At 43.4% G+C, this 288,358-nt stretch overlaps 1 protein-coding gene across 6 annotated transcripts; it reads right to left on the bottom strand.

Annotated features, from left to right (window-relative positions):
• Positions 1-132,237: 132,237 nt before the first annotated feature.
• FGFR3 (fibroblast growth factor receptor 3) lies at positions 132,238-265,395 on the bottom strand. Of its 6 annotated transcripts, none has more exons than XM_040335278.1 (18): positions 265,286-265,395; positions 255,311-255,538; positions 213,384-213,647; positions 206,665-206,718; positions 182,487-182,656; positions 169,147-169,270; positions 166,416-166,606; positions 163,056-163,206; positions 158,390-158,580; positions 157,446-157,591; positions 156,422-156,543; positions 156,098-156,208; positions 153,430-153,620; positions 151,142-151,264; positions 149,936-150,006; positions 147,222-147,359; positions 143,969-144,074; positions 132,238-135,233 (listed from the first exon to the last, which is right to left on the bottom strand). In XM_040335278.1, the coding sequence occupies exons 2-18, from the start codon at positions 255,480-255,482 to the stop codon at positions 135,069-135,071; spliced, it is 2,490 nt and encodes an 829-aa protein (XP_040191212.1). In that variant the 5' UTR covers positions 255,483-255,538; positions 265,286-265,395; the 3' UTR covers positions 132,238-135,068. The 6 variants fall into 6 exon arrangements, with proteins under 6 accessions (XP_040191212.1, XP_040191214.1, XP_040191215.1 ...); XM_040335280.1 differs by having other exon boundaries at positions 157,446-157,594; positions 158,396-158,580; XM_040335281.1 differs by having other exon boundaries at positions 158,396-158,580.
• Between the last annotated feature and the right edge of the window lie 22,963 nt (positions 265,396-288,358).

Here is a 288,358-nt window from a genome sequence, read left to right as displayed (position 1 = left end):
ACCAGAGCACCCTAAGAATGGGTAAGTATAAGCATCTTTCTTCTACAGGGTAGTGAGAATAGCAGTTAGAAGGGGAGCAGTTTTAGGTTTAGTTAGGTATAGACAGAAATTCCACCTTAAAGTGCATCTGTGGTTAAAAGGTAAAATCATATATTAATTTCCACATTGCAAACTTACTATATGGAGATCTGGAGATCCCCACACATTTACTTCTCTGAATTATGTGGCACTATGCACTGTGAGTAGGCACTGCTGTGTCACACATTTCACAGAGCCTGCAGAGTTATTACAGTGTTGGTTGAGTATAAGGCTTCATGTAAACTGGGACATTGTTCAACCTCTCCTGAACGAATTAACTTGACGGCTTGAAACCAGCATCTAAAAACGTCTGTTTAGCCGTGTTTACATGCCGTGTTTAGTTGCGTTTGCATCTAGAAGCATTTGAATTTTGTTGGGGTTCAAATTAAAAATGCGTTTAGCCGCGTTTGGTTCCAGAAAAAGCCTCTAAACTCAACTGCCTAGAAACGACTATAAACTACCATGTGTACATGTACTGATAAGATAACATAGAGGAGAGTTCAGGAGCAGTTGAAAACAAATGCCCAACTGCCCCTAAACGCCTGTTTACCAGCAGCAGTGTACATGAGGCCTTAATATGATGCACTGGAAGCTTCTTGAATACAGGAAATAACTTTACTTGAATGGAGGATAGCAGAACATATCTTAGCAGCATGGAAACAGGAAGCCAACTGAACACTGGAAAAGCACTTCCTCTCGTTTCATCATACAATAGATTTACACGCACAATACACAATAACACTACAGTGCCACCTGCTGCATAGACAGGTATAATGCATATATAGTCACAGTACATAAGCAACCTGCTTTTGTTCTTCCAACATACAGGAATTATTGGTTGCAGGCAGCAAGGTACTATAGGAAATTTAATCCTTAGAAATTGAAAATTAAACAGCAGAGGAGAAGCTGTAAGAAGGCAATCAAGAAAGTTGTGGAAAGAAAGCAGACAGGCAGAACTTAAATGAGACTTACATGAAATTAAATAAAAAATCTGACCGGAGGTTATAACCCTTCCTTGCTCTGTCCAAAATGAAAAAACAAGTTTTCCCTATAGTTGTACTAACTACTACCTTACCGTGCTATAGCCAAAAGACGGTTACAGCGCGGGTCTGTTGTGCCGTCTATCAGTGCATCCGTACAGCCTACTAGTGCCCATCAGTGCAGCCTCATTAGCGCACATCAGTGAAAGAGAAATATTACTTATTTGCACAATTGCACAACAGAAACTAAGAAAAGGTTTGTTTTCTTTCCAAAATGTTCCATCTTTTTTGTTTGTTTAGCAAATATCACCATAAAAAAGTACTGTATCAGAAAAAAAAGATAAAAAGTGTTGCAGGACAGCGCAAATATCATTCAAAGTGTACTGAAAGCTGAAATTTGGCTTGGTCAGGAAGGGGGTACAAATGCCCAGTAAGCAAGTGGTTAAACAGTGCCTTATGTTGTACAACTCAAAGCACCTACCCCCCCATTGCTGACACACAATGGGCAATACCTTGCACTCGAAAACATTTTTTTTTAGCATCAGTGGCGGCTGGTGCTCATTATTTTTTGGGGGGGTGGCAAACCAACGACACCCCCTTGCGTGAGACGGATGGGAAGGTGGCAATTCCCCTCACAGGGGACAGACGGGAAGGTGGTGATCCCTCTCCCCCCATGGGAGACAGACAGGAAGGCAGCGATCAGAGGCCTCCTTACCTTAGGAGGCAGATGGTAGGGCTGCAGCTTCTCGCTCCGGGGCTGTTGCTTCTCCTCCTGGCTGAACAGGAAGTGGGTCCTGAGACCTGATTGGCCGGGAGTCCTAAAACTCCATGGCCAATCGGGTCTCAGGACCTGCTTCCTGATTGGCCGTGAGGAGAATCAGGAAGACAATAGCGAATATTAAGCCCACTTATTTTTTAAGCCAATTAGAGCCTCAGGCTCTAATCATATGCTTCAATACAAATAAAAAAACCCTATCAAAATCCATGCGCATTGATTAGGGGGGCTGCGCCCCTGCGCCACATAAGGACGAATTGCCACTGTTTAGCACGCAGCTGGTGTGAATGTTTCGTTAGTGAGCACACAAGATTGGCACAACTTTTACTCAATGTTCACACAATTTTCTAATAGGATTCAGCTGGAAAGTGTTTGAAATTTGGGCAAAAGATGTGTAAATTCTGCACAAAAACATTTGCAAATGGTCGTTCTTACCGTTATCCTGGATGGGCAGGATTGCAGTGGTCAAGATGTCCATCCTCCCTAAAATCCTATATCTCTTTAGAAATCTTCCAATACAGGTTCCCTCGTATTATGTATGCATCTTACAGCGCAGGGCCTCCCGATTTATTTGGGGTGCACATAAACCCTGTTTACCTGCGACCACTTTATACACCCCTCCATCAAATCCGGGGAGGACTGAGGCCCTGTACACACGATCAATCCAAACTGATGAAAACGGACTGAAGTTCAGTTTCATCAGTCCAAACCTACCGTGTGTTTGGCCCATTGGACTGTTCACATTTGGTGGGAATGCCCAAAAGCCTGTACCTTCTGGTCGGAAGTGGTCCAGATCCTCTCCACCATGTTATATGTGACCTTGCCACCAGACCCGACTATAGCTCTCCTGAACAGCAAACCACAAGCATTAACACACCACCAATTCAAACTCCTGCTCTTCGTCACTGCTGCAGCGAAGCAATCCTTAGCAAATGAATGGAAATGGACCTTCTTACTTATATTGTCAGTTAAACAAAGAGTAACGCAGGCAATGATTAATGCTAAAACTGAAGCAATTTATCTTGACAAAGTATCTAGATTTGAGAAACTCTGGAACCCCTGGATCAACCACGGCCTTTCTACAGGCTTTGACAGTTTACTATTAAAGCTTTAAGGATGAGCGACACCCAATACCCCCAATACCCTGGAGGCTCTTTACCGAGATCGGAGATGCAGGGTGTCAGACTGACACCCCGCATCACCGATTGCCGCGCTGCGCACCCCCACGGGCGCACGCCAACATGAAATCCTGCAGGACGTCAATAGACGTCCAGTCAGGATTTCACAACCACTTCCCGGACGTCAATCTCCTATTGACCGGGCGGGAAGTGGTTAAACATGACAATGTTTTTAGAGCATTAATTTGATTATCTAAAAGTTAAAGTGTTACTAAACCCAGGACCCTGCATTCCCTATATCTGACCTCCCACAGTACACATAACATGGAAATGAAACTATTTTAGTAAATATAAACGGCTAAATAGCTTTTTTAATCAGCAGTATATAGCAGTGCAACTTGTGACTTCTATCAGGCTGGGTTCACACTAAAGCACGGAGTGGATCACAGCAGGGGTCTGGTGCTGCATCCCTGTTCACCGTTTCAGGTCTGATTTCAGCCTGAATTTTTTGACCTAAACAGACCACAAGATACACAGGACTCCTGTGCAATTCGCACCTGAGCCACTCTGGAGACATGTGAACCAGCTCCATAGAGAGCCGGTCACAATCTCCTCACATGCAAATTGGATGAGGTGAAGTCCACATCAAATTCGCAATAGTGTGAACCCAGCCTCAGTGTCCAGCCAAGCACTGATTAAGGCTTGTAGGAGGAGTTTTCTGACTGTCCTATGAAACTGCAAGACCCCTGACCCTCTGTCTGGACAGTGCTGATTGGCCCTGTGCCGATCACATGCACTCTCCCAAGAAAAAAAAACCTCTCTAGCAATACACACCAAATCGAGCATGTGCAGCCTGACTCCATAGACTCTTAGGTAGATTCACAAAGAGTTAGGCCGGCTTATCAGTAGATAAGCCGACCTGACTCTGAATCTACGCCGGCGTTTGTTTAAGTGTATTCTCAAACAGAGATACACTTAAACAGATTACAGATTATGTAAATGAGGGGATACGCCGATTCACGAACGTACGCCAGGCCTACACCGTCGCATTACGTCGTTTCCGTAAGGCCTTAGGCGGCCTAAAGTTATTCCACCTATGAGGTGGAATATCACAATGGTAAAGTATGGCCGCCGTTCCCGCCGCGAGGTTCGAAATTTTTGCGTCGTTTGCGTAAGTCGTCCGGGAATCAGGAGTTACGTCGTTTACGTCCACGTCGAAATCAATAGGCCCGTACGGCGTACTTAGCCGCAATGCGCACTGGGAAATGTAGTCGCCCGGCGCATGCGCAGTGTCAAAAAACTTAAAAAAACGTGAGGTCAAGCCTCATTTCCATACAAGACGCCCCCCTCCAAGCAATTTGAATTAGGCGCCCTTACGCCCGCTCGTTTTAGGCTACACCGCCGTAGATTAGCAGGTAAGTAGATTGTGAATCACTACTAGCCTAACTAATTTACGGCGGTGTAGCCTAAACAGACTAGGCTAGGCCGCCCTAAAGTTAGGCAAATGTGTGTGAATCTACCTATCTGTGTTATAAGGAAATTATTAGTAGACTGTGGAAGAAGGGTAAGATCTGTGTATACAGGATCAAACAGCCTTTTTACACAATGCAAAGGATTAACCCCTTAGGTTCCGCAGTGAGTATAACAAGCATGCTTTACTGCATATACAGGTTGATATTACTGTTGTGGGTTTAGGCACGATTCAAAAACAGGTTTCAATTAGAGGGAGCAAAAAAATTCAATGGACAAGCAAATTTCTTTGCCAAATCTAATGAGAATGAACAAATTTCTCATTGCTGAATTCAGTCCCGGACAAGAAATATAATAAATAGTCTTTTATGCATGCACTTCTCAGAGTTAATCCAGACGTAGAACGTGAGCCGTTGAGACATTGATATAGTACTCGGATGAAAAGTCATTTGAAAATTGTTGAATACCGTTAAGGTACCATTAGATGGTCAGATAAGTCATTCTTATAGTTTCTCATTCAAAAAATATTCTACCAATGTAAGGCCAGCATTACACTTCTTGCATTCAAAAAATACATAATAATGTCCACTTATCGTTGTCTTGTATATTTGCACAGAATTCAGCCTAAACTACTAAAGAAGCAGCATTCTAGAAAGGCACTACTCGTCCACTTTACATGCTATTCATTTATTTTTGCTATTTCTTTTTCCACTAATGTGGAGTTACCCTTTCAGGCAGAACTGTCAGAGAGGTAGAGTACAGGACAAGTTAAGACTATACATACGCTGCAGTGCTGATTATTTCCAGCAGGGGGGGCTCAGGTATGCCTGGACTGAGCAGAGACACAGTCCATTTAAGATAGCATTGGGGACAGAGAACCGTCTCTGTCTCTGACAGGTAAATGCAGAGCTAAAAAGGGTGATCACCATACATTCTGTAACTGAGAACGCGTTAGATTTAGTGCTCTCCTAAAGTAGAACTAAAGGCAAAAATTTCCTCTCTATTCCTCTTCTGGTGACAACCCAACATTTGGTGCTTTAAATTTCACTCTGTGATAGCAGAGGACAAATAAAGAGGGTGATTCTCCCTAACAGGGGCACAGACAGCAATAAAATCCTAACAGAAGTTCTAATCTCTCTCTAACTATGCTTTTAGTTATACTTTACGGCTAAACTGTAATGAGATACATACATGATAGATATTTTACATGCAAAATGATGTCTGTCTGTCTGTCCAATCCTGAGATACTACAGCCATACCAGATAGCAGAGTCAGTAGGTGATCTGATTGTCCCCTACTGTAAGTGATTCTAACCCCCCAAAGAAAAAATAAAGATACCTGTGTGTATATATAGACAGCATATATCATATGCGTGCGCACAGGGTGTTTGGGCACGCCCTCATCACCCCCTGTGTGGTACTGATTCCTCCTGCTTCCTGGCACCCCCTGTCTCCCCCCTGCAGTGCTGCTAGCTTCCCTCCTCTCCCTCCAGCTGCTGCAGGAGATGTTCAGTGCAGCTGAGGCTGTAGAGAAAGGGGCTGAGAAATATCTGTCCTCAGTCCCTTTCTTTGTTTTAAAAGTGAGACCTCAGGGGTCTGTTTGGACCCTTGATATTTCACAAAAGCCCCCCAATGGGGCTCCTAAAAAATTGTAAACAAATAAAAAAAAAATATTTTAAAAAATAATTAAAAAAAACAAGATTGTAAAAAATAATTACAAATGATAAAAATCAAATACTACTGACACCATTCTCTACTCTGCTGACACCGTCCACTGCTCTGCTGCTATACATGCATGTGTTTTTTTTTGTTCTGAGGTGCTCACCCTAATGCTATATAAATCTTCCTAAATACATGTCTTAACTCTATGTGCTGTTATTTTGGTGGCACTGATCTGCAAGCTCATAGAGCATCTTAATTTTTAAAGCAATGTACAATTATTATTATTATTATTATTATTATTATTATTATACAGGATTTACTGTATATAGTGCCAATAGTTTGTGCGGCACTTTACAACTTCAGGGAAGACAGTACAATTATAATACAATACAGGAGGAATCAGAGGGCCCTGCTCGTTAGAACTTACAATCTAGAAGGGAGGGATCACAATCACATTTGTAGCTGTTGGTATGCCCTACCTATACAAGGGCGGGGCGGATAACTTGAATTTGGTAACAGTTGATCCCCTCTCTGTCCCAACAATGTGATTGGACAATGAAGGCACAGCAGAAGTACAGTGATCAGTCACCCCTCTGCTCACTCTCCTTTTCTCTAGTCAAATTGTTCCTTAGCAGCCTATATGCACTGCAACACACAAGGACAGTGTCAGGAGCATGTAAACGCTCCTGTTCTTTAACAGCTGCTGGTCTTATTCCAGCATCCTGGTTTTGGTTGTGATACATTATCTCTGCCTGTCCGCCAGCAAGGTGATTGATGTGGCGAGTCGCTGGGTGGAGTCCAAACCTGATTTAAGCCAGCCAAGCCTGCAGTCTCATGCTTGTGATAGCGTGTGTAATACGTGCTCAAGCTCTCTGTCTTTCTGTCCTGCTCTGCTGTTTGGATTCTCCTATTCATGACCTGGGATCAGAAATCAACTATTCTTTGAACTCTGCCTGCCTTTTGACCATGGATTGACCCAGACTTTTCTGATCCTTGCCTGCTTTGTACCTAGACTGTCATTGAACCACTCTGCCTGTATGCCAACCACAAGTACCTATTTGCTTTGCTCAGTTTGTGCCTGCCCCTGCTTGGTGGCCAGGCACTATAGTATTGTGTGTAAGACCTGGGGGAAACCAAAAACCAATAGGCCTGCTTGTCTTATGGCAAAGGGGGCTGCTATAGGTGACTAAGACCACCTGCATTAGGGGTAAGCGTGACAGACAGCTCCTAGTGAAGGCCATCCTTCTCCCAGTCTAAGCTCTGCTAAACAAGGGGCTGACGTCAAGTAAAATTTTGATGTTTACACTCATTGTTTTTAAAAATGCATTTAATAATTTATTTTTATGAATACATATTGGCATTAATTGTATTTGTAACCCATTTGGAATAGAACTTTAAGCCATCATGCAAAGAACTGATATGCAAGTCATCATTTAACACAACTTTATATGTCTATGTCTCAGGGTATGACCCAATATGTGTTTAAAACTGTCATTTCATTTCATTCTTGGTCTCATGCCAATCATCGCAGGGCATAGCCAGCTGGCGCCCATAAACACCATGAAGCTGATTGTTGGTAGGACAGTTGGAGTAGGGTGGAAAAATGAAGCCTGGCTCTGAAGGCCACACTCTATAATGCATCGTGTCAACAATTTCCTCTATGATGCCACGCTCCATGCTTCACGCATCACAGCCATTCCATACATTTAATACTACAGATGACCAGATGTAAAGATTAAGGAAAGCAATAAACAGATGTTATCAAACCCCATGTTAAGGAAAATGCTTGTTCAGAAAAGTAACAACCAGGCTAAAGGCTGAAATACTGTACTGAGAAAAATATGGACAGCCACAAATATGGGTTATCTGTTTCTGCCCATATATTGGAAGTAAAAAAGTTTTTATCATCTCAGTACACTGAAAATGGACATTTAAGTTCCGTGCAGATGCTACATCAAACACAAGTTTGGTACTACAGTATTATATGCTATATGATAATTATAAATCACTCTACCAGAAACAGACCTAAACAATTAACACCTGCTCCAGACTTCATGGAACCATAGCTGATGGAGTATGTCATTAGAACAGGGAGGTATCAGAAACTTACACACCCTTGGTCGTGTTCTTAGACAATCAACATCTGCCTTGACATGTTTTACGGTGATTTAAGTTTTAAGTTAAAAACATATAATGTGTGTGTATGACAGACCTTGAATGGTATATATTCAGGTCTCACATGGGGGTGATTAAGGCTACTTTGTCCTTTAATTAATTATTATTTTTTTGTTTTTTACTTTTTATATATCTATATTTATTTTTATTTATTTAACTATATCTGTTTCTATCTATTATTATTTTTCTTGCTTATTCCTATCTTTATTTATTTCTTTGATGTGTTTGGAGCTCTGCTGCACTCCATGGCCGGGCATTTCACTGTTGTTATTGTGTGACTGGCTGAGTAACCAGAAGTGTACATCTGTTGAACCCTGTGGAGACACCAATTGCCGTACTTCGCATGGTCTTTTCAAGGATACTTACCAGATGTTTGCGCATGCTCTGGAGAAACTCGGGTCACGAGTGAAACGTGTCAGAATGACGCCATCACACTCTCTGTAGTGAGGGCACAGATCACCTACTAGCAGATACCCTCCCTCCGCATTCCCCGGGAGATTTTAAAAAATACTGGAGTACCCCAGCTATATGCAGGTATTACAACGTTGAACATCAACGGCACTGGATGCCTATGGAAAACGTGGAGTGGCGGACACAGGTCTTACTTTTCCGCCTGTGGTTCCCATCTTTCCTGGAAACAGGTGGAATGTCGGCTTTGCTTTGATGCTGTGGACGAGGTGGACGTCGGGAGAGCGGTGAGCTGTATTGATTTATTTTCCCGGCTGGGAAGTGTATATACATACACACACTCACTTGCCCCTTAGAGATCCAAGAGCCTGTCTCCACTTCTCACTGACAACTTGGACAGTTACCATATACCCTACTACTTGGGGGAATTCTGCCGTGCCCATCTTTGCTTGACCTACAGTACTAGGAAATTGTACTCCCATTCTATCATTACATTTGCTATTTGTACATCATTAATTTTCAACTTGTCTTACCAGGGTTAAATTCACGAACTGTTTCTAAATATCATCTATCCATCTCAGCTGTGTACAGGATAAATGCTCAATGTGTGGTATTCATGGAATACTGAGCGAATTGCTCTAAGACTACATCTATCCACACTAGGACTTTACTATGAGAAACAGTAATTCATGATATTGGTGAGGAGTGTGTCTGCTTGTGGTGGCCATCTGTGTCCTGAGACAACGTTGTCTACTTTTATTGTACGTGGTGGAGGTTTGTTATATACACATTTACTAGTTATCAGTGTTTATGTGGATATTTTCAATAAATTATTTATATTTTTTGATAATTCCGGCCAGTGTTGCCAACCGTCCGTATTTTTATGGACAGTTCGTAAAAACTGGCACTTTTTCCCCCTGTTCGTAAATCTCCTAGGTTGCAGGAATGTGCCAGCAGGGCCGCCATCAGGGGAGTACCGGCATTACAGCTGTAAGGAGCCTGATGGTCCCCAGGGGCCCACCTGGCCCCCCTCCCTTTTTTTTATGTATTTTTTTTTGCATTACACCCGTAAGGGGCCCAATGGTCCCCAGGGCTCCTTACAGGCCCGGCCAGCACCCTCCAGTTTATTTTTTTTTTTTTTTGCATTTAACCTGTAAGGGGCCAAATGGTCCCCCCCGCTTATTATCTTGCATCAGGAGAGAAGAGATTACACTTGTTTATTTTTCGTCAGCACCTCCCCCCCCCCCAGTTCTCTGCTCCGGGGGGGGCCTGCCTAAAGCTGTGTAAGGGGCCCCAAAATTTGTGATGGCTGCCCTGTGTGCCAGTAAAAATCGGCTTGGAACTGCGCATGGAGATTGGAGGTAGGAGGTAATTGGAGGCAGGGGGTGATGGTGGCTGCGGTGGCAACGTAGAGGGGGATGGAGGCAGGGGGCAATGGAGGCAGGGGGAGATTGGAGGCATGGGGTGTTAGTAGCATTGGGTGATTGGAGGAAGGTGGTGTTGGTGTCACCGTAGAGGGGGATGGTGGCACCGCAGAGGGTGGGGGATGGAGACAGGGGTTGTTGGTGGCACGGCAGAGGGGGGTGGAGGCAGGGGAAGATGGAGGCAGGGAGTGATTGGAGGCAGGGGGCCTGGGGGAGATTGGAGGCAGTACATTTTGGGTGTCGTGCCAGTAAATTTCAATCTGGTAGGTTGGCAACACTGATTCTTTCAAAACACTCTCATCAAAGGAACATCTACCGTATGTGTAATATTGTAAATAGTAGGTATATTTGCCCCTTAACGGCTGGGGGAGGGGAAACTTTCCCATGTGCTGCATCTGTGAACTGACCGAGAACCATGTGGCCATGGCCAATGCCCCCCACAACCTACGTGAAGGTGGGAGGGCAAGAAAGAAAAGCCCAGGCTGCAGGTGAGGGGACCAAAGCCACAGGCCCACGGGGGGTCGCACTAAAGCCCCACACATAAGGGAAAAGGGGGGGCTCCAGAGGGGGAGGCCCAAAGTGCCGAGACAAGAAGGCACCCCAAGCTGTAAAGATATGGAAATATAGAATGATAGGGAAGGTAAAAATATTTATACATTAATATCGTCATTGTTAAATGAGATAAATAAGAAAGGTAAACCCATAGTGAAGTGCCAAAACAGAAAATTTTAAATGAAAAGAATAATAATGAAAACAAAGGGAGGTGGATGAAGAAAGTGAACCGTATGTGATATGTGAAAATGAGTGGATCTTGTGAGATGTATGAGATGGGTGTGAAGATGTGAGTGTGAAGTGTGAGTTTGAACAGAAACATGGGAAAAGGAGAGGTGAAAGAACCTAGAAGGAAGTGAAAAAAAATACATATGACTGTGAACAAGCTTGGTGAGGGGACCGTAGTGAGGGTGAGGTGTTGTGGTAAATAGCACTGAAGCCATGGGATAATGTGTGTGAAAATGGGTGTGACAGAGGAAAAAGGAGGAATGGTGTGTAAGGGAACTAAGTTATCTGCGGGAAGGCACATGTGAGTGAGCATGTGTTAGGAATGAGTGAAGTGATCTTGAAATGTGAGGAAGAATGTGTAGAGAATGTAAAATGGGATACCTGGACTGCTTTAATTGAGGAACCATTTCCCCTTGAGGGTTATCTCCCCCACACCCAGACACAGGGAGACAGAAGGCCGCCGAGGGGCGGCCCATGTGCGGCCTCCCCGGCGTTTCAGAAGGACAAAGCCCCGATTCAGTCGTCACTTCCGCCGCCAAAACGGCGTGAGGTCACGATGTGCACCACACGACGCAATGCGCATGTGCAGGAGAACAATGACGCCCGGTGATCTGCCGATATGGTTCCGGCTAACGAGAAAGTTCCTTTAAGGACTGCGCAGGTGCAAACTTGCCGACGGAAATCTCCGAATCCTCGGCCGGCATTCAGGGCGTCGTGGATTTTGAGTAAAGTGGCCAGTCGGCCTCCTGGCTCTTTTTTTAACATCCTCCAATCCACGGGGATGTTAAAGAATGAGCCTGGATGCCCGGCGAGGTTCGGAGATTTCCGTCGGCAAGGATTGCGCCTGCGCAGTCCTTGAAGGAACTTTCTCGTTAGGGGGACCTTAACGACAAGTCACCGGAAAGATGGTGGGACGCCGCCGGCAGGCGAGGGCTCCCTCAAGTGGCCAACTGGAAGAAGTCCGCTATGGAGCATAAAAGGGATAGGGAGGAGGGTTCCTCCAATATCCCCCCGCCTGCCGTGAGTGGGTCAATGTGCATGGCACAGGTTAGCATGGCCCCGGTGGGAACAAAAGTAACACATCATGAATTAATGGGTAGATATGTAAAAGAAGATATATGTGAAATTAAGATTGAAGATGAAATCTTGGCATGTTAATAAATACTTACAATACTTACAATATAGATGTAAACAACATGACTCTTGCTGCGTACTACAACAAATAAAAGAAACCTCATAAAGTAATGATGTCGGTATAAATAGTGGAAAAATGGATATTACCGCGCTTATCAAAGGAGGGGAAACAGAGAGGGGAAGAAAGGGGGAGGGGAAATGAAAGTGATGAGAAGTGGAGGTACAGCTGCGGCACTGGAAGGTGTATCAAACCATAAGCAATTGAAAATGGGGAGGGTAGTGCTGCGCTAATCAGTGGTGAATGGATAAGTGAATAAACAGGTGGGGGAGGGGAATGAAAGTAGGTGTAATTGAAATGAGGAGCAATATAGCCCAAATGGCATCAGCATAAAAATAAATATAAATGATCAGTGAACAATAACAGTAATGGTGCAAATCATATAACTACACAGGTTCCTCTTAATGTGATGAAATACACTATAAGTAATGGTGCAAAAAAAAATCCCAGGTAACTGTGCTAAGTGACACTCCTATACTGGTGATAAACAGTCCATCAACAGAGTTTGAAAAATATTAGCAAAAAATATAAGTAAAATTTCAAAAGTCCAAGAAAGCAAAAGTGCAAGTGTAGGTCCGCAATATGGAGTGAGAGGAAAATGGGTATCCAGTGATCCTTTTAGGGTAAGTAAGGATGTCCCCTTACCTTACTGCTGTAAGGTAACAGCATATAGATCCAACCACATTAGATGGTTCACTCGATGGGCTCTGATCCAACAACGGCAGGTCCTCCTTGGAGTTCTCGTCCCAGATTGGTCAGTTTCTCGCCCCAAAGAAATAAAGCATCGATGGTGTGATACCGTTTTAAAAAATTTTTTTTTTATTCTCAAAGAAAATAGACAGGGGTACTCACATAATCCAAAATACAATTGAGCATGTAAAAAAGAGGGGCAATCTGTCGCCAACGTCACCTCCGATACCTCTCAGTGGACTCATGCGCATTCGTCACTATCATGTGACTTCCTCAGGAGTAGTGAGAGGCATAAATGGGATCCTTTTTGTAAGGTGACTTGTTTAGTAGGCTGTGAGTGGACTCAGCTGTTTGCCATGTAAATAATGCAGCTGCAGCCATTTTCCCGTAGTCTGCTAGGCATTTAATAGTAAAATCAAAAAATCTAAAAATTTCGCCCAGCATATAAAATATTTAAATTAGTAGCATTCAAATGGTGGGTGACAGATATGACATCTCATTTATATGGTTAACAATGAAAAAAATTGAAAAAACTTAAAAGCTTCAGCCAGGGGACGGAGACCATGGGGGGGGCAAACACAGAAGTCCCATTGTACCATCATAACATTCTGTGTTGACAGTACACAGCGTTCTACAGGAAGTCTGGCAGCCGCCATTTTGTTGTAGCTCAAAAGACGTCCCCAGCAGCTCACAGAGCGCTGGGGATACGTCTTACAAAAGTGAGCCATTCTGTCTGATGTCTGGTCGGGGGCCTGCATGGGGCCCCCGACCTCGGCCAGCATCCCAAATAGGCTTCCATCACGTATCGGCGGCGTCTATCAAAACGAGCGCCGCCGGAAGTGGAGCTGCAGCCACCTTGCAGCCACCGGAAGTGGAGCCGCGGCCATTTTTTTTTTTTTTTTTTTTTTTTTTTTTTTTAAGCCAATGCTTGTTAAATGGTGACACACGGCGTCCTCACAAGGGAGCACTCGAGGGAAACAATTAAAAACACAGGGGAGCAGGAATTTATGTGTATGTACACACTCATAATGCACCGAGAAGATTGAGGCTCAATTGGTATATTAAAAAATATTGAGAGCCAGAATAATTTGTTAAAAAATATATATAAGTTAAAAAGTATAAAAAATTTAAATGAATGTATGTCGACATATTTAATTTCATTGAATGGATATGCCACATAAGGTTAAAAGACGTAGATGACGTGTGCGAACAGATCCACATATACAGATTAAAAACAATCTACGTCATCAATATTAGATAGCGAAAAGGAGAGAACAGAGAGGGTAAGTGAAGCAAGAAATAAATCAAAAAATAAAGTCTTATCGGTCACTTAAAAAACAATTAAGATCAAAATCTATGTTAAGACCTCGGGGAGCAAAAGTATCCAGAGTAAATATCCAGCGAGATTCTAACTGGCTCAATGTTCTAACTTTATGCCCGCCTCGCCAGTGTCTCACATAGGGCTCTATGCCCCAAAATTTAAGATGTGTCGGATCTTTATTGTGGTGGGTAAGGAAGTGTCTTGATACACTATGTTTATCGAAACCTTTAAGGATGTTTTGGACATGTTCTTTTATACGCACTCGTAATGCTCTTTTTGTCCGGCCTATGTATTGTAGACCGCAACTGCATTCGAGTGCGTATACAACTCCCTCTGTGTTACAGCAGATAAATTCTTTTATTTCGTATACATCTCCTGTACTAGTTGCAGTAAAATCTTTCCTCTTCTGGTTCGGTTTGTGAGTTCTCAAACATGCGTAGCATCTTTTGCATGGAAAAAAACCTTTACCAGTGAAAAAAGAGAGGAAGTTGTTTTTATTTTTAGGCGGATCAGGCACATTTTTAACAATTTTGTCCCTAATAGTAGGTGCCCTTTTATATATGAACTTTGGAATCGGTGGAAGGACACCCCCCAGTTCTTTATCAGCCAGTAGTATATTCCAATGGCGTCTAATGACTTTTTCAATGCATTTATGTTGTATACTGTAATCGAAGATGATAGGCATCAAGTCTTTATGCATTTTTTGTTTAGGCTTATCACTCATAAGAGTCTGTCTATCCATTGTTGCCACTTCTGCAATCTTCTGGTTAATAAAGGAATTGTCGTATCCTTTTTGTTTAAACCTTTCTCCCATGTCTTTTGCTTGGGTGAGAAAAGTATCTTTGTCTGTACAATTTCGTCTTAGGCGCATTAATTGCCCTTTTGGAATGTTAAAAAGCCAGTTTCTGTGATGACAACTTTCAAGCGGCAAGTAGCTATTACGATCCACATTTTTAAAATGAGTTTTAGACCGGAGTTCGTTATTTTCTTGTTCCACCTCTAGGTCTAGGAATGTGATCTTTTTGTTGCTGATTTCCCAAGAAAGTTCAATGTTTCTGTCATTGGTATTTAAATCTTGTAGAAAATCTGCTAGCGTTTCTTTCTCGCCCCTCCACAGTATGAAGATATCATCAATATATCTTTTATATATGTACAGATCATCAGGAGGTTCAGAGAAGATTTTCCCTTCTTCCCATTGGGCCATAAAAAGCCCAGCTACACTAGGGGCAAATTTTGCCCCCATGGCTACGCCGGTTTTCTGGAAAAAGTAATTGCCGCCATACCAGAAGTAGCTATTTTTAAGACAAAAGTCCAAACTTTTTACCAGATATTTTCGTTGGATGCAGGGCAACTGGGAATATTTCCTGAGGCCCCATTTGACTGCTTCGCATGCTTGATGATGTAGTATGATCGTGTATAACGACGATACGTCTGCTGTTGCTAGCCAAAAGGGTCCATCATCTCTTGGTATATCATCCAGGCATTGTAACATCTGTTTTGTATCTCTAAGATACGCTCTTGTACTCTGAACTACTGGCTGTAAATAGAAGTCAATGTATTGCCCCATTCTTGCAGTTAAGGAATCAATTCCATTTACTATAGGTCTGGGCGGTGGATTCGTGCTGTTCTTATGTATTTTGGGGAGTGAGTATACAATAGGTGTGCGACATGATGTAGGGATCAGATATTGTGCTTCTTTCTTATCCAGGATTCCTCTTTTTAGTCCTAAATGTACAATCTGTTCCAAGGCTTTTCTGCATTTAAACATGGGATTACTCAGAAGGCGGTTGTAGGTGTTGGTATCTCCTAGCATTTGTTCCATGCTCATTTTATACTGTTCCTTGGAAAGTACCACAATGCCACCACCTTTATCGGCTGGTCGAACTACTAGATCCTTTCTTTTCATCAATTTGCGTATTCCACTCCTAATATGTTTCGGTTCTTCTTGTTTTTTCACTTTCAGGTCCATTAGTTCTCCTGTGACCAATCTTTTAAAGACTTCCACACATTTATTATCTTTCACAGGCGGATTAAAAATAGATTTATTCTTCAGATTACTATGTCTAATTTCTTCATCTGGATTGGCAGTCCTAGTTTTGTAAGGGTTACTGATCATATACTTTTGAATATTTAATTTCCTTACATACTTTTGAATTCCTATATATGTCTGGAATTTATCCAGATTTTTCGCTGGTGCGTATTTGAGGCCTTTATCTAGGACGCCAATCTCTTCATGTGTAAGTGGGAGTCCACTTAAGTTGAAGATTCCCTCTCCCTTTCTGTTCTTTTTCTTTTGTGTTCTCTTTCCTCCTCGCTTTCCCCGTTTCTTTCTGGGGTTCTTCTGTAGGTTCTTATTTCCTCTGTATGTCGAGGCGGATGGTATTCTTGACCTCTCTCTAAAAAAGAAGAGGTATTGGGATTTTGATGTCTTTCCACTCTATCATCCACTGTTCGCTGTTCTAGGGGTGCATAATAATTCCGTGTAGGGATTGGACTCCTATCCTGTGGGTGATGAGTGTAATAACCTCGATCTCCCTCTCTTCGATCATTTGAACGAACAGGGCTTCTTCTTCTCTGTTCATGTGTATATCCTCTGTTCTCATGGTATTCATTTGGACGTCCCTGATAATAGTTGGTTTCCTGTGGCCGACCTCTATTCTCATAGCCTCCACCTCTATTATCTCGTTGGTTTTGGGGCTGGGGTCTATTATCCCTCTGGTCTTGTTGTGGTCTTTGTCCATAGTTATGGCCATTGTTATTATTTCTGCGTTTTTTCCAGAAGGGTTTCTTCCAACCATTCTGTGGTGTCCGCTCATTTTGGGGTGGTCTTCTCTCATTTTGGTAGGGAGTGTGTTGATTATAGTTGCCCTGTCTCTCTTCATTTCTGTACTGCCGGGGCGATTCGTGCCTATTCCTATCATGCGTTTCTTGGGTGGGCCCTATATAGTTGATCACTCTTGGGGGTGAATAGACCCTCACATTTCTCTCTGGTGTGGAATAGGTTGAGATGGGATCTGGTCGGCCCGATTGGCTCTGCCATTTAAACGTATGATCCGTTTTAAAATCATTCATATCGCGACTGTATTTTTTACTTTTCCTGTGTTGTACTTCCTTGTCTTTCTTTGTTAAATCATTATTCAGTTGTGTTGTGTATCTTACGAGATCTCCTGAATCTTTATATGCTTCTAGTTCTTCCTTGACCTCTAGGATGATCTGTTCGATCAGTTTCAGCTTTCTCTTTTTCCTGTCTAGTAGGAACATCAAAAGTTCTGACCCCTTGATGTTAAAAAATTTAGAACATGTCGGTATAAAACCACACATATTAAAGATGAAAAACTGATATATTTAAATATCAATAAACACAGTGTATCGAAATCACATTTTTACACCCATCTCATACATCTCACAAGATCCACTCATTTTCACATATCACATACGGTTCACTTTCTTCATCCACCTCCCTTTGTTTTCCTTATTACTCTTTTCATTTTTCATTTTCTGTTTTGGCACTTCACTATGGGTTTACCTTTCTTATTTATCTCATTTAACAATGACGATATTAATGTATAAATATTTTTACCTTCCCTATCATTCTATATTTCCATATCTTTACAGCTTGGGGTGCCTGTTTTGGTTCAAGTTTCTTGTCTCGGCACTTTGGGCCTCCCCCTCTGGAGCCCCCCCTTTTTCCCTTATGTGTGGGGCTTTAGTGCGACCTCTCGTGGGCCTGTGGCTTTGGTGCCCTCACCTGCAGCCTGGGCTTTTCTTTCTTGCCCTCCCGCCTTCACGAAGGTTCACGTGGGGGGCATTGGCTATGGCCACATGGTTCTCGGTCGGTTCACAGATACAGCAAATGGGAACGTTTCCCCTCCCCCAGCCGTTAAGGGGCAAATATACCTAGTATTTACAATATTACACATATAGTAGATATTCCTTTGTTGAGAGTGTTTGTTGTTTTTTAACAATTTCACCCACACAATGTATTTTATTTTTAGAGCATCTCCATTATACCCCCTGAAGATGACCGTCAGTGAAAAGGTCGGAACGCGTTGGTGTTTACAATATTTTTGATTCGATTATTACTTAATCATGTTATGTTATTGTATGTCGGCTGTGTCAATATCATGTGAATGTTTATTTATTGCTACTACTTGGCACTCACGTTTTAAATATAACAGACATGTTCTCTGTGATATATTTATTCAATTAAAATGCTTTTGATACAATCCAATACCATCAACACAAAGCCCCTGGGGTACCTTTTTCCTTTCTCAACCATTTGGGGTGTGCAGCGCAATCACCCACTGTCTAGTATCGCTTTCCCTCTGCAAACAGTGTCACCAGCTTGGATTCTTGTGACTTTCTGATCAGCCACAGCTTGCCCCCACTGCGCATGCATCGACTAAAGGAGGCTGTCCTGAAGCCTCCTGGGATATGCGATGCCTGGAGCAGGGGGGGGGGGTATACTTACTATTGGGTTTTTATTTCTATCTATAGGTGGCTTTACTTTCACCTATTCGTTCTGAGGATCACCAGACCACTAAAATCCAAAGTTCTGAGCACAGGAATAGAGCAGAAATCTTTCAATGGGGACTTCCTACTGTGTCTACTGGACAGACAATCAAGAGAAGTTTCCACAATGCAGCACAGATGGTAAAAAAAAACACATAAATTTGATTTTAACCTTTATCTACTGTATTCAAAAATGAAAAAGTTTTGACTTAAATACAGATATAAACCATTATTTTACAAACATAAACATCAAAAAAATTATCCAAAATCAATATAGTTTCCCATAGAGATTTAGCCAATTTGAAAGCTCTTTATTACATTGTTAATAGAAACATCCATTTAATAAAACCCCATTGATTTGGTGTCATATCCCCATGTTATTCTGCCATGGCAGGGAAACACCACAACAGGGGACCCTTATGTGGTATAAAATTGAATCCAAACTGGACTGACCCCAGTTTTCTTTTTTTATCTTTTGTATTCCACTTTAATATTATTCTGTTAAAATTCTATGAGAAATGGCTGCTCATAATGCTTTATTTTTGCCAGGATAAAAAGCATTTTCTTTTAGAATCACTTCCAGCCCTGTAAACCAAGGGTATTGTTTTTCCAGGCCTCCATAACGGATGAACCGTCTTATACGCTCTACCTGACATCATTAGTGATTGTAAATATAGCCGTTTTAGAGTTTGTTTTGTCTCTTTCCAGAAAGGCAGCATGCACTTATATGAAAGAAAAAAAAAAAAGTGCACAGTCCCACGTTTGATGTATCTTCTCAATATTAGACGTACACCTCCTCCTCTCCACCATACAAAGGCTTCCTTGGCTATTGTCCAACTCACTAAACTTTTACTGAACTTTCAAACCCGGAGAAGAAAATGAGAAAATTATCAGATGCTTTGTTCTGTCAAGGTTCATTATAGCAATATGGATTATTCATTCTGTGTAGCTTGTGATGCTGAAAATACACTATTAACATCTTCAGGTGCTGACAAACGTGCACATTGTCCCGAGAGTACGCCGCAAGATGGGAAGTCAACGGGTGTTCAAGAATCAAGGAGAGGGCTGAGCCACAAGAAGCATTAAGCAATTGCTGGAAGCACAAAATAATAAGAATAATAATGAAAGACTAGGCAGCTTTAAAACATTAAAGTTAGAGCTGCTTGTACCTCAGGGGTGGGGCATCTGTTTAACCTCCCTGGTGGTATGATTCTGTCTGGAATTACGTACCAAAAGCGATACAATTATTTCCAAGGAAATTTGGCTTTTAATCTGTAGGCCTGCAATTCTTAGGAATAACTCATTTAAATCTGACCAAACAAGAGTCTAGTAGGCATCCCGGGTATGACATTTTTTTAAAAACAAAATTATAAATTATAATATAATAAATAATTATAAATAATTATAACAAATAATAATATAATTATAATAAAAATTATTCAATAATGTAATCAACTCAAAATCACTGAAATTTGCTCAGTTGCAGAATTGTCGCTGTCATTGCTTTTATTTTTTTATGACGAATTTCCCCACAAATCGCTATCGCAGAATTCTGCAAGTGATTATAATTTATTATCGCTGTTTTCTAGCTGATCTAAAACCATTTTTGACATAAAGGGACACTTTTGGTTGCTATGGACAATCTACAGTTTGCAGGCAGAAAGAACAGTTTTTATTATATAAAATGACATGCAGGACACTGGGCAGACCACTAGGGACAAGGGGGGTGTGTATTTTTTACATACAGTACTGTAATCTATAATATTACAGTATACTGTATGTATAGTGTTTGATTATCTTTTTGAATTTGGCGCCGTTCTCCGCCCCCGTGCGTCGTAACGTCGCAGGGAACGGAGAACGGCAGCACACGGGGACACTGTGAATCGAGCGAGAACCCGCTCGCTCACACAGCGGGGTGGCACCGCTGGATCCAGGGACAAGGTAAGTAAACCAAGCCTGTGGATTCAGCGAGAAGGTAAGCCGCGCCGCTGCATGCTCTGCACATCTACCCCGAGCGTGACTCGGGGATACCGATCCTGGCATGAAAAAAACACCCGAGTCACGCTCTGGGATACCGCCAAGGAGGTTAACCTGTGCTTAGCTCATACAGGGCTGCCAACCTTCACAGCTAAACATTTCTTATGCTTCCATGGTGCTCACATTGGGAGTTAAGAGAGGATGCTCTAGGTCTATCCTTGATGTCACAGGGTTCAGGATCTGCCCCATGAGTGGTCAAGTACCAGTGCTGTCACATGGGAGGAAGGGGAGTCAGTCATTTGCACTCCATACATAAACCCTATTTCCATATAAAGGAAAAAATGTCCCTTGCAGTGGGCCTGTCCCTGAACTTCAATGCCATGTACACACGATCGGAAATTCAGACAAGAAAATTTTCATGTGAGCTTTTGTTTGGAAATTCCGACCGTGTGTAGGCTTCATCGGACTTTTTCTGACGGAATTTCCCGACAGCAAAAAATTGAGAGCTGGTTCTCAATTTTTCAGATGGGAAAAGTCCTTTTCGGAAATTACGATTGTCTGTATGCAATTCGAATGCACAAAAAAACACTCAAGCTGGGAATCAATTTGACGCATGCTTGGAATCATGTAGGTAGATTCACAAAGAGTTAGGCCGGCTTATCTACAGAATCTAAGCCGACCTATGTTTTAAGCGGGGGTTCACCCGTACATAACACTTTTTCCCCTTAGATGGATGCTCGTTTTGTCTAGGGGAATCGGCTAGTTGTTTTAAAATATGAGCTGTACTTACCGTTTACGAGATGCATCTTCTCCGCCGCTTCCGGGTATGGGCTGCGGGACTGGGCGTTCCTATTTTGATTGACAGTCTTCCGAGATGCTTCCGACGGTCGCATTCATCGCGTCACGATTTTCCGAAAGAAGCCGAACGTCGGTGCGCAGGCACAGTATAGACGTTCGGCTACTAGTGACGCGATGGATGCGACCGTCGGAAGCCTCTCGGAAGACTGTCAATCAAGAAGGAACGCCCGCTCCCGAAGACCCATACCCGGAAGTGACGGAGAAGATGCATCTCGAAAACGGTAAGTACAGCTCATATTTTAAAACAACTAGCCGATTCCCCTAGACAAAACGAGCATCCATCTAGCATCCATCTAAGGGGAAAAATTGTTTTATGGGTGAACTCCCGCTTTAAGTGTATTCTCTAACAGAGATACACTTAAACATATCTAAGATAGGATGGCTTGCGCCGTCCTATCTTAGATTGCAATGTTTTGGCTTACCGCTAGGTGGCGCTTCCATTGCGGCTGGCGTAGATTATGTAAATGAGCTTCCCGAACGAACGCGAGTCGGCCGCAGTCGATTAACGTCGTTTCCGTAAGGCCTTAGGCGGCCTAAAGTTATTCCACCTATGAGGTGAAGTATGGCTGCCGTTCCCGCCGCGAGGTTTGAATTTTTTACATCGTTTGTGTAAGTCGTCCGCGAATCGGGAGTTACGTCGTTTACGTCCACGTCAAATACAATAGGCCCGTACGGCCTACTTATCCGCAATGCGCACTGGGAAATGTAGTCGCCCGACGCATGCGCAGTGTCAAAAAACGTGAGGTCAAGCCTCATTTCCATACAACACGCCCCCCTCCAAGTCATTTGAATTAGGCGCCCTTACGCCCGCTCATTTTAGGCTACACCGCCGTAGATTAGCAAGTAAGTAGATTGTGAATCACTACTAGCCTAACTAATTTACGGCGGTGTAGCCTAAAAAGGCTAGGCTAGGCCGGCTTAAATTTAGGCCGATGTGTGTGAATCTACCTAATTGAACTTAATTTTTCTCGGCTCGATGTGGTGTTGTACTTTACCGATTTCTTGACAGTCGGAATTTCAGACAACATTTGTGTGACCGTGTGTATGCAACACAAGTTTGAGCCAAAATCCTGTCTGAAAAAATCCACGTTTTTCTTGTCGGAATTTCCGATCGTGTGTACGCGGCATAAGTGTTGCCCCTGAACATTAAGTGGTAAAGGCTCATTTAGATCTAGGGGACCGGAAAAAGCACTTTAAAGCAGGGTTCCAACCACAATTAGCATTTTTTAAATGTATGTCCTTTCATCCTGCGTTTTTATAATATAAATCTGGTCACTAACTATTTTACAATCCGCCGCCGCTCCGCATAGTTATTCAAAAAAGATAGTTTATAAAACTATGTCCACACTGCTGTCATTTTGCTTGTGGGCATTGTGAAGCCCACAAGCACTTACTTCCTGGAAGTCTTGGATGGGGAGTGATAATTGCGTAGCGCACTGCATCCTGGGAAATGATGACACACATTTCCCAGGAGCATTAGAGGGAGATGATGTCAGAATCCTAGGTGATTCCAAAGGCAGATTTCGTGGGACCGCATAGCAACAGGTATTTCCAGATGAGTAAACATTTTTTTTTCTTTTTTAGGTCTAATGAGCACAATAATGAAAAAAAAAATGTTGGGATGGAAACTCCACTTTAACTTACCTAATCCATCTCTTCCCCTGGAAGGTGGCACTCATTTCCTCTCCCCTAACCTTCGACTGGACCATCTCTTGGCATCCTCAGGTCCAAAGGGCCCTGCATTGTACTTGATGACACAGAGGACTTTCAACTGTCAGAGCATAGAGACAAGTAGATGGGAGCCCGTGGGAGTGGAGGAAAAGGTAATTAAAGGTGGCCATACATAGATCGAAATTTGGCCAGTTCAGCAGGGACCCACGAGATTTGATTCATCAATCAACTTGGGTACAGCCAAACTGTTAGATTTTTTACATGTGAATACTGCCCCCCCTCCCCCCTCCGCTGGTAGAACACAATAACACAGGAGGAGACATTCCTATGTCAACACTGATTGTGTTGATGGGGGAATTGAGCGATTTTCTTTCGTTCCACCCATTTAAATTGCAAGAATTAACCCTCGCAATGCAGGGAAAGCCACTCTTCAAGGGACAGTTTTGGTTTTCACCAATATTTAGCGATAAAAGTATTAGCTGAAGCAACCTATAGCTGGGAAGGCTTATGCCGCGTACACACGATCGGTTAAACTGATGAGAATGGTCTGATGGACCGTTTTCATTGGTCAAAACCGATCGTGTGTGGGTGCCATCGGTTAAAAAAAAGCCAACTTGTTTTAACTTTAACCGATGGATTCCTGACCGATAGAAAAAAAACTATCGTTAGTAGGCACGACTATCGTTTAAAATACCACGCATGCTCAGAATCAAGTCGACGCATGCTTGGAAGCATTGAGCTTCGTTTTTTTCAGCACGTCGTTGTGTTTTACGGCACCGTGTTCTGACACGACCGTTTTTTTAACCGATGGTGTGTAGGCGCGAAGGACCATCAGTCAGCTTTATCGGTTAACCGATGAAAACGGTCCATCTGTCCGTTCTCATCGGATGGACTGATCGTGTGTACGCGGCATACGGTAAAGCAGAGGTTCACTTTAGGAACGCCTGTCATCATTCACAACTCAGGCAGGCAATTTGGAGGGGTGGGAAAATATTTCAGGAACATGAGTTGTTTCAGCCAAGCCAAGAGACGCAGAAAGCTAATTTCTGAGACAGGTAAGATGGGTACCCTTTCATAGTTTAAAGGGGAGTTCCACCCACAATTTCACTTTTTAAATATAAATACCCCTGTAATACACAAGCTTAATGTATTCTAGTAAAGTTAGTCTGTAAACTAAGGTCCGTTTTGTTAGGTTGTTACAGCATTTAAATAGTTTATAATCTAGAAATAGACCGTGGCCATCTTAAGTGTGGGCATCATGAAGCCACACTGTATGACTTCCTGGATTTCAGCTTTGCATATCTCGCACATGCTCAGTGTAATAGGTTTCAGTCAGGTTTGCAAGGACTACTGGGAAACATGATGCCTATCCCAGAAACCCTTGCAAATAGCCTAGGCAAATAAGGAGGAGGAAGTAATGAAGGACTACAAAATAAAGGTATTTACAAGCAACAAATTAAATAAAAATTGTCCATTCTGAACACTATGAGATTAGAGCATGCAGCATAGACAAACATAAAAAAATGGGTGGAACTCCACTTTAAGGGCACGACATGTCCTTGCCACATTTCCATTATTTCAAATAAAAACAGCTATATGTCCACTGCCTGTTTTCATGCAGTTAATGACATCTACAGTATAACTTTAAACAACACCAATAAGAGGACAATACAACTAAACACAATGGCCCGGATTCTTAAAGCACTTACGCCGACGTATCTTTATATACGCCGCGTAAGTGCACAGATGCGCCGTCGTATCTATGTGCCTGATTCTTAATACAAGATACGCCTGAAATTTGGCTTCATCCGACCGACGTTAGTTTCCTACGCCGTCGGAGCCTGGGCACATATTTACGCTGGCCGCAAGGGGCGCTTCCATTGATTTACGCGTCGAATATGTAAATGACCGAGATACGCCGATTCACGAACGTACTTGCGCCCGTCGCTGTAATCTACGCCGTTTACATAAGGCGTACGTCCGGCGTAAAGTTATTCCACATATAGGTGGCGCAACCCATGCAAAGGTATGGACGTCGGAACAGCCGTTGTATTTTACGTCATTTACGTAGTACTACGTGAATAGGGCTGGGCGTAGGTTACGTTCAGTGATTCGACGTATCTTAGGCGTTCGTTCCGACATGATTCTGAGCATGCCCACTGGGAAGCGTCCACGGGACGGCGCATGCGCCGTTTGTTCGGCCCCTCATTTGCATGGGGTCACGCTTCATTTTAATGTATCACGCCCACTTCCTTCCTACTTTGAATTAGCTTTTATAACTTTTAAGTAAACCAATCAATATACGCTAATTGGGATTTTTTTTACCAACAATATGTAGCAATATGTAGCAGAATACACATTGGCATACATTAATGAAGAAATTCGATTTTACATTTTTTTATTGTATTTTATAGCAAAAAAGTATAAAATGATTTATTTCTTTTTTAATTGTCTGTCTTTTTTTTGTTTCTAGTGCAAAAAATAAAAACACTCAGAGGTGATCAAATACCACCAAAAGAAAGCTCTATTTGTGGGAAAAGAGGGACATAAATTTCATTTGGGTACAGCGTTTCATGACCGCACATTTGCCAAGTAACGCAGTGCAGTATTGCAAAAAATGGCCTGGTCATGAAGAGGGGTAAATCTTCCAATGGGCAAGTGGTTAAGCAAATTGGCCCGGATTCACATAGAGCGGCGTATATTTGTGCGGGCGTAGCTCATCTCATATGCGCTACGCCGACGTAACACAGAGAGGCAAGACTAGTATTCACAAAGCACTTGCTCCCTACGTTGCACCGGCGTAGCGTAAATTGGTCGGCGTGGGTTTTGGGTTTAATACCGATTTAAGCCAAAAAGTGGTAAGGCCAGCAACAGCTTCACGCATTGGCTTCTCATAAATTTGTATTTCCTGAATGTGAACTCTCTGTCACTACTACAGGCTTTGTTAGGTCCATCTTGGAGTCGAATTTCTTCTGCTACAATAGGAGATTTTTTTTGTCATTTCCACCTTTTTTTGCAGACTTTTTATGGATATAAAACAAATGATAAATTCAGCAGGGAGAGAGGGAGACGTGTGTAACTGGGGCAGCAGGTACACAGATCTGAGACTCCAGTGCAGAGATCTCACCAGCGGAGTCCCCGGAGACAAGAGAATGTACCTGAAAATAAAGAAAACAATAATTTTTTAGATGTACTGATCCTCCAGATACTCTAAAACAGAAAAAGAAATGTGTTGCTAGAGAAAGCGGATTTCAGCACATTGCTGGATCAAACTTGAAAATGACCAGTTTAGTGTATAGAAAGTAACATTGACACTGAATCATGTTCATGCCTCCTCATCAAAAGACTGGTAAACTGCAGTATTTTACTATAGAACCTCTTACCCCTGGGAGGTAGTTGAGGACCCCCTGTAAGAGGGGCTTTGCAATTGGCTAGTACTAGCCACAAGAGTACAAGTCCCTGCCCCCACTTCTATCCTTCTAGAACACTGCCCCTCCTGCTGAGGCCAAACCTTCCACCATATTGTGCCCCACCCTATGATGTTGGCCTCCACAAGAAATTCCTGGCCGTTGACTTCTACTGTAAATCCCAAGGAAGGATTATCACCGGACAGGAATAAAATCGCTGCACTTTTACTGACGGTACTCCTGTTCCTGGTCTGCAGTGGTCAGACCTACCAAAAGTGCTCCAAGGAAGGTAAATCGGTGAACCAGCGACACGAGTGGCGAAGGCTCATTGATGCCCAAGGCTGGCCCATGTAGTCTGATCCAATAGAAGAGCTACTGTGGCTCAAATTGCAACAAAAAAAAAAACTAATGTCGGTTCTGATAGAAAGGTGTCAGAACACAGTTCATAACAGTTGGTTTTGTATTGGACTGCGTAGCTGCAGGCCAGTCAGCATACTCAAACTGAACCTTGTCCACAGCCAAAAGCACCTACAATAGGCACGTGAGCATCAGAGCTGGACCACAGAACAATGGAAGAAGGTGGCTTGGTTTGATGGATAATGTTTCCTTTTCATTCACTTGGGAAAGAAATGGCACCAGGATGCACATGGCAAGCCGGTGGAGGCAGAAGATACCACAGCATACCTTCAGAGGTATAGTGGAGTCCATGCCTTGATGGCAAAGGGCTGTTTGTACTGGGACCTTTTAAAGTGGAGTTAAACCCAAAAGTGGAACTTCCGCTTATCGTATCCCCCCCCCCGGTGCGACACTTGGCACCTTTTGGAGGGTTGGGGGAGCGTAGCCTGTCCCCACTACCGGGAGACCGGGCCACGGCGAAGTACGTCACCAGCGCAGTCCCTTCTCCTACCCTTCTCCTGGGCCTGTGAGAGAGAGCAGCATGCATCGCCCATGCGGAGTAGGGACCCCGTTGTGAAGCCGGGGTTCTCTTACTGGCAATGGCGGCGGTAGCACCAGAGAGCCGATGGAAACATCAACTGCGGTGTCGACATCGCTGGACTCCAGGACAGGTAAATCTCCTAATGTTAAAAGTCAGCAGCTACAGTATGTGTAGCTGCTGACTTTTGATTTTTAAAGGGGTGGGCAGACCCCTGCTTTAATATTAGTGGGTGTTCATAATGTTATGGTGGGTGGTTATATTGTTATGCCTAATCTGTGTAGAAGTTTTCATTATTAACAGTCTATAACAATACAGAGGATGGTACTGCCTGCAACAAAAGTCAATACTTGCTTCATGGTGGGAACTGGTCTACTATGTCTGGTCCCCAGACCATATTTTTGCTGGCTGGTAAAAGGGGTGACAATTATAGTCAGGTATGCTGCATCTTCATTAACATAGGGCAAACCAAACCAAGGAATGTAGGAAAACAAAAGCTTATAATGGGTAGTGATATTAGACTTTAGAAACATTTGTTTTCTTTAATTAGAATCATTAGTGTGCATTGCAATGGAAGAAAGATCAAAAGCCTGACAAGCAATTATTTTAAAGTGTTCTCATGGACAGACAGTACGTGTTATTGTAGAATCTGCTTGGCAGACCAGGCTGCATCAAAGGCTATTACATACTTTTGTATTTATTGACTAGGCGTTTTATACAATATATATATGGTCATGTAACTTACTCAGTCTGCCCTGTCTGTCTATCTATCAGCATCATTTTTGAGTTATTGCACTTATATATTTAGTATCATAAAAATTCATGTTGTGCTTCTAGAAACGATAACACTTTAGCATTTTGATACATAATATATCACATATTAAACAGAGAATTTTAACTATGTATCTACAGTGCCTTGAAATAGTATTCATACCCCTTGACATTTTCCTCATTTTGTCATGTTACAACAAAGAATGTATTTTATTGGGATTTTATGTGATAGACCAACACAAAGTGACACATAATTGTGAAGTGGAAGGAAAATGATAAATGGTTTCAAAAAGTTTACAAATAAATATCTGAAAAGAGACCTATTTCCCAAACGGCCAAAGGGCCAGGCCATCCTATTGGATGCCTAGCGCTTCGGAAGAGAAAACACACGCTGGAGCCCACCAGCCGCCACTGTTATGTATAGGTGTAGAGTTTGTGTAAATGATGGGGTAAGAAAGGAGGAAGGCTTCCTGTTGCTGCTAAGAAGCAGAAGGACTCTGTTCAGTCAGAATAAACTGATAAATACCTTGACATGTACTTTTCTGTTGGAGCTTTCTTCCTATTTTGTGTGTGCTGAAGATAAGCTTATTGTTTTACCTCTTTTCTGAAATAAAAAGCAAATTGTGTTTGTTTTCCAGAGAAATAAAATAAACTTTTGTTTTCACAAGACTATATATCTGATGCTTTACTTCCCCTAATTCCCACATACTACATATGCTGAGCTATATACCCTGATCTGTAATGCTAAGCTATATACCCTGATCTGCGAGGCTGAGCTAAATACCCTGATCTGTAATGCTGAGCTATATACCCTGATCAGAAATGCTGAGCTATATACCCTGATCTGTAATGCTGAGCTATATACCCTGATATGTAATGCTGAGCTAAATACCCTGATCTGTAAATGCTGAGCTATATACCCTGATCAGAAATGCTGAGCTATGTTTTCACAAGACTATATATCTGATGCTTTACTTTCCCCCAATTCCCACATACTACATATGCTGAGCTATATACCCTGATCTGTAATGCTAAGCTATATACCCTGATCTGTGAGGCTGAGCTAAATACCCTGATCTGTAATGCTGAGCTATATACCCTGATCAGAAATGCTGAGCTATATACCCTGATCTGTAATGCTGAGCTATATACCCTGATATGTAATGCTGAGCTAAATACCCTGATCTGTAAATGCTGAGCTATATACCTTGATCAGTAATGCTGAGCTATATACCCTGATCAGAAATGCTGAGCTATGTTTTCACAAGACTATATATCTGATGCTTTACTTTCCCCCAATTCCCACATACTACATATGCTGAGCTATATACCCTGATCTGTAATGCTAAGCTATATACCCTGATCTGTGAGGCTGAGCTAAATACCCTGATCTGTAATGCTGAGCTATATACCCTGATCAGAAATGCTGAGCTATATACCCTGATCTGTAATGCTGAGCTATATACCCTGATATGTAATGCTGAGCTAAATACCCTGATCTGTAAATGCTGAGCTATATACCTTGATTAGTAATGCTGAGCTATATACCCTGATCAGAAATGCTGAGCTATATACCCTGATCAGTAATGCTGAGCTATATACCCTGATCAGTAATGCTGAGCTATATACCCTGATCTGTAATGCTGAGCTATATACCCTGATCTGTAATGCTGAGCTATATACCCTGATCTGCGAGGCTGAGCTATATACCCTGATCTGTAATGCTGAGCTATATACCCTGATCTGTGAGGCTGAGCTATATACCCTGATCTGTAATGCTGAGCTATATACCCTGATCTGTGAGGCTGAGCTAAATACCCTGATCTGTAATGCTGAGCTATATACCCTGATCTGTAATGCTCAGCTATATACCCTGATCTGTAATGCTGAGCTATATACCCTGATCTGTAATGCTGAGCTATATACCCTGATCTGTGAGGCTGAGCTATATACCCTTATCTGTAATGCTGAGCTATATACCCTGATCTGTGAGGCTGAGCTAAATACCCTGATCTGTAATGCTGAGCTATATACCCTAATCTGTGGGGCTGAGCTATATACTCTGTCCTGTGAGGCTGAGACGCTGAGAATTCAGTTTTGAGGCTGAAGATGTGACCCCCCCCGCCCCCCCAACTAGTGAAGAACTACAGGTCCCAGCATGAACCCGTGAAATCTATGGGGTCACACCCTTAGATCTTAGGAGTTCAGGTTGGGACTTGTAGTCCATCACTTTTGTGGGGAGTCACATCCTTAGATATCAGGTGTTCATGCTGGGACTTAAACTCCTTCAATTTTGGAGGGGGGAAGTCAAAACCTTAAAAAACAAGGGTGCATGCTGGGACTTGTAGTCCATCCCTTTTGGGGGGACTCACATCCTTAGAAATCAGGGGATCATGCTGGGACTTGTAGTCCTTCAATTTTGGTGGGGAGTCACATCCTTAGATATCAGAGGTTCATGCTGGCACTTCAAAAGTGAAGGACTACACGTCCTGGTGTGAACCCCTCAGAGCTGAAGATGTAACATCCCCCCGCCCCAAAAATTGGCAAAAAAAAAAGTTATTTAGAATCATCTTGGGGGGGGGGGGGGTGTTATTGGTGTCCCTGAATGGCAGCTTGGAAATGTGGTCACCCTGCCCCCGCACAGTCACTTACTGGGATGACCAGGGTGCTGATGTTTCTCCTACCCCAGCTCTCTGCATTTCTTATGCAATTGAGAACATAGAAAATGTGATCAGTTATAAAAAAGGGGAAAAAGGGTATTTATAATGTTTTTTTAATATGTATACATAAATGTTTAGCTTTTCATTTCAATTTTAAACTGACTATGTTGTTTTACAAGGTGGGAGTTTACATATACTTTAGGGGCCAGATTCATAGAGAACTGCGGCGGCGTAACGTATCGTCTTTAAGTTACACAAAGCACTTGAGTGCAAACTTGCCGCGGAGTAACGTAAAGACATCCGGCGCAAGCCCGCCTAATTCAAATGGGGCACGTTCCCGCGCCGAACGTTCTGCGCATGCTCCGTTAGGAAATTTCCCGACGTGCATTGCGTGAAATTACGGCGCCCCGACGTGTTTTTTGAATGGCGACGTGCGTAACGTACTTTCGTATTCCCGGACGTCTTACGCAAAAAAAAAAAAATTGGAAATTCGACCCGGGAACGACGGCCATACTTTAACATGGCTCGTCTAAAGTTAAGCCATGAAAAAGCAGGCTTAACTATGCGACGGGAAAAACCGACTAGCGACGACGTAACGAACGCGCGTACCTTCGTGGATCGCCGTAAAGGCTCATTTGCATACCCGACGCTGGAAAACGACGCAAACTCCACCCAGAGGCGGCCGAAGTATTGCATCCTAAGATCCGACGGTGTAAGTCAATTACACCTGTCGGATCTTAGGGCTATCTATGCGGAACTGATTCTATGAATCAGCCGCATAGATACGACAAGAGATACGACGGCGTATCAGGAGATACGCCGTCGTATCTCTTCTGTGAATCTGGCCCTAGGACTTTAGAATCCCTTTAAAAACTAAGGCGGTTGGGCTTTATAAAAAGGTTAATGTACTGTAATTTGAATAAGTGGTATTCATTTCTCTCTGTAAAATAATAAAAAAAAACATTCATGTGCCATTCTTATTGTTTGCATCATCACCATCGCCAACCTACAAGCATTTAATTACAAACTGTACAGCGAACATTTGACATCTGCTTTCGTCTGTTCTGCTCCAAGGCTGTAAAAAAGGTTCCTATTCCCCTTCTGACACAATGATGAATTTTTTGTTTCAGTCACACACTTATTAGAATGAGGAAGTGGGCTGGAAAATGTAATTATGAATGACTTCCTGCCACACTATTAATATAAAGAAGTTGAGTGTATTTAAACTTGAATTAATCAGTTTTATGAGTTACTGGCTTTGGGGTTTATTAAACTCGCAGGTGCTGGGGTCTAACATCTACAAACTGAGCTGATAGAGCATGTGAATGCCGATGTGCTGGATACATCGAAAAATAAAATAAAAAATGTACTGCAGATTTGAAAAGCAGCTCCATGGAATGAGTGAAATCAAGCAGAGAAAAGCTAAAGATTAGAGTTGAGCGAACCCGAACTGTAAAGTTCGGGTTTCGGTACGGACTTTGGGTTTTTCCCGAACCCGGACCCGAACCCGAATAATTGGAAAAAGTTTGGGTCCGGGTTCGGAGTTCGGGGGAAAAAAAATGTGCGGAGGTCCCCGCAAATTCAATAACCAGACCCTTTAGGTCTGGTATGGATATTAAGGGGAACCCCGCCGTCAATAAAAAAAAAAAAATGACGTGCGGTTCCCCCCAAATATCCATAACCAGACCCTTCAGGTCTGGTATGAATATTAAGGGGAACCCCGCCGTCAATTAAAAAAAAAAAAATGACGTGCGGTTCCCCCTAAATATCCATAACCAGACCCGTTATCCGAGCACGTTGACCTGGCCGGCCGCAGAAAAGAGGGGGGGACAGAGTGCGGCCTACCCTCTCCTGAACCGCACCAGTTCACATGCCCTCAACATTGGGAGGGTGCTTTGGGGTGCCCCCCAAAGCACCTTGTCCCCATGTTGATGGGGACAAGGGTCTCATCCCCACAACCCTTGCCCGGTGGTTGTGGGGGTATGCGGACGGGAGGCTTATCAGAATCTGGAAGACCCCTTTAACAAATAGACATGTTCATTCGTTTTCGTTAGAATGCATTTTCGTCCGAAAATCTTTTTTTTTCGTTATCGTTTTAACAAACGATAACGAAAGTGCAAGAAACGAAAACCGAAAGATCCGACATAAAAAATGCTTTATTTTCATTTTCGTTGCGGTAAAAATTTGATATAGAGAGATTCGACATTATAGGGAAAAGATTCGACATTATAGAGAAAAGATTCGACACTATAGAAATAATAGATTCGACATTACAGAGAATAGATTTAGATTTATGAGAAAATAGATTTGACATTATAGAGAATAGATTCGACATTAATACTAGTCATACAACATTAGAATTCTTGTAGGCGGAATATTCGAACGAAAATGTACGATTCGGCGTAAAGATTCGACGTTCCGTCGAATATTTGTTGACCATAAGACAGAAACCAACAAAGATTCGACGTTCCGTCGAATATTCTTTTGACCATTCGACAGAAACCAAGTATTATTGGATTTTCGGACGAAAGCTATTCCCCAACGAAAAATGAAATAAATCAAAACGATTTTCGGGAGTAACTAAATAAATTTATATTCCAAACGAAAACGAAAAAACAAAACGAAATATTCCAGTCTGCACATGTCTAGGGGACCCCCAGATCCCGGCCCCCCCCTGTGTGAAATGATAATGGGGTACACTGTACCACTACCATTTCACAAAGGAAGTGTAAATTCTTGTAAAAAATAAAAACACACACCGTAGAATAAAGTCCTTTATTAATAAAAAAAAAAAGAGAAAAACTCCAGCGGTGAGAAATCCACTCGTTCCCGGCTTCCTGCTCCAACGTTGTCCTGATCCAGCGACGGGTGCGGGTGATCTCCAGCAATGAGAAGATCCATCCATCCAGAGCGCAGCATCGCCGACCTCCTCTCACCGATGGACACAGCCCAGCGAATGACACGCTGAAGCTGTGACATTACTTATATAGAGGAGGCAGGGCCACCCGTCACGTGACCCCGCCCCCTCTGACGCACCCTCTGCTACGTCACTGGGGAAGCCCAGGAAGAGGGAAGACTGGCACTTACCGGGCAGGGGGAGACAGGCTGCAGCAGGGTGGCGTCTTCCTCTGAGATCACGACGGCTTCCACCGTGCCTCTCCTCCCCTTCTCCTAGGCATCCAATAGGATCGCCTAAGCTTTCAGCCAATCGGGAACCACGATTCCTGATTGGAAGAGAGGCGATTCAGGGTTAGAAAAGCGAATATTCATTTGCTTTTCTAACACATCTGGGTGGACTGCAAGCACAATGCTTTGTGCTCCAAGTCCATCTTTTTTGAAGCCTATTAGAGCCTATGGCTCTAATCAGGTGCTTAAAAAAAAAGGGCCCGGACACCTGAATAGGGGGTGGCAGTGGCGGCCATGGATAGATTCATGCTATGCATGTGTGTGTCTGTGTGTGTGTGTACACGTGTGTGTGTATGTATGTCATATATACACATGTGAGGGTGGCTGAGCGCATACATGTGTGAGGGGGCTGAGTGCTTTGTGCATTGGTGCGCAGTCATGTTGAAAGAGGAAGGGGTCATCCTAAAACAGTTTCCACAATGTTGGGAGCATGAAATTGTCCAAAAAGTCTTAGGCCCCGTACACACGGTCGGTTTGGTCCGATGAGAATGGACCGGAGTTCATTTTCATCGGACCAAACCGACCGTGTGTATAGGCTAGCGGTCTGGTTTCCTTCGGTCCAAAATTTCTAAACATGCTTCAAAACCGAACCGATGGACCGCTGGGCGATCGGACCAAACCGATGGTTAGTACAGAAAAGCATCGGTTCAAAACCCGCGCATGCTCAGAATCAAGTCGACGCATGCTTGGAAGCATTGAACTTCGTTTTATTCAGCACGTCCTGTGTTTGACGTCACCGCGTTCTGACCCGATCAGATTTTGGACTGATGGTGTGTACACATATCAGGCCGTAAGGCCACTTCAGAGGTGAACCGATGAAAACGGTCCGATGGGCCAGTCTCATCGGTTTGGTCCGACCGTGTGTACGGGGCCTAAGTATGCTGACATCTTAAGAGTTTCCTTCACTGGAACTAAGGGGCCAAGCCCAACCCATGAAAAACAATCCCACACCATAATCCCCCCTTCACCAAATGATTTGGACCAGAGCACAAAGCAAGGTCCATAAAACATGGATGAGCAAGTTGGGGGTGGAGGAATTGGTAAAAAATTGTGGTAGATGGCACACGATTATCAATGCATCTAATAATGATCAATGGTAAATAGCATATTGTCCATAAAAGTCCAATTTATAGTCCAAAAGATATATATAACAGCACTAGCGGCAGCAACCCTATAGCAGAAGCAGGCTCTGGAAAATATTGTAAAAGAAGGAGAGATGAGCCCATCTAAGTGCAGTAAGCATAAAATTTAATAAGGAATGACATAAAACGAACAGCCAAGTGACTACTCACAAGCATCACAAGTTGGAAGGGCATGTAGATAATGGTGGCCGACCCGATGTCACTGGGGTGGTCAGCAGTTCATAAGTCTCAATCCGCTAACACAGGAGCGTGGGGGCGCTGGATGTCACAAGAGCAGTGGAAGTCCCAGCGGTCCAGTACCTCAGAAGCCTTGACAAGCCACGGGAGAGCAGGGAACCAAGAAGCGCTGCTTGAAACGGCGTGCGTGTCAGCGTGGAACGCACCATGCCCTCGTCGCACCGGAAGTGACGTGGGGAGCCGGGCCAGCCAATGGGTGGAGGAATTTGACTAGCCTGCACAGAGTCCTGATCTCAACTCGATAGAACACCTTTGGGATGAATTAGAACGGAGACTGCGAGCCAGGCCTTATTGTCCAACATCAGTGCCTGACCTCACAAATGCGCTTCTGGAAGAACGGTCAAACATTCCCATAGACACACTCCTAAACCTTGTGGACAGCCTTCCAAGAAGAGTTGAAGATGTTATAGCAGCAAAGGGTGGGGCAACTCAAAGGGGTTGTAAACCCTCAGTTTTGTTCACCTAATGCATCCTATGCATTAAGGTGAAAAAACTTTTGCCAGTCACTGGACCCCCAGCCCCCCCCCCCCACACTTTTTACTTACCTGAGCCCCGAATTTCTGTCGGTGAGAACGCGCTTTCTCCACGGGGTCCCGGCTCTTGATTGGATGGATTGATAGCTGCGCAGCCATTGGCTCCCGCTGCTGTCAATCAAATTCAATGACATGTGCGCCGGGGGCGGGGCAGAGTCCGGCATTCGTGTCTATAGATGCAAAATGCTGGACTCGGGAGCGCGCCCGCAAGGTAACCCCCCGGGAGAGCGCTTCTCCTAGGGGGTTATCTGATGCGGGGAGGAGCCGCCGGGGGACCCCAGAAATGGACTATCGGGGCCACTCTATGCAAAACGAGCTGCACAGCGGAGGCAAGTACGGACATGTTATTTAAAAAAAAAAAACCTTTACAACCATTTCAATATTAAACCCTATGGGCTAAGACTGGGATGCCATTAAAGTTCATGGGCCAGATTCTCAAAAGAGATACGCTGTCGTATCTCTGAGTCTGGCCGGTCGTATCTATGCGCCTGATTCTTAGAATCAGTTACGCATAGAGTTCCCTTAGATCCGACTGGCGTAAGTCTCTTACACCGTCGGATTGTAACTGCATATTTACGCTGGCCGCTAGGGGCGTGTACGCTGATTTACGCGTCAAAATATGTAAATCAGCTAGATACGCGAATTCACGAACGTACGCCCGTCCGACGCAGTACAGATACGCCGTTTACGTTAGGCTTTTCCCGGCGTAAAGTTACCCCTGCTATATGGTGGCGTAAGTGCGGCGTACCAATGTTAAGTATGGCCGTCGTTCCCGCGTCGAATTTTGAATTTTTTACGTTGTTTGCGTAACTCGTCCGTGAATGGGGCTGGACGTAATTTACGTTCACGTCAAAACCAATACGTCCTTGCGGCGTATTAGGAGCAATGCACACTGGGAGATTTCCACGGATGGCGCATGCGTCGTTCGTGAAAAACGTCAATCACGTCGGGTCACAAGTTATTAACATAAAACACGCCCCCCTGTTCCAAATTTGAATTAGGCGCGCTTACGCCGGCCTTTTTACGCTACGCCATCGCAAATTACGGAGCAAGTGCTTTGAGAATACAGCACTTGCCCTTCTAAGTTGCTGAGGCGTAACGTAAATCGGATACGTTACGCCCGCGCTAAGATACGCGGATCTACGAGAATCTGGCCCCATGTGCGTGTAAGGGCAGGCGTCCCAATACTTTTGACTATATATATTTATATATTTGATTTAGGCTTCAATCGACTTGTAAGTATATACGTAGATTTTTCCCTAACACTTTAGGGCCATATTTCACTGGGATCTATCAAAGAGTCTCCCCTTCCTGTAAATCTGCTGTGCTTTCCGCAGCCATTATCGTATATCTATCATGCGCTCGGATAATATATTTTACACATTGGAAAATTCAGGCCCTCTGGTACCCATAGACATGCTCAGATGAAAGAAAGAACCATTCTGCATGAAGCCTGTTGACTTGTGGAGAAGGAAATTTAGATACATGTCTCAGCTAAGCCGAGTTGAGGATTATTGGCTGTGCAGCTGCCGGCACATCTGGAATACAGGTGGCAGACGCTGCGGAAGCCTCTTGTGTCCCCCGGGAGGTAGAAATCATAATCCTGACAGTGAATATGCCTAACAATAAAATGCGTGTGTGGGGAACACACTGTCACTCTCACACCGGTCAGCAACACATCCACATACAGCTGCATACACAGCAAACGCTATTATTACCAGATACTGGAATGAATAACCTCATCACACATTTACTGTATACACACAGTATTAGGATAGAGATATTTCCTGATTCAGGCCGCTTATATAGACCCCCCCCAGATAAAAATATAAAAAGAACTAGCATTGTAATCCAAAGGTTTATACACACGGCTGACTAGGAATAGGACTGTACACCTCCCAGGTCAGCATCTGTGGCAGGTGTTTCCAATCAACCGTGGATAGGAAGCCTGTCATTGGTTGACAGGCTGACACTGTCTGCGGCTGTCTGCATGTAATGGCACATCGAGCCCTGGTTCACACTGGTGCGTTTTGATATGCGATTTGACATATCAAATCGCATGTCAAATCGGCGGCTATTGCCAGCAATGGCACCATCCTAATCGGTGCGACGCCGCATTTAAAAAAGTAGCTTCTGTATTACTTTTTGCAATTTCGGCCCGCGATTTACATTGTCTCTGTAAATGCAGCGGAAATTGGGACTGACCGGCAGGATTGAAATCGTGCGAGTGCAGCTGAACTCGTACGGCTTCATTTCTGCAGCCCGGTGTGGACCAGGGCTTAGGGATTTCCTGCTATAAGGCCCCTTTCACACTGGGGCAGTGGGTATTTCTAGCTGCACTTTACTGTCAATTTCGCCGCACTTTTCGGCCACTAACGGGGCGCTTTTAACCCCCACTATCGGCCGAGAAAGGGTTAAAACCACCCACAAAGCGCCGCTGCCCATTGATTTGAATGGGCAGTGCAGGCGCTGCCCATCGCATTAGGAGGGATGAATACACTGCTCCTAAAGCGCCCCTGCCTATTGATTTCAATGGGCAGTGCAGGCGCTGCCCATCGCATTAGGAGCGATGAATGCACTGCTCCTAAACCGCCCCTGTCCATTGAATTCAATGGTCAGTGCAGGCGCTGCCCATCACATTAGGAGCGATGAATACACTGCTCCTAAAGCGCCCCTGCCCATTGATTTCAAAGGGCAGGGGCGCTTTAAGAGCAGTGTATTCATTGCTCCTAATGCGCTGCAAAGATGCTGTCAGCAGGACTTTGTTTTACTGTCCTGCTAGCGCACTGCTCCAGGGTGAAAGCCCTTGGGGCTTTCAAATTGGAGAGACAGCAGCGGCTCTTTCAGGGTGCATTTGCAGGCACTATTTTTTGCGTTATAGCGCCTGCAAAGCACCTCAGTGTAAAAGGGGTCTTAGGAATGGATTTGCGTCCCTGGAATAAGACAGTTCATGTCCGGGTCACACACCCATCTCTGAGAACAGGTAATCACTTTTAGCCAGATTCACGTAGATCGTATGTTTAAGCGGGCGTAGCACAGCTCATTTGCACTACGCTGATGTAAAATAGAGAGGCAAGGCCAGTATTCACAAAGCACTTGCTCCCTAAGTTACGTCGGCGTAACCCCGCCTAATTCAAATTAGGCAGGTAGTGGGCGTGCTACATGTAAAGTAACCGTGACCCCATGTAAATGAGGGCCGTTGCCTATAGTTCTACTTTAAGCACAAATTTCTAATCATTTTATGGAGAGGACTAAGAAGATATAATCATGTCAATGGTGCAGCAGAAAACATATAGCACAGTGAGGAAGGTTTGTGGTCCAGGATGATAGGAGAGTCAAAATTAGAAGCAGCTTGCGTAACACTAACAGTGTAGCACAAGCCGGCGGGTACTCTTTCCGTGCTGCCCCCCTGCAAAGTGCTGCCCTAGGCCTGGGCCTTGTTGGCCTAGGCCAGGACACAGCATTGGTGTCTACTTCACATAAAAACAGTAAGCCCTTGGCTAGTAGATGCCTTTGTGCAGGGTCAAAATTATTGGGCTACCAACGCACACAAAGAATAGTGCATGTACTATAAGGTGTCCAGATTTTTCAAATGAAATCCGGGGACATATTATTATTTTTTTACTAGTAATGGCGGGAATCAGCAACTCTCTGCCCGTCGCCCCCACCGCCCGCCTCACATCCTGCCAAGTTTTCTCTCCGTGCCCCGGCTACTACTGGGTGGGGAGCGGAGGAAAATCACTCCCCCAGGGAAGGCAAGGAGATAAGCACGCAGGCAGCTGGCCGGGACTTGAGCCAAGGTAGAAGGACATGCGAGTGGAGATGAATGGGCATGCGCCCGAAACAGAAGAAATATTCCCTCCGCTCCGACCAGCACATGATCATCAGAAAGGGGCACAGATAATGGAAAAAAATAGCTAGTAGGAGCGGCGGAGCGGGGGGGTGTAATTCAGTTTTTTTTTTTAATTGTGCACCAACTGTCTAAAAATTTCCCCAGCCCCTGTTCAAATCCAATCCGGGGGCAAAACCAGGGACAGACTTGGTCCGGGGACAGTGGGCCTGATCCACAGCCGCCGAGCGCAACTTAACTTTTCAGAGTTAAGTTACACTGCCGCAAATCTCCCAAGTTAGGTGCCGATCCACAAAGCACTTACCTGGAAATTTGCGGCGCTGTAACTTAACTCCGTCCGGCGCAAGGCGTTCCTAATACAAATGGGCGATTCCCATTTAAATTAGGCGCACTCCCGCGCCGGACGTACTGCGCATGCTCCGTCGGGTAACTTACCCGACGTGCATTGCGCTAACTGACGTCGCTCCGACGTAATTTGCTTAGACGTTAACGTAAATGGCGTCCAGCGCCATTCACGAACGTCTTACGCAAACGACGTAGAATTTCAATTTCGACGCGGGAACGACGGCCATACTTAACATGGCTTAAGAGAGCTAGGGCTGAGCCCTAGTTTTACGCGGCGTAACTCGACGTAAACGACGTAGAATTAGCGCGACGGGCCCGTCGGAACGTTCGTGGATCGCCGTAAGTGTTCATTTGCATATTCTAGGCCGGCCGCAATGGCCTCGCCACCTAGCGGCCGGCCTAGAATTGCATCCTTAAGATCCGAGGGCCTGATTCTCAAAAGAGATACGCAGACTTAACTGCTGTTCAGCCTGCGTATCCCTGTGCCTAACTTTGGAAACGATTCTCAAAAGGCTTTTTCCAAAGTTAGGCAGAAAATCTGACATGTGTAAGACACTTACACGGTCAGATTTTAGGATGCAGTACCGCATCCGCCACTGGGGGCATTTCTCATTGAAATGCAGCTTTGCGTATGCAAATGAGGACTTAAGCAGATTTTCAAAGCATTTCATCACTGTGATTTCTGCCTAAGTTCCGAATTTGCCTGCGCAAAACTAGGGCTGGTTTTATAATGTGGAAAGTTAGTCACACATTGTAAAGGCCCATTCCAGCGACGGCATTTGGTATGCATTCCCGAGGGAGAACTCCACGGCAATTTTAAAATTCAAAACCGGCATGGGTTCCCCCCCAGGAGCATACCAGGCCCTTAGGTCTGGTATGGGTTGTAAGGAGACCCCCCCACGCCGAAAAATTGACGTAGGGGGTCCCCCTACAATCCATACCAGACCCGTATCCAAAGCACGCTACCCGGCTGGTCAGGAAGGGAGTGGGGACGAGCGAGCGCCCCCCCCCTCCTGAGCCGTGCCAGGCCGCATGCCCTCAACATGGGGGGGTTGGGTGCTCTGGGGCAGGGGGGCGCACTGCGGGCCCCCCCACCCCAGAGCACCCTGTCCCCATGTTGATGAGGACAGGACCTCTTCCCGACAACCCTTGCCGTTGGTTGTCGGGGTCTGCGGGAGGGGGCTTATCGGAATCTGGGAGTCCCCTTTAATAAGGGGGCCCCCAGATACCGGCCCCCCACCCTAAGTGAATGGATATGGGGTACATCGTACCCCTATCCATTCACCTGGAGGCAAAAAGTAAAAGTTAGTAAACACACAACACAAGGCTTTTTAAAATAATTTATTATTCTGCTCCGGATGCCCCCCCTGTCTTCTTTATTAGCTCTATTTCCAGGGGGGGCTTCTTCTTCCGCTCTCCGGGGGTCTTCCACTCTCCGGGGGTCTTCTTCCACTTTCCGGGGGGGTTTCTTCTTCCGCTCTCCGGGGGGGGCTTCTCCGTTCTCCGGGGGGCTTCTTCCATCTTCTCCCCTCTTCCGCTGTTGACTCGGCGAACCCCGGTTCTTCTCCAGCTGTCCGGTGCCTTCTTCTTCAGCGCTGGCTGCCTGCTATGTTTGTGTGTTAGCTCAATTAGTAACAGGCAGCCGGCGCGGTCTTCTGTGACGTCAGGGTCTTCTCTTCTGTTCTTCTCCCCTCTTCCGATGTTGACTCGTCGCATCTTGTCACTGTAATGATGGAAGCGCGCCTTGCATCCCATTTATATAGGCATCACCGTCCCATCATGCTCCGGCAGGTACCCACGTGGTGGGTGCACGTGGGTAGGCACCCACCACGTGGGTACCTACCGGAGCATGATGGGACGGTGATGCCTATATAAATGGGATGCAAGGCGCGCTTCCATCATTACAGCGACAAGATGCGACGAGTCAACATCGGAAGAGGGGAGAAGAACAGAAGACCCTGACGTCACAGAAGACCGCGCCGGCTGCCTGTTACTAATTGAGCTAACACACAAACATAGCAGGCAGCCAGCGCTGAAGAAGAAGGCACCGGACAGCTGGAGAAGAACCGGGGTTCGCCGAGTCAACAGCGGAAGAGGGGAGAAGATGGAAGAAGCCCCCCGGAGAGCGGAGAAGCCCCCCCCCCGGAGAGCGGAAGAAGAAACCCCCCCCGGAGAGTGGAAGAAGACCCCCGGAGAGTGGAAGACCCCCGGAGAGCGGAAGAAGAAGCCCCCCCTGGAAATAGAGCTAATAAAGAAGACAGGGGGGGCATCCAGAGCAGAATAATAAATTATTTTAAAAAGCCTTGTGTTGTGTGTTTACTAACTTTTACTTTTTGCCTCCAGGTGAATGGATAGGGGTACGATGTACCCCATATCCATTCACTTAGGGTGGGGGGCCGGTATCTGGGGGCCCCCTTATTAAAGGGGACTCCCAGATTCCGATAAGCCCCCGCCCACAGACCCCGACAACCAACGGCAAGGGTTGTCGGGAAGAGGTCCTGTCCTCATCAACATGGGGACAGGGTGCTCTGGGGTGGGGGGGCCCGCAGTGCGCCCCCCTGCCCCAGAGCACCCAACCCCCCCATGTTGAGGGCATGCGGCCTGGCACGGCTCAGGAGGGGGGGGGGCGCTCGCTCGTCCCCACTCCCTTCCTGACCGGCCGGGTAGCGTGCTTTGGATACGGGTCTGGTATGGATTGTAGGGGGACCCCCTACGTCAATTTTTCGGCGTGGGGGGGTCTCCTTACAACCCATACCAGACCTAAGGGCCTGGTATGCTCCTGGGGGGGGAACCCATGCCGGTTTTTTCTTTGAAAATTGGCATGGAGTTCTCCCTCTCAGGAATGCATGCTGAGCGACGCTGTCATTTTTTTTTATAATTATTTGTTTTCCCGGCGCGTCTTTTTTTTTTCACCCGTCGCAACTTTAGTGTCCCGTCGAAATTCTCAAAGCCGCCCGGCGTTAATTACGTTCGCGCGCTGCACGTCGGGAAAATGACGTCACATGCATGCGCAGTACGGCCGGCGCGGGAGCGCGCCTCATTTAAATTTTAAACGCCCCCAGGAGAGGAGGACCGCCTTACGACGGCGGCACTTAAGTTACACGGCCTGAAATTTCTAGGTAAGTGCTTTGACGATCGGGCACTTAGGGCCATATTCTCAGAGAAGTTACGATGGAGTAAGTCAGATACTCCATCGTAACTCCCTTTTTAGGCCAGTGTATCTATGCTCCTGATTCTCAGAATCATTTTTGCATAGATACACTTAAGATCCGCCATCTTACACTGGCGGATCTTAAAGCGGTCCTCCACCCTAAAGTGGAGTCCCGCTGATCGGAACCCTCCCCCCCTCCGGTGTCACTTTTGACACCTTTCAGGGGGGAGGGGGGTGCAGACACCTGTCTAAAGACAGGTATTTGCACCCACTTCCGGCCACACGATACGGGCGAAAGACGGGCATTCCGTCACATCCCGTCTGTCGCCCGTTGTGTGCTGGGAACACTCGGCTCCCAGCACACAGCGTGTGAGCCAATCGGCGGGCGCAGCGCGACTCGCGCATGCGCCGTAGGGAACCGGGCAGTGAAGCCGCAGCGCTTCACTTCCTGGTTCCCTCAGCGTGGATGGCGGGGGGAGCAGCAGAGTGACGAGCGATCGCTCGTGCTCTGCTGCGATCGGCGCTGGACTCCAGGACAGGTAAGTGTCCTATTATTAAAAGTCAGCAGCTGCAGTATTTGTAGCTGCTGACTTTTAATATTTTGTTCCCATGGCACATCCGCTTTAAATGCAATGACGCCGGCCGCCGCTAGATGGCATTTACGTGAAGGAGTCATTTGCATATGCAAATGATCCTTCTACGCCGATTCCCGAACGAGTTCGTGTCGCGTAACCGTCGCTAACGTCGTTTGCGTAAGCGGAAACTTACCCCTGCTATATGAGGGGTACGTTTCTGCAAGTCTCGCGTAGGCCATGTTACGGATGGCGTCGGGTCCCCGTCGTGTTTTTTCGTCGGATACGTCGTTTACGTAAGTCGTTCTTGAATGCGACTTTACGTCAATGACGCACACGTCGGCGTCATTGACGTTTTCCGCCAAGAACTGGAGCATGCGCACTGGGCTTTTTGCAGCCCGGCGCATGCCCAGTTCTTTTGCATCGGGGGCGCGCTTCATTTGAATAGAAGCCGCCCCCTTGGAGATCCGCCAGGCTACGCCGGGACACTTACACTCCGCTGTCCCAACTTATGGAGCAAGTGGTTGGGGAATACAACACCTGCTCCAGTAAGTTGGGACAGCGGAGTGTAAGTGCCCTAAGCGAAGCAGGCGGAGATTCTTTGAGAATATGGCCCTTAGGTAGAAATTTTAAGTCAGTGTAACTTAACTGCTGAAATTTAAGTTAGGCAGGTTTTTTAAGAATTTGGCCCCGACAGTGTAATTCAATTACACATGCCGGATCTTCTCCCTAACTATGGAAAACTGATTCTGTGGATCAGTTCCATAGTTAGGACCAGGGATACGACGGCGTAACAGCAGTTACTCCGTCGTATATCTTTTGAGGATTTGGCCCAGTGTCCTTAGTCCGGGGACTGTCCCCTGAAACCAGGGATGTCTGGTCACCCTAATGTACTAATTCTAGCAGCAAAATGCACAGCAACACAAGTATATCTTTTTCTGTAAGTCAAGCAAAAATTCCATTGTGTGGCACTTTCATACCACCCAACACTTTGAGATGGACACCTACTAGCAAATGTATGTAGGCATAGGACACCCCCCGCCACACCCCCTTAAAGGAGAATTAACCAAAAAAAAGGTTAATTAAATCCACAAGGATTTTTTTTTACCACTACTATTCCTTTATATTGGTTTTTGGAATTTACAAATGCAGCAATTTAGAAAACGGGTGAAAGGTTTAGCACTGGAAAACAATTTTTGAAAGATAAAAAGTGCATTTTATATACAACTATAAAGATCAGACGAAAATGAGGGACAAATGAGGAGGAATGAGGGACAGAGGGACATTGCTCTAAATCAGGGACAGTCCCTCAAAATCAGGGACAGTTGGGAGCTATGGCACTTTGGACATGTCACGGGGGCCTTTTTTGAGACCTTCTGTATTGAACAGGTTGACCACTGTCCACCAGTGCGGTAATCTTCCTTGTCTATAGTCCCATAGGAAAAAGGCCTCAGTGGCACATTAACCAGTTCCAGCGAAGTGCACGACTTTGCTGGAAATAATGCTCTACTTGTAACATATGGACTGACTGGAATCTGAAACTTTATTAATGAGTCTGCAAGGTCAAGGCCAGACATCCCAAGAGAATATTGTTTTTTTTCCCTCTGCAGTGTGCAAAGTTTCTCCCCCGGAATCAGTGGCAGATATTAATGAGTGTCCCATAGCAGTGCAGGAATACCATTGCCTCCTGTGAGGTCACCTCTCCTGGGACACCAGGCTTCAGGGCCTTCCATGGGATACAAGATGGAGGAAATACACTGTGATGACATATCTGTCAGACAAATACAACTCCTCTGGTACGGAGCACTCTGAACATTTGTCACAATGTGATTCATCTAGAAAAATCATTACAAACATCTGTCGTAGATAATATATCATAGGTAAGATATTGAGTGGTGACCCTTGTCATATCAGGGTCTTTTGATGATGAGAAATTGGGCATACACGTGCAAACCTGAAAGCTTGTGAAAGTTTCAGCCTGTAGTATTTCACAACTTGTCCAAATAATAGGATTCATGAATGGGTACTGCTGAGGCCCCGTACACACGACAGAGTTTCTCGGCAGAATTCAGCGAGAAACTCGGTCAGAGCCGGATTCTGCCGAGAAACTCTGTCGTGTGTACACTTTCGGCCCGATGGAGCCGCCGAGGAACTCGTCGAGAAAATAGAGAACATGTTCTCTATTTTCTCGTTGTTCTATGGGAGAACTCGGCCCGCCGAGCTCCTCGGCGGCTTCAGGGCTGAACTCGCCGAGGAATTTGATGTGTTTGGCACGTCGAGTTCCTCGGCCGTGTGTACGGGGCCTGAGAGAAATATTTAGAAGGCCATTGGCCACCTTCTAAAAGTTCTGCTTATCAAACTGCCATGCTCATCTTGTGTTTTTGTTCTGTTTAAAATGCCACTTTATGCATGGGCATACCTCCGTAGACCCAGTCTGTCCGGACCAGTGTTTCTTTACTCCAGTCCTTAAGGCGCCCCAACAGGTCATGTTTCCAGGATTTCCCTCAGATGAAACGGCTGTGATAGTTACTAATGCCACGTAAACACGATCCGAAAATTGGACGACAGATCGTCCAACTTTTTCCGTTTACTAGTCGCAAGTAGAAATTGAATAGGTTGCTAAAGTCACGAAAAATTCTCGTACGACAGAAAAAAAAATCAGAAGCGATGTCATCTGTTGTAATGTATTTGTGTTGTATTTTCAGGCGACAGGCGATCGGAATTTCCAACAACATTTGTGCAACCGTGTGTATGCAAGACAAGTTTGAGCCAACATCCATCGGGAAAAAATCCATGGTTTTGTTGTCGGAATGTCCGATCGTGTGTACGTGGCATAAGAGTTCCCTTCACTGGAACTAAGGGGCCAAGCCCAACCCCTGAAAACCAACCCCACATTATAACCCCCCCTCCAGCAAATTATTTTTGACCAGTGCACAAAGCAAGGTTCATAAAGACATGGATGAGAGAGTTTGGGGTAAAGGAACTTGACTGGCCTGCACAGAGCTCTGACCTCAACCTGATAGAACACCTTTGGGATGAATTCAAGCAGAGACTGTGAGCCAGGCCTTCAGGTCCACATCAGTGCCTGACCTCACAAATACGCTTCTGGAAGAATGGTCAAACCTTCCCATAGACACACTCCTAATCCTTGTGGACATCCTTCCAAGAAGAGTTGAAGCTGTTATAGCTGCAAAGGGCGGACCAACTCAATATTGAACGCTACGGACTAAGACTGGGATGCCATTAAATTTCATTTGGGGGTAAAGGCAGGCGCCCCAATACTTTTGGTAATATAGTGTGTGTGTGTATATATTATATATATATATATATATATATATATATATATATATATATATATTATTATTATTATTATTATTATTATTATACAGATTTAACAGTTTGCACATCGCTTTACATCAGGGAAGACAGTACAGTCACAATACAAATCAATACAGGAGGGATTAGAGGGCCCTGTTTGTTAGAGCTTACAATCTAGAAGGGAGTGTCAAGTGGAACAAAGGGTAGTAGCTGTGGGAGATCATCAGATGGACTCAAATGAAAATACAGTTGTTAGGTGTGGGACGGGTAGGCTTCTATAAAGAGGAGGGTTTTCAGGGATCCTCTAAAAGCTAATAGAGAAGGAGATAGAGGGACATATTGGAGTAAGGAGTTCCATAGGCTTGGAGAGGCTCTGGAAAAGTCCTGGAGACGAGCATGGGAGCAGGTGATGAGAGAGCTAGAGAGTAGGAGGTCTTTAGAAGAACGAAGAGAACGATTAGGTTGGTATTTAGAGACTAGGTCAATGATGTAGCTGGGGGCAGAGTTGTGGATGGCATTGTAGGTAATCGTTAGTAGTTTGAATTTAATTTGTTGGGTGAGCGGAAGCCAGTGGAGGGATTGACAGGGAGGAGTAGCAGAGACAGAGAGGTTAGTAAGGTGGATGAGTCTGGCAGCAGCATTCATGATGGACTGAAGGGGGTATAGAGTATGCAGAGGTAAGCCAATGAGGAGGGAGCAATCAAGGCGAGAGATGACCAGGGAGTGAATTAAGAGCTTTGTGGTGTCATTGGTTAGAAATAGACGTATTTTGGAGATGTTGCGAAGGTTGAGGCGGCAAGATTTGGACAGTGATTGAACGTTAGGCTTAAAGGAGAGTTCAGAGTCCAGGACTACTCCTAGGACCTTGACATGTGGGGATAGGCTGATAGTTGTGCCATCAATTTTGACAGAGAGATCAGGGGAAGAGGCACAGGGGGGAGGAAAAATGATAAGTTCCGTTTTGGATAGATTGAGTTTGAGGAAGTGGTGTGACATCCAAACTGATATATCTGATAGTAAATTAGTGATACGTGAGGAGAATGAAGGAGTGAGTTGAGGGGTAGAGAAATAGATTTGAGTGTCGTCAGCGTAAAGGTTGTATTGGAAGCCGTGGGAGGCTATCAGCTGACCCAGGGAGGAGGTGTAGATTGAAAATACGCGAGGTCCAGGAACAGAACCTTGGGGGACCCCAACAGAGAATGGAAGAGGAGAGGAGGAAGTAGAGTTGTAAGTAACGCTGAAGGTGCGGTTGGATAAGTAGGTATATATAAGTAAGTATATATAAGTAGGTATATATAAGTAAGTATATATATATATATATACAGAATATATATATTATATCTACATCTGTATACTGTATATCAACAGACAGATATAAAACTTTTTCTAAGTATTTAGTAAATATTTATGCTGTTATATCAGCGTCTCATTAATCACACTGCTATATACAGGAAGACTAGCTCTTAGCATCTCCCTGGCTTCCTCTGAACACTCGTCTAAGCACTCTTAGCCCTCTCTCCCCGCCTCTCTGTGCTTGGCCTTGTACATGGATGATGACAGCCGTTGAACAATTAAAATGACCCAGCAGCGCACTCCCGTGAATGAATCCAGCTATTATTTCCTGACTGAATACAAGACCTGAGCTGGAAGGAGGGACCTTTGTCCTTCCTATTGCTGCCAGCTTCTTCATGCAGAACACAAGTGTTTGGGAATGGGCCGCAGGTCCCCCCCCCCCAACCAGCTGTGGACAATTACTACATCTGGCCCCTGTCATAAGGCAGCCCCCATCCCCCTGCAGGAGTGCAGCTTTACAAACTTCCGACACCTGCTAAGGAGGATAAATTGGATACTTCATTGCCTGACCCCAACTAGAAATGAACTTGCAATGTGCTGGAATCCGTTCAATGTTTGTAAAATTTTAAATTTGAGTGTTTCCCCTCACAGTGGCTCGTACAGCCCCAGCTCACTTCTAACGGCCGGGAAGTCTTGTTAAGCTGTATTTACATTATCCTATTACTAGCCAAGCGGAATGAGACAACTGTGAGTGCGGGGAAATGGGAATTCTGGTAATACGTCCATTTACAAGTGCAGTTCACAGAGAGTGAACCAGTGAAGAATGCAAACTTTGATCTCTAGTACACTTTTAGATGAAGGTGATTGGTCTGCTTGCATGGACACCTGTAAATTATTGCTGTAATAGAGGTGTGTGCTGAAGGTAGGCATTGCACAGTCACGTACCTGATCGGAGACTGAAATGCCAGTTTGGCATCCCTTGTATCTCCAGCCCTGGTCCCGCTGAAGATGAAACAGAGGGTACCGAGGGACAGGAGAAACACGAGTGCTGGGAAGTGTTGATAGAAGTGCTTGCAGCAGGAGATGCAGACGCTGGCAGGCTGGCAGAACATCAGGTCAGGAACAGTAGCTGATCCATCCGAAGTTAAAGGGGCACTCCACACAGGCTGTAGGTTCCAGATGCGAGGCTTGTCAGCAGGCTTGAGACAGAAACATGCTGTGATGAGCAGAGGTGACGCAGATGACAGCTGAATAGGCACTTGAACCAGATGTGAGAGCAGAGCTGAGAAACAGCAGCGTGGTCACAGGGATAGTCGAGATCAGCAGCGGCGGGCAGCGAGGTACCGAAACATAACACAGAGACGTGGTCAAGAACGGAGGATCAGGAACTGGCGATAGAGCAAAGGCAGGATCCAAGTTCAGGTCAGAGGCAAGCTGAGTCAGCAACTAAGGAACAAGCAGAGTAATAGCAGGAGACAGGGAACAGCTGAAAGACCAGTCAGCACTGAAGCATTAGCAGGAGCTCCGTCTGCCACTCTGTCTGGCGCCAATATACATTGAGTGCGCGCCCACGCCCGCGTGTATTCCTTTGCGAAAGCACATGCGTAGTCACCATTCAAGTGAGATTTCTGTGTGCATGCAAATTTCTATCAGCCACTCTTCGTACATGCAGATTTCTATTAGCCAAACGTCTGGTAGTCAGTCTCTGACACCCCCCCCCCTCATTTTTATTTAATTATAAAGGTTTGGGTATTTTGGAGTATATGAAGACTCAGGGCAAAACCTGTGCCCAAACCACGGAAACACCAATTGCTGACCCAATGGTAATGATTGGAGATAATAGAGTACTGAACCAAATCTCTTCCTCTTTGTACTACACAAGCTTGATTGCCACCTTGGATTCCAATGCAGATCATCGCTCATTCTACCTAAATCTTATGTGTGCATCCCTATAGATAATGTCAACTTCCTGAAATGTAAGTACACATGCAGGCTAGCACATTGAATGAAAGTGTTTTTAACATCCACATTAGTTTTACATACAGTAGAGAAGGGCTAGTACTGATCGATTGCTAAATTAATAGCAACCTGTGTATAACTAACTTAGCCAGACTGGCCCGAGACAATGAGAGAGAAAGCAGGTAAAAAAAAAGGTAAATATTAAATAGTTAATTCACTAAATCAAAAAGATGTAAAAAACACTGCATTTTATTTTTTGAAGTTCTGAATATAATATTAAAAATATATACAAAAACAGTGCCTTTTAAATCTGTTTTTCCAAGTCAACAGGTGTACATTAAGCATGTGTAGCGCCTGTGTACTTTCAGTACAGGTGCTATGTTAAATTTAGAGAAGGAATGAGAGAGTTACTTTGCTCTCATTCATGTTAATTTGTTTAAATTGGCTTTCTGTCGTGCTGGGCTTCCTGCGGTTTCATTCTGTGTTCCAAAGATACCGTTCCATCTTTGGATAGCAGGTGGCGCCAGAGGGGTTCAGACTGAGGCGCTTTTCTCCAGCAGCCAATCAGAGGAGTGTTTCCCTCGCGGGGCATGCTCGGGGAGGGTATTTCTGTGGCAGACGCCATTTTGGGTGGTTCTTCGCCCGTTCCTGGTCCCGGGTGCAGCACCCACCTTCAGGGTGTGCGCACAATCGCGGGCCCCCGGCGAGATGGCCTATCAGGCCGGGGCGCACGTGCTACGCGGAGTTCCTGACTCTGGGCCCTCATTGCCCGGAGCGACTAAAGCTGCAAAGGGGCCCCAGTGACTTACTGGGTCCCCACACTTCAGGAGGAAGATCCCAAGCGAGTTATGCTGTTCGGTGAGGAGTCGGCCTGAGGTGAACCCGGAGGCAGGTGATCCAACAGGGCTTAGACGATCCATTGGGGATCGGGGTAGCCGGACACTGAGAAGCTGTATGCTGCAGCTTGTCAGTCGGTGACCCCAAACTAAGAAGTCTACCTGAGAGAGATTCAGGCAAATTGTATTTACTGAAAGACTTCGCCCTATTGTCCTCATTCCTGAGTAGAGGGCCTATAGCAGAGGTTCCACATGCTAAATTGCGTTAGAGCCAAGTCGGTGGCAGAGACTTGTTGCTTCTCAGAAGTTCTAAGTGATACTCTGGCTACCAGGTTGGCCTGTCCAGGTACACTTTACCCATTCCGGCTGGAGTGGCGACGTGAGTTAAAGTCCCATTGGAGGCAGGACTGCTTCCATTTATCTATAGGCCTGAATCTGCAAATTCTCCCTTCACAAACCTTTTCTCTATCTACCTCGAGTTAACTGTTTGCCATGTTGGGCACGAAATAAAAGCACAGAAAACGACACCCTGCTGTTTTGACATTCCGTTACTGCATCTCATCATCATCATCATCCCTAGACACATCACAGAGGTAACATAATCATGCCGTCCCAATCTAACCAGCGGCTCCTGAGGGGGTAGCGCTACACATATTGCCTTCTTTTTTTTCCTTTTTTGCATGCCATATGTATAAGTTCTCGTGTTCCTAGAACTGGCATGGGTGGAATTTTTCCCTATGTGGAACGTCATGTTCTCTTACTCTTCCGAAAAATCAGACGTTCAGGATTTCCGAGAGTCCCCAGCTGTTGGAGAGAGAAGAGGGAAGGAGGATGGAGAAGATCTCCAGGCCATTATGTAATGTGATATGAAAAGGTTGTAGTCATGATAATCCTGGGAATTTGTATTAATTTATTCACACGATCCATTCTGCTGTGCGCCAGTGGACAGCTGTGAAGAGCAGCTTGGTGGAGTTGCCAAGAATTCATTGCCTGGAGGAGCCAGGACATTATTAATAAAACAGGGACCTCGCACATGACACCATGGTTAGATTATAATGTGTACATGTAAAGCTGTCATAAAGGAAATATCAGTTTTGATGTCCTCTGGGGTAATAAGTCTGCAGTGTTATGTGTAGCCTGTCTGCTGTGTTCTTATGTAATATAAAGCTGTAGATACAATGCAGGACCCAGGCCCAGGCTACTGGTCCAGGCAGAGCTGTATGATGTCACACCTTGTGACTTTAGCATGTAAAAGCATTGCTTTCTGATGTTTAGCATGCCCTGTTCCAAGCTCCTCCATTATTGGTGAAGGTGAATTTTAGCCTTTATTAATCTGTGCATAAGCTCTTACAATGTCAATGTGTAAATATAATTTTATCCAACTTCTGTGAATTTTTTTGGCTCTTATATGATCTTTATTCTCTTTGTCTGCTGTTGAAAGGTTGGTCATGTTTATAAAGGACATTTGTTGCCTGGTATCTGGATAGTATTCAAAGGAAAATCCAGGTCTTATTAATATTGTCCATATTTACCCTATATACTCGAGTATAAGCCGAACCGAGTATAAGCCGAGGACCTACTTTTACCACCAAAAACTGTCAAAACTTATTGACTCGAGTATAAGCCGAGGGTGAGAATGCAGCAGCTACTGTAAGCGGAAAAGAGGGTCAACAATTCCCATTTGCAGATTCACTGTGCCCATTTTCAGCCTGACCTCACTGTGCCCATTTGCAGCCTGACCTCACTGTGCTCATTGCAGCCTGACCTCACTGTGCCCATTGCAGCCTGACCTCACTGTGCCCATCGCAGCATCCGATCTGTGTACCCGAGTCTGTGACATAGATGTGCAGTACAGTAAGAACTTGCGCTCCTCCTTGTGCTGTTCCGTGATAGGCAGAACACTTGGTTTCCCAGCAAACACTGTGTTCATTGTTCCGCCTATCACAATCGCCCTCTCGTCTATCACGAACGAGAGGGCGATCGTGATAGGCGAAACACTGAACACAGGCGGAACACTTGGTTTCCCAGCAAACACTGTGTTCAGTGTTCCACCTATCACGATTGCCCTCTCATTCGTGATAGACGAGAGGACGAGAGGGCGATCGTGATGGGTGGAACACTGAAGACAGTGTTTGCTGGGAAACCGAGTGTTCCACCTATCACGAAACAGCACAAGGAGGAGCGCAAGTTTTTAAAACTGCACGGCCGCCGTCTGAATATGTCACGGACTCGGGTACACAGATCGCATTCTGCAATGGGCAACGTGAGGTCAGGTGGCAATGGACTCAAGTATAAGCTGAGGGAGTCATTTTCAGCCCCCCAAAAAAAGGGCTGAAAAACTCAGCTTATACTCGAATATATACGGTATACATTGCTCAAAAAGATTAAAGGAACACTTTGAAATCACATTCTCAATGGGGAAAAATATCATGCTGGATATCTATACTGATATGGACTTGGTGGGTAATGTGTTAGAAATCAAAGGTTGACACATTATTTTATGGAAATGAAAATTATCAACCTACAGAGGGCTGAATTCAAAGACACCCTGAAAGTCAAAGTGAAAAAATTATGCAGCAGGAAATTTCATTGCAGCAACTGAAAATGGTACTTAGTAGTTTGTATGGCCCCCACATACTTGTATGCATGCCTGACAATGCGGGGCATGCTCCTAATGAGACAATGATGTCCTGGGGTATTTCCTCCAAGATCTGGACCAGGGCATCACTAAGCTCCTGAACAGACTGGCGGTGTCGTATGGACCGAAACATAATGTCCCAGAGGTGTTCTATTGGATTTAGGTCAGGTGAGCGTGGGGGCCATTCAATGGTATACATTTTTTCATCCTTTATTAAATGGCTGCATACTCTCACCACATGAGGCCGGGCATTGTCGTGCACCAGGAGGAACCCAGGACCCACTGCACCAGCGTAGGGTCTGACAATGGGTCCAAGGATTTCATCCTGATACCCAGTGGTAGACTTGGTGCCATTGTCTAGCCTGTAGAGGTCTGTGCGTTCCCCCATGGATATGCCAGACCATCACTGACCCACCACCAAACTGGTCATGCTGAACAATGTTTCAGGAAGTAAAATGTTCTTGCACGACTGTCACATGTACTCAGGGTGAACATGCTCTCATCTGTGAAAAGCACAGGGCGCCAGTGGTAGACCTGACAATTCTGGTGTTCAATGGCAAATGCCAATCGAGCTCCATGGTGCCGGGTAGTGAACACAGGGCCCATTAGAGGGCTTCAGGTCCTCAGGCAACCCTCGTAAAGTCTGTTTCTGATTATTTGGTCAGAGACATTCACACCAGTGGCCTGCTGGAGGTCATTTTGTAGGGCTCTGGCAATGCTCATTCTGTTCCTCCTTGCACAAAGGAGCAGATACCGGTCCTGTTGATGGGTTGAGGACCTTCTACGGCTCTGTGCAGCTCTCCTAGAGTAACTGCCTGTCACTTGGAATCTTCTCCATGCTCTTGAGACTGTGCTGGGAGACACAGCAAACCTTCTGGCAATGACACATATTGATGTGCCATCCTGGAGGAGTTGGACTGCTGTGAAACTTCTATAGGGTCCAGGTATCGCCTCGTGCTACCAGTAGTGACACTGGTCCTAGCCAAATGCAAAACTAGTAAAAAAAAGTCAGAAAAGGTGAGTAGGGAAAAAAAAATTCAGTGGCCTCCACCTGTAAAACCATTCCTGTTTTGGAGGTTGTCTCGTTGTTGCCCATCTAGTGCAGCTGAAACTGATTAACAACACCATCTGCGACTTAGCTGACCAGATCAATAGATCAGGAATTTAATTGATTTGATGCTATACTCTGATTAAAAAGTATTCCTTTTTTGAGCAGTGTAGAGCATTTTTGGATCACAGATTGCTCTGACACATTTGTTATAAATAAAATCATTGATTCCTGTTTACTCTTGAGCCCACTTTCAAGTAGCTGTGCACATTTACTACAGGTCTAGAGCAGGGGGCTCCAAACATTCTAAGCAAAGGGCAAGGACACTGTGCTTCAGGCTTTATTGGGGCCGGACTGTGGCCAGTGGGAGTAGAAAATGCCCCCGGCATCAGTGTCTAATCATTGGTTTCAATGGTCGGAAAAGTGCCTCATTGTTGGTATCAATGGGAAGACTAGTTGCACTTTGATGGTGTCAGTAGGGGGAATGGTGACCCATCATTGGTGTTGGTTGTTGGAATGGTGCCCTTAAGGGCCAGATAAAGACAGGCAAAAGGCCACTCCTGGCCCCTGTGCCACAGTTTGAAGACCACCGGTCTAGAGCATAGTTACTAAATGTGCCTAATATCAAGGGACTATTCACCATATCTCACTGTCCCTATCATTAATTCTTAATGGGCGGGGTGTATTCTTTGCCTACATACCTTGTACTCTTCTCTTTTCCAAAAGGGGGGGGGGTAAGTCTAAGTCAATCCAAGAGTTTGAGCCCTTAGCATACACTGCCATTTCCCATTTGCTTTTGCAGATGATAAGGCCAATTCACTTTACACAAGCATAAGGATCTTTATGTTTGCCATGTGAATGTAATTTTGAAATCTTGTTGGACTCAGCTGATAAAAACTGCCATCTTTATTTTCAAATAAAGATCCTTATTCTGGTGTGTTAGCTTTGTGAATATAATTGAATCACTAGGGCATAAGCCAGTGAATGGCCAGTGATGCAGTCCATGTGTCAGGATGGCTGGAGCTAAATGAGGTATAGCGGAGAGCAGGGAAATCTGAGTCAGTATCAAGTATCCCTTATACGCATAACATATCTGCTAAAAGCTGAAAGAATTGGCGCTATCAGTGTCGTAAAATAGGGCATCGCTATAGTGGATGTAAATTAGTTTCCAAAGCATATGCTACTTGGAGGATTTACAGTTCTAGCAGCTTTGTCTAAAGGAATGCTTTGGATGCTGAAAAAAAAACCCATAAAACAAATAACAGAAGTTCCAAAACAATTTTTTGTTTAGTTGCAGCGCGGGGGGAGAGCAGCACAGAGGGGGAGAAGACAGCATGGGGGAGAAGACAGCACAGGGGGAGAGGGGCACGGAGGGGGACAAGACAGCACGGGGGGACAAGACAGCACGGGGGGAGAGCGGCACGGAGGGGGACAAGACAGCACGGGGGGACAAGACAGCACGGAGGAGAGCGGCACAGAGGGGGACAAGACAGCACGGGGGGAGAAGACAGCACGGGGGAGAAGACAGCACAGGGGGAGAAGACAACACGGGGGGAGAAGACAGCATGGGGGGAGAAGACAGCACGGGGGGGAGAAGACAGCACGGGGGGAGAAGACAGCACGGGGGGGAGGCCAGTACGGTGGGAGAAGACAGCACGGAGAAGACTTGTAACTCCCTCCACCACCCGATATCTAACTGCCCAGGTATCGGGTGAAGCATCGGAGCATTTCCCCCGAATACAAGTACTCAGGAAATGCTCAGTATCGGTATCAGGACATCCCTAGTGGGAACGCATGATAGTGGTAAGCGGCAACTATACTGAGACACTACAGTAATTTTTATTATAATTTCAATATAATTTTTAATTAGGCGCAGGTTGGAAGTGTACAATTGTCTTATGCCTTTGTTTGGCAATTACTGATATTGTATATATTTATAACAAATGTCAGTTGTATGTTAAATGGGTAACATGCAACGCATATGACTAATGCTACTGGGGTAGTAAAATCCTCTTTAAAATTGTGTATTCACATTACAGACAAGTGCCCACATTGTTTGAAGGAGCCTTTTGCATGTTTAAAGGGTCACTAAAGGAAAAAATTTTTTTAGCTAAAATGACTGTTTACAGGGCATAGAGACATAATAGTTAACTGATTCCTTTTAAAAATGATTAAAAATAGATAAAAAAACAATCATATAATGTGCCTGCAGTGTAGTTTCGTTTTTGCTGTTGTTTGCTGGTTCTCTGATGTACAGAGAGCCACTAGAGGGCAGTCAGCCAATAGAGAGCAGTGATACTTTGTCTAAAACTCCTCAGCACCAATCCAGTTTCGTTTTACACATAGTAATCACACCTCCTTGATTAGTGACCACCGTGGGAAATCTCCCAGTACTGTGGTTATCAGGAAACAGGCAACCAGGAAGTGTCCAGAACAGAGAGGATTTACAGCAACATGAAAGCAAAAACGAACAATGAGGACATGAAACCAGGACTGCAGTAAGGTAAAGGAAGCTATTTAGCTAAAAAAAAAAATTCCTTTAGTGACTCTTTAAGTGAAATCTGTCAGGTCCTTAACAAGATTTTTTTTAGGCAGGAACAAAACGTCTCTGGACAGCCGCACTCGGAACAAATTGTTGCCTTTATTAAAACAAGGACAGCACTACAAGTCACAACAAACAATAAAATAAAACCTGGCTGCTGATTTTTTTTAGAACAGAACGGTGGGTCTCTAATTCCGTGTACACACGATCGGAAATTCCGACAGATTTCCGACTGAACTTTGGCTCAAAATACGAAGGAAACTTGGACAGCCGCACTCCAAAAATGTTCTTTTAATTAAAATCGATCACAAAATGTACATGCCACAGCAAAAAGATTGGAACAAAAGCTAATGTTTTCGCACTGTAGCTTCAGTGCTTAGTCATAGGAACTTTGGCTCAAACTTGTCTTGCATACACACGGTCACACAAATGTTGTCGTAAATTCTGATGTACAACACTACGACAAGCCGAGAAAAAGAAAGTTCAATGATTCCAAGCATTGCATACAGACGATCGGAATTTCCGACAGTTACTTTTGCTTTTGAAAAAATTGAGAATCAGCTCTCAAATTTTTCTTGTTGGAAATTCCGACAGCAAATTTACAACAAAAAGCTCACATCAAACAATCGTGTGTACGCGGCATAAGGCTTGAAACAAACCTTTGTAAGAGTGCAACTCAAGTCATAGCAGCCTGTGTTAGCTATACTTCTAATAATAGAAAAAACAATTGATTTAAATGTTTTAAATCTACAATATATAATTTTCATTTCTTATCTGATCCTCGATGTGTAGTGCTCACAGTCTGATGTTTAATAATGATTTGTAGGTAACCTGTGCTGGCAGTATGATGAAAAGTTAGACCGCCTCTCACACATAACCATAGGTGTGCGCAGCCTATTCCATTAGGGAGCGCACTCCAAAGCTCAAACACCTATACATGTGTGTGCATGTTTATAAAGTGGATGGTGTCAGTAGTTTTTACTTTTATTATTTTTTACAATTTTATTTATTTATTTTTTAATTTGTTTAGTAACCCTGTTAGGGGGCTTTGCTGAAATATCAGGGAAGGGTCCAAATGGGTTATCTGCAGGGGTGGACTGACAACTCATGGGGCCCATGGGCAATAGAAGATTATGGGGCCCCGGGGGTTACAGATGGCCATCACGCCAGGAGGCAGTGCAGAGGCAGGGCAGCTAAAATCTCAGGATTTTCACATCAAAAGCATGTCGGTTTTAAACACATCAGGGACAGATGTAAAATAAACACAGATTTCTACATTTTGTACCTGGTTTTATTGAGCCTGGCAACCCTGATGGGGCCCCCTAGTGGCATGGGGCCCTTGGGCAGTGCCGAGAGCCCCATTGGTCAGTCCGCCCCTGGTTATCTGTGCCACACGGGGTGATTAGGGTGTGCCCAGGCACACCTGGCATACCCTGCGCGCACACCTATGCACACAACACAGCTTCCTAGATGTCCAGCAGTCTGCCAAAGTGATACTCAGAAAGGAGGAAAGTTTAAAGCATTGTATCGTAACAAATCATGATACAGTGCGGCATCAAATGACCTAACTGGTGCGATATGATGTTGGCATGATGATACATTTCGGGGGATGTACCCCCAACATGCTTTAGCTTGCCGACAGTGTAGTGCACCAGTTAGAATTGATGCCACATCCGATTGGCTTTTTGTTCATTGTGTAAATAATAGACATGTGCATTCGTTTTCGTACGAATTTTGGGTATTTTCGTTATCGTTTTAACAAACGAAAACGAACGCGCAGAATCCGAAATTCCGAAAGATCCGTCATAAAAAAACGTTGCTACAACAGTTCGATATAGATAGGAGATTCGACGTGACGCTGACAATAGCAATCTGTGTCTATCGAATCTGTGGTCGAATGTGCCTAACCTTAAAGGGTATGTAAAGATTTTTATTTTATTTTTAAATGACAAACATGTTATACTTACCTCCACTGTGCAGCTCGTTTTGCACGAGTGGCCCCAAACCTGGTCTTCTGGGGTCCCTCGGCGGCTGTCTCGGCTCCCCCTCGCAAGAACTCATCACCTTCATGCGTGCAAGCTTGCATGGTGATAAGTTCTTGCGGGCACACGCCTGTGATACAGCTGGCGGCTCACTGTATCACTATATCAGCCGGCGGCTCACTGTATCACTCGGCCCGCCCCCCCGGCGCGCCGCGTCATTGGATGTGATTGACAGCAGCGCCAGCCAATGGCTGCGCTGCTTTCAATCAAACAATGAATGAGCCAAGAAGCCTGGCCGAGAAGCAAGCGCGTTCGCGGCACGGGATTTTCGAGGGGTCAGGTAAGTAAACGGGGGCTCGAGGGGTCGCTAATCTGCAGATGTTTTTTCACCATAATGCATAGAATGCATTAAGGTGAATTTTTTTTTACCTTTACAACCCCTTAAACTCTATGGGCCAAATCCACAGCCAGCGGCCCAAAATAAGTTTTTTAAAACTTATGTCATTTAAGTTACGGCGCCCTAAGTTGGTGTCGTAAGTGCCGTATCCACAGCGCATTTGCGCACAAAATTGCGCCAGCCGTAACCTAAATTCGGAGGCGTAAGGCGGGGTTATGGCAAGTGGGAAGGAAGTGGGCGTGCTTCATTGTAATGAGCCGTGACCCCATGCAAATGAAGGTCCGGCCGTACTGCGCATGCGCGCAGGAATCTGCTGCTCACTGCGCATGTGCAGAACTTTGCTTGGCGCAATCAGTGAGATAGGTAAAAGGCCAAGTGTACTTAGTTTGAGGATCGCCCTGTGCTTAACTAGCCCCAGTCAAACACACTTCATTTGCAAAAGTATTTCCCTGTGTTCCCTTCCATGAGCAATTTGCTTCTGCTCTTAGTTTGTCAGTAAGTTGTGTGTGATAGAGAAGTGTTGGAGGAGTAGTAGATAGTAGTTGTTGTTTGTTTGTGATAAGTGTATTTTTTGTTTGATTGTTTCTGCTAAGTTTATATATTTTTTTTTTCTGCTTGGATTTTGTGTTTGGTTTTTGTGTGTTTGTATTTGACTTTGTAGTAGCTGTCTGCTTGTGTGTGTATTTTTGTGTATTTGTTTGGTGTGTATTTTTGTGTGTTTGTCCTGTTTGTTTTCTTGTTGCTGTGTGGTGTTTGTGATGGCTCCCAAACGCAGGAAGCTGAATTTTTCCCATGTTGAAAAGCAAATCCTTGCCAGGTATATCATCCAATATGGAAGATATTTACATGGGCCTGATAGCCGGAACACCTCCCCGTCCCAAAGGAAGAGGATCTATGCCAAAATTACAGATCACATAAATGCGGCGGGGGGAGGGGAGACGAGGACCCCCGCTGGCATTAAGAAAAAGATCAATGATCTGAGGAGCGTGGTCCGCAATAAGGTGGCCAAGCTCACTGCGCATAGGAGGGGCACTGGAGGAGGGGGACCATGCCCCATCCGGCTGACTGAGGAGGAATGGGCAGTGGCCCGGTGTTTCGAGCCAGAGCAGGTGGTGGGCCTGCCTGGTTATCAGTCTGATGTTCCTGTGAGGCCAGGTAAGGTTTTTTTTTTTCTATTTGGTGATTAGCATGTGTGGGTGGGGGAAGGGAACATGTGCCAAGTGTGTGGATCCTCAAACCTGTGATTGTTTGGTGTCTTCCACAGATGACCAGGAGATTGCTGGGCCATCAGGCCAGGCTGCTGCACCACCCCAAAGACAGGAGGCTGCTGAGGAGTCCCCAGGGGAGGGGAGTGGCCAAACCTCCCCTCATGAGGAGGCTGAGGGGGAGGAGGATGAGGGGGAGGAGGAAGAAGATCTCCAGATTGGCCGGGAAATCATTATTGCCACTGATCTCATGACATTTGACGATACCCTTGAGGCTAGCCTTGAGGCTCCCCTTGAGGCTCCCGCAGAGGCTACCCCAGAGGCTGGCACCAGTCAGGCCACCATCAGGGGTAACCCCTCCCACTCCTCCCACAACATGCCGCAACCCACAAGGGTCACTCTATCCCCTCCTCCCTGGCCACAAGCCTCAGGGGCAGGCAGGATGGCGACCCAGGAGACCAGGGGGGGGTCTGAGCATATGCCGGCCAGTCTGCTGAGGGACAATGCCCAGCAGACCCGCAGTCTGGGTGACATCAAAAAAACTATGGCCAAGATGGAGCACAGCCTGGATGTAATGAGGGAGTCCCTCAGTGATGTGGCCACCAATTCATTGGGTGTCATCACCTGTTTGTGGTCCCTGCATACCGCCACAACAGGCGTGGCCCAGAAGGTGACTGCCCTCACCCGGGCTGTGCAGGACAACACCTGGGCTGTGCAGGACAACACCCGGGCTGGCCAGGCCAATACGGCTGCCATCACTGTCTGCCTGAACAGGATAGCAGTGGCCTTGGAGGGCAGGCCAGCCGGAGGTCAGACACCAGGGGAGGCTCCTCCCTCCCCTGCCCCCCCCCATGAAGATACTCCCTCCCCTGCCCCCCCCCCCATGAAGATACTCCCTCCCCTGCCCCCCCCCATGAAGATACTCCCTCCCCTGCCCCCCCCCGTGAAGATCCTCCAGGTGCCCGTGGCCGTGCCCGTGGCCCTGCCCGTGGGCAGCCCAGATGGAGCACTCGCCGCCGGACTTAAATAGCAGGGGTACTTTTTTTTTTTTTTTTTTTGGTTTTATAATTTTGTTTATTATACTGTACTTATGATTTGGTTTATGTGTGTGAATGATGTGTGAATGTGGGGGGTGGCATTCCTGACAAAATAAGGGTGTCACCCTCAGTTTTGGTGGAGAAGGGATCCCCAGGACCAGGGAGAAGTGATCCTAGGTTCCTGAATGGTGTATGAATGCACCCGTGGCGTGGCGTTACTGCTCCCAAGTACCAAAGGGGGGGGGGGGTACTTGGATCTAATCCAATTCGATGTGCATGTGATGTGTCTGTGCTAGGGACCACAGTGGTGTGCATTCATGCATTCTCATTGTGACATAAATCATGTGCGTTTCCAGAGACAAAAACATTCTCAATGTGTCATTATTCATGTGCGTTTACTGTGCAAAGCAACATTCTCATTGTGACATAATTCATGTGTGTTTGCAGTGAAAACAAATATTATCATTGTGACATAATTCATGTGCGTTTGCAGTGAAAACAAATATTATCATTGTGACATGATTTATGGCCATTTACTGTGAAAAGATGCCTTCTGCGAGGCGTCTCCTGGCTACTGTGCCCTCAGTAGACCGGGTAGAGTTGGCTAGGGGGGGGTTGCCTGGGTGGGGGGTCAGGTCAGCACGTAAGTTAATCTCCAGTCCCCTTCTCATTGCAAAGTTGTGAAGAATACAACAAGCCCCTATTATTTGGCACACAAAGTCTGGGGAATACAACAGTGTACCCCCAGTCTTGTCCAGGCATCTGAAGCGGGACTTCAGCAGCCCAAATGTGCGCTCCACCACTGCCTGGGTGCGAATATGAGCCTCGTTGTAGCGTTGCTCTCCTGGGGTTTGGGGGTTCCTGAAGGGGGTCATCATGTGAGGTCCCAGGGCATATCCAGAGTCACCTGGAAGGGAAAAGACAGGAGGATATTAGTCATGCATGTGCCCCTTGTGATGTCTGCATCATGGGGGGGGACAGTCATACCTGACACCCATGTCACTCACCAACCAGCCAGCTGTCTCCATACACGTTCAGCTCCAATTCACGTGATATGTTGGTCTGCCTGAAGATATAGCTGTCATGGCACGAACCCGGAAATTTGGCACAGACATGCCAGATGAGGACATGGGCATCTACGATTACCTGCACATTTATGGAATGCCAGTTTTTGCGATTCCTGAACAGGTGCTCTGTATCATGGGGGGGCTGTAGTGCCACATGGGTACAGTCAATGGCCCCGATGGTCCGTGGGAATCGGGCAATCTGATAAAAGTCGGCCATGCTCTTCATTCGCTGGTCCTCCTGGGTGGGCTTTTCAAATTGACTGCCCATGCGTCTCAGTATTGCAGGGACAACCTGGTGCACACACCTGCTCATCGAGGACTGTACCATCCCAGCCAGACCTCCACATGTTCTTTGGAAAGACCCAGTGGCAAGAAAATGCAGGGTGGCCATAACTTTGATGTGAGGTGGCAGGGCATGAGATCGTTGGGTTGGGGTGTTCAGATCATCCTGCAGGATCCTGGTTAATTCCAGGATGGCTTCCTGGTTAAATCTGAAGTTGCCAAAGACCTCAGACGCAGTCATGCCAAAGAGATCTTGGCGTGGGCGGTATACCCTCTCCTGTGCCCTCCTCCTCTGTGCCCTCCTCCTTCTCTGCGCCTGTAAAGTTGCGAGTGCCGTTATAATCATGGATGGGCCGGGCATTTTGGCAGTCAGAATGAAGTCCAGCAAAGAAGTGTTGTCAGCTCTTCCTCAATGGTGTTGCTTCAGCATACCTATACAGGGCTGGTGTAAAATTAGGGCTGCTTTTATAAAGTCTAATTTTGCTCCAGAAAACTAACAGGTGCGTACAGGGCGTAATCTACGGCGCACAGGGCGTAATCTACGGTGCACACACCTAATTTTGAGGATCGCCCTATCTCCCTCATTTGCATCTTTGCCTATCAAATAAAGCGGCGTGACTAGCGTAATTTGCGTCAGAGGATGCGCCGGAGTAATTATTTTAGGTAGGACGGAAAAAAATGATTTTTCGTTTTGAGGATCGGGCGCAAAGATACGCGCGGAGTAAAATTAGAAATCTCGAGTTAAGTCGGCGCATCTGCTTTGTGGATTTGGACCAATTAGTCCAAGATTATTCTACATAGAGAGGAAAGATTCAAAATAGAGAGAAAATATTCAACATTATAGAGACAGTGTTGGGGTAGACCACTCGACATGAACAACGAAGATTCGACGAAGCAGAGAAAAACATACAAACGTCTAATCTGTCATTAAAGGCTTATGGTGTCTGTCGAAAGTTCTAAGAAGATTCGACTGCAGCTAAACTGTACAACGCCGCAATCGTACATTTCTGGTCAAATGCTCGGCCCATAGGCTATAGAAGTATTCTAATGTTTGTTGACTAGTAATAATAATTCATAAATATAATTATTACTAGTGTCATACAACATTAGAATTCTATAGCTTGTAGGCGGAACATTTGACCGGGAATGTATGATTATGTCGTACAGTTTAGCTGTTCCGTCGAATCTTCTTAGAACATTTGACAGACACCATAAGCCTTCAATTGACAGATTCGACCTTAATTAATTGGGATTTTCGAACGAATCTATTTTTATAAAGAAACAAAATAAATAAAAACCAATTTCGGGAGTAACTAAATAAATTTATTTTTCGGACGAAAACGAAATTCCGAAACAAAATATTCCAGTGTGCACATGTTGTCTAGTAAATAAATCTTGGGTAATGCAATAGGCGTTTGCGCCTTCCTACTGAAGTTTCCAAATTAATGAACTTCTTTCCATATAGGGATGGTTCACATAAGTCCGCATGGTAAAACACTGGGCATTTGTCAATGTTAGGTCCGGCAGTGCACGTTTCAGTTTACTTTATTGTTTTTATTATTTTTACCTTTTTCTGAATTCCATTGTGGCTCCGTACCACAAATGTTGGCGGGCGGATCCATAGACTCTTTCCTCTTTTTCTCGAGAAATAGGTTCCAACTTATGATCTTGCACATAGACCTGCTGCTTTTAGAAAACGCCCATCCATTAAGCACAGTTAATATATCTAATTCTAATCTAAATCTGCGACCTTATTTGGTGCAGGAAAAATATAACTGTTAGAAAAGGTCTGTTTTGCTAGATGGAGCAATGAGTATGAACTCTCAGGTCTCTCAGGTTGAAGAAGAATCCACTTTTATGCCTATTAGGCCGAGTACTCACGACCAAACATGTTCGCTCGAAATGTCCGACGGGCTGTTTCCGGCGTACAAGGCTGTTTTTTCATTTGGCCCGCTGGCTTGTACACACCAGCGGACCATATTTCCCTGCGGACCTGAACGCGTGCACGTAATCCACGTTTGACGTCACTATAAAGGGAAAGGCCAAAGTCAATGGCGACGCCCTCTGTTCCGCTTTTGCTAGTTACGGCTTTGCTCGTGTTAGTGAAGGTTTGGTTAGAGCTGATTCGCGCTTCTCGGTCTCCAGGCTTTAGCAGGTAGTATTTTCTCGTTCAGTGCGTGTGCTTGTGGGTACGTAGTTGGCATTCGGGTACAGGCGTGCAGTTCGTTCTGCTTTGCAGTTTCGTACTGTGCGTTCGTATCTGTGTGTCGTGCGTTCTTTGCAGGTACCGCTGGATTTGATTGTGCTTTCTGTTGGAGTGTGTTCTTGACTGACCAGCCGGCCGGTTTGAAGCCATGATGGAGCAGCAGCGTCAATTTTCGCGAGTTGGTGCTGTTTATGGGATGGCTGCTGGATATGTTCATTATTCCAGTACTTTGGCCAGAAACAGGGGGCGGAGGCGTTTCTGGACCAAGAATTGGTTGCGCCAGCGTGACCAGTTCTCACATATGCCTCTGCTTAGGGAAATCCAGGAGAATAATCCTAATGATTATAGGAATTTTCTCCGCATGACGGACCCCGTATTCAACAGTCTGCTGGATCTTCTGTCCCCCTATATCATGAGGCAGGACACTGTGATGCGCCAAGCCATCATGGCCGAGCAGAGGCTTATTGCCACGTTGCGGTACCTGGCGACTGGGAGGAGCCTGCAGGACCTCAAGTTCTCGACAGGCATCTCTCCGCAGGCGCTTGGGGTCATCATACCGGACACGTGTGCTGCCATCATCAAAGTTATGCACGAGGAGTATATTAAGGTAAGTTCCCTCATTTTAACCTCACAATGTGTCTTTAATAATGTTGGCAACTAACATTTATTTTTTATTCCCAGATATGCTGTGTGTTTAACTAACGTTCCCTTTTCTCCCTATGCATGTTGATATCAGCTTTTACATGTTCTTTTTATTTTGGCCTACCTGCATATTTGGATCTTACCCAATATTAACCTGTCCAGCATGCTATCTTCGGGCCAACCCCCACCTTGCCACTTTTTATTTTTTTTGTTTTGTTTTCTAAAAACAGTTTAAACACCCCCCACCCCCCCTTCAAAGTGTTTTTGTCCCCATCAGAGGGCTGTGGAGTCCCTTATTAATTAAGTGGGCCTATCTATTTGTGCCCCGAAATTCTCCCTTCATAATTTGAAAATGCTATTTAAAAAATGTAAAGTTGCACAAGGATGCTTGTAGGATTATGTTTGCAATGTTTATGTGCCAAAGTACTAATAATTTTTATTTGTTTGTCCCCACAGCTACCCTCCACACCACAGGAATGGCAGTCTGTGGCTTCCCAATTTGCCGAGCGGTGGGATTTTCCTAACTGCGGTGGAGCAATAGATGGGAAACACGTCCGCATTGTGCCCCCACCCCACTCGGGGTCCTACTATTATAACTACAAGGGTTATCATAGTATTGTGTTGATGGCGGTGGTGTCGGCACAGTATGAGTTTCTATATGTGGACATGGGGAAGAACGGCCGGATGTCAGATGGGGGAGTGTTCTCACGGACTGATTTCTATGATCGTCTCCAAACTGGTGGTCTGGCATTGCCACCAGATGAAGATAATGTGGAAGGACTTCCGTTTGTGTTCCTAGCGGACGAGGCTTTCGGCCTTGGACCTCACCTAATGCGGCCTTTTCCCCAGAGGACCCTCACCTTAGAGAGGAAGGTGTTCAATTTTCGGTTGTCCAGGGCTCGGAGGGTAGTCGAGAATGCCTTTGGGATACTCTCCAACCGGTTCCGCCTGTTCCTGACATCGATACATTTGGCGGAATATAAATTGAACACCATTATATTTGCCTGCTGCATTTTGCACAATTTTCTACGCAGGCACTCCCAGACGTACCTACCCCCCATGGGCTCTGAGGCAGGACTACCCTCAGAGAACATTCCTGGCCTGGTCACTGGTCGCGCTGGCTTGGCCCCCCAATCTGCTCGTGAGGTACGCGACAAATATGTTGAGTACTTCATGGGTCGGGGGGCCATTGCTATGCCAGATCATATTTCTTTCTAATTCGGCCCCCCAAAGAAAGGAATATTCTCACAACTAATAAATAATTAGACCATTGGACTTTATACAGTTGTTTGTCATTACTGCTTTTTCTCAATTTTTCTGTCTTCCAGGTTCTCTCCAAAAATAGTGCACTTCTAGTGCCAAATTTACTTACTCAGATGTATTAACTAACCACATTTGCACATTATTCACTCATCTACAAACTGGGTATTCAGTCTAGAAATAAGAAGCCACTAATTTTTCAGCTTTTGATGTCACAACTAAATTTTTTTATTTTAGTCATTTTTCAACAAGAAATGTGTATTTTTTGGCAGAAAACATTTTTTGCTTATTTTTTTTTGAAAATATTGGCTTTGAATTATTTAGTTTTTTGTCTTTATTGACAGTGATTAGCAAGAATACTGATCGAAACACAATGTAAGAATAATTTCACTGAAACTATATGCCAGAATTTTTTGGATTGTCTCCTATATATCTATCTCTAGAGATAGATAGATATATATATATATATATATATATATATATATATATATATATATATATATATATATATATACACACTTCTAAACATATATTTTTTCGACTTTTGTTCAAAATTAAAGTTATTATTTAGTTTGGTTTTCAATAACCCAGAATAATTTATGTTTCAATTTTTTTGGTTATTTTTTCAATTTTTTTTTTTTTTTTTTTTAATTTTTTTTTTTTTTAGAATACATTTATTTACATTTAGAAATGTTTGGGTCTTGTTTTTCTACAAAACATTTTTTTGCTTTGTATTTGTTTGTGTATAATTTTTTTCTCAAAATTTTAACACAACAAAATTTTTTTTTCGTTTTTGAAGAAAATTAGTTAACTTATTTCTTTAGGTGAGATTTCTTGTTCGTTTTGTGATCTGAAACTGTAAACATTTACAAACCAAAAAAGATCAACACCAAACAAAAATATAAAAAAAGAACAGCAGTCAGTCATGGATGGTGTGCTTTCACACTGGAACACGCCAAAATTTCTAAATGCACACATTCAGTGAAAAATCGCCAAATGTCATTGGTTAAACAGACAAATGGCCACATGTGCTATCTGACATCATGGGTGATCAATGTCTGTGTTTTGTGGGAGCAAACCCTTCTTCCTCTCAACTACTTGAGGATCGAGGAGGGGTTTGTACCCACAAAGCACAGACAATAGATAGTCTGTGATGGCAGATAGCACATATTGGCACACTGTGTGTGCATTTTGAAATTTTGGCGTATTATAAAGTACAAAAATTAAAAATGGTTTTGTGGACGGGGGATGGGCTTTTGTGTTTCAGTCTTTGACACGGCCCATCATGTCAATGATATTTTTGTAATTCTGTTCGATGACTAGCATCCTTTGGCGCATGTTGTCCATTTCCGTGCTACACTCTGAAATTACATTTCGAACATTCTGCTCCATGACGACCATCCTTTCCCGCATATTGTCCATTTCCGTGCTGCACTCCATTACCTGCTGGACTATTATTGAAGCACTTGCACGTGAAAAATGTGCTACACCATCTTCATCCCCTAAAAACAAACAAATTGGCATTCAAAATATGTAAATAGTTTCCGGACTATCTGCATATGTTTGGCCCTATTAATGTTGGGGTGACACTGACCTGATGGCCTGATAATTTCCACATCCCCAATTTCTTCATCTTCTATCACTCCTCCTTCTTCCACCACCTCAGCCTCATCCTCCACGACTCCTCCTTCTTCCACCACCTCCCCCTCATCATCCACGACTCCTCCATCTTCTTCCAGAACTCCTTCTTTATCCATCACTACCCCTTCAAAATCACGCAATTCTGCTTCGTCCAGTTCCGCCTCATCTTCACCGAATTCTAAATCCAGAGTTAAGTCTTCCTCCACTCTTCCTTCCACATCCTCCTCTCTTCCTTCCACATCCTCCTCTCTTCCTTCCACATCCTCCTCTCTTCCTTCCACAGCCTCCTCTCTTCCTTCCACATCCTCCTCTCTTCCTTCCACAGCCTCCTCCTCCTCCACATGTGGAGGTGTATGATTTTGTGGGTGTCTGGCCCTCTCTGCCTCCTCCAATTGCTGGCGTCTTCTTTCCCCTATAAGAAATATGAAAAAACAAAAGGTATACTCATCGTGGATATCATAAATCGCACACATTGCATAGACGATACATGTATGATGATTTTTCTTTGTTTATTCTTTCAGCAATCCTCCATTTTTGGCGTAGTTCTAGGCCAAGCTCTGATCCTGCCCCTTTTTTGCAAAGAAGTGACACACATGGATGTCCCCCCAAAACATTAATTCTCGTCGACCCTCCAAATAAATATCCTTTGATTGTTGAGACACAGGTGCTTTGCATTTCCAGATGTTAAAACATCAGCTTTATTTGCATTTTGGAGAATGAATCTTGTTTGCCTGTCACATTCACTCAATTTAATTTCTGTGATTTTGCTATTCAACAATGTTTGAAAACAAAGTTTGGGGCCAGTCAGCCATGTCCAGGTGTGTTGTTCCTGGAGTAACCTCGCATTTTTGCAAAAAAATGTCATATTACGCGTGTTTACTATTTCACGAAATTTGGTAAAGGTTGTTATTTTACATAAACACAATACATTATCTACACGTGTTCAAAAGTACAAGCAGGCCAAGGAGGCAGATGTGAAAAACTACATGTCAACACATTATTGCAGACATTCCCCCCCCCCCCTTAAATAATATGGACTTACTTTTACGCAGAATTTTGAGGATCTTCTTCATGTGATGTGGCTCCCTCAATTTTAAATCGGACCAACGCTTCCGGAGTTGCTCCTTGGACCTGGTGACACCAAACATTCTCCTCATTCTCCTTGCCACCTTGTCCATTATGTGTGACTTTCTACGGTTCGGTGTTTTGTAGGGCCCACATTCACCATCATAATCCTTCCTCCTCATGATGTAAACCAACTCCACCATTTCTTCAAACGCCATATTAGTGGCTTTATATCTTTTAGGCCTGGATCGGGACGGTCCTGCCTCTGTCCCGCCATGAGAGCTCCGTGCCCGCTCGTGTGACATCGCCATCTTTCCTTCCCACAGAGATTAGGGGCGTGGAAACGAGGAAATGTCCCGTCAGGGGCGGAGATTCTTGCATATGCGGAGTGTCGCGAATGCCAACAACGTATTGACGTAGGTTACGCGGAGAATATTCGCGCGATTCCAGAACCTACACAGTTAACGCCATATTTACTTTTTCAATTGATTAGGGGCATGGCAAAGGTGACGAGGGCGGCGTTTCATACATACGCGGAGTGGATAAAAGGCGCTTGACGTGATTACGTAGGTTACGTGTTAATTCATCGAGCGTAACAAACGAGGATTTTGAGAGAGGCAGGTAAGAAATTTAAACATGGGATCAGCAGCGGGCTATAAAATGTAGAGCCATGGGATGGGGGTTTGGTCTGTTGGTTGCACAGTTTTATTAAGCTATTATGTCTCTTGGATACCAGAATGTGATTTTCATACCCAAATGCTTTTGTAGATATCACAAAATAGAGAGGTCAAAAATGCTGTGACTCATTAGCAATTATGTAGGGTGTATTCAGATCAGGCCAAGTATTGTTCTGTGTTGGTTGGACAGAGGTCATTAGGAAGTTTCTTTCATGTAATCAATGCTGAGGGGCAGGATATCTACACATGCAATAGTGCCTTGATGAATGCTGTCATTTGTAATAATTGTGTATGGTTGTACATTTCTATTATTTTCTGCAATGTAACCAAAGGGGCGGCATGTATAAAAAAAATGTTAGCTACAACCAACCAATGGGGCCGAGCTGGCCAGCATTTTGTAAACAAGAGACACTGTGTTTGTATTTCTATATAGGTACTACTTTTTAAACAACATATTCTATCAATGTAAATGCTGAGGCTTTTTTTAATTGTGTTTTTGGTTTCTTTTTCTTTTTGTAATCTAGAATAAAAATCAATAAATCAACATTTAACAATGGATCTCCTGCAGACCCAAGAGATTATCCAGCACTTGCTGGATAAATTTAGGGAAATGCCCATCCTGTGGGATTCAAAGCAGCCCACCTACCATAACAAGGACGTACGAGCGGCAGCACTTGAACAGCTAGCAGCATACATGAGGACATGGGTGCCAGAATGCAGTGCCAACATGGTGAAGGATAAACTTGCCAACCTCAGGGGCACATATAGGAGAGCATACAAAGCTCACCAAAAGCAGCTAAGATCTGGAGCAGCAGCAAGACCACCAAAGGAACCCAAGCTGTGGTATTACAGCCAGATGTCATTTTTGCGGGATCAACTGGAAGGCAGGCCATCTATGTCAAGTCTGAATCCCAACCTTCCCTCCACGCTACCTCCCAGCGGGACTTCCCCAGATCACAACAGCCCTGCAGAGTCGGATGAAGAGGGCCTGGCTGACAGAGAGGCAGATCTGCGCCTCTACGATGATGAGGTATAGTAGTTTCCTAACTATTTATGGAATAATATTAATTATTGTTTGATTCTTGACTTGATATTGGTTAATAAAATACAAGCTGGGAAGCAAAAATCAAAAGTCGTGGGCAAATAAATAGGTGTCAGGGATGACAACTGCAGGGGTCAGAGGGTGAGTCTGTTTTCAAGTTTAAATTCACGGCAAAAAATAAGATTCAAGCATGAAAATGTGAGTGATTATATTTCAAAATATATTACAACATGTCCCTTTTTTTAACACAGGAAGAAGAAACCAGCCAGGAGGTGGCAGATCCTCTCCTCACTGACAGCCAGGCTGAAGGGGTCAGTGGCAGCCAGGAGGAGGCCGGGCCCAGTGGCGTTGAGCAGCTCCCCAGGACAACCACCACCAGCCAGGCTCCTCCCCTTTATATTAGGCCACCAGGCCGTAAGAAGAAATTGGGGGCAGTGGAGGAAGCCAGCCTCCAAATGATTAAGGAGGCGAGTGCCATCATGAGGGCCCCCCTCAACCCCACTGAGGCCTACAGTGCCTCCCTGGCACACGATCTAAATCAAGGCACGGAGGAGCAGAGGCTACTGGCAAAGGGTGTGATCAACGAGGCCCTTTGGTGGATGCAGAGGGAGCTGCTGACCCCAGACACTGGGCTATGTGACCCGGCCCGGCTTGCTCAACACCATACTCCTGCTGCCACATCATCCCCACCTGCAAGGGCCCAGGGAAGACCCGCTGTAAGGCAGCCTGGAAGGAAGGTTGCAAGGAAGAGGAGACGTTGATGCCCTGCCTTCCATTTGATCCCCCACAAATGGCATCTTGTTTGGACTACCACAGCTTGGGTTCCTTTGGTTATGTGCTGCTGCTTCAGATTTTAGTTTGTGTGCCTCCTGAGGTTGGCTAGTTTAGCCTTCACCATGTTTGACAATGCAAGTTTGCATGTATTTTGCTAGCTGTTCAAGTGCTGCCATTCTGTTTTTGTTCCTTTTTATCATTTGCTAAAATAAAAGCCTTTTTGTTGATTTTAAAAACGTGCCTATTGTTTGTAATACTGTGGGTATTATTTTAGGCATCAAACATTACAAACAAATAAAATGTTTAATCTAAAATATTCACTAACTCATGTGGGGGGGGGGGGGGGGGGCATTTGGTGTGCCAACATGGTAGACAATTTAAACAACCTTCAAAATAATCCAGTTAAATATACAAACAAAAGCAAAATCCAAACAATTTCCTATTAAAAAATTCTAAATGGTGACATAACTATAAACACATAAATAAAGTGGGAAAGATAAACATTAAACATTAAAAGCAAAAAATTATACATGTGGAGGACCACTAAAAATATGATACGTCGGGCCAATAAAAGATTGCTAAAATCTTACTACATCACAGCTAACAAATGTCACTTTTCAGTATGGAACAACTCAGTTGAAATAACATGAGCTAAATAACTGATTATTTATAGCAAGAGAAGAATGAATAAAACGACGGCATCAAGCGTTGTTTATTGTGTGGTTTGCTTCAGTGTTCTATTGCTAGAATTAATCTTTCTATTGACGAATGTGCCATATCCCAAACAAACGTGAGTTTTACCTGAACGAGCGCTCCCGTGGCCTCATTTAGTCTGAGCATGCGCGGGGTTTTTGTACGTTGGTTTTGTGTACTCACCACCAAACATGTCCGTTCGGACAGGATTTGAGCGGACGGTTTTAAAACAAGTTTGCAAATAAATGTCTGCTGAAAAACGGCCCGGCGGGCAAATGTACGGTGAAATTCTGTACGCTCGTAACTACACACGACCAAACATGTCTGCTGAAACTGGTCCGCGGGCCAGTTTCAGCAGACATGTTTGGTCGTGAGTACGGGGCCTTAAGGAGAGAGAGGGGTGGAGAGACACTGCTAGTTTAAGTGTTACTAAACCCACAACAGTAAAATCAGTCTGTATATGCAGTAAAGCATGCTTTTTATACTCACTGTGGAACCTAAGGGGTTAATCATCTGCATTGTGTATAAAGGCTGTTCAATCCTGTCTTCTCTGATCCTCCCCTCCTTCCACTGTCCACAATCCATCTGCTGATAGAACAGAACCTTGGGGGCATATGTTTGCTAGAAAGGTTTTTTTTTCTTGGAAGGGTGCATGTGATCGGCACAGGGCCAATCAGCACTGTCCAGACAGAGAGCCTCATAGGACAGTCAGTAGAGAATGAAAACTCCTTCTACAAGCTTTAACCAGACACTGATAGAAGTCACAATACTGCTATATACTGCTGATGAGAAAAAAAGTATTTAATGGTTTCAATTTACTAAAACAATTGCATTTCCATGTTCTGTGTACTGTGTACCAGATATAGCGAATGCAGGGTCCTGGGTTTAGTAACACTTTAATCTTTAGTGATGCAATATCAGTTAAACAATTTTTTTTTCTCTTTCCTCTCTAAATATCAGTTGGCCATGTATCTGCTTGTGCCATAGACACTGGTCATGGGGACAGGAAGTGCTGCAGATTCTTTCCAGTGGGGACACACTAATAAATACTCTCACCACTGTTGCACTATATCTCAAACTGGACACACTTAAATCAGACCTAGGTGTGTTTCCTGAAGAGTTTTCGGGGATCAGTGTTTTGACATTTGAGGGAAGAGAGGAGACAAGCTGCCCTATTGTTACTTGAACCTGGCTCTAGGAAAGGTTAAGCTTTTCAGCTGGAATTTCACTGTATAATGGCATCTTTCGCTGAACTGTGAAATATTGCTATTTCCGTCCGTTTTATAATTAAAAATACCAGATGGTCAGTCCACACACAGAAAGCTGGCTTCATTCTCTCTGCTAGGGAGTCATTCATAAACCAGTCAATCTTGAGGCAACAGTTTATATCAATACAGAGTGTTTTAAAGTGATTTAGAATGCAGCAGATACACCCAATGATAGCCTTACATGTTTAGCAGAATAGGTAATAGGCTGAATCATCAGACAAGGAGCAACTGTACCCTGCAGTGTGCTAAACAGTTGCTAAGTTATGTCGCGTACACGCGGTCGGAATTTCCGACAACAAATGTTCGATGTGAGCGGAAAATCCGACCATGTGTATGCTCCATCGGACATTTGCTGTCGGAATTTCCGACAACAGAAATTTGAGAGCTGGTTCTCAAATTTTCCGACAACAAAAGTTGTTGGAAATTCCGACCGTGTGTACACAATTCAACGCACAAAAATTCTATGCATGCTCGGAATCAATTCAACGCATGCTCAGAATCATTTTTCTCGGCTCGTCGTAGTGTTGTACAACACCGCGCTCTTGGCGTTCGGAAATTTACGACAACATTTGTGTGACCATGTGTATGCAAGACAAGTTTGAGCCAACATCCGTTCAGTTTTGTTGTCGGAATGTCCGATCGTGTGTACGCAGCATTAGAAGCAATAATGAGAGGAAAAGAGTCAGAATGGCAATAAGCATAAATAAACTGAAGGAAAATGCAGAACAGACGATGAAAGCTGCACAAACACAAACTCTTTCACACTGGGTCGCTTTGCAGGCGCTATAATGCTAAAAATAGCACCTGCAAAGCCATTGCTGTCTCTCCAGTGTGAAAGCCCCAAGGGCTTTCACACTGCAGCGGTGCGCTAGCAGGACGATAAAATAAGTCCTGCTAGCAGCATCTTTGGAGCGGTGAAGGAGCTCCTCCACTGCTCCTGCCCATTGAAATCAATGGGAATCGCGACTATACAGAGGTGGTTTTTGACCCTATCTCGGCCACTAGTGGGGGGTAAAACCGACCCACTAGTGGCCAAATATCGCTGCTAAATTGACGGTAAAGCGCCGCTGAAAATAGCAGAGCTTTACCGCCGACGCTGCCCCTGCCCCAGTGTGAAAGGGGCCTAACAGAGAGTTAAGCTGAGAATCACTACTTCAGTAGAACAGTACAAAACACAGCTACTCACAGAGGAAAGGAAGATGAGGAAATTACCTTGACATGTCCAGGAATCCAAAGATGTGGAAAATGCCAATAAAGTGGAAAAAAGCCTTACTCTTTAAAAATGTTTCTTCTCGGGGAGCGTGGCCAGCGCGAGACAAGTATGGCCGCTTGGTCTTGGAGTGCTGCAGAGGAGAAAACTGCCGGGACAATCTACAGCTCTTCTGAGCATCGGAGGAACAGCGATTTCAAGCTCAAGAGCAGCAGGCACCCCTGGGCAGTATGTCGAAGCGCACAAAGGATCAGGGGAGACCAGGTCGGATGCAGGATTGTGGGGGACAAGAAGTCGCCGGCAGATCAAAAGCCTTAGCATACGGCTACATGCAGGGAAGAGCGGAGACAAGCTCAGGTAACAAGGGATCAAATCCCAAGTATGCACATAGTTACTAAAATAACTCCACCTCCACAAGAGATTTTGCTACAGCATTTAATGAGCTGGTAGAAGCCCACAATGAGAGGGAAGAGGATTTTGACTGGATTAAATCTAAACTGGCTGACCTAGAGGACAAATCCAGACGTAACAAAGTCAAAATCAGACAGATCCCTTCCCTGAATAGTCAAAAATAGTGAGCTACAGGCCTTCTTTACTAAGCTACTTCAGGGGGCTCTCCCAGACCCCCCCCCCCCTCGCTTGCCATAGACAAAATACAGAGGCTTCCAAAACCAAAGCATTTACCCAAGCATCTTCCTAGAGACAATATAGCACAAATACTCTCCCATACCTCTTCGCGGGACTGCGGGAACATGCAGTCTGTGCGGGAAGTTCCCGCAGAATCCGGGCGGGTTGGGAGGTATGCTGATGGCTGATGGCTCTTACAAGAAAACTTGACAACTGGCCGGAGTGTATACAAGGCCTCTCTTTCTTCGCTGACCTTTCACAATACGTACTCCAAAGCAGGAGAAACCTTTCCACTGTTACAAAAGTGCTGAGGAACCATAACATAGTGTACAGGGGGAACTACGCTGCCAAGCTTCAGATCACTAATCACTACTAGATATGTGCATTCATTTTCATCCGAATGCATTTTCGTCAGAATTTCGGGTATTTTCGTTATCATTTTAACAAACGAGCAGAATCTGAAATCCGAAAGATCCGACATAAAAAATGCTTTATTTTCGTTGCTACAACCGTTTGATATAGATAGGAGATTCGACATGACGCTGACAATAGCAATCTGTGTCCATTGAACCTGTGGTCGAATGTGCCTAACCTTAACTCTATTAGTCCAAGATTATTCTACATATAGAGGAAAGATTCAACATAGAGAGAAAATATTTGACATTATAGAGACAGTGTTGGGGTAGACCATTCGATATGAATGACGAAGATTCGATGAAGCAGTGAAAAACATACAAACGTCAAATCTGTCATTGAAGGCTTATGGTGTCTGTTGAAAGTTCTAAGAAGATTCGACAAGCAGCTAAACTGTACAACGCCGCAATCGTACATTTCTGGTCAAATGCTCGGCCCATAGGCTATAGAAGAATTCGAATGTTGGTTGACTAGTATTAATAATTCATAAATATAATTATTACTAGTGTCATACAACATTAGAATTTTTCTATAGCTTGTAGGCGGAACATACGACCGGAAATGTGCTATCGCGGCGTCGTTACAGTTTAGCTGCTCCGTGGAACCTTCTTAACAGAAGACCATAAGCTTTCAATGACAGATTCGACCTTAATTCATTCAGATTTTCGGATGAATGCATTTTTTTTACGAAAATAAATAAATAAAAACGAATTTTGGGAGTAACTTAATAGATTTATGTAACGGGAGTCCCTTTTGGGCATAGGATGACTGAGAAATGATATCTCGGATTACATGAGATGGGACATTAATGATAATTCAGGTATTGCAGGAGATCTTGACATATTACAGGTGGTTTATTCTGACCCCAACAGGTCAATAAGAGTGTCTCATTCAATGTGTAACCTAGACTGTTGAGATGCTAATTAAGTCCACCTGGCTGTGGTGATGGGGCTTGCTGTGATTGCATTCTGTTGTCCATTGTGCTAATTAGGTCTGCTCCTAAGATAGTTCATTGTGTATGCTAATGACACTGTTTTGTGTGAAAATACTATTGATAATAGATGTGAAATGTGACTTGTCAGCAGTAGTAATTAACTCCTCTAGATTCGGTGCCAGAATGTCTGTCTGGGATGTGGATTGAGGGGGAACTCGTTAAGCACCCATTGTGTGATGTTTTGGGTGGAGAGTTTCATTGTCCCTGTGATTACTGTAGTATGCTTGTAACTGTATATAACAAGGCTGAGTTACCATTAAAGCATTCATTCATTTTGAACCAGAGACAGAGCTGTGTGTCTCGTCCTTCTGGGGAATTCTTATGGATCGTGTCTGCTGGATTGGGGAGTGTCGAGGAGCTGTCGTGGGTTGGTGGAATGGAATATCGTAAATGGTGTTAACCCCTGAACGTTACAATTTATTTTTCGGCCGAAAACGAAATTCAGAAACAAAATATTTCAGTGTGCACATGTCTAATCACTACTTTCACAATGAGGTGCTTTTCAGGTGTTTTTTGGCTAAAAATAGCCTCCCCAGTGTGTTTAACATACCCCCAACATTTAGCAGACCCATCTCTGCCCAGATTCCGATTTATTTTTTATATCAAGTGACTGCATCACGGGATTAGGTGTTGGTGACAATCACTTGTTTTTCTTTTTTTCTCTTCTTTCACATTTGTTTTACTCTCTCTGAAACTAGACTGTTAAACTTCAATATTGCATATTGACTGTTTTTATTTCTCTAGGAGTGCATGGAAGCTCTGGGCTTTAACCATTTTCACATAAGGCGATTTTTCACATTTCACGATTTTGCTTTTAAATGTCCTTATTTCTTCTGTGAAATCCTCACTTCCTGTTCTTCTGTCTGTAACTACACACAGTAATGCAAGTCTTTCTTCCTGGTGTGGAGAAAGCCTCTTGAGGGGGGAGGGGGCGAGCAGGCGAGTCAAGACACTCTCTACTTTGCAGATAGAGAAAGGAGCTGTTTGTTAGTGGGTGTCCTGACACTCCTTCTCGCCCCCTCCCCCCTCAAGAGGCTTTCTCCACACCAGGGAGAAAGCCTCCCCTTACTGTGTGTAGTTACAGACAGAAGAACAGGAAGTGAGGATTTCTCAGAAGAAATAAGGACATTTAAAAGCAAAATGGAAGGATGAGGTAAGTGAAGGAGGACTGCACTATGGTAATGGAAGCTATTTAGGGGAAAGAAAATTACCTTTACAACCCCTTTAATAACGCTCACTAATAAAAGTTCTAAAGAGTTCTAATTGCAGTCAAGGATACAACTTATTTTAAGCTTATCACCCAAATACAAGATGAACAGGGTTGTTACTTATCACTCATATGTGAGATCAATAACACTGTCTACACCATGATCAATATATATCTTCCAAATGTTTGCCCCTTAACTTATCTCAACAAGCTATGGAAAACGATATCCAAATCCTGCCAAGGACACACTATAATGTGCGGATACTTCAACATTATCCGGGACCGTGATCTGGACGTGTCCTCTTCTAATCGCTCATGCACACAGAGAGCAACTCTGTCTAACTTTATTTCTACATCCCATCTGTTCGATGTTTGGCATTGCCAACACTGAAATGAGAAGGATTACACCTTTCACTCCCATGTGCATTTATCCTACTCTCGGATCAAACTCCTTTTAGTGGACAAATTTCTACTACAATCTGTCACTAAATCTGATGTACATTGTATAATATGGACAGATCATTCTCCTATGTCCATCGTAGTGTGAAGGGGTCGTATTGAAACCAAAGCAAACAGGTGGAAAAATGATGTGTTCTTGATGTCAAATCTAGACAACAAGGACATTACAGTAAAACCTTGGTTTAAGAGTAACTTGGTTTGACAGCGTTTTGCAAGACAAAAAGAGGAATTGCATCTTCCAAATCACAGCATGGGCAATGTTTGTGCATTTTAGAAAAGGGAAGGGAAGTTAGCTTTAGTTTGCCTAGCTTAGGTCTGGAAATCACCTGTTGATGGGAGGTCCTTCTCTGGCTACACCAAGTGTGTGAGCGGGGTCTACTTGCCTTGCACGCCGTTGTATCTTTTTCACAGAACATGCTCACTAATACCCGGGACCATGCGGAGACTGCGGTCATGTGAAACATCAAACATTAAGGCAGTTCCCCAACTTAGAGATGAGCTTCCACTGTGTGCAGTAATTAGGTGCAGAGTTCCTCTCAAGAGAGACTCGTCACATGTAGCTATACACTATGACTATGCATTAGAAGGGACGTGCTGAGCATGCGCCCACTCCATCAGTCCAGCATACCTCTGTTACCTCACAACTTGTAACACCTAGTCCGGACCCAATGTGTGTTCTCACTTAACTCTTCCACTTCACGTACCTTGTGACCAGACAATGAATCTCCGTAATGCAGGCCGCTAGCTGGGTTATATGCACCCTACTATCAGCCGAATAGCGCCGCTAAAATGATGGTAAAGGCCGCAAAAAGTAGCAGCGTTCCGCCGAAAAAAAATATTAAAGGTTAGCAGCTACAAATACTAAGCTGCTAACTTTTAATATATGGACACTTACCTGTCCTGGACGCCCACGATGTCGGCACCCGAAGCCGATCTCTACCTCGGCTCTCGGGTGCTGCCACCACCATTTTATGGTAAGGGAATCAGGCACAAAAACAGCTAATCAAAACTTTTGGACCAAAAAAATAAATAAACGGGCTAACTTTACTGTTCATTTTTTTTTTAATTCATTAAAGTGTATTTTTTCCCCAAAAATTGCGTTTGAAAGACCACTGCGCAAATACCGTGTGACATAAAATATTGCAACAACCGCTATTTTATTCCCTAGGGTCTCTGTTAAAAAAAGTTCAGTTCAGTTTATTGATAAGTAGAAACATTGGGCCATATTCTCAGTGAAGTTACGATGGAGTAAGTCAGGATACTCCCTTTTTTGGCCAGTGTATCTATGCTCCTGATTCTCAGAATAATTTTTGCATAGATACACTTAAGATCCGCCATCTGTAAGTCACTTACACTGGCGGATCTTAAATGCAATGACGCCGGCCGCCGCTAGATGGCATTTACGTGAAGGAGTCATTTGCGTATGCAAATGATCCTTCTACGCCGATTCCCGAACGAGTTCGCGTCGCGTAACCGTCGCTAACGTCGTTTGCGTAAGCGGAAACTTACTCCTGCTATATGAGGGGTAAGTTTCCGCAAGTCTCGCGTAGGCCATGTTACGGATGGCGTCGGGTCCCCGTCGTGTTTTTTCGTCGGGTATGTCGTTTACGTAAGTCGTTCTTGAATACGACTATACGTCAATGACGCACACGTCGGCGTCATTGACGTTTTCCGCCGAGAACTGGAGCATGCGCACTGGGCTTTTTGCAGCCCGGCGCATGCCCAGTTCTTTCGCATCGGGGGCGCGCTTCATTTGAATAGAAGACGCCCCCTTGGAGATCCGCCAGGCTACGCCGGGACACTTACACTCCGCTGTCCCAACTTATGGAGCAAGTGTTTGGGGAATACAACACCTGCTCCAGTAAGTTGGGACAGCGGAGTGTAAGTGCCCTAAGCGCAGCAGGCGGATATTTAGAGAGAATATGGCCCCCTGTATCTCTTTTCTCACACTCAACTTGCAATGACTTCTATGATACAAGTCGCGCTGAAGTTTTACATCTGCTTTTTTTTTCCAGCACCATCGGCCGATGCCGATTAAATAAAAGTGCCAAATATCGGCCGATATATCGGTCGACCTCTAAGCATGACAGTACAAAATGAACAACGTCCTGTCCCTGATCCTAACTAAAATAGCATAGTGGGCCCAGGCATACCTCCATGAGGTGAGATTCCATTATGGCATTGTACATGACTGGATTGCTGTCCGTGATCGCCGGTTTCTTCTGAGCCACTCTTGCGCCCGCAGGTGAGTCTGCGATACACCTGTACCCTAGTTCGTGTTCTCTGGTGCCCTCGGATCTTGGCTTTTCCCCTTTTTATAGCACATGTGGGCCCGCCAGAAGCGAAAGTCTGGGAGCTGAGTAGAACATTTTTAACCCTTTCCCCAGCCTGGGCCAGCTGCTGGAAAGCTAACTGCACACACATTTTCAACCTGTTTGCACACCGAAAATTGAATTATTTTTGTGATGTAGTTATCCTATTCAAGGGGTGCATATGTTGAGGGCCTCTGATTTGTTGTAATTTATTTTAAAGTTTAATAGATTCTGCCAAGGGATAATCAGTGAAGATTGGCTCAAAGGTCTGGCATGCTTGTCAACTTTGTTGACTGGTCTTCAGCTCCCTGATACCCGTGTACCTGTGTGGTTGTTACTTTTGGATTTTATGTTACTGAATTGGCTTACTTATGGACTTCCCCTTGCTTCTCTCCTGAATATGACCATTGCTTGTTCCACGAACCTGTTCCCGGTTCCCAATCACCTCCTGCGTGTGACCCTGGCCTGCCTCGGGCCATGTTCCTGTCTACATCTCTTCTTGACCACTGTGCTCTTATCTTGGCTTCCGTTCCTGACCATGTCTACTGCCTCATCCTGCCTGCTGTGAACTGTCTGCACTTCCCAGTGCATCATCCTGGATTAGCTGCTTCCAGCGCCTGGCCTCCATCTGATGACGCATCACCAGTGCAGATCCATCTGACTACCATACAGCTGGCAATCTGTGCTTTTTTGGACTCAACATCTTCTGCCACCATCTCCAGGGGTGTTGTGCACTAGGCTACAAGGGAAGTCCTCACATCATCTTGGCCTCAAGAACAGGTACATGACAGATTCTCATTTGAGAAGTGTTGGGAGATTAGGAAGAGCAATCTCAGGGTTTGAAATGAAAAACAGAAGGTTATCAGCATATGCCGCTACTTTGTGCTGTGCATTTGGGGAGCACAACGATCAGGAATGACAGGGGACATCCCTGGTGGGTGCCTTTAGTAAGAGAAAAATAGATTGTGTTTCATTAATTTTGACAGCAGCCTGAGAGAAGGAATAAAAAATAAAAATTCAAGATATTCAAGCTCCCAGACCAATTTATGACAAGGTAGAGTGTTGGAATTGCCAGTTTACACAGTCAAATGCCCAGGGGAGGGCTGGCAGGGGGGGCAGGGTGGAAATCTCCCCCCGGGCTGGTGACACTATACACAGCCACCGGCCGCCACTACCAAATGGTGTTTTTGCAGAGCAGGAATATGCCTGCTGGAGCTCTGTTAACACAGGTCATGGCCGCTGCTCACCTCCCACTGTGCAGCCATGCCTGTGTCAGCTCCGAGGTAGATGACTGCAGAGCTGAGTTACGTCTCGTCTCACACATAGCTCAGCCTCAGCGCACACCAGCGCTGACATCCCCTCCTCTCTCTGCACAGACACGAGGAGAGATAGAGCTCATCTACTCTTCCTCCTTCTGAGTCTGCCCTGCCCACACTCCCCGGGCATGTGTGGTCACTGGACAGGAAGTTTGAACGCAAAAAAGCATCAGACAGCCTGCCTGCACCTCAGCCTCCATCCTGGTAAGTTCACCCTCTCTAGTCTCTCCTTCCTCCCAGTGTATAAAAAGGGGTGCTCTGTGGACTTTGTTAAAGGGGAGGGGGGCAGGCTTTGGTGAGCAGAGACCCTCTTTACACAATAGTCCACAGCATGCACCAGGGGTCAAGTCCTGGGGAAAAAAATGTGGGAACTCCCACCCAAGATCCACTCCACCGCCCAAAAAAATAAAATGATGCGCTCATATGCATAATTACTAAACCGCATGTTTTTTTTTTCGATCCACTGTACCTTGGTAATCCTTTATGTTACTGGCCGCTTCCTGTATATGGATTCATCGGGTATTGTGCGGGTATTCCGTCACTTCCTCGATGCCGCAATGTCTCCTGGGAGCTTTTGTCATTGTTCCCAGGAGACATTGCGGAGGTCTGCAGCGAGTTATCACGGGATTTAGAAAGAACTTTAAGCAAGTTCTTTCTAAATCCCACGATAACTCGCGGCAGACCTCCGCAATGTCTCCTGGGAACAATGACAAAAGCTCCCAGGAGAAATTGCGGCATCGAGAAAGTGACGGAATACCCGCACACTACCCGATGAATCCATATACAGGAAGCTGCCAGTAACATAAAGGATTACTAAGGTTCGCCTGCCCCTGACAGTGACTCGAGCTGGGCATCGCCGCTTAGTGAAGGATTGGCTCGGGCGTCTCGGCTGCTCTCGTCCTGCAAAGGGAACTGCGTTCCTGCTGTGAAAAAAGTGCAGGGACTCCGTTTCCACACATTCCCGCAGGACTTGAGCCCTGACATGCACCCTTAAATCAAGTTTCCCAGAACACCCCTTACATCAGATCTGATGTATATGGGGTCTGTGCGGACTCTCATGTATATGGGGTCTGTGCGGACTGTGATGTAAGGGGAGGCTCTGTGTGGACTCTGATGTAAGGGGAGGCTCTGTGCGGACTCTGATGTAAGGGGAGGCTCTGTGCGGACTCTGATGTAAGGGGGGCCTCTGTGTGGACTCTGATGTAAGGGGGGCCTCTGTGCGGACTCTGATGTAAGCGGGGCCTCTGTGTGGACTCTGATGTAAAGGGGGCTCTGTGCGGACTCTGATGTAAGGGGGGCCTCTGTGCGGGCTTTGATGTAAGGGGGGCCTCTGTGCGGACTCTGATGTAAGGGGGGCCTCTGTGCGGACTCTGATGCAAGGGGGGCCTCTGTGCGGACTCTGATGTAAGGAGAGGCTCTGTGCAGACTCTTGTGATCATGAAAAATCTTAGATTGTTTTCCTCGATCCATCACTTTTCCACGCTCTATGGGTCACTTGACTGGACTTGCCCCCCAGGCCTAAGGCTGCCAGCCCTCCCCTGCAAAGGCCTTCTCTGAATCCATGGACAAATATAGCAGAGGCATGGCTTTTATTCAGGCAGAGTGGATCAATGGAGTTAAAGGACCTGTAGGAAGTGTGGTGTGCAGGATTCCTAAAATATTTTGTAGTGTGAAAGTATGAAGCCATCAGGGCTTTCTCTATCTGTGAAGATGAAATGGCAAGCCTAAATTCCTCCAAGGTAAAGGAGGAAGGGGCTTCCAAATAGTCACAGGCTACTTGGCAAATAATCAGGAGGCCAGAAGAATAGTGGTAAGACTGTACTTGCTGTTGTTGCCTAGAATTTTGTATTATTTTGACACTGGCAAGGATATTACACTTTGATTATAGGTCCAGCCTTAGGCCACTTTCACACTGTTTTAGTGGCACTTTATTGTCGCTTTAGCAGCGATTTTCAGATGCTAGAGGGGCGCTTTTTTGTCCCCGCTAGCAGCCGGAAAAGGGTTAAAAGTGCCACTGCTGAAGAACTTTGCAGGTGCTTCGGCAGCGCTGGCCATTGATTTCAATGGCTGGGGTGTTTTGGAAGCGCTGTATTCACCGCACCTAAACCACCCCAAAGATGCTGTTTGCAGGACTTTTTTTCCTGTCCTGCAAGCGCACCGCCCCAGTGTGAAAGCACTCAGGCTTTCACACTGGAGCTGCAAAAGAGGCAGTTTACAGGCGCTTTTCAGGCCCTATTTTCTGCGCAAAAAAGGCCTGTAAAATGCCTCAGTGTGAAAGTGGCCTTAAAGGGGTTGTAAAGGTTTTTTTTTTTTAAATAGGTTCCTTTAAGCTAGTGCATTGTTGGTTCACTTACCTTTTCCTTTGATTTCCCTTTGTCTGAATTTCTCACTTCCTGTTTCTCCTCAGTAAACTTACCCTTATCATCCAAGCTGTTCTGGCTGGGGGTTAGTCAGCCAGAACAGCTTACTGAGGAGGAACAGGAAGTGAGAAATTCAGACAAAGAAAAAAAACACTTTGAAGGGAAATAGAAGGAAATGGTAAGTGAACCAACAATGCACTAGCTTAACCACTTAAGGACCCCTTCACACCGATATACGTCGGCAGAATGGCACGACTGGGCACATCCACGTACATGTACGTGGTTCTTTAAGCCCAGCCGTGGGGTCGCGCGCGCACCGCAGGCGCGTGCACGCGACTCGGTCCGAAGCTCCGTGACCGCGGCCGCGGGACTCGCAGACCCGATCGCCGCTGAAGTCCCGCGATCGCTCCCCGGAGCTGAAGAACGGGGAGAGCTGTGTGTAAACACAGCTTCCCCGTTCTTCACTGTGGCGCCGTCATCGATCGTGTGTTCCCTTTTATAGGGAAACACAATCAATGACGTCACACCTACAGCCACACCCCCCTACAGTTAGAAACACAAATGAGGTCACACATAACCCCTTCAGCGCCCCCTTGTGGTTAACTCCCAAACTGCAATTGTCATTTTCACAATAAACAATGCATTTTTAATGCATTTTTTGCTGTGAAAATGACAATGGTCCCAAAAATGTGTCAAAATTGTCCGAAGTGTCCGCCATAATGTCGCAGTCATGAAAACAATTGCTGATCACCGCCATTAGTAGTAAAAAATTTTTTTTTTATAAAAATGCAAAAAAACTATCCCCTTTTTTGTAAACGCTATAAATTTTGCGCAAACCAACCGATAAACGCTTATTGCAATTTTTTTTTACCAAAAATAGGTAGAAGAATATGTATCGGCCTAAACTGAGGAAAAAAATTAATGTTTTATATATTTTTGGGGGATATTTATTATAGAAAAAAGTAAAAAATATTGCATTTTTTAAAAAATTGTCACTCTATTTTTGTTTATAGCGCAAAAAATAAAAACCGCAGAGGTGATCAAATACCACCAAAACAATTTTGTTTGGGAGCCACGTCGCACGACCGCACAATTGTCAGTTAAAGCGACGCAGTGCCGAATCGTAAAAACTGGCCGGGTCCTTTAGCTGCCTAAAGGTTCGGGTCTTAAGTTAACCACTTAAGGAACCTATTTAGAAAATAAAAAACAAACCTTTACAATAGGGTGACCAGACATCCCCAGTTTCAGGGGACAGTCCCCTGATTGGGGACACTGTCCCCGGACCAAGCCTGTCCCTGGTTTTGTCCCTAGATTTAATAGGTGGGAGGGGCAATTTCAAAGACAATTAGTGCAGAATTAAAATAAAAAAAATTGTATTACACACCCCCGCTCCGCCGTGCGGGGGTAAATGTACCAATTTCCGGAATTGCGGATGTATTGGTCCACACATCCAATTGACCATATGCCCGTGTTCTCTGCTCACATGGCCAGGAAACGATACGAGGCGATCCTGCGGTTCCTGCATTTCAGTGACAATGCACTTTGTCGTCCACGTGGAGACCCTGAATTTGACCGGCTCTACAAAATTCGGCCCCTCGTAAACCATTTCAACAAACGTTTTGCAGCCTTGTTTAATCCCCAACAGGTTGTATGCGTTGACGAGTCCCTGATTAAATATTCTGTCCGCTTGTCTTTCAAGCAGTTAAATGTACTGTACTGAAATATGTTGCAAATATATTCATAAATATATGTTAAATGTACTTCTGAATGCATTTTGTACTTCTGAATGCATTTAGCAATATATTTATGCATAGGGGGTGTATTTTTCCCATTATCTGTGCCCCTTTCTTATAATCATGTGCTGGTCGGAGCGGAGGGAATATTTCTTCAGTTTCAGGCGCATGCCCATTCAGCTTTGCTCGCATGTTCTTCTGCCAAATAAGCCTGGCCAGCCACCTGCCTATCTCCTCGCCTTCCCTGGCGGAGTGATCTTCCTCCGCTCCCCATCCAGTAGTAGCCGGGGCCCGAAGAGTAAGACATGAGAGGCTGTGAGGCGGGCGGCGACGGGCAGAGAGTCGCAGATTGTTGCCATTACTAGTAAAGAAAAAATATGTCCCCGGATTTCATTTTAAAAATCTGGTCACCTTACTTTACAACCCCTTTAAGATATATGTTTGACAGCTTGGGAAAAACAACTTTCTCATCACTTCTGTCTGATCTTTGGTGTGGGATTCTTGCATAGATGACCTGGGGTTCAGTTCCTTTCTGACAAAATGAAAAGCTAATAGTTTTTGTTTTGAGCTCCTAATTAAAGGTGTTTTTCCAGTGAAAAAGACCATCAAGCTGCGCAGCATAAACAGCACATGTACAGGTTATAGAAACATTGGGTTTAATCACCCTGGATGAAATGGATATTGTGAGCGGAATGCTTTTGTTCTTCTAGAAGCTACAAGTCATACCAGCCTAGGCAGAAAGTCAAATAAAGTAAACACTGGCATTTTTGAGGAAAAGAGTGTTTAGTAATGTTGGTTATATAGTCCGCGTTGCGTCCACCGACAGCATTTCCAAAAATGAAGAATTTTATAATTTTTCTGAAAATCCCACACATTCTTGTGTTACATTAACCTCCAACCTTCCAGGAGTGAGAAGATGTTTTGGATTTGTGTGTGATATGTGATTCCTGGTAATGTTTTCATTGTGACACAACACTGGTTAATGCTTAGAGCAGCACATTCCGGCAGCAGAAGCAGCAATAACTGCTCAGTCATAGCAAGAAACTGGACTACACAGCTACAAGTAAGGCAGTTCGTAGATAGTTCCATAAAGGGGAACTCTAACAAAACTACCCTTTCTATTCCAGATTCAAAAGGGTTTAGCCAAGTGTTTAGTCTCCTGCCGGGATAAAAGTTCATTGGGACTTTGCAGAAATCTTTCCTATTCTTGACAAAGCCCTGAGGCCCCGTACACACGTCCGAGAAACTCGACGAGCAAAACACATCGTTTTGCTCGTCGAGTTCCTTGTGAAGCCGCCGAGGATCTCGGCGAGCCAAGTTTCCCCATTGACTAACGAGGAAATAGAGAACATGTTCTCTATTTGGCTCGACGAGTTCCTCGTCGGTTTCCTCGGCCAAAAGTGTACACACGACCGGTTTCCTCGACAGAATACGGCTCCGATCGAGTTTCTGGCTGAAATCTGCCGAGAAACTCGGTCGTGTATGCGGGGCCTAAAAGTTCAAAGACTTTTCAGTGAAATCAGTGAACTTTCCATTTTATGGAGCGTGCTCTGGTCACATGGACCGACAATATATCATTCCTATGTCCTGCAGTTTTTATTACATTTTTCTGACGAATATGTGGTTCCTGAAGCAAGAAGTGTTGGTGGAACGCAAATCCCAGATCTGGAGGTAGTTTTAATTTTGAAGTGGAGGCCGCTTTTTATGACCCAGAATACCCTAACATATCCTTGGAAAGCCAGTAATGTAGTTGAGAGATGAGTGTTTTAAATACTTTTACTGTTAGGGGTCCCCACAACTTGGGAAATTTTATCAAGGTGTCACGGCACTAGGGTGGTTGAGAACCACTGCTTTAGACCGATGTCTCTCCTCCCTTGAAATTTGGGCATAATTGCACAATAATGTGGTAGTGGCTTTGCATAAATTAATAGGAAAACACAATGACACAGTCTGAAAACTAAGCTTGTCTTATCATAGCCAGGCTGGCAGTGGGAGTACTATTGTGGTGAATGAATCTTACACCATTTCACCCAAAAGGGAAAATCATTTTTTTTGGGGTTTCACTTTATACTGGTAATATTAACCCCAACTTCAAAAATTTCTTTTAGTTTTTGCCTGAGTGGGAAAAAAACTTGTTCTATTTGTGACCCCATTGGGAGGGTTTTTTCATAACTTCCTCTACTTCTGGTATCAGTACATAAACAAATGTGGGCTGTGGGTGCTAGGGGAGGAAAGCATAGAGAGCAAGAAAAACATTGTCAGACCTTCCAACGCTTTCTTTTTCTACTAAAAATGTGTCTTTTGTTTCTGTTCATTGATACAGACGTTTTCAAGAGATTTTTTTTAATTACTTCCTGTCAGGACAGGATGTGATGGGAAATCTTTCCAACGGGGACAAAAGTGACAATAAAAACCGTACAGGGGCTATAGCCCAAAACACAAACTGTGTCCAACAGGTCAGATGTGGCCCTTTTTCTTCCTTTTAACTGGCCCTTTCTCCCACCGATATCAACAATGGGTCAAAATATTTACCACTAGCACAATTTATGGGGCACTATTCCTCCCTCTTATACCAAAGATGGGCATTATTCCTCCTAGTGATACGAAAAATTAGGCACTATTCCTTCCACTGACAACAATGATAGGACATTATATCTCTTCCCCACTGACCAAAGGCATTGGGTAATTTGTATGCCCACTGTCCACTAACCTTAGGGAATGTTTTACTACCATTGACCAATAAACCTGGAGCATTGTTTGAAGTTTTTACTCTTACTTACTCTGGCAATCCCTACATTTTTAAGGACAGTAAACTAGCCCTTTCGTTTACAGTTTTTGGGGACTCCTGTTCGAACCTTTCCCCTCTCTTTACAAAACCTACAAACTGCTTGAGCAGCAAATGGTCTATAAACAGTAACAGGACAAGCACATTTCATCCTATTACCAAGCAATTATTGTTATGTAGACATATGCAATTGTATCCTATAAATGTGCATGTCTAAATTCCCTGAATTCTATACATATCTTCATAGTTTTACAATCTGCTTTTTTGTGATACTTTTTTTATTTGCATTAACATACAATGTTTTAGGACAAGCTTTTGGGGGTATGTCCCCTTTTTCAAGGTCCTAGTACTGCTGGGACCTTGAAGAAGGGGACATACCCCCCCAAAAGCTTGTCCTGAAAAATGTTGTTGGTGCAAAAAAGAAAAAACATTCACAGACAGTACTCAGTCACAAGTGCTCTAATACGGCTACAATCACCTCAAGCAATGTCCTGCTCGAAATGTCCAGCCCAGACGATAAATATTTTTCCTGTGGGTCCCTTGCTTGAAGCTACCTGCTGAGGTCTAAAGGAAGTAATAGTCATCCAGATGGTCATAGTTGGTCAGGGCTAAGTTTTAGTCTCGAGAGGCCCTCAAACCAACTTCTGAATGCCATAAAAGTTTTGAAACCATATTACTGCACCAAAAACAACTTTACCGAAGACTTCACCAGAGAAAAAAACACTTTACAGGTACAAATAATGGAATACTCTTTTGTAGACTCTAACATTGCAGCAATGTAACTGTTTATAGACTGTGTATCTCAGGCATAGGCGTGCGCACAGGGTGTGCCAGGTGTGCCTAGGCACACCCTAATCACCCTGTGTGGTGCAGATTGCATTGAAATATACTGTGTCAAACTTGCACTAACGCACAGAAAAATACAGCATTAAATGGCACGTAACACACTGAAATATACAACGTTAAACATGCAGTAATGCACTGAAATATACTGCGTTAAGCGTGCACTAATGCACAGAAATATGCTGCATTAAACATGCAGTAACGCACTGGAATATACTGCGTTAAACGTGCAGTAACACACAGAAATAGACCCCTGATATTTCACCAAAAATAAATAAAATAACAAATAGAAAAATAAAAACTACTGACACTGTCCACTGCTCTGCTGACACCATCCACTGCCCTACTGACACGGTCCACGGCTCTGCTAACACCATCAGTATACTGTATATACAAATGCAAATATGTTTGATCTTTGGGGTGCATACCCTAATGCAATAGGCTGCGCACACCCTTGATCTCAGGGATGTTTTTTTATTAAAAAAAATTGCTAATTATTCCTCAAAGGAATACTATAGTAGTACCTGTAGCTTCTGTATGTTTAGCAGGAGGATCATCATGCTCAATGAGTTAAACCTGGGTTCAGCAACCCATCCAGTCCCTTCTCTGCTTGAGCACAGACTGAAACTCCTCATTGTGTACTGCAATGTATCCCCAGGACACTCAGAAGAAGACATCATTCCTGGTCCTCCTGCATCCTGGTTCTCCTGGGGCTTCCCATTAGTTCAGTTTAATGTAGGACAGCGCTTGTAAGAACTTTCCATAGAGCATTTAAACAAGATATTCAAACCACTTTACCTGGCTTCTCTCATCTAGAAGTAGCAATTATTTGTTTCTCACCTGGATTGTTAAACTTGCCATCGTGTTTAGAGTAAGGGCTCCCAGATCTGTGGAAGCACTACGTAGTCCACAACCAGGGAGAGATTATCTGCTGACTTTTTTGTTGTTGGTTACAGAGCCACTTATAATATGGATGTGTGCCATCAGTGGTAGGATCTGTCCACTATTTTTAAGAAACATGGGGCCATATCCACAAAAGAGATACTCCGGCGTAAGCCGTCGTATCTCTGGTTCTAACTTTGGAACTGATCCTCAGAAGCAGTTTTCCTAAGTTAGGCAGAAGATCCGACATCTGTAAGGGACTTACACTGCCGGATCTTAGGATGCAGTACCGCATCCGCCACTGGGGGCATTTCGAGTCGAAATGCCTCTTCTAGTATGCAAATTAGCACTTAGGGCGATCCTCAAAGCTTTTGTGCCTAGTTTTTTCGCCGTAAGTGTTAGTTTGCCTGGTGTAAAACTAGGGCTGCTTTTACAAAGTGTAAAGTTAGTCACACCTTGTAAAGGCCCATTCAAGCGACGGCATTTGGTATGCATTCCCGAGGGAGAACTCCACGGCAATTTGTAAATTCCAAACCGGCATGGGTTCCCCCCCAGGAGCATACCAGGCCCTTAGGTCTGTTATGGGTTGTAAGGAGACCCCCCTCCGCCGAAAATTCGACGTAGGGGGTCCCCCTACAATCCATACCAGACCCGTATCCAAAGCACGCTACCCGGCCGGTCAGGAATGGGAGTGGGGACGAGCGAGCGTCCCCCCCTCCTGAGCCGTGCCAGGCCGCATGCCCTCAACATGGGGGGGTTGGGTGCTCTGGGGCAGGGGGGCGCACTGCGGGCCCCCCCACCCCAGAGCACCCTGTCCCCATGTTGATGAGGACAGGACCTCTTCCCGACAACCCTTGCCGTTGGTTGTCGGGGTATGCGGGCGGGGGCTTATCGGAATCTGGGAGTCCCCTTTAATAAGGGGGCCCCCAGATACCGGCCCCCCACCCTAAGTGAATGGATATGGGGTACATCGTACCCCTATCCATTCACCTGTAGGCAAAAAGTAAAAGTTAATAAACACACAACACAAGGCTTTTTAAAATAATTTATTATTCTGCTCCGGATGCCCCCCCTGTCTTCGTTATTAGCTCAATTACCAGGGGGGGCTTCTTCTTCCACTCTCCGGGGGTCTTCTCCGCTCTCCGGGGGGGGTTTCTTCTTCCGCTCTCCGGGGGGGGGCTTCTCCGGACTCCGGGGGGCTTCTTCCATCTTCTCCCCTCTTCCGCTGTTGACTCGGCGAACCCCGGTTCTTCTGCAGCTCTCCGGTGCCTTCTTCTTCAGCGCTGGCTGCCTGCTATGTTTGTGTGTTAGCTCGATTTCAAACAGGCAGCCGGCGCGGTCTTCTGTGACGTCATCTTCTCTTCTGTTCTTCTCCCCTCTTCCGATGTTGACTCGTCGCCTGTTGTCGCTGTAATGATGGAAGCGCGCCTTGCATCCCATTTATATAGGCATCACCGTCCCATCATGCTCCGGTAGGTACCCACGTGCACCCACCACGTGGGTACCTACCGCGCCTCATTTAAATTGTAAACGCCCCCCGGAGAGGAGGAACGCCTTACGACGGCGGCACTTAACTTACACGGCTTGAAATTTTTACGTAAGTGCTTTGTGGATCAGGCACTTAGGTAAAAACTTTAAGTCAGTGTAACTTAACTGCTGAAAGTTAAGTTACGCCGCCTGGCTGAGGATTTGGCCCATGGTATTTGACTGTTTTAACATTATATTATGACTGTATTGTTTTCCTTCTAAACCAACTGCACATGTTTATATAGAGCTATTTTTATTTCGTTCTGATAATCTAAGAATGTGATGGGTATGGTGGATTGTAAAATAACAATCCCATGAGTCTTCATGATTGAGCCTGATAAGGCCATACCCCCATATCCCTGATAGGAGTACCACTTTCTTACTTTGACTCACATTGATGAATAACCTAGATAAAAATAAATGTAATAGTAAATACATCATTCAGGAAACATGAGAAAACAAGTCAGGCTACAGCCCACATTTCTTATTCGCTGCAACAAAACCAAGTTAAAGCTGAGAAGGCATTTTTTTGAACAAATCATACTAACATGTGGATTGTTAATCAGTGTATCTTTGTGGTGTATTGAAATGTGCTAACAAGGGATTTCTGCTTTGTTGTGGTCATAAATCGAAAAAGCATTTCTGTGCGCTTCTGTATCCAGTCTCCAGTTGAGCTAGACATTCTATTTGTCTGAATACAAATGGTCAAAGTGGCAGAGTTAGACTGAAAGAAAGGAATTCAAATTCTCTGATCACATTTATTTCATCAGTAGTGGGTGAAACTGCCATAATAAGGTACTGACAGACAGCAAAGGAAGCGTGCACACTTAATGTGGGGCTAGTGTGGTAAAGCCAAGATGTTATTATTATTATACAGGATTTATATAGCGCCAACAGTTTGCGCAGCACTTTACAACATCAAGGAAGACAGTAGAGTTACAATACAATTCAATACAGGAGGGATCAGAGGGCCCTGCTCGTTAGAGCTTACAATCTAGAAGGGAGGGTCAAGTGGAACAAAGGGTAGTAGCTGTAGGAGATGATCAGATGGACAAAATGAAAATACAGTTATTAGGTGTGGGTAGGATAGGCTTCTCTGAAGAGGAGGGTTTTCAGAGATCCTCTAAAAGTTAATAGAGAAGGAGATAGACGGACATATTGGGGCAAGGAGTTGCATAGGCTTGGAGAGGCTCTGGAAAATTCCTGGGGATGAGCATGGGAGCAGGTGATGAGAGAGCTAGAGAGCATGAGATCTTGAGAAGAACAAAGAGAACCATTAGGTTGGTATTTAGAGACTAGGTCAGCGATGTAGCTGGGGGCAGAGTTGTGGATGGCTTTGTAGGTAGTTATTAGTATTTAACCTCTTGACCACCGCCCCATGTCAAAAAGACGTCCTCTTTTTAAAGTTGAATATCTCAATAACGGCAGCAGCTGCTGCCACAACCGAGATATTCATCTTTTCAGGGGGCGGTGGTGTACACGATAACGGCGGTCTCCGCGGCGGATTCGCCGCGAGATCGCCGTTATCGGTGGCGGGAGAGGGCCCCCCCCCTCCCGCCGCTCTCCCGCGCCCTCCGCCGCTTACCGGAGCCGTCGGTAGCGGCGGAGGGGATCGGATGTGTCCGGCAGCTGAGCGGGGACGGGACTGAAGGAGAAATCTCCTTCACCCGTCCTCATAGCTCTGCTGGGCGGAAGTGACGTCAAAACGTCAGTCCCGCCCAGCCTCTTAAAGAAACATTTTTTTTTTTTGTCATTTGAAAAAATGACATTTTTTTTTTTTTTTTTTGCATTTAAGTCTAATTATGAGATCTGAGGTCTTTTTGACCCCAGATCTCATATTTAAGAGGACCTGTCATGCTTTTTTCTATTACAAGGGATGTTTACATTCCTTGTAATAGGAATAAAAGTGATCAATTTTTTTTTTTTTTTCAGTGTAAAAAATGATAAAACTAAATAAAAATAAATAAGAAAACCCAAAAAAATTTTTTTAAAGCGCCCCCGTCCCGACGAGCTCGCGCGCAGAAGCAAACGCATACGCGAGTAGCGCCCGCATATGAAAACGGTATTCAAACCACACAAGTGAGGTATCGCCGCGATCGTTAGAGTGAGAGCAATAATTCTACTCTGCAACTCAAAAAATGCAACCTGTAGAATTTTTTAAACGTCGCCTATCGAGATTTTTAAGGGTAAAAGTTTGACGCCATGCCACGAGCGGGCGCAATTTTTAAGCGTGACATGTTGGGTATCATTTTACTCGGCGTAACATTATCTTTCACAATATATAAAAAAATTGGGCAAAATGTATTGTTGTCTTATTTTTTAATTCAAAAAAGTGATTTTTATCCAAAAAAAGTGCGCTTGTAAGACCGCTGCGCAAATACGGTGTGACAAAAAGTATTGCAATGACTGCCATTTTATTCCCTAGGATGTCTGCTAAAAAAAAATATATAATGTTTGGGGGTTCTGATTAATTTTCTAGCAAAAAAATTGTGATTTTCACATGAAGGAGAGAAGTGCCAGAATTCACCTGGTGGGCAAGTGGTTAATTTGTTGGGTTAGCGGAAGCCAGTGGAGGGATTGACCGAGAAAAGTAGCAGAGACAGAGCAGTTGGTAAGGTGGATGAGTCTGGCAGCAGAATTCATGATGTACTGAAGGGGGGATAGAGTATGCAGAGGTAAGCCAATGAGGAGGGAGTTGCAGTAATCAAGGCGAGAAATGAGCAGGGAGTGAATTAAGAGCTTTGTTGCGTCATTGGTTAGAAAGGAGCGTATTCTGGAGATGTTGCGGAGGTTGAGGTGGCAAGACTTGGACAGTGATTGGACGTGGGGCTTAAAGTTCAGAGTCCAGGACTACACCTAGGACCTTGGCATGCGGGGATGGGCTGATAGTTGTGCCATCAATTTTGACAGAGAAATCAGGGGAAGAGGCAAGATGTTAGTGAGTCCTGATGAAACCATGTTTCAATTTGGGTACTGTTAATATTGTTACTCTCTACGCTGCTCAATTGACTGGTCTTATGTTTTCCCCTATGCTAATGGAGTCACTTGAAGACCCTGTGATAGACTTCTGAGGTATTTTCATTGACACCGTCCATGTCACAAGAAAAAGATTTGGGCACTGCAAAATGGACTTACTCATACAAAGAAATATAGACTTGGGGCCCAGCCTGAGTTTTTAGGAAGGAACTGGGGCTTTTATGACATCAGACTATGACACCACTAAACTGGTGCAAGGTTGATAAAATGATTGGTGGACAGTGTTTCCTGTAAAAAAAACTTGCTCTGGCTTTGAGGTGACTACTTCCTAGTAGATGGAGCCTGGTTGACATTTGTTTGGCCTCACAGTAATCTGGTTCATGATTTCATGGAAGAAAGTTTGGAGGGAAGGATGAAAGCAGCAAATTCAACTTTTCAGAATTTTTACTAAACTTAAATGTTGTTGGCAGACAGGAGAGAAAAGAGAGGGGACATTTTTAAGGGCTCAAAGTAAAAACAACCCAAAGATACATGTTTACACAAAATTGTGTAAAACATGCAAACATTTATTTCAGTAAAAACAGATATTTCAATATACAAGGCTTTCTCCCTGGTGTGGAGAAAGCCTCTTGAGGAGGGAGGGGGCGAGCAGGAGAGTCAGGACGCCCACTAACGCACAGCTCCTTTCTCTATCTGAAAAGTAGAGAGTGTCCTGACTTGCCTGCTCGCCCCCTCCCCCTCAAGAGGCTTTCTCCACACCAGGGAGAAAGCCTTGCATTACGTTGTGTAGTTACAGACAGAAGAACAGGAAGTGAGGATTTCTCAGAAGAAATAAGGACATTTAAAAGCAAAATTGAAGGATGAGGTAAGTGAAGGAGGACTGCACTAAGGTAAAGGAAGCTATTTAGGATTTTTTTTTTTACCTTTTTGTTTTAAAGTTGTTTTTATTGTAATTTTCAAGGTAACAAACAAACAATACAATACAGAGCTTATTGGGCATACCCAGGCTCGGTCACACACAAACTAAAATAAAAATAAACAACTAAACTCCAAATAGCTTATTGAAGTACACTTTACATATACACATTCACATTCCCCCCCTCTCCCCATAACTATTGACCAAGCAACCCAAGGAAGCCTACAAGTTCAGAGATGCCACTTGTGCCGTTACAGGTAATTAATAGAGCATTACTAATCATCCATCGAGTCTGCATTAGTAGACAGGGATTCCGTCCAGATGTCACATATTTTATGGAATTTCTTAGCACAGCCATGTGACAGGTAAGTAGCCTTGTATAGTGGCAGAGCCAAAAATTTGTTGAGGGTGCAGACGAAGCCTTCCATCGGAGTACTACAGACTTACAAGCATAATAAAGTAATAATCCTAGTAGGGTTCTGCTTGACGGGCGAGGGGCCAGTTGTTCTACAAGTCCCAACAGACATACCTCCACTGACAATGGCACAGGAATGGTGGTGACAGTCAAAATAAAAGTGGTGACCTCAGCCCAAAAGACTTTAATCTGAGGACAGTTCCAAAAAATATGAATGAAATCCGCTGAGGACGAGTCGCATCTCCAGCAAGAAGCTGGGATGGATGGATATATTTTGTGTAGGCGCATGGGCGTGTAGTACACTTGATGTAGTATTTTGAATTGCACTAATCTATCTCTAGCCGATATTAGCTGTGAAAAGGGACACTCCCACATTTCCTCCCAATCTTCTGTATCTAGTGTAGGGAAATCGACCCTTTACAACCCCTTTAACTTAATCTGTTATTTCATTCCAAGACTTGAAAGTACGGAGGGTAAGTTAGAGCCGGTTCACACTGGGGCGAGCTGGGATCCGACTTCAGGTCGCCCCTAGTCGCCTCAAGTCGCGCTGCATGAAGAAATGAATGTAAGTGAATGGAGCCGTCTTAATGTACACTACTGCGGTCGCTCCGACTTGAAAAAAGGTTCCTGTACTACTTCAATCCGACTTGTAGGCGACTTGTACCCATTGATTTCAATGGAAGTTGCCTCCAAGTCGGATCCTCGTTCACAGTGAGGCAACTTTACAGGAAGTCGCCCCAGTGTGAACCTGTTCTAAGGCAAGCACCTCCCTCCCACAGGGGAACTCCACGCTAAATTTTAAATAAAAAACGGCGTGGGTTCCCCCTCCAGGGGCATACCAGGCCCTTAGGTCTGGTATGATTTCAAGGGGAACCCCCTACGCCGAAAAAACGGTGTGGGGGTACCCCCCAAATCCATACCAGACCCTTATTCGAGCACGCAGACCGGCCGGTCAGGAAAGGGGTGGGATGAGTGAGCGCCCCCCTCCTGAGACGTACCAAGCGGCATGCCCTCAACATGGGGGGGTGGGTGCTTTGGGGCAGGGGGGCGCCCTACAACCCCCCCACCCCAAAGCACCTTGCCCCCATGTTGATGGGGACAAGGGCCTCTTCCCGACAACAATGGCTGTTGGTTCGTCGGGGGTCTGCGGGCGGGGGGCTTATCAGAATCTGGGAGCCCCCTTTAATAAGGGGGCCCCCAGATCCCGGCACCCCCACCCTATGTGAATGAGTATGGGGTATATCGTACCCCTACCCATTCACCCGGTGGAAGAAAAAATGTCAATAAAATAAACTACTTTAAAAACCTGTCTAGTGTTATTTGTCAGCTCTGGGGTCTTCTTCTGACTTCGGGGTCTTCTTCCGACTTCTCCCTTCTGCTGGGCACCACCGCTGTCTTCTTTCAGCTCTTTTACCAGCGGGGCCGGTCTTCTCCCTTCTTCCGACTTTGGGGGGTCTTCCGACTTCTCCGCTCTCTGGTTCTTTTTCCCTCCTGCTCTTTCACCAGCGGGGGGCCCGGTCTTCTGCGTCGCCTTCTTCTCTTCTTCGATGTTGACTCGACACTCCCTCCCGATGTAATGCCGGGTGTGCGGCGATTTATATAGGCCTCTTATGACGTCCCAGTCCCAGCAATGCTCTGGGTGGTGATGACATAAGGGGGCGGGGGGTAATTATGTCGTCACCACCCGGAGCCGCACCGCATGCCCGGCATTACAGCGAGGCGGGAGCGTCGAGTCAACATGAAGAAGAGAAGTCGGAAAAAGACCCCTGAAGTCGGAAGAAGACCCCTGGAGCTGCCCAATAAACTACTGTAAAAACCTGTGTTGTGTTTTTTTATTTACATTTTTCTTCCACCAGGTGAATGGGTAGGGGTATGATGTACCCCATACTCATACACATAGGGTGGGGGGCTGGGATCTGGGGGCCCCCTTATTAAAGGGGGCTCCCAGATTCTGATAAGCCCCCCGCCCGCAGACCCCGACAACCAACAGCCATTGTTGTCGGGAAGAGGCCCTTGTCCCCATCAACATGGGGGCAAGGTGCTTTGGGGTGGGGGGGCCGCAGGGCGCCCCCTGTCCCAAAGCACCCACCCCCCCATGTTGAGGGCATGCCGCTTGGTACGTCTTTTACTGGAAAACAGAGGAGGCATCAATGTCAAACATCCCTGGGCGAGCATGGGAGCACATCCAAAAGGGTCCCTAAATATGCTAAACAGTATAGTATAATAAAATCATATAAGTTATTGTAAGTCCGACTGTTTAGTCAAACCCAATAATGATTATTAAGTCAACAGGTAAAGCATACATACCAGTCCTAATATTTCCAATAGGTAAAAATTCCAAATATTTAATATTGGCGGTAGGACCAATGGAGCAAGGCTGAATATAAAAATATTGAAAAGTTTGGTCCGACTCATTCATTCTCAACAGAGTTAACAACAGAGAAAGCGCCATTGTAATGTTTATAATTAAATTTAGTATTCAAATAAAGCTGATGTAGATCTTCACATCTTTGCATTTCTTAAAGGGGTTGTAAAGGTAAAAAAATGTTTTCCCTAAATAGCTCCCTTTACCTTAGTGCAGTCCTCCTTCACTTACCTCATCCTTCGATTTTGCTTTTAAATGTCCTTATTTCTTCTGCGAAATCCTCACTTCCTGTTCTTCTGTCTGTAATTACACACAGTAATGCAAGGCTTTCTCCCTGGTGTGGAGAAAGCCTCTTGAGGGGGGAGGGGGCGAGCAGGCAAGTCAGAACACTCTCTACTTTTCAGATAGAGAAAAGGAGCTGTGTGTTAGTGGGCGTCCTGACATTCCTGCTCGCCCCCTCCCCCTCAAGAGGCTTTCTCCACACCAGGGAGAAAGCCTTGCATTACTGTGTGTAGTTACACACAGAAGAACAGGAAGTGAGGATTTCTCAGAAGAAATAAGGACATTTAAAAGCAAAATCGAAGGACGAGGTAAGTAAAGGAGGACACTAAGGTAAAGGAAACTATTTAGGGAAAACATTTTTTACCTTTACAACCCCTTTAAGACATTAGCTTTCACACCTGGCTACACCTCTTCTACGACTATATAATCTTCAACAAGGATAAGGAGTAAGAAGTGAAAAAAATATTGGAAGGTGGTGGCAAAAACGAAATAAAGCATTTGTTAACCCCCAAAAAAATATTTAAGATCCTGTTCCCTTAAAGCATGTTATACAGCACGCTCGGCGCTCTGTATCTCTGATCTCCTCCTCTCTCCCCCTCCTCCCCAGCTGACGTCAGCGGGAGGGCTCGGCCTTGACCACTGCAGCTGTAAGCCAGAGAGACAAGGCAGGAGAGACATCAGCTGAGTGCCGGAAATGGAGCTTAAACAAGGAAAGGGCAGATTAGGAAGATCTCCCTAGTAACAGCCATTTCTGGTAAGTATAAAAAAATATATTTTTTTCAATTTTCTTTGACCCTTTTTGTCAATTTTTTGTTTTTTAGGGTGGAACTCCACTTTAAGGTACGTACAATTAATATCTGTATTGGCATGGCTCTAATCTATCAGACTCCAGTTGCCTAGTGCATCCTTCTATGTAAACTGATTGGGATGTGCACAACCTTGACCAATTTTATAAATTTATCAAATTCTTGTTTACTGCAAGAGCATGAAGGTTGTAGAGAAGTCTCCCGAATACCCACCAGGTCTTGGGTTCCTGCTAGGTTGCCTTGTGGATGATCCGGCTATGGGTGTTGGACATCCACATTCAGAAGAGTGCTGGAAAGTCACCCCCATTAAGATCAACTATAATTTTCAGAGTATGCTATGAGTCTTTGAAACCCTTAACGTGTAATTCTTAGAACCCTAAGCAAAGACAATCAGGAAATCAGCTGTCAAAACTGTATTCCGCCTTACCCATGTAAAAGCTGTCATTTACTATAAAGAGCAAAATGATTGAAACTTTGTACCAAGCAGGGATGGACTGGCCATTGGGACTACAGGGAGTTTTTCCCGGTGGGCCCATGGCTCAGTGGGGCCGGCTTCAGTAACAGGGGACTCCTCTGTCTCTCCCTTCTCGCAAAGCTCACCTCCTCTCCCTCCCACTCAGCACTCACCTGGGGGAACAGAGAAGCAGGGGAGGAAGCAGGGACAACAACAGAGGAGCATGGGGGAGGGGACAGACAGCTGACTCAACAGCTATGGCCTGGAGATTCTCACTTCTGCCCAATCTTGTCCCATAAGGGGGCACCGAAACTGATTCTTTGCCCCCAGTGATATAATGTCTAGCTTCCCCACTGGTACTGCCTATAAGTACCAGCCGTTCTACTCTAATAAAGTAGAACTGCTAGTCGCTATTGAAGAGGGAGTTGTCCGACGCCATGGGAGAGACATGTCAAAGTGGGCCAATCTGGATGAAGTCCAGGGACAAATTTTTGTCCCAGTCCAGCCCTGGTACCAAGAGTGTTTTATGCTATGGATTCTATTAAATAATTCCATAAAAACTGATGGCCTGGTGCAATAACTTAGTTTGAGAGCTCTTGTGCATTCGATCACAAAAATCCTGATGTTCTGTTCATTACATCTATCAAATTTACACTGAAAAATAAAGATCCGGTGTTAAGAAAATAATCAAAGTGAAATCACTGAGGGCTTTCTGTCAAAGGCACAATATTTCCCTGTCTGATTAAATGAAATGAGGCTCGTCAGTACTTCAGTATGAAAGAAGGAAGAATAATTAGTGTGGGAATAGTTCCTGGAGGATCTAGTTACAGCAGCCTTCATGAGTCTGTGGATATTAGATATAACTATCAGCTCTGATTAGAGATCATGGTATCAGATGGTGAGTAAATCGTGTCACAGCTCTGCATCGTGGTTAGCTCTGCCAGAAACCACATATTATTATAGGAAGATGCTGATATCTCTCAATTATGTCTAGATTTCACTGAAATAAAAAGAAAATAAAAAAAAATGCTAAGCAGCAATTAATCAAGTGGAACATTCTTAGACATGCAATTCGAGTTTGATGAATGATTTTTGTTTCATTTAGAGAAAAGTGAATTGCTTTTTTTCTTTCAAGGGTTCTCTATGCATCCACCTTAACAATGTTTCTAAGCTGAAGTGGTATTGCAATAAGACAAGGAAGGCAAAACAATTGTCAAGGTCACCTATCTTTGCGTTAAATGCATACTAAGGGCTCAACCAGTTAAAAGAGGATCCAGAGTAAACATGTTGCAGGTTGCTCAGTCTTGTTGGAGAGATTCTCATTTTAATAGCGTATAAATTAGCTCAAAAAACACGATAGATTGCTGAAATAACCTTATTCAGAAAGCTAAGCCTTCTACCTGTCAGTTAGATCCTCTCCCCATTGTCCTGGTTAAAGCCTGTCTATCATTTCTGTCTTCCTTAAAGCGGAGTTACACTGAAAAAAAGTGCAGCTGCTGACTTCTAATAAACAAATACTCACCTGTCCCACAGTCCAGCGATGTGGCCGCACTCTCTGCGGTGCCGTCATTGTAAGTGTGTGCACTTGGCTGTGACAACTTGTGGCTTCACAGCTGGGCACGCACTGCACAAAACTAGTTCCACTCCCTCCCAAAAAGGGCAAGGAGTGCTTAAAGCGGAGTTCCACTTTTGAGGCTGCACTGATGGCACTGATATGTGGCACTGATGGGAACTGATAGACACTAGTAGGCAGCACTGATGGGCACTGATGAGGGCAGCACTGATAGGTGACACTGATGAGGAGGCACTGATGGGCACAAGTCGGCAGCACTGATTGGCAGCCTGGTGGGCACTACAAGAAAACCAATATATGGTGCTGTGCTCCAAAGAAGTATAAAGTGCTGAGGTGACAAAACAAATATGTGCCAAATGTAAATAAAGTGAACATGCAAATGATCATCAAAAAACTTCAAATTAAATAAAATTAGATAAATGTAAAATCTGTATATTTTTTATTATGAGTCACACATTCATAAAGTGCAAGTGTTAAGGTTTTGCAAAATTGATGTATGGTTGGTGACTTCAAAGAAAGTGCTGGGCCTTAACCATTTAAGACCCGGACCTTTAGGCAGCTAAAGGACCCGGCCAGTTTTTGCGTTTCGGCACTGCGTCGCTTTAACTGACAATTGCGCGGTCGTGTGACGTGGCTCCCAAACAAAATTGGCGTTCTTTTTACCCACAAATAGAGCTTTCTTTTGGTTGGTATTTGATCACCTCTGATCACCTCTATCACCTATAAACAAAAATAGACCGACAATTTTAAAAAAATTGCAATATTTTTTACTTTTTTCTATAATAAATATCCCCCAAAAATATATAAAACATTTTTTTCCCTCAGTTTAGGCCGATACGTATTCGTCTACATATTTTTGGTAAAAAAAATCGCAATAAGCGTTTATCGATGGGTTTGCGCAAAATTTATAGCGTTTACAAAAAAAGGGGATCGTTTTATTGCATTTTATAAAAAAATTTTTTTTACTACTAATGCTGTGATCAGCGATTTTTTTCGTGACTGCGACATTATGGCAGACACTTCGGACAATTTTGACACATTTTTGGGACCATTGTCATTTTCATTTTAAAAATGCATTGTTTACTGTGAAAATGACAATTGCAGTTTGGGAGTAACCACAAGGAGGGCGCTGAAGGGGTTATGTGTGACCTCATTTGTGTTTCTAACTGTAGAGAGGTGTGGCTGTAGGTGTGACATCATCAATTTTGTTTCCCTATAAAAGGGAACACACGATCGATGACAGCGCCACAGTGAAGAACGGGGAAGCTGTGTTTACACAAAGCTTTCCCCGTTCTTCAGCTCCGGGGACGATCGCGGGACTCCAGCAGCGATCAGGTCCGCGAGTCCCGCTGCCGCGGTCACGGAGCTTCGGACCGGGTTGCGTGCACGCGTCGGCGACCCCACGGCTGGGCTTAAAGAGCCACGTACATGTGGTGCTGTATCTCGAAAATGTAGCACCAGACTGGCCAAATGTGAGTAGCCCGACTTTTGCTTTTCTCAAGAATAAATCTACACATTGCAACAGTGAGCACTTAGTCTGTGATTATCTCTTTTCATGCACCTGTCCTATGCGGTTTGGTTGTCTAAATGAGGATCTGATACACCAGCCTGGTTCCTGTTCATTGACCTGCCTATTTGATCTGCCTTACTGACCATTTGTTAATTCAGTGGTCCATACATGAAGGTGAGAGTAGCCATCTGTAACGGTGGAGGGATCACTTTAAATTTGGTGGATTATCACGCGGTGGAGATTTATTTTGTTTATTTCACTTATTTTCTGACACTTATGGACTTTGGACTGTTATTTTGAATTTTATTTAATTCATTTTTTTCTTTTTGGACTTTATATTCACACTATAATGGTACTGGTTGTTTAGCATACCAGCATCATATTTATTTGAGTTTTGCGCTGCACTTATTCTATATATTTTGGCTTTTTCTGGATTTTTGCGAATTTCCCTTAGTGTTCAGCTGGCATTACCAGTGATCTGAACCCTGGGGTTCCGTTTCACGTAACACATTTATTAATTTTGATCTATATATTTGCGCTGATTGCACCTTGTTTTATAGATTAGAATTAACCCTAAATATTGGCCCTAGAATTATTCCTATGACCCTGGGTAACGCCTTGGGTTAACACCAATGGGGTTAAAGGTCAACCCATTGCGGAGTGCTACTATGCAGGTAGCGACTCTATTCAAATAAATAATTGGCTAGAGTTTGTTCACATATCTAGGGAATAAAATAAAATGTATATTTAAAAAAGCCTTAGCGAAAGCTATTGTTCTTGAGCATGCTTAATATACTATCACCAAGTGCCCGCTTACTCACCATAATGCCATCCAGGTGAAGTACCTTTAACTCCGTTTCCCACAACTTCCTGGGTTCCTGGACAAGCCCAAGGAAGATGTTTCTCTGCTTTTCTCCTTTAGCAGATCACATCAGAGAGGCTAAACCTGATAAAGCAGATGTAGTTGGGCATGTGATCTGCAACCAGGTGGGAGGTCCACTACTGTCAGAACCAGCATGTAGGCAGATAGACCAGAGCCTAACACACAGCTTCTCCAGAAGATCCAGCGACTGTGGGAAGCCCCTCCCCGATTTCTACCAGAGTACCAGAGTGCTGGGGTGGCTGTTCGTTCTTGTACCTTGGATCCCTCCAGAGCTACTCTGGACTTTACTAAGAGGCATGCTGTTTATGAGGATAATCATAGGTAGCTGTTTGCGCTCCGAATTGTTTTACGGAAGTAGTGATTCTCAGCGTGACTCTCTTTTGTTATAGTCTTATAGAGACAATGCTATTCAGCCACATGTTACCCTGATTGAGCCATGGTAAAGGAAAGGAGGGGGACACTATATTGTGACCTAAGTCGGACTTTAGAGGCACAATGGGCCAGATCCTCAGCCAGCGGTGCAAATTTAGTTTGTCCTAACTTATGTGATTTAAGTTACGTTGCCCTAAGTTGGTGTCGTAAGTGCCGTATCCACAGCGCATTTGCGTCTAAATGTGCGCCAGCGTAACTTAAATTCAGAGGCGTAAGGCGGGGTTTTTGCAAGTGGGAAGGAAGGTGGGCGTGCTTCATTGTAATGAGCCGTGACCCCATGCAAATGAGGCGCCGGCCCTACTGCGCATGCGCGCACGAATCGGGACCTCACTGGGCATGTGCAGAACTTATCTCGGCGCAATCAGTGAGATAGGTAAAAGGCCAAGTGTACTTAGTTTGAGGATCGCCCTGTGTCTAAAAAGCACCACACACACACACTTCCCTTGCTAAAGTATATCCCATTGTTCCCCTTCATGAGCAATTTGCTTCTGCTCTGTTTGTTTGTGTGTTGGTAAGTTGTGTTTGTGAGAAAAGTGTTTGAGGAGTTGGAGAGTCTAGTTGTTGTTTGTGTTTGAGAAGTGTATTTATTTAATTTGTTTGTTATTGTTTTTGCTGATTGTTTTTTGGTGTTTGTTTTTTGGTGTTTGTTTTTTGGTGTTTGTTTTTGTTTGTTTGTTGGTGCGTGTTTCTTTTTGAATTACTATTAGCTGTGTCCTTGTGTGTTTAGATTTTCTTGATTTTTTTGTGGTATAGATTTTTGTCAGGGTTTTTGGGGTGTGTATTGTCGATTGTTTGTCGGGTGTGTTTGTTGTTGCTGGGTGGTGTATGAGATGCCCCTAAACGCAGGAAGCTTAATTTCACCTGGGAGAGAAGCAAATTCTTGCTCGGGGCATTGTGAAATATGGGCGATTTCTGCATGGCCCTGAGAGCCAGAACACCACCCCGGCCAGGAGGAGGCAGCTTCTTAAAAAGATAACGGACCAGATCAATGCGGCGGGGGGGGGGGAGACTAGACCCCCGCTGGCATACAGAAAAAAAATAACGATCTGAGAAGCGTCGTCCGGACTAAGATGGCAAGGATCGACGCCCATACCAGGGGCACTGGAGGAGGGGACCCTGCCCAGTCAGACTGACGGAGGAGGAATGGGCAGTGGCCCAGTGTTTCCACCCACAGCAGGTGGTGGGCCTGCCTGGCTATACGTCAGATGTTCCTAGGAGGACAGGTATGTTTTTTGGTTTATTCTCTGTTGTTTAGCATGTGTGGGTGGGGAAGGGAAGATGTGCCAAGTGTGTGGTTCCTCAAACATGTGATTGTTTTGTGTCCTCCACAGATGGCCAGGAGGTTACACGCCAGGAGGTTCCACGCCAGGAGGTTGGAGGCCAGGAGGTTCCACGCCAGGAGGTTGGAGGCCAGGAGGTTGCAGGCCCATCGGGCCAGGCTGCAGCACCACCCCCAAGACAGGCAGATGATGAGTCCCAAGAAGGGCAGGATTCCCCAGGGGAGGGGATTGGCCAAACCTACACTCATGAGGAGGTTGAGGGGGAGGAGGTTGAGGTTGAGTGGGAGAGGATGATGAGGGGGAGGAGGAGGAAAATATGCAGATTGGCCGGGAAGTCCTCCTGGCCACTGATATGATGACCTTTGAGTCTTCCCCTGAGACTACCCTGAGGCTGGCACCAGTCAGGCCACCATCAGGGGTAGCCCCTCCCACTTCTCCCCAACAGGCCTCCAGTCACCAGGTCACTCTCTCCCTCCTCCAGGCCCGCAAGACTCAGCGGCAGCCAGGGGGACAACCAGGAGACCGTGGCTGTGGGCGAGCGTCTGTCGGCCAGTGTGGTGAAGGACAATGCCCGGCAGACCCGCATTCTTGGAAAAATTCTGGAAAAACTGACGCAGATGGAGCACAGCCATGGTGAAATGATGGAGGCACTCGGTGATGTGGCCACCAACTCAACGGCGGTCATAACATGTTTGAATGACATACAGACCGCCACAACGCGCGTGGCCCATGAGCTGAGTGCCCTGACCCAGGCTGTGCAGGACAATACAAGGTCTGGCCAGGCCAATGCGGCTGCCCTCACTGCCTGTCTCACTCGCATTGCAGGGGCCATGGAGGGCAGGCCAGCAGGGGCGGCTCCTCCTTCCCCAGCTCAACCCCCCCAGGAGGCTCCTCCTTCCCCCAGCTCAACCCCCCCAGGAGGCTCCTCCTTCCCCAGCTCAACCCCCCCAGGAGGCTCCTCCTTCCCCAGCTCAACACCCCCCCAATGGACATCCTCCGCGACGGCGTGGCCGTGGCCGTGGCCGTGGCCGTGCCCCTGCTCGTGCCCGTGCCCCTGCCCGTGCCCCTGCCCAGCCAAGGCGAGCAATCGCCTCCGCTAAAAAATTTGCTGGGATACTGTTTTTTTTTGTTTATGCATTTTTTTTTTTTTTTAATTTTGTCTTCTGTACTTATGATTTGGTTTATGTGTGTGAATGATGTGTGGAATGTGGGGGGGTGGCATTCCTAAGAAATTAAGGTTGTCACCCTCAGTTTTGGTGGAGAAGGGATCCCCAGGAACCAGGGAGAAGGGCAATCCCAGGTTCCTGAATGGTGTAGGAATGCACAGTGACATAATTGGAGCCGTGGCGTGGCGTTACTGCTCCCAAGTCCCAAGGGGGGGGGGGGGACTTGGATCTAATCCAATTCGATGTGCATGTGATGTGTCTGTGCAAGAACCACAGTGGTGTGCATTCATGCATTATCATTGTGACTTTATTGATGTGCATTTACAGTGAAAAAATACATACTTATTGTGACATTAATCATGTGCATTTACAGTGAAAAAAAACATACTTATTGTGACATTAATCATGTACATTTACTGGGAAAAAATGCCTTCTGCAAGGCGTCTCCTAGCTGTTGTGCCCTCAGCAGACCGGGTAGAGTTGGTTGGGATAGTATTGCCTGGGTCAGGGGTCAGGTCATTACATAAGTCAATCATGCAGTCCCCTTCTGAGGGCAAAGTTATGGAGTATGCAACATGCCCCAATTATTTGACACACAAAGTCAGGGGAATACAGCAGGGTACCCCCAGACTTATCCAGGCATCTGAAGCGGGACTTCAGAAGCCCAAAGGTCCGTTCAACCACTCCACGGGTTCGTATGTGCGCCTGGTTGTAGCGTTGCTCTCCTGGGGTTTGGGGGTTCCTGAATGGGGTCATTAGATGAGGTCCCAAGGCATATCCAGAGTCACCTGTAAGGGAAAAGACAGGAGGATATTAGTCATGCATGTGCCCCTTGTGATGTCAGCATCATGGGGGGGACATACCTGAACACATGTCACTCACCAATCAGCCAGCTGTCTCCAACATGTTCTGGTTCAAAATCTCTTGAGATCTGTGTCTGCCGGTAAATGTAACTATCATGGCAGGATCAGGAAATTTAGCACAGACATGCCAGATGAGGCCATGGGCATCAACGATGACTTGCACATTATGGAATGCCAGCCTTTACGATTCCGGAACATGTGCTCAGTATCATGGGGTGGTTGTAGTGCCACATGGGTACAATCAATGGCCCCGATGGTGCGTGGAAATCTGGCAAGGTTGTAAAAGTCGGTCATTGACTTTAAACGCTGATCCTCCTGGGTGGGTTTCTGAAACTGATTTCCCATGCGCAGCAGGATTGCAGGGACCACTTGGTGCACACACCTGTTGATGGAGGATTGTGCCATCCCAGCCACGCCTCACTTGTGCGTTGGAATGAGCCAGTGGCCAGAAAATGCAAAGTGGCCAGTACTTTGGTGAGTGGCTGCAGGGCATGGGAGCGTTGGGTTGGGCTGGTAATATCATCCTGAAGTATTGATGTTAATTCCAGGATGGCCTCACGGGTAAAATCTGTAGGTGCGGTAAACTTCACAAGCAGGCATGCCAAACAAATCTTGCCGTGGGCGGTAGACCCTCTCCTGTGCCCTCATCCTCCTCCTCTGTGCCCTCCATCCTTCTTTGTGTCTCTATATCAACTAATGCAGCTAGTAATCATTGCTGGTCCTGGCATTTTTGGCAGAGAGATTTCAGTCCTGAACGTTTGTGTGCTGAGCTCTCCTGAATGGTGTTGCTTCAGAGACATTCAGACGGCATGTGTAAAATTAGGGCTGCTTTTATAATGTGTAAAATCCCACCAAAAAACTAACAGGTGCGCACAGGGCGTAATCTACGGCGCACACACTTAATTCTGTGGATCGCCCTATCTCCCTCATTTGCATCTTTGCCTATCAAATAAAGCGGCGTGCCTAGCGTAATTTGCGCACGAGAATGCGCCGGCGTAATATTTTTAGGTAGGACGGAAAAGCCCGAATTTCAGGCGCTTCTCGTTTTGAGGATCGGGCGCAAAGATACACGCCGTGTAAATTTAGAAAAATCGAGTTAAGTCGGCGTATCTCTTTTGTGGATCTGGCCCAATGAACAGTGAATTTTTTTAATCAAAATATTACAAAATGTATTTTACATTTATACATGGCACATAAAAAACATTTAGAAGAATAAAAACATATATGGAGAATTTATATTAAAGAGGTGAGCCCTGTGCGTCAACATTTCCCTGCTAGGCTTCATCAGGACACATTCAGGGATCGTTGGAGAGGGAACTGGTCTCACTATCTAGGATAAAACATATGTATTATAATCTTATAATATGATAAAACATATCTTAAAATGCATCATCCTGACAGAGTGATGGGCATGGCACACAAAACAAAACACAGATTTTCTTAAACATAAAGCATAAAACTAAAAAGAAAAAGGTGGACAAATACCTATGGGAAAAGATTTTAACTTATCCATAAAGTTGCAAAAGATCGTATCCAATAATATAGAAAATGTTTGAATCATTCACAGGAGCCAACTATAAGGCCCCTACACATGGGAGGATTTATCCGCGGATACGGTCCAGCGGGGATTTGCTGGGATTTTTCAGCGGATGGATTTCTATCGTGTGTACGGGGCCTAACAGTGGGTATAATAATAATAATCATCATCAGTGAGAGTTCCAAAGATAAATACATGCACCAAAGAAGTTTTTCAATAGTTATATAGAATGCTGATTGAGCCAAGAGACATTGCTGTAAAAGTCCATGTTTTATTTTTCAGTGCATGTACTGTGAGTGGGGAAAAACTTTTTTGATCCCCTGAGATTTTGTATGTTTGTTCCACTGACAAAGTATGATCAGTCTATAATGTTAAAGGATCACTAAAGGATTTTTTTTTTTTTTTTGCTAAATAGCTTCCTTTACCTTACTGCAGTCCTGGTTTCTTGTCCTCATTGTTCGTTTTTTGCTTTGATGTTGCTGTGATTCCTCTCTGTTCTGGACACTTCCTGGTTGTCCGTTTCCTGATAACCACAGTACTGGGAGATTTTTCACGGTGGTGACTAATCAAGGAGGTGTGATTACTGTGTGTAAAACGAAACTGGATTGGTGCTGAGGAGTTTTAGACAAAGTATCACTGCTCTCTATTGGCTGACTGCCCTCTAGTGGCTCTCTGTACATCAGAGAACCAGCAAACAACAGCAAAAACGAAACTAAACTGTAGGTACATTATATGATTGGTTTTTATCTATTTTTAATCATTTTTAAAAGGAATCAGTTAACTATTATGTCTCTATACCCTGTAAACAGTCATTTCAGCTAAAAAAATGTTTTCTCTCACTGTTAAAAAAAGGTTTATTTTAACAGTGAGAGACAGAATAACAAAAAAATATCAGAAAAGTAATTTTAAGGAAGTATAAATGTTTGCATTTTAATGAGAGAAATAAGTATTTGGCTCCTTCATAAAACATGACATAGTACTTGGTGGCAAAACCATTTTGGCAATCACAGAGGTCAGATGTTCTTGTTAGGAGGGATTTTGTCCCATTCCTATTTGCAGATCCTCTCCGAGTCATTAGGATTTCGAGGCTGACATTTGGTAACTCAAACCTTCAGCTCCCTCCACATATTTTCTATGGTATTAAGGTCTGGAGACTGGCTAGGCCACTCCAGGACCTTAATGTGCTTTTTTTTGAGCCACTCCTTAGTTGCCTTGGCCATGTGCTTTAGGTCATTGTAATGCTGGGATACCCATACACCACTCATTTTCAATGCCTTGGCTTAGGGAAGGAGGTTCTCACCCAAGATTTGATGGTACATGGCCCCGTCCATTATCCCTTTGATGCAGTGAATTCTCCTCTGAATCATTCAGATGTTCATTAACAAACTTCAGACGGGCCTGTACATGTGCTTTCTTGAGCAGCGGGTGCTGCAGGATTTCAGTCCTTCATGGTGTGTAGTGTGTTACCAATTGTTTTCTTCATGAATATGGTCCCAGCTGCCTTGAGATCATTTACAAGTTCTGGGCTATATTCTCAAGGTTCTTATGATCATCGAAACTCCACAAGGTGAGATCTTGCATTGGAGAACCGGAACGAGGGAGATCGACAGTTATTTTGTGTTTCTTCCATTTGCGAAATAATCACACCAACTGTTGTCACCCTCTCACCAAGCTGCTTAGCAATGGTCTTGTAGTCCATTCCTGCTTTGTGTAGGTCTACAATTTTGACCCTGACATCCTTGGACAGCTCTTTGGTCTTGGCCATGGTGGAGAGATTGGAATCGGATTGATTGCGTCTGTGGACAGGTGTCTTTTATACAGGTAACAAGCTAAGATTAGGAGCACTCCCTTTAAGAGAATATCAACTCAATACCTGTATAGAAGACCCCTGGGAGACAGAAATCTTGCTGATTGATAGGGGATCAAATACTTATTTCACTAATTAAAATGCAAATCAATTTATAACTTTTTTGTAATGCGTTTTTTCTGGATATTTTTGTTGTTATTCTGTCTCTCACTGTTAAAATAAACCTACCATTAAAATTATAGACTGATCATTTCTTTGTGAGTGGACAAACATACAAAATCAGCAGGGGATCAAATACTTTTCCCCCTCACTTTATACATTTGGACCCTGAGTTGAATACATTTTTCTAGCTTCACATGTTTAATAAAGTACAAGTTACAGTTACTTCCTGTCTGATCATTTTACCTAATCTGTTAAAGTGATACCACAGCTTAGTTTTTTTTAATATATATATAAAAAGAGGTTTGGACCCACCTGCTCTGTGCAATGATGTTGCACAGAGCAGCTCCTTACCTCTGCTTTAGCGATCCTCTTATTCTCCTTGTGAATGCCCCCTCCAGCATGTCTGCGGGCTGGCCAGACAGCCGAGCAAAGCCGATCCAGTAAACCAGAAGCGATGACATGACAGCATTTCCTGTTTACTCTGGAACCATTGGCGCCAGTTTTGAAAAATCTAGAGCAATCAAAAGCACATATCTTGGTGTTTTAAATGTTTTAATTGGAGAGGAGGGATTTGATTTCTTATAGACCCAAGATCTCTCCATAAAGAATACCTGTCACTGTCTATTGCTTTTTCAAGGATGAAAAAAAGAAAGTAACAGTATAAAAATAAAAAAATAAAATAAATGAATGATTAAAAGAAAAATGTAAAGTGCCCCCATCCTCTAATGAGTGTGTCGGTCCCGCATGCATGCAAACAGCGATCGTCCACACATGTGAGGTGTCACAGCGAATGTCAGCTCATAGGCAGTAATTCTTGCACCAGACCTCCTGTGTTAATCTAAAGTGGTAACCTGTAAAGGCTTTTAAAGCACTAAATATGGATAGTAAAATGTACGTTGTTTGTTACTGTTGCACGGGCGTGAACAATTTTAAAGCGGGAGTTCACCCAATTTGTTTTTTTTTTCTATTCTCCCCTTAGCTTCATGCTCGTTTTGTCTAGGGCAGTGTTTCTCAACTCCAGTCCTCAAGGCGCCCCAACAGGTCATGTTTTCAGTCTTTCCATTATTTTGCACAGGTGATTTAATCAGTTTCACTGCCTTAGTAATTACCACAGCCATTTCATCTGAGGGAAATCCTGAAAACATGACCTGTTGGTGCGCCTTGAGGACTGGAGTTGAGAAACACTGGTCTAGGGGAATCGGCTATTTGTTTTAAAATATGATCCGTACTTACCCGTTTTCGAGATGCATCTTCTCCGTCGCTTCCGGGTATGGGTCTTCAGGGCTGGGCGTTCCTTCTTGATTGACAGTCTTCCGAGAGGCTTCCGACGGTCGCATCCATCGCGTCACTCGTAGCCGAAAGAAGCCGAACGTCGGTGCGGCTCTATACTGCGCCTGCGCACCGACGTTCGGCTTCTTTCGGAAAATCGTGACGCGATGGATGCGACCGCCGGAAGCCTCTCGGAAGACTGTCAATCAAGAAGGAAGGCCCATTCCCGCAGCCCATACCCGGAAGCGGCGGAGAAGATGCATGTCGTAAACGGGTAAGTACGGATCATATTTTAAAACAAATAGCCGATTCCCCTAGACAAAACGAGCATCCATCTAAGGGGAAAATGTGTAAGCTATGGGTGAACCTCCGCTTTAAAGTGGCTGGGGTGGGACAGATTTAGATGGGGGGCCCGTTTAGGCAGCACAGCACCAAAATACACCACTGCATCACAGTGTACGCTCTTTCTCTCTATTTTACTAAAGGACATTCCAAATGTATTTATTCCAGTCCATTTAGCAAAACCGAGAAAGGCTTATTTCATACTGTGGTATAAACAGTGATTTAATGCCTTGTGTGCATGTGGGTTTCAGTGTGGGATCAGTGTGAGCCTCATGAAGAGGCAGCTGTGCCCACAGTCCCTGGTGTAGGTGTGGGTACAATGTGCAGGGGCTTGGCTGGCAGGTCAGAGCCATGAAGACAGGCCTGGTAAGAGGGAGTGTGGCTCATTTGTCAGAGAAATGACATTAGCACAATGACCCCAGTTTGTGATCCTGGAGCTGCCTGGGTCCCGCCAAGTCACTCTGAGCTGAAGGAAATTACACTGGCTCCTGCATTCCCAGGAATGTAAAGTGAGCAGAAGCCATTGCTTGTCAGGCTCAATAGAGCGCCTTTCATCCAAATAGAAATAAAAAAGCCACCCTTATGGTCGTTTACGTCACACACAAGTAATCAGCTTCTACACAGACTATTCAGACATAAACTCTCCAATAAAATGTAAAGGTAACTAAACTAAAGTGAACCTGTGTTTTATTTCAAGTCCCTGCCTGAGAGCAGACTAAAGGGAAATCACCTTTATTAGACAGAAAAACTTCCTCTGTGTCCCTCTCTGATTTAGTTTCATATTGCTCTGATTCTTAATTTCAGGGCTAAACTCGAATAATCACAAAACACATGACCAATGAGTGACCACTACTACATTACAGGCCAATGAGTGACCACTGCTACATTACAGGCCAATGAGTGACCACTGCTACATTACAGGCCAATGAGTGACTGCTGCTACATTACAGGCCAATGAGTGACTGCTGCTACATTACAGGCCAATGAGTGACCACTGCTACATTACAGGCCAATGAGTGACCACTGCTACATTACAGGCCAATGAGTGACCACTGCTACATTACAGGCCAATGAGTGACCGCTGCTACATAACAGGCCAATGAGTGGCCACTACTACATGACAAGCCAATGAGTGACCACGTCTACATAACAGGCCAATGAGTGACCACTGCTACATAACAGGCCAATGAGTGACCATTGCTATATTACAGGCCATTGAGTGACCACTGCTACATAACAGGCCAATGAGTGACCACTACTACATTACAGGCCAATGAGTGACCGCTGCTACATTACAGGCCAATGAGTAACCGCTGCTACATTACAGGCCAATGAGTGACCACTGCTACATTACAGGCCAATGAGTGACCACTGCTACATTACAGGAGAATTAGTGACCATTACTACATTACAGGCCAATGAGTGACGGCTACTACATTACAGGTCAATGAGCGATGCTACTACATTACAGGCCAATAAGTGACCACTACTACATTACAGGAGAATGAGTGACCACTGCTAAATTACTGGCCAATAAGTGACCACTGCTACATTACAGACCAATGAGTGACCGCTACTACATTACAGGCCAATCATGACCAGTACTACATTATAGGCCAATGAGTGACCACTACTACATTACAGAAGAATGAGTAATCACTACTACATTACAGGAGAATGGGTGACCACTGCTACATTACAGGACATTGAGTGACCATTGCTACATTACAGGACATTAAGTGACCACTGACCACTACTACATTACAGTAGAATCGGTGACCACTGCTAGATTACAGGACAATGGTTGACCACCACTAAATAACAGGAGAATGAGTGACCACTACTACTCTACGGGCCAATGAGTGACGGTTACTACATTACAGGCCAATGAGTGACCACTACTACATTACAGGCCAATAACTGACCACTACTACATTACAGGAGAATGAGTGACTGCTGCTACATTACAGGCCAATGAGTGACCACTGCTAAATTACAGGCCAATGAGTGACCACTGCTACATTACAGGACATTGAGTGACCACTGCTACATTACAGGAGAATGAGTGACCACTGCTACATTACAGGACATCGAGTGACCACTGCTACATTACAGACGTAAAAAATGGGCATTAAAAATTTAGAACATTCTCTAAATTTTCATGTCGTTTTTAACGTCGTAAAAAATGGTCGTGTGTAGGCTTTAACGATGTGAAAAAATGCGTATGCTCAGAAGCAAGTTATGAGACGAGAGCACTAGCATTGGTGATGGAGATAGCACATTCATCACGCTGTAACAGACAGAAAAGCGCAAATCGTCTTTTACTAACACAAAATAAGCAAAAGCAGCCCCAAGGGTGGCGCCATCCGAATGGAACTTCCCCTTTATAGTGCCGTCGTACCTGTTGTACGTCACCACGCTTTGCTAGAGCATTTTTTTTCACGATCTTGTGTAGGCAAGGCCGGCTTAACAATAATCGGGTTGAAAAAAACGTTGTTTTTTCTAGAAAATTAAAAATGGTTGTGTGTACGCAGCATTAGAGCCTGACTGTAGTTATAGGAAATTAGAGGGCAATTAAGTGTTTACTTTTTATGGTGGTAAAGTTAATTGTAAAGGTTAGGAGGGTCTTTATACACATTGCTGAATGCCAAAATGACAGTTAAAAGTGAAGAGTAAAATGGAACCAGACATTGAAGAAAAAATAAAGCAGAACCATTTCATGTTGCACAAAGAAACAATATGAAACCTAAAGAGGTCTCTGTGAAGTATATTTGCCGTGTTTGTTTTGTCTGGACAAATGCTGAGATCAAGAAGTTTTTCACTTTTTGGAACGTTGTCTACACTGAATTAGCTTCCACTGGAGAGTTTCTTTTGTATGTTTACCCGCACTGGGCCAAACAAAATCTGCACTTTCTGGAATTAAGGAATTAAACCAACAACTGCTTCTCAGTGTATGATTAACCATGGCATGACCAAAGCAAAACAAGACACTGACTCTGTCTCTCCGAACTCAAGTCCTTTTAGAAGAAGTAAAAGTCAATACTCTTTCAGAACTTAGAACCTTAGTAATTAGGTTTTACGGCTGCACAAATTTGGCACCAGGATTCTGTTTGCAAATAGAATTATTTGCTTTGGTGCATTTGCTTCCTCCGAAGGAAAACACAACTAAATTGGCCTTTTCCTATAGATGTACGGGATGATAATGGCCGCCTCTATAGAACAAGGAAAAACACACTTGACTGCAGCGTTTCCAGTTAATAAGCCGCATACTAGAACACTAAGCCCACAGTCAATAATGTTAGTGGTAAAAGAGCTGAGCCAGATTTACCTAACCTCGGGGGGTGTTAGCCAATAATCAGGTCATTATCCCGCCTCCCTTGTAAACATTTCTTAGCCAATGATTTAGTATGACTACACAACATAATCGGTGTTCTCCTTCACTGTGTTTCCAGCATTTTACTTGTAACTAGAACTTTATTCACAAGACAACGTTTGGTTTGCTGTAAAACCAATGAAAATGGATGTCTTTTTACTGATGTAGCAGATGGAACAGATTCCCCAGCATTATCTCCAATCATGTAGTAAAATTCAAGTTAACTGGTAGTTTGCCATTTAAGATAAACTAAAGGTCACTATACATGTTACAGTCTGACTGTACAATGTTTGTGCAATCAACTTTAGATTTACCAACTTTGTAAGGTGAGGACCTACCTAATCTAACTAATTAATATATATTCTATCAGGTAGGTTCTTCCTCCCCATACTTGTAGTTAGGGGTCAAATTTAGTATTTCCAATTCATTGGTGGCTACTCCACCTGGGAAAATTTCCTTCAGGCAGGCCCCAACCTCTGCCTATTTTAGGGGTGTGAGGAGTCAATTTGGGGTTTGGTCTTGAGATGCTGGCAGTGTAGGAGAAGGTCATTCCTTTTAGTAGGATGGTGTTCCATGTGCCTGGAGAAAGTTATTGAGGGCCAGAGGAGGCCCATAGCCTATCTGGCAACGAGCAGCATGCCTGAACCACAGCGCCCCCTTCTGTAAAATATGGGACAATTCTCCAGGAAATCCTCTGCCTAATCATTATCTCAACCCGTGAAGAATTGTGTTGTTTGAATGTTGTGTGTACATTTAGTCTATAATGTGAGAAAGAGATATGTGTTAAGTAACTGTGCAAGACTGGTTGGCTCAGGAACAGGTGGTGATAAGGGGACATGAATCACTCTCCTGGCAATGAGAAATACCTATGTATAGAGGTATATGAAACAAAAATAATAAGAGGATGCCAACCCAAAAAACAGTGTAACAAAACACCTCAAATTATGAAGTCAAAGTGACAAAGTGCAGAATTTAAAAGAATTCAAAAGTGTAACATAGCATCAAAGATAGGCGCTACAACTTTAAAGGTAAGTATATGCCCAAACTTGCAATACATTTTTATCATATATTAATCTATAAAAGTGAATGGTTGAAAAACATCCAAAAAAGCACAAACATATGAATATTAGATTATAAAGACCAAAAACCAGATAGTTCATATAATGTCCATCAATAAGCATTTGACGTTGCAACGCCATGCTCAAGAATTGTGAAATGACATTCATTCTTTTATACCAACAATGTGCACCATCACATGTTCTAAAAAGGCTCAACACCAGACCCTCTTGGCCATTAAAGGCCTATCAAGCCCTTAAATAAATCCACCAAGGCAGAGAACAGAAGGATTCACCAGCTGTATTTTAAATTTCTGCAGTACTTATCAGGGGCAGGGTAAGGGAGGGGTGGTAGGGTCATGACCCCCGAGTGCAACAGTTCAATGGGTAGGCAGGGACACAGGAGGAGTGGAGTGTTTACCATTGCCAGAAAGCCCAGAGACCAACAGAGATCCTGGCAGAGTGGCAGTGAGGTAACTACAGTATGTGTAGAGGTGCTCCAGGTGATGGGGGTTAATACAACTGGTGACCAGGAGGATGAGTCAGAAGGGCCTATGATCTGCATCCATGTATGTGAACAAGGTGTGAGCTTAGCTCAGGAACAAATCTGTGGCCCAAAGCTCTGTCTTTAGTTGAGGAAACTCTGATGCATGGTCATGTGTATGGGAAATGTTGAGCCTGCGTACATACAGTACTTGTTGGCAAATCAGATTGTAATGTCTCTGGTGAGCTTTAGAAACAGATAAAAGGCATAACAAGGCTCTGTATTTACCTTCTCCCAAAACTGATTGGAGCTCACGCGGCGCTAAGGTCCCTAAGGTTATAACTAAGGCCTTATAGGCTGAAACACATCAACTGACTTAATCTTCATTTGTCCACTGTGGCTTTTCAATAAAATGAAGAAATTTTAAGAGCTTCAACCGGAGTGATGATCATTTTTTCCACATTACTCTACTCATCCATTGACTGTGGATAGAGCACCTGAGGCCGCGTACACACGGTCGATCCATCCGATGAGAATGGTCCGACGGACCGTTTTCATCGGTTCACCGCTGAAGCAGACTGATGGTCTGATGTGCGTACACACCATCAGTTCAAAAACCGATCGAATCGAACGCGGTGACGTAAAACACAACGACGTGCAGAGAAAAATGAAGTTCAATGCTTCCAAGCATGCGTCGACTTGATTCTGAGCATGCGCAGGTTTTGAACCAATGCTTTTGTGTACTAACCATCGGTTTTGACCTATCGGTCAGCCGTCCATCGGTTCGATTTTAAAGCAAGTTCTCTTTTTTTTGACCGAAGGACAACAGACCGATGGGGCGTACACATGGTTGGTTTGGACCGATGAAACTGAACTTCAGTCCGTTTTCATCGGTTTGGACCAGTCGTGTGTGCGCGGCCTGAGAGCTCTGCTATCTATGGGTGGTATGGGTAGCAACACTGACTTTTCTGTTTATATTCTAAGGTCCCTTCCCCTGCAGCTATGTGACAGCTCTGAGGCTTGCAAAATTGACAGTTCTACCGGTAAACCCATCATTGTCTAGGAACTCTTGTGTTCCCCCATACATGGAGTACACCTGGCCTTTGCATACCTCTTTAAAGTGTCTGCTGTCCAAGAACCTGCAGGAACCAAAGGTTGAACTGGATTGACATGTGCAGTTATTCAACCTTACCAACTATGGTGATGCGTAAACTAAAGGTTCAGTTCTTCTAATCCTGTAATAACAGCAGAAAACTTAGTAACATACATTTGCAATTACACTATTTTGAAATGTGGTCTTACTCTAACCTATGGATAAACTGGCTTTGGACATATATTGGGCTAGATTCAAAAAGACTTACGACGGGCGTATCAGTAGATACGCCGTCGTAAGTCCGAATCCGCTCCGTTGTATCTTTAAGCGTATGCTCAAATTGAGATACGCTTAAATGTTGCTAAGATACGACCGGCGTAAGTCTCCTGTTTTCCCTGTTGAATGATGGATATTTTTGAAGTCTATAAATGACAGGGCTATCCAACTATTTGCCAGCTTCACACCCTCCAAGTTTTTGAACTTTTGAACTACATTATTTGTTGCATGAGGTCTGCTAGTCTCATTACAACCATCTCTTAAATATTTAAATGCCCATATGCCCATTGTACATTTTTCAAGATTTGCTGTATTGAGTGGCCAATAACTGGCATAAGAAGAAGCTTAAAACTATCAATGCCAGATAGCCCCAGAGATTTCCTGTATGCTTTCAACTTTGTTGTCCTAATTTGTCAGGACAGTTGGCTTCATCAATGCAATGCCTTCCACAAAAAATAGCATTAAAGAGAATAAACTGTGATGTGTATGTTTTTTTATCTATTTATTATAATCATTGTTTTTTTATTAGTCAGGCAAACATGAATGGTGCATTTGAATATTTTGTCATTTTTGGACACCAGGAGGTGTTCTAGGCTCCTTTCTAGGTTGTTATTTGTCTTTCTGAAAAAAAAAATGCAGTTGTTTATAAAGCTCAGTAGCTGAACCTCCCAAACACAACTGAATAACTCTTTCCCTGTTAAGATGTCAATATTTCAGTTAGAGAGACAAATTGAAAGTAAACATTATTAACTGTGTGGTCTATGTTTAGAAAACCCATAATTAGAGATGTACCGAACACCCCCTGGTTCAGTTTGTGCCAAAACTCTCGGACATTACAAAAGTTCGGACCCGAACCTTGAACCCCATTAAAGTCTATGGGACCTGACCTTAAAAAAAGTCCCCATTTTGAAGGCTTATATGCAAGTTAATGGCCATAAAAAGAGTATGGGGGTCCCGGTTATGCCCAGGGGAACATTTACCAATGCAAAAAAAAAAACTTTTCCAAAATATTGTTTAATTATAATGCCTGGGAGGTCCCCTTAGTCTGCCTGTAAAGTGGCGCATCTGTAATGTGTATAGAACCTGCTGCAGCAAAACGGACATTTATAAAGAAAAAAAATTACATTTAAATGTATTTTCCCTGCAAGTTTTCTTTCGTTTGTAAACAACGGCTTGGAGAGCCAGTCTTCATGATGAGGCTACAATTTAGTGTACTCAGAACAAGATTTGAGATTTTTTGTACTGATCTTGCTGTAAAACATTTAAATGATATGCCCGGCAAACAGTTGCTGAAAAACTGGTCCTTGGTTGTTGGTGGTGCTGGGTGTTGGTGGTTCCCTATAGAGGTACTATTGATGAAAGCAAGAACTGGTTTTGCTGTAAAAAATTCAATTTGATGCCCTGGTCAAACAGTTGTGGAAAAATTGGTCTTAGCGTGTTAGTGGTGCTTTCACACTGTAACCCTAGGTACACTGGAAAGCAAGAATTGGCATTGCTGTAAAACATTTAAATTATATGCACCTGTCAAACAGGTGCAGAAAATGTTCATTGGGTGTTAATTGTGTCCATGAATCCTACACCAAAAAATTAGTTCAAGAGAAATACAACACTGGGGATATTGGGTAACTGGAGAAAGTTCAGAGAAGGGCAACCAAACTGATAAGAGGCATGGAGGAGCTCAGCTATGAGTAAAGATTAGAGGAACTGAATTTATTCTCTCTTAAGAAGAGGAGATTAGGGGGGATATGATCAACATGTACAAATACATAAGTGGTCCATATAGTGAACTTGGTGTTGAGTTATTTACTTTAAGGTCATCACAGAGGACAAGGGGTAACTATTTACGTCTAGAGGAAAAAAGATTTCATCTCCAAATACGTCTAGAGGAAAAAAGATTTAATCTCCAAATACGGAAAGGTTTCTTCACAGTAAGAGCTGTGAAAATGTGTAATAGACTCCCAATTATAGGTAAAGTTGATCCAGGGAAAATCCAATTAACTCTCGGGGGGTCAGGAAGGAATTTTTCCCCCTGCTGTAGCAAATTGGAGCATGCGTTGCTGTTTTTTTTACCTTCCTATGAATGAACTGTGGGTGAAGGATTGTGTATATGGGATTGTGTTACTATTATTTTTTTTGGTTGAACTAGATGGACTTGTGTATTTTTTCAACTTTACTACCTATGTAACTATGTAACCCACAAAGCTAGGCAGCCTAGACAGTCTTGCAGAGATTCTAGATCCCAAAATCACTCAATTAAAGACATCTGCATCAGGGGCTTGATACTGTAGCTGCTGTTAACCCAGGACAGATTAATTTTGATAAATGTCAGCCGGTCAACGCAGTCTTTGGACAGACATGTTCTTTTATCTGTAACAAAACCTGTGGATTGTCTACTGGAAAGCTCTCCATGTCTGTTTTCACCCCTAAATAATCTTCCACCATATGATGCAGACGCCTTGAGAAGAAAGGAAGTCCTCCTCTTCTTCCTGCTGCTCTGCCTCACATGACCTGTCCATAATGCCAAGCAGAATATGCTCCAGCAGGAACACAAGGTATTGTGTTACCGATGCATGCATTGTCAAGGCTCACTATCCTTGTCGCCTCCTCAAATAGTGACAGCACATTGCATGCATCCTTTATCAGCAGCCATTGGCATGGGGAAAAAAAGTTGAGCTCCCCTGAGCCTGTCCTTGTGCCATACTCACACAGGTACTCATTGATGGCCCTCTGCTGCATGTGCAGCCTCTGAAGCATTGCCAAAGTTGAGTTCCACCTGGTGGGTATGTCACAAATCAGGCAGTTTACAGGCAGGTGGAATTTCCGCTGAATTTCAGCCAGCCAAACACTGACTGTGTATGACCATCTGCATTGGCTACAGACTCTTCTGGTCTGCCTTTGAAGATCTTGCAACCCTAGGTACCTGTTTAAGAAACGCTGCACCACCAAATAAGGACATGTGCCAGGTATGGTACATGTGTCAACTTTCCCTGTCAAGGGCAGACAGAAGGTTAGTGCCATTATCACACAACACCATTCCTGGCTCAATCTGCCATAGCATGAACCACCTCTGGGCTGCCACTGCAGAGTTGAACGAATCTCTGCTCTGGTGTGGCTCCTGTCCCCTAGACAGACCAGCTGAAACACTGCATGGCATCTTTTAGCCTGACTCTTTAACTAGCCCCTTGAATGCTTAGGGAGTGCTGGTGGTTCGCAGGAAAATTCAGCAGAGGAGGTCATGGAGGAGGAGTAGGAGAGGGTGGAGCTGACAGATCTTCCATCATCACCACCAGCTGTATGGGTAGACAAACAAGCTCCAGCACAGAGCCCTGTCCTGCATCCTTCCAAGTTGCCCTATTACCCAATTAAATATAGTGGTCCTGACCATGCTTTCTGGACCACTTGTTAGCAGTAATGAGGACCTTGCTGCTGACTGCCTTGCCCAACAATGCCAAAACATTGCCTTCCACGTGATGGTACAGAGCTGGAATGGCCTTATGTGCAAAGAAATAGCGACTGGGAACCTGCCAATTTGGTACAGCTCACTGCCAATTCACAGATGGGGCAGAATCCACCAGACGGAAAGGCAGGAGTTGTAAAGCCAGCAATTTGGACAAGCTGAAATTTAGACGCTTTGGATGTGGGTGGCAGGGTTTTTTAGAGGCAACATCTGGGGCAGAAATTTGCCTGCTATATTCTACAGCTGGTGGTGTGCTGCTGACAGACCTGTTGCAAGGACCAGTGACAACCTTTGCTATATCCCCATCCTTGTTAGTGGAGGCCGCAAAGTGGTTATGAGATATAGTGGGGATAGACATGAAAGATGAGGAGGAGGAGAATTGTGTCCCTTTTGTGTGACTTTCAGGTGCTCCTGCCAACAAGCTGAGTGGTGGAAGGTTAAATGCCTTGTCAGGCGTGTGCTATCCAAATGGCTGGTGTTTTTACCAGACTTTATCTGCTTGTGGCAGAGATTGCAAATTGCAACCGTGCAATCAACTGCAAGTGTGCTAAAAAAAGGCCTAGCTGACCTGTGAGAAGAGGACAGGGAGATAACAGTGCCACAATCGGATGGAATAGATAGCTGCTCACTACTCTTCTTTGATGGCTGCCTCTGGAGGACATCTTGCCTCACTGGGGTTGTGTCTCCCCCTTACTTTCCTTTCTCTGCTCTATCTGGCACCCAAGTTGCATTAGTGACCTCAACGTCATCATCCCCTTCATTCTCATCATCACTGGAACCAACTGAGGCGGGGGGAACATGACTGCCAATTTGTTGTTTATCAGTGCTCTTCCCTCTCTTACTTTCTTCCCCTAGCTCAGAAGCAACATCAGAATCAAGTAATGTCTGTGCATCCTCAAGAAGCAAGTGGCTAATGCTGTGTTTAAATAATTCAGCTGACTCCTCCATGCTTAATGTCGGGGCTATAGCAGGAGTAGCTGTGGACAAGGAGGTAGAATAAGCCGCTCTGGCAGCTGCGGTGGACTGCGCACTAGTGTCAGCTTTGGTCATAGAGGATGACGAGGATGAGGATGGTTTAGTAAGCCAGTCCACCACCTGCTCTGCATCCTGTGGCTGGATAGCATGGCCAACATCACTAAACAGAGACAAACATGCCCTGCCTGAGGACTGACCACGTCCACCTTTGCCTGTGGACACAGACGCTGCTGGGCCCCTTATAGTGCCATGGGAATGTTGGCTTCTCCTTGTTGGCCTCCCAGACATGTTGGGGGGCTTATTACCCAAATGTAATAGAAACTGGGAAATGTGTGATTGGATGCACTTTATTGAATGAAAAGTGGTGTTTGGTGCACTTTAAATTGAGGACTGCCGCTGCCTGGGGCAGGACGACGTCAGACTTGTGACAAAACGAGTTGGGCAGTGAGACATGCTGATGTCACTGCGCTGTTCAACGTCCCAACACAACGGGCATTTGTATTGTAGCTGGCCGGCTTTAATTTTATTGGAAGAACCTTACCTATATGTAAGTGGTACTATTTTTTATATAATAAACACCAGTTTGTTTTTACCTTTGGTGATCCTTTCCTTTCTTTTGGGCTGTATAAACACTAATGTCGAGTGAGGACCTTGGATTGCCAGTGTTCCTGTGACTACACAAGAGTACCCACTTAATAGTGTGTGGAGGCTATAGTAGATCGATGTGCCATTCGGTCGCCATCCCTAGAGGAAAAAAGCCCTTGCTGGGTGTTGGCCACAAGCGAGTTAGCTTGTGCAAGCTGGTAAGTGTGCACTTCAGGTGGTGGTGGATTTGCACTTTATTTAATGTGAACAATCACATTAGGAGGAGGAGTACTTTGCATTGTGTTTTCCCATGCACTGTAATTAGAGGACTCAATTGCTTCCTTTTTCACACACCCATTTTGTGACTTGTTGATATACACTTTTGTTAGTGTCACTGTGGTAATTTTGCCACACATTATCACTCATGTGTCACTTGCACTATTGTCACTATTTGGTACTATAAAAGAAACACATTTCCTCATATCCAATTAACCTAAGTTGTAGCGCACAGGACTAAACTATATATATTTTTTTAAATGGTGACAGCGAGTTCAAGATCTTCCGCTTGCTGTCACTAGACCCAGTGGATCGGGGAGATGCTGCAGGATTCGGAACATGTAACATACTCAACCCTAAAAATGGGTGGAATCTGTAACATGTTCCCAAAGGTGAACTTATCCTTTAACCACTTGCCTACTGGGTACTTTCACCTTCCTGCCCAGGAATGACAATTGCGTGGTCATGTAACACTGTACCCATATGAAATTTTTATCAGAGCGGCAGAAGCTATGCAACTCTCTTTCTCTATATGTAGCAGCCGATGATTGTGTGCAGTGTATGGGCCTATATTAAGGGAGGCCTGAAGCTGCAGATCCAATAGCCCCTATGTTATTCCGGCCCTGGTCATATATCATATGTTGACAATGTCCAATGGGCAGGTCTCACATGGAAGTCTATGGAGCATCATGACATAATTTTACAATCACATCCAGCGGAAGGCTCATGCTGTGAAGTCTATACAGCGTCATGGGATTTGTCTTTTGATCACATGCAAGTTGGAAGATGTAGGAAATGCAGTGGAATTGCATTATAGGCATTTGGGGTCATGGTTTTGCATCAGAAAATCTGAATGTTCTCTTCTTGCCCGGATAACATTTACAGAAATGTAATGTTTTATTGAAATCACAGCCAGTGCTAACCTTAAAACCTTTTCTATGAATTAAAACAGACATGCTATATATTCTTTCCTGTGTTTTACATACACTTTTATTTGGCCCAAGAAAATAGGTTCAAAGCTTGAATAAATAGTGACTTTTGGCTTCTGTATCTCGCTTCTTGAACCTGGTGGTTTTTATTTTTAGAACAGCTTTCTAGGCAGAATCTCAACACCTTTGGAAGTCATAATAAATCCTGTTTTATTATTTATGCATTTGGATACAGCACATAGGCAATAAATGTTTAACAAATACTCAGCCTTTTCCTGGATTGTGAAGCTAAATAAACCAGGGGAGATAGTCTCTTGCACAGGTAACCCAAATTTGAATGTTTTTTTTTTTTTAAAAAGGTAAGTGGTGTTGCAAAACTGGTTCCCTAACCAATTCAGTGATAGTACAATTAGTGGCCAAAGGTTGGTGGACATCTGACCGTCACACCTATCTACAGTAAATGACCCAAAGTATGTGGACAACCCTCCAAAAGTTCTGGCGTAAGCGTCTGCAGTGAAAAAAGTAGTTATGGCTCATGTTAACAGGTGTTGTTTTGCTGCTTTTGAAACACACTTCAAACACAGTTCATCAAAAGCCCATAAACTATTTGTTTAAGGCAGGGGTTTCCAAACTTTCGAAATGGAGGGCCTGCAAGATTGAGCTTGTGGAATGTATGATCGCATTGGGAGGAGAATAAGGCCCCTTTCAGACTGGGGCAGGAGCCGCGGTGGTGGTATAACCCCGCTAAAAATAGCAGCGCTACACCACCGGGATTGCCGCGGGAATCAGCCGCTATCGGTGCGGTATTAACCCCCGCTAGTGGCCGATAAAGGGTTAATATCGGCCACAATGCGCCTATAGAGGCGCATTGCGGGCGGTATTGCCGCGGTTTCCCATTGTTTTCAATGGGAAGGAGCGGTATACATGCCGCTCCTCTCACCGCTCCAAGAATGCTGCTGACAGGAGATTTTTTTGTCTCCCGCCAGCGCATCGCCTCAGTGTGAAAGCCCTCGGGCTTTCACATTGAGTCTGCAGTGAAGGAGTTTTTCAGGCGGGATAGCAGCGCTATTTTTAGTGCTGTACCGCCTGAAAAACTCCTCAATGTGAAAGAGGTCTTAATCTGAATCAAACTTACGTGGACGGTATGGTCTCATTTCAGATATTCTGATTTCGATCCCTTTAACTCCACAAACGTCTGAGATCCCTATTTTGTCCAGGACCTTCCCATGGTATCCCACCCCCCCCCCCTTTTTCCCCCTCAGCTTTCTGCTTTCCTCTACTTCTCTTCTAATCCTTCTTATTACAATATATTTTTTTTCTGTACATGTTCATCAAAAGCTAGTACCTTTGCATTACCTGCTAACCAAGGTATTGTATTCTTAGCTAAACTGTTTTGGAATCATGCCCTATCATTTGTATCAGTGGGAGGAATAGGGTTCCATCATTTAGATCAACATGAAGAATAATGTCAGTGGGAGGAATTATGCCCCATTTTTGGGGTCAGTGGGAGGAATGATGCCTCATCGTTGATGTCAGTAGGAGAAATAGTTCCCCATCATTGGTGTCAGTAGGAGGGTTAGTGCCTCGTGTCAGTAGGAAGAATAGTGCCAGATAAACAGGGCTGCAGTTTGGCGACCACTGGCTTAAAATGGGAATGGCCATACATGGATTAAAATCTGGATTGTCCCTGCTGAACCTGCCTAATTTCAATTCATCTAAAGACAGCTTAAAGCGGTTGTAAAGGTTTGTCTTTTATTTTCTAAATAGGTTCCTTTAAGCTAGTGCATTGTTTTGCTCACTTACCTTTTCATTCGATTTCCTTTCCTTTCCTTTTTTTTCTTTGTCTGAATTTCTCACTTCCTGTTCCTCCTCATCCGAGACGTTCTGGTTGGGGGTAAGTCAGCATGCTCGCCCCCTCACTTGGGACTACATCCCTGCGGGGAGACGCTGTGAACACATACATACACACCTATACTAGGGTCAGTTTGGACAGGACCCAATTGCCCAGCAGCATGTTTTTGAAGTGTGGGAGAAGACTGGAATACTTAGAGGAAACCTACTCAAGCACAGGGAGAATATGTTCCATGCAAAAGGCTAATTATAAAAACAGGAATAAAGAGAAGATAGGATAGAGCTGCTGGAACATTAGTTTGTCACCCAGTCCTGCTGAAAATACTGTCATTATTATTATTAATATATTATTATTATTATTATTTTATTGCGCCAATGCATGCTGTGTTAAGACAGGCCAAAAATATTGACTGGGCTCCAACACAGTGCACCTCAATGCAAGGTATTGCTTTATTGTGCATTGTAGTTTTCTACAACATGTGCATTACAAAATGAATGGCACTGCAAGGGGCTAGAACATGCAACATGTGTTTCCACAAACATGCAGGTTACCGTAGCACAAACTGTTGAAAAGGTGTGTTTCAGTCCTAAAGAATTGAATTTAACCATAGGTTCTTGTAGAACAGCTCTCTCTGGGAGATAAATGGGGCACAGACTTCCACAGATTATCAGCCAAAAAAGGTAGCAACCTTTTAAGCGGCAACAGCTAACCTCCTTTGGAAAATGCTTGTTATCTGGATGTTATGCTTATAGCTTCAATAAATTCTGAGCCACTCAAGCACAACACATATTCAACGATATAAAAATATGACGCATTTCACACTCTCAACAGTGCTTAGTTATAGCTATGACCAAGCACTGTTGAGTGTAAAATGTGTCAGTTTTTTATGCTGTACCCTGCTGTGGTTTGTACTTTTGTTATTTTGCACAATAAGGCTGCATTCACATCTGAGCGACAGCCGCGATCGCGTGTAGCGGTGTATTTTGCCGCGAGTACAAAACTTTCAGTTTTTTTTTTTTCTCTCAAAGTCTTCCCATTGCTGTCAATGGGAAAACGCCTATGTCGCCTGAAAAAAAGGGTCCGGGACTTTTTTTCAGGCGACAGGCGTTCGGCATCTATGAGATGTGAACCATCTCCATAGACAGCAATGGGAATTCTCCCCTCGAGCGACAGAAGCGTCCGGCGTTTTGTCGCTCAGGTGTGAATGGGGTCTAAAGGTGTTTTGATTAGAGTGTGGCTGCGCAGACCTTCCCTCTTCTAACATATACATTTTACCAGCTATTCGGAAACAATTACATACAGCTACATGCACTAGACACTTTATTAGGTACACCTGTTCAATTGCTTGGTAACACAAATTGCTAATCAGCCAATCACATGGTAGCAACTCTATGCATTTTTGGCATCTAGATGTGGTAAAGACAACTTGCTGAAGTTAAAAACCAAGCATCAGAATGGAAAAAGGGGATTTAAAGGCTAAGCTCACCTTTTTATTTTTTCCAAAATTTCAGCATCCCTATATACCAAGATAGCATTAATGTACTTTAAATAAAACAGCTGTCTATTAATTCTACACAACGTTACCTCACTCTCTTCATAGCTGTTTAAACACACTGCTCGATTACTTCTGCCTTACTTCCTGGTCAGACTTTAAGTCATGACACAGGAAGGAGTTGAGCAGCTGAGGGTGGATGATGCAGGGTGCAATGAGATCAGCTGGTCAACTCCTTCCTGTGTCATGACCTAAAGTCTGTCCAGGAAGTAAGGCAGAGGTAATCAAGCAGTGTGTTTAAACCGCTATGGAGAGTGAGGTACGCAGGTGTAGAAATAATGGAAAGCGGTTTTATTTTTGCAAAATAAGTACATTAATGCCATATTAGTAAATAGGGGAGCTAGAATTTTGGAAAAATAAATAAATACAAAAAAGTTGAACAAAAGGTAAACTTAGCCTTTAACGTTGCATGTTATTGGTGCCAGACAAGCTGGTCTGAGTATTTCAAAAACTGCTGATCTACTGGGATCTTCACACACACACCCCATCTCTAGGGTTTACAGAGCATGGTCCAAAAAAATATCCAGTGAGCAGAGTTGTGTGGACAAAAAAGTCTTGCTGATGTCAGAGGAAAATGGGCAGACTCAAATAACTACTCGTTACAACCAAGGTATGCAGAATACCATGTCTGAACCCAACATATCAAACCTTAAAGCAGATGTGCTACAGCAGCAGAAGACCACACCGTAAGCCACTCCTGTCAGCTAAGAACAGAAAACTGAGGCTACAACTCACACAGGGTCACCAGAATTGGATAATAGAAGATTGGAAAAATGTTGCCTGGTCTGAAGAGTCTTGATTTTAGTGGCAACATTCAGATGGTAGGGTCAGAATTTGATGTAAACATGAAAGCATGGATCCATCTTACCTTGTATAAACGGTGTAATACCGTTAACGGTATCAACGGTGGTGTAATGGTGTGAGGGAACCAATTGAGTATCGTTAAAACGCCACGGCCTACATGAGTATTGTTGCTGACCATATCCATCCCTTTAAGACTACAGTGTATCCATCTTCTGATGGCTCCTTCCAGCTGGATAATGCACCATGTCACAAATCTCAAATCATCTCACCATTGTTTTTTTGAACATGACAATGAGTTCACTGTACTCCAATGGCCTCCACAGTCCCCATATCTCAATCCAATAGGAGTACCTTTGGGATGTGGTGAAACAGGAAATTTGGATCGTAGATGAGCAGACAACATATCTACAGCAACTGCGTGATGCCATCATGTCACTATGGACCAAATTGTTTGAGGAATTTTCCCAGACCTTGTTGAATCTATGCCATGAAGACAGGGCAGCCATCAAAAATTTTGGGGGCCCTTACGCAGCTTTAGGCAGGGTCCCCCTGGAGCAGAGAACCGGGGGGGGGATGCCTCCTCTCTCCTGCTGCAATATAAGCGCGGGGGGGGGGGGTGTTGTGGTATCGAAAGTGTCATGTCTTCTTTTCTCTCTCCTGCCGCAAGATAAGCAGGATGGGGGGGGGGGGGGGGGGGGGTTGGTGCTGACAAAACAAAGTCCAGACTTTTCTTCTCTCTCCTGCCGCGAGTTGCTAAAGTCAGACAAAAAAAAAAAGGGGGGGATGGGAGATACCCTGCCACGAGTTGCTAAAGGTGGGGGGGGGGGGGGAGATCAGACGGGGAAAAAATGGGGGGGGGGGCGAGCCCCTTACAGGTGTATTGCGTATACCCCCCTGATGGTGCCCCTGCATGAATAATTATGGCAGTTCTGAAGGCAAAAGGGGGTCCCACACAGTACTAGCAAGATGCACCTAACAAAGTGGCCAGTGAGTGTAATTTTATGTTATGATACATATAATAATGTGCTCGATTGCGCAATAAAAATTGTAAGATAATAATGCCAACACATTAACAAGTCATTTTTGTCTTTATTGTTTTGGTAAAAGTTATGTTTGCAAAAATTAACAAAAGCAGAAGGGTAGTTAATCTGGTGTCCACCTCCTCTACAGCAGCACAGGTCAGGCATCAATTGTCAAGAAATCAAACCAAACCATTCCCTAACAAAACCCAACTACCACATGAAAACCTGTGGAATGCGAATTCAGCAGTACAAAAATGTAGGAAAAAGTCAACTTCGATTTAGCTCTTAAAGATCATTCTTGCTATAAAACTATATAAGCGTTCAATAAGAAAAAACGTTAATTCAATGTCTACAACAGATACATCTTGTAAAAACTCAATAAATTATATATATAATATATATAATTTCTAGTGAGATTTCAACCCATGCGCAAATTTTGTACCTTACCGGGGGAAATATTAAGCACTGGAATGTACATAATTAGCAGACATTTGTAAGAAAATACCACTCTCTTTAATTTATAAAAAAAAAAGAAAAAAAAAAAAAAAGGATTTACAATATTTTCCATATGTATGGCGGAAAACTCACACATTTTACGAGTTTTCAAATCTTCTACAGTGCGTGAGTGTTCAGTATGTACTTAAGGAAAATGAGAAAGATGGCAAACCATGGTGCCTGCTACACTTTTTCCAATATATGAGCAGCAATAAAAAAAAATAATAATAAACAATAATAAATTAATAATTAAAAAAAGTCAGTTGTGATATAAGTAGCCAAGTCTTCCAAAAGTGTGCTCACTATAAAACTATGAAAATTCATTTTGGCACCCAAATGGGGGAAAAAAAGGGAGGGGAATTGGGGAAAAAAACAAACAAAAAAAAAAAAAAAAAAACACCACAACATGTGGGGAAAAGAAGAAACATTATTTGGAAATATTTCATATATAAATGTGTCGGCAATCTTTTATATGTTACAAGAAAGGGGCAAAAATCAAGCACGTGTTGGCTATTTATAAAACAAAAGCAAGACAAAAATCTTCACATTAGAGGTGGGTAAACAGGTGAAAAAAAATATATTTAAACAAATACTTTTAATACTTAATTTAGAGACTTTTGTTTATTGCAATATAGTAAAAATCTGTTTTCTTAATGCAGTCCAGGATAAACAAAATAAATACTGTCAACAGGTTGATGCCAGAGGATTTTCTTCATGACCTTTTCGAGGTTACTCAAGAAAGATGAGAACCTAAATCCAAATAGTAAATTTACTGGAGAGATGCAAAAATATTCCAAAATTATCATGTGAGTATCTCATACAGCACACAAGACTTTGCCTGGTCACCTTCTTATTGCCTGTAAGCACTCCTCCTTTAACAATAAAGATGTAGCCATGTTTTTCACGATACATGAAGGTAGAAATTTGATAAATATAAATTAGAGTACTTTTTTTTTTTTTTAAAGAAAAACTTGTAAATAGTATCCGTGCCAGTTTGTGCTGTGTTTTTCTGCCAAACAGCAAATATATACATACAACCATATGATGCAACCAATTAGAGGAGAACTATACATTTTTTACAACTTCAGGATTTTCTAAGTAAACCTTACAAAAAAAAAAAGTAAAATGTATGGACTGTTAATAAGTTAAAACATATAATCTGTGAGTGTAAAACGTGTACAGTAAAGCTATAACTATGTAAGAAAAATCAAAACAAAGAGGTTAATAAAGTCTATAAATAACTTTACAAATATACAGGGTAAACAAATATTTTTTTAAAAATAAAATTTTGTGAAAATAAATTTATATATGACTAGATCAGTGTTATCCTAGACTGCAATGTGTAACTGTAAGATAAGATCTTTCTCTGAATAGATGGCTGTGAGTATATTAGTATTTTTTTTTTATATTTATACATATATATATATATTTATATAATATTCAATTTTATATACATTATGTACTTATGCTTATTTACACCGTATTTTGCATAACAAAAACAAAGAAAAAAGTTTTGAAGTAGATGGCATGCTCCGCTTTCAGGTATCTGAAACTATTGATATTTAACAGAAAATAAGTAAATATTTAAATCTGAAAATAATAATCTAGAAAACGTTCTCTGCAGAATAATTATTAAATAAATTAAATAAAAATAAAGAAAATGTAACAAAAATAGAACTTAAAAAAATAAAAATAAACATTGGATGATCCACCCCCCCCCCCCCCAAAATTGATTTGCCCCAATTTAAGTTTGCCGTCTTTTACGCATAGTTAAAAAGGAGCTACATGAAAACGGATTTGGTTGCTATGGGGTTTGGACCACACTGGGCTTTGCGCTTAACCATGTTAGACGTATGCAATTTTGGGGCATACTGTAAAATATCCAAAGCGGTTAAGACTCCAAAGAGTTGCATGGACCTAAGAGCTGTGTAGTTCTGTAACAAGTGACAATTCATAGGCTGACATACCAATTTCCATCTCTGTGTAGGACAAGCATTCAGTTTCCTGCAAGCAGAGCTGCATTTCCGATCTACTCCAAAAAAAAATAAAAAAATCCAACTGCATAAAAATTTTACAATCTTTACAGGCATGGCACATTTGTACACATTCAATTTTCTCCTAATATTGCAGGCACAGATTGGTTTGCTCATTGGCAGATCACTAGAGGTCCCATCGCTGGGTGCTCGAATGTGAACATCCTTCTCAAATATATATATATATATTTTTTTTCCATAAATTTCTCTCTTTCTCCGTATCATGGCAGTTCCTTCAGGCCAAACAGTGCTTCTTGACTTAGTGTACAGCAAGTATCACGACTGGGCGGGCCTGTCCGTATGCCTCAAGTCTACATTCCTTCTTTCCTGTGTGTCTGTCCAGGTGAAAGTCATGTTCTAATGATGCCACTGTATTGCTGCTGCTTGGGAAGACAGGGCTCGTCCGGAAGAATGTCATGTGCAAAGACTGAATCATCTCCTGATGAACAAGTGCTGTGACTGTCCTGGCACACTGGTGAATACTGTTCAAATGGCACAGAAAGGTCAAGGTACTCCTTAAATAGAGGGGGAAAAAAAATCTGTTAGAACAGTGGCTTTAATTATTGCAATACAAATACTATAAAATTGATTTGAGATGGCGGTACATCACTTTACACACTGAAACACCTTATACAGTTATAGCAGTGGTCATCAACCCTGTCCTCAGGGCCCACTAACAGGCCAGATTTGATGTATTACCTTGGGGAGATGCAGACTAGAATACTGCAATCACTGAATAGCAAATTATATCACCTGTGATGTATTTCAGTTATCTTGCAAACCTGGCCTGTTAGTGGGCCCTGAGGAATTTAAGGATAGAATGTGTATTGGTTAAGTTTTTATTGTTTTCCGTGTCCCTGCTAGGGATATTTGCCCTTTATATTTGTCCGGGGGACCATTGTTGTTACAGCCGGTGAAGGTAAATTCTTCTTCATGATGGTCTCCAGAAGAGGAATAGAGTGGACCTCTTCCATATGGTACAATGGTTTCAGTGAGCACTTTCTAAGATGGCAAATAGCCTCATTTACTGTTGTGTTTCCAGAAGTGAGGAGATAAAAAAAAAAAGATTTGAAGGAAAAACGTTGGCTATAGAGCCACTTCAAGACCCTCTAATATAAATGTATGTTATGCGTTTGAAGTGGTTTATCAAGGTGAAGCTGTCAGTCATAACCGTTTTTCTTTCAGCTGGCAATTCTCTTTCAGCTAAAAGTGATTTGAGTGGCTGATTAGCCACTGGATTGTATTTAGAAGCAATTGTAGTTCCTGAACAACTGGAGGGCCATCGTTTGGAGACCCTTGATCTAGGAGGATTAGAGCGATGTCATAATGTCACTTCCGTTCTAGGGTGGATGTAAACTATTTTATGTTTTTTTTTAAATCAAGGTTTTATTTTTTTTAGTTTGATACTTTCAAAAGTAGAGCAGAGATTTGGGGTCTTATAGACCCCAGATGTCTCCATAAACAGGACCTCTCATGCTTTATTGCTATCACAAGGGATACAGGGAAATAATATCACGAAAAAAAATAGGTAAATGTAATATTAAATTAAATTACAAATAATGCAAAATATATAGCTTTAACCCCTTAACGTCCGCCGCACGACTATTTACGTCCACAGAATGGCACGGATATATACGTCCTTGCCTTCTAGCGGGTGGGGGGTCCGATCAGGACCCCCTCCGCTGCATGCGGCGGGCGGATTCCCTCGGGGAGCGATCCGGGACGACGGCGCGACTATTCGTTTATAGCCGCTCCGTCGCGATCGCTCCCCGGAGCTGAAGAACGGGGAGAGCCGTATGTAAACACGACTTCCCCGTGATTCACCGTGGCGGCATATCGATCGAGTGATCCCTTTTATAGGGAGACTCGATCGATGTCAGTCCTACAGCCACACCCCCCTACAGTTGTAAACACACACTAAGTGAACACTAACTCCTACAGCGCCCCCTGTGGTTAACTCCCAAACTGCAACTGTCATTTTCACAATAAACAATGCAATTTTTTTTTTTTTTTAACTTCAATACTTTTTTTTATTGTTTCCATACAAGTGCCAAGAAAAATTTACATGTACATTTTTTTTTTATATATATACTTAGTACATTTTATGTGCATACAAAGATTAAAAATGTCCATTCATCTCATTCCCGCCCCTCCCCTCCCTCCCTCCCTCCTATCTTACTTTTAAAGTGCATACACGTTTTTAATTCCATTCTTTTCCTTATATTATTTTTTTACCCATCTTTGCTTGATTTAAAGTGAGCGGCCTATTTTACGTAACCAGTGCTCCCATATTGCATTAAATTTTTTGAGGTTACCCCTTCTAATCCATGTTCCCCTTTCCTTCCCAATTGTGCTATTCATTACATTCAACCATTCCTCTGCTGTGGGTGGATTTTGTGCTTGCCATTTTAGTGCTATTAGTTTCCTCGCCTGAAACAGGCATCTTATAACTGCTTCTAATGTGTCCCTCTGCCCCATTCCATCCTCAATGCATCCTAATAGACAGACCCTAGCTTCAAGTTCCAGAGTTGTACTAAAAGTTTCATTTATAGTGTCCAGAATTTTAACCCAATATCTATGCAATTTTGGGCATTTCCACATCATGTGGATGAGGTCCCCTGTGTTTTGACATCTGGGACATTTATCATCCTGCTTCCATCCGAATCCATATAGTTTCTTTGGGGTATAATAGACCCGGTGTAGGAGGAATAAGTGGGAGACCCGTTGTGACGGGGCTAATGAGACCCTTGTCCCTAGTTCCAGTATCCTATCCCATTGGTCGTTCGTTAAAAGTCCAATATCCTCCTCCCATCTCTGTTTGTTTCTGCTCAGCTTCTCTTTTCCTATTAACTGATCGCTAATCTGTTCATATAATTCCGAGATAAGACCTTTCAGAACCCCCACCTTGATTAGTCTTTGGAGATGCGTGAGCTTTTGCCAGCTTATCGGCTGTAATTTAAATTGGGCTTGTAGTGCATGTCTAGCCTGTAAATAAGTGAAAAACATGGAGTTTGGGATATTATATTCCCTACTTAACTCTGAAAAGGGTTTTAATATGCAACCTGTGTACAATTGTACCACTCTGGTTATCCCCCGTTTATCCCATTCTTTTAATTTCCCCATGGCCAGAATTTCTTTTAGATTATTATTGTCCCATAATGGGGAATATTCTGTTAATCCTTTATAGCCCAAAGCTAGTTTTGCTGCTTGCCATATTCTTACCACCATCTTTACTGTTGGATTTTTCACCGAGAAGGAGTTGGCCTCTAGGGTCTCTATTACAGATCTATGGGGAGATCCTCTTAATATCATTTTCCCGCTTGCGTTTCCTCCCCCCTCTATACTACACCCCCCCAGGTGCTGCAGCTGAGCCGCCAGAAAGTAACTATACGGGTGTGGGACCGCTAGCCCTCCTCTATTTGTTGGTAATTGCAACGCTCGGAGACTGATCCTTGATTTCCCCTTTTTCCAAATTAGGGTCCTAAAGAGGGTCTCTATCTTTTTAAACCATCGGTTATCAATCCATACTGGGGAGTTATGGAGTATATAGAGCAATTATGGCATCCATATCATTTTGATTAAATTGCTGCGGCCAGCCACCGATAGTGGCAAATGTCCCCATATCTCCGCTTTGCGTTTAAATTTAGCCAGAAGTGGCACTAAGTTATTATTTATAAATTGTTCTGGGTTACATGTTACCACAATGCCTAGATACTCCATCTTCTCCCCAATTTTTAATTGAGGAATTCCTATTCCGTCAATATTGCTTACCGGATCCACTAATAAGAGTGTTGACTTTTCCCAGTTTATTACTAGGCCCGAGAATCGACCGAACGCTTCTACTGTTTGAACTGCCATTTTAAGGGAAGTTGTAGAGTTGCCCAAAAAAAGAAGGATATCATCCGCATAAAGTGCAACTTTTTCCTCCTCTAATCCTCTCTGAAATCCCTGTATTTCCTGTCTTGTTCTAATAGCAATCGCCAAAGGCTCAATTGCCAGGGCGAAGAGAAGGGGGGACAATGGACACCCCTGTCTCGTACCCCTTTCCAATTCAAACGACTGTGAGACTTCATTGTTTATTTTTATTTTGGCCCTTGGGGAATTATACAGTAACTTTATCCATTTAATAAAAGATGGACCGAACCCAAACTTCTCCAGAGCATGCCAGAGATAGTCCCACTCCAGACTATCAAAGGCCTTGGTGGCATCCAATGATAGAATAGATCTATCTCCCTCATTCTCCACCGGAGTCTGTAGGTTTAGGTACAGCCTTCTTATGTTTATACTCGTGGACCGATTTGGAATAAATCCAGATTGGTCTGGATGTATTAATTTCTGAATATATTTATTTATTCTCGTTGCCAATACCTTAGACAATATTTTTACATCTGAACAAAGCAGAGATATGGGTCTATAAGATGATGTATCTAGTTGATCCTTCCCTTCCTTCTGGAGCACTATAATAATTGCTTCCATCATTGAGGGGGGTAACCTTCCTCCTTCTATCGCCCAGTTCAGCGTTATTAGTAATTCCGGGAGCAGCACCTCACCATATTGTTTGTAAATCTCCGCTGGCAGGCCGTCTGGCCCTGGGGACTTTTGATTGGAGAGTCCTTTGACTGCCTGTTGTAGTTCCAACAATGTGATTGGGGATTCCATATCATTCCTATCTTCCTCTGACAGAACTGGGGTTCCTATTCCTCTAAAGAATTCTTCCATCTGTACTTTAGCTTCCCCCTTTTTTGATCTGTATAAATCTTTGTAGTAAGCTGCAAACGTGTCCACCATTACAGATGTTTCAAATGAAATCCCACCCCCTACCGTCCTAACTGCTGGTACTTTAGAGGGTGCCATATTAGTTTTCGCTAGGAGGGCCAAAGTATGGCCCACACTTTCCCCTTCCGAAAAAGCGCTCTGCTCCTGAAATAGACGCTTATTTTCAACTTTCTTATTAACCACTAACTTGTATTCCTGTTGCTTCTCCAGCCATAGTTGTTGTTTAGACGGTGTTGGGTTTTCCACATATTGCTTTTCAGCCTCTAAGACCTCCTCCCTAATTTTCTCCTCCCATTCCCTTGAGTTTCTCTTAATCTTAGCTACCTGCTGGATCAATATACCCCTAAGGAATGCCTTAAGGGCGTCCCACACCACTCCCTCTGATGCTGTCCCTGCATTAAAGTCCAGGAATTCCCTTAATTTGATGCTAATTTCTTCTGGCTTCCCTATCACTTCTAGCCAGAAAAGGACTTATTTTCCAATTACTTGGGGGACATTTTTTCCCTGTGTTCAGTGACAGCACCAGAGGGGAATGGTCAGAAATCCCTCTTGGGTAGTAGGATATTTTACTCACTGCTTGTAAACATACATCGTTTCCCAGAGCCATATCTATTCTTGATAATGTAGAATGTGTACCTGAGAAACAAGAATACATAAACAATGCAATTTAAATGCATTTTTTGCTGTGAAAATGACAATGGTGTCAAAATTGTCCGAAGTGTCCGCCATAATGTCGCAGTCACGAAAAAAATCGCTGATCGCCGGCAATAGTAGTAAAAAAAAAAAAAAAAATTAATAAAAATGCAATAAAACTATCCTCTATTTTGTAAACGCTATAAATTTTGCGCAAACCAATCCATAAACGCTTATTGCGATTTTTTTTACCAAAAATAGGTAGAAGAATACGTATCGGCCTAAACTGAATTTTTTTATTTCAATGGGCAGGAGCAGTATACACACCGCTCCTTCACTGCTCCAAAGATGCGGCTAGCAGGACTTTTTTTCCTGTCCTGCTAGCGCACCGCTCCAGTGTGAAAGCCCCCGGCCTTTCACACCGGAGAAAAAGCAGCAACTGTTTAAGGTCGGTTTGCAGGCGCTATTTTAAGCGCAATATCGCCTGCAAACCACTTCAGTGTGAAAGGGGTCTTACACCTTCCTCTGGTGATAACTGCACAATTTTGAATTTTTTCTCGATTTCTGTTTTGGAGACAATGATCATCAAGTAGAGAGGCGAGTCTCCCTAGCATGAACACAGGCTGTATGGACCTAACCTTTTCTGCAAAACTAAAAAACGTTATGTTTACAAACACATTCAATTTGGAATTCTTGATTGGCGTTTGTTAAACCATTTTTTTTTTTTTTTTTTAACATAACTATTGATATGCGTTTGTTAATTCAATTTCTTTTTTACATAACTATAGTTTGATGTTTGTTAAACCTGCCTAACTTTAACAGAATGATCTCACTACTTGGAGATGGGAAATAAAAAAAACGAAAAATTCAAACACACACATAAACTTGACCAATTTAATGCCAAATGTGATACATTCATGTCAGAATTGCAACTTTATTTTCTAAGAATAAGGGAATTGCTGCGATTCCACCAGAGAGTGCAGAGAGCTCTGATCAATAGGCACTAATCACTCAGAGGTAGTAATGGAGATTGCACATTTCAGAGTCACGTCATTCGTTTCACACAAATTGCTCCAATTAAGGGTAAGAAAACAAGGTGTCCCTGCCACTAGCACAGAGAGCCTTTGTGTAGCCGAGTCTGGGGAATCTGAACACGGAGTTCTGCAGCACGCCACCAGACAAATGGGGCTTGTAGGTTTCTCTTTTAAAGGGGAGTAATGCTGTGGAAACGGAGCAAGGCTAATTGGCGGAGATGTCGGTACACAGACTGTACAGTAGTGTGTTGTTCATGACTGTAGGTAAGGGCGTCAGACTCGCACACTGACACTATTGTTGTCATAGGCAGCAAAAAGCGCCCATTGTCACCGCCTCTTTCTACAGATACAAATATATATGCATATATTAAACATATATATTACATTTAGGGTTGCCTTACATGGCTTACTTATAAAGGAAAGCTGTAGTAAGAGAAGTCTTGATTTATTTGGGTGAAGGTCCAAGAACAAGCAGGTTAAAGAATCAGAATTCCTGATCTGCACACTTGGTATAGGACAGGACAAAGTACTGAAACCATTGGAACAGCAAGACATTCAGGAGAATGGCATTTGCAAAAGGAGGGGTCAGCATGGGAAGTCTCCATATTTTCTCAATGCAAGTTTTCTGGGATCTAGCATGTCAAGTTAATTACTCTGAACTTGTTTACTGTTCTAATTCTGAGAATAATGGCAGTCAGCTGGTGCAGGCGTTGAGGTGAGGATGATAAGTGCAATAATTCTTCAATAGTTCTCATTCTACCCTCTTCACGTAGATGGGGACTAGTGTTTCCATCACTGGAGCCTGTAGGCATCTCATTTTTGGCTCCCTAAGTTACATCCCACTGTTAGGTCACTTCTTTAAAACAGAGCATTTCCTGAACCTTACAATACTTAGAATGTTGTGCTAATATATACATAACTTTACAGTATATAACTATCTCTAGTAATGATGGGGGGGGGGGGGGATGTGCACCAATATTTAAGCAAGGAGAAGCTGCCCCTTTCCTTTAGCCACTTGCACACTTTTGCCCAATGGTAAACCTGCCTGTGGCACCATTCCAGGATGAGTACACGGGCATCATACTATGCGATCACAGACTTGAGTTGATGTCTGCAACATATGAGGGCCATTTTGCTATCTGTATTATAGAGGTGATCATATGTGCCTTTTTCAAGAGATAAACTAAAACGGTAGGCATATAAGATGCAGCTGGGTAGAGAACATTTAAAACCTATCGCCACCAAAAAAAAAAAAAAAAAAAAAAAAAGGCTGACTTTATGAATGATACCCATATTCACTTTTGTTGATAAGGTTGTCACAAACACAATGCAGATCAGAGATATCGCACTTCAGATATTCAAAGGATATATCTCTATGTGGATGGAGTCCAGTGGGGTTAATTGCAGCTCTAAACTACAACTCTGATGCCTTGTACACACGACCAGTTTTCCAGATGGGAAAACTGTCATGTTTTCTTTTGGTCGAGAAAACTGTCCGTGTGTATGCTCCCCAGCAGTTTTTCCGAAAGAAAAACTGCGGGGGGAAAAAAAAAAAAAATAGAACTCGTTCTCTTTTTTCTCTTTGCAAATCGCAGTGTCCCCCCCCCCCCCCCCCTTGCAATTTTCCTATGGTGAAACACTGTTTTGGAGCATAAACACGTCCGGTTTTCCCGACCAAAGCTCTGAGGCAATTTTCCTGTCGGGAAAACCGGCCGTGTGTACACAAGGAAAACTGACAGACCCGGTTCTCAGTTTTCCTGGCGGTCTTTTGACCACCGAGAAACCCAATCGTGTGTACAAGGCACGTCTCCGACAGCCTGTATGATGTCAATGGAGCATGTGTAATGTGCTGGCATCAAGCCATGTCTCGGGACCAGACAACAGTATATCTCCCATAATTCAGTATTTCCTACTGCTGCTATTCTAACCCCTAATGTGCCGCTACTCCAAAATGTGGGACACTTTCTCTTTAAAATATCTGGCGGTACACCGTTTTTTTTCCCCCTCTTCCTGAAAATGACCTTTTACTGGCTACTTGTTAGTAGGTCCAGTTAGGGTACCACAGAATAGGAATGTCACAAATCGTCTAAGACCAGGGGTCTCCAATGGTGCCTCAATGCTGGTGTCAGTGGGAGCAATGGTGCCTCAATGCTGGTGTCAGTGGGAGCAATGGTGCCTCAATGCTGGTGTCAGTGGGAGCAATGGTGCCTCAATGCTGGTGTCAGTGGGAGCAATGGTGCCTCAATGCTGGTGTCAGTGGGAGCAATTGTGCCTCAATGCTGGTGTCAGTGGGAGCAATTGTGCCTCAATGCTGGTGTCAGTGGGAGCAATGGTGCCCAATGGCTGCATTTAGCCTGTAGGCTGCAGTTTGGAGACTACACTTCTAGGCAAGCCAGGAGGCAAAAACAGATATGTCTATGGACATAAATCTCATACCTCAAAGGTAGACAGAATAATCAGATTTACACGTCCGATATCAGAAACATTACGCAAGCCAGACTTTGAAATGAAAGAAATTTGTTAAAACTGCTGTGGAGCTGACCAGCTTATGCAATATCTTCCCCTCGCCCTCTTACAATTACCTCCTGTATCATCCAGATCATGGATCAGAGGCTGCCTGGCCTTTCACTTTCTACCTCTGATCCAAACATCTGTTATAGTTCCTACCACTCTACAGTGTAATGTTAGCAGGTGTTGTGTCACCCAAGCAATGCCACAATAGTTGTCAGGCATTTAGCTTATAGTTCTTTTTTTTTTTAAATTAAATATGAAACTCTGAAAAGTCCACAAAAGTAGCAATTACTTACATCAGTAGACGTTACAGTAAGGGTGCGGTCAAGGTCTTCAACGAGCTGCTTGAAGGTGGGTCTTTGTGATGGTACCGCATGCCAGCACTCTCTCATTATCATATACCTGCCAAAACAAAAACCGTCAGTGGTCAAGGTCTAATATTCCTTATGCCCATTCTACAAACATGGATTGCTCATCCGTTTTTTTAGATACAAATGTCAGCCAACCCCAAAATGTTTCTATGCTGCATTTGTCTAGGATGCCTTTCAGCTCCGAGGGCTAATTGCATAGTACTGAAGGGACAGTATGGTCAAAGTTGTCTGTAGTATTTAGCTATACATACATTTTTTTTTCTCATGAAGAGTGAACTGACCTTTTAAATTGACATATTTTGGTAAACCCAAGGCATTACACTTCCTGCGGGAAATCCAATCACTTTTGTCTTTCTCCCAGTTGTAGCAAAAAAATGTTTTGACTCTACTGGATGATACCTCGACTCTAAGATGTGCACTGAGTAGTTGGACTGGTGCAAGTACATTAGAAGAGAAGTTTTTTTGCTAATCATACTTACCTTGGTGGATGGAACATCAGACTGATGCTGCATCTGTCCCCTGGCGTCTCTGCACTTAGAACCGAGCCATGAACACCGCTGATAGCTCGGTTCCCACTAGTCCCTGAGCAGAGCGATGCCGACTGTCAGCCAGCATCGCATCTGCTCTACTTCTCCACGCTCATTGGAGCGCCGAGCCGTGGAGTTGCGGGGAGCGGCAGTCTCAGTGGCTCACTGAGACTGCCATTAATCAAGGCAGGTGGCGGATCCAGACTTGGAAGACGGGATGACGCACTGCCTCGACTGATGTCAGCAAAGAGCGGACTTCAGACCGCTCTCCACTGAAACCCATAGGAGATGCCCAGCCTAAAAAGCTCAGGCTGGACTTCTCCTTTAAGAAATCATTTACATTGACTTAAAATATGCTGCGTACAGTGTAAAGTTTTGTATGCATCTGTATACCAGTCTATGGGTCCATTCGCACAGCTGTGCATAGCAGCATAAATCTTCTGATGCGAATAGCAGAAAATAAAAAATAGGACACAGCTGTGTCTGAACATATTTTATGTTGTATGCATGTAAACAGTTATGCTAACATTCACATTTTCTCTTATGCTTTGGATACTCCAATTGTGAGCTCTCCCTACCATCTCTGCTGCCACCACCTTTTTGTGTTCATTCTTTATAATAGAAAACCAATCACAAAATTCAAAAAAGGAAAGTAAGAGCCCTTCATAATGGGCACAGCAGGTGTGCAGACCTGGGAACCCGGCACAAGCATTGTGGGAACCCTTCATAACAAACAGAGCAGATGTGCAGACCCAGAAACTTGGCAAAGAGATCTCAGCAGAGTCCTCGAAAAATAGAAGTAACTGGAAAGTACCGTATTTATCGGCGTATACCGCGCACTATTTTGCCCTGAAAATCAGGGCAAAATCGTGGGTGCGCGATATACGCCGATACCCGCTTTCCCGCTATGAGTTTGAATACTGCGCCCGCATATAGCGAGCGCAGTACACTCGTGAATCTTCGGCCAGTCTCGGCGCCTCTCGTACTGACGTCCTGAGCGTACAGGACGTCAGTGCGAGAGGCGCCCGAGCCTGCCCGAAGATTCACGAGTGTACTGCGCTCGCTATATACGGGCGCAGTATTCAAAGTCGTGGCAGGAAACGAGCGGGAGGACGCCGCCGAAGGACACCGGACCCGCCGAAGATGGACACCGGACCCGCCGAAGATGGACGCCCGACCCGACGAAGATGGACGCCCGACCCGCCGAAGACGGACGCCCGACGAGGCCGCAGAAGGACGCCGGACCCGACGAGGCCGCAGAAGGACGCCGGACCCGACGAGGCCGCAGATGGACGCCGGACCCGACGAGGCCGCAGATGGACGCCGGACCCGACGAGGCCGCAGATGGACGTCGCGCAAGACATCAAAACTGTAAGTACAAAACAACAAAAAATCTTTTTTTCCCTCAGGATTGGGGGCCACTTTGGGGGTGCGCGGTATACGCCAGAGCGCGTTATACCGCGATAAATACGGTAACTATGTAAGCTTTTTACTCTCCAACATCTACCAAAGCCTGAAATAAATATACTGCTAGGCAGTTCAGCCTAGCAGCACTAGTCGCCAGTTCGATGCAGAACAATGGCGCTACTTGCCTGGAGTTTGTATGTTCTCCCCTGTGCCTGCGTGGGTTTCCTCTGGGTACTCCAGTTTCCTCCTACACTCCAAAGACATGCTGATAGGTTAACTGGCTCCTGTCTAAATTTGGCCCTTGTATGTGTATGTATGAATGAGTTGGGGACCTTAGATTGTAAGCCGATTGAGGAAGGGACTGATGTAAAGGTACAATATATATGTAAAGCACTGTGTAAATTGATGGCGATATATACAGTAAGTATCTGTAATAAGTAAACAAATACATTTGGATGGACTGATCTGTCCATCCAAATGACAATTCCAGCAAAAAAAAAATGTATTTTGCTTGACTAGAGCAAGAAAAGGGTTATAGCTTCTGTCAGGGAGATTTACCTTCACTTCCTGTCAGGAAAGAAAATGATTGGAAATCACCCTATGGTGACACAGACCAAAAACACACAGACACACACATTTTAGTTGAGTTGTGATAGAACATCTAACAATTCTTTTATTTTTGCCTCCGCCTTTCTGTTTCGTTGCGACCACCTGATCCGTTGATTGTTCTGGTGTTACAGGGACAGGAAGTGAGGCAAAATCTCCCCAAAAGGATCACAGACAGTAATAAAAACCAGACAGAAATGTGAAATGTATTTTTTTTTGCCATTTGTGTCCCATTGTGGAGATTTCCCATCACTTCCTGTCCCATAGCCAAACAAAAAAGTGAGAGGAAAGCCCAGAAAATTAGGGAACTTCTTGGGAACGCCCCCCCCCCAGATAACCAGAACTAGTGTCCCCATTACATGATTTACCCTCTATTACTTTTCTGGGGACAACCCAAAATGTGGCATTTTCTTTTGCTTTCATGTTCAATGATAATGGTAAACAGGAAAAATAAAGGGGAATCTCCCCAATCGGGGCACAGACAGCAATACAAATTTTCAGGTGTTCTAATCCCTTTCCACTATCCAAAAATATATATATTTTTTTTAGCTATACTTCAACTCTTTCCCACACTATCCAAAAGAAAACAAAACATTGGCTGGATTTTTAACAAACTCATCATAGTCCAGTGAACTTACAGCTCATGTGTGCAATTGGCTGGCTTATCCATCCGATGACCCTCTTTCAAAAGCTTAAATAATTCTTCTACTGGGATCCCGGGGTACGGAGAGCCCCCTAATGTAAAGGTCTCCCACAGAAGCACTCCAAACGACCATCTGCAAATGAAAATGTAAAGATTTTAATATTCACACAGGTCACTCCTCCCTCTCTTATTGTTGCAAAGAAAGGTTGAACCTATTTAGGTGCAGCCATGCATACCTAACGCTGATAAAAGTAATTGCCTGGGCCATTTTACTAGTTACTCATAGATCCCCAATAGGGGGGGGGGGGGAATAGCTGGACTCGGCATCTAACACTGAAACGAGCATTTAATCAGACAAGTGACAGCTCATCCATTACCGCCAGTCCTTCTTTGTTGAAACTTCTACAGAGTTCTGAATGGAACAAATCAAATTATTCATGCACAAACTGGCGCGCTGCAATACAGCACCTCGAGGCATGAATGGAGCAAAGTGATACCGACCTTTCGAGTACAGCCACCGAAAGGCGAGTCAATGAAAAATAATTAGAGATAAGACGGCTCCTGAATATTTCATTCTACAGAGGCTGGAGTGGCGAGACCACAATAACAGTTTTATGCTGACCAAGCTGCTCACAACAATGGCAATGCAGACACATGTGACATTTTTTACTTATATATATAATAAAATCACAGCAGAAAACTGTGCAGAAGAAAAAGAAACGTGTTTGTCTAGAATGGCCATTCAGATACCAGATGTCATTTTTCCAGCACTGGTTAGAAAATATGGTTGCTGGGGTTAAAACCATTATTTTTGTTCTCTCTCTGATGCAGAAACACAGAGAGCTTTGTACAACTGTGATGTTTCTCAGCTGGATGACAACTTTGTAATCCTTGTTGGAGTACTGCCTATACTCCAACAAGGCCTGTCTATATACTGCTGCAAACTGCTCTATGTGAATGACACTATATTTTTCAAATTGTGAGCTCAATTAAATTGTTCCTAGCATCACTGAAAGTCTTTAGTAGGATACCCTCTACAGTCTACACAATCCCGGAATGCCTAGAGAAAAGTTGGTGTTGCCCTAACAGATGTAAACTCGAATTTTCCCCAAAATCAAACATTTTAGCCAATCATTTGGTTGCAGGTGGCAAGAGTAACTTTCCTTCATACTGGCCCATCATTTTTTCATCTTCTGTCATTTCTACATTTGATCTGTAACCCACAAAAGGCATCAGAATCTCCAATTTGCCAGTCTAACTGTAAGGCTACATTCACACTGGTGATTAGGGCCGGTGCCAATGGTAGCGGCAGGAATCAGATTTCTGTTGCGGCTCCCATCGGCTGGCGCCCCGTTCACTATAGTGACGGGTTGACTGTGGCCGCAGCTATTCTCGACTCTGTTTGATCCCCCTTGACCACCTTATCCTTTACAATTAAGTCCATCAGGTGAAACATGTCAGAGAGGTGGTCCTGGGGGCAGGAATGTGTGCTGAAGCATGTTGGCTGTCTGGGAAATCTGAAAATTCTCCCTTGCAGTGGGGATGTGCCTGCAATGCAAGAGTTAACGACTCGTTTAAGTCCTCCACGTTGCTGGACCCGTTCCTGCAGCATTTCCCCAGGATCCATTGCTCTAAGGTCCTGACATCAAGAGTGATGAAAGGTCTGCATTAAACGTGATGATGCCGAAAGGACAGGCCATCACCCGAGCATAGGGGAGGGCTGTGTCGTCTGGAGAAGTGGAGGATTGGGTAGGAAAAATGTACCCCCCCCCCCCAGAATAAACAAGCTGTTAACACTTACGCAGACTCACCACAAGGGAGAGTTGGGCTTTAGTCAGCCAGCATGCGCACATGGTCCTGCCCCCAGGACCACACCTCTGACATGTTTCACCCAATGGGCTTAATCATATAAGATAAGGTTGTCAGGGGGAGGGAAGCATTTATATGCAATAGTTTTAACTCTTGTTCTTTTTGTACACATTTCATTGACTCTACAAACTGTATGCAATTTGTAGCATCTACATACCCCTCCGCTTATTTTACCTGGTAATTTGTAGCTGGATAAAGAGTTGCTGTTGCAGCTGATTACAATGCTTATCTAGGCAGCTATAAAATTACTGGTGTGCCATGGTCATTCAACAGTTGCATTTGGATGACATGAAAACTACTAAAGCTGGCAGTTCTGTAACCAACCCCCAAATCCTACAAATCACTTGGAAATTCTACAAACACAGACAATTCACCAATCAAATACCATGACGCAAGCTTTAAAAATTAAACAACGACCCAGCTTACGTACAACTCAACCAATCTTTCTCAGGTCTTCATAAATTAGCTTCAAAGGAGTTAACTACTGAAGTGCATTTTGTATTGTCACACTCAGACTTTAGGTTTCTAAGGATAAGGCAATGTGTTGAGAACTGTCTGTGCGTCTTTTCAAAGACCAACCAAATTCAGGCCAGCAGCGGAAAATAGCCAAAGGAGGCTGACTAGTTGGGAGAACACGAGCTAGTCTACGCTTTCAGAAAATGTAAAGAATACAGAAGCGTTTTCTGCACCAAAGGCAATTAGAACCTGCTGATGAGTTTTCATCCAATCCCACACTGTTTTTGATGCACTGTCTGTTCTGTAACAACGACCTTGTACTGTCTAGAATATGCCTAGGACCAGACTGGTACATTGTTTATAAAGGGCTAAGCTAATGCTTACACATCGCTCTGGTGAGTGTAGACACGGTCAAACAATGCTTCCGGAGCCATCCATTTCACAGGCAGCCGACCCTGTAATTGGAAAGACAAAAAGGACCGAACCGTCAGCACAATTTGTGCAGCCAAAATGGCACCATCCCACCTTCTCCTATAATCCCTTAGCTCAAGCTTTCTCTGTTGTGTAATGGACTTATGCTGCATCATGGACAAGGAGAATGGCTATGGATAAACACATTACAAAGGGAAGGGGGGGGGGGGCACCATGTAAAACTTGCAAATCTATGTGATCACACCAGACTGGATAATGAATCATTTCTGGATCACTTGTGTGTTAACATTTCTGTGATGAACATAAGCTTGGATGATGTCTGATCAGCTTTTCTAAAATAAAAAAAGCAAGAATGGTCTTGCAGAGTAAGGGTCTGTGTTGACTGGCTTTGGTATCGACTGACTTGTAGGCATGTTGAACATGTATTTGAGATCAGTTTGAGATGCTTCAAGGAGGTCACATATGGGTGTGTTTTATCTTTAGTCAACCTTCACCGGGTGTGGTCTGGGATGGAATAAAACCAGCCATTAAGGGTTAGAATCTCGGTCAGTTCAGTAGGGACTGGCCGAGATTCAAACCATGCATTGGCAAGCTAACTGTACCCAAGTTGATCCATTGATCAACTTGGGTACAACCAGCATGTTCGATTTTCAGGATTTGATTATAGCCGCTAGCAATAATCACTGTGTTCTCCCGGCAGGGACGGGAGAACACAATAGCTCCACCTGTGGTTGCAGAAAAGGAAATACTATCATCTATGGCAGACTTTTATACAAATATACTTCCCCTGCAAACAATGCATGCTGGACATTTACATGCAGTTATCTTATCTCCTGGTGTGGTCTAGAACTGAAGCCAGCCATAGATTTGAAGTTCAGCAAGGACCGGCCCAGATTCAAACCATGTACGGGCAAGGTGATTGTACTTGGGTACAACCAGCATGTTGGTTTTTAGGATTGCAGATCATGTGTGGACCACCACCAGCTCTGCTATATAGTAAATGTAAGCTGAAACTGCATTTTTTAGTGGCACCTATAAATACAATATCCAGTTTCAATGTATAGTTGTTTTAGCATTAAATGATGAATAATGACATTAATAATCATAATCCTTGTTCATACAAATTATGTTTGCCAGCGCTACTAAAAATTCACTTACGTTTGTGGTCTTCTTATAGTAGTCTATGTTATGAATGTCTCTGGCCAGCCCAAAGTCAGCAATTTTCATCACACTGTCTTCAGTAACTAGTACATTTCTGGCTGCCAGGTCTCTGTGAATACACTGCAAGAGAAAACAAAACAATCGCCATATGAAATGTATAAAAATCCTCCTCCAAAGAAATTCTACAGCAAAACAATGACTGTTTCCTTTATTTAACATAGGAAATTAAAGTGGCTCATGTATGCCTGATGTAACTGGTTCTCATTCATTTAAATAAAATAGTTGGGTTCTTAGTACTGAGTGATAACAAAATTCTTGACGACAAGCAGTGATGTCAGTGCACCACCCTTTTTGCAAATATTGAGAACCAAAAAAAGTCTGCAAAGATTTTCCTCCATGTACTGCTATAGCGGGTATTTCACTGTTGCTTAATCATATAGTATACACAGCACCAGTACAATAGTTTTAAGCAAAGGAAGGGCAAGGAGAATGTGGTATTTAATTACTATTCACTGGGGCATTACTGTCCAGTCACAGACAAGACCTTTAAAAGAAAGTGAAATGGCAGAAGAGAAAAATCAGGTCCCCCTCCTCTGCCATGGACTGATGTGTTGCAGAACAGTGTAAATCTCAGACAGCTGGACAGAAATATAAATCCCTGGAAGGTAATATATCTCCCTTATAAGCATTTAATCTGTGCATTTACCCATGTTTACCTGCTGCCACTTTTGGCTAATGTGGCTAGGGGGATTTAGAGACGGAACTCCACCGAAAAAGAAGCTTTGCTTGTTCACACCATCCCCCTCCACTGCCACATTCAACACTTTTTTGGAGGGAGCGGGTACCTGGTTTTGACAGATACCCGCTCCCACTTCTGGGTAAGATTGCCGATCTGAGACATTTCCAGACCCTCCTCTGCCTTCTGGAACAAACACAGGTCCCAGAAGATGGCGGGACCATTCAGAAAGTGCAGCACGACTTGTGAGCGCAGTAGGAAACCAGTTGCGAAGCCTCAAGCCTTCACTGCCGGTTTCCCTTACTTACAATGCCGGCGCCTACACCCAAAGCTGATTGACAAATCTGCTCAAGGTGCCAACACAGGATCCCTGGACAGGCAAGTGTCCTTATATTAAAAGTCAGCAGCTACAGTAGTTAAGACTTAATTTTTTACAGACTGGAGCTCCTCTTTAACTTCAGCTTGGCCCTTATGTACAGCCTAGGATTAAAATCCAGGTGCTAACAAAAGGGACACAAGGGAAGCAATGCTTGCAGACTCCACGAGGTGCTTCAGCTTTATCAGTTATCTACGAAACATTTTAGACTACATCAGTTAAAATTTTTACAGTATTCCTCAGCAAAAAAAAAAAAAAAGATGGAAAATATTTTGGAATGCTACAACCAGCAAACATGTTTATGTATTAAGGGGAAAAAAATCATCCACTTTGGCAACTTGCACAATTGTCTACAGCATCTGCTGCCTCGGCACACAGACTGTGTGTCAGCTAAAGGGATGCCTGTATCTTTCATTTTCTCCCTGCTGGGTACATAGAATGAGGACAATGGAAGAACAGCTCAGGCTTCACTCTATACCACCCCCTCCCTGTTAATGTCTTCTACAGTGATCATTCCTGGAGAGGGCTGCCATGTTGGCAATATATGACAATTGCTGTGGCCTGTTTATCACGGGCTCATCAGGGGAGCTTTCTAAAAGAATGAAGTGCTTACATCCCACACTGCTGTCTTTTTTACACAGCTCAGCCAAGCATGTGAAACACCGGAGAACTTCTGTGCATTTTCATCTCTACTAAAGAGGGACCGGGGAATTATGGGTACCTGTCTATCAGCTAGTGAGATACACCAAACTTTCCATAGCTCCAAGCTAAGAACTCACAAGACGCACGAGATCTGGCAGATTTACTTATATCTTATATACAAAACAAACAAGTAGTATAACATTTTAATATAAGGGAACACAATGAAATCTTTTTTTTTTATCAACAGGTTCTTATTTATTATTCAATGTGCCATTGTTAACTGTAGACAATTTCCACAATCCAGAAAGTTTGAATATTGCATATAACTTCAGCAGCTTATGACCTTGGAACTATCAATTGTTTTCACTAGCCGTTTTAATCTGTCATGATATCCTCAGTTTGATTTGCACAGGATTATGACATGTTTGGAACTAAAGAACTATTATTAAACACGGTCAAACTACTACAGGAGTTCAGTGATCTGTAAAATATAAAAGGTGATATCAAGTAAAAACAAAACCAGAAACTTACCTTCTGAGATGCCAGATATTCCATCCCCCGGGCAACTTGGTACGCACTGGACACCAAATCCTTGAACGTCAGCTGTTCAGTGGGGATTTTACATGTATCAAAAGAATAGTCCATCCCAGGGGGGCGTCGGATCCTTAAATATTCCCTGAGGTTCCCCTTGGATGCGTATTCAACCAGGACATATAGAGGACCTAACAGTGTAGAAAAGGACCAGATTATGAGTTACACATTGGTGTTGACAAGTATTTCACTCAACATTCTATTATAGAATCAGAGACCATCATGTTGGAATGAATGTTTAATTATTATTATTAGAGATGAAGGATGCCCAGCTTGTGTTCTTGGTATTCCTTTCTCATTTCACTAGCTACTTGGTTGTGGCTACATTGCTTCAAAAATATGCTAAATGTGCCTACACACTGGCTATTTATTGTCAAAGAAAGCTGAAAATTTCTTAAAAAACCCTAATCGTACCATGTAGGGACCACTCCTGATTTCTGTAGCTGCCAAATATATGCAGACATTGACCAGGATGAAAAGGTATGGGCGTGTAAAAACAAGTAAGGTCCCACATGCTTCTCAAATTATCCAATCTTTCACTAATCTCCAGATATATTGCTACTTGACATCCATCTAAATGTGGTTTTGGAAAAAATGCTGTGCCATTACCATGAATGGCCAAATCTGATGCAGATCAAGCAGCCTTTGAGATGGCAGAGTGTCACTGCACTATAGAAGGCTTTCAACCATTTTTCGATTTAAACCCCATCCAATGGTTTCCATGAACTGGTAGACTGAATAGAAACAAGGCCTACAGGATGGCTACTTTATCTGTGCTTCGCCGGTAGGTGAACTTTATCACAGAGTTCTGTTGTGAGGCACAGTTTTTTTCAGATCAGTAATTTTTAAATTTTTTGCCTCAAATGTGTCTATTACGTTCAGTATACGTCCAGCTAGTCTAGTATTCTGATACACTGTGAATGCCTGCCCATCCAGTCTAATCATTCAGCACCTTGTTTATGAGTTGGTCTTAGTATTTGGTTTGCTAGGAGGAGGATGGCTAGGTTCTCTGTATAGGACTATTCTAACTTGTATATCATTTGTGCCTTGGCAGGAAAACACCTCGTTCTGCCACATCTTTCCCGTAGTCTGTGCCTCATCATGAAGCAGCTGCTCCTCAGACAAGGTAATTTATTACCCGTGTTATTTTTAAAACCCAGGATGTCTTTTATTACGCATCATTTATTGAAAAAGCTAAGCAGAGTGCCTCTAATGAGTGGAGATGGCCTTCGCTTTTAGTACAGGAAGAGGCCGTATGAAGGGAGAAGCTAATTTACTAAACTACTTTTTCAGACAACAAAACCTTCAATTTTTACAGCAAACATACCTAGTGATTTGTGTAAACAGATACTCAGATTCTGTTCTCCTGGCGCAAAATTACACATGCAGTTATCATGTGTTTTTAAACCAGTGTTATAAAAACTGCTTCAAAATAACAGTGTTTGCTATAACTACAGCTCGACTTGGCTCCAGCCCCATTACTGTATACATTTCAACAACCATTTTGTTTAGATTAAACAGATGAAGGCTAACCATACATGCATAGATTCCTCCACCCATCCTAAACAGCATGGAGGGATAAACCTCCCTGCCAGCTATTTTATTGAGACAGTTGGCACCCATGACTGTCTGAATAACTGGACAGTTACTGCATCTGATTAAATGCATTCACTGTTCGGCTGGAATCTATCACCTGGGTCAGTTGATTTTTCAATCGAAGTTTGGGCTCCTTTTAATTTTTCATTCAAAGTTTGTCAAACTAGGTGGGCAGTGTCAACAGGCCTAATGGGAATTATTGGAAAGACATTGTTAAAGGGGTTGTAAAGGTAAAAAAAATCTTTCCCTAAATAGCTTCCTTTACCTTAGTGCAGTCCTCTTTCACTTACCTCATCCTTCGATTTTGCTTTTAAATGTCCTTATTTTTTCTGAGAAATCCTCACTTCCTGTTCTGTCTGTAACTACACACCGTAATAAAGCCTCTTGAGGGGGGAGGGGGCGAGCAGGAGTGTCAGGACGCCCACTAAAACACAGCTCCTTTCTTTATCTGCAAAGTAGAGAGTGTCCTGACCCTCCTGCTCGCCCCCTCCCCCCTCAAGAGGCTTTCTCCACACCAGGGAGAAAGCCTTGCATTGCTGTGTGGAGTTACAGACAGAAGAACAGGAAGTGAGCATTTCTCAGAAGAAATAAGGACATTTAAAAGCAAAATCGAAGGATGAGGTAAGTAAAGGAGGACTGCACTAAGGTAAAGGAAGCTATTTAGGAATTTTTTCTTTTACCTTCACAACCCTTTTAAGAGGTAATCTGTGGAATATTTCCTATTCATAAAATGTATGGAAATGGCATCAGGGTAGGATTATTATCTATTCACCCCCCCCCCCCTGTGTTGGAGCTACAAATGAAAATGTTTTATAGAATACATCATAATCCTGGTGTAGACAAATGATTGTACAATTCAGGGTCAAGCCAACTTATCCACAAGCCAGCTTGCAATATTTAGAAGCAAATGAAACACCTGCTTCAATACACCAGGAAAGTTCAAAAAAGGTTGGGTATATGTATGGCTCCTGGGATTTTACATCATAATGTTCTCTTTATAACACATACATACCATCTTGTGTACATGCTCCCAGCAGGTTTATTATATTTTTATGCTTCCCGATCATCTTCATCATTTCCATTTCAGACACCAGGTCTGAGAGGTCCTTATCTGTGGCATCATCTGTACAACAGGGGAATGGGGCATTATTAACAAGTTATCTATTGAAATTAGTGCAAATTATTAAGCAGTAAACATTTGTATGGTGTAAATGATGGGACTAATTTAATCATTAGTAATTTGCAGTTGGTAGTTGCAGCGAACAAAATACAGTAATCAATCACAAAACAATAAAAAAAATGATACAAAGTGGCAATATGAATTTCAAGAGTTTACCTTTTAACATCTTCACTGCTACAGTACATGATTTATTTGGCTTATCCTTATCAATGCCGATAGCTTCTGCCATCACAACTTGGCCAAAGCATCCTTCGCCCAATGGTTTTCCCAATGTCAACCTACACCAAGGATGAAAACAAATATCTAATTAATAACATCATTTAATAACACGTCATTTAGCATAACCAGCCTTCACTGTGTATATTGCAGGCCTCTGCGTAACCATTGCAGGATGCAATTCCTCCAATTCTGTTGCTTTCATACAAAAGGTTCCTCGCTCACATGCATGTCAGAAGCTTCAAGCCTAATGATGAGCAAATTAATCTCAATTCTCCAAAGTATTTTATTGTATAAAGCAGAACTGTGGTACACATATTTAAATATATTCCACAATAGCCACAAAGGATGGAAGATCACTTTGTGTACACCAAATGCCCTTGAAAACCTTGTTTTCAGTCTGTGAAGTAGTGGGGGCATCATTACTGTGCTATATAGCCTGTACAGGGAGCAGAGCTGTGAATGTAACCCAGCATGCCAGCCTACAGGAGGGCAGATACAAGACATAGGAAAAAGAGAACGGCAGTGACCGGTCTGTAGAGAACGCCTGCAGAGGTAAAATGCTAGATAACTGCACAGATCTGCAATGAATATACAAAGAACATCAAAACTCAATTAGGAAAACACATGCCCTTTTTTTAGACAAAAATTGTAAGCCCTAATGTTAGCTTTAAGTTTAACAAATTACATATTTTTATGTTTTATGTCCAGACTTTAAAAGCCCCAGACCTTCAGTCTAGGCCTTGATGCTAAGCTGGTTAACTGTACCCTTGAACCTATCTGCTGTTGCCATTAATGTACAAGTGGAAGTATTTTATTCTCCAAGTAGAACTGTTGTCAAGTTTTGCACTTCTCCCATAATGTATGTGGGTTGCCATTCTTCTAAAGCATCTATACGGTCACTTATTTTTTACTAACAATTCCATTCCTCAGAATATTCCCACTACCAAATCTACCTACTTACCGACTTCTTGGCAGCTCCCACTTAGGATCCGTGGGCAACCCAAGCTCAGAAACATTGGCCAACATGGTGCCATCGGTGGAAGACAGATGAGTTATTCTCACCAGTGGGGTGTTGGAATTCATTGAAGAGTTGGATTCCAGAGAAACCTGCTTAAGTAGAGCAAACAAAAAAAGGGTATTATTGCTGACTGCTGTGCTAATGAGAATATAGAACTATAAAAAGATTTATAAGTGAATAAGAAAAGAGAGTTTGTGAAGGTCTTCACTAGGCAAGAAGGGGTTTAAAGGTTCTTGTACTTTCAAAGCATCTCACTGCCATCTAAATGCAAATTACATAAACTCATCAGCCCTTCTTCCCTGGCTGGGAATACATTTAAATGTCATTACTATCATTCTAATGAACACCGCAGCATGTTTGGGGAATTGTGCACCTCCAAGGTTACCGGGAAGACAACAAACACATTGCAACATATGTTCTCCTATCCTGTCCCATAATGGCATCTGAGTTTATGAAACGTTACATTGCTCTATCATTTCATTGTGTGGGTAAAGGAAACCTGATTGAGTTAGAGTTAGACACACACAAGGTTCAGAGGGCCACGTCATGCATCTTCGAAAGAGAAGACAGAGAAAACTAAGACACATTAAATTGGAAATACCACAAGCATGTACCGCGAAAAGGATAATGCTGAAACAAATACAAACATGCTGTTTTAAGAAAGATGAGTCAATCTGTCTGGATTAAGGACAAATTATGCATTTTCTGAAGGCTGGGATTTTGATATTTTATTCAGTATCTGAGCCTCAAAACTTTCTGGATCATATATGCTTTTGATACATTTTTGCTTGTGAAGCTGTACATACAAACAGTAAAGCATTTCCATAGAACAGGCAAGAAAAAAGGAGGAAAGAAAGAAGAGCGATAGAAATCTTGTATCTACTTTCTGTTACCTGTCGCTTCAGTGGAAACTTCGAGACTTTTTGCACAGTTGGTGTGTTCATGGCCTTCTTGGAAGGTATTCTTATTCGGTAGGTTATGATAATGATGATCAGCAAGATAAAGACAATGGCTACAGTCACCATGATAAGGACACTGGCTGAGTTGGAGTAAGTGGCCTCCACTTTCACAAGTGGTTCTGTTGGGTAGAATCAAGAATTGTAGATCTCATAAAAGCAACAATGATTTAGAAATTGATGTGTTTGTATACTGTTTTGTATGAGTAATATTATTTGATGGTAGATGAAGACAAGCACTTAGTCTGTGAAGAAGCTATGGACACTCAAGTATTAATATAGTCTAAACAAAATGTAAATGAGGTTTAAAAAGCCTTACTTGAACTAGGTAGATACAGGTACTGTGGAGAAATTCATCTGCACAGTTCATAGAAGCAGCACTGAAGGATTTTGACGTCTCAGCACACCCTGCTCCCCACTGCGGACTCCTGCTCTGTGTTTGCATTATAGATTAGAAGGCTAAGCAGCTTTGGAATCCTCACTGAAAGGGGAAAGCTTCAAGGTCACTGTTATTGGGTGGGGGCAGAGACAGCTGAGCTGCTAAGTTACTACTAGGAAAGGAAGCAGGAAGAGCCGAGATGCTGAGAGAAGGATTTAAGTGCTTCTGCTATAAACTTAGAGAACAAAGTGCGCCACAGTACCTGCAGGTCAACAAACCCTGTTTTAAAGGGCACATAGACACTAGAAGGCATAGCGCACCTTTTTTCCAAAATGTAATAAATGAACAATGAATTAATAAAGAACGTGCGTTTATTACATTGCAATTAAGGCTGCAGAACATTGCAACCACTATTAGTGCTCCATTGATGTTATGCAAAAGCTCCTGTATTATTTAGTCAAAGGTCTGTACAGAAACAAGGACCCACCGTTTCAGGGCAGCAGGAAGTAAATAATGGACAAAAAGTATGAGGACGGCACTGTCTTGCTACTGGCACACTTTGCCAAGTCCCTCTGCCCTGGTAGCATATTCCTCTGAATGGATGACATGGATGCACAGCTGTGCTTAATTAAAAAAAAAATATTGGGGTTCCCAAAGAGGATTCACCCATCGATGTAAAGAGGTGGAGGGGTTGGTGGTGTGGGTTTTGGTGGTAGGGTGTGCAACCATGTTTTAGGTCACACCCAAAATATGGGTATAACATTATAACCTGGTCCAAAAGGTGGACTAATGCAGTATAAAAAAAGCACACAAATAGCAAATGCTCTGCCAGAAGAAGGAGATATTTCACTCCTTAAAGGGGTTGTCCAATTTTTTTTAAAGGCTTCTGAATTCTCCACAACAACAGAGGGTCATCAGCTCCTTATATGAAATATGTCCTGATATCAAATACTTTTTTATTTTTATATGTGGCTGGTATATTCTCAAATACAATTTGACCTAATGTTAGTTTTATAGGACAATATACCATTTGGCTTTAAAACCCTATATATATATATATATCCCTCATCTATGTAAGCCTCAGATGCAACATAGACTCAAGAGGCATACTAAGTATAAGGAAGCAAAAAGCAGCTGTATAGGTCTTTTATCCCAAAAGTGAACTCGTACTTAAACATGTAATTATACTGAGAAACTAAAGTGCTTTGTGTTCTGGGCTTCATTAAATCACACTACAAGATTAATTAACACTTACGAGGTTAAGTGTGCAGCCAATTTAAAAGAAATGAAGGGATTATAGTTTGGCCATCACTTGTATGTGGGAAATGACACAATTTTGCTGTAATTAATACATACTTGCTGGAAAACATTTTACTCTGACACATGTATATATGGGAGCAACACGAAAAAAGTTCACTGCATATAAATAGGTGACATATGAAAATTCATGTGACTAAACGCACATAAAAAGGCAAAAGGAAGCAAAGTAAAGCATAGAAGCACAGAATACTGATAACCATCACCTAGATTCAGAAAAGGAGAACATGACCACCACCAAAATCATTCATGAAATACTTACACAATTTTAAAATCTAAAATTAATCAAAGGAAAATATATGTACAGAAATGCCAAACACAAAGTGTTACCCTTGCCAACAATATAGTGAAACGGTGGCCAAAAAACATTCAATGCTGTAAACAGCCACCAGAGTTGTATAGCATATATAGGCTGTATATATACATATATAGCATTTATAGGCTACATTTGGAGAATATTTATCAGTGGAGTTCCTACGAAGACTATTAATATTTCAAATTGGAAAATGTTGGCTCCAGAGCATTCAGTAAGGTAATATACCTTCCAGCTAGGGTAGCTAAATCATCACCCCAAAAATCCAAGACACGTTAATTACACAGGTTCTGAGGCTGATTTAATGCAGATAAGGCCCTAAGTGAGTTTAATTACCACCTTAATCAGCCACAGAACCTGTGTAATTAATGTGTGTCCTGGATTAAAGGGATGATGTGGCAACCCTACTTACAGCCCAATGAGAGCGACAAGCCCAAGGTGGGGTAATGAGCAGGCATAGCTCTACAGAAGCCCTGGAGAGACGTAAGCAGCCATGTGAGCTCTGAGGACCATATCGTTTAAGGTCATTTTAGGCTATTTGTGTTCAGCTGATACTCTACCTAACAGTTCCCTTGGCTCTGGAAGGCGGTCTTTTTAATTAAGCAATATCAGGAAAGCACAAGTCACAATAGAGTAATTTTAAAGTCCCAACTGAACTTGATTACCTCAGCACATTCCTGGTGTAAATTCTGCAAAAAAATCTTGCAGTTTTTACTTTGGAAAAGAAACAATTAAGTACTGTCCATGGAACTTTTATGTGCATCAACATCCATATTTTCAGGAAAAACTTTCAGGGTGTAACCCCTTATCAAAGTTCATGCAATACTGCTTGGACCTTGAAGAAGGAAGTAAACTTCAAAAGCTTGTCCTGAAAATGTGGTTGTTAGTGCAAATAAAAAAGTATCACAGACAGTACAACTGTCATTATTGCAAGTGCACTAATATGACTAAAAGCACCTCAAGCGTGATGGGAATTTATTTAGGATATGCCATATCCTGGGTAAAAAAGTTGTTTCCTTAGCAGCATGCTGTCTGTAAGTGAAAGCAGTGGTCTTTCCGCAAAAGTCTGACAAGCCCCCTGCTGAATTAGAGTTGAGCTTTACTGATTCCAGAGCTATAGGTAAAATTCAGCAGGGGGTGTGCTGGACCTTTTTAGAAGGATAACTGCTCCCACACAGAGCAAGGGTCCTTCTCTACAGAATGCAGGGAACAACCATTTCTTTTTAAGCTTTGGCTGCTTTAACATAAGGCTTCAATTAATTAATTGGGTTTTATTGTATTTTAGATGATTAATTAGTGACTAGATATAAAAAAAAAAAAAGCACCTAGTTTACGGTAAGTAGCAAGGCTTCAGAACACAATGTGGAGAAGTTAACCGTTTTGTGGGCATAACCACCATAATATTAGACTGTACCCTATCAAAATGCTTTCATTATTTGAGCACAACACATGGATCTTCCCGGTGCAAAGAAACCAAATCTAGCTTTATAAAACTAGGTCTAGACTATTGTTTGGCATTTCTTAGGTACATGGAAAGCATCACCATAAAGAAGCGAGAAGGAATACCTGGAAGAACGGTCAGCCAAGCAGTGTGATGTGAATAGCCAATAGAATTCCCAGCCAGACAGGTATACTCCCCAGCGTCCTCAAAAGACACATTGCGCAAAATCAGAACCTCTAAATCCTTATCCGAGGAGTATGTGCCCGTAGGCTAAAAAAAATAATGGAAAAGATGAAAATATAACATGGAGAAGAAGGAACAAAAAGTAAAGGTGGATATAAAAATAAAAAAAATAAAAAAACACAAAAAAATCATAGAAAGTACAAGCCATAATTCTGAAAAGAAAAAAACGTACACCAAGCAGATTAAGTTTATCATCCACAAATGGAGAGATGCCAGAACCCTTCACCAGGCTGCCTAAGCTATGTTCCACCTAATATGGCATGCAAGCGAACACCACTTGAAAAAAAAACAGACCCACAACACTGCACACTCAAAGGCTGGTATGGCTGGATACGACAATTTAGACTAGTTGGATAGGACAATCTGAGAACCTATCTTATTTAGAATCCCTTTAATGAGTTCTAAAATCTAGGCAAAAAATAAAAGGGAAAATATAGGCAACAGATCAGTTGTCAGTGCCAATACAAGCTTTGTTAAAGTCCAATTAAAGTTATGGAAATAGATTTAGTCAATATATTAACAACCTTCATAATCTAACCTGTGTGTGTCCAAATAGGACTGTGCAGTCTGGTACAAACCAGAATTTGACCGTAGTGTCCAAGGCAATCTAAGTGACCTGGTCAGACACATCCCCATCTTCTGCAACACTACAATTCTGTATGAGTTCACCTCACAAATGTCAAGGTGTAACCGTATCAAATAACTTTACAGGCCAGGAGTAAGCTTGTTGTGGGTATTTTTTTTTTTCATTGCAAGCTCTTCAAAAGCACTTCTGAAGAGCCAGAAACACCAATGGTAGCAGACATGTCCAATTATCCAGCAACAGATACCAAAGACCCCAAGAAGTTTTTTTCAGGACATCAGTGTTCAAGCTGGTTGGCTTTGTTCAGAGTCTATGGTTTACCTGCTGATGGTTCATAAATGCTGAGCCAAAAAGACGCCTCGGCTATTCCTATAAAATTGTTGGCTCTACAAACATATTCTCCTTCATCGTTTGGTGTCACATTGGACAGAATTAGGCTAGCATCAGTTTCGGTCTTATCGCTTATCCATGACTGAAGGAACAGACAAAACACTGAGACTTCAGAATATTGTTCCGCAAAATTATTATAATTATCAACCAAGAAAGAGTTTACTAAAATTGTCCACCTGGTGGATGCTGCCATCAATACTCAGGAAATGATTGAGAACAAGCGGTCTCTAAAAAGAGGCCAAGCTCAATCTTCTGAATGTTTTTTCCTTTTTTCCCCGGAGTACTAACAGAAGACAATTGTGACTAATAAACCTGGGGGTTATTATGAGGATTAGTCTTTGTCAAAGCACAGCTTTAGTGTATGAGACTGATATAAATTAGTATAAATTAATATAAATCAAGATCATTCTTGTAAGCTGTAGGTTAAAAGGGCAATTCAATGATATGTTTATTGGGCTTGTAAGGGCACTGCTGTAAATTTAAGGGGAACTTTGACACTGATTCACTTCAAAACTGCCAGTAAAACACATATGCATTAATGGAGCATTTTTCTGCACTTTTGCAGCGTTGGCGGTGCAGTTTTTAAAGGGCACGCGACTTAAACACTGCACCAAAAATGCATATTGGGGGGGGGGGGGCACTTTTTAGGCGGTTTCTATCCATCTCAATAGAGAGGAAAGTTTTTGGTGCAGTTTTTATAGCTCCCCAAACATGCTCCAAAGATGGATTTTTTTTTCTTCACCGCAACGAAAGCACACCACCCCAGTGTGAAAACATTCATTGATTTTAAAAAGGGAAGCATTTTTCTTGAGCTTTTTAGGTGCTTTTCTTTAACACAAAAGTAGGGCTGCATGCAAACAAAAACATAGGTTCTGATGCAATTACAGTATATTATATTAAGGCCCCTTACACATGGGGTGAACTACTGGCGGAGTCCGCCTGCTCAGGGGGTATCTGTCCGCTGATCCCCGCTGAGCAGGCAGATGCTTATGCAAAGTGGACACAGATGGCTATACTCCATTGACAGTTGGATGTAAACAGACCGTCTGTCTGTTTGCACCTGACTGCCATCCAATCTGCTAGGGGGATAGGAAAGGTATCCCCATCCATCTGTAAGCAGATCAGATCGTATGTTGGTGGGTGTAAACAGACATATATCCATTTACACCTGCCGCTCCATAGAGGATAATGGGGGGCCCGATCTGTCCGCCCATGTGAAAGGGGTCTTTAACACTTAGTATGGGTGCCTGAAATCTAGCTTTATATTAAACCTCCCAATATATCCTGAAACTCCAAAGCACAAAAACAGAGAACAGATTATGCATTGCGACCCAATCTTGCACTGGATGATGCCGCCAATCTAATACGATTTCAGGCACTAGGGGCAGGTGATTATAGGAGAACACTGGAAGGGCCTCAGAATAGTGATGATGATCCAATCAGCAGTCAATTGACAAACTTCAAAGCTGAAATCATGATTAGTGGCAATATCGATCCTACTATTCAGTGTGGGAGAGATATCTGGATCAGATGGCTGGATGAACGGAATTACAGTTCTAACTTACTAGTTTTACATAAAAACTTTTAGAGCATCTAAAACTCTGTATAAAATTGTACCAGATCTAGAGAGCCATTTCTTTTTAAAAGTCAAGGCAGTGATAAACAATGCTCCTTGAGTTAATCCACAAAACTAGAAAAATGTAGTAAAATGTAGTAAAATTTGCAGTTGGATGAACTCTGATATCAAAATGTGGGATCATGACAGGGACTAGCAATCTGCCGAACTTCAATAAAATATACACAATGTTACATGTACGTACTTATCCAATATTAGCAAAATATGATGTGTAAAAGACAAGGGACTATATGTATCACGCTGCCTAACTTGGCAAAACAAATGTCTGTTTTTTAAAGAACATGGCAAATTTTTAAAGTTCATTAGTTATTTTAATGTGTCTTCATCTTAATTTGTCTTGTCTAAAGTTAGTGTTCATTTTTTGCCGTCCACAACTGTCATGATCTAAGCAAGAAAAAATTCTATTTTGTGTCAAACATTCTGTAGACAGTTCATCGGGAAGAAAGGTTTTAACAAGGATTGCAGTTAACAAATGCGGTTTCAATTATCAGGACTCCAAAATAGGATTCAGAGACAAAATATTAAGCGGCCGGCCTGAGATCACTGCTGACTTGGCCGCTCATAAATTTCACGGTAAGATTTTCCAATATACAGGAGTTATTTTATCACTTGGGAAGGCTATATTTCAAAAGTACCCTCACAGGATACAAGACACTGCTCTTAAAAGCTCTCGTTAAAATTTTTAAGGTGTATCCGTTACTTTCCTCACAGGGAAGATGCCATTATGACCTAAACCTATAATATATATATATATATATATATATATATATATATATATATATATATATATATATATATATATATAAAATATATAAATAAAAAATAAAGGAAAAAAAACCCACACTACAGCTAAATCACTAGGAAGGTATCATTTTAGATCTAGGGATATCACCTTATATTCAGGATGGTAAAATGCTCTGAACATCCTAACCTGACTAACCCAGTTACCCTTGCGAATATTCTTTTATTGCCTAAAGTTCTGTCAAGTCTTGTTTACCTAAAACAGCCTTTTTCAACCAGGGTGCTGCCTGGGTTTGTTAGGGGTGCCTTGGCAAAATGCCTAAAAACTGAACCAAGATTTCCCCAAAAAAGCCAGTTGGTGGATCAAGCCTGCCTTCTTGTTACACAAAGCCACAGGTTTTCATTGTAAATTTTTTTTTTTGGGATATGAGTAGAGAAGGGTTAAAACCCAACAATTACTGGTTTTCTCAGTTTTCTACTTTCTCTTTTTATGTTCTTTGTTTTCGGGGACACTTCTTTGCATATTATAAAAATGCGTAGTCTACCACACATAAGAGAGCCACAGCTTTCTGTCGGATTACTTTCTCAAATATGTTTTTTTAATCTCTCCTCCCATGCCGTTATAAATTTATTTTATGTGTAAAAAACATGCAATGTAACCTTCCTGTCTTTATAGAAAATGAACAACCTGTCAGTAAAAAAAAAATAATACAACTCTTTGCCCCATTGGGGAGATTTTCCTCTCTGTCCCGAAGACCCAACCAGAAATGAGAGGTTTCCATCCTAGACAGCAGTCATCTGAACAGTTGTCCCCACTGAAAGGATTTCCCCCTTGATTTCATGTTGTTCTGCTGACCTATAGCCTCTGGAAAAAAAGGCAATGTATACAACATGAATAAACTGAATGACCTTACCTTTAGAATGGAGACATAAGGATCACCATCTTGGCCATACTTGCTGCCATTAATCTCTACGTGCTTTAGCCACTGAATATGAGGTTGAGCGTCGCTGTAAACTTTACAGTGAAACTCCACATCACTGCCTATTATCACGGTCTTATTTGCAGGTAACCCTGCCTGGAGGATGGGCCGATGAGAAGACCGCTCTGGAAAAAAAGAAAATGTTATTAAAGGATATATCATATAATCAAGCTGATTCCTAAAACTTTCCTATCCTCTACATCCTACAAACTTTAAGGGGGCAGGACTGTGGCCAATGAGAGTGGAAAATACCTCAGCGTCAGTAAGAATAAACAATGCCTCAGGTTTGGTGGTCAGGAGGAGTAAAAACATTAAAATAGCCATTCAGTGGGAAGAGAAATAGTACCCCATCATTGGGATTACTAGGAGGACTAATGCCCGATCAGCTTCAGTGGAAGGAATGGTGCCCCACCGTTGGCGTCAGTGGAAGGAATGCTGAAATTGTGCAGTTTTGTCATCTTATAAAAAAAATTGTGAAAGTGTCTCTGCACTGAAAAAAAGATATATCTTGCTCCTAACACAGGTGCAGATCGTCTCTTGAGCAATGTTTTGTGAGATTTAGAGATTGTATGACTGAATGTTTGAACCGACAGGAGGCCAGGGTACCCAAGTCTGAAATGGACTAAAAGAAGAAAGCCAACTGTTCTAGCAGCTGCAGCATGCAAATAGTTTACCACGTGTGTCCATTTTAAGTGTATTCAAACCAAAAAGAGTGGTAGCTGTGCTAGTTTTCCTTTTCTGTTTTATTTTCACCTGGTTATCTGGCCGGTAACACATTCTGATCCTAGGCTGACAAGGCTCACTCCCCGTACTGTAGCTACAGATGAGCAGCATTGTTACCCTACAACATGAAGTGTGTTAAGACCGCAGAACACCTCACTACATAACATGGGGGAAGGTGTGAGCAGTTGTGGTAATCAAAACCCAAATGCTGGACACGGACACACACACACACAAATCAGCATTCAATTGCAAAAGCAACCAAATGGAGGAGTGCAACCTACTACCTTCGGTTTTGAGCAACACTATAAAATGATCTAGGAGTGTTGGTGGTAGGTTGTTAATTTATTGGGAGTTTTTGTTACTTAAAGCTTGAATATATTGCTATGCGACTACAGCATTGGCCTTAAAGCGGCGCTCCACCCTAAAGTGAAACTCCCGCTGATCGGAACCCTCCCCCCCTCCGGTGTCACATTTGACACCTTTCAGGGGGGTGGTGGGTGCAGATACCTGTTTAAAGACAGGTATTTGCACCCACTTCCGGCCACACAGTCTCGGGCAGACTGCGGGCATAACGTCAACTCCCCTCCCCCCCCCCCCCCCATTGTGTTCTGGGAACACTCGGCTCCCAGTACACAGCGGGAGCCAATCGGCAGGCTGGCGGGCAGCAGAGTGACGAGCGATCGCTCGTCCTCTGCTGCGGACGGCGCTGGACTCCAGGACAGGTAAGTGTCCAAATATTAAAAGTCAGCAGCTGCAGTACTTGTAGCTGCTGGCTTTTAATATTTTTTTTTCAGCGGACATCCGCTTTAACAGCCACTTTTATGTAACAGAGTGATAAGCAAACACCTAGCTGAGCTTTTATTTGCATCATTGTATACGTAGTAATTTCACACCAACTGGAAGCAAATGGGGTAGGAATGCCACAATAGGGTATGAAGTGTGAAATGAAACCAAGCTATAACAAAATCAGCAAGCATCACCAATAAGAACCATTATATTTTTGCTTATGATTACTTTAAAATACCTCTGAAGCTCCTTTAAAAACAAGCTATTCGTTGGGTAGCTTTTGCCAAGTCATTTGGCAGGTCTGCTCACCTTTCGTTGGACCCATATGAAAGTTTCTTGTCAGTGTTGTTCTACGTGAGATTTGGAGGCCCCTGAAACCAGCTCTTCACAGGAGACTTTGTGGCTTGTGAAACTCGCTCACAAACATCTCCGCAGAACTGGCGAGCTGGTCCAAAAGAAGGCAGAGAATACTGCCAACAACTTAGCTATGTCCTACGTTGGGGTAGCTATTGGATATTATACCTATGCCAGGAAGGCAATTTCCTTGTACAACCCTCGCAAAAACCATAAACAGCACAACAAACAAGCCAGGTATTGTAGGGTCAGACCATGTATACAGGACTTTTTCCACAAACAAGGGCAACTTTCATAACGGCTAATGAAATTGCATAAATATTCATGTGAAATAAATCCCATTATAAAAATAATGTATTGGCAAAGATTAACATGTAAGGACCAAGGTTTCTGATAAATTCGAAAAAAAATAAACAGGCTTGCATATTATACCCCATCACATTCCATAATTAAAGCTTCCAGCACAAAAAATAAATACATTTTCAATTGCAACTAATATAAGTAGCCCCGAGTCTGGGAAACAGTAGATCAGCATTTGGAACTAATTAAGCTCTAGTACATGCACAATATTTCTACTGATTAAGTCCTTTTAATTAAATAAGGGCTTTACATAGAATTTAATGAACCCCAGTATACAGATCAGAGTAAGGCTTTCATTGTGTTCATGAACAGACTGGAAACCTCTTGCCAAGTTTGTCTTCACAACTTTACATGTTCAGGTCTGCATGTAATGTTTCCCGCACTAGGTGTGCTGGAAGAAGGTGCAATATTCATTTTTGCAAAAGTAAAAAAAAGGACTCACCTAGGACATCCAGCTGGTAAGTGTGACGGAGAGTTCCATACTTGTTGTCCACAACACAAGTATAATTTCCTTTATCGGATGGAACCACGCTCTCCATAACCACGCTCCACTGCTGGTGCCGCAACTGTAAAGAATGATTAAAACAATAAGGATATAGTTGAATGATCAACAAGTTGTCCAGCATTATGACAATGTTCTCCAAGCATTGGTTTATGAACTACTAGGAGCCTATAGACAAAAAGCTACCAGTCTATGGTAAACATAAAAGGGAAAAAAAATCTAACTATTTCAAATTACTGATCGGTTAACATTTTTCATTTTAATCTAAATGCATATATCATAACACTGGGCTCTACAGTGCAGCCTATATTATCCATATAATAAATGCAGAATTTAATATATGGCAGGTACAAATATTGCAAGACTTCAGATGCATACAAGAAAAAATAAATAAATCTGTATTACTGGTAAAATGTTAAATTACATCCAAACACGTGACGGCATACCTCGGTTTCACACTAATACTCACATGCATCAGAATCTCACTTTAGGACTGCAGTAAACCTGTAATATCAAACTGCCATTTCTTTAAAGCAGTGGTTCACCTGAATTTTTTTTTAAAGCCAGCAGCTACAAATACAGCAGCTGTTGATTTTTAAAAAATGGACACTTACCTGTCCAGGTCGCCCGTGACGTCAGCAGCCGAAGCTGATCGGTAAGGAATCGGGCAGTGAAGCGATACGGCTTCACTGCCTGGTTCCCTACCGCGCATGCGCGAGCCGCGCTGCGCCGTTCCCACTGGTCCCCGTTGTGTTCTGTGAGCCAAGTGTTTTACAGAACACAACGGGGGGCAGGGGGTGACGCTGAGGGGCCGGACTCCCGCAGGACTCTATACCAGGAAGTGGTGCAAATACCTGTTTTATACAGGTATCTGCACCCCCTCCCCCCTGAAAGGTGTCAAATGTGACACCGGAGGGGAGGAGGGTTCCGAAAAGCGGAGGTTCGCTTTTGGGTGAACCTCCGCTTTAACTGGACTAAATCTTCAAGTTGGAAAACATAAAAAAAAAAAAGATACAAAAGCTAACCATCAAGCTATAAGAACTTGAAAATATTGCCACCCAAGGTTGGAAAAATTGGGAAATTGGAGCACTGTTAAAGCATCACTTCAATCTGCCCAAACTCTTCTTAAGCCCTGGTTCACATTGATGCAACATTAAAATCACACTACTTCAAGCGAAGTAGCGCGATTTCAAAGTAGCAAGGTCCGCGCGATTTCAGCTGCTACTTGATAGACATCTGTGTGGCTATGTGCATAGATGTCCATTGAAGTCGCACCTGAAATCGGCAAAAGTAGTGTAGGAACTACTTTTGCAAATTGGTGTGGCACCGCAAAAATCGGTGTTGCACCGATTGGAACAGTGCCATTGTCTCCAATAGGCTGCGAGTTGTCATAAGATTTGATCTCTCAAATCGCATGACAAATCGCTCCAATGTGAACCTAGGCTAAAGGCCAACTCCAGTCAAAACATATTCCGTTTTGGAAAGAGGGGAGGGTTAGAACCTCTGTCCAATTTATTGCCATCTGCATCTCTGGTTAGATTACCCCTCGACACCTGAACAGATAAGGGAAAAAAAACTCTCCCAAGGAGAAACCAACAGCAACATCTTTTAAATGGTGGAATGGCTGGAATGTTATCCACTTTTGAGTTGTCAACATTTGAAAGATCTCTTCTCACTTCCTGTTCAGGCAACACATTATGAGTCAGGGTGTTTCAATGCATCTCTAACAGGAAGTCAAGGCAAATCTCTCCAACAGGGACACAGATTGAGGTTTCAACCCTTCCAATCACACCAATATTTAGGCCAAAATCCGCCAACTCTCTGGAAGCCTTCCATTGCTCGACAATCAGGAACTACAAACCAAAATGTAGACAGTTTGGAAATTTACAAGGTAACCAGTATGTACTTGACCCTTCAATTAGTTCCCAACACTGCAATATAGTGTCAGAAACTCAGAGAGAAGATATTCCATACAAGCACTCTTAGAATGTGGGAGTATCTTCGACCTAAGCACAGCGAGGAAGATGCAAGTAATTTCGAGATGTTCTGCTTCAGATCTCTAAAAACATAGGATTATGATCACAGAGATTACAGGTACATTATCTCTCCTCTCTCTCATCTTTATTCTAAATGGTTCTGTTTACCGAGGCATTTTATCTCATAACATCACGCCCTCACTGCACATATGTCATATGTCTAACTGAGGAATACAAGGTATTTCTACACATTCCTTAATGATCTCATTTTAGGGAGCTTGTGAGCCTCAGACAGAGCCGTGTTCTGAGTGTATGCTAAAATATAATTGGGTTGGGTTGTTGGGTTACTATAAGTTTCTCAAACATGGGAGCTTTCAAATGCATATTTGTCAATACTTCCAGCTGCTTTGCTAGAGAACATATATTGGGGTTAATTTACTAAAACTGGCGTTTTCAAAATCTGTTGCAGCTGTGCATGGTAGCCAATCAGCTTCTAACTTCAGCTTGTTCAGTTAAAAGGGGTTGTAAAGGTACATTAAAAAAAAAAAAAAAAAACACTGGTCTATACTTGCCTACTAGAGCGACCGGAAACCTCCTTTTTTCGGGTCTCCCCTATACAGAGCTGCACCAGATATTGTATTCTCCAGTTTTAGAAAATCAACCCCATTATGTTTTAGGAGGACTGGGCATTTAGGCTCATGGTGTGAGTATAAGCCAGAGTCATGTTCCTTGGCTCCATGTATGTTTATTGAAAAGCTGAACGCTAAATATATAAAAAGGAAACTAATTTAATGCAACTCTAATTATTAATACATTATTCTAGATATTTTTTAAGTGCAAGCAGTGCAAGTAGGTGAATTTGACATGGTATCAGCCTCTAGTAGTCTATGTATAGCAGGGCTGGCGTGACAGAGGAAAAAAGCAGTACAAGGAACCAATCAGGTCATGTGCGGACAAGAAACCTGCGGATAGGAGAAAATACAGAATGACAGATAAGCTTATTACTGTGCTGCTTCTCCTTTCACTCTCCGAATCACAGGCTGGGGCAATGTGACCTGGGTTGAATGATGATGACCATCAGGCTAAGGACATCCATCGGCAGAAAAAAAAAGTACTGTGGGGCAAATCTCTAGACTGATGGTAAACACCACAGCAAAAGCTAGAGCTGAGCTTTTCATTTTTGGGCAGTTTGTGGGCTTCGCAGTTATGCCTTTCAGTACTGTGGTCTTTTGTTCAAATCTCAGCCAGGACAATATCTGCATGGAGATTGTTCTCTATGTGTTTGCATGGGTTTTCTTCGACACTCCAAGGACATGATGGTAGGTTAACTGGCTTCTGTCTTAGTTGGCCCTAGTAGGTCTAAAAGAAATTTCATATTACAATTTGTTTTCATATTCTGCATGCCAGTCTCTAGCCAGATAACTGTGGAGGGTTGAGAAAAGGCCTGGCAACCTACCTCGCAAAAAAATAAAAAAAAATCTATTGAAAGGCTAACAAGTGTATCAGAACGGTGCCCAGAAAGCTGGTCCACAGATACACCAAGAGTTAGATACAAATGAACAGATATATATATATATATATATATATATATATATATATATATATATATATATATATATATATATATTTCATTGTTATCTTCTTATTTTTGGCTGGAGTACCACCTTAAAGGCCAAGTCCAATGGAGGCCCAGGGTCCTTCAGAAAATGTTCATGCCTTGTTTTTGTCACAGCCAACCTCCCCTCCGAGACCAACCCCGGCTGGCACGCTCAGGATCCCAGACATGGTGAGACTGCCCAGGAGTCTGTCCCAGAATAATCCAAAGCTTTTTCTGGGTCATTTAGTGTCTGTAGACCTCCAATAACAGATTCCTTTGAGGACTTAAATATTAAGGCTCGGAAATCTCTGAGGAGGGAAGTCATATGAAATTCTCAATAGAGGAAAAGGGATGACTCAGATAAGAGTACGCATGCAGATTATCTTGATGGGAATGTTGGGAGAATTTTTTTTTTTTTTTTTAAAAGTACCTGCATTTGAGATTTTATATACAATTGCTATATTAATCATTTCACCTGAAAGAATTTATGATATAAATGTTCATATTTCATCATCATTGATCACAGTCACCACAATCAGGACATGGCTAATGGAGAGAAGTTCCAAGAATTTGAAATGCACCAGCAGTCAGCACTGGAGTCCTGGAATTGATTCCCAACGGTGACCAACCTTCCCGAGCTCAGGTTTGTTCAAAGGTAAAGTCATGCTTCTAGATTAAAGGTAGCATTATCTGCATTAAAGGAGTTGTAAATAAAACATTTTTTTTACAGGGTAGAGACATAATAGTTAACTGATTCCTTTTAAGAACTATTAAAAATAGATAAAAATCAATCATATAATGTACCTGTAGTTTCTAGTTTCGTTGTTTCCTGCCTCTGCTGTACAGAGCCACAGAGCCAATACAGGGCAGTGATGGTTTGGAAAACGAAACTGATTGGTGCTGAGGGGTTTTAGATACACAGTAATCACACCTCCTTGATTAGTGACCACAGAGAGAAAGCTCCCAGTACTGTGGTGATCAGGAAACAGACAACCAGGAAGTGTGGAGATCAGAGAAGAATTACAGAAACTTGAGAGCAAAAACGAACAATGAGGACATGAAAACAGCACTGCATTAAGGTAAAGGAGGCTATTAAGATAAAAAAAAAATTCCTTTACAAACCCTTTAAGGCTAAAAAAAAAAAAAAAAAAAAAAAATTCTCCTCCACTAGTTGTTTGTTCCCACCCCAAAGTCCTATCTTGATTCAGTGCTGTGCCCATCTGCAGCAGTACCAGTCTCTCTCCCTAGTCTCACAGGGCATTGGCCTCTGCTCAGGGCCGGATTCCAGACAAGGCCAACAAGGCCAGGCCTTAGGGCGGCAGTGGGTGCAGGGGCGGCACAGAATAGAGGACACTTTTACTTTCATATCGGGAGTTCCCCCCTGTCATGCGGATGGTGAGAGGAGAAAAAGGGAAGAGGAGGTGAGATCGTTCTTGGCAGCAGCAACCCCCCTCCTGGTTCTCAATGTCATTTTCGGCAGCAGCACCACCCAATGCTGAATGTCATTTTTGGCAGCAACACCCCCCCTGCTTCTCAGTGTCCTGCCAAAAAAGTCCCCCGGCGGATAATGTCCCCCCTGTACTGCACAGGCAGGGGCGGCATTGAAGGACCTGGCCTTGGGGTGGCAAAGGGAGTAAATCCGGGCCTGCCTCTGCTGCTGTCAATCCTGTGAGCAGAGAGCTGGAGGCATGGCCAAGCTGCACTGTGCATCTTAATAGACGCACACAGTCCGGCTCGGGTGCGCCCATACGTATGCTATCATAACAAGCGGCTTGCTATGTGTGCACACTCAAGGAAGGAATAGCGGAGAGGGTCAGCGGAGGGACCCCCAGAAGAGCAGATAAGGGGGAGCTCTGTGCAATGTTATTGCAGAGAGCAGGCAAGTATAACATATTTTTATTTTAGGGGGGAAAAAAACGTTAATACCGATATAACCTTTGAACGCAATCTGTACACATACAGTATATGTAAGCAGCACGGCAGTGGGCATTAAAGCGATTCTAAAAGGTAATTTTGCTTTTTCTAAATACACGTCATACTTGCCTGCAATGGTTTTGCACAGAGCAAATTCTTCCATCCATTGAATGCAGTCACTGTTTTACCATTTATTTACACTCGGTTCAGCTGATTTTTAAGTTTACTAGTGCAGACAGAACCAACATGACTTGAATTTTGGATAATTCGGCAGGAATCAGCAAAATATTTGAGCTTCCCATCACCAGCTTAAGGTCTGTAAATGCATAATTATCTAGTAAGCCAGGATTGCAGGACACAATCATGAATTTGTGCCAAGAGGAAGAATATAAAACTCCATCCAATGTATACATTCTCGCAACTAAACAGAATTGGGCAGGGAAGGTTTCCGAGGTTAAAGCGCCTTCAATACTTTATCTGTATTTACAGAGCTTGTTGGGAACAAAGTGTTTATATGTAAGAGGACAGGCTCCAATGCTCGGATTTCACACATTTTGCCCTAAAATACGTTTTTATCAGACAGAAAGCTTGTGTCTGGAGCCTGTCACCACTGTGCTGCTGAGACAGCTTGACCGGCGTCCCAGATACGGTGACAGGAGGTCAGCGGGACCTCTGAAAGGACTGCATTAATAAATGCATGCTTGTTAGACATTGACCATTGCCTGACTTATGTGTAACACACTGCAGGAGAGCACCGCTCATAGAACAAAGCACGCTATATACTGAAGAGGAAATAAAGCCCTCTGTGGAGCAGAATATACATGTCATGTTTGATTGAAAAAAAAATTAGTTGCCATACATTCTTAATAAATAATTGGGTAAGACGGTTTTTAGTCCTACTACTAAAACAAACCAAAAATCTGAAAATAAAAGCTACATTATTAACAAAACATTCTGTTAAAGGCCAAAAAAACCTTTCAGCTAAATACCATTCTATGTGTATAAAACATGTTCGGGTTGCATCGATACAATTTTTCTTTTTATCGGCGAGTACGAGCACAAATACGTTGCAGTACAATTAGTGTCAATACAAATTAAATAACCACAAATTGCACTGTAGAAACACAATTTGCCCCACCGCTCCTGTGTGTAGAAAGAGAACCTGCCATTTGGTGGGCAGTTATTAAAAACATGTTATGTTTCTTCACTTATTTTTGTAAGAAACTTGGTGTAGACCAGGGATATGCAATTAGCGGACCTCCAGCTGTTGCAGAACTACAACTCCCATAAGGCATAGCAAGACTCTGACAGCCACAAGCATGACACCCAGAGGCATGATGGGACTTGTAGTTTTGCCACAGCTGGAGGTCCGGTAATTGAATATCCCTGGTGTAGAACATGTCTTATGGCAGTCTTTATTTTTGGTTATCCTCCCTCTCTCCTCCCCCTCTTTTGCTATTACTACTACTTCCTACTAGTTGTTTAGGCTATACCAAAGAGTAACTTGATGGTCTTCCAGTACTACAGTATGTACCCATTAGGGGTAGGCTGGCCTAGGTCATCAAGACCTATATACACTTTCCAATGAGTGCCTTTAAAGCCGGTTCACACTGGGGTGGCACGACTTCGGGGGCGACTAGGCAAGGCGTCCTGAAGACAACTTCAGAGGCGACTTGCAAAATGACTTCTGTATAGAAGTCAATGCAAGTTGCCCCCGAAGTCGTACAAGAACCTTTTTTTAAAGTCGGAGCGACTTGCGTCACTCCTATTAGAATGGTTCTATTAAATAGAATGGGACGCGACTTGTCAGGCAGCCGAGTCGCCTGACGAGTCGCCCCCAGAAATGCAGAATTTATCTTTGAACTGTAGTTAAAGCGGTGGTTCACCCTCCTTCACATCATTAGACCATTACATTCGGCATCGTAGCGCGAGCTACGGTATGCCGGTCTTAAATTTTTAATCCCCGTACTCACTGTGCTATCGCTCATTGAAGAATCCGACTTCCGCGGGGAATGGGCGTGCCTATGGAGAGGGAGGATGATTGACGGCCGGCTCTGGCACGTCACGCTCCCCGAAGACAGCCGGAGTAGGTCTCGGCTCTTCACGGCGCGTGCGCACAGGCTATGCGCAGGTGCCGTGAATAGCCAAGCCTATTTCGGCTATTTCCGGAGAAGCGTGACGTGCCAGGGCCGGCCGTCAATCACCTTCTCTCACCATAGGAACGCCCATTCCCCGGAATCTTCAATGAGCCATAGCACAGTGAGTACGGGGATAAAAAATGTAAGACCGGCATACCGTAGCTCGCGCTACGATGCCGAATGTAATGGTCTAATAAAAAAAAACATTTTTTTTTTTTTTTAACAGGGTGAACCCCCGCTTTAAAGAGGAACTGCAGCCTGCTCACATAATTTGTAATAAAAACATCTTTGCCATTCTGAAGCCTCCCTCGAACCACTTTTAATATTATTTTATATATACTGTGATTCTGTACTTGCCAAATATGCTGCATAAATCTCCCTCCACCGAATCTGGCTGCAACCATTTTAACTGTGGGCAGCTGAAGCTGCTGACTGTTCACTTCCTGGATTTACACACAGAGGCACACCTCGAGCTTTCAGCCCTGCAGTTCTGATTTGCCCTCTTATGACTCATCCCCCCTCCCTTCCTGGCGCTCTCTCTCTCTGCATGATGTTATAAGCCTAGGCAAATTACCAGACGAGAAACAGGGAGTGGGCTGTATAAGGTATTTACTGGCAGAAAAATATGTTTTACTATCCAAAGTTAAAACAAGGGCAGAAGATTAATAGATGGAAAGTTAAAAACATGACTGAAGGTCCACTTTAACATGAGTTCTAACATTTATAATAAACTGCCCACTAGATGGCGCTTTTACCGTTTCTGTATACACACACACACACACACACACGAGAGGTGGGGGGGACTGCATGTGATTTGGAAGGAATCGCACCACATTCCTGTTTAAATCACATGCGATTCTTTGAAGTGCGATTTGTGCCCATTCATTTTGTATCGGTTTCGGGAGCATTTTTACGAGTACTTGTGAAAATGCTTGGTATCAGCACATCCCTAAAACATGTTTATATTCCATTTAGAATGGAAGCACCACACCAAATTGCTAGAGTCTAAAAAATGGTTTTAATTCCAAAATGTATAATAGCTGCTACATCCAACGGGTTTCAGGGACCACACAATGTCCACTTCATCAGGGCTTAAAAATGTACAGTATCTCTTGGTAAGGACTCAATTATTTGTATTTCGTATTGTGACCACTCGGCAATATTCAACAGCTGATAGAAACCACCACCACACGTTACATGTATTGTGGGGTACACTACAGCGAGTTGATTGCTACCATTCAATATGTTGGGTTTCCAGTCACGATAAATGGGATCCCAATGCACAGAGTAGGTGCTTTACCATGCATTGGGTAAACGTGCGTTTTTAGAGCGCACAAATGTGTATGGTCCCTAAAGCTGCCCTCCGAAAATTTTCATCAGTACATTTGATGACTTGATGAACATTGTTTAAAAGCAATTAAAACTTTTTTTGCAAAAAAATAAAATAAATTTCATCCTCCTCCTCCTCCTCCTCATCACCACCACCACCGTTGTTTCAACTCACTGATTATCAGGAGATGGATGTAGTGGTGGGTTGCAAATTTTATTTAAAACTACACCTAAATCTTTATATCCCACTTCCATTCCAACAGGTTCCTTATTGTTTAAATTGGCTTTTTGGAAACAAACTGTAAAGCCATTTTCTTTCACGCGGTAATCAATTAGCCAGTGTTAATGTGCGGTGTGATGAGAAGACAACAGGACCAACAGATAAGAGATAGGCAGGACTAAACTGTTTATCCTCTGCTGCCCTTCACTTTCCCTGGCCGATATGCTTTGTCAGAGGGCCCTTTGTTTAGACATTCATGGGGCTTAGAGCTTTCAAGCCTTAAGTGAGAAAACACAGAAAATATTTCTACAAGTCCTGTCACTCAGTCTGGCGGTCGGGGCGCAGGTCACATGCTGAAGGTCAGATCCTCTGTGGCCACAATGACAGCCAAACACAAGTCTGACAAAGTACGAATCTGCAATTAACAAGCAGGGCCGGGAATTAGGGCCCCAGCACAAGAGCGCTTGTATTGCCCAGTTGAACATGGATTCGGCGCTGTATTTTCCATGTTTTCCTCCCGAAAAATCAGTAGAGGATAAATTCGGCCTAAAATGAAGACATTGTTTAACATGAAATTAAAAATCGGTTGACCATGCAGAATGCGTGCAAAAAAACAGCCATCATCAAGGGGGGACAATACATGAAAAATGCAGGTCAGTCAAAAATGTTGGCAATTTTATCACCACTATTCCTTTATGTAAATGGAAAGCGATGGAATAAAATTTGAGGGTGGACATAAAAAACGGTAAGTATGTACTATTCAGAAACTAGCCACAGGATCAAAAAACAGATACCTTTAAATAGGTCCTTCCTGAGGTGTGGAGAGCTGGCAAGAGCCTTCCAACTTCCCAGCACCATCCTACTGGCCCATCCGTATGATTGTCAGCTTAAGTGGCCAAATTAAATACGTACCATGACACTTTCCTATAGGATTTTTGTTAAAGGCACATTAATCCTGAGATTAATATTCCAACCATAGTGAACCGACAAGTGTGTCAAAGTAGGATTTTGGGCTTTTCCCAACTATTCTTAAAAACACTCCCTTCCCGACCCAACACCTATACCAGTGATGGTGAACCTCGACACTAGGGTTGTCCAGATACCGAAACTAGTATCGGTATCGGGACCGATACAGAGTATTTGCGGGAGTACTCGTACAAATGCTCCCGATACCTAAATAGAATACTTTTTTTGTATTTATCAACATGTTCTATGAAAATTCTTTGAGTTTTTTACTACTGCGTGACAAGCAAATAAAACATTTTTATTCATTTTTACTCATTTTTATTTTCTTTTATAATGTCTTGAGTTAGAGTTCTTCATAATTCTAAAGAAAATATTCTTAGTCTGTATTGTGGTTTGAAAACTGTCACATGACATTTAAAAAAAGTATCGGTATTCGGTATCGGCGACTACATGAAAAAAAGTATCGGTACTTGTACTCGGTCCTAGAAAAGTGGTATCGGGACAACCCTACTCGACACCCCAGATGTTTTGGAAATATATTTCCCACGATGCTCAACTACACTGCAGAGTACATGAGCATCATGGGACATGTAGTTCCAAAACATCTGAGGTGCCAAGGTTCGCCATCACCGACCTATACCAACACATCTATGAAAAAAGTCTACACTTTGCTATTTTCAGCCTGCTCTGTTCTGCTCCAGCCAGTAGCAGTTAAAAGGGGAAAAGAGGGGAGTACCAATAATAGATGGGCCATATAGAAGCCTTTGGATGATGGCAACGCTTTCAGACATAACCGGCCATTGTCGAGCGCCCTTCCCCCGCCCCTGCAGCCAGCACTGGCTGACACAGGGGGGATCACGTGACCAGATTGGTTCGGGCTGATAATAGGTAACAATATACATCTAGTTAGTATGGGTGTTAGGTGGGGAGAGGGAACCATTTCATGCATGCTTAAGCCCCGTACACACAAACAGAAAATTGTACAAAAAATACCGCTTTCAAAGCGATTGTACGATAAATCGCACAATTTTCATTTAATTGGTACAGCTGTCATTCGAAAATGCAATACAAATGCATTACAACACATGACATCACTTCCGAATTTTTATTCTGTCATACGAGAATTTTCGTGACTTCAGTAAACTCATCAGATTCGATCCAAGATTTGCATAAAAAAGATGATTATTCGTCTAATAATCTCATTGTGTGTACCGGGCTTTAGTTAAAGGCCAGAATTCTACTTTAACCCCCTTCCAATTACGCTGTAGTTTTTTTGTTTAACACGCACACTGAACAGGGGAAATCTAGAAGTGTATGGATAGTTTTTCTTTAAGAGGAGGAAGAGCTGATGAATAGACAAGTGAATTTATTGGGGCTTTCAAATTTAAAGTATACTTTATATTCAGAAAAGGGTCCTTCCACGCAGTATTTCTGCTAATATAGAGATTAAGAGATAATCCTGATTGCATCAGATTTGCGGCGAGCGGTGGAGGAGGGCATAAATGATGACCAGGAGTCGTGTATTTGATTGGCCAGATCTGTTTGAGATCCTCGCATGTATAGTCAGCTACAGATTTTATCAAATTTTAACGCTTTTTATTACACAGAAGATTAAATAAAAAGATCTTATAAACTTTTTAAACGTCTCCCAGAGAGATCCATTTTTATTATGCTCTGCTCCTTTCTGCCCTGTAACGATGTAATTGTGAGCTCTGACAAGTGTGTGCACAAAGGATTATGCGCCGTCTGTTGGCACCAGACACAATGGTACTTCTTTTGCCATCACGTGTGTCATGTGAGCAGACCCTGACCTGAACATTCCAGAGTAGCCAACTTTCCCATCCACAGTCAGCTACAGCAAAAGCATGTGAAAGGGGTTTTCAGAAAAAAGCCAGCGATTAAAGATTAATAAGACCTGCAGTAGATGGGACAAATCGCACACAGCGTCTTAAGAACAGGAAGATAAGGAAAAGAAAAAGCTGAATGCAAGAAACACGGATTTAAATTACTTGTATAAAAAGGGTTTTGGATCTCTTAGTAATGAAGCAGGCAAGATTTCTGCAGCCGAGTTCCCAGCTCCACTCCCTACCATTGCCACCGTCAGGGGGTCTCAATCTCTGTTGGATTTTTTCCCCCCCATATTTATCCTCAAAGTGGGACTCTGGCTTAAAGCAGCTGGTTTTCAAAATACGAGTCTCTTTGCAATGTGTATGTTGCTAAGCAAGTTAGGCCATAAGGTCCTGTTCACACTTGCAAATGTGGCCGTTAGCAACTATATGCGGGAGACCCAGCGATAAGCTGTGGTTGGGCTGCTCCATTGAATGCAATGGGAGGCTGACAGCTCATGCAGCTAATCGTGCCAGCTCACCTTTAACCAATGATGAAGCGATTACCTGCGAATGATCGTTCCAGGACGCAGACATTGAGGGCTGACCATTCGCGCTCCAAGAGAGATTACATGCAAGATAAGACTCAATGGGGCAGCTCCTCCCTGGGAACCTCCTCTGGGTCTCCCATATGGAATCACCAATTGCCCTATTCACAAGAGTGAATAGGGTCCAAAGGAAATGTAATATGAATTCCACACTAGGAGTATATTTGTGCTGCTAGTAGCCATTTATTTGACCTCTTGCATCTCTTGAAGTTGACGGGATAAACCCAAGTGTAAACCAGGAAATTCCTTTAAAGTGACCCTTTGCTTTACTCATGCAGGGGGAAAAAAAACACTTTAACCTGGCCAGCAGGAGCCAATGAAAGTCCTGTGTAAGCTTGCTGCAGTCATTCTAGGACTATAGTATCCCCATGTCACAGCGCTGATTGGCCCAGTCACATGGGTTGGGTCACATGGTCCTCCGTACCTGGAAGTAAAACCTGTTCATTTTGCCCTAAATGGGCAAAGCACCATTTTGCTTTTAGGAGAATTCATGCACCATGACAGTGAAAGGGGAGCTGGGAACTTCAATAGGAAGATTATCCGTCCGGAGTGCACATCACAATCACATTGACTCCTTATAACTAACTTGTATAGAAAATCAGAAAAAAAAAAAAAGACTGAAAAAAATATATTGTGAGATTTGAGATCAAGTGGTTTATAAGCTGTTCACCAAAAGCAAACGCTCATCGTTGGTTTGAATAAATACCTTGATTCCACCAATCCGATGCTCCCCTCTGAACTCTTTCCCATTTTTCAGCCAGTAAATGCTGGGCTGAGGCTTGCCAGCAGCCGGGCAGCGGAACCGGGCTGTACTAGCGGCTGGTTGGGCATAAAGTTTCTTCTCCAGTTTTTCTGGCTGTGTCCAGTATGGTGGTTCTGAAAAAAGAAAGAAGCAAAGTAGACATTTAATATCACAAAGTCATTTTTTTGTTTAATTTTGCTCTCAAACCGTCTTTGCTGTCGACATCAATCAAAATCCTTCTTTCACTTTCTAACCCAACCTGGAGACACTAAAGACAGGAGTAGATTGGTAGATGTGAGCAACACAGACAGTTCTTGAAAAAACTCCAACAGTGAGGCGCAATTTATTACCAGTATTTAGATGGCGCCGTAAATTTTACGCAGTGCTTTACATATTATACATTCACATCAGTCCCTGACCTCAAGGAGCTTAAAATCGAATGTCCCCCAAATTCATGAATGAATTTGAAGGATTATTCACAATTATTATACTGACTTAATGTATTTATCCAAAAAGCATTCGCTATACTATGTAACTGTAATAGTGTGAATCCTGTTATACTTGATGTATTTACTTGTTATTTTATGTTCTGATAACTAAATTAAAAATTGAATGTTTAAAAAAAGAAAAAATAATCTAATGTCCCCAACTCACAGTCATACATACACATACTAGGGCCAATTTAGACAGGAGCCAATTAACCTACCAGCATGTCTTTGGTCTGAACCAAGTATGACCTCAACTTTAAACCATTAAAAGGAAATGCAATTATAAACTTGATTATTTACATTACCATAGCATGCCCATTAAACAAGTCAACAAGTGGACAATGTCAGTAATCATCTTCATGTATATATCTGTTTAGTCATATCCAAGCCTCAACAATTCTAATATGTCCAATATGCTATAAAACCGTCTTTCATAAAATTGTCAATCTTGGCAAGGTAAGTCACCAGATCTTTCATCAACCCCCCCCCCCCTCTATTGCTTAGCTTGGGACCCGCACACAGAATATGCACATGTATATACTATACTAGGGCCATTTTAGACAGAAAACAAAAAACAGGATCAGCTTGTCTTTAAAAGTGTGGGAGGAAACCGGAGAACCCCAAGGAAATCCACTTGAACACAGCGTAAACATGCAAACTCCATCTCCAACTAGTGTACTAAATGTCCACTTTGCCTCTTTCGAAACATCTGGAGATGTCAACAACAAGCTTGCACCACAACTTGCATAGGGTTGTTGATGTTGTCCTCCCCAGAATCTTTTGGGCAGAGTAGATGGCTGCTCAGGCACTAGAACTACACCCCAAGAAAAGGGCAAAGGCTCACCCATACGGAAGCATATGGAATTTGTGAGGTGCATGGCAAAGTCAAGGACAAGTGGTTCTTGGGGTAGGGGCAGTAGTGTATTTAGGTTTTGTGCTGCCCTAGGCCTGACTAAACTCGTGCACCCCCTAATTTAAATATGACTGACCTCTTCCTGTCAAGGCCACGCCCCTTTCTGTTTAAAACCCGCCCTGAAATTTTGGAGTGGGGACACTAGTTCTTATGGCCTGGGGGGGGGGGGGGGGGGGGCATTGGATTCCCTTAATTTGCATACATTTCCTCTCACTCCCTGTTTGGCTATGGGGAAGGAAGTGAAGGAAAATCTCTGCAATGGGACAGGGATGGTAAAAAAAGGACTAAGAAGATATGAATGAGTACATTGGACCGATTCTCCTTAGCCCACATCCCCAATCATGTTTATTTCCGGTTATTAGTGCACGTAAAGGGCAACCACATACATGCCATGAAAATTACAATGAAGTTTATATAAAAGAGCTTTATTAGCATGGAAAAACAAAAAGGTTAACAAAATAAAGAAAAAAAAGTAGCATAGTAGAGTGAAATTTTCCAGCACACAAACGGACTCTTTACCCGTAATCCCACAAAAGAGATCCAACTTCTATCACACTGATGCCTCTTTTGTCTGCCCATAGAAGTTAATGCAGAGCAATGGTACATCAATTTCAATTATTATAGCTAGAATTCGTTGCACTGTCACATACGGCTCATAAAGGAACTCATTTTCTGTATAATCCATTAAGGAATGCATTCTGATTGGCTGGGATACCTTACCGCACATTATACACATCATAGTAAAGTACCTTTAATTCAAAACAAACACATGCAAATTCCAGGATTGGTGGAAAACAGCCAGCATCATGCAAATAGTAGAAATATTTACTTTTCAGCGTAATCGCACCTACAGTATGTCCACTCTCAGATTGCAGCACTCAAATGACACTACCCGTTAAGCTTATCATTAGTTTTTATTTACAGTGCTGCGCTGACAAAGTCAACGCCTAAGGACAATATTGGCATAAGGCAGCTCAATTTTCAGATCGATAACACGCAAGATGATAAATATTGGAGTTTCGCAAGAACAATGCGTACTATTGACTTAAACCTAAGGCACCGTCATCCATGTACATCCAAGCATACAGGCAGAAAGGGACAAATTCCAAGCTCTGCCAGTGGGATGAGGAGAAACGGTCCGGAGCAACCAATCATAAATCCTCATTCATTTTACAAATGAAGAGGTTGTTCAATTAGCTAAGGCACACCTTGACGTTCTGGGGTGTTGCGTTCAGTTCTCAACAGGGAACCAATGCAAGCGCCTCCATCTTTGTAGGTGCGAGTGAGCCATGGATGCTGGAAATTCCACAAAACATACCAAACATTACATTTATGGCTTCTTCCTAGTGAGTATGGACATTCAAATGTAACCTCATACAGAGGCCGCGACTCATGTGAATGATCCCCTTTGGAAGGTTTTACCTCTCCTCCCGTTAAAGGTGACAACTGTAAAATTTCCCTGTTCTTCAGCTCCGGAGGACCGATCGCGGAACACCGCCGGCGATTGGGTCCCGTGGTCACGGAGCTTCAGACGGGGTCGCGACCCCGCAGCTGGGCCTAAGGGGCCACGTACAGGTACGTGGATGTGCCCAGCCGTGCCATTCTGCCGACGTATATCGGCGTGAAGGGGTCCTTAAGTGGTTAATAGAATTCAATGCAAGCCGTTCCGAAGTCACCCCAAAGTAGTACAAGAACCTTTTTCTAAGTCGGAGCGACTTGAGACACTCCTATTAAAAAGGTTCCGTTGTACTGAATGGAGCATGACTTGCCAAGCTGACAAGTCGCCTGACAGGTCGCCCCTGTGTGAACCAGCACTAACTGTGGGAAAATAATTGTGTATATAGGATTGTTTACATTTTTTTTTCTTTCCACTTTTATTGGTTAAACTAGATGGGCTGGTGTTTCTTTTTTGTTCCTCTTTAACAAGCCTTGGTCAATGGCTGTTAACCCCAAATTCTAAACTCCGGAACACAATGGAAAAGTGCTTTAAAAGGCATGCCAATACACAAAGGAAACGCACATTGATGCATGACCACGCACTTGCCCAACGCCACAAAAAATTCACCACTCGGCACTTGCACAATTCTAAATGAGCCCTGAAACACTAATGCAGGCAGCAGCATTAGGCAGTGATAACACTGAGTGAGTGGCTTCATCTAACCATGTAGACTATTGTTTTTACACAAGAGAACGCACAATAAAATAATTTTGCTATTTAGACTTAAGATGATGCATAAAAAAAAAAACCAGAAGAAATCATTGCCAAGATTAAGATTTAAGTACCACTGGGAACAAATATCTTTGCTGTGTAGCAGCCAGCATACTTTCATACAATTCCGGTCACTGGGTGGCACTGTTGTTAGAACTATGGCATTGCTGTTCCACTTGACATGTCAGAACTAAAAACTTTTTTTTCCATTCTCCCGAATGTGAAAAGGCGTTTTACTGCACTGATCATACCAAAGAAACAAGTGAGCCTGAAAACGGACAAAGAACTCTCCGAAGTGTACCTGTACCAAACTGAATTCTAGGAGTCTCCTTTCCACTCATTGTTCTCATCGAATAGTGGTAAAGGCAACAGCAGTCTATCCATCAGAATAAACAAGGAAATAAAACTGGGTTGTGTCTTCAGCACAGCCCTTAAATTTCTGTCCGATACAATTAAAGTGTTACTAAACCCCAGGACCCTGCGTTCAATATATCTGATCTTCCACAGTACACGGAAATCATTTTATTAAAGGGGAACAGAGCTGAGACTGTCAATCACAGGTTGTGGGCTGAAGTCGCCCAACCACCCCACCATCATTTTTATTCTTAGTGTCAGGAAAAACTTGCCAGAAGTGACTTGCCTAGATAGCAGAGGAACGAGGCAGCAGGCAGAAATCACGCTTAAAGTGGAGTTCCACCCATAAATATAACATTACATCAGTAGTTTTAAAAAAATGTCATTGGTCCTTTACGGAAACATTTTTTTTTTTTTTAGATGCCTTCAAAGTGTTGTTGCTAGGCAGAATAGTTAATCTTCCCTCTTCCTGCACCTAGGTGCTTAATGCTTCCTAACCTACACCGCACAGACTCCTGGGAATGTAGTGGGTGTAACTTTCCAGGAGTCTGTGCACTCCCCAGTCTCAAAGAATCATGTGACTTGGACAGCACAGGTGCTGAAACCTGATCTGACACTGCTTGTGCAGCACTGAGCATGTACGAGATATGCAAGGCTGAAATCCAGGAAGTCATACAGTCTGGCTTCATGATGCCCACACTTAAGATGGCACCAGGCAATGTCTATTTTATAAAAAGTGTCTAAATGCTGTAACAACCTAACAAAACGGACCTTAGTTTACAGACTAACTTTACTAGAATACATTAAGCTTGTGTATTACAGGGGTATTTATATTTAAAAAGTGAAATTGTGGCCGGAACTCCGCTTTAATGCTCTGGATTCAGGCTAGTACACACTATAGCACAGGAGTCAAATGGCGGACCATGGTCCAGATCCTGACTGAGCTACCATCCCTTCTGGACCACTGCAGCCGAGCCATTTTAGGAGCCGCCTTTTTTCCCACAGTCAGTCACAGCAGAGCAAAGAGCGGGAAGCATGACAATCCTGAATGACGGGAGACAAAGCAGCAATGGATGGGGAGTGGGTTAACATTTTAAGTTAACCAGCAGGTGATTAGTTGCTAGGACACACAGCAGTCCTAGCAACCAATCACCAACTTAATATGAAAAGTTAAAGAGAAACTGCAGTCTGCTCACATAATTTGTAATGAAGACATCTTTGCTTCTCTCCAACCACTTTGCATATTATTTTATATATACTGCGATTCTGTACTTGCCAAATATACTGCAGAAATCTTCCTCCATTAAAGCGGATCTATTAAATCTTCTGCCCTTGTTGTTTTAACTTTGGATAGTAAAACATTGTTTTTTCCGCCAGTAAATACCTTATACAGCCTACTTCCTGTTTGTCTGGTAAAAAGCCTAGGCTTACGACATCATGCGCAGCGCTCTCTCTGGTGAGAGTTTGCCAGAAAGGGAGGGGGGATAAGCCAATACGAGGACCAATGAGGGCTGCAGAGCTGTGTGTCTGTGTAAATGCAGGAAGTGAACAGGCAGCACACAGTTAAAATGGCTGCAGCCAGACTCAGTGAAGGGAGATTTCTGCAACATATTTGGCAAGTACAGAATCACAGTATATATAAAATATGCAAAGTGGTTGGAGAGACGCTTCAAAATGACAAAGATGTTTTAATTACAAATTATGTGAGCAGACTGCAGTTCCTCCAAGTCTGGCTGCAGCCATTTTAACTGTGGGCAGCTGAAGCTGCTGCATGTTCACTTCCTGGATTTACAAAGACACACAGAGGCAGGTGCCATGTTGAACTTCCAGTGACCAGTATGAGAGAGTGAGAGTGATAACACCAAATTTAACACAACCGTTTCCCATTCACACCTGAGACCTTGTAACACTAATGAGTCACATGACACCGGGGAGGAAAAATTGCAAATTGCGCCCAATTTGGACATTTTCACTTAGGGGTGTACATCACTTTTGTTGCCAGTGGTTTAGAAATTAATGGCTGTGTGTTGGGTTATTACACTGTTATACAAGCTGTACAGCTACTTTACATTTAAGCAAAGTGTAATTTCTTCAGTGTTGTCACATGAAAAGATATAATAAAATATTTACAAAAATGTAAGGGGTGTACTCACTTTTGTGAGATAGTGTGTGTGTGTATATATATATATAATGTTTGGGGGTTATATGTAATTTTCTAGCAAAAAATACTGAAATTTACTTAATAAAGTGCCAGAAAAGGCTTGGGGGCAGATCCTCAAAGACATTACGCCGGCGTATCTGTTGATACGCAGCGTAATTTCAAATTTTGCGCGTCGTATCTTTTGGTTGGTATCCACCAAACAGATACGACGGCATCTGCGTTAGATCCGACAGGCGTACACCTTAGTACGCCGTCGGATCTAAGATGCAATTTTCCGGCGGCCGCTGGGTGGCGTTTCAGTCGTTTTCCGCGTCGAGTATGCAAATTAGCTATTTCCGACGATCCACGAACGTACGAGCGGCCGTCGCATTTTGTTACGTCGTTTTTGTTCTGCTGGTATAGTTAAAGCTGCTATTTGGTGGCGTACTCAATGTTAAGTATGGCCGTCATTCTCGCGTATAATTTTAAATATTCTACGTCGTTTGCGCAAGTCGTCCGTGAATGGGGCTGGACGCCATTTACGTTCACGTCGAAAACACCAACGTCCTTGCGACGTCATTTGGAGCAATGCACCCTGGGAGTTTTGACGGACGGGGCATGCGCAAGTTCGTTCGGCGCGGGGACGCACTTCATTTAAATAAAACACGCCCCCTACTCGCCGCAATTTAATTCTGAGCCCTTACGCCACGAGAGATAGACTACGCCGCCGTAACTTACAGCGCAAATTCTTTCTGGATTCAAACCAAACCCGAATAAGTTATGGCGGCGTAGCGTAGCTCACATACGCTGCGCGGGTGCAGATCTTTGTGGATCTGCCCCTTGATCTTCAATTGGATACAGATGACTAGTCAATTGGCATACTCAGAAAGAGCATCAATGGCAGCCTCCTTATTCCTCTAATGACAAGTTTACATTAGGAAGTTCTTTTAGCATGGAAAGTAAATAGAAATACAGTTCTCGTAATACACTTGATAGATTTATAAGGGCTGAAGTAGCAATCTCCCAAACTGACACGTTTCTGAGTCACCTTAGACTTTGTGTCTATCTGAAGAAAAAAAGGCGTCAATAATGCCAATGGTAATAAGCAGATGCTTTGGCAGAATGGTTTATTTTCCCCCCAGCGATCCAGACAAGCAGCGACAGGCCAGAATCGGGTCCCTGCTGAACTACTGCTAACTTATACAATTTGACTGCTACATTTAGAAAGTAATTGTCTGTCAACGCCAAGAAGTGCTGCCAACTCCATCCACGTGAAACAAACATGGCTCTGCACAATGACAGTAATGGTTTTCTTTGTGCTACAAGTACAATCGGCTCCAAAACTTGGCTTTTTTTTCCCCTTCGCTTTTACTAAAAAATAATAATAATGGAAACAAGATTTACATATTCAAAGTTTTTATTCTAGGATTTCGAATATATGTAGATCTGTTATAATGTGAGTAAAACCTCCAGCTTGGACCAATGTAATCATGCATATACTGTGGGATCCCTACAGAACTAGGGTTCTCCACAGGTTGCTAGGGATCCAATAATCTGCTTCTCAGATAAGATCCCACTGATACCATTGATCTTTTTAGCCATCTGCGAGGAAATAATTCTTCCCAATGACCATTCTTCTCACCGACCCCCACACTAATGCATCATGGGTTGTAGATAGAGCAGGGGTTCTCCGAGACAGGAAAGTGGGCCTCGGGGTTACTCTGTGTTGGACGGGTTGAGAAAGGCTGTTCTGGAAGATGGAAATCGCTCTTCTCCAGTGATCTCCACTAGCTTCCAGATCTTGTGCTGAACGGCTGCCCTGCTACATTCTGAACACAGCAGGTAGCCCATTGGGCATTGACTTTATTCAAAGAATGCTTTACTTTTTGCTCAATAAATGCAAAGCATTCTCTGATTGGACGAAGTGGAGAACATGACATCACTGCCTTGCCTCCCCACCTTGTCCAATCAGAGAATGTGTTTCATTCATTGAGAAAACCCAAAGCATTCTCTGAATGGTGCCTATGCCCAGTGAAAGTTTTATTTTATAGAATGGATTATAGATTTCCTAAAATGCAATTCAATTTAAAGGGGTTGTAAAGGTTCGTATTTTATTTTCTAAATACGTTCCTTTAACTACTTAAGGACCGCCTCCTGCACATATACGTCGGCAGAATGGCACGGCTGGGCACATGTACGTACAGGTACGTCCTGTACTAGTACCCAGCCGTGGGTCGCGGCGCTCTCCCGCGACCCGGTCCGAAGCTCCGGCTCCGGGACTGGAGTGCGGCGATCGGTCCCCGGAGCTGAAGAACGGGGAGAGCCGTGTGTAAACACGGCTTCCCCGTGCTTCACTGTGGCAGCTGCATCGATTGTGTCATCCCTTTTATAGGGAGACACGATCGATGACGTCACACCTACAGCCACACCCCCCTACAGTTGTAAACACACACTAGGTGAAACGAAACTCCTTCAGCGCCCCCTGTGGTTTACTCCCAAACTGCAACTGTCATTTTCACAATAAACAATTCAATTTAAATGCATTTTTTGCTGTGAAAATGACAATGGTCCTAAAAATGTGTCAAAATTGTTCGAAGTGTCCGCCATAATGTCGCAGTCACGAAAAAAATCGCTGATCGCCGCCATAAGTAGTAAAAAAAAAAAAAAAATTATAAAAATGCAATAAAACTATCCCCTATTTTGTAAACGCTATACATTTTGCGCAAACCAACTGATAAACGATTATTGCGATTTTTTTTACCAAAAATAGATAGAATACGTATCGGCCTAAACTGAGGAAAAAAAGTTTATATATTTTTGGGGGATATTTATTACAGCAAAAAGTAAAAAATATTGCATTTTTTTCAAAATTGTCGCTCTATTTTTGTTTATAGCGCAAAAAATAAAAACCGCAGAGGTGATCAAATACCACCAAAAGAAAGCTCTATTTGTGGGGAAAAAAAGGACGCCAATTTTATTTGGGAGCCACGTCGCACGACCGTGCAATTGTCTGTTAAAGCGACGCAGTGCCGAATTGTAAAAACCCCTTGGGTCATTTAGCAGCATATTGGTCCGGTCCTTAAGTGGTTAAGCTAGTGCATCGTTGGTTCACTTACCTTTTCCTTCGATTTCCGTTTTAAATGTTTTTTTTCCTTTGTTTTCTTTGTCTGAATTTCTCACTTTCTGTTCCTCCTCAGTAAGCTGTTCTGGCTAACAAACCCCCAGCCAGAACAGTTCGGATGATGGGGGCAAGTGTACAGGAAATGAGAAATTCAGACAAAGAAAAAAAAACATTTAGAAGGGAAATCGAAGGAAAAAGTAAGTGAACCAACAATGCATAACTATTTAGAAAAAAAAAAAAAACGAACCTTTACAACCCCTTTAAGTTTAGAGGAGTTCTAATATGTATACACTGTGGACTATAAGTTCCTGCCTCCCTGTTTATTTCCTTGTCTCATGGAGGACTAGAAATTTTTCTGAAGTCCTGACAATGCATGGTCATGTGGAATTCACATTCTCCCAACCTATAAGAGAATAGACTGAAAATGCATGGCTTCCTACACTTCAATAGGCTGCATGGACAGTGGAAGTGTGTGTGTGTGTGAGGAGTGCCATTGACATTTAGCAAAGAACCCAAAATACAAAAAAAATAAAAAAGCCTGGTGGCAAACAAGCGTTTCTGTGTACAGACAGCGTGCCAACTCCTGGTAAGAATCCATTAAAGCTTCTCTTTTTTGGTTGACTAAAATCCCCTAATTTCCCCACATGCTGGTGAAAATTACACTCAGGTGCAAGTACGATCTCGGTGTCTGTGTGTAAACCTGATATCACCCCTACAAGATTGGCACATTAGGATTCCTGATAATTTGGTATCCGTCATTTCATAATGTACAGCTGTCTATGTTGTCTTTCCTAGACACAGGAAAATAATAAGCCGTTTTCTTTTTTCCATGGCGAAAAAGAAGATATTTTTATTTCGAAAGCGTAAAGCTGGCCATTTGCATCAAGTAACAAGAGAAATCTTGATTTCTGTTGAGCATTCTGTTCGGCATGGAGGGAGGAATCTTCCGTGCCAACCATTTTATTCTGACAGCCATCACCCGCAGCTGTCAGAAGACCCGAAACAATGACTGCAGCTGATTGGATGCAGGTGCTGTTCAGCTGAGAACATTCCATCCGCCATCTTTCTTTCAAATGACTTTTGCCGAGCCGGGTTGTGCCAGCAGGACTGCTCACTGAACAAAGGTTGCCCAATTCAGCAGGAATCAGCCAAAATTCAACTAATTCAACTAATTCTTGTACTGTGTGTGAATATACATTTTGGGACATCCCCTGTCATTAGAATGCATGTGCTTCTACTGTGGAGACTAATAGATTTACAGTAGTTAAAGCGGAGGTTCCGCCAAATTATTATTTTTTTTTTTAAAACAGCAGCTACAAATACTGCAGCTGCTGACTTTTAAAAAATGGACACTTTACCTGTCCAGCGCTCCCACAATGTCGTCAGCCAAGGACGAGCAATCGCTCGTCCCTTGGCCACACCCGCCGCCTTCCTCGGTTAGGGAATTGGGAAGTGAAACAGGGCTTCACTACCCGGTTCCCTACTGCGCATGCGCGAGTAGCGCGCCGCGCCGTCACTGGTCCCCGCTCTCTCCTGGGAACAGTGCATTTCTGGATCACTTCACCGCAGCAAACAGAGCCAGAAGTGGGAGTGGGTACCTGTCAAAACCAGGTACCCCCCCCCCCCCCAAAAAAAAAGCATAGGAGGGTAGGAGGCGGAGCTTCACTTTAAGAGCATATGTTGGCGGACAGCTAAATACACAGATGCAATACATGTATGGAAGCTCGAAGAAAAGGCTGGACGGCCGCACTCTGTTAACACCTTTATTTAAGACGGTTTTAAAAATTATTTTGGTACAAAGACATCAGAGGCATAGAATCAATGAAAAACTAGCTTTCCATTGACCCTGTGCCTCTGATGTCTTTGTATTAGAAGAATTTTTAAAACAGTCTTCAATAAAAGGTGTTAACAGAGTGCGGCCATCCAGCCTGTTCTTCGATTCATTCCTACATGCAGAGCCAGCACCCATTTCCATCAGCAGGTGGGATGCATTAGGAGATGTCTGCCTAGAGTGGTGGTCTTTTGTTGTATAAATGGAAGCAGTTTTACTATCCAAAGCAAGTGCATTCTGCCCATCCAGTCCTATGATGTACAAAGCACGGTCAGGTGGATGACACCACTTCAGGTAAAGAATAGCATGGTGTCCTCTCTCCACTTCCAGCCTGCTGACCACATGCTGAAGGACCAGAAGTTGACTGATGAAGTCATCCCTCTGCTCTCTCCTCCTCTCAGTTTACTCTTTACTTGCACATTTGCATGTAGCACATCTAATTCGCCCCCCCAGTACTGTTCTACAGGGAAATGCAAAAAGCTTTGAAAACCCTGGAAGCGATTGGTTTCTATGGAGAGCTGCATCAGATTTTGCATTCTCCAGTTTTAGAAAAATGACCCCTTATGCCGCGTACACACAACCGTTATTCATGTCATTGAAAAAAACAACGTTTTTCAACGTGATTCCTCTCAAGCCTGCCTTGTATGCACACAATCGTGAAAAAAAAATGCTCGAGCAAAGCGCGGTGACGTACAACGGCACTATAAAGGGGAAGTTCCATTCGAATGGCGCCACCCTTTGGGCTGATGTTAATTTCCCCGTCTCATAACTTGCTTCTGAGCATGCACGTTTTTTCCCCCCATGTTAAAGCGTACACACGACCGTTTGACACGACGTGAAAAATGATGAGAAAAAATAGAGCAGGCTTTAAATTTTTAACAGCAATTTTTCTTGTCGAGAAAAATGCTCTGGAGCCTACACACGATCGTTTTTCACGACCAATTTAAAAAATTGAATTTTTTTCGTCATGAAAAACGTGTGTACGCGGCATAAGTTTGCATATAAAAAAAAATTAAAAAAGGGAAGATGTGGTTGTTTATTATAGACCCCATCACCCCTTTGATTTCCTCTTGTCCTTTACACCCTTTAAAACCATCAATCTGCCTTCTAGCAATTTCAGAACCAGTAGAGCTCTCTTCATCCTTACTGAAATAAAGATTTACAGACTTGGAAAAAAATGGATATAAATTTTAACGTGAAATATAAAACATACTTATGTCAAGACAGAATCATAACTGTGATGAGTATTCTAGGCTCGAAGTCTGTGTTAAGCAAGCCTTAAATCACGCTGTGCGTTTCCAATACATGGATTTCTGGTGTAAGTGATGAAATGTATACCTTTAAGGAAGGATACAATCTGACTGAAGAAAATCATATTATTCACACTCTGCTGGAAGAGATGAGATCTGTTCAGACTGTGACACTAAATACACGTTATCAATCACGGGAATTACTGACCTACAGGCCTTCGTAATGGAAAATTACTTTAATAATTCAGCTTTGGAATATTTTTTCTTTCTTGGAGAATAGCGCGGTCTTACCACAGAAATGGCATATCTTAGTTTCTCTTCAGAGAAAGGAAAAAAATAGCCATGTAAAATGAAACCAGTATGACGAATGTAAACAGTCAGATGGGGGTATCTGGGGGCCCCCATAAGAAATGTAGGGTTCCATCCGTATGACAAATGTAAACAGGCAGACTGGGGTGTCTGAGGCCCCCATAAGAAATATAGTGTTCCATCAGTAGGATGACTGTACAGTCAGACTGGGGTTTCTGGTGCCTCCCCATAGGAAATGTAGTGTTCCATTAGTAGTACCACTGTACAGTCAGACTGGTGTATCTGGGGCCCCCATAGGAAATGTAGTGTTCCATCAGTAGTACCACTGTACAGTCAGACTGGTGTATCTGGGGCTCCCATAGGAAATGTAGTGTTCCATCAGTAGTACCACTGTACAGTCAGACTGGTGTATCTGGGGCTCCCATAGGAAATGTAGTGTTCCATCAGTAGTACCACTGTACAGTCAGACTGGTGTATCTGGGGCCCCCATAGGAAATGTAGTGTTCCATCAGTAGTACCACTGTACAGTCAGACTGGTGTATCTGGGGCCCCCATAGGAAATGTAGTGTTCCATCAGTATGAAGAAAGTAAACAGTCAGACTGGGGCCCCATGAAAAACGTAGTGTTCCACACCTCCCAACGTTTTGAGATGGTAATGAGGGACACCTATTAGCAAAAGTATGAAAGCATAGGACACACCCCTTGCCACAGAATTATATATTTTTTTTTAAAAAAAAAGATAGATTTGTTAAATCCACAAATGCTTTTTTACCACTACTACTCCTTTAGATTGGTTTCTGATATTTACAAATGCAGCAATTTTGAAATTGATTGAATGGTAAAATATAAATGTTATATACAATTATATAGATTAGACCAAAATGAGGGCCAAAATGAGGAAAGACAGAGGGACTTTGTTCCAAATCAGGGACTGCTGGGAGCTATGGTGTTCCACCAGTACTGTACTGAATGTACAGTCAGACTGGGGTGTCTGGGGGTCCCCAAAAAAAAAGTAGCATTCCACCAGTATGACGAATGTAAACAGACTGGGGTATCTGAAGCCCTCATAAGAAATGTAGTGTTCCATCAGCATGACGAATGTGCAGCCAGGCTAGGGCATCTAGGACCCCCCAAAAGAAATGTAGCGTTGCACCAGTAAGACAGTCAGACTGGGGTATGTGGGGCTCTCCAAAAAAAATTGAGGTGGGGGCTTACATTAGAAACATGAAACAGGTGGTACGTATAGCGCACTGTGGTATATTGGAAATGGCCTTGGCCAAGTAGACTTGGATTGACGGAGTAGCTTATTCTCTGCAAGCATGGTGAAACAATTTCTAGATCGCCAATGTTTTTCTGAGAATTTGACCCAACTGCAATCCACTATTACTTTTCATGTTCCAAGAGATTTCTTGTATTGTAAAAAAGCTTGTCAGAGCATGAAGACAAGAGACTCCAATAAAAATACAAGACACTGCTCACATGTATAAAAAGGAAGACATCTTGCTCATCACATCCAACACCGATATTATAAGAACTGCTGTGAGGCCACCAGTATTGTTTGTGAAGCCATGATATCCATGACCCAAAGATACAACCCAATTTAAAAAAATAAATAAAAGCTCCAAGTCACTGAGCAACTATTGGAGTTAAGAATATGCTATAGTATACTGTAGATGCATTACAAATAACATTCAGTATACCAGACAAAAACACAAGAATAAAATACATAACCCATTAAAATATAAATTAACAAAATCAGCTTTTCTGCAATATGCATCTTCAATCCAGAGATTTCCCATGTAGTACTTTTTTTCTGCCACCAGATGTCCCCATTCAAATGGTCAACCCACTTCCTCTGAGCCAAGGTCATGCTGATCCCCGCCCCCAGCAGGTGACTGGACAGTGAAAGGAGAAGCAGCACAGTGATGAACTCATCTGTCACTTGGCTCTGTCCTATTAACATGACGGTTCCCATTGTGCTGCTGCTTCTTCTTCTTACACTCTAAGCTCTGCTGCATAGATGCTGACACAAGGTCAAATTCAGGAATTTGCACTGCGTGCATTCAACCTTTTATTTCTGCCTAGAATTCAGGTGAATTCTAGAAAGATTGTACAATCAGATCACGCTGTGTGCACACAGCTTAACACAATCTGACACTTATTTTGCCACAAATGTAATATGCTGTAAAATTTTGCAGAATTTCCCCATTATTTGGTTTTCTGAAAATCTCCCACTATCATCAGGTACAGGGCAGTAAGAAAGGCCACACAGCAAAATAAAAGCAGCCTCTGTGGCAAGAACGGCGTTTAGAAAAGCTTCTCGCACAATTTCGTCTGCCAGACAAGCGCGGTCAGTGCCAGAGCAGTGGAGTTGGACTGCACCTTAGCAGAATGTTTAGCCGGAGCTAAACTTGGCAGAGGTTGGGCCTGTACGAGCAGACAGTCCTTTTCCTGTCACAAATAAACTCGGCTTTAAGTACTGACAGCTTTTCATATACTGATGTCCTTCCAGCACCGGCGGCACCCAAATGACTTGTGAGTGTGCGCCTCTTCCAGGAGCCCACCAGCCCAGACTACACCCGGGGGGACCAAGACATAAACAATAGGTAAACCCACTACTATACTTTACCTCCCCCTAACAATTTATGTATATTCAAACCAATTTTTTCCTCTAGATCGCATAATGAGGGGTTTGAACCCCTGTCAAGTTATTTAGTTACATAGGTAAAAAAAAAAAACACACATCAATTGAGGTCATCTAATTAATGTATTACTTTGTGTCCCCACTGGGTAGATTTACCTTCTCATAGGCCCAGATTCTCGTCCAGCGGCGTAATTTTGTGCGGGCGTAAGGCATCTGCTTTACGTTACGCCTCCGCAACTTACACGGGAAAGTGCTGTATTCTCAAAGCACTTGCTCCGTAAGCTGCGGCGGCGTAGCGTAAATCGGCCGGCGTAAGCCCGCCTAAATCAAATTTGGATCAGGGGGGGCGTGTTTTATGTAAAACTACTGTGACCCGACGTGATTGACGTTTTTGCAGAAGGACGCATGCGCCGTCCATGGAATTTCCCAGTGTGCATTGCTCCAAAGTACGCCGCAAGGACGTCATTGGTGAACGTAAATGACGTCCAGCCCCATTCATGGACTTGCGCAAACGACGTAACTTTTTCAAATTTCGACGCGGGAACGACGGCCATACTTAACATTGGCTGCGCCTCATATAGCAGGGGCAACTTTACGCCGGAAAAGCCTAACGTAAACATCGTAACTTGGCTGCGCGTACGTTCGGGAATTCACGTATCTAGCTAATTAGCATAATCGACGCGGAATTCCACGGAAGCGCCACCTAGCGGTCCAAAAAAATGCAGTTAAGATCCGATGGCGTAAGAGACTTACGCCTGTCGGATCTAATGGATATCTATGCGTAACGGATTCTAAGAATCAGACGCATAGATACGACGGGTCGGATTAGGACTTACGACGGCGTACATGGCGCTGCGCTGTCGTAAGTCCTTTCAATCTGGGCCATAGTAACCATGTCCTAGTGACAAATGCCTTAATAAAACAGTGCTTGTCAACTAATCCGCTAAAGGGGTTCTCAAATGTGGCCCCTGACATCAAAGGGCCACACCTAATGTTCAATATATGTAATGCTTTAGAGGACTATCAGAAACTGGAGACCTAATAGGGGAAATGAGGGCCAGAGAGTGAACAGAATGCATTTTTGGCTGGGCATAAGACCGTATGAATCTGGGAATATGTTACACGAGGATTGCAGAGGTCAATACTATTACCCTAATCAATGTTCCCATTACTGACTGCTGAGGTCCGAGGGCAGCAGAACATATACCAAAGGGCCACTCGTGGCCCTCAGGCCGCAGTTCGCACACCAGGGCTTCAAAGGTCTTCGGACTTCTTCTTATGTCTCCAGGACAAGAAGTGAAGTTATTAGTTTTAGATACGCTTTAAAGACCAACTCTCAAAAGCATTAAAAAATGTAACACAGGACCATGCATTCATGTCTAAATACCCATATTGCTTTTTTAAATGGAATCTGAAGAAAACACTTATTCCTTGCTTTCCAGCTTCTCTGCTCCTTCCCTGACAGAAGCCCGATTTGTGGGTATTACCAAGGATGAGCTCAGACAGATCTCACTTTCCATCACCCCTTTATCAGTAAACAGGCTTTGGTAGAGGCGCTGTGTTTGCTAGAGGGCTCCAACTCAATTCCTCCATTCAAATCTGTGTTTTTATTTGTCGCTAGGATGCAGGTGGACCATGCCACTTTCTGTGTTTGGTTTTTAGGACACCGACAGCCTGTCGCTTAATGCCCTTAGTCGCAGTCTTCTGCCTTCTAGCACCCTTAGTTTTCAGGACGCCGAGCCACAACGTTATTACAGATGGATGCTTGCGGCCCAGCAGCTAAGGATGCTCTTGTCCCAACAATCAATTTAAAAAAAAAAGAAAAAAAAGCAGAGGTGGGGAACTGGGAAACGGACATACCCCTTTCCCCCCTGCATACCTAGATACAGAGCTTGCTGTAGGGAAATGCCTAGCTCCCAAGACAAGAGCTTTCAATCTTGGTTAACAAAATATTGAGCTCCTTGCTAGACGATTGGTCGGAAAGCATTAGGGGGGGGGGGGGGGGGGTCCTCTGTTGACCATGCTACCTTAGCAATGAAACCAGAAAGCTGGAAACATGAGCCAAAAAAAAAAGTGTAATGAGACTTCTACTTTTAACAGAGGCCAATGTTAATGAGTATCTCCACTTTTGTTGAGAAAAAAATAAAAAACACACTCTCTGGGTGATCTATGTACATTGCCGGGATTTTAACAAACTTTGTTGCAGATTCTTACCTTTTTTGTTTTGAAGAAATCAGTGCGTCTCTCTGTGCTGAGTGAGTGTAATGGGAGTGGTTTCATAATCAACCAGGTGCTGCACCTGCAGGGTGTGTGTGTGTGTGTGTGTGTGTGTGTGTGTGTGTGTATGTATGTATATAAAAAATGTTTTGCTCATTAAACTAGTTGATCCGCATTATTGCTTGATGCCAGGGGACTCGGTATTGAAAATGGTTTTACTGCAACAGCCAGGCAACCAGCATTTTCAGAAAGATCCGTAATGGCAGTCCTGTATCTTGCTCATGAGAGAACGATTAAAGGGTAGTCTGCATGGCAGGACTTGATGTATTAAAAGGATAATACGGTCTGGCATCAGGGGGAAGTTCCACCCCATCGCTGCACTTTGCAGAGCTTTATAACTTCCGTAGGACAGTTTTTTTTCTCCGCCGTTCTATTCATCTCACAGAGAGGACTGTCACACAATACCGCTATATGCTGCAAGGAGTTAAACATCACGTTCTGTTTCCAGGAGGCAGCATGCGCTCAGTGTGGATAATCCTGCCAATATGCTGAGAAGGTGGCAGAAACTCCGTCTGATTCTTCATGCCTGACATTAAATACGTCTGTGTTTATTCCAAACCATTGTCATGACGCAGCTTGAGAATACGGCCAGAGGCGGGATTGTATACTGTCCCCGCAAGACACCAAATTCCTCCAGAAGCCGTAATAGCTCCATGCAGGGTAATGAGTCACTCTACTCTGATCCAACACTGATATCAATGTACTAGAGTTCATCATCTTTAACCACTTCAGCCCCTGAGGGTTTTACCCCCTCGCTGACCAGGCCATTTTTAGGGATTCGGCAATGCGTTACTTTAACTGACAATTGCAAGTGCGACGCTGTACCCAAATAAAACTTATGTCCCTTTTTTGTCCACAAATAGAGCTTTCTTTTGGTGGTATTTGATCACCTCTGTGGGTTTAAATTTTTTGGGCTATAAACAAAAAAAAGACAAACAAAAAAAAATATTATTTGTAAAAAAATAATAATCGAAAATGACTCCATCAATTTAAGCCAATATGCATTCTGCTACTTGTTTTGGCAAAAAAAGTAAAATAAAAACTTATACGGGAGGATTTATTTAAAACGGAGGTCCACCTAAACAAAAAATATTAAAAGCCAGCAGCTACAAATACGGCAGCTGCTTACTTTTAATATATGGACACTTACCTGTCCATGGTGCCCACGATGTCAGCAGCCGAAGACGAGCAATCGCTCGGCTCTCGGCTGCCACCACTGCCATCCTCGGTGAGGGAACCAGGAAGTGAAGTGTTGCGGCTTCACTGCCCGGTTCCCTACTGCGCATTTCCCAGAACACAGTGTGGGGGGTGTGGCAGATTCTGCGTCCATCTATGCCCGGAAGTGGGTGCAAATACAGGCATCTGCACCCCTCCCCCCTAAAATAGTGCCAAACGTGACACCGAAAGGGGAGGGGGGGGGGGTTCCGAAAAGCGGAGGTTCACTTTTTGTGTGGACCTCCGCTTTAATCTCTGTGTCACCTGAGGCCATTCACTTCACTGGATATATGGAAGGGTTTACATCCACTTTAAAATCAGTGAGGTGGAACCAGTATGAACAGTATACTTGTCTATATACAAGTCAGGTATACTTTAATGCAGGGGTCTCCATACTTTTAAAGCAAAGGGCCAGTTTACGGTCTTTCAGACTTCAGGGGGGCCGGATTCTGACCAGTTGGGGTAGAAAATGCCCCAGTGCCAAGCATCAGAGAATAAACATGGCCCCAGTGTTGGTGGGCAGTAGGAGGAGTAATAGTACTCCATCATTGCTATTAGTATAAGAAATAGTGCCCCATTGTTGGTGCCATTGGGAGGAATAGTGCCTCATATCATTGGGAGCAATACTGCCCCAAGGGCCGCAGTTTGGAGACCCCTGCTTTAATGCATCTCTGTTCAGACAGGGAACTAGAATTTTCAGAATAAGGGTGCTTACACATGGTACTGCTGTATAAACATCGGATAGTCCTGGCAGAAAAAAAAGCAAGGATGGGCTGTATAGCCTATGAGCCCATTTGTGTGCATGCAAAAAAACTCTTTTTTTTAATTTGTAGTGTGCGCGTACGTGTGCGTTTCATGCATATAATATGTGCGTGTTTCCATGTAGGAGTGTTTTTATGTATATAATATGTGCGCGTTTCATGTACACGTGTGTGCATGTACTGTAAATAATACCGACTACTAGCAATGCAGATTTTTTTTTTTACTGATGTTAGGTCCAGTTTATGCGCCTGTGTGTGTATAGGCCCATAAAAACAGACTGCATTTAGATCAGTAAAAAAACAAACAAAAAAAAAACAAAACGAATGCATAAAAAAAAAAGGCATTTTTAGGTGTCCGTGAGCAAGAGGCCCCAGAAGTTGCCCAAATGTTTTTTTCCCCCCAATGGGGCACCTGTTATGGTGACAACTCACCAAGGGGTGGTTTCTCTTTACTTTGAAAATATCTCCTCTCACTTTCTGTGGCGACTCCAGAAGGACAGGAAGTGGGGAGAAATCTCCCCCCTCCGCCCCCCCAGGATTTTCCCCCACAAAAGTAAAAAAATTAAATAGAGGAAGTGGTAGGGGTTCTAAATTCCAAAAGCTATCCAATGCTAAATCAAAACAGTAAAACAAATAAACTTTGACTCTCCGGGATCTTTCATAAGTTGGATGGATTTAGGTTTCATTGCTCTCCCTCCATCCATCTTGTCTATTTGCACAGATGTATATAGGTCGTATATATAATTACAGGCACATACAATATATGCTGACCCAAATACCTTTCCACGTGTGCCATGAGTTCCCGCTGCCAATTTACCAGGCAAACTGTTCCAAAAACACCATTATTACATATTTTCTGCGTTGGGGAGCAGAAGAAAAACCCAAAAGTGCTGATCTGTGACAATATCGCACCTTCCTGCGAGGGCCTGTTTTACATTACAGGTAGAATTCGGTCAGAAATGGATCCCAGCAAGACAAGAGTGAGCAGTGTAAGCGGCAGCCCACGGAATTCCTCTGGTTAGTGCTGGAGAGACTGTTCCATTGTGTCAGACCAAGGGGGATCAGAGCAAATGACAGGTTCTTCAAAAACCACACGCCATCACTGATGGCAAGAGCTGGCACCGTCCAAGCCACAATGGCTGGCCGGCTCGCCCCGTAAAGAGACGTGATGGAAGAAAGGTTACTACGAAAGTAGTATGTGTCTCACACTGTTTTCTTAGGAAAGTTATGTAGGAGTGGAAGCTGTACGCTCCTACGGTTATAGCTAGGGAACCTTAAAAAATAGTACCAAACTCTCAGATTTTTTATTTATTTATTTTTTACTTAAAAACTAGAGAAGGGCCAAAACATATCGGCTGAAAATTGTGTTTTTGGCATTTTGCCGACAGAGAAATTTGTCAATAATGGTGCCGAAAATGCACAAGATTTTGCCACTGTTTTACTGTGCTTATGGTGTGTTTTTTATAGGTTGTGTGACTCAAAAAACGCATTAAAACTGGTGCGTTATTGATGCGTTCTTGCTACATTTTCAATGCATTTTAACGGGGAGGTGCGTTTTTGTTTCTCAACTGACCAAAAATGCAGCAAGCAAGATTTTTAACATCACAACAGAAGTGCAGTGTGGACTGTAAAAGACATATTCATAATTTAAAGGGATGCATTTTTCTTGTGCTAAAAAGGTACTGATAATTGCCGACATCACAATTGACCTCCCTTGCCCTATGGAGCGGACGCCCATGCTAGCAGTTATACATACCCCCCCACAGCATTTTTTGTGTCAGGTTTGTGCTCAACACTTACATACTTTGAGGTTCACCACTTCCCTGAACGTCCAGTCAGGGAGCGCTCACCAAAAGTCCCATGACTCCTTGCCCACCCATCACATTGTGCAAGCATGATGAGGACCCCCACCACACGACACATGTGCACATCACATGAAGAGATACACTCTACATTTGTGCCCTCTTACAAGATACCTGAGCGGGCATGCTGCCAAGGCCCCTATGCTTGCGCTGTCTATGCCTGGCACTTGAGCAGATACTAGGACCCCCTAGCAACCCTGCCACAGCCTCTGACCATGCACAGAATAAAAGGCCCACCCAGGTGCTCACATGTCACAGTGGCAATGCTGCAAATTTCTACCATTAAAGCAGATCATCAGCCAAAATATTTTGCCCTCCATTTTATAGGATCAAGGCCCCAGCACAAAAGCGATCCTGGGCTGGGAAAAACATGTAAAAAAAATTGGATCGCGGAGAGACAATGTCGCCATCTCGCTGGGTGAACCAAGGATGCCACACTGTTACCTCGCTGGAGGAGATGATCCTGCCAGCATGGAAGGGAGTGAGCCTGCCAGAACCAGATGGGTGGCCTATAGTGTTAGATCACTAGCCTATCCATAGGTTGGTTAGTTTTTTTTTTGTTCGTTAAGCGTAAGGGTCAATCAGAAGATACTGCCGACTACAGAAAATTAGAATGCAGGGCAATCCCGTTCAAGAAATAAAAGTGGAAGGAAAGATGGGTTCCTAAAGACATTTTCATGTACGACTGGAGCGTCACTTTAAAGCGGAACTAAACCCATAGATTTAACAGTTCCATTCCAAGCACGTGCCAAGAATGTAACTGTCACATTGGTCGTGCTTTCAACTAAACTGTCAAACCATAAATGGCTGCCGTCTTAACTGATCACATGGCAGCTGAAGATCATACAGAGGCCAAGGTGGCAACTTTCCTGGATGAAAACGGTTTAATTCTGATTATTCAACATACAAAATCTACCATCCTTACAAATCAGCAGCTGTACAATTCTTTCCTTTGCATGTAGAAAAGTAGAATCACGACAACACACATGGGACCAAAACCAAAGAAAAATACCTTGGGCTTCACTATGCCTATTCCAGGACAGGAATATTGGCGGCTGAAAAGCAGTATGGAAACCGTAATCCCAAAAAAACAAACAGATCGTCAGTGCGAATATCACTGTGTGCACAAATGAAACGTTATATCAACAATATTCTCATGGGAACTGCAAGAGCTCACACGTCTATTTTACTTGTACCAATAACAAGAGAGGCTTTCACAGCAATTTTACACCAGTTCTGCTACATCATCCACAAAATCACCAAAGCACAAAACCAGCAAAAAAAAAAAAAAAAAAAAACACAAGCCAACCCTCCATACTTCACAAAAAATTGAAAATAAGCGCCCCAATATGTGGTGACCAATCTAAAGTGCTTTAATGCAAGAATGTCTGACCACCTCTTGCATCTCCAGAGAGGATCGGCCCCGACCAATCTCCCTGCGGAGAGGATCGGCCCCGACCAATCTCCCTGCGGAGAGGATCGGCCCCGACCAATCTCCCTGCGGAGAGGATCGGCCCCGACCCATCTCCCTGCGGAGAGGATCGGCCCCGACCCATCTCCCTGCGGAGAGGATCGGCCCCGACCCATCTCCCTGCGGAGAGGATCGGCCCCGACCCATCTCCCTGCGGAGAGGATCGGCCCCGACCCATCTCCCTGCGGAGAGGATCGGCCCCGACCCATCTCCCTGCGGAGAGGATCGGCCCCGACCCATCTCCCTGCGGAGAGGATCGGCCCCGACCCATCTCCCTGCGGAGAGGATCGGCCCCGACCCATCTCCCTGCGGAGAGGATAGGCCCCGACCCATCTCCCTGCGGAGAGGATAGGCCCCGACCCATCTCCCTGCGGAGAGGATAGGCCCCGACCCATCTCCCTACGGAGAGGATCGGCCCGACCCATCTTCCTACGGAGAGGATCGGCAACTGGTGGCCCTCCAGCTGTTGCGAAACTACAAGTCCCATCATGCCTCTGCCTGTGGGAGTCATGCTTGTAACTGTCAGCCTTGCAATGCCTCATGGGACTTGTAGTTTCCCAACAGCTGGAGAGCCACCAATTTGAGACCGCCTGCTCTACGGAGAAGATCGCCCGACCCATCTCTCTACGGAGAAGATCGCCCGACCCATCTCTCTACGGAGATAGATTTACAGTACCCAATATAACCTGTGCTTGCACCCTCCCCACTTCCAATGTTACCAGCTTGGTTCCTATTCCAATTTTTTAAAATATATGTTAACTGTTTACTGTGGTGCCTAATACCCCAAAAAAAGTAATTGAAAGGATGGGAGCGCCAAAGCTTGGGTCAGGTCCGGTGATAATATTTTTTACAAAAACCCAACACATTCCAGGGGCTCAAAACTCCCACTACTAGTCTGGCAGCTAATCTGGATCTCAATTAAATGCTAGTCTTTGAATAGGGCACCATTAAAAACTACTCCTCTCTGTGAGAGACAGGTCCCCCAAAGCCACTTCTCTTCGGTGCTCCATTGGACATGGGTACTATAATGTCACCTACAATGCCGGCCAGCAGTCCTGCATTGTAAGAGGATGGAAATGATTCCCCCCGTAACCCGGAGCATTGTAGGGAGGAGGAGGAGGAGAGGCTCTGACTAAGTAATAAAGGTAAATACAAAATTAAAGTTTTCAGAGACAAACAGCTCTTAATAAAAAATAAATAAATAAATAAATCAAAAGAAAAAAAAAATAAAGTGTAATTATTAAAGATGCTTTACGGTGGGTAAAACCATATAATGTTTCCATTGCAAAACACTCACCCCTTTCCTCCACTTCCTCTTCATCATCCTCATCATCCCCAGACGATGGCATATCTGAAAAAAGTAATAAAAAATAACCTTTTATAAAACCGTCAGACGTCACCCAGAGGTTTTTACAAATTATTTTTTCACATCTTTACCATAAAAGCAATCTGTACTGCATATTAGAGTCAAAACTTGCCTATTAAAAGGGGAAAAAACACTTCTGACTTCTGCCAGGATTTAGTGAATTTGGAACTCCAATCAAAATAATTTACTTATGAAAGAAAAAGAAAATAAAAAAAATAGCTTTTGCTGCAATTAAAAAAAAATATATAATCTTATGATGTCCTATCTTCTGTCAGTTAATGTGTTTAGTTTTTCAGGCTAAACAATGGACAGCATCATTAACATCACTTCATTTTAAGCTCAAGCTGTCATAACCTCCCATCAAGCCTGTGATTGGACAATGAAAAGAGAAACAGCACCTCCCTGTCAATCGGCTTTATCCTGCTCAGTAAATGAACCGATTGGACCAATTGTGCTGCTTCTTCATGTCACACTGCAGCCCTACCGTACAAGGGCTACAACCATATCCCTCTATAGTGTGTACTTGTCTCCATTAAGATCACCAAGTGTCACTTTTGTCTATTGCTTCCTTCCTCTATCAGCATGAATCACTTCCGACAAGTTTTTCCCGACACCAAGCATAAAATAGTGACAGGGGAGGGACCTCCAGTTGATTGACAGCCCCAGCTCTGTTCCTGTGTGCAGTATAAAGGGGTGTGTCCATTCCCGCCAATGAACCTTCAGAGCTCTCCTCACTGAGCTCTGCGGAGTGTAACTTCAGCTCTCTGCCCCTGTTTTCTGACAGCTCAGACAAGCTTTCTAAATTCAGCACTTTGAACTGCTGTAGAGAAAAGAAGACTGCAGATAGAGTGATACAACTTATCTAGATGGATTTGTTTCATATCTGTGTATCACTTAAGGCCAGTCACTTCACTAGGTTTAGTAGGCGAGGGTTTACAACCATTTTAAGACCCCTTTTCCCACTGGGGTGCTTTTCAGGTGTTTTAGCGCAAAAAAAATAGCGCCTGTAAAGCGCCTCTCAAGCCTCCCCAGTGTGAAAGCTCAAGTGCTTTCACACTGGGGCGGTGCACTTGCAGGACCGAAAAAAAAAAAAAAGAAAAAAGCCCTGCAAGCAGCATCTTTGGGGTGGTGCGAGAGTGATGTATACACTTGAAATCAATGGGCAGTGCTGCCAAAGCGCCTGCAAAACGATTCAGCTTTAGTGTTTTGTGCTTTATTCGGCCGAAAAGCATCACTGAATCTAGCGGCGCTTTACCACCAAAGCACCCCCCCCCCCCCAGTGTGAAAGTAGCCTTAGGTTGGTCACACTAGTGGTAGAGGGGTGGTAAAACCCTGCGGCTAAACCACATTTTACTGCCCCCCAATTAGGGCCAGGGGTGTAGACTTGCCACTGCAACAATGCTTTGCAGCCACAGTGGGAACTATACCTCCTGTTGCCTGCAGTGGGCACACAACCCTTACAAGTGCATGGGACCGCTCTGCAAGTGCCCCTCAAAACACATGCAACGCGCACTGTTGCAGCATGCAAGTCCAGGGGTTTGTGGGGTTAAAGCAGGCGGTAATACAACGCCTCCTCGCCGCCTGTTAAATGCTCTCTGAAGAATGATCCAAATGCAGATTGCTCTTCAGGGACCAAAGCAAGGGTTAAAAAGCCCCAGATTGCAACTCTTCACGTTATTACTACTACATACAGCAACTATCAGAACGCTTCTCCCCTATATCTACTTGAACCAGTTTTCAGAAAGCTGCAGAGTGTTTTTATTATCATTATTTTTAAAAAGGCACGCTCTTTTCTAGACTGAACGTTTACAAGCCATGATTAAACCGTGCGTGATCAGCAATGTTTGCTGTACAGAATTAGCAAACTCAATCGCCGATTTTAAACTTGCTGCTTAACATGTTCCCCATTCTATCGCAATCAAAGAGGGCGAGCGTCTGGTGTTCAGTGGTACCTGAAGGAAGACGCCATTCACAATTCTTTTGTAAATCAAAAAAAAAAAAGCAGCCATGCTTTAAAAGAGTACTTAACATATCAAAAGCTCAAGAAGAGCAAAGCCATGCTGAAGAAGAGGAACGCACAGAGCTCTCAGCTGGCACAATACTACAGCCGACGCTAAAATATTCCGATATCTTTATAAAAGTAATTGTGCGAAATCATCTCCAACGCTTCTCAGTAATTTCAGCGAGCTTCCTGCGGCAGGGGATGTGAAGGAAACACTTTTATCCCCATACATAATGTATGTCTGCACTACAGAGCTCTAGAGGGGGGGGCGAAACATCAACGCAGGGAAAACACAGAAATGAGAAAATTGGCTTTTTGGTGGAAAGAAATCTGGGGCAAAAGTTATTTTCGCCATGAATACGTGTCATTTATCCGAGCAGCGATGGCATATTTGTAGTGAAACCATTAATCAGAAATTATTCATTTAGAAGCGGGGAAGGGAGGTCTCGCCGTGTGCAATAAGTCACGGAAAGGTTGGAAAACTCATATGTCAGTTAGCGGCAGGAAATGGTTACCGTTCACATAAAGATAAGCAAGTTTAAAAAAAGAGCAACAATTAATATTGAAACAGTCTGCAGGAATCATTGGAGAGATCTTATTAATTACCTAATAATCCCCACCTACCTGGGAGCCCTATATGTAGTAATGTGGAAAAGGTCCACCTATGCTGCTCGGCTGTAGCAAAAGTACACAAAGACCTTTTTCACATACGGCGCCACCTGCTGGGTTAAATGTTTGGTGAAGATTGTATTACACTTGACTCATTGGATCTGATTATTATTTATTACAGGGACTTTTAAAGCGCCAATAATTTACATATACACTTACCAAAAAGTATTGGGACACCTGCCTTTACATGAACTTTAATGGCATCCCGTTCTTAGTCCATAGGGTTCAATATTCTGTTGGCCCACCCTTTACAGCTATAACAGCTTCAACTCTTCTGGGAAGGCTGTCCACAAGGTTTAGCAGTGTGTCTATGGGAATGTTTGACCATTCTTCCAGAGGAGCATTTGTGAGGTCAGGGAATGATGTTGGATGAGCGGGCAGGGGATCAGGCTGCGGCGGGCATCTGGGAGCGTCTCCTGTGTCCTCATCCCTTCTGAGAGCACGGCGGCTTCTGCCATGCGCTAGGCATTTTGCCGACCTTCCAGCAAAATCGGAAGTGGGTAACAGACTAGAGCTTCCCGATTGGCAGAGAGGCGATTCGGTGTTAGAAAATCAAATATTCAAATCCAACACATCTGGGTGGGCTCAGAGAGCAATGTTCTGTGCTCTGAGTCCGCCATATTTAAAGCCTATGGCTCTAATCAGGTGTTTAAAAAAAAAAAAAACCCTGCCGCTATAAATTAATGCACCCGGCATCCTGAAAGGGGCCGGACACGTGAATATGGGGGGGGCACGGTGGCCATGGCTAGATTCATGCCATGCACGAATCTATTAACCATATAGGGGGGAGGTGGCGTGATAGAGGTGGCGGCGTCTGTGCGCCCTTAATAGACGGGCCGCCGCTGTTTGCTACAGAAAATAGTTTTCATGGTTGGGAATTTTCTTTACTTTCAGGGAATTTTCTTTTCTTGTGCTCATGTGGATTTGTTTTTCGAATATATTTCTCACACGATTGTCCTGTCATGAATTAGAAAATCGTTTGTTTAAATTTTTTTTTTTTTTAAAAATCCAACATGCCCGATCACTCAAATTCGATGACCGCACAAAAATCTGGCAAATTATTTTCGGAATTTGACTTATGTATGGCCGGCCTTAGACCCCTTTCACACTACTGCAACTTCAAAGTCGCACGATTTTACGATTCGCAGGCGCAATTTAAGGGTATGCCTGTGTAAGTGGCATCAAAATCAGACCAAAGTAGTGCAGGGACTACTTTGAAGTTGGCACGACTTAAAGTCGTGCCAATATGAATGGTAGTCATTGAAAATCATGGAGAATGACTTGTCATGCGATTTTGCAGTCTAAAATCTTGGGACAAGTCGTATAAGTGTGAAAGGGGCCTTGTTTGCACGGATTTAATGTATTCTCATTTTGCAAATAAAATTTCCTGTACAGCTTTAAAACTTTTTTTTTTTTAAATCTGGTGACTGGAGTCAGCAATCTTAAGGCGGAGAAGAACCGATCCAATAATTCTTAAGCTAACCTAAGTAAATAAACTCCTTTTTAAAGAGTTGATTTTAGTTTTTTTTTCCAAGGAAATTCCTGGCAAAAAGTTCTCAAGATTAAAAGAAAATAAAATACAAAAAAAAAAAAAAAAGTGACCAGGAGCAGGATCAACAAACACTCAGGCCCGGCCTTTGTGCTTGAGCGTGATATCAGGGTAAGGGGCAGAGAGAATAGGAGATTTGATCCTTTAAAAAACCTCCAGATTATTACTCTTCCCACTATCAAAACATTTTATCACTTTACCACCTTCTCCGAATCCACAGCTGTTTTCTATTCCAAGTCCTACCAGCTGCCCGATTCCAGCCCCACAACTTGCCCCCTTGATCTTTAAAGCATTTTAATGCAATTTTATAGACACAAACACATTTTAGGAGCTCAGAAGAAGTCCTCGGGACCCTTCTCCTGTTACTATTTTACTAGAGTAAGTAGGTGGCGGACTTGGCGAGGGGGGGGAAACCACTCCAAAGTCCAAATGCCTCTCTGACTATTTAATTGATGTGACCTCCAAATGTCTCCTGGAATTTCAAATAAGACGCGATTAAGATCAGATGTATAAGAAGGTGGCAGAGAAGGGGGGGCAGCCCGATTCCTTTGTTTCAGCTTCTTTTAATTTGGGCTACAGACAGAGTTGCGGTGAGGTCAGGCTTACATCTCACCAGGTTTCCATGTGACTTGCACCAGGGAAAGGCGTTCAGCTGGTGAGGAGTTTGTGAGCATTCGTTGTGCAAATAACAAAGATTGGGTTGATTCCCCAGTTAACCCAGCTGGATTTAATAATTAATTGCACGCTCCGCTAATTGCCATATAATTATGTGATGATAATTAACTCCTCATGGCATGCTGGTGTCCGCACCGCGTTAAGGATTAGGAATGCTGTGAACAACTTAAATTTATGTTTTAGCGCTTAACAGGTCAACTCGTGTAGGAATTGATAATTACAAGGTAGATATAAATGGGTGCGTGCGCATATGCGTATAGATCCACATGCTGTGGTTGATGTATCAAAACTAAAAGCAGCCCTCTGAGCATATCCATATAAAAACAAAAAAAAGAGAAAAAAATAACAAAAAAAAAACCAAACAGTATGCTTGGTCATTTTAGAGTAGCTAAGGCCCCTTTCACACGATCGGACCGTTCAGTTTTTGACGGCGGACCTGAACAGCCACTCTATGCAGTCCTATGGAGCATCAGATGTCAGCGGAGACGTGTCCGCTGACATCCGACCCGATAAAATCAGAAGGATGACGATACGTCCCCACCTGTCCATGGCGGATCGGATGAGATCTGATGAAAACAGACATGCTGTCCGTTTTCATCAGATCTCCTTATAGGCGACAGCGGTGCTGCACAAACCCCTCCTTGCTCAGTGAGCAGCGGAGATCAGCGTAGCAACAGAGTCCGCCTCTGTGCAAGAGGCCTAAGGCTCAATTCACACCATGGCGTTCCGTTTTGCGGGCAGAAATCACGGGACGCCCTTGCGATCCCCGTTACTTTGAATGGCACCAAATTGTGCCGCAATTCTGCCGCGATTGTCGCCCAATGAATCATGGTAAAAAAAAAAAAAACGCAAAGTTCTTGTACTTCTTTGGGCGCCGGGCGTCCCACAATTGTTTGCATGATTTTACAACCATTTGCCGGGCAACAATCGTGGCAGAATCGCTCAGCGATCTGGTGCCAAAGTAACGGGGATCGTAAAGGGCATCCCGCGATTTGCAGCGTTTCTGAATTGCAGCGATTCTGCCCGCAAAACGGAACGCCATGGTGTGAATGGAGCCTTTGCCTAGGTTCACATTGAAACGATTTGACATGTCAAATCGCATGCCAAATCAGCGGCTATTGCCGGCAATGATGCTGCACCGATTCCCAAAAGTAATTTCTGTACTACTTTTGGCGACTTCAGAATGCAATTTGTGCAGGAACAGGGTAGATATGAAATGAGGGGAAGCTCTGCCGATTTCATTATCCAATCATGTGCAGGCTAAAATGCGTTTTTTTTTTCTTGCATGTCCCCCTCGGATCTACAGCAACTGCACTTCCAAGGGCACTTTGCAAATAACCCCCAGTATCTCACACCCCTCACATTTTTTGTAAATATTTTCATGTGACAACACTGAAGAAATGACACTTTGCTACAATGTAAAGAAGTGAGTGTACAGCTTGTATAAAAGTGTATGTTTGCTGTCCCCTCAAAATTACTCAATACACGGCCGGTAATGTCTAAACCGCTGGCAACAAAAGTGAGTACCCGCCCCAAAGTCCGAATTGGGCCCAAAGTGTCAATATTTTGTGTGGCCACCAGCAATAGGATGGGACTTGTCATGCGATTTGACAGTCGATTAGTTGCTCCAATATGAACAAGGGTACTTCTAACTTTAGAATGACTACTGTGAAAAAAACAGCTCTGATCCCAACATCAGATTTTAGCAACCTGCAGAGATAATTATATTTCATAAATAAAAGGCTACTTGCTTACCGGCTACTTTGACAGTAAAGTTCCGCAGAATCTCTCCAGAACGCAGCAATGTACAGCTATAAATCCCAGAGTCATCATAAGAAACATTGGTGATCTTCAGCAGGTTCTGTCTTGTGTGCGTTTGGTTGCTAGACGTCACTGCAATCCCATCTTTCCACCATAATACAGGCATAGGAGGGGTCTCCACACTACATGACAGCTCGATGGTTTCTCCAACTCCGTACATGAGCTCATCAAGAGGGGTCGGCTCTCCTGTGAGGTAATCTGCAAAAATAATAAAAACTTATATTAGAATATACAGCAAATCTGATGTACAGCAAACAAATGTCTACATGACGGGAGCCAAAGGACAGAGAAAGAAAGGTATCCCGTAGAGCTGCACCATTCCGGCTAAAATGAGAATCACAATATTTGTAGAAGATCACGATTCTCACTGCGTAACATCTCTCACATTTATTCATGCAGTGGGACTGTGAGTGATCAGGTGATTATAAGCCAACAGAAGCAGTTGACCTGTGCACCTGTCTCGCTGCATGGAGGGAAAAAAAAAAAAGAAAAAAAAATGTTTTGGCCGAAGTTGGGCTTTAATAATATAATTGCGTATTTAACCACCTCCCGTTTCGGGCTATAGCCAAAAAGATGGCTACAGCGTGGGAGCCCACATTGCTAGGAGGATGTCCAAGGATGTCCTCCTGTAATCGTGCTTCCCGTGCCCAATCGACGCAGATCTGTGTCCTTCGGATACAGCCGATCACAGATCAAGTTAAAAAGCCAATCACAGCAGCTCTTTACCATGTGACTAGCTGTGTCTAATCAGAGCTGATCACAGCATAAACAGTATTTGCTGGTTATTGGCAGTCCTCTCCTCATGCTGACCCCATGTGAGGAGAGGAAAGTCTATAAAACCAGCAAATTCACACTGATCAAAGCGCCCACCGGTGCAGCCTCACCCGCGCCCACACCGGCGCAGCATCATCCGCGCCCACACACCGGCGCAGCCTCATCTGCGCCCACACACCAGCGCAGCCTCATCCGCGCCCACACCAGCGCAGCCTCATCCGCGCCCACACAGCAGTGGAGAAAAATGACTTACTTAGAAAATGTTTATAACAGAAACTAAGAGCCGGTTCACACTGGGGCGACTCGTCAGGGGACTCAGCCGCCTGACAAGTCGCATCCCATTCTATTCACCAGAACCGTTCTAATGGGAGCAACGCAAGTCGCTCCGACTTAGAAAAAGGTTCTTGTAAGACTTCGGGGGAGACTCGGGGCGATTTGCATTGACTTCTATACAGAAGTTATTTTGCTAATCGCCTCTGAAGTCGTCTTCAGGACAACTTGCCAAGTCGCCCCCGAAGTCGTGACGCCCCTGTGTGAACCGGCTCCAAGATTAACTTTATTTCCAAAATGTTGTGTCTTTTTTTGTTTGTTTAGCAAAAAATGAACACAGTGGTGATTAGATAACATCAAAAGAAAGCACTATCGGTCTAAAGAAAATTATAAAAATTGGAGTTTGGGTACAGTGCTGCATGACCGCACAATTGTCATTCAAATTGCCTACAGCGCTGAAATCTAAAAATTGGCCTGGGCACAAAGGGGGTGAAAGTGCCCTGTAGGGAAGTGGCATAAATACTTTAGTAAGAACCTTGGGCCATATTCACGTACCCGCAGCGTAACGTAACCCGTTTACATTACACCGCCGCAAGTTTTCCGATTTAGTGCCCGATCCACAAAGCACTTACCTGGAAATTTGCGGCGGTGTATCGTAAACACGTCCGGCGCAAGGCGGCCCAATTCAAATGGGGCGGGTACCATTTAAATTAGGCACGCTCCCGCGCCGGACGTACTGCGCATGCTCCTGTCGCAAATTTCCCGACGTGCTTTGCACGAAATTACGACGCGCCGTCGTTTTGTGAATTGCGACGTGATCAAATGACTTACGCCGGGAAAAATAAAAAAAATTAAAAAAAAAAATTCAAAAGCGACGCGGGAAAGACGGGCATACTTTAACATGGTGGAGTACTTTTCCACCATATTAAAGGTGCCCTATCTTTGCGACGGAAATCCAACACTTGCGACGATGTAATGACAGGAAAAATCTTTGTGGATTGCCGTAACTCCTAATTTGCATACCCGACGCTGGTTTACGACGCAAACTCCCCCCAGCGGCGGCCGCGGTACTGCATCCTAAGATCCGACAGTGTAAAACAATTACACCTGTCGGATCTTCTGGCTATCTATGCGCAACTGATTCTATGAATCAGTCGCATAGATACTCAGAGATATGACGGAGTATCTGATATACTCCGTCGTATCTCTTTTGTGAATCTGGCCCTTAGTTTATAGTCTATAAAGCATTCATATCTCAAGTGATCTCGTGGAGTTAGAATTTCTGTATACAGAAATTATTAACATGGAGAGCTTTACTACTGTAGTACAGCTCGCAAATGACAGCAAGAGAAAAAATAAATAAAAAATAAAACTTTCTTGGTTTGGGAGGAGGTTACTGAAAGAAGCTATGGTGTTTAGAAAAATAAAAAAAATATGGGGGCTTGTTCAACAGAGATACATTTTTGGGTCTTCACGATCCGTCCCTGCCACATCTCCACTATGAAAAAAAATTCCACTCAGAAATTCCACAGAGGTCTCATAGTAGGATCCCGGGACTCGGCGAGGCCTACAGGCGCAGCACCACATGCCTCTCAGCTTAAAACTCAAATTTGGCAAGCAAGCCGCTTCAAAGCCTCAGTCAAAACACATGCTTCATTTTAATTAAGTTTCTTAGTTTGAAAGGAGGGGGGTTCCCTTTCAAGTTATTGTAATGCAAAGTACTTAAAACACTTCAATTTACATATATAATGAAAAAATATTTTACAGCATGAAAAAAATAAAAAACATTAACGTCACTACCCGGACCCGAGTCGAGAGAAAATCCTGAAAAGCGGAGGAAACATTGAACCAAATTTTTCGGTTATTTACACAAGGCCCCGGCTGGTTGTTTTAGCGGAATTTCTGACCTTGCCATTAAAACGAACGCAAGAGCAATTCGAAAACTCAAAATAAACAGCAAAGCTGCAAAATGCGAGCGAGATTTATACTCCGGCTTCTGCTTCCTGTCAAAGGCTTCTGTCAGGACACGATATTTAGACAATTCCACCGCTGCGAACCTGCCCAGAAGGCCTTGTCAGCATAACACCCCTTAGGATCAGCCTTGTCAGGATAATTATACGGGTGATAAACAGTTTTTCACTGCTAAATGCCCAATTTTCTTTTCATCCTGACAGGACAAAAATGAAGAGAAAAAGCCAAGAATACGCCGAACATCTAGAAAGAATTCTGCACCTCGTCCTAAGCCCGCGGCCCGCATCTACAGGTACGAGCAACTTCATCGCTAGCGTTGTGTGTCATACTTTGCTCCAATTATTCCATAGAGCTGACATTATGCTATAATCGGCTGTGCGCCATTGGAAATGGGTATTCGTGGAAGAACAATCATATTTAGAGCTGACGTTTAATCTGCTTAGAATTTTGCCCGGTTCCTTCCTCCCTCCCGTCAACATGCCAATACATTTTTAAATAAAACCCTTCATCTTATTTTGGACCCAGAGACATCATCATTGGGTCTCTGTGCTTCTCAATGCAATGCTCACAGATCAAGGCAGATGGGAGGAGTCATCGTATAGTACAGCGCTCCCTATAAACCTCACAGCACCCTGCCTAGGTAGACTTCAGCTCCAATGCAAGCAGCGGGCTAGCGCTTGAAAGGAGTTATGCAAATATCAACATGCCTTTATGGGTGGATGTCAGTCTGGAGTAGTGGGCGTTCCTAGGCAGGCTGTATTTGCTCGCAGACCACCCACGTTTAACATTGATCCTACATTACTGAAATCCAATGGATGAAAGAGTCAGCCCAAGGACAGGAAAGGACTAGATCAGTGTTCTCCAAACTGCGGCCCTTTGGACACCATTCCTGACACCAATGATGGGGCACTATGCCTCCCACCGACACCATTGACAGGGCAATATTCCACCCACTGAACCCAATGATGGGGCATAGTTTACTCCAACTGGCACCAGTCCGCTGCGGGACAGAGATGAGTTGCTCTTTAAAAAAAACAATGATTTAAAGCGAGTTTATTGAAATCAAGCCTTGTTACTAGCGACTTAAATCAAATCCACCCTGGTTCGAACCTAGCATAAACCAGAATAATAAAAAGATTCTGCTCATAATCTTACGGGCCATTCATGCACTTGGCAAGCCATATAAATCAAAAATCCAACCTTTTAAAAAAACAAAAAGACCCCTTTTATTGACCCCAAAGGCATTCATCTCTGTAGTGGTTTAAGACGTTAATCTCCGATACAGTATTAGAAAGAAAATCTATTAAAATGATCATAAAACTGATGGCGGCTCCATAGTTTGGGTATTGATAGGAAGTTCCTTCTTGGATTAGAAAGAGATAGGCAGATATATTCATAAGTAATTATATGTATTTAGTTAATGGCCCCTGCTGCCTTTCTATCCCCCCGGGGTACCGAGAGGGTCAAATGCTGGCAGGTGGAAGAACAGCTGGACTAAGCAGCAGGCCCTGGGCAGCAGATCACTCATGTTGTGACAACTTTGTTCAAATCGAACTGGACCCCACCAGCTAGAGCCCGGCAGAGAAGAGAAGGGAGGGATCACTGCCTCCAGCATCAAAGACTGCTTCATTACCCAAACATTAAGCCGGGCCATGTGCAAGCATTGTGAGGAAAATATGGAGGACAGAACAATTATTCTGCTACAAAAATGAACAAGGGCCATGGTATATTAGAAGAAATTGGTTACTAGAAAAAGCCGTGCTCCAGGTATGCTTTTTATGGTCTAGTTACATTAGACCAGGGGTCTCCTAACTTTTTAAACAAAGGGCCACTTTATTGTCCTTCAGACTTTAGGAGGGCCGGATTGTGGCCAGCGGGGGCAGAAAATGTCCCGGGTCCAGCACCAGTGAGAATAAATGTGGCCTCAGGGTTGGTGGTCAGTAGGAGGAGGAGTAGGGCCCCCATCAGTAGGAGGAATAGTATCCCATCATTGGTATCAGAGGAAGAAATAGTGCCCCCTTGTTGGTGTCAGTGGAAGGAATAATGCCTCATATCAGTTGGAGGTATTGTGCCCCAAGGGCCGCATAAAGGCTAGCAAAGGGCCACATCTGGCCCTCGGGCCGCAGTTTGGAGACCCCTGCATTAGACCAACATACCGTATGTATAGATACTACATACCAAAGGAACCAGTGGAGAATCTTCATCTTGTAAATAATTGAATTTATTGTGAACCCATAAATGGCTCAAGTAGTATACCCAATGTTTCAGGGCCAAGCCCGTTTATTAAGGTATAAAAAAGGAACACGGGGTCAGGCCCTGAAATGTTGGCGCCATCCATGCATCACTATAGCACCCTCTATAACCAATGAGGCTCAATACCAATTGGTGTTCAACTGGCCTTCATTCTTCCACCCATTATCCCAATAATGAGTGCTCAACCTGTGGCCCTCCAGCTGTTGCGAAAAGTCCCATCAGGCCTCTGCCTCTCCTCTCAGCCTTGCAATGCCTCATGGGACTTGTAGTTCAGTAACAGCTGGAGGGCTACAGGTTGAGCACTCATTTAACCCTTAGGGTCCTTTCAAACCGGAAGCACACATTATGCTCCCTTTAATGCGTGTCTGCTGGTGTGTGTTGTGTAGGGGTAGTGCAATGCGTTGTTACATGGCATCACAGTTTACTTTTTGAAAACTTTATTGAAATGTCACAAAATGACATTTAATTAATTCCTATTCTCTGTAGCATATTGAGACGTGGAACACGTTGCACAAAAATGCATCATGTTGTACTTTGTTCACTCATAGACAAGTGTCCTAAGGGTGTGGCGACGCTGTCCAACACATGGTGTAAATGGACCCAACAATTACAGTTATAACTCCTTACGTGTACATGGCGTGTCCAAGCTGTAGCCTGCAGACCAAATCCAGCCCACCAAGATTTTGTCCAACCCACCAGTTGGGCTCAGTGGCCTCCCGCACAAAAGTCTTCAGGTCAGCCTACAGTCTGTTTCTCCCCAACAACCACCCCCTCAAATCTCTAGCGCAGCCATCATTGTACTATTGGACCTCCGGCATCCTAACAACCAATCACGTGCTTGCCCCAGCATTTACTAAAGTATGGCACTTCCACCAACCAGACCTGATGTAAGGGGGGACCCGATAGTAACGTTGATGTAGGGCAGGTCTCTGATGTAAGGGGTGACTCCAATCTAAGGGCAGACTTTGATGTAGGGGGAACTCTGGGCTTGCGTTTATGTGGAATTTATTTGCTTTGTTTTACTTTTTTTCTCTGTTGCTCTGGACCAAAAACGTATTCATTCAAAAAGCCAATTTTTTTTTAATGGCCTGCAAATATGTGGCCCTTGTAAAATTTGGACTGTTGTACGGCATGACGACTAGTACTATTAAAGTTAAACGACATATATATTTGATATTATTGTCATTCTTGAGGAATAGCCCAAAAATATGCCATTATCAGCATTTTTCTCTAGCTTTTTTGAGCTTGTGTGCATGGAGCCTGAATGGTATATTTAACGGACCAAAACAAACCAGATAAGAGAAGCTAAAAGCTCCATGCATGCAAGCGTTTTTCATAAACTTAAAAAAAGCTAGAAAAAAGTGCTGGATGAAAAATGCCGATAACGGCATTTTTGTGCCAGCTTTTAGTAGGGTTTACATACACTAACATTGGAGTCCTGGGTCTTTTTTTGGTCTCTCCATGTTTTGGAAATGCAAAACTAAGTGTTACGTTAATTAGTTTGCATGCAAATTGTCCTAATGACTGGTGGGAATGGTCAAGGAATTTGGTTTTAAAGCTACGTAAAACTTTTGAGCAGAAAAAAAAAAAAAAAAAAAAGCATAAAACATAATATACAAATATTGCTGCATCTATTATTGCCAATATTACTAAAAAACATAATGTTCTCTAAAACATCTGGGAGAGCTCAGCCATAGCGTTCCATATACACAATATTTGCCATAGCAAGCGTTTTAATGGGTTCTACATGGCTGACCCCTAATGCTTGCTCTTGCCAATTAGCACATGGGTCTTCCCTGGGTCATCAGCATCCTGGTATAGAGCCAAACTCAGCATGCGTGAAGGCGGGAAGAGGCTCAAGTGGTTTGTTGATAAAACAAGACATGGCTTGGTGAGCAAGGCCTTTTTTTCTTCTTCTTTGCTTAAAGCAAGAAGATAAGGAGCACTTGTGGCATGGTCTGCATAAAGGAGGCGTGACCACAAGATTGGCTGAGCTTACAAAGGATGCTTAGCAAGGGCTACACAAACAGACAGCTGTATACAAGGACACCAATTCATGGACACATGCTCACAGGAGTCCGCGCAGAGAGACCCAACCTATAGCAAATTAACAAATGTACGTTTATGAATGACAGTCAAAGGGACCAAGCTGTCAACTAAAAAGGCAAACTATTATGAATTCACACATTATTCAACTTTATTACGTTTTTTACTGCTTTTACGTTTGCCTTCTGTGCCAGTTTCAGGATTTTATATGCAAGTTTGCCCTCTAATGCCCTGGTGCCAAACATGTAGCCTTTGGTACATGGTATGCCACTCTTGGGCATCAGCAGTGTTTCCCCTGTCTAGGATCTTACCAAGTGCCACTTAGGGCCAAGGAAGGAAAACATGCACTAGATTGGTTTATTTCTTTCAAACTTATATTGGTTCTCTACTGCCCTTTCCCTTGCCTCTTTGTGTGTATTTCTTGCCCCTGATGTTTTAGAGCAGATCTTACAGAGTATCAGATATAGTGGCAATAATTTATATCTGGGATTTAGGAATCACAAAATGTAGGACCACCACTTTGTAATGGTGTAGTGGCAATGATCTCCATCAGTCTCATGTAAGCATGTTCACAGCCCCCGACTGCCTACTGTGGCCCCTCGCCAGCCCCTGACAACTTACTGCGGCCCCTTGCCAGCCCCCTGACCGCCTACTACGGTTTCAAGATGAAATTTTATATGAAAGTTTACAAGCGTGCCCTCCAATGCCCTGATGCCACATGCATCCTTTGGTACATGGTATGCGACCCTTGGGTATCAGAAGTGTTTTCCCTGCTTAGGATCTTACCAAGTGCTGCTTAATGTCAATGAAGGAAAACGTGCACTAAAATTTACTTTGGTTAGTTTAATGGTTTGGTTCATTTCTTTCTAACGTATATTGGTTCTCTACTGCCATTTCCTCTTTTTGTGCATTTCTTGCCCCTGATGTTTTAGAGCAGATCTTACAGAGTATCAGAGATAGTGGCAATAATTTCTATCTGGGATTTAGGAATCACAAAATGTAGGACCACCACTTTGTAATGGTGTAGTGGCAATGATCTCCATCAGTCTCACGTAAGCATGTTTCACAGCCCCCGACCGCCTACCGCGGCCCCTCGCCAGCCCCTGACAACCTACTGCAGCTTCTCGCCCACATGTTTTCCTTTAAGATTAAGCAAAAATTGTGTCAGTTATTTAGGGGTTGTGGCACCCAAAAATGATTTTAGTGCATTGTTAGTGAATATATTGTTTTAATTTTTTGGGGGGCGAAGAGTAGGCTGTATTGGCCTTATGATTTCTAACGATAGCTGCCCTGATCGCAAGCAAGACGTTTTAGTTATGAGATCAAAAGTGCGCGTTGCGTCCAATTCATAAGAAAGCTTCATCCGGAAACCTATCACAAGAAAAGAAATTGAGAAATTAAAAGACTTTCCCCCAGTGAAGTCTCAAGGTCTTGGAGTTAATATATTTACTGGCCATACTGAATATCGGTAAAGCGCTACCAGTTCAATTCAGCATTATGCACATTGGCTCAGATGTGTTCTTCAAATAAACATGGCTTTTTTTATTTTTTTTAGGTGGCAGGAGAGGAAATGAAGATAAATGTACATGTCCTTCTTCAAAGAAAGGGGGACTGGACAAAACAACAGCACGTCCTCACATTGGAGGCAATAAAAAGGAGCTCCTTAAACCCATCAGACCCAGACAGGAAGAAAAATACATTTTTACATTTGGATTCATTCCTTAGTGTTTAGCTGCAAGACCCCTTTCCTAGCGGACTAATTGCACCTCCTTTACGGCCACTAAATGGGAAAAGCCATATTAAAAAAAAGGGGACAAAACTGAATTTTTTGAAAGGGAACACACACACACTATTGTAAAGGGTCAGCGTCAAGTGGAGAGCTTTTCAATGTCCACATAACAACGTGAGCTTTAGGCCCCTTGCACACTGGGGCGTTTTTCATGCAGTACAGCGCTAAAAATAGCGCTGCTATACCGCATGAAAAATCATGCCCTGTAGTGTTCAATGTGAAAGCCCGAAGGCTTTCACATTGAAGCGGTGCGCTAGCAGGAGCGCACCAAAAGTCCTGCTAGCCGCATCTTTACCGCGGTATAGGAGCTGTGTGTTCACCGCTCCTATACCGCGCCTTCACATTGAAATCAATGGGAAAGCGCGGTATTAACCCTTTTTCGGCCGCTAGCGGGGGTTAAAACCTCACCGCTAGCGCCCGAATATCGCGGTAAATACGACGGTATAGCCGCGCTACAAATAGCGTGGCTATACCGTCAGCGAGGCTGCACGCCTCAGTGTGAAAGCAGCCTTAGGGCTTCTTGCCCACTTATCCACAAAAGTAGCATGACAAAGTTCTACCCTTTTCAGTGTTCTGACCATTCGTCTCACACAGCCTGGATAGCAATATGCAGTAGGTCTCTATACCCTTTTTGCCAGACTGTCTAAATCACCATCCCTCACCCATCTACCCTCAACACCTATCCACCATCTCTAACCCATCAACCCACCAAATCACCACCAGCAGCCACCAAATCAACACCACCACCACTCCATCCTCCTCATTCATCCATCCCTCCACCCTCATCTGCTCCATCTATACCACCTGTAACACCTCCATCCCTCCCTACTGTCATCAACTTCCCCCACTCCACCCTCATCTCCACTACCATCACTGGTCCCATAAGGTACCATTTTGATAGCTTGGTTTTACCTTAAATACGAATTGCTAGGAACAGAAGAATTGAAAGAAATTCATAAGGATTTCATGCATGACATTTTTTTTTTTTTTTTAAAGAAGGGCAAATCACAAAATTAGTTAGTTAGTTACAAGTTAGTTAGAATTAAATGTATGGTTACTGATCATTTTCCTATTAGTTCAGCTGACACAAATTGATTTCAAATTTAATAATGCAGAGATCTCCTGTTAAAAAAAAATATATATACAAACAAAATAAATAAATAAATATATATTTATTAAACACATACATACACACACACACACACACACACACACACACACACACACACATTTTTTATTTTATTTTTTCCCAAGGATCCATCATTTGCTTCCCTCCTCTTGAAGGGGTATGGATACCCTCATAAAGTACCCGTGATCTGTACGGTAAAGATCCACTATACAACATTATATGAAATGCGAGTTATCCAGCTGCTAAAGAGGGAGCACGAACCTCATGTATGGATGAGCGATTTTATTTCACTGATATATGCTGGCAATGGCTGGGCAGTGGAGAGGTATATAAAAAAAACAGATGTCCCTATGAAGAGCTCAGTAAATCTGTCTCCAGTCATAGGCCCTCAGCAGACAACATGAAAACCCAATCCTGATTTGTATCTCTGTGAGAGTTTCCAAAGATTACATGCCGATCACACAGGCATACTAACACTCCCTCATGCTGTCTATTCAAGAGATTTACTACTGTCAATTAGTTTTCTGTTACACTAATAAATCTCAATAAATCCTGGAAAAAAAATAAAAAAATAAGCAATTACTGATGTTTAAAGTGAAATGCCAGCCAATGGTTTTTTTTCTGTTTTTAAAGTTTTGATTACAGTATTATAGCCCTCCTGTTTATTGCAGGCACCATTTAGAAAAATGTCCCCTCATTATTTGTGGTGTCAATGGGGATATTAGGATATATGAATAGTGCTACCGCGCCGCCACTTAAGTGTAGAATAACCGTGAATGAAAAATAAATTTAAATATGCTGCTAAATCTATATGGGTAAGTAAGTAAATAAATACCTGTAGTGATATTGATAAAAGAGTGATCAGCGCTGATCACTCTTTTATCAATGGAGATATTAGGATGAGGGAAACCAGCAGTCTGTGAAAGTCGCAATTAAATCAATAAAAAGTAGTGCAGGGACCTTTTTCAGAAATCACTGCGATATGAACGGTTCCATTGTCAGCAATGGGGGGAGACTATCACCATCTCCACTCTGTCTGAACCCCAAGACACGCAGAAAACTTCTTCAATCTCCTCTTGATGCCATTTGGGATGGAAGTAAAGGGTGACTTTGTGGTTTAAACCCAGTTGCATGATATGGGCCCACAGAAAGTTCCTGGTATGTCTCGCTCTCCCTCTCTTTTCACGCTCCCAGTCTCTCTTGCTCTCCCTCTCTTTTCACGCTCCCAGTCTCCCGCTCTCCCTCTCTTTTCACGCTCCCAGTCTCTCTCGCTCTCCCTCTCTTTTCACGCTCCCAGTCTCTCGCTCTCCCTCTTTTCACGCTCCCAGTCTCTCGCTCTCCCTCTTTTCACGCTCCCAGTCTCTCTCGCTCTCCCTCTTTTCAGGCTCCCAGTCTCTCTCGCTCTCCCTCTTTTCTCGCTCTCCCTCTTTTCACGTTCCCAGTCTCTCTCGCTCTCTTTTCACGTTCCCAGTCTCTCTTGCTCTCTCTTTTCACGTTCCCAGTCTCTCTCGCTCTCTCTTTTCACGTTCCCAGTCTCTCTCGCTCTCCCTCTCCCTCTCTTTTCACGCTCCCAGTCTCTCGCTCTCCCTCTCTTTTCACGTTCCCAGTCTCTCGCTCTCCCTCTCTTTTCACGTTCCCCCTCTCTTTTCACGTTCCCAGTCTCTCTCGCTCTCCCTCTTTTCACGCTCCCAGTCTCTCTCGCTCTCCCTCTTTTCAGGCTCCCAGTCTCTCTCGCTCTCCCTCTTTTCTCGCTCTCCCTCTTTTCACGTTCCCAGTCTCTCTCGCTCTCTCTTTTCACGTTCCCAGTCTCTCTCGCTCTCTCTTTTCACGTTCCCAGTCTCTCTCGCTCTCTCTTTTCACGTTCCCAGTCTCTCTCGCTCTCTCTTTTCACGTTCCCAGTCTCTCTCGCTCTCTCTTTTCACGTTCCCAGTCTCTCTCGCTCTCTCTTTTCACGTTCCCAGTCTCTCTCGCTCTCTCTTTTCACGTTCCCAGTCTCTCTCGCTCTCTCTTTTCACGTTCCCAGTCTCTCTCGCTCTCTCTTTTCACGTTCCCAGTCTCTCTCGCTCTCTCTTTTCACGTTCCCAGTCTCTCTCGCTCTCTCTTTTCACGTTCCCAGTCTCTCTCGCTCTCTCTTTTCACGTTCCCAGTCTCTCTCGCTCTCTCTTTTCACGTTCCCAGTCTCTCTCTCTTTTCACGTTCCCAGTCTCTCTCGCTCTCTCTTTTCACGTTCCCAGTCTCTCTCGCTCTCTCTTTTCACGTTCCCAGTCTCTCTCGCTCTCTCTTTTCACGTTCCCAGTCTCTCTCGCTCTCTCTTTTCACGTTCCCAGTCTCTCTCGCTCCATATCCCTCTCTCCATCTGCACTGAAGAAAAGGTTTGTATTTGGGCAGCAGCTGAATGGAGGTTCAACAATTCTTGAACATGGTCTTTTGGTGGCTATGCTGGCCACTGATTGATTGATGTAGCTGGCTTTTCATAAGCATGAGCAATAATTTGTAATGATCCACCACGGCAACCAATCAGATTTCAGCTTTCAATAACTTAATTACTCGTCTCAAAGCAGCCTTATATTCTTAGCCCATATCTTCATTCACAGTTCTGTAGAGTAAGACTCTGGACCTGAATTTCCCCTCTAATACACTCCAACTAATCTGTACTGGATGCAGGCAGCTGGCCGAAAATACCCCCAAACAATGGACCTAATCCCATGTATCCTGGAAAAGCCTCGACATCTAAATAAAGAAGAAATAAAAAGAACAGCTCTGTCACCGACAGCAATGGAGAAACCTTCGCTATGGGCTGGACAAAGCTCCGCACATCATACAATGAGCTAAACGTCGCTGGACAGCTAATTAAAAGCGGAAGTGCAGGCTCTTCACAGTTAATGTTGTGGAAGGAGTTTTGAGCCTATTCAAAGACGGCCCCCGACTGGGCCCATATTCAGGGAGAATTAATTGTCATTCCAACTACCTCCTGTCCTAGTTTCCAACTAAAAATTGTTCCTTGGCAAGAGCAAGAAACGTCTATATATTGAGGACTCAGGTTAGACAAGGCTGCAATCAATATTGTAAGAAACTTTTGTTCACTTTTTCTTTAAAAAAAAAAACTTTTTTGCATTAGAAACTGAAGAAATGTCTATGCATAAATTTGGTTTTACCTACTTTATTCTACAGCAGAGATTCATCATCTTGGTACCTATTACTTGTACCAATAGTGAAAGCTATTGCACGCTGTACTTATTAGTAGGGCTGCACGATTCTGGTCAAAATGAGAATCACGATTCTTTTGCTTAGACAAAAGATCACGATTCTCAAAAATGTAATGCCAGAACCCCCCCCCCCCAAAAAATTAAAAAAAATAAACCTGTGATTTATCTGAAAATATGAATATATAAAAAAAGAGACCAGTGATATGTCTATAATGTTAAAGATCATATAACTCCTATCAAAAAAGCAGAATCAAACTTTGATTCAGATTTTTTCATAGGAGTTATATGGTCTTTAACATTATAGACATATCACTGGTCTCTTTTTTTATACATCAGAAGCAGTACTGCCAGCAACCATTGGGTGGCGCATGGATACACACAGTTGTACAGAACTGTGAGAAGGTTTAATACATCAGAAGCAGTACCGCCGGCAACCACTGGGTGGCGCATGGATACAAACTACTGTTGTGAGAGAAGCTCAGGCATCTATCCAGCGGCGCAGGCTGCCGACGTCGGTTTCGATACCGGCGGCATTTGCGTTCCACTCTGGTTACGTGGAACCAGCGGTGAACACAGAAGAATCGCGGGTCATCCCACGGGGAGAATCGAGATCGCGATTCTCTCCGCGATTAATCGTGCAGCTCTACTTATTAGCTGCATAATTCCTTCCCATTATTTTTTCAGTACCCTCTAATGCTGATCATACACGCAGATTCCTCCATCCATTCTAAACAGCGCAGCTGGATGAATATCCTGCTGCGGCTATTGTATTCTAACAGCAGGTGGCACCTGCTGTTAAAATACCTAAACAGTGCCTGCATGCGATTGGATGCTGAAAATTTTTCTCAGGAAGGTGGATAGGATGGTGCTGAAGGTGTAAACCACAAAGTGAATTTCGGTTAAATCATTAGGAACTGGTTGAAGTTTGATCTGTGCATGGCCAAGCTTTAGACTAAAGTCCTTCTCTGCATGGACAGTAATTCAAAGAGGCTCAACAGGACCGCCGAGCAACCAGCATTTTCAGAAGAATTAGCAATGGTCACCTTTGGTTCCCTCATGACTGGTTTCCTTTAAGGCTTTTGTGGGAAAAGAAAAAAAAAAAAAGAAGGAAAAGAAAAGGAGAAATGTGACGGACCACCTGGTACCTAGCTGGGGGGCCTCCGTCAAGATACATCTGCCTTTACTCTGGAACCAGGTATTATAGATGAATATTGCACCCAAGAACTAGACGACACTAGCCTAGGTGCAAACTGGAACTCTTTATTGTAAATTCACACAGAGTATACACCACACAAAATCCATAGCTTGATCACATTATCCTAAAAACAATGCAATCTGTAAACCGTAATAGCAGTACATCTAATGTACAGCAAAAAGTAAACTAATAAAACGCAAACATATAACATCACAAAATAGTCTGGTATGGGAGGCGAAGTGGACACAATACTAGTAGACAGACAATCAGCAACTCAATTAACAGTGGGAATTCACACCTAGGTGGCACACAATTTATAGAGCAAGACACCTTAATAAAACAAACAGATTATAGCAGGAGACCTCAGCAACAGGGGTTTTTGAGCTAATTATATTATCACATATTCCGAGTCTTAGTCTAGGAGGCCGAATCCGAAGCAAAACCACTCCAAGGGTCCCCCAGACACACACCTCTCAAGAATATAGCCTTCTGTCCCAATGGGGTCTGTCACAAGACGGAGAAGGGAAAAGAAAAAAAAAAAAAAAGGGAAAAAAGGGAAAGAAGGAGGAGAAAGAAGAGATGAGAAGGATGAGAAGGGGAGGGGGAGAGAATGAATATGAAAATTTGGTTTCCTAAGGGTTTTCATGATCACCTTGAATTGTGCAAGAATCTATGGGCTGCTTTAACAGCATAGTTAGGATGTGTAATGCAATGAATCAGATATTCAATAAACATTCAAAATGCCCAGTGCTTCCAGCCCTCCCCGCCCCCATGAAAGTGATTGATTTACCCCCTCAAAACTAATTGTACATCTAATTTTCCGTCGGAAAAATAGAGAACCTGCTCTCATTTTGTTGGCAGAAATTCAGACAGCAAAAGTCCGATGGAGCATACACACGGTTGGAATTTTCGACCAAAAGCTCACATCGGACTTTTCTTGTCGGAATTTCCGATCGTGTGTACACGGTATAATGGAGGGAAGGTGTAGAAAGGTTTAATGGTTAAAAAAATTTAGCATCTACTCAGATTGTAGCGTCAATGGAAAATGTTGAGCCTCGCATGGCAGGTACAATTCTAATCAGTTATCCAACATCTAGACACATTTTAGCGCTAAACATGTTTGATCACAATTTCTCTACAGATGTAAAGGTGTAAATATGACTCAAATCAGACTGAAGCCAGAGAAAGTGACAGCTGCGCAGATAATGAAAATTTGCTTCTATAACAAGCGATGAGAGTGACAGAAGGGCTAGGTGAATTTCCTAGGGGGGATTCCACAAATACTTCAAGATCAGTGAGAAACAGGACACCACATGGGTCAAACCCAACATTTTTTCACAGATTGCGACTGCAATTTGTCTTAATTAGGGTGAATTAAGGCCAAGTGAGATTCAATTAAATGACACTTAGATCGTTTAGCTTTTTGACAGGCTGTGACATAAAATACTGAGATATTCTAGATTGATTTTTTTTTTTTTCACGTGGTCAGTAGTAGACAAAATGTTCTAGATTTTAAATTGTGAATTTCTCCTACACCTGATCAGAGAATTAAGAAAAAAACAGCTATAGAAGTGGAGACGTTATAAAGCTGGGACTGGCTGAATTTCTATCCATGTATGGGCAGGCTGGGTTTTTACCAACCGATCAGTGTATTTTGACGGGAGAAAGAGAGAAAAGAAAGAAAGAAAAAAAAGAGAGAAAGAGAAAATGTATGTAGTCAGAGTTCAGCTTAAAATAATATTTCATTTATAATATATATATATATATATATATATATATATATATATATATATATATATAAATAAATATAAAACACACACACAATATATATATATATATATATATATATATACACACACACACACACACACAGTGTGAGTGTGAGTGTGAGTATGTATGTATATATGTATGTATATATGTATATATATATGTATATATATATATATATATATATATATATATATATATATATATATATATATATATATATATATATATATATATATATATATATATATATATATATATATATATATATATATATATATATATATATATATATATATATATATATATATATATATATATATATATATATATATATATATATATATATATAGTGTGTGTGTGTATATATATATATATATATATATATATATAAATAAATAAATAAATAAATATAAAACACACACACACACATATACATATACACACACACACATTATAATACATCCAACACCATCCAGCTGCATGCCAAATGTTTTCGCAGAGCTGTTAAAAATATGGATCTCGGCACACAGATTACAAGCATATTCTCCACCATACTATCACCTCCTGGGAAACTGAGTGAGGTTAATCAATACCGAGGGGAGCAGATAGCAGGCAGCATCTGGAGCAGTGCTATCCCTGGTAGGATATGGGACGGTCTGAGAGCCATAGGTAATCCCAAGATTAAAGGCCAGTGAATGCAGAGACATCCAAGATTTCCTCTGATGTAAGGAGTTTCGGCATAAATGGGATTGTGTGCAGAGCACATTTCACATCTGAAAGGCTGCATTTCAAAGGATTAGAGGCGCAGGAGAGTCTTACTGCTAATACAGATCAGACCGTTCACTTTTCTGATCTCCACTTATCACAACGCAAAGCACTGCAGTCATTGACTATTGGGATCTCCATCAAAGCCCCATGTGTTACCCTTATTCCAATGGGAGAGGCTCAGGGACTACAAAAGTTCCAAGACCAATGGGGGAAATGGGCCAGTTATAAAGCTATAAGGAGATGTCCTTTAAGTTGGCCACAGACTTTCAATGGCAGTTAAAGCAGAACTTGACCCAAAAGGGGAATCTCCACATATTTATATCCCAAACCCCCTTCCCCTCCGCCATATTTTCCACTTTTTTTTGACAGGTATCTGCTCCCACTTTTGGTCAGATCTCCGCAACAATCCGATTGGAAGTTAGTCACCTATTTCCCCTGCGGCCTTCTGGGACACATTGCAGGTCATGGAAGACTGCAGGACCCTTCACAAAGCACATCGTGCATGTGCAGTGGGAGACGTGCTACAAGGCTTCACTTCCCTTAGTCAAGATGTCGGCGCCTGGACCCAAAGTCGATTGAAGAATTGGCTCGGGTGAGGACAACGCTGGATCCTTGGACAGGTAAGTGTATATATATTATATACACACACACACACACACACATAGATAGATAGATGTACACACACACACATAGATAGATAGATGTACATCTGTTGCTCGTTCTATATTCCTAGGTGCCCAGGTCATGCATGTAAATCCCTAGATTTTGAAGGTCTAGCTAGATTCTTATACAGGTGGTTGATGTTCTCCTCTGTTGACAGAAGAACAGACAGACCAATAAAACGGGAGGCATCTGCAGGATAAAACCCAGACCCATAAATCTCGACAAACATTCTCAGTTTCCTGAACTGAAAGGTAATCATGCATGACAAGCTGAACCATTTAATTAAATGAAAATCAATTAACTTGGCAGGATTGCTCAGCAAGCAAAGTCTAGGGGACCGCGCTTGTATTTTCACCAGTAAAGTCAGAAGAGTGAAACCAAAAGGCCTCAAAGCGATTTTCAAAAAGCTAAAATGTGCGCAATTCAAAAAATGCATACAAATATACACTATATTACCAAAAGTATTGGGACACCTGCCTTTAAACACATGAACTTTAATGGCATCCCAGTCTTAGTCCGCAGGGCTCAATATTGAGTTGGCCCATCCTTTACAGCTATAACAGCTTCAACTCTTCTGGGAAGGCTGTCCACAAGGGTTAGTAGTGTGTCTATGGGACTGTTTGAACATTCTTTCAGAAGCGCATCTGGGGTCAGGCACTGATGTTGGACGAGAAGGCCTGGCTCACAGTCTCCGCTCTAATTCATCACAAAAGGTGTTCTATCGGGTTGAGGTCAGGACTGTGCAGGCCAGTCAAGTTCCTCCACCCCAAACTTGCTCATCCATGTCTTTATGGACCTTGCTTTGTGCACTGGTCCAAACCATTTGGTGGAGGGGGGATTATGGCGTTGGGTTGTTTTCCAGGGGTCGAGCACAACCCCTTAGTTCCAGTGAAGGGAACTCTTAAAGTGGAGGTCGCCCTTGTGAGTAAGGGAGGAGGGCGGAATTGCTTACTCCCATCGATCGCAGGGCATTTTTTTCACTCCCACCAGCCACAGTCTGCCCCCCCCCCCCCCCAAGCCTTAGACCTGGTTCACACTGGGGCGGCACGACTTCGGTGGCGACTCGGCAAGGCGTCCTGAAGATGACTTCAGAGGCGACTTGCAAAATGACATCTGTATAGAAGTCAATGCAAGTCGCCCCCAAAGTCGTACAAGAACCTTTTTCTAAGTCGGAGCGACTTGCGTCGCTCCTATTAGAACGGTTCTATTGAATAGAATGGGACGAGACTTGTCAGGCGGTTGAGTCGCCCCAGTGTGAACCGGCTCTTAAAGCGGTTCTCCACCCTAAAGTGAAGTCCCGCTGATCGGAACCCTCCCCCCTCCGGTGTCACATTTGACACCTTTCAGGGGGGAGGGGGTGCAGATACCTGTCTAAAGACAGGTATTTGCACCCACTTCCGGCCCGGCATGAATGCCGGGCAAAAGACGGGCATTGCGTCACATCCCGTCGCCCCCTTGTTGTGTGCTGGGAACACTCGGCTCCCAGCACACAGCGGGAGCCAATCGGCGGGCGCAGCGCGACTCGCGCATGCGCCGTAGGGAACCGGGCAGTGAAGCCAGAGCGCTTCACTTCCTGGTTCCCTCAGCGTGGATGGAGGGGGGAGCAGCAGGGTGACGAACGATCGCTCGTCCTCTGCTGCGGACGCCGCTGGATTCCAGGACAGGTAAGTGTCCTAATATTAAAAGTCAGCAGCTGCAGTATTTGTAGCTGCTGGCTTTTAATATTTTTTTTTTTGGCGGACATCCGCTTTAAGGACAGAAATCGGTCTCTTTGTTTAGAAAGTTTGGAGACCCCTGGCCTAGACCATAAACAGGAAGCAACTGAAAAATAAATAAATAAAATAAATAAATAAATAAAATGAAAAAACCCTACAACAAGCAAATAGAATACATCTTCCTATGTATTTACGAATGCTTCCTTGATAGCCACAAACGGATACAAGTCCACTTTGCATATATAACCCAGTTATTGTTTTGAAAAGGTAGCAGTAATATCACTGTGCTGTACATAAACTGTGCAGAGAGTAGATCTGTGGGAGGGACCCAGCAGGCTCCACCCACTCTAGGCTTCCTGCAGAAAACTACAGGAGGGGGCGGAGACAAGACCAGTCACCCTGTGCCCAGAGAGAGAGCAGCAGTGACTGGTCTTTATTACAGGAAGCGCCTGCAACAGGAGCAACATTTCACATTGGATTACTACACGGATCTGGAAGAAATACACAAACCAAGATTCAAAGAGAATACACAAAAAATGGATTTAGACAATATTTGCTTATTCTGCCTTAAAAAGGAATCTTCACTGCATACTTCTTACTCATTCCACTTTTTCAGTGATGAATAGCTTTCCATGGCCAGTCTTTAAAAACGAACACAAGAACTTTAAGAAAAAAAAAAAAAAAAAGTTTCTCCCAAGTGTTAGCGTGGTTTACTACTAGAGCAAGATGTATAATCTCTGTTTTGACAGCACTGCACATTTTTCTACTTTGAGGAAAGTTTTATTTTTAGCAAGGAATGTCAAGTGAATATCATCAAAAGTCAATTGCCTTCCAATTATCTGGGCCAGAGATGAGGGGGGGTGTCAGATCAATTAAGTTGTTACACCGGCATTAAGCGGAACCTCATGCCTGTACAGAATATTCTTGGCGCTTTTATATGGCAACGCTCAACACCCAACCGATGAAATGAAAGTCAGATAAAGTGGTTTTCTAAAAACTCATTACCATCAATGGGGGGGGATACAAAAAAAAAAAGACAAAAAAAATACATGGGGTAACAAAAAACATTTAAAAATGCAAAATGTCCATGAAAAAAAACACAAAAACAAAAAAAAAACACCTGGATCTGGGTGGAAGATTATCATCCAAACTGTGACTGCGTCCTATCAGCACTTCTGTATTCAAGCTTTTTGGATGGGCAGGGAGGGGTACCCATTGTCGGAATACCACATCCAATGGAAAGATTTCAATCGTTTATCGTTTTACTGTAGATAGGCCATTAAGCCATGTATGGCGGCCTTTATGCAGGCTTCCACATATGCATCAAAGTGGTTGTAAACCTCAGACATGAAATATGAACAAAACCTATCCTTCTGTAGCGTTTAACTGTCTCAATCCATAGCACCAAGTGTCATTTCTGTCTGTTGCTTCATTTCTCCTACTATCAGCATTAATCAATTCTGACAAGTTTTCCTGACACCAAGAGAAACATGGTGACAGGGGAGGGAGCTCCAGCTGATTGACAGCCTCAGCTCTGCTCCGGGTGAAGAGGGTGTGTCTCTCTTCCCTCCAATCAGCTCTCAGAGCTCTTCGCACTGAGCTCTGCAGTGTGCAACTTCAGCTCTCTACCTTCATTTTTCTGAATGCTCAGACAAGCTTTAAAAAATTCAGTACTTTGAACAGATGAAGAGAAAACTGCATATAAAACAGGTACAACTTACGTAGGATTTGTTTAATTTCTGTGTATCACCTGAGTGTAGCCCCTTCACTGGCTATATGTACTGTAAGGGTTTACAACCATTTTAAGGCACAGTGAGGGACCCAACAAAATCAATCAGAGCCTGCATCAATGCATGCACAAGAGCAGGTCAACTTTTATGCCGCGTACACACGACTGTTTTTCATGACGTGAAAAATTAAATTTTTTAAAATGGTCATTAAAAACGATCGTGTGTAGGCTCCAGTTTTTTTGAGTCGTTTTTCATGTCGTGAAAAACGGTCGTGTGTGGGCTTTAACGACGTGAAAAAAAAACGCACATGCTCAGAAGCAAGTTATGAGATGGGAGCACTCGTTCTGGTAAAACTAGCGTTCGTAATGGAGATAGCACATTCGTCACGCTGTAACAGACTGAAAAGAACGAAGACTGGAAAGAGCGAAGACTGAAAAGCGTGAATCGTCTCTCAAACTTTTACTAACACGAAATCAGCAAAAAGCAGCCCCAAGGGTGGCGCCATCTGAATGGGACTTCCCATTTATAGTGCCGTCGTACGTGTTGTGAGTAACTATAGTGCCGTCGTACTCATTTGCGAGCAACTTTTTTTTTTACGTCAATGCGGAATGAATTATTTTCGTTTCCATTGACTTCAATGGGAAAACTCGCTTTGATATGCGAGTACTTTGGATTATGAGCATACTCCTGGAACGGATTATGCTCGTAATCCGAGGTTCAACTGTGTTTTCTTTTCCTGTAAAGTTGCTTAAATTAGACATTAATCCGACTTTGGAGGCAACTTCCATTTAAATCAATGGGTACAAGTTGCCTAGAAGTATAGGAAGTGCCGATTCACACTACAGCGATTTGGGATCCGACTTGTGTCGCCTCAAGACGCGCGACATGAGAAATTCCATTGAAGTGAATGAGAGCCGTTTTAATGTACACTACTGAAGTCACTCCGACTTCAGAAAATGGTTCCTATACTACTTCAAGGCAACTTCTACCCATTGATTTCAATGGAAGTTGCCTCCAAAGTCGGATCCCCTGTCTTAACTGAAGCAACTTTACAGGAAGAGAAAATAGTTCTCAGGCAAACCCCTCCCTCCCACTAGTGGTGCAACGGATCGTGATCGGTCCGTGATCCGAATGGGTCGACCTGTTCGGATCGGCACAGAACGCGATCCGCACCGCTGCCTCGGCCTTAGGAAAGGCCGTGGCTTCGGCCTAGCTCCGGAGCGGACGGCCATCTTTGTACACCCGGCGGAGGCAGCTGCCATCACCCCTCCCTCATCTGCTCGTGGATCTTCTAGCCGGCTATTCTGCAAGAGCGCGTAGTGCAAGTACAGTGAGTTTTGGCAATGTTGGACTGGCTATTATTACAGTGATTACTAGTGGGGGCAGTGTTGGACTGGAACAGTGATGACGAGTGGGGGGCAATGGTGGACATTACAGTGACGAGTGGGGGGCAATGGTGGACATTACAGTGACGAGTAGGGGGGCAATGGTGGCTGACTGGATGTTACAGTGAGGTGGGGGCAATGGTGGATTTTACAGTGAGGTGGGGGCAATGGTGGATGTTAGGCCCCGTACACACGACAGTTTCTCGGCAGAATTCACCGAGAAACTCGGTCAAAACCCGGATTCTGCCGAGAAACTCTGTCGTCTGTACAGTTTTGGCTCGATGGAGCCGCCGAGGAGCTCGACGAGTAAATAGAGAACATGTTCTCTATTTTCTCGTTGTTCTATGGGAGAAGGCGGCCCGCCGAGCTCCTCGGCGGCTTCATCCCAGAACTCGACGTGCCAAGCACGTCGAGTTCCTCGGCCGTGTGTACGGGGCCTTACAGTGAGGTGGGGGCAATGGTGGATGTTACAGTGAGGTGGGGGCAATAACTTTATTTTTTGCTGATCCGAAAAATGATCCGATCCGTGTGTTTTTTGATCCGTTGCACCCCTACCTCCAACAGAGCCGATTATTGTTTGATTGGCCACTGGTAAAGTCGCCTGACCTGGAGGCAACTTGAAGTCACGTTGTAAGTCACTCCAAGTTGCGCTGAAGTCGTCTCGCAAAGTCACGCTGGAACTTGTGTTGCCCCTGTGTGAACCAGCACAAACCTTTTCTGAAGTCGGAGCGACTTCAGTAGTGTACATTAGATGGCTCTCATTTGCGAGCAACTTTTTTATTTCTCATGTCGGGCAACTTGGGGCGACACAAGTCGGATCCCAAGTCGCTGTAGTGTAAACCGGCACTTAGAAACCATACAAATTTTGGAACAAATGTTCCTTTAACATGGCCTGTAAACCTTGGCTGGCGGTGAGTGGATCGTTATTTGAAAAGTTGCTGAACAACCAGCATTTGGCCATCTTCATGCCCTCTTGGCATACAGGCCCTGACCCTTCTGGGAGTTTCACTACAAAATCTCCATGGTTCACCGGTGTGTAAATTTTAAATATGCATCGCTACCAATGACTGAATATTTGAATCCCCCATCACTGAAGTGAGCACAATTCAGCTGTCTGAGTAACTTCATCCAGATTACTGCAGGAAAACACATGGCTTCAGCTTTTTATCTGTAGAAGATACTGCTAAGAGCCTCTACACTCTCTGAGCCTCCTCAGACTATCACACCAGACACAGACACTTGGAGTAATGATAAAATATGAAGTACAGCCATCTCCTCACTTTCTCCTGACCTGCTGCTGCCTTTTACTTTTCATTTGGACTATCTCTTGGCTGCTCCTGAGATAATGGAGCACCAATTAATCACCGAGATAAGCTTTGTACTTCAGCTGGAGCAGTTTTCGGGAAGGAATTCCTCTTGACTGCACTGGTTAATGATCAATGGATTGATTGGATGACATGTTTTAGGGGACCACGGATGGGCCGAATTTGGAAACAGGAGAAGCATTTACATTGAAGAATGAGTAAACCGTATAAAAATGATCAGTGACAAGTAAAATGGGATTCAATTATTTTTATACAACTCTAATAATGAGAATTTAAAACAGTTTTGAAACTGTAAGAACAACTGTACAGTCTGAAGCGGACCATACACACTACATTCTGATTGTACAACCGTCCCTTAGACCCCTTTCACATTGGGGCGTTTTTCATGCGGTACAGCGCTAAAAATAGCGCTGCTATACCGCATGAAAAATCATGCCCTGTAGTGAAAGCCAGAAGGCTTTCACATTGAAGCGGTGCGCTAGCAGGAGCGCACCAAAAGTCCTGCTAGCCGCATCTTTACCGCGGTATAGGAGCGGTGTGCGCGGTGTGTACCGCGCCTTCCCATTGAAATCAATGGGAAAGCGCGGTAATACCGCCCGCAACGCAGGCGGTATTAACCCTTTTTCGGCCGCTAGCGGGGGTTAAAACCTCACCGCTAGCGCCCGAATATCGCGGTAAATATGACGGTATAGCCGCGCTACAAATAGCGCGGCTATACCGTCACCGCGGCTGCACGCCTCAATGTGAAAGCAGCCTTAGAGTCAACAACAAACTCTTGTAGTGCGAGAGCTTGCCCGATTGGATACAAACTGAATGGATTGCTTAGGCCCTTAAAGTGATATTAAAAAGGTTCCAGTATTATTATTTTTAAATAACAAACATGTCATACTTACCTCCACTGTGCAGTTCATTTTGCACAAAGTGGCCCAGATCGTCCTCTTCTGGGGTCCCACGGCGGCTCTCGCAGCTGCTCCCCTCAATAGCAAACCCCCTCTGGGAAACTCTCTCCCGAGGGCGTTACCTTGCGGCCGCGCTCCTGTGTCATACACTCGGCTTCCATAGATGCATAGGATGCATTAAGGTGAAAAAACATGAGTGTTTACAACCCCTTTAAACCTAGTACACACACAAAGTTATTTTTTTCCCGTTCAACGCAGTGTGTTAAAAATAAAATAAAAATAAAAATAAACTAAAACAATCTGATGTTAGTACAGTGATCACCCCTGCTGTACTATTGTGTTTTGACATTTCCCCCCCCCCCAACCAGAAAACACCGGTCAGCGCTCTCAGCCAATGCTTGAGAGTGCTGATCGGGATTCGTTCGGCAGATCATTTTTGGCCATGACCCTTCGACATGAGCAGACTTCTATCAGAACGGCTGCCATACACACAGACCCGAAATTTGGCACGTGTGTACTTTGCTTAAGTGCGCAAAAAAAAAAAAAAAAAAGAAGTACAAATCACCCATTTCCATCAGTTCACCCCCACAGCCATTACCATTTGCACAGCCTCCCTCCTACCTTTTAGATTGTAAGCTCCTTGAGCAGGGCAGGTATATTCCTTCTTTATTGATTTGTATTTTAACTGTACTGTCTCTTAGATTGTACAGCACTGTACAAATGGTTGATGCTATATAAAATCCTGCATATAAATAAGGGGTGCGGGCTGAAATGAATTAGCCCTAATTGATGCAAATTAGGTCCACTAGGTATTCATTAATTATATATATATATATATATATTTATATATTTATATTATCTTTCCAATCCCTGTAGCACTCAGACTGAGAGGGAGGGAAAAGACTGGAAACCAATAAGGTTTGTGCGATACTGAAAGAATGCCGCTGCCCCCTTTTTAAAGTGAGATCGCAGGCTTAATCAAAAAGCCCTCTTATTGACCCTTTTCAGTTAGTCAGCCATAGTTCAAAGGAAGGTCATGCAGAGCAATACGAGATAGATATAATAAATAATTATATAGATTATTAATAAAAAAAAAAAAAAATACACCACACACACCAGAACCACAAATCTTGAACCCGCAAACCTCAGACCTATTCAAATATCAGAGTCATCACCCAGAATAAATTTTCCTGATTTTGGATTTAGAACGATGTATCAAAGATGAAGTTACAGCTGCAACTCCAAGACGCGGTGCTAAGTGGCACTGTCTACCATTATTCTATATTTTCAGAATTCACCAGAAGCATTTAGGGGGAAAAAAATAATAATAAATTAAATCCTCTCACTGCCCGAGGCCGTCCATAAAACAAGCCGATGCGTTTTTAACATGAACAAACAGTGACACCTAAAGAAATGCGATAATAAAATGCAGCTTACTGTAGCTGCCTGTCCATTACAGAGGCGTCTCTGAGGAAGCGCGCAACTCAGTCCGGCAGAAGGCGGGGGACCGTCACCGAATCCCATAGATCAACAGGGTCACCGATAAAACTCAACATTTTCCATGCATTTTACCTCAGCAGAACGTCCTTTAAAAGACAATTATCTTCTCAGAAGCAATTACTGCCACAGACCCAGATAATGCTCAAGGACATATCGCAACAATACGGACGGAAAGTAAGAGCAGTTCGCTCTTCAAGAATGCCTGTGGGAAAGTTTTGTGTGGTATTTCACAAGACCAATCCTGATGTTTACTCACCCCAGAGGGGAAATATCTCACTTTTGCCCTTTAAACATAAATTAAAGTATATCTAAAGCCCAACCTTTTCTTTCTTTCTTTCTTTGGTGAGGGGTTACATTTGATTTCTTGATCAGTGTCCAATTAGAGACCTTTCCCTTCGGCTCCTGTCCGGTAAAAGGAAGCGAGGAAAGATTTATAAGACAAGTATATTCACCTGCCTTCGCTCCCTCACCGGCTGTGACATCTTGGCTTTCGACGTTTTAGATGTCAAACGCGGTAACCCGTGTTTAGCGGCATTTCGTTTATATGCGTTTTTTATTGTTGTCCATTTAAAAAAAAAAAAAAATGCTTCTAGACGTAAATGTGGCTAAACACTTGTTTTTAGACACTGGTTTCCAACCCACGTTTAGCAGCATTTCAGTATAGGCGTTTTTGGCCATTTAAAAAAAAAAAAAGGCTAAACGCGGCATAATTGACGTTTTAAACGTGGGTTACTATCTGTCAAGTTAAATCGTTCAGGAGCAGTTGTAATAATGTCCCGTGCACATGAAGCTTAAAACAGTAAGGCCCCATGCACACGAGAAGCAAATGCAAACACATGTAAACTCAAGTTTTCAAAATGCAAAAAACGCTGTTTTTTCCCGCGAATTTCGCTGCGTTTTACCGCGTTTGCGGCTATCAGCGTTTATAACAAAGACATTGTAGACCCTCCCAAAGCTTTGAAACGCAAAAATGTTTGCGTCTGAACCCAAAATTTTGCTTCTGAAAAAACGAGCCTAAACCCAACTGCTTTAAAACGAAAAAAAAACGTGAATGTGTGCATGGACACATAGGATAACATTAAATGTGTTCAGGGGCAGTTGAAAAAAATGCCTCTGAACTCGAGTTTACCAGCGTCTCGTGTGCATGGGGCCTAACTCAACTGCTTATTTGCACCATCCCTTGGCTGCACCTAGGAACGGGCGCTGATACTAGGCGATTCACTTGAATGGGTTGCGTTATGCGGCAGTACTGGCAGTCGAACACAACAGGGGGTATAATTTTTGTCAAGCATCATGGCCCTGGCATGTGTACAATCCCAGTGACAATGTCTAGTTGAGACCAAACGTACGTCGGGAGGATAGACGTGCCAACGTCATCGCAATAGAGATGGGCGATCGTATGCTGGCCGGCCTTTTCATACGAACGTTCTTGTTAATACGCTTCTTTTAAACGACAGTTTGTAAGTGCACATCTTGTGATTTAAATAAACATTTTTGGTTTAACTGTATTACGCTATGTGAGTTTTTGCATCTTTTTGGGAGAATGGTGGCGATCCCCGAGTGCTAGCAGTTCAACCAGTATCCAGCATTTGTCTGAGCCAGAGGATTGTGACTGATACCTGCAGTTTTATTCATACAGGCTGTTTGCCAGCTTGTTTCTGGTAAGCACTAAACCCTCACAAGTGTTTTGCGGTGTGAAGTTGGATTCAGTACTTCTGATGGCACTTTCAAGTCTGTGACCTATTCTCACTTTCAAGACCTTAATGGATTTGTCTTTATAGACTTTCTTCTACGTGGTTTTTCACTCTTAAGACCCCATTGAATTGTCTTTATAGACTTTTTTCTATGTGTTTTTTTCATAAATTTTCTAATTTCACTAGTGATTGACCAATTTCAATCTCTAACTATTATTGTTGTTACTTTTAGTTACTGTATTGTAGCGCAGCTTGCTATGCACCCTTTTATGTGTACAATCTCCTCCAGCTGCTGTCTTAGGTTAAAAGCAGAACTTTATCCATAAAAAACTAATTTTCTTTAGCAAGGAACATATTCTACATTGATAATTATGCTGCAAAAATGTGCGTGCTGTAAATTGCCTCCAGCATTGCTTCTCTTATTACTCTCCAGAGGCTGCCATTTTGCTGAAAAAAAAAAGAAAAAAGAAACTTTGGGCTTTAGTTACACTTTACCAACAGACCATGTACCGCTTATTTTTGGTATGCTTTTGTAGCTCAAACCTCTACTAGTCATTTGTAACTTCAGGAGCCACCGACGTCACTTTAACACTTCACATATAAATAACACAGGGTGGTCTATTTTATTAAAGTGGTGTTCTATGGAAGCCTTGGGTCAAAAAAAGACGTAAGTGTAGTAACAAAACCAACATCATAAAAAGCTTAGTATCAGCTGTCATCATCCGTCCAGGCAGCGGCTTTGGAAAAATAACAAGGTAACATTCATGACGATATTTGGTCTTTCCCATAAAATGAGTCACACTACAGAGTATGGGACAGAAGACACTTCATACACAAGACTCCAGAAACATCAACAACCCGTCATGAACATGTCAATCCACACACATCAATCTATACAAATGGGTATTGCACCAGATTCTTTGCCGGCCAGAGCATCTGAAGGACTACAAGCCCCAGGATGGAATTGGACTCTGAGAACCACGGGGGTCTCATCTTCAAACTCAAGAATTTTAGGAGCAAGCTGGGCGACAGCAATGTGGTTGTTATGGGTGAGTGTTGTATGCTACGTCTGGCATAGTGCTGGTTCTAGAATAGCTGGAGACAGCAAGCTGCCCATCCTTGTACTACACTCAGCTACCTGGCACAGCATCAAAGACATAAAAAAAAAAATAAAAAAAAACAGGTAGCACATCTACTAGTGAATACATTGGCACAAACTAGCAATAATCCAAACTCCTGTCTTCTTATGCCCAGATACATTATGGCACAGTGGAACATACTGGATACAACATGTGTGCTCAGCAGAGTTGGCTCAGCACTCAAGAGGACAGGAACCCAGGAGTCTCATGTGATGAAATAGTACAGGGTGTGGGCAGTATCCACAACAGCCAATCAGAATCAACCCTGTGTTGATTCGAATTTAGGAAAGTCAATTATGCTTGGATGTAACAGGTTTCGACATCTTGCACCCAATTAAAGTGGACCTCGACCCATGAAATGAACGTCATCTCACATGCTTCTTACCAAGTCAATTAAGAAAATTAAACTAAACATTTTTTATTTTTATTTTTTTAATACCACTTTCCTATCCCTCATCTAGGAGAAGATGATGAAGGGTAAGCCACCTTCTGCCTCCTGGGATTAGTGATGCGGAGCAGTGTTTCCAATGCAGAAACCTGCATTTGCAGGGTTTCATACATGTCCACAAATTCTGCAGGACTCTGCCAGGTCCCATATAACCACCATCTTGAAAGTCTTGATCAGAAGACACAGCCGAAGGCCAATACCAAGTACTACAAGATCTCCTGCATGCCATGGGTCCCTGCCCAGTATTCGAGACCTGGCAGAGACATTAGACCATGCTCTAGATCTCCCAATCAGAAGTTTTAAGATGGTAGAGGAGCAGAGTGGAGCAAGGAGAACTGTGGCTGCAAGGAAGACAGGGACCCTCAGCTCCCCTCCCCGGAGATTACATCTACGGAGGACTGAGAACTTTGGTTTTCAACTATGACTGCCGGCAATTTACCTAAACTTGGCTTTTAAGACACTTCCTGTTATGGGGTGACAACATTCTCTCCCCGTCTCCCAACTGATAGCCTGTGTTGTCACTCTCTCCAACAGAGAATACAAAACAGTCATTTCAACATGTATGGCAATTTTCACTTTTGACACCATGAGGAAACCCACTACATTGATGGAGTGTATAAAGACAAGAAGGGGCTCCAAAGAAGCTTCAAGAGACATTAGGCGCCAATTTTTTTTTTCATTTTTTGAAAGCAGCAAATACCTCCCAACATTTTGAGATGGGAACGAGGGACACCTACTAGCAAATATAGGTAGGCATAGGACATGTCCCCTGCCACATCCCCTTAAAAAAAAAAAAAAAAAAAGAGAATTACCCCCCCCCCCCCACCCAAAAAAAAAGGAAGAAGGTTGATTAAATCCACTACTATTTTGAAATCGGATGAAAGGTTTAGCACTGGGAAATATTTTTTGAAAGCAAAAAGTGCATTTTATATACAACTATATGGATCAGACCAAAATTAGGGACAAATGAGGGGGACAGAAGGACATTGCTCCAAATCAGGGTCAGTCTCTCAAATTCAGGGACAGTTGGGAGCTATGCGTTTATGATACACAATGCTTTGGTAAATTAAATCATTTACTAAGTGTCGGTTCACAACGGGGCGACCTGTCAGATGACTTAATCGCATGACAAGTCACGCGCCAGTCGGTGCAACGGAACCGTCCTAATTGAAGCGACTCAGGTCGCGCCGACTTTGAAAAAGTTTCCTGCACTACTCGACTTCGGAGCAGCTTGCATTGACTTCTACTAAAAGAAGTCGTTTGCAAGCCGCGTTGTGTGGGGCGTCTACAGAGTCAGGCGACTGAAGCTACTCCAGTTACTTTCAGTGTGTGAACCGAGCCTTAAGGCCCTTTTGACACAAGCACCTCTGTTCCGTCCCAGCAGGGGACCTTTAGTTGGATTCCCTGCCAAGTGAAATAATGAAAAGGGATGCCAGGTAGGCAACATTAGTATCTGTTCTATCTTTCCGCCCTTGTAATGAAAAAAAAAAAAAAAAACACACACCACCACACACACACACACGTAATCCCTACGAGTGGTTCGATGTATGCCATTTATATCCAGTCCTTTTAGGTCTAGAAAATCTAACCTGGACACAAACTAATGGGGTGGATAATTTTTGCCACACGCAAGTGTACACCCCCCCCACACATCTGGGGCCTCAGTAAAAATGCAGCCGTTTTTGCTGGGTGTCCAGATGTAAACCAATATGTGTCAGTTTCTATCTATTAAGGTCTCACTCACATGGTGCGTATCAATGCATACCCTGTGTAAAGGCCAGGTTTACCCATATGGGGACACTCGGGTGTTCTGTGCAACCCATGCAGGCAGTCCCATTGAGGTCTATCGGAATGCAGTGGCTGCATGGACACAGCCGTGGCTCCCAATTTGATACCTGTGCGTGTGAACGCACTGAAAGGAACACATGTCAAATCGGGGGCAGTGGCTGTGTCCATGTAGTCGCTGCGTTCCAACACACATGAACATTACTGCCTACATGGGGATGACGAACACATGTGAATAAACACGGCCCTCACACAGGGTACGCATTGATTGCCTGCCCCCCACATGGGAACGAGTCCATACAACCCAACCCCTTTCATTCAGCCCTGGTTCACACTGGGTACGATTTGGAACGATTTGAGAAGCGATTTGACATGTCAAATCGCATCTCAAATCCGCGGCATTTGCCAGCAATTCTCGGCAATGGCACTGTCCTAATCAGTGCGACGCCGCATCTGCGATTTCAAAAAGTACTACTTTTTGCGATTTCGGGGCGCGATTTAGATTTAATTGCGGCCGAAATCGCGGTAAAATCGCGCATTTTACCGCGATTTTGAATTCGCAGCAGTGTGAACCTAGGCTCAAGTCTGCAAAATCAGACTTAAAAGGATAGTTCACCTTTACAAAAAAAAAAAAAAAACTGCCTATGCAGGTAAGGGATGTTTGTAGATTAAAACACACTGTGACGCTCTGACTAAAGATGAATAATACTCTTGCTATAGGTGTAGGCCATTCCTTATAAAGCCTGACTGGAATACTCCCAGGACATTGCTAAGTGAGGCCTAGCCATCACTACTCACCTCCACCATCACAGGAGTGAGCTGATTCTAACCCCCTCACACAAGCCATCTCACCCCCGATGCAGTAGCTCTGAGCTTAGTGTTTGACTTACTCCTGTGATGGTGGAGGTGAGTAGCGCTGACTAGGCATCACTTAACAACATCCTGGGAGTATTCCAGTCAGGTTTCATAAAGGTATGTAAATGGCCTAGACATATAGCAAGGGCATTCATCTTTAAATCAGAGATGCAGTTTGTTTTTATCTACATATGCCCCTTATCTGCATAGGGCCATAGGCAGGGGTAAAGGTGAACTATCCCTTTAAGTGCAAACTTGCTGCATTCAGTCCAAGAACCTGAATGTCAAAGACAGACAGAGAAAATGCTAAAGGGGTCCAAGGGTTACATCTACTTTAAGGGCCGATTCACACCAGACGCAGTTCCGTGTGCTTTTTTTCTCCACAAAATGCATGCACAGTGTTTTCCAATAGCTCTAGTTGGCTCTAGTTCACACCATGCAGTCAGTTTCTGCACCGGAAACTGACTGCATGGTGTGAACTAGAGCCATTGGAATACATGAAAAAAACACTGCATGCATTTTTAGTGCATAAAAAAAATGCACATGAAACTGTACGGAACTGCACCTGGTGTGAACTGGCCCTTACACCCAGCAGAAAACCAATATGGCACCTGCAGAACAAAATGGTGCCTCATTTGTCCAGCCACCCTCAGCTTCTAGCAATTACTGGATCCAGGCTGTGCAGAAATAACGAAGTCATCGTGTCAGCTGCCATTCACCAATCGTCCATTATTAACACATTTATCCGAATACCAATGCAAATGAAGGGGGGGGGGGGGTGTACAGCGTTCCCTTCCTTTTTCTATCGCCTCAGCACAGATTTCTATTCTGCACGCTCTGAATAGACTGACCAGCAGCTCTGAACTGCAGAAAGAGAGTTTGCTGACCTCGCTAATCATCCCTGTCACAGCCAATGAACGGCGCACACATTCCCCTCTCCCCCTGCCTCTCCAATTTCATTCATAAAAAGAGTGAAGAGGGAAAAGAGGAAAAAAAGGAAGAACATTGTTCAGTGTGCAGCAGCTCCTAAGGGAAAAACAGAAAAATGAGGGGGAAAGGCCCAGAGGAGGGCCCCCGTGTTTTCAGCTTGGATTCTATTCAACAAGCCAAGCCGCCATCTGCCTCTTTCTTGCCAGGAGTAGGACCCCCTTCCCTGCGGGGACGTGAAAACGGACACCACTTCTATATCGCCTAATGGGCATCATTTATATTCGCAAAGACACACACACCTGGAGAATGCCGCCTCTCAATGCGTGTTTTATGGAGGCCAGCGCTGGCACAAAGCTGTCACTGTTAGTGCATTCACCACCCTGTGTGAAGAATTAGCTTGCTAAATGGGAGGGGGAAAAAAAAGTTTCCGAGACCCTTTTTTATGGAATGCAAAGTTTAGCAAAGAACGAGTGGCACTAATAAGCTAATAACGCACGTGCCATTTGACTAAATGAGCTTTCCTTTCATGAGCTTCAGCTTCATAAACACCAAGGATGAAAAAGCCCCTTGTGCGTCGTTGTGAAGGTCCCTCATCCACCTATAGGAGCAGTTCGACCGCACTCCCTGCTTTCTAAAAGCTCAGACAAGCTTTAAAAATTCTGAACTTTGAATAGATTTAGAGAAGAGAAGACTGCAGATAAACAGGTACAACTTACCGTATGTATGAGGATTCGTTTCACCCCTGTATATCACCTGAGGCCAGTCACTTCATTGGGTATATGGAAGGGTTTACCACTTTAAATTGGATCACCCGCTGATTTTTCATTCAAAGTTTCTGCCTCCCCAAACCCGGCCGCAGATGGGCATACAGCCAGTTAGCTGCATAACCTTCTAAACTGGCTGACTGATGCCCCAATCTGGTGACCAGCACAAATCCTTTTCCAGGTAAACTTGCTGATTTTAGCACACCTGCAGAGTTTCCTGGATAAATCAGTACTGAATGATTTTACTCACCAAATGCAAAAAGGTGTAAAAAAACTGATCTGCCGCAACGACATTTCACCAGATTTAGCTCGGAGGAAAAAATAATAAAATCTATTTCCCTGAACAGTCAAGCCGGAATATACATAAATAGTCTGTATTCACTAACAAGCTGTGATTATACAGAAACACAAGCTGGGCCCGCAGATAAATGTAGGAATACCAATCTTCTACAGAACAGACCGCAGGAAAACTCTCCAGGCTACGTATGCAGTGCAGCAGCAATTAATCACTGTGTCTAGTTGTATGTATGTATGTATGTATGTATGTATGTAATATAAATACCCATACACCAATATAATATAAATACCCATACACCAATGTGGTATACGACTCATTGACATTGAGATCGCAGCCTCGTTTAGCACAGCACAAGTCCAGGTCTCGTATTGGACCAATGTGTGACCCCCTCCATCGCTGCTTTAACCACTTGGCAACCGTATAACTTGCATATATGGTGGCAGATCACATACCTAGTACGTGACCCGACACTTCCGGGTAAGTACCGCCGGCGCCCCATTCGCACTGTTATTATACAACGGGTACTGATCAGCGGGTATCGAGGACTCAAGGTCCACCGGCACCCGTCGATCCTTCGGTACAGAGGAAGAATGGTGATCTGTCTATGTAAACAATGGCGATTGCCGTTCTGTCAGTAGGGAAGGCATGGATCCTGTGTTTCTGTAAAGCAGGAACATGGATCGATGCTTTCCCCTACTAAAAGCACCTCCCTCGCTGTACACAAAATCACTAGCTAGGCACACATTTAAATTGGACTTGGAAGTGCAGTTGCTGTAGATCTGAGGGGGACACCCAAGGAAAATAAAAATAAAAACAGCATTTGAGCTTGCACATGATTGGATGATAAAAATCAGTAGAGCTTCCCCTCAGGTCTCATGAGGTACATACATTTCCTACACCTATGGCAAGGGCAGAATGGCCATCTCTAGGAGTATTCCAGTCAGGTCTCATGAGGTACATAAATGGCCTACACACCTATGGCAAGGGCAGAATGGCCATCTCTAGGAGAATTCCAGTCAGGTCTCATGAGGTACATAAATGGCCTACACACCTATGGCAAGGGTAGAATGGTGATCTCTAGGTTTACAGTCAGGTCTCATGAGGTACATAAATGGCCTACACACCTATGGCAAGGGTAGAATGGCCATCTCTAGGTTTACAGTCAGGTCTCATGAGGTACATAAATGGCCTACACCTATTGCAAGGGCATTATCCAACTTTAGTCAAAGCTGCAGTTAGTTTTCATCTATGGGCGCCCCTTCTGCAGAGGCAGTTTTTTGGTGAAGGTCACCTAACCCTAAATATTGGATGGTAGGTAGACACTGGAACAAGCACAGCCTGTATTTCTCCTATAAACCACAATTCCCGGCAGTGCTGGAACTTGTAGTGCTCCGCCAGCTCTGACAAGACGATTCTACAGCGTGCAATGAGATGACATTACAAAGAGCACCTGAATCTCATAATAGCGATAAAGGGGTGAGGGAGGACCATTATGTATTAAGTGCTTCCTCACAGAGTTGCCATGACAGTAATTGCACTGGTTTCACCTTGATTGTAGCAGACGCAAGAAAACCCTTTTTATGAGAAAAGCCGCCTGTCACTCATCACAGTGCATTAAAAATGAGATTCAATTCGATATCAGTCTGTGGGCAGACAGGAGGTTATAGAGCTTAATAATTTTCTTCATAAAGGGGATTTCATGTTACAGTAGTCAGCGGTTGCCGTTAGTTACCACACTATGTTTACTGCCCTGTGCTTCATGTCTGACCCAGATAAGATAACCCAGAGTCATCAATCCCAGCCAGAACACTGCAGTCCTCATGACATATATACAAACACAGATATTGGACCCATGTCATCCAAAAGCTGAATAAAAGCCAACATAATCGTCCCACTCCACTGTCTAAGTGGCCGATATATCCGTGTCCGTTTTTACTACAGGCAGCCTTTGTGGATTACAGCCAATGCTGGCCATACATTATACAAAAAAATTAAAATAAGTGTTTCTCGTCCAAACGGTTTGCATTAGGTATATGTAAAAAAAAAAAAAGTTTATGTCCATTGAACGATTTATCGGTCATTACATGATGGCACTATTGTTTGCTCTCATAGCCGAGCGTTTGTTTTTCGAAAATGAGTTTGAACTATTTTTGTATAGTGTATGGCCAGCATAAGTCCCACTTAAAGTGTTACTAAACCCAGGACCCTGAATTCCCTATATTTGGTCTCCCACAGTACATGGAAATTTAATTATTTTAGTAAATATAAACTGCCAAATACCTTTTTTCATCAGCAGTATATAGCAGTCTTGTGACTTCTATCAGTGTCTGGTTAACGCTTGTAGGAGGAGTTTTTATTCTATTCTACTCTGACTGTCCTATGAGGCTGCATGACCCCTGCCTCTGTCTGGACAGTACCAATTGGCCCTGTGCTGATCACATGCACTCTCCCAAGAAAAAAAAACCTTGAGCAATACACCAAACTGAGCATGTGCAGAGGGACTGCAAAGCCTCTACTATCAGCAGATGGATTGGTGACTGTGGAAGACGTGGAGGATCAGAAGACAGGATCAAACAGCCTTTTAGGATTAAGCCCTTAGGTTCCACAGTCAGTATAACAAAACGTACTTTAGCCTGGTTCACACTGCCGTGGCTTGTCATTCCACTCGAGTTTAAAGTCACGCCCCATTAATGGCAATGGAACGGTTCTAAATCGGTGCGGCTCAATTCGCTCCGACTTAGAAAAGAGGATCCTGCACTACTTTGGTGCGACTTCAACACGACTAGCATAGACCTAAAGAAGTCGAATGCAAGCCGCGATGAAGTCGCACAGGAATGTCGGATTGAAGCCGCAGCAGTGTGAACCGGGGGGCTTACCGCATAGACTCATTTTACTGCTGTGGGTTTAGAAACTTGAAATCTTTGTAGATGATCAGGATATCATTAGGCTCTTCCGCTATGAGATACTACCTGGCCATAGGAATCGGAGCCCAGCTTTGATTGGTCTTTGTAGGCAGACCGAGCGTTACCATTTAAAGCGGGAGTTCACCCAAAAAAATTTTTTTAACATTAGATGGATGCTCATTTTGTCAAGGGGAATCGGGTAGTATTTTTCAAATCGAAGCCGTGCTTACCGTTTTAGAGAGCGATCTTCTCCGCCGCTTCCGGGTATGGGCTGCGGGACTGGGCGTTCCTATTTGATTGACAGGCTTCCGACGGTCGCATACATCGCGTCACGAGTAGCCAAAAGAAGCCGAACGTCGGTGCGGCTCTATACGGCGCCTGCGCACCGACGTTCGGCTACTTTCGGAAAATCGTGATGCGATGTATGCGACCGTCGGAAGCCTGTCAATCAAATAGGAACGCCCAGTCCCGCAGCCCATACCCGGAAGCGGCGGAGAAGATCGCTCTCTACAACGGTAAGTACTGCTTCAATTTAAAAAAAAAAACTACCCGATTCCCCTTGACAAAATGAGCCTCAATCTAAGGTTAAAAATTTACTTTTCGGGTGAACCTCCACTTTAAGAGACTTTAACATAAAACAGAGCGCAGACTTGGTATCGTGGAAGAACTACCAGTCCCAGCATTCCATGTTCCAGGAGCCCTAAACGTTTAGCTCCCCGACAACTAGAGGGGCTTACTCTACAATATTTCTACTATCCAGCGATGACGTTCCTGACAGCTCTGCAATTCCCATCCATGGCCACAAGGACGTGCTCAGCAATGTACACAGAACACACAGTGTGAAGGAGAATACAATCCCAGACATTACAGAGGCCATTCCTGGCGCATTATAATAAAGGAACGCTTCAAGGTGTAGGAGGACCGTGTGTTTGGAACATTGCAGGATAAAAAAAAAAAGTTTCTTTGTAACAAGAGAGGATACACGGTAACTTATCGGCCACAGCAGATGTCACAAATGATTACACCGACCTGTACACTTCCAGCACATGCACTTCACAATCCTGGCACGTTCATTAAAACCACACCGTATAGTTATAATGTAGGCTGTACACCAACAGACTGAGCTCTGGGCTTGCCGTGAGGAAACGGCTAAAAATTTCCATCACACTTAACAAGTTTACACGATAGCAATAGTCACAGGCAAACGTTATCCACTGCAATCCATTCTACATTTTCATAACAGATGTCGTAGTTGTTTGTATCTTCCGTATAATGATGGCAATTGACCACCCACTGGCAAATTTTCAACAGATCAGATTCTATGAAGGATCTGCATCATTTAAAATTGCAAACCATAAGGCCTCACGCACACTGGACATTAGAAGAACGTTATAAAAATGCCAGTAGCTTTGCAGTGAGATTTTCAATGTTTTTCAGCGTTTTTTTTTTTTAGCTTATTTTTTTTTTTCAACGGGACCAAAAACGTTAAATACTGGTGAGCCACGTTTTTGAACGTTCATTGGCGTTTGACGTTCGCGTGTTTTTACAGCTGAAAAACGCCTCTCAGAACCCACTAGTTTTGAAGAATTTTTTTCAGCCAAAAACATTTGAGAACAGTCTATGAGTGCGTGGACACATAGGATAACATGCTGGATGGAAAGGTTTTTTTCTTTTTTACAGTCAATAAAAAAACACGTCTGAAGCCAAAAAGAGAAGCTGTAAAAACGTCCAGAGTGCACAAGGCCTAATGCCGCGTACACACGATCATTTTTCAGCATGTAGAAAAAACAAAGTTTTTCCAACTTCATCATTAAAACGACGTTGCCCACACACCATCGTTTTAAAAAAATGCTCTAGCAAAGCGCGGTGACGTACAACACGTACGACGGCACTATAAAGGGGAAGTTCCATGCAATCGATGCCTCCCTTGGGGCTGCTTTAGCCGATTCTGTGTTAGTAAAAGAAGATTTGCGCATTTCTGTCTGTTACAGTGTGATGAATGTGATTACTCCATTATAAATGGTAATTTTACCTGAACGAGCGCTCCCGTTTCATAACTTGCTTCTGAGCATGCGCAGGTTTTTTAACGTCGTTTAAGCCCACACAGGATCATTTTTTACAACCCGAAAAACGACATAGTTTAAAACGTCGTTAAAAAATTCAGCATGTTCGAATTTTTTTTTTGTCGTTTTTCAGAACCCGAAAAATTATGTGAAGCCCACACACACGATCATTTTAAATGACATTTTTTAAAAACAAAGTTTTTTTCATGCCGAAAAATTATCGTGTGTACACGGCATAAGTTTCACCATAGATGTTACAATCTTCATTCAATCAACTTTAGATTTACCAAAACTATGTAATACGAGCACCTACCCAAACCAACCAATGTGTATCTAATCAGGTAACCCATATACTGCATACTTGTTGTCAGATCTATAGTGAAGTCTGAGGTCAGGTGGGCGATCCAGCCGCTAGAGAGACAAATCGTCAGCAGCAGGCTTGTAAAAAGAATATGCCTAAGGAATCGCTCCATCTGCACCTGAGACAGCAAGATTTTGCTCCAATCACTAGCGATCGAGAGTCAGCAGGGTTTGGACCAGCGACACCGTCACATACCTGGTGATGGGGCCCTGTACAGAAACGTTGCTTTCCGTTACAACGATGTGATCGCTAATATAAGCTTTTTGACACAGCTGGTGCGCTGATGACATCACTCTCTTGGACAAGCGACAGAGCAGAATCTCGATGCGCCTGGCTAGATGTCGCTCTTGTTATCGTGAGCGCTGCTGAATCTCGATTGCTGGCGATGGGAGCAAAATCTTTCTGCCCAAGCTAGAGCAATTCTATAGGGACAAACAGCAAGCCTTTTAGCAACCTTCTTTTAGCAACCTTGCCTCTGGCGATTTCAGCAAATTGGCAGGATTGCTTGTGCAACATCAAACTTATGTTTACCATACACGTAACAGTTTGATCAAACAATTATTCATAGAATCAGACAATCTATGCATTATCAAAAAAACACATAGGGGTTGATTTGCAAAATCTGGTGCACAGAAACCAATCAGCTTCCAGGTTTTAGCCTAGGTTCACATTGGAGCGATTTGTCATGCAATTTGGGAGATCAAGTCGCAGCCTATTGGAGGCAATGGCACTGTTCCAATTGGTGCGATACCAATTTTGCTGCGCCGATTGCAAAGGTAGTTGCACTACTTTTGCTGATTTCAGGTGCGACTTCAATAGACATCTGTGCATGAAGCCACACAGATGTCTATCAAGTAGCACCTGAAATTGCACTGACCTTGCTACTTTGAAATTGCGCTACTTCAAGTGAAGTAGTGCGATTTCAAAGTAGCATCAATGTGAACCAGGGCTTATTGTCAAAAACATAATTGAACACGTTGAAGCTAGAAGCCGATTGGCTACTATACACAGCTGCACCAGATTTTGCACGCTCCAGATTTAGGATAGGTTCATACCTATGCAACCTGGGCTTCATGCGTTTTGATGCGTTTATGGGAGGTGTCTTATGCGAGGGAAACCTGCAGAAACACATTTCTGCTGCGTGTCTATTGAAGTCTATGGAACCAAAAACACAACCTGCTGCAGGCATAAAAGTTCCTGACCCTTGGCAAGAGAAAAAAAAATAAATGAAAAATGCACAGATGTGACCGTAGAAATCACGTTAAAAGGATTGTGCGAAACTGAAAACACACAGGTTTGAACCTACCCTTAGTAAATCAACCCAATAGTGTTGTTTTAAGCAAAAACCAAACAATTGCATCACAATTATTCTGATCAGTCTGGACGGAACATCCCATCGCAGAAAAAATGTTTTGATCAATGATCGATCGAAGCGTATGGCACATAAAGAGTATCGGGATACATTTTGTTGTATGCATACAATGACAATAAAGTATATCTATCAAACGATCTTTCAATCTTGTGTTTTTTTCCTCCTGGGATGGTAAACCAGACAACAATTGAATCGTATACGATCTCGCTCCATGTATGGCCACCATAGAAACAGATGATTGGTTCACATAAAATACTTAAAGGACCAGCTATGGTGATTAAGCAGTACAGTCCCAGCCCTCTATGTAATAAAAAGGGGGCTAATGGAGACATTATTGGTGACGCCATAAACGCCGATTTCATCTAAACTGCACTCATTAAACCATTTAGACGAACTCCTTATGTAAACTCCCCGCACAGATTAGCGATCGATAACAATAGGGAACTGCGTCTTGATCAGAGCAGATTGTAATGGTTTTGTCCCAGGTGCCCATACATTGTACAGCACTGTACACACATTGGGCAGCGTCAACAAATAAACAAGCTCCAGTGTCATGTAGATCTCCCTTCTGTAGCACCAATGGGAGTCAATCTGCAAGTCAACCAGCCCGATGATTAATTAGCGTCCTCAAACAATGACCCCCCCAGTGCAAGCCAGGGACAAGACGGAAATTTGCATTTCTCATGAAGGTTGGATTCTCCAGGCAGGCTGCATGAGAAAGTCTCCGCTCCCCTCCCAGCTCTGCCATTCAACGTTGAAAGTAAAGAGAAGTTTTTTTTTTTTTCGTTGGTGGACGAGCAAACATGTGAATGTTTGCGAATCCATGGGTAAACGGACAAGAGGGTGGATCCGCGTCCTTACCTGCTGATTTTCTCTCCGCTCTTTCCTCCTCTGGCTCTGCGATGGGAAGCCTGGCTGCTGGCACCCCGCTCACCGTCACCAGGAACAAGCAGAGTGCGCCCCACACGGCGATCATTCCCACTGGGATCTCTCGGCAAAGGGATGGCCTGCAGCCCCCTCCAGCCTTAGGCATTCTCTGGTCGCATACTTTATTCCGGCCGCCTTGGCAATGTTAATCCTTGCGGGAACCTGAAAGAAAAAAAAAAATAGAAGAGTCGGCTTAGAATACTTTACTCTGAAGGAGAGTAATTAAGAGGTGGCTAGAATTCGGTGAAAGGCGATTGGTTGTTAGAGGTCATAGCACTTAAAGTGGTTGTAAATCTCAGACATGGAATATGAAAAAACAAAAACAAACAAACAAAAACACACACACACACACACACACACACACACACACACACACAGTGCCGAAACAACTAATCGATTAATCGACAACTAATCGATTATGAAAATGGTAATCGATTCATTTCATAATCGATTAATCGGCCAGTAACATAATGGGGTTAACAAAAACTAAAATTGTCCCTTTATAGTATAAAAAGAGCAAATCGCTACTGTAAATATTACTTTCACTGTCCAAAAGTAAAAAATTAACCCCTTACAGTAGCGATTTGCTCTTTTTGTACTAATTTTAGTTTTTTTTAACCCCATTATGTTACTAAACATCTCAGGCCTGGGTCACACCTCTGTTTTTTGGTGCTTTTTGCAGAAACACACTACAGTTCATTTACATGTTTTCCTATGGGACACGTTCACATCCATGATTTTTTTCAGCTGCTGCCTATTTGGAAAGGGCAAAGACATTTTTTTTTTTTTTTTTTTAACGCAAAACGGTGCTATTTTTTTTTTGGGTTCAATATACTTCAATGGAGAAGCTGCAGAAAAGCATGTAATGCGTTTTTGCAGCAATTTGTGTTTTTTAATCTGTCCAACAACAAATTGGCCCAAATAATAAAAAAAAAAATGCAAATTACCGCAAAATTATTATTTTTTCTTTTTTTTAACGTTATTAACCGATTAATCTAAACAATAATCGGCCACCTAATCGATTATGAAAATAATCGTTAGTTGCAGCCCTACGACACACACACACACACACACACACACACACACACACATCCCTCTATAGCATGTACTTGTCTCAATCCAGAGCACCAAGTGTAATTTCTGTCTGTTGCTTCCTTCCTCTGCTATCAGCATTAATCACTTCTGACAAGTTTTCCTGACACCAAGAGAAAAATGGTGAAAGGGGCGGGACCTACAGCTGATTGACAGCCTGAGCTCTGTTCCTGTGCGCTCTGTGGGTGGGGGGGGGGGGATGTTCCTTCCCTCCAATCAGCTCTCAGAGCTCTCCTCACTGAACTCTCCACCCCTGTTTCTGAACTCACGACAAGCTTTACAAATTGTGTACTTTGAACGGATATAGATAAGAGAAGACTAAAGATAAACAGGTACAACTTATGTAGGAGGATTTGTTTTATCTCCGTGTATCACCCGAGACCAGTCATTTGAAAACGACGTGATAATTTTGTCCTAAATCAGCCTAAATTCTAACACTGGGTGGCCTTGCTGGCATGAAAAAAAAAAAAAGTGACAAAAGAAGCCAAGCTTAGAATCATCAGCCAATCAGTTGCAGACAGTGTTCAGGTATTCTGACAGCCGTGATCGGTCAGTCATTTTACCGGGTATATATGTAAAGGGTTAACAACCACTTTAAACTGGCCATACACGAATAGATTTCTTCAAAAAGACATCGAACAGGTTCCTCCCTCCACACCAATCGCTTGGCTGGACGAATCCCCCGTTTATGGATGTGAATACCTGGACACTGCCTGCGGCGATGTTCATCTTATCATTTTTGGCCCAACCCCTTCAACAAAATTTGATTGGAGTAATCACCTTTGTCATGCCAGTAGGGCCACCCACTGTTAGAAATTCACCCAATTCCTCCAAAGTGGCCAAAATTCTAACCCACCCTGCCGGACTAGGCTCTGAAAGCCACTGTTAACCGCTGCCAGAATACCCGAACGCAGCCTGTAACTGATTGGCTGATGATTCTCAGCATGGCTCCTCAACCGAAAGTCGATTTTTTCATGCCAGCAAGGCCACCTAGTGTTAGAATTTAGGCCGATTCCTATGAATCGGCCTAAATTCTAACAGCATATGGCCGATTCATTACACTATAACAAGCAGGCTACCCCAAAAAAAGGAATATATTTCAACACACTATATACAACCCACATGTACAATCTTTATATAGTCTTCTTTACATAACTTTTTTTTTTTTTTTTATATAAAAAGGACCTTACAATCAGGCAAGCTATTGCACTACATAGTTGTTGGTTAAACAGGATTGTACAATAAGATTGTTAGTGTGTGGTGAGCTTGATTTCAACCAATCGACCATAGGAGATAAAAGTCACTTGAAGGTCATCCATTGAAGCCCTTTGTCTATAGGATCCCCTGTACTGGTCCAGATCTGATACAAATGCCATTTTGAGCCTCAGCCCACAAACATCAATATCATTGCTATCCAATAAAAAAAAAATCGTATCAGCTGGCTACAATGATCACACACGGACCAATCTTTCACAAAATGCAACCATAGGTTTGGTTTTACCTAGACATCCGTAACATCAACAACAAAAAATTAACAAATTAATTAGATGGATTTTTGTTCCATGGTTCCGAGGTCTTATCTCCAATATTTGTAAACCTTAAATGCTTGCATGGAGGGAGGAGCAACTTAACCGACTGCGCATAACTAGTCTTTGGTGATCTCGACCTCATCGAAAACGGCAAATTCGAAACATGCGGAAAGATTTTTCGATCGGTTAGTCATTTTTAGTTTACATGTCTACCTACTCCAACACAGGTGATGCAACACGGGCCTGGTTTACCCACAAAAATATAGCGACTGCTCCTGACGCAGCACTGCATCAAAATGCATGTTACTTGACACTTTGGAAAAGGGCATTAATGGGCTTCAATGGCAGTTAACCCTCGCCAGCCCAATGCCAGATAAAGCAGTAATAAAGTGGTTCTAAAGGCTGAAGGTTTTTACCTTCATGCATGAAGGTAAAAAACCTTCAGTGTGTATCCCCCCCCCCCCCAATGAGCCCCCCCCCATGATTCAGCGATATCCCAGGTCTCTTCATTCTCACTGGCTGAAATCAGCCATTGAGAATGGGGAGGGGGGCCCCAAAGACCAAGCTGCACTCTGTGCAGAGGCGGCTCAGGAGCGAGCAAAAGCGAGTGCACCAGAGCATGCAGCTTGCGCTGGGGGCACTCAGCAAAAGGGAGGAGCCAGGAGCACCAGTGGGGGACCAAAGAGGAGGATCGGGGCTGCTCTGTGCAAAACCATAACACAGAGCAGGCAAGTATAACTTGTTTGTTATTTAAAAGAAAAAATATATATAATATATATATATATAATAATAATAATAATAATTATAATAATAATAATAATAATAATAATAATAATAATAATAAATAATATGAACCTTTAGGATCACTTTAAACCCAAAAACATAATATATTGCAGCTTACTAATCATTAGATTGGGTGGTTGCATTAGTTTTCACCTGCTGGTTCGGTCAGCAACACATCTCCTGTACTAGAGCGCCCTGACTCTGGATATAGGAGCACAGGGGACACCTTTGGACAGCAGCATTTTCAGTTTGGAGGGGGGGGGGGTGTTAAAGGTTCTAGCAGATTTAAATACACTCACAAATTGAAGCTGAATCCCAGCTAATCTGTTATAATGTTTTCCTTTTGGGATAAAGTTTTACATAAATAAAAACTTTTAAGCACCCCTGCTAGTGTTAAAATGCTTTGTCTCATACTTGTTACTGCAAGAGAACTTTTGTGGTGAAGAACAGCAACAGACTTACTGGCTGGATCACCAGATGAAACTAGAAGAAAGCAAGCCTAAAAAAAAGACAAAACGATTGCAGCCATCACATCTAAGAACAAGTAAGCTGCAATATAATAAATGTTTGCTTTTGAGTTTAATACTGCTTTAACCCAATCCACGCCAACGGTGCAGTTAAGCCCCCAATCCACGCCAACGGTGCAGTTAAGCCCCCAATCCACGCCAACGGGGCAGTTAAGCCCCAATCCACGCCAACGGGGCAGTTAAGCCTACGCACTCTGAATGCTGAAATTAAAAGATTGCACAGTAAACCCACATCAAAAGGACGCACATGTTGATGCACTCCAAAGACATGCTGGTAGGTTAATTGGCCCTAGTATATGAATGTGAGTTAGGGACCTTAGATTGTAAGCTCCTTGAGGATAGGGACTGATGTGAATGTACATTGTATATATGTAAAGCGCTGCGTAAATTGACGGCGCTATATAAGTACCTAAATTATAATAATAAACAACAACAACAACAACACCTCGATCTAAAGGGGCCCTTACAATTTTACGATCATCTTGATCATTCATCAGATCTTACCCAGGCTGTCAGGAAACAATCCCTTTGCTTTGAGCACTCAACTTTTCTCTACACGGTGGTGATCAGGATCAATAAGTAAGCTGGTTACCCTTTAAACGGCCCAGAGGTTGACCATTAATGAGCCTCAGCAGGGTCGGGACACTTAGAGGAGGGAGAGGGGTCACTAAAATCTGCGCTGACCATGAAGTCTCATTGCACAGCGATCTGCAACCTCCATTCCAAATTCTATCTTTAATCTTGCCCATAGCAGCACCATTCAAGTATGACGTCACTAGGAGGAGGTTTTATTTTTCTATAGTATGGATTTGTTTTGTAGGCTGTTTATAAAGAGATAAAGAGCCGATTATCACAATCCTGGGCTGGGAATAAACAAATAGAAACCAAGATTAAATACACAATACGTGAAACTTTGTTGCCACTTCTGCATGGAGATTCTATTTACAAAACTCAGCTAGACAGATCATGTTTGGCTCCAGCTAATGCTCCTCAAGCCTCTTCTACAGAGATAGCAATGGGGGGTTTATCTTGGAAAATCCATTACTTAATGCCTAGAGATCATAGCAGGGCTGGCCGATAAGATTGCGCTTCCTTCAGTCGCCAGACTTGGAAATGACACAGATGTGAGGGGCATGGTACCAAGTAAAAAAAGGAGCAGCTGCGACGTGCAGAGATGCAAACCATGCCTCAATTCCAGAGACGGCCTCGCAATATGGTGACCTGTACCTGAAGGTTGAGGACTACCTTGTCATATAAGGAAAAGCTACACGCTGTATTGTACCAAGACTAGTTCATGAAGTTTAACCTGTTCCAATTACTGGTGATCCAGAAGAAGCAGCAAATATCAAAACCAATTTCCAAGGACAATCTCAAGTTTCAGGAGGTGTGACCCTGGAGTCCAATGATCACTTCCACCACAAACCCCCTTATAAAAAGGGCAAAGCTGAACAATCAAGAGATGGAGATATAGCTCTATCTATCTTCTCTATAGAGCTATATCTATAGATATCTCGATAGCCATAGAGGCAGCCATAGAGGCAGCCATAGAGGCAGCCATAGAGGCAGCCATAGAGGCAGCCATAGAGGCAGCCATAGATCTCTCTCCAAAATGTAATCTGCTATAATCCCAATACTGATAATTCAGAAAACCAATTTCCAAGGACAATCTCAGGATTTTAGAGGGTCTAATGATCATTTCCACCACAAACCCCCTTCTAAAAAAGGGCAAAACTGAACAATAGAGAGATGGAGATATATCTCTATCGATCTTCTCTATAGAGATATATCTATAGATATCTCTTGATATCTATAGAGATCTAGATCTCTATCTCTCCAAAATGTAATCTGCTCTAATCCCAAATACTGATCATCCAGAAAACCAATTTCCAAGGACAACCTTAGGTTTTAAGATCTGTCCCTAGAGTCTGATGATCACTTTCACCATATCGCCTCCATATGTGGAAAGTTGTACGCAATAATACACTACATCTGGGTGATCCAAATGTAATCCGTTTCCAATCCCAAAACTGGTGATCCAGAAGAAGCAGCGACATCAAACCATACAATCTCCAAGGACAGCCTTGTCTTTAAGAGATCTGTCCCTGGAACCAAAATGATCACGGGATCATAAACAGCATGCAGCAATATACCAGAACTAAAAAGAAATAAGTGATCAATTTGAATCTGTACTATGCCAATACTGGTGGATCCAGAAGCAGTGAAATGGTACAATTTCTAGGGACAGATTCAGGTCTGTCCCTGGAATCTGATGATCACTTTCACCATAAATCTCCAATATGTGGACAGAAGCAGTGAAAGTTTCAAGGAAAGCTTCAGATTTTAGACCTCTGGCCCTGGAGTCTAATGATCATATTAACCATTTAACTCCCTTATGGAAAAAGCTGCATCCCCCAAAAAAATGGTGATCAAGTTTAATCTGTTCTTAACTCCGTGCTGTTGTGACCGATATTGTTGATCCAGAAAAAAGTGAAATTAAACCAAATTTCCAGGGACAGCTTAAAATTGTAGGCATCTGTCCCTGCAGTCTAATCACTGTCACTGTAAAACCTTCCTTTGAAGGAAGATGAATACAGTAATATTCTAAATCTTGAAAAGAACAAAAACAAAAAAACAATAATGGATTCATTTTAATCTGTTCTAATTTAATGCTGGTGATCCAGAAGAAGCAATGAAATCAAACGAGTTTCCAAGGACAATCTTACATTTAGATCTGTCCCTGGAGTCTGATGATCACTGACACATTAAAACCTCCATGTGTGGAAATCTGCATGGAAGAATACACTAGATCTGGAAGAAAAATAAATGATCCCAGTTTAATTTGTTTTGATGCCAAATACTGGTGATCCAGAAGAAGCTGTGAAAGCAAACTCATTTCCAAGGACAACTTTGAGTTTAAGAGGGATATCCCTTGCAATCCGATGATCACTTTCATTCTATATGCTCCCTATGTTGACAGATGCATGCACTGATACCCTGAAACTGGAAACAAATAGTTGCTAAAATTTAATCTAATGCTGATGTTGTTGATCCAGAGGAAACAGCGACATCAATTCCTATGATTTCCAAGGACAGCCTAGAGTTTCTGTCCCTGAAGTTTGATGATCACTGTCACCATAAATCCTCCTTCTGTGGACAGACGCATGCACTAATATACTAAACCTGGAAACAAATTGAGGATCCAAATTCAAAACAGTTCTAAACCCAATACTGGTGATCCAGAAGAAGAGGTGAAACCAAACTATTTCCCCCAAGGACAACCTCGAGTATATAACCTGTCACTGCAAATCGGATGATACTTTTACGATAATGCCTTCACATGTGGAAAGCTGCATGTAATAATATACTAAATCTGGAAAAAGAGCCAAGTCTAACCTGTTCTAATTCCAAAACTGATGATCCAGAAGAAGCAGTGAAAGCAAACTAATTTGGAAGGAGAACCTGAGCCATTAGAGATCTGTCCCTGAAGTTTGACAATCACTGTCACCATAAATCCTCCTTCTGTGGACAGACACATGCACTAATATACTAAACCTAATTAAGGATACAAATTTAAACGGTTCTAACCCCAATACTGGTGATCCAGAATAAGCAGCAAACTCATTTTCAAGGACAGGCTCAGGATTCGAGATCCGACCCTGCAATCTGGTGATACTTTTATGATAGTTCCTCCAAATGAGGAAAGCTGAATACAATAATAGACTAAATCTGGGGGGGGTTATAGACGATCATGATCCATGTCTAACCTGTTCTAACCCCAATACTGGTGATCCAGAAGAAGCAGCAAAAGCAAACTCATTTCCAAGGACAGGCTCAGGATTTGCGATCCGACCCTGCAATCTGGTGATACTTTTATGATCGTTCCTCCAAATGTGGAAAGCTGAATACAATAATATACTAAATCTGACAATCATGATCCATGTCTAACCTGTTCTAATCCCAATACTGGTGATCCAGAAGAAGCAGCATAAATCAAACAATTTTCAAAGGACAAGCTCAGGTATTAGAGATCCGTCCCTGAAGTTTGATAATCACTGTCAACATGAATCCTCCTTCTGTTGACAGATGCATGCCCTAACATACTAAACCTGGAAAACGACAGATGATCGAAATGTAAACGGTTCAAAACCCAATACTGATGATCCAGAAGAAGCTTCCAAATCAAACTCTTTTCAAAAGGACAACCTCAGGCATAAGAGATCTGTCTCTACAATCACCACATCCCTCATGTGTGAACAGAGACACACGTACTAATCTACTAGAACTGGGAGCAAATTGTTGGGAAATTTCAATCTGTTCTAACCCCCAATACCGGTGATCCAGAAGAAGCAGCGAACTCAAACAAATTTTTCAGAGCAACCTCAGATATTACAATTTCCAAAAGGACAGATCTGAAGATTAGAGATCTGTCTGTGTAATCTCCCGATGCACGCAATCATATACGAGATCTGGGAACTGACAGCTGACCAATTTCAATCGAACGCCAATTCTGTGGATCCAGAACAAGCAGCAACATCATACAATTTTTTAGGGAGAGATGGGGATATTAGAGATCAGTCTGTGAAGTCTGAGGATCACCTCCCGATGCATGCAATCATATACTAAATCTGGAAACTGACAGCTGGCCAATTTCAATCGCCAATTCTGTGGATCCAGAACAAGCAGTGACATCATACAATTTTCGGGGAGAGATGGGAATATTAGGGATCAGTGTGTGCAGGCTGATGAGCACCTTCAGATGTAAACAGATACATGCATTAATATACTAGATCTGGTAATGAATCGTTGATCAATTGTAATCGGTTCTAGCCCCAATACTGGTGATCCAGAAGAAGCGGGGAAATCAAACTAATTTTCTAAAGGCATTACAATTTCCAAAAAGGACAGATCTGAGGATCAGAGATCTGTCTGTACGGTCTGGTCATCACCTCCAAATGTAAACAGACACATGCACGAATCTACTAGATCTGGAAACTAATGATGGATTGTAATCGGTTCTAACCCCAATACTGGTGATCCAGAAGAAGCTGAGAAATCAAACTAATTTTCTACGATAAGAGAACAGAGAACAAACTGGTGCAGTACTGTCTGTGTTGGAAACCAACCATACAAATCTTCCAAATATAATTTTCTACGATATTACAATTTCCAAAAAGGACAGATCTGAAGATCAGAGATCTGTCTGTACGGTCTGGTCATCACCTCCAAATGTAAACAGACACACGCATGAATCTACTAGATCTGGAAACTAATGATTGATTGTAATCGGTTCTAACCCCAATACTGGTGATCCAGAAGAAGCCGGTGAACTCGCACCATTTCCAAGCACAGATCTGGAGATTAGAGATCGGTCTGTGCAGCCCGATGGTCACCTCCAGATGAAAACAGCTGCATGCAATCATATACTAGATCTGGAAACTAGTAGTTGATCAATTTTAATCTAACTCCAATTCTGTGGATCCAGAAGGAGCACAGGATACAGTTTTCGGGAGATTATAGAGATCGGTCTGTGCAGAATGGTGATCATCAGATACATGCAATCATAAACTAGATCTGGAAACTTGTTGATCAATCGGACCCCGATCTTGTGGATCCAGAAAAAGTAAAAACGCAGAGAGGCAGCTCCGACCTACCCAGGACAAGCTACGATTACACCGGACTGCGAGCCACACTGAGGACTAGCCTGACATATTCACTGCAAATGGAATAACAAATAATATAAAATAATAAATGATTGTATAATCCAGAGAAGAGGCGGCTCCAGGGTCACACATCTCCGATCCATGAAGGCGCCGATCGTCCATGACAAGTTCGGGGAAGATGACAGCAGCGATGTGTATGGGGGGATCGTCCATTCCTGGGGATCGCCGATCTCACACATTAGCAGAGACTCCTAAACTGAGGGCTAAGTCCATGGGGGGCCCCCCCGGGTCAGTGTAGCTCCCACCCTGCACACCTACCTGCAGCTCTGGTAGTTCCCCCCGGAGGATGAATTGTCGGAGCGCTACGAAGATCCCGTCCTTTGCGCTGCACCAACACGAGCAGACTAGTGTCGGCGACTGAGCGGCTCCTCCCCTCCCACAGCATCTCCAGCGGGAGGGGCGTGCCTGCTGCCCTTTGGCACGCCCGTTTCCCCGGGCAGACCGCGCCCCCCTTCTACCAGAGTGACGTCACGGACCTCCTGCACCTCGCAGACCTGTGTGCCCGCTCCTGAGGGAGCGCGAGGAGTGTAACCCTTCCGTGCCCGGCATGGACACCTTTTATTTCATTTATTTAGTTCGGTGTGGAATGCATTCATCATGTGTTTGCCATTTATTTTAGGTACGAGCAATAGGCAAAACTTTATTTTTCTTAATTTTGGAAAAAGTAAGGGAGGGTTTATAACTAGTGGTGTCCCGAAATTAAGATTCTGGACCGAAACCGAAAATTCAGGATACAGCTGCCAGAAAAAAGAAACTGAAATGGACAGTTAAAAAAAAAAAATATATATATATTATTTAAAAAGTCAAATATAATACAATTATAAAAAAAATATATATAGAAAATTATATATATATAACATTTTATTGTACTTTACTTTTTAATTAATAGTTTTTGAAGCACTTTTACATAAAAAAAGCTAACAAAAATTTATAAAATACATCCCTTTAACCACTTAAGCCCCGGACCAATATGCTGCCTAAAGACCCAAGGGGTTTTTACAGTTCGGGACTGCGTCGCTTTAACAGACAATTGCGCGGTCGTGCAACGTGGCTCCCAAACAAAATTGGCGTCTTTTTTTCCCCACAAATAGAGCTTTCTTTTGGTGGTATTTGATCACCTCTGCGGTTTTTATTTTTTGCGCTATAAACAAAAATAGAGCGACAATTTTGAAAAAAATTCAATATTTTTTAATTTTTGCTATAATAAATATAACATATATAAAAAAAAATTTCCTCAGTTTAGGCCGATACGTATTCTTCTACCTATTTTTGGTAAAAAAATCGCAATAATCGTTTATCGGTTGGTTTGCGCAAAATTTATAGCGTTTACAAAATAGGGGATAGTTTTATTGCATTTTTATTTTTTTTACTACTAATGGCGGCGATCAGCGATTTTTTTCGTGACTGCGACATTATGGCGGACACTTCGGACAATTTTGACACATTTTTGGGACAATTGTCATTTTTACAGCAAAAAATGCATTTAAATTGCATTCTTTATTGTGAAAATGACAGTTGCAGTTTGGGAGTTAAACACAGGGGGCGCTGTAACATTTAGGGTTCAGTGTGTGTGTGTTTACAACAGTAGGGGGGTGTGGCTGTAGGATTGACATCATCAAACGAGTCTCCCTAATAAAAGGGATCACTCGATCGATGCGCCGCCATAGTGAAGCACGGGGAAGCCGTGTTTACACACGGCTCTCCCCGTTCTTCAGCTCCGGGGAGCGATCGTGACGGAGCGGCTATAAACGAATAGCCGCGCTGTCGTCCCGGATCGCTCCCCGAGGCTTGCCGACCGCCGCATGTACGGGGGGGGGTCCCGATCGGACCCCCCACCCGCGTCAAGCAGAGGACGTATAGGTACGTTGATGTGCCTGTCCGTGCCATTCTGCTGACGTATATTTACATGAGGAGGTCGGCAAGTGGTTAAATCCTATGGACTGCAATTCAGGATGCAGCTGGCCGAAAAAAAAAACTATTAATTAAAAAGTCAAATATAATACAATTATATATATATATATATATATATATATATATATATATATATATATATATATATATATATACATAGGGCTGTTACTGATCAAAATTTTTCTGTTCGATTAATCGTTTTTTTTTTTAATCAATTAATCGACTAATTTCGAATAATTATAACGCACATACAGATCCAACTACTTTTAGCTGATCTCCTTGGAGATAAAATCGATGTAGCTACATACTGTAAACTGTAAAAATGGTGTGAGTAATACCAAACGGTAGCAAAAGCAGTCATAAAAACATGTAGCCAAGTATGATACTGGTAGAAAAATGTGTACAACGATACCACTGCTGAATCCAGATGAGGAGGGGTTAACATCAGTCCGTCGGCATGTAGATGTCCTGTGAAGGGAACTATCACAACTCCCAGTGGATGGCTGTAGAATCCCAGGTTGATAGAGGGAAGTGATAGAGGGAAGTGTAACAGCCCTTGCGTGTGGCAGATAGTAAGATCCCACCGGCATGCAGATATGAAGGCACAGCAAAGGAGCCCTTCAGATGGACACGACAAGCCCTGCCGGTGTCCGTGACGTCACCGGATCTCAGAAGGAACTCCCTGAAGTCCCAGAAGCCGGCGGAGAGGTGAGTACCAATCAAAAGAATTTTAATCGATCAAAAAGATTTTGATCAATCAAAACAATAAAAGATTAATCGATTAATTAAAAGTTAATTTGCACAGCCCTAATATATATATATATATATATATATATATATATATATATATATATAATTGTATTATATTAGACTATTTAATTAGTAGTTTTTGAAGCAAAAAATCTAAAAATAAATAAAATACATCCCTTTAAATCCTATGGACTACTGCGTGTCCGTTGCCGCATTTTTGGTACATATTTGATCAGTTACCAAAATGTATGATAACTTTTTGCTTGTTCAATTTATCCAGAAAACAAAAAAAAAATGATAAAAAAAAAAAAAAAACACACCTCCCCATTGAAATTTGAATGGCTAATGCAGTTTTTTTTTTTGGGGGGGGGGGCACCTTGCAACTGCACCACAACCAATAGCAATGCACAAGATGCTGCAATTAAAGGGTTAAATCAGGTGATAAGGAAGCAAAATGTCGCCTTCCTGTCACCTGTCCAAAGTAGGTAGTGTCCTGTAGGAGGATTATCCTCTGTTCCTGCTCTGGTTTTCCTTCACTCTCAGGCCCCGTACTCACGACCAAACATGTCTGCTGAAACTGGTCCGCGGACCAGTTTCAGCGGACATGTTCGTTCGTGTGTAGGCAGTAACGGACAGGATTCCAGCAAACAATCGTCGGCCAGACCGTTTTCCAACGAACAACTGTTTCCTGGTCTTGCTTTAAAACAGTCTGCTGGAATCGTGTCCGTCAGACATGTTCGGTCGTCTGTACACAAAAGCATCGTACAAAAACCCCGCGCATGCTCAGTCCAAATGAGGAGACGGGAGCGCTCGTTCAGGTAAAACTCGCGTTTGTTTGGGATATGGCACATTCGTCATTAGAAACCTTTTATTCTAGCAAGAGAACAATGTCTTAAAAAGGCGCACTAAACCACATTTTCTTGCCTCGTTTTATTAATTCTTCTCTTGCTAGAATAACCCCGTTCTCTTGCTGATGCAATTTCAATAGAGTTGTCCCATACTGAAATGTCACATTTCTTGCTTGTGATGTAATCCTTTAATAATGTTTTCTATGCCAGACGTGTGTTTTGGTTGGTGGTCCTCCATAATTTATAGTAGTCATTTTTGTAAAGGAATGTGCATCTTTTTTTTTTTTTTGTTGTTTCTAGTTATGTCACCATTTAGTTTATTTTATTTTAACATGTTTTTTTCTTTTTATTTTCTTATTTTTTTTTTTTGTGTTTCATTTGAGAATATTAAATCATGTTGGCACACCAAATGTCCCCCCCCCCCCAAGGAGTGTGTCCTTTGTAAATGACCCATTGTATATTTATTAAAGGTTTGCTGCCTAATAATCCCCACAGTATAACAAACAATAGACATGTTTTCAAATGAAAGCAAAAAGCCTTTTATTCAGGCAAATGTCATCACAAAAAATAAACAGAACGGCAGCACTAGAATAGATAGCAAACTATATGCAAACTTGCATTTCCAACATGGTGAAGGATAAACTTCCAAGCCTCAGGAGCCAAACCCAAAAATATGAAGCAGCAGCACAGAAACAAAGGAACCCAAACTGTGGTAGTCCAAACAAGATGTCCTTTATGTGGAAGGAAATGGAAGGCAGAGAATCAACGTTTCCTCCTCTTTCCAGCCTTCCCTCCAGGCAGCCTTCCAACGGATCTAACACGGGGTCTTGCAGGTGGGGTCGATGTGGCAGCAGGAGGATGGTGTTCCGCAAGCCGGGCCGGGTCACATAGCCCAGTGTCTGGGGTCAGCAGGCCCTTCTGCATCCACCAAAGGACCTGGTTCATCAGGGCCTTTGCCAGTCTTCTCTGGTCCTCCTCCCCTTCATTCAAATCGTGGGCCAATGAGGCACTGAAGGCCTCTGTGGGGTTGAGGGGGGCCCTCATGATGGCGCTTGCCTCCTGTATCATGCGGAGGCTTGCCTCCTCCACAGGCCTCAACTGCCTCCTTCGGCCTGATGGCCTCACCTGGGGGGGAGAAGACTGGCTGGTGGTGGTTCTCCTGGCCGGGGGGACCTGCTGCAGGCCACTGGGCCCAGCCTCCTCCTGGCTGCCACTGACCCCGGCCTCCTCCTGGCTGCCACTGACCCCGGCCTCCTCCTGGCTGACAGACACCTGAGGATCTGCCACCTCCTGGCTGATCTCTTCTTCCTGTGTGGAAAAAAAAGGAAATTTTTTACAATTTCGCTAAATAAAACCACACTCATTTTCATGTTTTTCGTTTAGTATTTTCTGTTCATTATTACTTGAATACACTCTACTTCTGACCCCTGCAGTTGTCATCTCTGACACCTATTTGTCTGTACACCTTTTTTTTAGCTTTTTCCCAGCTTGGCTTTTCTTTTACAATATCAAATCATTAATCCACCAAGAATTATTTACGCCAGAAATATAGAGGAAACTACTATACCTCCTCATCGAAGGGTGGCAGATCTGCATCTCTGTCAGCCAGGCCCTCTTCCTCCGACTCTGCAGGGCTGTGGTCATCTGGGGAAGGTCCGCTGGAAGGTAGCATGGAGGAAAGGTTGGAAGAAAGACTCCACATCGTTTTCCTGCCTTCCATTTCGTCCCGCAAAAAAGCCATCTGTTTATAATACCACAGTTTGGGTTCCTTTGTTTGTGTTGCTGCTGCTCCCGATTTTTTGCTTTTATTAGCTTTGTATGCTCTCCTGTATGTGCTTCTGAGGTTGGCAAGTTTATCCTTCACCATGTTGGCAGTGCATCCTGGCACCCATGTTTGCATATAGTTTGCTAGCTCTTCTAGTGCTGCCGCTCGTACATCTTTATTGCAATATAATGCGTGTTTTGAATTCCACAGGATGGGCGTGTCCTGATATTTTTGAAGTAAGGCCTCTATAGCTTCCTTGGTTTGTAGTTGGTCCATTTCACTTTTTGAAAAATGATATTTCTTTTTGAGTCTAGATTCGCAAAACATAAACCAAAGAAAAATAAATATTCAAAAGGATCAGCGTTGACCTTGATATAATATGTGTCTTCAAATTTATTACCTATATCTAATTACAAACACAGTCTCTCTTGTTTAAACAATGATTGGCAGCTCGGCCGCATTGGTTGTACCAAACATTGATTTGCTAGATGCAGAGCCATTGTTAACATTGCAGTAAATATTTTTAATATAGAAAAATAAACAATGCTTACAAATGACAGTATTCATCTAGGCACTCTTTCATGTGTAAATCTCATGCCCCTGACAATGGATGACATAAAAGACACTTCCTAATGACCTCTGTACAACCAACACTTGAACAATACTTTGCCTGATCTGAATACACCATTCAAAAACTTGTCAATGAGGTACAGCATTGTTCACATCTCTATTTTGTGAGGTGTCCAAAAGCATTTGGATACCAAAATAACATTGTGGTACCCCATAGACAGAATAGCTTAAAAAGGGTGCAACCAACAGCCCAAACCCCCATCCCATGTGTCTACATTTTCCAGGCCTCTGCTGATCACATTTTTAATTTCCTTACCTTCCTGTCTCTCGCTCCTCGTTTCTCACGCTCGCCTAATTACCGCGTAAGATGCGTAATCACGGCGTGCACCTTTTAAACACTCCGCGTATTTATTAAACCCCGCCCTCGTCACCTTTGCTAGGCCCCTAATCAATGAGTTTAGGAAATATGGCGTTAACTGTGTATGTTCTGGATGCGCTCGAAGATTCTCCGCGTAACCGACGTAAACACGTTGTTTGCATTCTCTACACTCCGCGTATGTATTAAACGCCGCCCTCTTCTCCGCCCATGGCGTAAGAATTCATCTTTTCCACGCCCATAATCTCTGTGGGAAAGGAAAGATGGCGATGTCACACGAGCTGGCACGATGCTCTCATGCCACAAGTGAAGGGACAGAGGCAGGGACGTCCCGATCAAGGCCAAGAAGATACAAAGCCACTAATATGCGGTTCCAGGAAATGGTGGAGTTAGTTTACATCATGCGAAAGAAGGACTATGATGGTGAATTAGGGCCATACAAGACCCCTAACCGCCGAAAGGCACATATTATGGACAAGGTGGCGAGGAGAATGCAGAGGATGTTTGGGATCACCAGGTCCAAGGAACAGCTGAGGAAACGCTGGTCAGACTTAAAATTGAGGGAGCCACATCAGATGAAGAAAATACTTAAAATTCTGCGTAAAAGTAAGTAAATATATATTGGGGTTGGGGGAGGGGGGGAGGTTGATTGTCTGCAATAATGTGTTGCCATGTATATTTCACCATCTGCCTCCTTGGCCTGCTTGTAATTTTAAAGACATGTTGTCATTTATTTTTTATGACATAAATACCTACATATTTACAAATAGTGTTCTTAGTAAACCACGTAACATCACATAGTTTCTCAGAAAGGCTCGGTTATTCCAGGAACAACACACCTGGACATGGCTCACTGGCCAAAAACTTTGTTTGTAAACATTGTGTAAAAGCTAGTTCTAGAAAATAAAATTATGAGAATGGGAAAGGCAAACAGGATTCATTCTAAAAACAGTGGTAATAAAGCAGATGTTTTCACATCTGCAATGCAGAGCACCTGTGTCTCCCCAAATCAAAAATGGGTTTTGGTAGGGTCTCCCAGAAATACTGTTTAGGGGGGACATCCATGTGTGTCACTTTGCTAAAAAGGGGCAGGATCAGAGCTTGCCATAGAAGTAATTCCAAAATGTAGGTTTGGTGAAAGATAAAAGTAACTAAATGAAAGCATCTTCTAAGCAATGTGTGCGATTTATGCTCTCCAATATCTGTGTGCTGATGAGTCTACATTTTTATTTTTTTATTTCAGGGGAAAGAAGTCGCCAGCATTTGGAGGAGGCAGAGAGGGCCAGACAAGGCCAAAATCTGCCATCTCAACATGTGGAGGAGGAGGAGGATGTGGAAGGAGAAGAGGATGTGGAAGGAGAAGAGGATGTGAAAGGAGAAGAGGATGTGGAAGGAGAAGAGGATGTGGAAGGAGAGGAGGAAGGAAGAAAGGAGGAAGGAAGAGAGGAGGAAGAAGTAATTTTGGACTTAGAATTTATAGCAGATGTTGGGGGGGGCACCCTGGTGTGTTGACCGACTACCCTCAGACATGACTTCCCACCCGGTTATTGGCACTACCCTGGGGGTGGGGACGACAACCTTGTTCTCATCTCATCTCTCGTCAGGTCAATCTCCACTATACCCGATTTTGGGGAACCCAGCGTTCCCTCCGGGATTGGAGGCAGCGGAATACGGGGCACTGGCGTCGACGGGGAGGGTTCGGGCCTCCCACTTCCTGGAGGGGGATCATTGGCCTTCTATTCAGGCCCTGACTAGAGATACTGGCCAGTTTCGACTCCCGTTTTGGAAGGCGATTCGCCTACACCACTTCCTACATTCTATTGCGAACCCAGCGCACTATCAGCGGGAGCTAACGTCCTTCGAGGAGTATTGCAGGGATGAGGGGACAATGCCACAGGTGTTGTCCAAAACGTATGAGCTGCTTAACTCCCCTCCGACACAGCCCGACTTGCCCTTTCTACAGAAATGGGAAACCGAACTACAGTGTTCCTTTACTGATACCCAAAGACAGAAGATAATTCGCTTTTCCCTTAAAACGTCGATCTGTACAAAAATTCAGGAGCTTAATTATAAGATCCTAACCAGGTGGTATTATACCCCTCAGGTCTTACACAGATTCTTCCCCACGTCCAACAATTTATGCTGGAGATGCCTAGCGGAGGTGGGAACGTTCCTTCACATCTTTTGGTCCTGTCCCAGATTACAGCACTTCTGGTCAATGGTCGGTGAGATCACTCAGAAATTCACAGACCACGTAATAGTGAACGACCCGGCCTTCTTCCTGCTCCATGACACCCCAATTCCAGAGAGGACTTACAAGAAGTCAATCGTACGTCATTTACTAAACGCGGCCAAGTCCTGCATTCCTCTCAAGTGGAAGAAGAGATCGCCCCCGTCGGTGGGTATGTGGCTGCGGAGGGTGGAAGATATTAAGCGGTTGGAGGACCTGGTCCTCACGGCTCAAAATAAGCAGGAGAAACATTCTCAGGCATGGAGACTTTGGAATATGTATATCTATTCAGATGAAGGGTCCGAAATGCTCGCTTCATAACTTGATCAGGAGAAATGGCCCCGCTGTCCGTGACGGCAGGGAACCTAATCCCAACCCCGGGTCGCCCCTTCTCTCCTCCCCCCCTCTCTTTTTCCCCTTCCCGGTCCTCATCCCTTTTCCTCATTCTATGGTTATTTATCTTTCTCTACCCCCCTCCCCCTTGGCCTCTGTTTGCTCTATCCCCATTGCTCCCATGCTAGCGCTTTCTTTCTCTTTCTGGTTAATGACAGGTGAGACCTGGACGGGGCAATTGAACCGTAGACAATCACGAATTAGTAGCGCAATCTGTTCGGTGTCTTTTGTAGCACAGGCCAGCGAAGGGGGAGGAGGTTATCAGCGTAGTCTTGTGATATAGGGCCGATATTGTCTCAGGTTATGCTTTGTACACTGGAGAATATCTGGTCCCTTCAGGGATAAGAATGCACGTGATTCTTACACCACCCCTTCTGGTGGACAGTACCGTATTGTATTGTAATTGTAATTTTTTTTTTGTTTGTATGTATGTATGTCTTGTCTGTTTTGTAAGAAAATAAATAAAAATTTATATTTGAAAAAAGAATTTATAGCAGATGAAGGGCAAGTGGCGGAAGAACAATTTGGCGAATTGAAAGAAGGTGGATTGATGGATGAAGGAGGAGTCCAAGATGATGGGGAAGTGGTGGAAGAAGGAGGAGTGATAGAAGATGATGGGGAGGTGGTGGAAGAAGGAGGAGTGAGGCCCCGTACACACGACCAGTTTCCTCGGCAGAATTCAGCTTCCGACCGAGTTTCTGGCTGAATTCTGCCGAGGAAACTGGTCGTGTGTACACTTTCGGCCGAGGAAGCCGACGAGGAGCTCGACGAGGAAATAGAGAACATGTTCTCTATTTCCTCGTTGTTCTATGGGAGCTCTCGTCCCGCCGAGCTCCTCGGCGGCTTCAGTGCTGAACTGGCCGAGGAACTCGATGTGTTTGGCACGTCGAGTTCCTCGGCCGTGTGTACGAGGCCTGATAGAAGATGTCGAAGAGGTGGAAAGGAGAAGCCCATCAGGTCAGTGTCACCCTAGCTTGATTAAAAAAAACATATGTAGATAGGCCTCATCGAAAAATAATTTTGGAAATGACCATTTTTTTTTTTTTTTTAGGGGAGGAGGATGGTGTGCCAATATTTTCACGTGCAAGTGCTGCTATAATTATTCAGCAGGTAATGGAGTGCAGCACTGAAATGCACAATATGCGTGAAAGGATGGTTGTCATGGAAGAGAATTTAACAAATGTCCTTTTGGAATGCTGCACGGAAATGGACAATATGCGGCAAAGAATGATGGTCATCGAATCTAATTTTAAAAATATTATTGACATGATGGGCCGTGTCAAAGACTGAAACACCCCCCGCCCATCCCCCGCCCCCACAAACATTTTTACTGTTTTAATAATGAATACGCCAAAATTTGAAGATACACACACAGTGTGCCAACATGTGCTATCTGCCATCACAGAATATCTAGTGTCTGTGCTTTGTGGGTCCAACCCCCTCCTCCATCCTCAAGTAGTTGAGAGGAAGGGTTTGCTCCCACAAAACACAGACATTGATCACCCATGATGTCAGATAGCACATGTGGCCATTTGTCTGTTGAACCAATGACATTTGGCGAGTTTGCACTGAATGTGTGTATCTTCAAATTTTGGCGTGTTCCAGTGTGAAAGCACACCATGACTGACTGCTGTTGTGAGTTTTTATATTTTTATAATTGTATTTTGTTACTTTTTGACCATGTTGAACATTTTTGGATACTATAAAGTTTAGACCATAAAGAATAAACACCGAAAAAAAATTAAAAAGATATATATATAGAATTATAAATCTCTCTAATCACTGAATTTAGTGAAGTCGAGATTTGACTCCTAAATCTCCACAACAAATATTCGTATTGAAAAACACACCAAAAAATCAAAAAATTTTTTTAAAAAAATTGGTTTTTGTGCATAAAAAATATGCCAAGAATAAAAAATACTAAGGCGGTAAACACCCCACCAAAAATATTCTATATATATATATATATGTAAACAATAAATCTAACTATATTTGATAAACAAAAATGTGAACTTGTTAAAAAATGTATAATCTGCATAATATTTTTGGTTGAATTACCTGAAAAAAAAAAAAAGTAAAAAAAATTTTTTTGTAGACTCCTAAGTACAAAAGCAGGGAGTAATGAAAAAAATATAAAATAATTTTTGGGGTCATGAACAAGCAAAAATTAAAAAACTTGACCTCAAAATTTACAAATGGAGTTGCTTCTTATTTCTAGACTCAATACCCTGTTTGTAGATGAGTGAATACTGTGCAAAATGTGGTTATTTACTAAAAGTGGAGAAATCAATTATGCAGTAAAATTGAAGAAGTTAGTTAGAGAACCAGGAAGACAGATAAAAAGAGAAAAAGCATTAATGACAAACAACTGTATAAAGTCCAATGGTCTAATTATTTATTATTTGAGAGAATATTCCTTTCTTTGGGGGCCGAATTAGAAAGAAATATGATCTGGCATAGCAATGGCCCCCCGACCCATGAAGTACTCAACATATTTGTCGCGTACCTCACGAGCTGATTGGGGGGCCAAGCCAGCGCGACCAGTGTCCAGCCCGGGAAGGGGATCTGAGGGTAGTCTTGCCTCAGAACCGATGTCGGGTAGGTACGTCTGGGAGTGCCTGCGTAAAAAGTTGTGCAAAATGCAGCAGGCAAATACAACGGTGTCCAATTTATATTCCGCCAGATGTATCGATGTCCTGAACAGGCGGAACCGGTTGGTGAGTATCCCAAAGGCATTCTCGACTACCCTCCGAGCCCTGGCCAACCGAAAATTAAACACACTCCTCTCTGAGGTGAGGGTCCTCTGGGGAAAAGGCCGCATGAGGTGAGGACCAAGCCCGAAAGCCTCGTCCGCTAGGAACACAAACGGAAGTCCTTCCACATTCTCTTCATCTGGTGGCAATGCCAGACCACCAGCTTGGAGACGATCATAGAAATCAGTCCGTGCGAACACTCCCCCATCAGACATCCGGCCATTCTTCCCCACGTCCACATATAGAAACTCATACTGTGCCGACACCACCGCCATCAACACAATACTATGATAACCCTTGTAATTATAATAGTAGGACCCCGAGTGGGGTGGGGGCACAATGCGGACGTGTTTCCCATCTATTGCTCCACCGCAGTTTGGAAAATCCCACCGCTGGGCAAATTGGGAAGCCACAGACTGCCATTCCTGTGGTGTGGAGGGTAGCTGTGGGGACAAACAAAAAAAGAGATTTAGTACTTTGGAATAAAAACATCCTACAAGCATCCTTGTGACACTTCAAAGTATTAAAATTGCATTAGAAAAATGTGCATGGAGAATTTGGGAAATGAAATATATAGGGCCACTTCATTAAGAGACTCCACAGCCCTCTGATGGGGACAATAAAAGTTTGAAGGGGGGGGGGGACACAAAAACCAAAAAGTCCTGTTTTCAAAAATGGCAAGGTGGGTTTGTCCCTAGGATAGCATGCTGGACAGGTTAATATTGGGTAAGGGACAAATATGCAGGTAGGTCAAGAATAAAACATGTAAAGCTTATATCAACATGCATAGGGAGAAAAGGGAACGTTAGTTAAACACACAGCATATCTGGGAAATGAAAAATAAAGTTAGTTAGCAACATTATTACAGCCAGGAAACTTACCTTAATATACTCCTCATGCAGAACTTTGATGATGGCAGCACACGTGTCCGGTATGATGACCCCAAGCGCCTGCGGAGAGATGCCTGTTGAGAACTTGAGGTCCTGCAGGCTCCTCCCAGTCGCCAGGTACCGCAACGTGGCAATAAGCCTCTGCTCGGCCGTGATGGCTTGGCGCATCACAGTGTCCTGCCTCGTGATATAGGGGGACAGAAGTTCCAGCAGACTGTTGAATACGGGGTCCGTCATGCGGAGAAAATTCCTAAAGTCATTAGGATTATTCTCCTGGAGTTCCCTAAGCAGAGGCATATGTGAGAACTGGTCACGCTGGCGCAACCAATTCTTGGTCCAGAAACGCCTCCGCCCCCTGTTTCTGGCCAAAGTACTGGAAAAATGAACATATCCAGCAGCCATCCCATAAACAGCACCAACTCGCGAAAATTGACGCTGCTGCTCCATCATGGCTTCAAACCGGCCGGCTGGTCAGTCAAGAACACACTCAAACAGAAAGCACTCGCAAATCCAGCACTACCTGCAAAGAACGCACGACACACAGATACGAGCGCACAGGATGCAACTGCTAAAGCAGAAACAACCTGCTAGCCTATAGCCGAATGACAACTACGTTACCGCAAGCACACGCACTGAACCCGTGAATACACGCTGTCAAAGCCTGGAGACCGAGAAGCACGAATCAGCTCTAACCAAACCTTCACTAACACGAGCAAACCCGTAACTAGCAAAAGAGGAACAGAGGGCGGCGCCATTAAGTTTGGTCTTCCCCTTTATAGTGACGTCGTACGTAGTTTACGTGCACGCGTTCCGGTACGACGGTAATTTGGTCCGCTGGTGTGTACAAGCCAGCGGAACAAAACAAAAATCAGCCTTGTACGCCGGAAACTGTCCGGCAGACAGTTTCCAGCGCACAGATCCGGTCGTGAGTACAAGGCCTCAGTGGTAACTATCACCAGGACCAGTAGAGAGGGTGACACAGACAACAAAAAACACCTCATCCATCTCCATTCAAAACTAAAAAAAAGTTTTGATTTTATTTGTAGTTTAGAGTGCTATTAAAGTAGAGTAAAGTAGAATAAAAGGCAAAACGTTTTACTTTTGGATGGAGTAAGGGTTAGTTAGTTTTGTTTTTGCCATCTGAGTCCCCATTGGGGAGACTTCCCTTGGCTTCCTGCCCCATAGCTAAACAGGAAGTGAGGGAATCCCTGGTTGTCACCGGAACTAGTGTCCCCAATGGAAGGTTTTCCCTCTATTCCTGTTCTGGTGACAACCAAAAATTGGAGGTTTTCACTCCCTGTGATCTTGTTCATCGGGACAAATAGAGAGGATGAATCTCCTAAAAAAGGGGGGGCACAGACAGCAATATAAACTAGCAGGTGCTCTAATCCTGCTCCACTCTATCCAAAACAAAACAAACAAAAAAAGTTTGCATTCACACCTGAGCGTCGGTCGTTCGGTCGTTTTTTCCGGCGTTTTGTTGCACGTATTCATGCTTATTTGTGCGTTTGCATACAGCGACGTCCGATGTTTTTGTACTTCGACATTTTTTATTTTAGCCAATAGGAAAAATGATCATCTTTTCATCACTTGTTGCTATGTTGGTAGATTTTTTTAATCTTCTGCCTGGGTGAAATGTTCCATTGATTAAAGCGACAAAACGCCCGTAGCAAACGCTCGTTGTCGCGCTAGTCGCTTGAATCAAGCGTTTCCATTACTTTCTATGTGAAATGGAAACGCTCAGAAAGGACCAAACCGCCCTATACGCGCGACAAAAAAGGGTCCAGAACTTGTTTGAGCTTCAGGCGTTCGGCGTCAGGCGTATCGGAGTGGAGATGTGAACCATCTCCATAGGGAATAATAGCCCAGATTCACAAAAGAGATACGACGGCGTATCTCCTGATACGCCGTCGTACCTCTGTTTTAGGGTCTTCCTAACTATGCGACTGATTCATAGAATCAGTTACGCATAGTTAGCCCTAAGATCCGACAGGTGTAATTGAATTACACTGTCGGATCTTAGGATGCAATACCTCGGCCGCCGCTGGGGGGAGTTTGCGTCGTAAACCAGCGGCGGGTATGCAAATTAGTAGTTACGGCAATCCACAACGTTTTTTTGCATTCGCTACGTCGCTGCTAGTCTAGTTTCCCGTCGCAAAGTTAGTCGTCGTTTTAGGTGCCCTAACTTTACACAGCACACGTATGTGCTGTATAAAGTATGGCCGTCGTTCCCGCGTCAAAATTTTTGTTCTTGCGTAAGACGTCCGGGAATACGAAAGTACGCTACGCACGTCGCCGTTCGAAAAAATGACGTCACTTTGCGCAAAGCACGGCGGGAATTTCAAAACGGAGCATGCGCAGTAGGTCCGGCGCGGGAGCGCGCCTAATTTAAATGGCACACGCCCCTTTGAATTACGCAGGCTTACGTCGGAGGCCGCCGGCGTAAGTTTTCTCGCAAGTGCTTTGTGAATCTGGCACTTGCGATGAAAACTTGCGACGGTGTAACGTATCTACGATACGTTACGCCGCCGCGATTCTACGTGAATCTGGCCCAATGTATTTTTTCCCCTAGCGTTTTTGAGCATAGCGCTTCAGGCGACAAAACGCTCAAGTGTGAATGCAGCCTAAGGCATGATTTAGTACCAGTGCTCATTTTGGCAGAAAATGTCGATTTAGTTAGTCTTAATCTTAGGAATAAAATGGCATTTTAGTTTTGGTCTTCTGCAATTGTTTTATTTTTAGTCGTATTTAGGCGACTAATTCTCCAGTACATTTTAGTTGACTAAAATCATTTTAGTCATCTAAAATCTAATGGGTGTATTTAAATTGTAATGCATTATTTAGGCATTTCTCTACAATTTCCGAACTCATTATATACTGCTGGAGTGAAAAACCTAATATGTTATTATTTATGGTATTGAGGTATAAACATGCACTACAGACTAGTGTTCATTTTGACGTCAAATTTCAATTTAGTTTTAGTCTTTGGACTAAAATGCCATTTTAGTTTTAGTCATATTTTAGTCATCTCAATTGCTTTAGTTTTAGTCATATTTTAGTTGACTAAACAGTATTAAGTTAGTCAACTAAAATTTTTGAGTCGGTTTTAGTTGACAAAATGAACACTGTTTAGTACACACTATAAGAAAATTGAAGGAACATTTTCATCCAGCAAACGAAGGTACGATATTCTGATAGTGTGTACACAACTTTCGACAGCCAATTCTGACTTTCCTAATGGAAATTTCCAAAGGGACAAACTCCAACATTTTTCTTGTACAGGACCAGAGCAAATCATTTCCGTCTAATGTGTACTGTTTTCGTACAAAAAAATCAGAAACAATAAACCACAACAAAAAAAAGCCTTAGTCGTACAATTTTCGTACATTATTTCTTTCCTCGGGTTGCAAATAGCTCTAATACATAAAGGAAAAATCGGACTATCGCTCTCCCTATTTACTTATAGCGTGTACCCCACTTTAGCCCTCGTTCACACGAATGTGATTTGTCATGTGATTTGACACTTCAAAATCGCATTACAACTCGCACCCCATTTTCAGCAAATGGAACCGTTTAAATTGTTGCAACTCAAGTCACAGTGACTTTAAAAAAGGTTTGTGTACCGCTTTTCGGCAATTTCATTGGGGCTTGCATTGACTTCTGTTAGACCCCTTTCACATTGGAGCGGTTTGCAGGCGATATTGCACTAAAAATAGCGCCTGCAAACCGACCCTAAACAGCTGCTGCTGTTTCTCCAGTGTGAAAGCTGAGAGCTTTCACACTGGAGTGGTGCGCTAGCAGGACGGTAAAAAAAGTCCTGCTAGCCGCATCTTTGGAGCAGCGAAGGAGCGGTGTGTTTACCGCTCCTTCACCGCTCCCGCCCATTTAAATCAATGGGACAGCACGGCTATACCGCCGGCAATGCGCCTCTGGAGAGGCGCATTGCGGGCGGGTTTAACCCTTTCTCAGCTGCTAGAGGGGGGTAAAACCGCCTCGCTAGCGACCGAATTGCGCCGCAAAATTGATGGTAAAGCGGTGCTAAAAATAGCGGCGCTTTACCGCCACCGCACCTCCCGCGCCAGCGTGAAAGGGGCCTTAAATGAAGTCGCAAGCCACAGTGAAAATGCTGGTCCAAATTGCACTGATCTGCGCAATTTCAAAAGCAGGTCTTAGGCCTTGTACACACGATAGGTTAAACAGAGGACAACAGTCTGATGGACCGTTTTCATCGGTCAAAACCGATCGCGTGTGGGCGCCATCGGTTATTTAACCATCGGTTAAAAAAAAGCCAACTTGTTTTAAATTTAACCGATGGATTCCTAACCGATAGGACAAAACCGATCGTTAGTAGGCACAACCATTGGTTCAAAATCCACGCATGCTCAGAATCAAGTCGACGCATGCTTGGAAGCATTGAACTTCATTTTTTTCAGCACGTCGTTGTGTTTTACATCACCGCGTTCTGACACGATCGTTTTTTTAACCGATGGTGTGTAGGCGTGACGGACCATCAGTCAGCTTCATCGGTTAACCTATGAAAACGGTCCATCGGTCCGATCGTGTGTACAGGGCTTTAGAGTGTTATTAAAGTAAAACTAAAGGTGTCCATTTTTATTGTTTTCTGGATAATTTGTACAAGCAAAAAGTTATCATATACAGTATTTTGGTAACTGATCAAATATGCACCAAAAATGCGGCAAAGGACCATAGGATTTAAAGGAATGTATTTCATTTTTTGGGGTGCTTTTTTTTTTTTATGGAAAAGTGCTTTAAAAACTATTAATTAAAAAGTCAAATATAACAAATATAATACAATTATATTATATATATAAAATTGTATTATATTTGACTTATTAATTAATTTTTTTTTTTCAGTTTCTTTTTTCGGTCAGCTGTATCCAGAATTTTTTCAGTCCAGGGTCTTTATTTTGGCGCACCACTAGTCACCAGCCCCAGTGTTCCCATTGGAAGATTCCTCTTCTGTCTATCCCTGTTCTGATGACAACCCCAAATTGGAGGTTTTCACTCGCAGTGATAATGTTCACCAAGATAAAAAGTGTAAATCTCCTAAAAAAGGGGGGCAAAGACAGCAATAAAAGTTAACAGGTGACCCCTTAAGCCTCGTACACACGACCGGTTTTCCCGGCAGGAAAACTGCCAGGAGAGCTTTTGGCCGGGAAAACCGGACGTGTGGATGCTTCCTCGCAGTTTTCCTGGAAAATAAAGAACCTGCTCTCTATTTTCCCGTTGGGATTCCCGGCGTTTTTTTTCCCCGCCAGATCTACTACTTACCTATGGGAAACACTGCGAGGCAGTGCCGATGGAGCATACACACGGCCGGGATTCCCGGCCAAAGCTCCATGGCAGTTTTCCTGCTGGGTTCACGGCTTTCCCCTCAGTTTTCTCTGCGGACTTTGTACCGCCGAGAAAACCGAGCGTGTGTACAGGGCTTTAGAGTTGTTCCCCCCATCTGTGTCCCATTGCAGAGATTTGCCTTCACTTTTTGTCCCATAGCCAAAGAGGGAATCCCTGGTTGTCACCAGAATGAGTGTCCCCATTGGAAGATTTCCTCTTTATTCCTGTTTTAGTGACAACCCTAGGTTTGGGATGTTCTTTTACGCTCAGGTAATAACATAAGCATGCCAAATAAAGAGGGCGAATCTCCTTAAAGCGGATCTTTACTCTATCTGAGCACCACAAACCAAAAACACAATTTAATTATTTTTTATTTTCAAAGCAAACTCATCCATCCATCCATGTCTCAATGCTTAATTTTCTTGAGAAATTAGTATGAAAAACCGCCCCCCTAGCATTCTAACCGGCAAGTTTGCTTACATTTGATCAGCTGTGATTGGGCACAGCTGATCACATAGTAAAGGGCAAAGGACACAAAGGTCACAGAGCGCACCCGATGGGAGTCTGGGGGGGAATGCAGGAGGCGTGTTCTGGGAGGACGTCCATGGATGCCTTCCCAGAACAACAGAGCCTCACTGTAGCAATCTTTTGGCTATGGCGTGGTATAGAAGTGGTTAATGGCATCCCCACGCATTTTGCAAACGCGCACAGTACCATGCATTTTGGAGTGATGCGACTTTTTAAATGGTGCAGGCAGCTTTTTCACGCATAGGCCAGTCCATTGGAGGGCTGCATGAAAACACACTCAGTTCAGCTCGGTTGCACCTCCTGTGTGGACGGGCCTGAAGCTCCATTGTCCTGAATTACAGACTTGGAAAGTAGTGTAGCCATTGGTGTATCTAATGACTAAACATGACAGCCAGGCAGTTGGTATTTTCAGAAGGGGAGATTGTCAGCCCTATGTACTTTTTTTTATAGAGGAACTCTAGTTTTTCTTCTTACAGGAGCAACTTTTGATCTTTTTAAACCTTTGAAGCGTGCAACTAAATTTCACATATGATCAATGGCGTGCTTTCGAACACGCTTTATACATCACAGGAGATTTCTAGTGGCGCAGTCATGCGATTAGCTGCTGGCGGTAGCACAAGGCTCCAATTCAGCATTCATTGCTTTGTAATATAGGCATTTTTATAGCACCAGAAATTTATGCAGCACTTAACATATTGTATATTCACATCAGTCCCTGCCCTCAGGAGCTTACAATCTAAGGTTCCTATCTCACATGCATAGATCCATATACATACTAGGGCAAGATTCGCACGCAAAGTAACATTTTAAGCATTAACCCACCTAGTCTAAAAACACCTAGTCTAAAAATGGTCCCCTCCCCCTCCTATTACCTATGCTCCTATGCTGGATAAACTATGTAAAAACAAGATGTATTTTTAGCTCGCTCCAGTCCAGTTGAGTGATCCAGATCCCCTGTGTCAGCCAGCAGTGGCTGCAGGGGAGAGGAGGGAGTACTAAAAACTGATGGACCATTGAAGCTTATGGGTGACATCACTACTCCATTGTTGAGGCCTCTCTACTCTCCCCTGCAGCTGCTGCTTGCTGACACAGGGGATCACATGACCAGAGCGGCTTAAAAAATAGGTAAGTTAATACATCTTTCTTACAGCCTAGATAGGTTTATGCTGTAATTCTACTTTAATCGCACCATTCTGGTGCATTAACCCCTTCCCAACCCCAGCTCTTTAAGAGAATCTAAATGGCGGGAGGCAGAGGCGGGCATTTCAACCTTGTGACTACTGTTATTGGCTACAAGTATGTCCTGGGGGCTTTCTGTGACATTGTTGTAGTTACTGTGCTGGGAGGTGGCCACATGGTGTTAAACCCACCCGTCCAGAGGCCGCATATATGCATACAGCTGTGAGAAACAGGTTAATAGACATAGATTATCCTCAATATGCGTGTTAATGCCCATTGCATTAAGGCAGCCATGTCATTACAAATGGGCTGCCAACACACCACAACACATGAAGACATACATGACCGTTTTTTTGTGGTTTGCTACAGTTCATTGTCAGTCGATCTTTATACAATGTGTTGAATCTTCGTTTATGATGAATGGCACCATCCTGCACATAGAGTTGTGCGTTATGGCAATGCACCTTAATGCATATGTTCCCGCAATGAAAAATTGTGAATGGCTTGTGAGGCTGAATCCATAACTTTGCATTTTTGCATCATGCACTTTGTATAGAAATCAATGGCAATGCAACAAACTACATCTTAAAGCCAAACTATTCTTGTCTATATTCATTCATCGTGTGTCTTCTTCAATGAATCTCTGTGTACTTTGTGTATTTCTTCTGGATCTGTGCACTAACCCGGTGTGTAAAAGTGTACCTCCTGTAATCAGGGCCTTTTCTACAACTAGGCAAACTAGGCAGCCGCCTAGGGTGCATTGCTGCCTAGGGCGCCCGGCCACTGGTGTTCCTACTCTCTTCTCTCTGCAGCAAGCAGCTAAGTCTCAGCATCAGCAGGCAGCTGCCGCTCCATTTGCACATAGTGTCAGAGGCGCAGCAGCGGCGGAGTAATGTTTCTGCGTCCTGACTCCTGAATAAATGGAAGCAAGCAAACCTTCATTGATTGGCCTGGTAGGCTGCATTGATGGGCACTGGTAGGCTGTATTGATGGGCCTGGTAGGCTGCATTTGATGGGCACTGGTAGGCTGCATTCATGGGCTCTGGTAGGCTGCATTCATGGGCACTGGTAGGCTGCATTCATGGGCTCTGGTAGGCTGCATTGATGGGCCTGGTAGGCTGCATTTGATGGGCACTGGTAGGCTGCATTCATGGGCGCTGGTAGGCTGCATTGATTGGCGCTTGTGAGGCTGCATTTGATGGGCACTGGTGGGCTGAATTTGATAGGCGCTTCATTAAAAAAGGTGGGGTATACATGGGCAGAGCAAAGGGGGTAGGGCCGAGGAGGGGGGCAAAATTTGGTTTTGCCTAGGGTGTCAAAAATCCTTGTACCAGCCCTGCCTGTAATAAAGACCGCTCACTGCTGCTCTCTCAGCGTGTGCAGGATGACTGGACTTGTCTCCACCCCCTCCAGCCTATAGTGGGTGGAGCTGCTGGGTCCCCCCCATAGCTCTGCTATCAGCACAGGCTCTGTACAGCTCAGTGATGATGTCACCGCCAATTTTACTAGATGACCACTTGAGCTCCGAAGATTTTACCCCCTTCATGACCAGGCCATTTTTTGCTATTCGGCACTGCACTACTTTAACTGGTAATTGCGTGGTCATGTACTGCACTGTACACAAACAAAATGTATTTATTTTTTTCACACAAATATAACTTTTTTGATGGTATTTGATTACCACTGGGTTTTTTATTTTGTGATTCACAAAAAATGTTGGAAAATCTTTAAAAAAAATAAATACATTTTTTTTTGCCCAAAATTTATTCTGATACTTGTTGTTCATTAGACAATTCCTAATAAGTGTTCATTGATTGGTTTGCAAGTTGAAGCACATGCAAACTATAGTATATATACAGTAAAACCTTGGTTTGCGAGCATAATTCCTTCCAGAAACATGCTTGTAATCCAAAGCACTTGTATATCAAAGCATTTTTTTTACAGGGTATAAAAGAGAAGAGAGGCGCCTCTAAGTGTAGCAATAAGTTGCTAAATGTTGTACCTTCATTAAATGTAACCATATTACTACACTTAGAGGCTCCTTTCTTCTTTTTTATACTCAGCTGTGACGCTACTCTTATATCAAGACATCGCTTGTATATCAAGGCAAAATTTATAAAAACATTTTGCTCATCTTGCAAAACGCTCTCAAACCAAGTTACTCTCAAACCAAGATTTTACTGTACTGGAATAAAAAAAAAAAGTATACTATTAACCTCCTGGGCGGTGTTCCCGAGTCTGACTCGGGGTGAGATTTTTGGGCTAGGATCGGTAACCCCGAGTCAGACTCGGGCTCGCCTCGCTGGATGTACAGGGAGTTTTACTTACCTTGTCCCTGGATCCAGCGATGCCACCGCGCTGTGTGAGCGAGCAGGTCCTCGCTCGATTCACACAGTGCCTCCGTGTGACGCCGATCTCCGTTCCCTGCGACGTTACGACGCACGGGGACGGAGAACGGCGCCAAATTCAAAAAAGTAAACAAACACTATACATACAGTATACTGTAATCTTATAGATTACAGTACTGTATGTAAAAAAAACACACCCCCCTTGTCCCTAGTGGTCTGTCCTGTGTCATGCATGTCATTTTGTATAATAAAAACGTTTCTTTCTCCCTGCAAACTGTAGATTGTCCATAGCAACCAAAAGTGTCCCTTTATGTCAAAAATAGTTTTAGATCAGCTAAAAACCAGCGATAATAAATTATAATCACTTGCAGAATTGTGCGATAGCGATTTGTAGGGAAATTCGTCATAAAAAAAAAAAAATAATGACAGCAACAATTCTGCAACTGAGCAAATTTCAGTGATTTTGATTTGATTACATTATTGAATATTTTTTATTATAATTATATTATTATTTGTTATAATTATTTATAATTATTTATTATATTATAATTTATAATTTTGTTTTTAAAAAAATGTCATACCCGGGATGCCTATTAGAAGCTTGTTTGGTCAGATTTAAGTGAGTTATTTCTAAAAATGACAGACCTACAATATAAAACGCCAAATTTCCTTGCAAATAATGGTACCGCTTTCAGCATGTTTTTTCTGAAAGAATCATACCGCCAGGGAGGTTAATGGCGACAATCAGTGACTTATAATGGGACTGCAATACTGCGGCGGTCAATCTAACACTAACTAACGCTGGGGGGGGGGAGGTGGGGGGACTAACTGTGCTGACATTAATACAGTGATCAGTGATAATACTATACACTGTCACTGTACTAATGACACTGGCTGGGAAGGGGTTAACATCAGGGGAGATCAAAGGGTTAAATATGTGCCTAGCTATGGGGGTTATTTACTAAAACCAGAGATTAAAAAAATCTGGTGCAGCTGTGCATAGAAACCAATCAGCTTCCGGGTTTTATTGTCAAAGCTTCATTGAATAAGGTAAAGTTAGAATTTGATTGGCTACCATGCTCAGCTGCACCAGATTATTAGTGCGCCAGTTTTAGTAAATCCCCCCCACAGTGTAATGTGTGTAAAGTGTGCTGCTTTTACTAAGAGATCTCTCTGTTTCTCATCCCTGCTTTTCAGACATGAGAAGTAAGAGATCCTTCCTTCATACTGAGCTCTGTGTTATTTACCAACACAGGGCTCTGGGCTGTGATTGCACACAGCCGATCAGCAGGTTTCAACCATTTATCATTGGCTGGGACTTGCTGACAGGGTCCTGGTGTGTTCAATCACAGTGGGAGTCGGGTGGAGAGCAAGCATACGCGCGCCCTAAACCTGAAAGTGGGCAGCAATGTATAGGTGCGTCGCTTTGCCTACT

This window comes from Rana temporaria, chromosome 1 (assembly GCF_905171775.1).
Source record: "Rana temporaria chromosome 1, aRanTem1.1, whole genome shotgun sequence".
In the NCBI taxonomy this organism is placed as follows: domain Eukaryota; kingdom Metazoa; phylum Chordata; class Amphibia; order Anura; family Ranidae; genus Rana; species Rana temporaria.
Note: the sequence above shows the minus strand (reverse complement) of the source record. Positions and strands in the feature narration are given on the sequence as shown.

Excerpts from the sequence above, each read along its gene's own strand:
- FGFR3 (XM_040335278.1), bottom strand. The coding sequence starts at position 255,482 with ATGCCTAAGGCTGGAGGGGGCTGCAGGCCATCCCTTTGCCGAGAGATC. Across the intron at positions 166,607-169,146 it reads TTACCAGCTGGATGTCCTAG|AGCGGTCTTCTCATCGGCCC; the intron begins GTGAGTCCTTTT and ends CTTTTTTTCCAG. Across the intron at positions 144,075-147,221 it reads GCCAATTGCACACATGAGCT|GTATATGATAATGAGAGAGT; the intron begins GTAAGTTCACTG and ends TTGTTTTGGCAG.